The sequence below is a fragment of the Hemicordylus capensis genome, chromosome 2 (assembly GCF_027244095.1).
Source record: "Hemicordylus capensis ecotype Gifberg chromosome 2, rHemCap1.1.pri, whole genome shotgun sequence".
In the NCBI taxonomy this organism is placed as follows: Eukaryota; Metazoa; Chordata; class Lepidosauria; order Squamata; family Cordylidae; genus Hemicordylus; species Hemicordylus capensis.
In genome coordinates, this window is record NC_069658.1 from 258,707,931 (window position 1) to 258,994,063 (window position 286,133).

The following is a 286,133-nucleotide window of genomic DNA, read 5'->3' on the forward strand; positions in this document are numbered from 1 at the left end:
CCATGGCTACACATCCCACTTAAATAGATGCAATAATTTGTGGGATTCTGTTCCAAGAAGTCAGGGACAGTTTCCTAATCTTACAGTGTTTGAACCTCATGTGGTTCACCCAGAAAAGCAGCCTGGAGGATACTCCTTGTAACAGAAGACAGGAAGAATGGTAATAAAATCGACTGCAGTTGGATATTAAATTATATAACAAACTGTTGGAATAGCAAGAACAGCATATTATTTCCATTTAGACGGCAAAGGGCTAACCCATTACGGAAGGGGGAAGGAGGTTGTTGCTTGCTTGGTCAAGCAACATACAGAGGGAGGGAGGATCTCCCTGGCTGTTGTAAAAAAAGGCAGGACAAGCAGCAAGAAAGACAAAACTGATCCCCTCTCTGGTGTCTGCTTAGTATCCCTGCTGAGACCCTGGAGGGAAAAAGTGTCCTGGGACGGCATCCTGGAGCATCCCTGCAGCACTACGCAGTTTACAAGCCATCAGAACTTCAGATGCTCCCTTGGCATGGCACAGAACAGTACCACCTCCACCACATGGGGGCATGGACTCCTCCTTCTTAAAGTATGCAAGGGGCTACACAGGCTTAGAGCCACCTTAAGTGGCGCAGCAGGGAAATGCTTGACTAACAAGTAAGAGGTTGCCGGTTGAAATCCTCACTGGTATGTTTCCCAGACTATGGGAAACACCTATATTGGGCAGCAGTGATTTAGGGAGATGCTGAAAGGCATCATCTCACACTGTGCGGGAGATGGCAACGGTAAACCCCTCCTGTATTCTACCGAAGAGAACCACAGGGCTCTGTGGGTGCCAGGAGTTGAAATCGACTCGACGGCACACTTTACCTTTAGCTTACACAGGCTTAATGTTACTAGTGCAGGGATGACTCCAAAGGGTAGCAAGCACTTCCCCACAAATATTTCTCGCTCCCCCTTTTGCTCCCCCCCCCCCACCGGTCTGGAACTTTAGAGCAAAGTGTCAGACAATATAGCCATGGTATATTATGGTCCTATAGCTTGGATTAATGATTTGTAAAGTCCTCAGTTTTTTAAAGACGCCTCCTTCACTCACTCCTCAACCCCAGAGCAAGTTGCAAAGGTCAGTACAGCCAGGTAGGTAGAAAACTCATTAATTACATTAATTACCTTATCTCTATCAATATTTAATGTACAGCAAACTCTTTGCTCCCCTAACCACATTCTTGGCTACCGCTTTGCTCCCCCAAACCAGTTGTTCTAAAGCCACCCCTGTACTAGTGGCAGAGAGTTCCAAGGTCCTAGCTAAAATGATTATTTTATCACCATCTTGAGGCTCTGGCTGCTGTCTGAACCTGTCCACATTGGGGCAGATCTTGTGGTGCACGAAGAACAGTAAGCAAATTTTCTTTTTTATACTGTGATTTTTTTATTGTTGTAAAACACCCTGGAATCATGTGATGAAGTGAGGTATAAAAATGCAAATAAACGAATAGAGGGCATTTTGGGTGGCTCCCCTTCCCCCTGTTACGGAACTCCTTCCCACTACCAATTCACCAAAATCTAAGCCTGAGCAACTCCCAGAAATACCAGTCTGGGTTGTCCTTTATGACACAGGAAAGGCTGGGGTCATTTCAGTCTGTTTGATTAAATTTTATTTTGTTCCACTGTTTGTTTTTTAATCTTGTTCCTTTGGGGATGCATCAGGTGTGTCTCTATGTGTTTGTAGCAGGGATGCACACCTTTGGCCCTCCAGGTGTTGTTGGACTTCAGCTCCCATCATCCCCAGCCACAGTGGCCAATAGTCATGGATGATGAGAGTTGTAGTCCAACAATAGCTGAGGGTTGTACAGTTGTGGTCTATAGCATGCTATTAGTAAACACACACACACACACCCCTACCTACAGGCCCTAGTTACTCAATAGGCACATTGTCTAGTTTGGCCCTCAGCCTAGCCTAGCCTCACAGGGTTGTTGTGAGGAGAAAAGTAAGAGGGTGGTGTCTGCTGCTTCAAAGTCTTCAGAGGATGAATGGGGTTTTTAAAAACGCGTATTGAGATACATAACACAGCAGGAACAACTCTTTCATGAGACAAGGCGAGGCAGTTGCCTCAGGTGGCAGATTATTGGGACGCCAGCAGGACGGCAAGATGCCCCCCTGCCATAGGAGCAGCTCTTTGGGACAGATCTAACCCAAGCAAACTTTGCAAGGAGCATGTCTCCTCACACATATTGCAAAGATTGCAAGCAGCATGAGGAGTGATGCTAACCACCTTCCCTCCTTCCTGCCCCCTCATGCACTTCCAAAGCTTGCTTGGTTTTGAAAGGGAGTTGGCCCCCACCATGCTTGGTTTTGAAAGGGAGTTGGCCCCCACCAGGGCCATGGGGCAAGTGCCATTATACCTTGGGTCAGCCCTGTAACACACACACACACACACACACACACACACACACACACACGCACGCCCCAGTGCAAAAATCCAGTCACAACTGGCAGGGATGACTCCATGGGGTAGCTGGTGCTCCCCCCAAAATATTTCCTGCTCCCCCTTTTGCTCCCCCAAAACCACACTGAAGCTTTATGTAAAGTACCAGACCATACAGTCATCATATATTATGGTCCTATAGCTTGCATTACATATTTTAAAAGGCCTCCATTGTTTAAAGAAGCTTCATCCACTCACTCCTCTACCCCAGAACAAGCAGCAGAAGCCAGTACAACCAGGAGACACCTCCAGCCTCCCAGGAGCCAGGTCAACCCTTTAGCTTGCTGAGACCATGTGTGCAGGGAGGTGCAGGGCAGTGGTGGCAGGTGGTCCCTGCGAATGGCGGGGCAGTGGGCAGGGCAGGTAATGATGGGGAAAGCCATTGGTAACAAGAGGCCGAGCTAAGAGTAAGCAGGTCTGTTAGCAATATCAGGTGAAGCCAACTAATTCTTGGTTTCTCCCGACGTTTGCCCACCCGCAGAGCTTTCTGGTAGCAACATGAACACACACTAAACAATACAAAATATGTTAAATGTTGTTCTTTTGTATATTCAAGTATTTACTGAAGTATTTTTCAGGTTTACACATAAGTCATATGCAAGACATTTTAGATTGTGTGCCCTTTGGGGGCAAGGAACCATTTTATTGATTATTCATTTTTTTCTATATAACCTACTTTGAGAACTGTTTTTTTGGAAAAGCAATATATAAAGATTTGTAGAAGCAGTAATTTGCACAGCTTATGAATTTATCTAGCTTAAAAACCCAACTTCATTACTGATATAAGAGCCAGACCAGCAATACTAAAATCAATTAAAAATATCTTTCAACACAAATGAGCATTCAGTTCTAAACAGTAAAGTGTGCCATCAAGTCGATTTTGACTCCTGGCACCCACAGAGCCCTGTGGGGTTTTTTGGTAGAATACAGGAGGGCTTTACCATTGCCATCTCCCATGCAGTATGAGATGGTGCCTTTCAGCATCTTCCTATATCGCTGCTGCCCGATATAGTACCAGTGGGGATTCTCTAACCAATAACGACTTACATAGCCAAAAAGCCTCCCAACAAACCACAGAAGCTATTCCCACAGTCACTAGAAACCTGGCTAAGGGAGCCTAGCCTGCTTTCTTCCAAGTGTGGGAACCACCAGGCTCATGGGTGAGCCTGGTGGTTCCCAGGCGGCTAGCCTGCCTAATCCACCCTCCCCTTAAATGAGGTTAACGGAGCGAATGCTCTGTTAACCTCATTTTATTGCTCGTGCGCCGCCATCGCGTGCGGTGACACACGAGTAGACCCCTGGCTGGGAGGTGGCAAGCAGCCTCCTGGGCTCAGAGGTCCCCCCGCCAGAATCCTGGGACTTCCTGGGGCCAGGTGGCTCTCGATCCCTGCAGCCCTCACCGGCTTCGTGATGGAGCCGGTAGTTGTGTAGATGGCCAATCTGGCCACCCAGTGCTCCGGGCATGATCATCTGTGGGGAGAGTGGGTTAAACCCGCTCTCCCCACAGACCTCATCGAGGCACTTCACAGTAATCATGTGAAGCGCCTCACAGTCTACCCAAAAAATAAAAACCCTAGTTTGTGAGAGTGGTTGAATTTACACGTAACACCAAACTGGAGGTAACTGTGACTGAGGTTTCCGTTTGTAACTGCAAATCGTGCTGCAGATGTTTGCCAAACCATGGCCCACCAAACTCTGCTTGCAAGAGAAGGAAGCCCTTCCCCACTGTTCAGCCTCTGAGGCTGATCCCAGCCAGACATATGGCCAGTCTGTGGGGAAAGCATCACCTCTTTAGTGGGGTGGCCGTGATTGGCCATGATCTTGAAGAGGGCATGGCGAGTGTGCTCGTGCATTTTTGGAGTGCCCCACCTGCCCTTGGCATGGAAAGGGTGTTGAAACCCATTTAAATGTTATGGCATGGCATGGCAGCGCTTCTTCTGCCAGTGATGGTACCGTTGCCCCCCAAGCAGTCCCACACCCAATAGTCTGGCACAAACACAAATTCTCGAAGGGGGTTTGGTGTCCGGGGATGGGTGGGTTGGTATTCTGCTTTAATTAAGGGAGGGGGGATATGTAGATGAGGGAGAGCCAAAGATGCTGGGGGGGGGGGCAGGGTCTGTCCCACCATAACGTGGGAAAATATTGCAAGGGGTAAACCCGGCAAAGCAATCCATGCAGACCCAACTGAAATCTACTGTCGGAAAGCTTGCTGCTGAGCGGGCTCACCCTCTCATGAAAGGGCCAGTCTACTGGGGAAGGCTGTGCCCATGTAAGGGCTTTGCCCAACCCATGGACTGTGAGCTCACGTGTAGACGATTGGTGGTGAGGGGAGGAAAAGGTTTTTGCTGCCGCTGTTTTATTTCTTTCGGTCCCTCTCTCCCCTACACACTCACCACACTTCTGATTCTCTCTCTTGCTCCCTCTCTCTCTCTCTCTCTCACACACACACACAAACACAAACACACACACACTTGCTCACTTTCACTCTCCCTTGGCCAATTGCAAGGAACCAATTCCTGTTCTCCAGCAGCAAGCTATCAGTGCTGTCTCAGTGTGGGTTTTGCAGTTTTAGATTTCAGTGCATTCTGGCTCTCTGGGCCGGGCCACCACAGCAGAAGGCAGCAGATTCTCAAAGGAAGTGAGTCAGACCGCATGGGGAGAGATCATGGATGACCAGTCCTCACACTAGTTTTACTCTTGGATTTTTTTTCAGATTTGTTTTTATTTTTATTTTTCCAGGGAGGGGAGTCTGAGTAAAAATTTTCTGAGGAAGCTCCCTTGCTGCAAGAAACACTGGCCTGACAGCAGCAGAAGAAAGATCTCCCAGCAGCAACCCCAGAAAAGAGGGGAGCCATGGTCCCTACATTCTTCAAATATTTTCAGTGAGTGCCTGGACTCCTCTTCTCTCCCAAATGTCAAACACAATCACAAACAGAGAGCTTGCTCTCCTGCATCCCTCTCCTCCAAATGTGCTAGCAAAATAGCCTTCCCTTCTTCTCCAGCAGCCTGGCCAAATTCACTGCAGCTGACCTCCCTGTACATATCCCTGCTCCCAAGGGTTTCTGCCCACCCAACAAGGTTGTCAGAGGGGCCTTTGCTCTGTGTGCTGACACGGAGAGAGGCTAAACTGTAGTACACTTAGAATAGGGCCTTCTCTGTTGTTGCCCCCAGGCTCTGGAATGCTTTCCCAGAGAATGTCTGCCCTTTGACATCTATGGCTGCTTTTAAAATCAACCAAAGACCTTTTTATTTGTTCAGGCTTTTACCTCTTAGGGGCTGCCAGCTCTCTCAGCTTTTCTGTTTCTGCTTGTAATTTTTTAATGGTTTTTTGTTTTTGGTGTTTTACGGTTTTTATGGGTTAACTGATTTTAAGGTTTTAAATGTGATCTTTTAATGGAATGTCATTGTATTTTAACTTTTGTAAACCAGCTTGGGATGTCTTATGAAAGGCGGTATAAAAACTGAATGAACAAACAAACAAATATTCCTTGCTGTATTTTCTCTGGGCGCCAGACTCCAGGGCTCAGAAAGGAAGTTACACAGGAGCTCCAGGATTGGCTCAGGGACAATTATTATTCATTCTGGGCGTATCTAAGAATGCAAATTGGTGTTATCTTGGTCGTTGGTAAACCAGCGCCCTGCTTAAGGAAGGCATTTTGTGAGTGAGGAATGAAAAAGAGATGGAAACAGAGGAAGCGCCCCCTGCAGGAAAGTTGTGGAAGTGTCCAGTCAGAAAAACAGAGAAAGCAAAGAAAGTGGGCAGGGAGAATGAACAGAATGGAATGTATATTTTGAGGGCTGCTTGGAGGTGTTTTGGGGTGGGAGGGTGCTGCCCCACTTGCCCAAAGAGAGCAGTCGCCTCCACTGGGGCGGGGGTTATCTCCCCTGAAGATTTCAGCTGTCCTGGTAGTGACCTCTTTCCTCACTCCTGTCTTCTCTACCACATGGCCTTGGACAAGAAGAGAAAACTAGCCTGGGAAGCAGACTGGAATGTTTAGCCTAATCCAAAAAGACTGTAGGGCAGTTCACACAATCAGAATTAGGGTAGGAGAATTCTTCTACCCTAATTTGGGAGCTGGGTACGCTCCTGTTTTGCAGTTGTGTGTTAGAGCACATTTAGGCATAACACAGGACTGAGGGTCCAATGGACTCTCAGTTCTGCTCCCGCACCTATGCTTACTTGTCCAAATTTGAATATTAGTACATTCCTCTGAGGAGGAAGTGGCTGCCAGGCTTCCTCCTTTGTTTGATGGATAGCCACGGCAGCCAATCAGGATGGAGAGAGGGAGGAGCTTCCTTCCTTCAACTCTGGTCCCAGGGAAGGCAGCCTCCATTACTTAATATGGACGTAATGGAGGCAGCCATAAACTGGAGGCCAGGGCAGCGAACAATGTAGCCAGGCCATGCAGAGGACCATTGCGCAGGTGCGGCGGTCTCCAAAACGGCCACTGCGCTCAGGAGAAAGGCCCGAACCGGGCTGAAGAACAGCTGAACGGGCCAGTTATGGATGGAAGGGAGGCCAGCAGGGGGAGAAGGAACCTCTGAGGCTCCCCCCTCCAGCTGCCTTGGAGAACACTCCCCCCGAGGGGGTAAGTTTTTTAAAAAATTAAAATTAAAACAGAAAACAAAAAAACAAAAACCCCTCACGACCCCCCTGAACGGGCCGGGGGCGGGTTTGATCCAGGGTTGGACCGAACCGGAGATGGTTCGGTTTGACCCCGAACCGTCAGACCGAAGCGGTTTGACATCAAACATGTTCAACATCAAACCTGTTTGCACACCCCTACTTCACAGATCCCTACAGAAGGTGCCTCCAACCTTGGTTTACTCTGACACAGGACTGCAAAATGGGAATGCACCCAGCTCTCAGATTAGGGTAGAAGGTTTCTCCTATCCTCATTCTGATCACGTGGACTGCCTTAGTATTTTCTTAGAGTAATCTGGCCTATTTTCTGAATAAGTTTGAAAATGCCAAGCAAGCTTCAGTAATAAGGTAAATAGACTAAAAACAGTAATTACCTTACCTCTGGAAGTTTTTAATGTCTAGCAAAATCCTCACTCCCCTAATAATGTTCTTTGCTACCCCTTTGTTCCCTCAAACTAGTTGTTCTGAAGTCGCCTCTGACTACTGGTGATGTAATCATTGGGTTTGAAAGAAAAGAGGTTTCTTCTCCTCATGTGCTGCTGTGTTGAGGACACGGGCACCCCTCCTCTTTACTCCCTTTGCCCCTATTTTTTTCCTTCATCTGTGCCAGGTTTTCCTTCTAGTGCTTGACTCTGGAAGACATGAATTAGTAATAAACACACAAAAAAGCGTCTTGTGGCATTTATTATGATTTATTATGGCATAAGCTTTGGTAGACTAGAGCCCACTTCATCAGATCCATGAAAGTTTATGCCACAATAAATCTGTTAGTCCTTAAAGTGCTATGGGACGTGTGTGTGTGTGTCTGTCTGTCTGCTGTAACAGACAAACGCATTTACCTCTCTGATCATAATAAAAGTATATGGAGAGAAAGGTAGGGAGGGGGAGGAGATCAGAACAGCACAATGAGAATGGGACTGCTCTTTTCATTAGAACAATCCGGACTCCATCTCTCCAGCCAAGCTGGCTCCTAGAAATACTGACTGGCTCACAAAATTTGCAAAAAGCTGTTTCCCCCCTCCAGATCTATAAAACTAAATAATCAATGTCCACTCCATGTGCACCTCTCAGATTGGCCATAGGCTCATTCATAATCAAAGGAAAGCCTTTGAAGCTGCGTGCATGGGACATTCTTTGTTCCTATTTTGGCCCAATTTAGCTTTCACTCTTACTAATTCAGTAATTTCCAGTCGAGAGAGCAATTGTGGAAGCAGGATCTAAGTCATTCCTTAAGTCAGGAAATCCTGAGTTTGATAATGGCATGATTCATCCCCTGTCCTTGGAAGTTCATTCCATGCAAAATAAATTGATGGACTTTGTTTGCCACTTCTTTCTGGGAACAGGTTGCATTCCAGTATATGGCAGGAGAAAGAAATATCCTTCTACCTGACTGGGAGAAAAATTAAAATCTCCTCTTTTGTGGGGAAAATGGGGGAAATACCCATTTTGCCTTAGCAGGAAGAATTTTTACTCTCACTAAAAGAAATAAGAAAATGCCCCCTGCAACAAGACCTTCATTGTTGTTTTACATGGCTGAAGCATCTGCTAGGCATGATCATTGTAGAGTTCTAAGAATTTAAGAAGAGCCATTATGGGTCATCAGACTGAAGATGAATTTAATCCTTTAAAGGGAGGGCCCATGGCTCAGTGGTAGAGCATGTCCATGCAGATGGTCCCAGGTTCAATTCCTGGCATCTCGAGCTATAGCTGTGAAAGATCCCTATCTGGGACTCGGGAATAGTTGCTGCTAGTCAATGTAGGCAATAGCTTCTTACAAATTCAAGCCAAGGTGTGATCCAGAATCCTGCTTTCCACAGTGGCCAATCAGAGGCAGGGGTTCCCAACTTTGGATCTCCAGATGTTCGTGAACGGTCACTCCTATCACTCCCAGCCACAGGACCATTCCAACGTACTCCACCTGCATGAGAACTTTGGATGATCAGTTGATCAGATGAAGACAGGGCTTTGCCCCCAATCCTGATTGGAGTGTACCAGTCCACATATTCGCTGGATTTAATCCGACCTCCCTGCAGGCTATCAGGGACCAGGACAGACAGGACTTTGATTCTTCTCAAATGAAGGCTACAAATTCTGGCTTAGCCTGAATTAAGTCGGGGTTAAAAAATCCTCTATTTCCAGCAGCTTTTGAAAAAAACTCCAGGGCTTCTGTTTTCTCCAATGGCTATGCAAAGGAGTTGCTGATAGCTATGCGGATGGATTATGCATGAGAATTTTGGATGACCAGTTGATCAGATGAGACTAAGTTTTGGTTAAGCACCTTAATCATGAAGATGGTGTGGTTAAATAAAATATCCAGTGTAGATATGTGCCTGGGCTGTGATAACGCCATGAAGGCTTTCTGAGTGAATGACTCTAAAGGCCTAACTACTAGACATGACTGTGGCAGACTCCTTTGTTCCATCTTGGGTCTACTTCAATTATATACAAAGTGGGAGAAGTGGATGAGGAGGTCCAGATTTAAAGCAAAAGGGTGGACTGTGATGGGATGCTATGAAGGGCAAGGTGAAAGGGAGGGGCTGCTGACACCCAAAACAGGAAAAAAAGAGAGAAGACAAACTCTAAGGTGTTCATCAAAGGCAGATGATATAGAATGCATTACAAGTTTGTATCTTCCTGTATTTATTGATTGATTGATTTGATTTGATTTACAAGGCAGCTTCCTATGTTTTGTGTTTTGGCATGGTTATTATCATTATTAAGAATATGTATATACCGCTATTCAAGAAAAGAAAAAGTCCACAAAGAGCTTTACAAAGTAAATGGAATGAGAAAAAGAATAAAATGCTTCCTGGCCTCTCCCAAAGGACTTCACAATCTAAAAGAAACAAACGAAGGGGAGACAACAGCAGCAGCAACTGGTTGTTGCTGAACCAGCAACTGGTTGTGGACTGAAAAAGGAGGACACTTGTCTTGATAAAGTATAAAGAGCCACTACTTAAAAAGGGGCCTTTTTCAGGGACACAAAGAAATACTGAGGCAATTATGGCATAAACTCCCACTAGCTGCTTGGGTCATGGTCAATCTCCAAAAATCCCTTTTGCAGGTTGCCTTCGGTCGAGACAAAGAGCCGAGAAGAGGAGATCTTTGCCCGACCTTCAGAGTCCAACTTTCCCTGAGGGTACAAAACACAGTAGCCGCTCTCTCTCTCTCTCTCTCTCTCTGCAGGAACAAGTCAGCGCCGCCACCAACTCAGGAGAGGGGGGCCTCTCCTGGGAGAGAGAGCGAAAGAAAAAGAAAGGCGGGGCGGGGGGGACCCTTCGCCTGCCAACAGCTGAGCAAAAAGGCGTGAGTTAATTTCAGAAGGTTGGTGGGGAGAGAGGAGGGGAGGGGAGAAGAGGCGAGCGGGGGCGGGAGGAGAAGAGCGATGAATCCAGCCAGGAAAGAAAGGAGCAAGGAAGGAGGCGAGGTGGGAGGAGGCATGGCATTGCATGGCCTTCACCAGCCAGCCACTGGCAACCGAGTCCCCGCCCCACTAGCGACGGGCGAAAGGGAGTTATGCAAATTCTGGATGAGATCAGCTAGAAGCAACTGGCCGTGCAACTTCAGAGCAGGTCTCTCCTTCTCGTCAGTTGTAAGCCAGAGGGGAGCGGGACTCGTTTCTGGTTCATTATCGTTGCACAGTTGATTCCCACGTCGTCTCTGCACCCACACTTACACACACCGGCTTTTCTCCAACTGGATTTTACCCAGCGAGCTGCATCGAAGATCAGAGTGGATTGCTGTCTCTGGGCTTTGTGGAGGTTTTCTCTTTTTGTCTCTTTCTCCCTCCTGTAATCTGGTGGATTTAACGCTGTTGAGTTTGGAGAGGAGAATCCAGAAAAGGTAACCGCGTAGTTTTTGTAACCTTGAACCAGGGTGAAAAGTTTCAAGTGTGTTGATAGAACTCGGGCGAGGCGGGAGCCTCCAGAAAAGAAAACAAACGGAGCGTCTAAGTTCCTGATCGCACCTTGGCTTAAGGCCAGAGTCACCTGCTGCCTGTCCTTGAATCTATAGGCGGATTTTTGGACTCACTGGGTGCCCTCTGGAATGGAATCCGTTGACTTAAGTCAGGGTCTTGCCTGGGTCAAGGATCGTCTGCGTTTAGCCCCAGAAAAACCACATCTTCTGAGATGTGAAGTCCTAATTTTATTTATGTATTTATTTAACACATGTACACACCTCCCACTACCAAAGTCTCTAGGCTTTGAAGAAGCCTAGATGAAGAAGACAGTGCCTCTGAGCATGGGCAGAGTTCCTTTCTCTCACCCTGAAGGGTTGTGGCAAACATTACAAAGGGTTGCTACTTTCCTGTGGTAATTGGTATGCAGACTAGATGACTGTAGATTGTCTCAGGTACATTTGTATATCTACTCACTGCAGATCGCACGTATATGTAATGTTTTATGCCTTTGGCGTGGTTCTCCGGTCTGGTTTTGCTCCTTACTATAGTGTCTTCTTCTTCCTCTTCTTCTTCTTCTTTTCGTATTATGCCACTTTGGTGTCTTTGGGGAAAGAGTTATTCCGTTTGTTGCAGATAAAAATGTAAGCAAGATTATTTTGTAGATGTGTGCCAGTTCCTTTATGGAAGTGCTCACAATGTAGAAATGTTGTCAAGTCTGAAGCACCCCAAGATAACTAAAGCAGGCCCATTTCTGAGATTAGGGAGAGAAAATTCCAGGTAGACGTCAGCCCCAGAGCCAATTGTCGTCGCACTAGGATAAATCCTGATCTTAGTTTCCCGCAGCGTGGCTCTTGTAAAACTGAGATCAGGTTCCACCCTGGGTTGCTTTTACTTAAACTGAGCCTCTGGCTGCGTTTTACAGACTGGAGAATGAAACCCCAGCATGTGCGAAGTTCCCCTTCATATCCCATTTTTCAGTGGTGACGCCAGCTGTTTCAAAAGGCAGGTGGATCGTGCTGAGCTTTTGTGTTTCCTCCATATGTGCAGAGAAGGCGATATAATGTTCCTTCTTATTTGCTGCAGAAAAAACACACTGTACTCTAGAGGCTGGACATCCAATAAACGCTTCGTTAATAACCGCAACAAAAAAATCACTGGCATTTTAAGCCAGCAACTACCAGTGAACATGCACTTAAGTTTAAAAATTAATACTTTTAATATAATACATGCGGACAGTAATACTAGACCACTGAATAGGATTGTCGTAGGATTTATTATGGAAATAATGTATGTAAGGTACTTTGACCACTTAGGAAAAGCACTACCTACGTGTTATGTGTTGTTATCATCATCATTAGAATTTGCTGGCATCTCCAAGACAGGGCTGAGAGAGATTCCTGCCTGCAACTTTGGAGAAGCTGCTGCCAGTCTGTGTAGAAATACTGAGCTAGAGGGACCAATGGTCTGACTCAGTATATGGCAGCTTCCTATGTTCCTATTTATCATATACCTGTATAATGATGTATATACAAGGTCACAGTGCAGATTGGTTATCCCTTAATGCTTTTTAACTGCACAGTCATGCTTTAAGAGTAGCAAGAGTAAGTTCTAGTCTTCTTTCAGGATTGCAAGCACGGAACCAAAATACAGTAGTTCTTCTGGTTTAATTTGTTCAGGATAAAATGATGTGAAGTGTATGTGGGATGCTTTAAGAGGAACCCTACTGACAAAAGGTCCATCAAGTCCACTATCCTGCTTCTCACAGTGGACCAGGTCACTCTGGGTACCCCATGAGTGGGGCATGAGGCAGTAGTTCCTTCTATGGCCCCTGTCCTCAGGAACTTATACTCAGAGGTATACTGCCCCTGAGGATGGAAGTTCCATGCAGGCATCATGACTAAGAGCCATTGATAGACTTCTCCTCCATGATTTGTCTAATCCTCTTTCCTTTTAGTGGGGCGTCTGCTCTGCAGTGCGGGTTTATCCCTACAACTACCCCGTGAATCATCCCTACTAGTAAGATACCCATCATTCCGACATTTGTGTCCCTACTAACTGGGCCAAGAGGGACCTTTTAAAATGGGGACTCTTATTTTGGGCAAGGGGAGAACAACTGGTCCTGTCCAACCCCAGCCCAGAGTTTCCGGTGGCTGTTGCTGGTATCTACCTTGTGTTTCTTTTCAGATTGTAAACGCTTTGGGGACAGGGAACCAACCATCTTATTTCTTTTTCTGTGTAAGCCACTTGAAAATTGGTATATTAATAAAATGATGATGTTGATGGGCTGTGTATGTATGTGTATGTAAAGTAAAGGTTAAGTGTGCTGTTGAGTCGATTTTGACTCCTGGTGCCCACAGAGCGCTGTGTTTTTCTTTTGGCAGAATACAGGAGGGGTTTACCATGGCCTTCTCCCGCACAGTATGAGATGATGCCTTTCAGGATCTTCCTATATCTCTGCTGCCCGACATAGTACCAGCGGAATTCGAACCAGCAACCTTCTGCTTGTTAGTCAAGCATTTCCCCACTGCACCACTTAAGGTGACGTGTGTATGTAGAGAAGACATATAGAGGCTATTCCCACAAACAGCTGAAATCGGGCTAGGGGAGCCTAGCCCGATTTCGGATGATTGTGGGAGCCACCAGGCTCGCAGCCGAGCCCGGTTGCCTCCCGGCGGTTAACCCGCCTAAGTACCCCCCCCTTAAACCGGGTTTGAGGAGCAAGCGCTCTGCAAACCTGGTTTTTCTGATCGTGAGTAGCCATGGCGTGGTTCTGCGCCGTGGCTACTCACAAATAGACCCCCAGAGAGGAGGCGAAAAGCCGGCTCCGAGGGACTCTCCAGTATGCCCTATGCACTTGTGCAGGGCATACTGGAGCTTCCAGGGGCTGTGCGGCCCCCGAACTCCCCAGCCGCCGGCAATCCCGTCATGGAGCCCCGTCACAGAATCCCGTCACGGACTCCCGTCATGGAGCCAGCAATCGTGTGGGCAGCCGATCCGATCCAGATCGTCTGTGGGGAGAGCGGGCTTAGCTCGCTCTCCCCACTCAGCTTCCCAAACTGGGTCTCACTGATCGTGAGACCCGGCTCATATTGTAATGGCCTGTAGCCAGGGAAAGTGCACCTCTGTTTTCACATTGCATCTGCTGCCCAGTTAGTGGGGTCCAGGCCATCCAGTGTCAGGGTTGGAGGGCAGATGTTGCCCTCAGTATGATACTATCTCCAGTTAAACTCTTCACGTTATTTGAGCAAATGGGAGAAAGGGGTACATAGTCAAGGACACCAATGGGATGGGGACCAAACATGATTCCTCTGCCTCTGATGAGTCCAGTTACCCCAACCAGTTGCAGGGGATTAACAGTAGGAAAGAGGGCTTGCCCTCACCTCTTGCTTGCGGGCTTCTTAGAGGCATCTACTGGGCCACTGTGGAAAACAGGATGCTGGACTAAATGGTCCTTGAGCCTGACCCAACAGGGCTGTTCTTATGTTCTTAAGCATTGAGAATCTAACCTCCTTCCGCATGAATAACCCTTCCTTATCCTGGGTTTTGTTTCTTGAACACACCAGAGTGTACGAGTGGAAGTGTGATGGCACCTTTTATATATTGGCTTTTACAGATGAGGATTTGATTTGTTCAAGGTCACACACTGGCCTGGTTCAGATGTAACAGATGGAAACGAGTACTACCGCCATTGTACTCACTTCTAGGTCCCTTTCATGTGCAAGAGGAGGAGGAGAGAGAAAAGTTACTTTCAATGTGAAGTAAATCACATTATCACAGTTCCTCGTCACATATTAATTCAAGGAACTGTGGTTTTCTTCAAACCACCGTTAGGGAACAAACTTGTATCTGAAACCATGGTTTAATCCTGGTTTGCTTCCCCTGTTTGAAATAAACCACAGTTCCCTTGAGTTTATGCATAACGTGGAACTGTGGTTTATTTCAAAGCAAAAGTAACAACTCCCCTCTTGTGTGCAAAAGAGGAAGAGGAGCACAAGAGCCCATGGCTAGCAGTAGCACATTCATGCAACAGGAAACCATGGTTTACTCTTATGTCTGAACTGCCCCTATATGATGGCAAATCCCCTATATGATGGCAAATCGGTGTACCTTTGTTACGGATTTGCAACTAATGCTAAACCCATTTATTACGATGTTATGTATATATGTAAAATGTTTTATAGGCAGACCTTAAAAATATAATGAGCCTATTCTCATGACCAGCCACCTAATGGCTCAACAGGGAAATGACTTGATTAAGCAGAAGGTTGCCGGTTCGAATCCCCACTGGTATGTTTCTCAGACTATGGGAAACACCTATATCCGGCAGCAGCTATACAGGAAGATGCTGAAAGGCATCATCTCATACTGCGCGGGAGATAGCAATGGTAAACCCCTCCTATATTATACCAGAGACAACCACAGGGCTCTGTAGTCACCAGGAGTCGACACCGACTCGACCGCACACTTTACCTTGTATTCTCACGACCATATAGGTGTGAGCTGGAGGAAAGATACTCTGCTACCTCGTGCCTCCCAAACAACTAGAGCCTCCTTTGAATCTGCAGCTCGTGTACTCATACAAAAGGGACAGTGGCAATCTCCATTGTTAATATTAGGAGTTGTGGCCTCCAGCTATCACACAATGAGGCGATTCTCACGATCGGCAAAAAGCAGGCTAAGGGAGCCTAGCCTGCTTTTTGCCGATTGTGTGCGGCAACGGGAGCCGCGCGGCAAACCTCGGTAATTTTCCCTCCCCTTAGCTGAGGTAAACTCAGCGAGCGCTCCATTAACCTTGGAGTTTTGCTTGTGTGTTGCTGTGACGTGCAATGACACACAAGTAGACCCCCGACCGGGAGGCTGCAAGCATCCTCCCGGGCTCGGGGGTCTCTGCAGGACCTTCCAGGGGCTACATGGCCCCCGCTCTCTGCAGCCCCCGGCGGCTCCGTGATGGAGCCAGCGGTCGTGTGGCCGGCCGATCTAGACACCCAGGGTTTCATGGGTGATTGTCTGCGGGGAGAGCGGGCTAAGCTCTCACTGATCGCGAGACTCGCCTCATCGTATTGTGTGAGCAGTGGAGAGGCAGCCCTCAGTTCTGCAGCAGCTCTGCTCTGCCTGACCCTGCCAGCCACAGGACTCTATGGTAAACATGGCTGCCATCTGGCGGGGAACAGTTTAAAATGGTGTAGCAGCACATATAACCAAAACAAACAGTAGGATGGTCTCAGCTTTTGTTCTACCTCACTTTTAACCTGGGTAGTGGATCTGGGGTAACCAGGTTTGGAGCTGCTGGGTTGGGAGGACTCCCAGTGCCCCAGACTACCACAGGGTTAATCCTCTCCTACCCAGGAATCCCTGGTTGTGAGAATAGGCTCAATGTGTGAAACAGCTCTTAAGTCCCTGACAAAAATAAGATTACAATCAAGATGCTATTATTATAAGCAAAAAGACAGGTCCTTGCCCCTAAGGATCATACAATCTCAGTGTTGCCGGTGGGTGAGATAACAAGACAAAAGGAGGGGGGGAAGCAGAAAAGGAAAGGCAGATAGGGTAGGCTAAGAAGCTTTCCAAATTTCCTGACCAGCACACGTTTCCCCCCACTATGTCATTATAAAATACAGCAGCTCATATAAGCTGACATACATTAATGAGGAAACATATTATTGATCATCCATTTAGGAGCTGCTAAAATAATCACTCCTTACAGGATGTACTAGCTGAATCAGCTCCTCTTAAATGGAAGTCTGCAGGGAGCTGAAGCTGTCTTGGGCCGTGTAAATGAACAAGACAAAAATGACATTAACAGTTCTGACAACCTAAAGGCCTACTGTCCACTGAGATTCTTTAATCAACCCACATAAAAGCACACACCACCCCAGTGTGGTTATTCTGTAGATGTTGTGTATGTGTGTTTTTTTAAAAAAATTGTAAGCAGCTTTGGTGCCTTTTAACAGAAAAGCACAGTATAAACAACAACAACAACAACAACTGACAATAAGATTCAGCCATCCCAGGTCCTTGGGAAGGACTCGATGTCTGGATAAAACAAACCAGTCAATAACACCTGTCTGACTGTGTAAACAAGAAATAACAATAACAATAACAATAATAATAATAATAAATAATATTTTAAAAAGAAAAGAAAAAAGAATCCAGGGCTGTGTGTATTCTACTGTAGAATTTGTTGCTGAATTCACCGTCCTGAGAATCTCAGATTTTACCTTTTTTTTTTTGGTAAAGCAAGTTTCTAGCCATTTTGCTGGCAAAGACACACTTGATTTAGGGCTCAGTGTGGGGGCAGAGTAGTGGATTGAGTGGGGCATGGGAGAGAACACTAGTATATTATTACAAATATTTATATATTGCTTTTCAACAAAGAACTTCTCAAAGTGATTTACATTTTTTTTTAAAAAGAAATGAGATGGTTTCTTGTTTCAAAAGGGCTCACAATCTAATAAGAAACAGAAGGTAGACACCAGCCGTACTCACTGGAGGGATGATCTCCAGGGGATGAAGAGGAACATTGCAAAGACTACTCTCTTTGCCCCTCTCTATGACCAGCGCAGGAAGGAAGGAAGGAAGGAAGGAAGGAAGGAAGGAAGGAAGGAAGGAAGGAAGGAAGGAAGGAAGAGAGATGCAATCTAAGCAGAAATCTCTGTATATAAAATATCTAGGCAGGCTTAAAAGAGAAAGCTGAAAATTCAGGCATCTTGCCCTGAAGGGCTAGACTTCATTCCACCTGACAATGGTTATAGTGGCAACTAGCATATTAAATGGTTTTGTTTAATATATTGGATGCATCTGTGAAGGATAGGAAAACATGCAGCCTCCATATTCAAAGACGGTCTACCTCTGGTTCCCAGATGCTGGGGATTATTAAAAAAGGATATCCTCATTGTGGCCTGCCTGTGACCTTCCCATCTGGCTGGGCACTGTCAGTAGATAAACTATTGAGATGGATGGGCTGTTGGTTTGACCCACTGTGATGGTTCTCATGTTTGGGGGAGAAATGAGTCTCAGGGGGAGAGAGGGATTTGGGCTGAGGTCAGCAACTAGTCCTGTTGGTTATAATAGTGTGCGGCCTAGGACACAACCATCGTTACTTTACGTAGTCACAGAAAACCTTAGTTCATAAAACAAGGTGATCTTCTTTACTTTAGGACATAACATAAGAAGAGTCCAGCTGGATCAGACCAAGGCCTGTTCACTCAGCATCCTGTTTCCTTCAGTGGCCAGCCAGATATCTCTGGGAAGCCCACAAGTTGGAGATGAAGGCAGTACCCTTCTGCCACTGTTGATCTCCTGCAGTTGGTATTTGGATGCATACTTGGAGGTGGCTGCTGAGATTAGGAGCCATATATAGACCTGTTCTCCATGAATTTGTCTTAAGTCCCGTTTAAAGTCTTCCAAGCTGGTGGCCATCACTACATCCTGTGGCAGATAATTCCATCGATTTATTGAAAAAGTTCTTCCTTTTGTTGGTCCTAAATCTCATGCCAATCAGTTTCACGAGATGACCCCTAGTAAGATATTCCCCTCAGGGGATGGAGCCACTCTGGGAAGAGACTCTAGGTTCCAAGTTCCCTCCCTGGCAGCATCTCCAAGATAGGGCTGAGAGAAATCCCTGCCTGCAACCTTGGAGAAGCCGCTGCCAGTCTGTGAAGACAATATTGAACTTGATAGACCAATGGTCGGACTCAGTATATGGCAGCTTCCTATGTTCCTATGTTTCTAGTATTGTGTATTGAACTAGATCCTTAGTTCTAGTCTTGTAGTTCTAGTATTGACCCCTAGTTCTAGAAAACGGTCTCTTTCTCCACACCATACATAATTTTGTAAGCCTCAGTCATGTTCCTCCTTAATCACCTTTTTCCTAAACCAAAAAGCGCCCCCAGACAGTTGCTATTCCTCACGAGGAAGGTGCTCCAGTCCATTGATTGCTTTGATTGCCCTTGCCTGCATCTTTTCCTTCGGCCTCTTGAAGCAGCTGTCCATGTGATTTTTCTGCCTGACATGAAACTTTTCCACAGCAGCATCAGCTACTAAAAAAAGAACAGGTAATGCTGGCCTTGTCCTCTCCATACCAGGCAGGAGGTTCCTGTGGCAGAGGAAAGCAGAAACGTGGAGACTCGAGAGCTTCTGTTGTCTGACTCGATATAAGGTGGCTGGATGTTCATATTGATGGACGTGTTCAATTTATCAAAGCCCTGTTAACACATTATGTTCAAATTAGCACTATCTGTGTACAGTGTATGCAGATGGAGAGGAGAGCTGGTGTTGTGGTAGCAAGCATGCCTTGTCTCCTTAGCTAATCAGGATTTGCCCTGGTTGCATATGAATGGGAGACTAGAAGTGTGAGCATTGTAAGATATTCCCCTTAGGGGATGGAGCCGCTCTGTGAAGAGCATCTACTGTAGGTTCCAAGTTCTCTCCCTGGCTTCTCCAAGATAGGGCTGACAGAGATTCCTGCCTGCAACCTTGGAGAAGCTGCTGCCAGTCTGTCAGTACTGAGCTAGATAGACCAATGGTCTGACTCCATATATGGCAGCTTCCTATGTTCCTATGTATATAGTTACAGTTATTGACATGTTGTGTTGAACACATGTGCAGCAGTACACTTCCTATCTGTAGCATGCATTTGAGAGGTTCTGTACCCAGGTTCACTTTTAAAATCAATTCATGTACAGTTATTCACATAAAAACATGTGCATGTATACAGAAGCCAAATGGACATACAGCATAATGTCTGAATAGAGTTATAGTCACAATGGGAATACACCATGGATTGCCATCTTCCCTCTGCCCCATGCAGGGACCCAGTGGCCTGAACAGTTACATAACAGACAGAAATTCAACAAGTGCAGTTTCCTGCATCACTGCATTTCCAGTGAATTTTTAGGAAAAAATTACAGTTGTTGAATGTTAGCCTGGTACCAGCAAACATTACCCATTTGTCTGTTCATATAAGTGGCCATTCTCAGTTTTATTCTGAAGGTAAAATATTGGAACGATTGAAAAAAAAGCCTTCTGCATAACAAAAGTACTGCAGAAAATGTTGATGGTGATTATTTATTATTTACTTTGGCTTTTTAGCCTGTCGTATCTCAGCTGTCTCCAGCTACAGTCAAGGATACAGATTAAAACATAACAAATGTTAAAAGTCAATTGGGCGGTTTTTGGTGCGTGCCCTTGCCGCTCTTGCTCCTTAGACCCAGTACTTTGGGTCTTTGAAAAAAAGTGTCCTTGAACATTTATGAAAGAGGCGAAGGCTTTGTGCATTTAAAGGGGGAAATTCAGAGTGTAACATGCATTTATCTGAATTTGGTACACATGTGGTGTTTTAAGAGAGCACTCTTTATCTGTCTGAGGAAAGACAGCAGGATAAAAGGAAAGAAACCCTCTTTTCAGTGTGTTGGGCTCCCAAGGTCAAAACCAACATATGTTAACACTCCTCTGCCATCAGCTTCTTTGATTCTTTTTCATACTTCTCACTACTGCATTTCCTCTCATTCTCTTTCAGATTTCCCCCACCATTCTTATTTTTGCTTTTCTTTCCCCTTTCTTCCCCAGGCATTTAATTGAAACCACAACCTAATAGGGCTCAACCCTGGAGTTTATTTCTCAGCTAATCCCCAGCACTGAAACATGTGAATAAATCATAAACAAACAGAGTGCCTCTGAGTATAGTGGTTAGAGTGCTGGACTAGGACCGGGGAGACCCGAGTTCAAATCCCCATTCAGCCATGATACTAGCTGGGTGACTCTGGGCCAGTCACTTCTTTCTCAGCCTAACCTACTTCACAGGGTTGTTGTGAGGAGAAACTCAAGTATGTAGTACACCGCTCTGGGCTCCTTGGAGGAAGAGCAGGATATAAATGTAAATAAATAAATAAAATATATGAAGAATATATATTTACCTCATCCCTGACTAGCGGGAGTACATCCCGCACTCAGGCCAGATCTACCCTTGAAACAAAATGAGATGGCAGGAACCTGAACTGATGAAATATACTCTTATCACGTTATTATACAGATGGAGGAAACCATTTCTCAATGTTTCTTTGGTTAAAAGGGAAAAAACCCCTCTCCCTGTAAAAAGAGGAGTAATGTGTTCTAGTCCAGTATTTCCTTATGCTAATTTGTGTGGGGGGGACTTTTTCTTAAGGTAGAATAAACATTCAAAAGAGTTATCCATCATAGTTTGAAGTGGAGCAGTTCATTCTACCACTTGAGGGCCCTATCACCTAATTCTGCTGCCTGCATAGTTTGATCATGCCCGCCTTGTGATCAAACTACATGTTAAATGGGTGAAGTGATTGTGGATTTTATTATTATTATTATTATTATTATTATTTGCTGCTTAAATAGCATCTATGGGGGGAATGAGGATTGGGACCATGGGACCCTTTCTCCTTTTGTTAGGGCCCCAATGAAAATAATGCTTCTCCCAGTTTCTAGTCGCCCTGGGAGAGAAGCTGCTGTTGGTGTAGATGGCAGCTTCCCACTTTGAGTTGGGCATACTTTTTGCTGGGACTACAGTGTGAAGGGAAAGGGTTAAAACACCACTTTCCATTTGCTGCAATCTGAATCCTGATTGCCACCCCCTGGGTGCTGTTGAAACAGATTAAGATAATGTATTTTGATAAAAATGCCAGGTCAAACCACACACTTAACACAACTGAGCTACAGAGCCAGGGGTCAAGCTACCAGGTCAGAGAGTGCACACTTTATTATTACTCTATGATTGTTTTAAGATTGTTTATTGAGCTGCTTTGAGCCCCCTGAGAAGAAAGGTGGGATATAGATGTTTAAAATAAAAAGTCTTACAGCTCAAGCCCGTCCATGTTTACTGGGCAGTCCCGTAGAATTCAGTGCCTTAGGATTCAGCAAGCATGCATAAGAGATCCCCAGCACCTTTCTTCTTAATAACTAGCAGTTATACATCTCCTCTCGCTTTCCTCTGAAACTATTCTTATGAGATAGAGGGCTGTCCGCTCAGTGGCATCGTTTAAAGGTAAAGGTAAAGTCTGCCGTCAAGTCGATTTCGACTCCTGGCGCCCACAGAGCCCTGTGGTTTTCTTTTGGTAGAATACAGGAGGGGATTACCATTAAACTCCTCCCATGCAGTATGAGATGATGCCTTTCAGCACCTTCCTATATCGTTTTCTCCCCTGCATTAACTGGCCCTATCCACCCCCAGCACAGTACTTCCAGTGACTGTTGCTGGTGTCTATCTTATGTTTCGTTTTAGAATGTGAGCCCTTTGGGGACAGGGATCCATCTTATTTATTTATTATTACTCTGTGTAATACCCTGAGCCATTTTTGGAAGGGCGGTATAGAAATTGAAATAATAATAATAATAATAATAATGACAACATCTGCAAAGGACAGTCTTTTTTTTAACTAATAAAGTCTCATCAAAGCAAACCTTTATCATGGACATAAGTGTAAGTGGTACTAGCCAAATCTGGAAATATTATTGGCTGCTTGGCAGAAAGAACGTACTCAGAGCTGTTACCTTTTTAAAAGTCTATTCTAAGAGGGCTTCTCTCTCGCTTAGTCACTGTCCTTGTTGCATAACTGACTTAGTTCTCTCCTGTGTATGGTCAATACCAGGATTCAGAGTCCTGTCAACCTTGGTGCTAATGACTGCTATCTGGTCTTCAGGATCCCCCATACATAAAGGGACCCGTGTTCCTTCTAAGGTGTGCGCACGTGTGCTTGCTCACAAGTTTTTAAATTTAATTCTCATTTAAGTTTTGATCCCGCTCAGGTTGAATCAGGAAGGCCCCACACTGAATGCACATGTGCATGCACACTGCCTTGATACTGCCGCCTGGAACAAAACTCATTCCACACCAAAAATGAGAGAGAAAACTGCAAGGGACTATGAACTCTTAATTCTGGAGGTCCACACATAGAAGGAGGACATTGTGCTAGTGCAAAGCTGTTGTGCTACCTATGTGTGCAAAGTCTTGAACTCTTGTGCAGTTGCACAAATCCATTTTTATTTATTATTTATTACATTTATACCCCGCTCTTCCTCTAGGGAGCCCAGTACATGGTTATAGTTATCCTCACAACAACCCTGTGAGGTACGTTAGGCTGAGAGATATATGACTGGCCAAGAGTCACCCAGTGAGTTTCATGGCTGAATGGGGATTCGAACTCAGGTCTCCCTGCTCCTAGTCCAACACTCTAACCACTACACCACACTGACACACTTGTACATTAGTACAAGTTCATGTTCTTCTTGCACTAGTGCAACTTTGCTTGAAATGCAAGCCCTTTGTTAGGATGTCAGTCCCTGGAAACAGAAATTCTGGTACAATTGATGTGTTTATAGCACAGTCCTTGTAACACATCAGTTGCACCAGTGTTGAATCCTGTGCCCTGCGAAGGTGTGCAGAGTGGCCAAAGGCTACCTATTATCACAATGGATACCGTTGACTGTGAGGCTGGTTAAAGCTACCAAGTATTCCACCTGTCCCTTTCCATATGAACATAGGAAACAGCTATTTACTGAGTTAGACCATTGGACCATCAGGCTCAGAATTGTCTACACTGGCTGGCAGTGACTCCCAGAGTTTCAGACAAGGATCTTTTCCAGTCCTACTTGGAGATGACAGAGATTGCACAAATCCCAGAACCTGGGACCTTCTGCATCCACATCATGTGCTCTACTCCTGAGACATGGAGGCGAGTCTCACGATCAGTGAGACTCAATCAGTGAGACTCGCCATGTGGACGATCAGTGAGACTCGCTGTAACGGGGTTTGCGGGGAGAGCGGGCTTAGTCTGCTCTCCCTGCAGATGATCGGAAGGGAAGCCCTGGGCAGCCGGATCGGCCGCCCACATGACTGCCGACTCCGTGACGGAGCCGGCAGGGGCTGTGGGGATCGGGGGCCGCGCTGCCCCTGGAAGTTCCAGGATGTCCCATGTGAGCGTGCGGGGCATCCTGGAGAGACCCCCAGGGTTGGTAGGCTTGTTTCAGCCTCCCAGCAGGGGTCTCCTCGTGTGTTGCCGCAGTGTGGAGCTGCAGCATGGCAATCCACGATCAAAAAGACGGGGTTCGCGGAGTGCTCGCTCCACTAAACTCGGCTAAGGGGAGAGGGAATCCTCGACTAAGGGGAGGGGAGGGCTAAGGGGCTAACCTCGGCTAAGGGGAGGGGGAATCCTCGGCTAAGGGGAGGGGAGGGTTTGCTGCCAGGAGCTGTATGGCTCCCGTGGCAGCAGATGATCAGCAAAAAGCGGGCTAGGCTCCCTTAGCCCGCTTTTTGCTGATTGTGAGAATCTCCTCATGGCCTCTTCCCAAGGATGCTGCTTCATCTTAATCCTTTCTTCTATGGGAGCCCTATGGAACGATACTCACGAAGGACTACTCCTTGAAAATATAAAAATCAAAATGGATTTTTCAGGGAAGATCTGTGGGATCATCAGTTATCATGCCTTGTACCTTTTCATCTTTCCTTAAGAAGTTCATAGATTTCTTCTTCTCTGTGTAATCCTCCAGTAACTGCTCTCTTAAAATGTTTGTTATATTTTAAATTTCCTTTCCTCCAAGGGGCTTGGGATGCTTTACATGGGATTTCTCCCACATATTATCTTAATGATTACTCTGTGAAGGTAAGTTATTATTTACCTTCCCTGATAGCTGAGCAAAGAGGCACCTTTTAAAAGTGGTGTTTGTCTTTATTTAGCAGGGGGGAGAACAACTGGCCCTATCCATCCCCAGCACAGCATCCCTGCAGTGGCTTTTGCTGGTGTCTTTCTTATGCTTCTTCTTAAGATTGTGAGCCCTTTAGGGACAGGGAGCCTATTTAACTACTTTGGGAACCTTTTATTGAATAGTGGTATGTAAATATTCTTCATATTTTTATTTGGAGGAGAATCGGTCCTATGGTAGCAAGCATGAGTTGTCACCTTCACTAAGCAGGGTCCACCCCAGTTGCATTTGAATAGGACACTGCGTTGAGGACTGTAAGAAATTCCCCTTAGGGAATGGGGCCGCTCTGGGAAGAGCACCTGCATGCTTGCAGGCAGAAGGTTCCAAGTTCTCTCCCTGGCATCTCCAAGATAGGGCTGAGAGAGACTCCTGCCTGCAACTCACACACCTGAGATATATGCAGAACTGTGCAAAGCTATGTTGCTTCTTGATGTCACACAAGTGCTAGTAGAAGATCTTCTCCGGGACATAGAATATATAGCACAGTATCGCATTGTGCAACTTGCTGGCATCTTCCACTAGTTAAGGATTTGTCTGGAGCAGACATCGGCATGTAATAAGGACTGCACAGTATCTTTGGGCTAGTGCAACAACATTGAGCTTGCACAACACTAGCCTGGAATGGAAGTTTTCACTTAGCCAAACTAGCCATTTATTTTATTTTATTTTATTTTATTTTATTTTATTTTATTTTATTTTATTTTATTTATTTATTTATTTATTTATATGTCAATGGCTTTGGGAACTTTTGTTGAAAAGCGGTATATAAATATTCATCGTATTTGTATTCATTAATTGATTAAGTGCCATTAAGTTGGTGTCGACTCTTAGCGACCACATAGATAGATTCTCTCCAGGATGATCTGTCTTCAGCTTGGCCTTTAAGGTCTCTCAGTGGTGCATTCATTGCTGTCGTGATCGAGTCCATCCACTTTGCTGCTGATCATCCTCTTCTTCTTGTTCCTGCAACTTTTCCCAGCATTATGGACTTCTCAAGGGAGCTGGATCTTCGCATAATGTGTCCAAAGTATGATAGTTTGAGTATGGTCTTTTGTGCCTCGAGTGAAGATTCTGGGTTGATTTGTTCTAGAATCCATTTGTTTGTTTTCCTGGCTGTCCATGGTATCCTCAAAAGTCTTCTTTAGCACCAAAGTTCAAAAGCGTCAATACTTTTTCTATCTTGCTTCTTAAAAGTCCAGCTTTCGCATCCATAGAGTGTCACGGGGGAAACCATTGTCTGAACAATTCTAATCTTTGTAGGTATAGACACGTCATGGAATCTAAATATCCTTTCCAAGGCCTTCATAGCTAGTGCGAACTCCATGGCTGGCACATCATACTTGTACAATCTCAACATTTATGTCAGCCCTTCTATGACAATGTAACCTAAAAGTTGCATCAACAACTTGAATTCTGTGACTAGTGTCATGCAAATTACACATATTTGCACATAGAGGTTTCCTTTGCTTAATTCCACTTTTGGAATTAAAAAATGGAATTAAAAAATGGCAAAGAGCTACATGGCAATGAAGCCTCAACCCTGACCCCTGAAAAATCATCCTTGAGCTGCCCTCTGACTTCTGAGACGTTAGCAGATAGTACCCAATACTTCTAAAAGCCTATCTTCTTCTTCTTATTATTATTATCTATATATATATATTTCTCCTGGGTGTGCCCAGGAAAAATGCATCCCGGCAGCCCAGCTGATTGGCTGGGCTGCGGGGGCGCCTGATTGGTCCTGGTGCACCCAGGAGAATTGCCTGGCTGGGCGGTGGCGGAGGCAAGGTGGCGGGCCAGGCTGCGGCGGCACTCTTGGCCCGGCCGGCCGCAGCAGCGGCGGCACTCTCGGCTCTGCCGCCCGGCCGCAGCAGCACTCTCGGGGTGTGTGGAGGGAGGAGGAGGCGGCGGCATGGCTGGCTCTGCCCCCAGTCCCCGAGACGGCGGGAAATGGCTGTGTCCAGCTAGAGGCGCAGATGCTCTGCGCCTGGGCCCACTAGTTATTATTATTATTATTATTACATTTATATCCTGCTCTTCCTCCAAGGAGCCCAGAGCGGTGTACCACATACTTGAGTTTATCTTTCACAACAACCCTGTGAAGTAGGTTAGGCTGAGAGAGAAGTGACTGGCCCAGAGTCACCCAGCAAGTATCATGGCTGAATGGGGATTTGAACTTGGGTCTCCCCGGTCCTAGTCCAGCACTCTAACCACTACACCACGCTGGCTCTAAAACCTAAGGACGAGAAATTTTTTTAAAAGTTGAGATGCTGCATTATTCAGTTTTGCCACTTGTATGATGCAATCGAGAAACTAAAGAAAAATACACAGCCCTGGAATAATATGATTTACCTTATGAGACTGTTGTAAAATTGAATGTGCGTGCGCTAAAGGTACCTTTTGCAATCAAAGGCTTATCTAAATGCTTAACTATAAAATGAAATGAAACAATAGAAACCATTGAAAGCAAATTGAAAAGGAACCAATAAAAAAATGTTGGATGGCTAGTTACAGCCTACATCAAGGCAATCTTGCTCTGTGAGCAGGCTGATGTAGATAACCCCTCAGGCCTCTTTCCAGCTCTATGACTCATACAGCCATATTGGCTGGAGCTGTTCATGATAGGGGGGTGTTTGGTTTTGTGGCATGTGGATCTTGTGCTGAAGCAAGAGAGCTGCTAATCAGCCAAATAGGTGCACTAGAGAATTCATGTAAAGGTAAAGTGTGCCGTCAAGTCGATTTTGACTCCTGGCGCCCACAGAGACCTGTGGTTTTCTTTAGAGATGATGCCTTTCAGCATTTTCCTCTATTGCTGCTGCCCGATATAGTACCAGCGGGGATTTGAACTGGCAACCTTCTGCTTCTTAGTCAAGCATTTCTCCACTGTGCCACTTAAAGTGACTAGAGGATTCATGTACAAACATTAAAATCCAATAAGGTCATTCACACAACTGAAATCCCTGGTGGCTAGTAGGGATGTGCACGAAATAGATTTTGCGTTTTGTTTCGACGAAACGCAAAATGATGGAAATGTTTTGTCAAAACAGCAGTTAAGCGGTGTTTTCAATGAAACAACACGAAATGTTTTGAGTGTTCCGGCCACAAGGAACAATGGGGAAACTCGAAACACCCCATTGTTCCCCACAAGGTAGTTCCTAGAGACACCAAAGTGGGTTGGGTGGTAGGGCATGATGGGTGCTACCTACCGACCATGCATCCAACCCACAAAAGAAATTAGCAAGCGGGTGATTTTTAACAGATTTTAAACATTTTCCCCAAGCCCCCATAGGAGCAAGTTTTTGCACACAAGTTTTGCATCCAAATTTGCAATGTATTTCAACCCTGCCTTGAGAGACCAGTAAAAGGGAATCTCCCAGCATAGGCAGGAGTATACCTACCTCCGCCCACATGATCCTCTTGCTCCCGTTGCTGTGCCACTGCACACATGATTGCTGCTGTGGCGAGAGGCGTGGTGTTCTGGAAGCTGAGGAAACACTGCCTGGCCTCCAGAAATCCCACAATGCAACATGTGAAGAGTGTGGTGCATCCCCCTCAAGCCAGGCACTCTAGGCACCCAGCTCTGTGTCTGCTCATGCTGCAGTAGGCCCAAGCATTCACATGACCAGGAAGCCCGAGTAGAAAGGTGCGCTTGCACCTATTACCTTCTACCTGGGTAATAGTCCAGGGGAAATTCCTGGGCTACCTGGTGAGGTAGCAGCGATCCTGGCACTTCACACAAGCAGCCCCACACAGGTAGGGCTGCCCAAACCTGGTTAGGGCTGCTCATGTGAACAGCCTTATTATTCAATGGACAGTTGCCTAAATATAACTGTGAGTGCTAAGATAATGCCTTTTTATATATCAGCAATGTCTGCTGGTTGTATATGTTAGTATATTATGTTTTAAAAACTGCAGTTTTACCATGTGAACGCAGATTTGTCAGTTTTACCTAATACTGCAGAACACAAATACATACGTTGATAAAAAGGCTGCTGTCCCTAAAACCCTGATGTTCTGTGGGACAACACTGGGGTTCAATAACTTTAAAGGCAAAGAAGAATCCCAACTGCACCTTGTGCTTACCTGTCATCAAGAGATGGGCTTATGAAGTGAAATGTCAAAGACAAAGCAGTGTGTGTGTTTGTGCGCAATGTGTATCTGGACCATGGTGTGACAGAGCATAACACTTCCTTCTTGTGCCATTGTTCCTATGAATTGTTCCTGTTTGCCCTTAAATCAACTATTTGCTGCAAAAATCTGTATTTAGTTAGTTAATACATTTGTACACCGCCCTATACAAAAAAAGTCCCTGGGCGATTCACAGGCTACTTCAGGGGCAAATAAGTTGCTCCAGGAGCATTTTCGGGTGGCAAAACAGCATAAGAGAAATGTGTCTACCTCCCTCTCCCCAGTGCCATGTTCCCAGTTCCCAGTTGGCTCCCTCGTGGCTGCTTTTAATGGGAGTAGGGGTGCGGTTTGGGCCTGTCTCTTAATGACCAGCTCACCATAATGTGCAGTTTGTATCGTCTCTTATGTTTTTATGATATCATTGAGGCTGTGTACTGCATTTAAGTCTGTAGTTTTTAATTATTTTCCTAACTAGACATTCCAAGCAAAGTTGGCCTCTGATGTGCAAAATGAGGTTGGCAAGGGAGAAATGGCAGGGAGGTGTGTGCGTCACCCTTTCCTTGCCTGCTGCCTTCCCCTGCACACCCTAGCTGCCTTTTCCCCAACCCAACTCCAGTACTGGAGAAAAGCACGTGGTGGTAGGGTTCATAGAGGAAAAACACAGGGCATGATGATGAAAGTGTTAAGCCATCCTCCCCTGCAAAATGCCCCCTTGCTTTTGGTTTGCGTACTAGAGAATAACAGAACCCTACATTTTTCATCAGACATCTCCTTCCGGCCCAGCTTCCATCTTAGGTGTTCTGTGCTACACGAAATATGTCCCTGAAGGCTGTGTGATCCTCAAGGACATATTTTCAGGTGTCACAAAGGGTTTCAGAAGGAGAGATTGGTGAAAATCCATACCCCCCCTCCCCCGCATGAGCATCCATGCTGCTTTAGTTGGGAATGCAGCCACTGCACGCTTGCTTCCTTTGCTGCATGTTCACTGGATGTTGGCGAAAATTAGGTATTTTAGCTATAATCTTACAGACTCACTAGGTGGCTGTAGGCAAGTTACTCTGTCTTGGTGGCAACACCACACTGAGACCTAGAGGTTATAAATGTAAGAGCCATTTTGGAAGGGCGGTATGAAAATTGAATAAATCAATCAATCAAGATTCAGTGAGGACCAAACTTGACATGAGCCAGATTTGTTCATTCACTTGTCTGCCCTATTAATGTATAAAGCAGGATATAGAGGTCTAATCTGAATACCCAAAGAATGCACAGGGGAGGGGAGTTGAACCCACCTCCATCTTTCCCCCCTGCGATCCATTACCACAGCTATTTTTCTCCCCACCTGGCTCACTTCTAATATTGAAGCTGAGAGTGGGGAGGGTCAGATGATGAAGAGTGTGGAGATAAACCAGGGGAGAAGGGGAGAGTTTTTAGTTCCCCGTCTCCTGAATGCTCCTTTTGATGTTCAAGTTAGTCTCATGTTTCTTTATTCATGAATGGGACAGGCATGTGAACAAACATGGTTGCCACCACATGTCTAGATTGTTCTAGGATAGTGTATGTGAAGTAAACTGAGCAGCCTGAAGCTATAGGGGCATACCGTTAATAAGAAAAAGGGAGATGAATGTCTCCTGGCCCACAGCCTCTGAGGGCCCCCCAAGGCTACTCCTTGCTCTCTCTCCAGTCCCATAGCCAGGAGTGTGAGCTGCAGTCTCCCTGTGCAGGTTCTCTGTGACTCCCCATTTCCCTTTTGTCAGTCGGAGTGGAGGAGAGCAGCAACAGCCGCCACAGCCATTGATCTTCCTCATCTTGAGCTCCTCCCCCCTCAGCAACTGAGTGCAGTGGAAGGACGGAGCTGGGACTGGGAGCTAGCAAGCTGTTCAAGTGGAAAAGAAATTCAAACAAGCAACTCTTATCTGTGTGTTTTTGTGTGTGATTTGTCCCGTCCCCCCATTTCCCACATTTATGGAGTGTGTGTGTGAGCTGGGGAGGGGGGAGAGAGAGGGAGAGAGACATAGATTTTCTATCCCCAGTTGAAAGCCTTCCTTGCTCCTTTATGTGTGCCCCCCCAGCCATTGTTTGTGCCTGAATGATTTTAAATGATTGGGTTTTTCTTCCCTCCAAGTCCTGATAATTCATGTGAAGTGATCTTTTCCCCCTCAGAACTTGCAGTGAGTCGTTTTCCTCTCTGTGGAAAGGAACGATGGGGTGGTGGCAGGGGTTTATTGATTGGTTCTTTGATGGTGCCATAGTTGTTGAAAATAGATTCAATTGTTTTCCCTCAGTATAGGGAGGTCGTCCTCTTAACACTGGGTTGTCAGTCACTGCATGCTCCAAGACAGGGCCAATCAAATTTGAGCAGGCTGGTTCCCATAGTCCAAGTAACTGTCAATCAAGCCCCAGTTCTGGGCCTGTCTTGCTCTAGACTGGCAGCACTTGGAAAGAGTTCTCTCCTTCAATTTGTTCTGTTTGTGCTTCTCGTAGGCTAGTTCTGTTTTTCTTGCCCCTTCTCTTTTCTCTGTGTGCCAGAGTGGGAGGGAGTCGGCTGTACCTGGATATCCCTTCATTTGCCTTTTCCAAATGGAATCCCCCCCCCGTCCAAATGGAATCCCCCCCCCCGTTGTTGTTTTTTAGATTCCGCCATGCTACAGCCCTGACAAAAATGGTTAAGCTCGGAACTGAAGCCTCCTTTGGAACCCACAGAAGGGGAGGAGAGCTGGTCTTGTGGTAGCAAGCATGAATTGCCCCCTTGTATTTCACAAAGCTGATACTGTTGTATTATTTGTTTCTGCTGTTGTTTATACCTTGTAACTAGTCTCCTGTCCTCTGTTAATCTGCTGCATTATATTACACATGTCCTTAATGTTCTTTTGCGGCAGAGACATGGGGCCAGGAGAAGGAGAGGAAGGCGGCGAGGGGCCCATTTTAAAATCTTGTCTCTGGGCCCACTCCAGCCTTGGTACACTCCTGCAAGCAGCATATGCTAAGTAATTATGATATTATTAACCCTAGTGAGCTCTGGGCAGTTATTCACACCCAACTAAAAAAAGTGCACATCTTGTTTGAGAACAGTTAGGGGTTTTGAATGAATTAAGTTGCAGGGACAAGATGAGGAGATGAAAGTCAAGGAAAAGCAGGTGGGCAAATCCACTGGGAGAATGTTTTGTTTCCTGCAGGATTTATTTCTCTGAGCCTTTTTGACAAGTGACTCCGAACTCCGGCCACTAATCCTATTCTTTCCTTATCTGAATCCAGACAGAGTCACAGTATGAGCTGCCGGGCAGTCCAAAAATGGAGCTTCTAAACAGGATGCTGAGGCCACCTTGGCCACGGAGCAGCAAAGGCCACCCTATAATTAGAGGCAGCATTGCTCGGCGGTGACACTGCGTGAGGGAACTTGCATAGGAGTCACGTAACCCTGGCTCCCCATTCTGAATGGGTGTTCTTTTCTAAAATTGATCACCCAGTCTGATTACAAAATGAGGCTTCAGAAATTGAAAAGGTGACACCAGGGCTCAGGTACAAATAACTGTCAAGTTTCAAGAACTCAACGCTTATTCTTTAATATGTGGCTTCAGAAAGTTGTTAAAAGACTTCCAGGTTTATTTAGAAAATTGCCTGCATATGGTTGACCTTTCCCCCCATATAACTTGATTTTCATCGTAAGTGTCATTTCCCAATATGCCTGTACATATCCCTGTATTTGTAGCTTCCCCCCATCTGGCTATTATCATAAGTGTAGTACCAGAACTAGGCATGTGTGCGAACCGAGGTTCATGTACTGGTCCTAATTCGGACTGGTTCGTTGTTCTGTGAGCCATTTTGTTTCAGTGTGGTTGGCCCAACCACAAACCAGTTTGGCAGTTCAAGAGCGGTGCCGGGGGCAGGGGGCAGGCAGTGAGCAGCACTTTAAAAAGTAAGTAAACAGGTCCTTACCTGCATGCCCGCGGCTCCAGGCAGCTTCCTGCTGTGGCAGCATTCCCCGCAGCAGCCTGCATGCAGCAAGGGCACGGCGCAGGCTGCTGGATGTGGTGACCAGATTTGTTCGCAGTACTTCAAGTGTGGCTACACCATAGATTTGTATAAGGGCATCATAATATTAGCCGTTTTATTTTCAATCCCCTTCCTAATGATCCCTAGCATTGAATTGGCCTTTTTCACAGTTGCCACACATTGAGTCGACATTTTCAATGAGCTGTACACCACAACCCAGCCAGCGTGGTGTAGTGGTTAGAGTGCTGGACTAGGACCGGGGAGACCCAAGTTCAAATCCCCATTCAGCCATGAAACTAGCTGGGTGACTCTGGGCCAGTCACTTCTCTCTCAGCCTAACCTACTTCACAGGGTTGTTGTGAAAGAGAAACTCAAGTATGTAGTACACCGCTCTGGGCTCCTTGCAGGAAGAGCGGGATATAAATGTAATAATAATAACAACAACAACAACAACAACCCCAAGATCCCTCTCCTAGTCAGTCACCGACGGCTCAGATCCCATCAGCGTATACTCTAAGTTGGAGGTTTTCGTCCCAATGTACATCACTTTACACTTGCCAACATTGAAGCGCATTTGCCACTTTGTCGCCCACTCCCCCAGTTTGGAGAGATCTTTTTGGAGCTCCTCACAATCCGTTTTGGATTTCACTACCCGAAAGAGTTTGGTATCATCTACAAATTTGGCCACCTCGCTGCTTACTTGATCTATGCCTACTTCTTGATCTATGATTTAGCAGAGTCCAGCAATGGGGCTGGGGTGAGTTACTTGTCTGTGGGATAACTGCGTCCTCCTCCCCTCTGACACCATCTAGGCCAGGGGGCAGGGCCCAGGCAAGTCAGGGGGCAGGACCTGTAGTGATTAAGGAGGAGGAAGAGCCAATAGCAGAACTCTTCCTTTCAGTGAATAATGCCTAACAAGCATGCTGGTCTGAGCATGCACTTGACTTCATGGATGGAGGAGCTGCACAAAGGAGAGAGAGTGTAAACCAGTCACCCCAGCTGCCACTGCTATGCCACCCATTTGTTCATCTCCTTTGGATTTTGGTCTTTGGGAGGCTCTTTCAGATAGTGGAGGGGTAGTTACAGATGAACCCCACACAGGCATTCTGCAGTCTTGCATGCAACCTTGTCTGAAATGATTGAACTTAGTGACCAAGGTCTTTTCATGTGTCTCGGCTCCCTACTTCAAACATGTGCACCAAGTGAAAATACTGCTGCTGTTTTATTTTTGTTTGTTTTTTAAAACTCAAACCCTGTTGGAAAACAGCCCATTTTTCTGGCATTTGTAAAACAAATAAATTCTGGCAGCTGGCCCAGAGGTTAAAAAAAAAAAAATCCTTGTCAGTTGGTAACCAAAGTTAGGAGAGAAAGTGGTTCTGATTATTGAGATCTTGCTGTAGTCATGTCTCTCTCTTTGCCAATAAATCAGTAGACAGGGAAGTTTGTAGTTTAGTTGCTAAACTCAAGCTTCTAATATATTTTAAATGAGCAACAAATTAATTGCATTTATTTACGGATAGGTGGATGGATTTTCATTACTGCGTTGGAGGCGGATACTGATGAGATATTTCGTTGCTGTGAGAAAGTGCCTTACTTTTAGGTGTGTGTAGAATTCTGTGCTCAAATGAGCATTTGGCACAATAAAAATGCATTTGCATGTTGTAAATGTTGAAGAAGAGAGAACCAGAAAGGGTTTGATTTTGCCATGAATATAATTTTTTTAATGTATTGTTAATGTTTTAAAAATTGAGTGTGAAGGGTTGGGATGGGGCCAAAGGGAACTCGGGTTAGGGACTTCTGTCTACTTACAAAGTGAAAGCAAGAGGTTTTGTATAAAGTATAACAGTATAATATAACATACAACAAGATGTAACATCAGTACATATAAAGACTAAATAACTATTTATGCCACACACAAATGTATTGGATAAACCAATACATTGGTTTTGTGGTAAACTGTCCAGAGACCTGTGTTTTGGTATACAAATGTGTTAAAAATGTGTTTGGTATACAAATGTGTTAAATATATAAACAAACAAACAAACAAATAAAATTAAATAAAACTTTAAAATGGAGAAAACCTAGATCTGGCAACTGGATTCAATTGTACATTAAAGAGGTAGACAATTTCCTGTGCTTAGCTCAGAATCTTGCATTTTTTTCTTCTCTCAAGCATCATTTTACTACTCCCATTTCTTTAAAAAAAATTAAAAGAAAAGTATTTTTTAAAGAAAATATGGTCTGTGTCACTATTGTACCTCTGCAGCCATGCATTAATTTCCTTAGGCAAATGCTAAAGCTGGAAACATATTGCAAGATGCCATCTCCCTTTTGGAGGGCACACAATGAACCCTTTCTCATGATCAAGGAGAAAAGGCTCCATGCTCCCAGGGAGGAAGCTTTAAACCGTTTGCTTCTCCCGCAGATGATCCTTGCTTTGTGGCTGGGCAAGCGGATCACTCGCTCAGATGTTCGCCTGCTGCAACTGGTAGCCGAGAGGTTTGGAGGCCAGAAGGCCCCCAGAACTCCCACAATGCACTGTGTGAGTGCACAGTGCATTATAGGGAGCCTCTCGACACAGACCAGGAGGCTACTCATGTGTAGGTGCTGCGCAAAGCTGTGTGGTGCTGACACACGATCCGTTAGCTAGGGGGTGAGAACGCTATTATTATTATTATTATTATTATTATTATTATTATTATTATTTTACACAGTCAGACAGGTGTTATTGACTGGTTTGTTTTATCCAGACATTGAGTCCTTCCCAAGGACCTGGGATGCCAGAATTTTATCGTCAATACTGTTGGTTATTATAGATATCGTCACAGAATATAGGCTGTTCCCAGTAAAGCTGCTTTTTGTAATTGGCTGGTGGTGATTTCTGTGGCCTCTATGGTGTTGAGGTGCTCTTCAAGGTCTTTTGGAACTGCACCCAGGGCGCCAATTACCACTGGGATTATTTTGGTCTTCTTCTGCCACAGCCTTTCAATTTCAATTTGTAGAGCTTTGTATTTGGTGATTTTTTCTATTTCTTTTTCTTCTATTCTGCTATCCCCTGGAATTGTTATGTCGATTATTTTCACTTGTTTTTCTTTCTTCTCGACTACAGTTATGTCTGGTGTATTGTGTATTATTATTATTATTATTATTATTATTTTATTTCTATACCACCCTTCCAAAAATGGCTCAGGGCAGTTTACACAGAGAAAGAATAAATAAATAATAAACAAGATGGCTCCCTGTCCCCAAAGGGCTTATAATCTAAAAAGAAACACAAGATAGACACCAGCAACAGTCACTGGAGATACTGTGCTGGGAGTGGATAGGGCCAGTTACTCTCCCCCTGCTAAATAAAAGAGAATCACCACGTTAAAAGGTGCCTCTTTGCCAAGTTAGCAGGGGTTACTTGCACCCTTAACCCTGGCTAACAGCCAGGGCTCCCTACAGGGTTTGCTGCTGTGCTGCCACCATGAGCCTCATGGTTCCTGGTGGCCGGGCTGGGCTTCCTTAGCCTGGTTTTGCCTGCATGTGAGAATAGCATTGCATCAAATGTATTGGGTGTGTAGAAGTACATGGTTACAGCTAGCAATGATATTGCACAGATTCAGCATGATTTTTTTTTTAAAAAAATGCAGACCATCAGGATTTCAGAGGTGGAAATGTGCAAAGATGAGTCCAGAGACACCACAGACCAAACTGAGGTTCTAGTCACGTGTGCATGTACGTGACTTGAGGAGAACAACATCAGTGGGCCATTGTGGATCAAACATCAGAGATTAACCTTTCATATAATCTCATCATATTTTTCAGGCTGCCTTTCCCTGGTTAGCGGTCCAGATATATGAGGGTAAACACACATTTGAACTTGCATGGGGGGAACAGCTTGAGGGATCTGGAGCAGAAAAACTGGGCAGCAGCAAAAGAGTTATGCGTGCACATGCACACACATGTGCATGCACACGCAAACGCACACCCTTGCTTAAATCGTCTGCCTCCTGGGCTGCTCCCTCCCGTGATCTAACCTGTAGTTTGTCCTTAGCTCTCTTAGCCTATAAAGACCTGAAAGAGATGCAGCTGGGGAGGTGCTGTAAGATCATATTTCTAACTGGGGTGGAAGAATTAAAGGGGTGGGGGAAGGTTGCAGCATAGGTTTCTGATTTTTTAACTGGCTGTGTCGCATAACTCAAACCTGCATAACCTGTGAACCATCAAGCTTAACACTGTCCGTCCATTCATTTCCTGCTAATGTTTTGTGGCCTACCTGGTGTTAGATAGCCCCGTGATTTTGCAGTCTCAGGCTTATGGAGTCCCAGTGGCCTGCATTTGGCTTGGAGGGTCACAAGTTATGCAAGGCTGACATGCAAATATTACACAAGTGAGTCTGTCCCCTTTATCTCCATGCAAGAAAAAAGCTTCACCTGTTAGTAACAGCCTGTTAACTGCACAGGAACAGGGCCACAGCCAGAAGCTGAACACACATGAAGCTGCCCTATAGTCAGACCTGTTGTCTTGGTATCTGTCCATCCCTGTTTTGTTTGGGCTAGATGGGTACCAAAAATCCCTAGTTTTGTTTAGGAAGTTCTATCCCACCTTGCTGCAAATTCCTGAGGTGTAAAATTCCTGAGTAAAAGCCCCAAAGGGCAGAACAAACGCCACCAGACGCCTAAACAATAGCCATGAAGGTGCCAGGCTTGTTTGCTTCTGCCATGCTGACAGGCAGCAGCTCTCCAAGGACTCAGACAGGGATCCTTGGTGCTTTCTGAGATCCTTTAAGTAGGATCTATCGCCGAACGCTGTCACTGAACTATGGCTCTTCTCCACTTGGCAATCTCAGAAGGGCATGTGCTGGTGGAGGAAAGGTTACTCACTTCACGTGAACAGGGAAGTAGCAGGTTATGGCCAATGTTCCCTCAAACAGAGATTCCCAGATATAGTTGACTACAACTCCCTTTAAATCTCTCTCTCGGGCATATTGGGCGTGTTGGACTAGGACCAGGAAGACCTGAGTTCAAATCCCCATTCAACCATGAAACTCACTGGGCAGCATATTAAATCTCTCAATCAATCAATCCCAGCCAAACACCATTGCAGCTGGAAATGCTGGGAGTTGTAGTGAACAACATCTGGGAATCCCTGTTAGAGGGAACACGGGTTATGCCTCTGTTTCAGTTTGTGACTGCTGATCCCTTGATTTCTCAGTTCCTATTTGGCGTGTGTCATAGGCCACTTAGAATAGGGTTTCTTCACCTTTTGCCCCTAGATGTTGATGGACTGCAACTCCTATCACCCCCAGCCATGTCCATTGTGGCTGGGGATGATGGGAGTTGTAGTCCATCGACATTTGGGGGCCCAAGGTTAAGAAACCCTGACTTAGAAAACAGCAAGTTTCTACGGTGGAGTTTAAAACCATCCGGCACATCTGTTTCAAGCGCCTTGCCTTGGATATAATGGGTTAGCTCTCCCAAGTTTTACAGCGCGTGCCACAAGCCAAGTTCTTTTGAGCACTTACCAAAACAAATGAAGAGAAGATGAAAGAGCTGGATGAAAGGATGGTCTAATTACATGAATGATATATATGAGGATCTCCATTCCAACTGACTGGTGCTTGCACGAAGTCGGGTCATGAGATAACATAGCACAGTTTCCCATTTTCCAGCACAGCCCCCACGGCACTCACCCCCACCTTCCGACATCCGTAAGAAAAATTGGGATGTTTAGCTTGTTCCAGTGCATGAAGAAGAAAAAGGCAGGAGGAATAAAAACAGGAAAAAAGTGTCTTGGGCACGGGCGGGGTTGGTGTTGGCATACTGGAGATAGGGTTGCCAACTTTCTTACAGGCCCTGTTCCTTTGCCTTTAATACCAGTTTGCCCTACAGAAATTAAATAGCTAAAACCCCCATCTTCTATCCATGCCAGGAAAAGCCTCACTCAGTTCATTTCTGCATATCAGGCTGCTGCTATCGCCATCACAGGAGCAAGTAAAAAGCTGGCAAGCCTAACTGGCAGAGTTTCCAGGTTTCGCAAGCCAGAGAATTCATATTACCTTTAACACCCATTGGAGCTGTGGCAACTCCCACTCCATTTCTTTCTTGGTCCTGTTTTTCACTCCCTCCCTTGCTTTTGCTGCCAGGCAAGATAGAGGCTCTGTTTGCTTTAGCAGGCGAGGAAAGATACGTGACAGGACCTAACAAGAAATGAGGTAGAAGCTGTGGCAGTGGCAACATTACTTGCATTGGCAGTATTAGCATTAAAAATAAAAAGAATTTTCTGAGTTCTAATGTGGTAATTTTCTTCACTAGAAGAGCAAAAAAGGAATTTTTCTCTGGATTGCCAGACTCAAATTTTATCAGCCACATGATAAAATGATTCACAATGAAATGAAAAACTGGTTATCTATCTATCTATCTATCTATCTATCTATCTATCTATCTATTTATTACATTTATATCTTGCTCTTCCTCCAAGGGGCTCAGAGTACATGCTTATTTTTATCCTCACAACAACCCTGTGAGGTAGGGTTGTGACTGGCCCAGAGTCACTCAGTGAGTTTCATGGTTGAAAAGTCTTCCCGGTCCTAGTCCAACACTCTAACCACTGTGCTATGCGGGCTCTCTATGGTAGCTCTGCTCTCAAATTATTCTCCACACGTTCGCTAAATGCAGAATGGGGAGCAGGATGATGCCTGTTGGCCCTGTCTGCGATGCTGATGCACTTGATGGAGAGCTGGAGGAGAGCTGGTCTTGTGGTAGCAAGGATGACTTGTCCCATTTGCTAAGCAGGGTCTTCGCTGGTTGCATATGAATGGGAGATGACATGCATGAGCACTGTAAGAGATTCCCCTTAGGGGATGGAGCTGCTCTGGGAAGAGCATCTAGGTTCCACGTTCCCTCCCTGGCATCTCCAGATAGGGCTGAGAGAGACTACTGCCTGCAACCTTGGAGAAGCTGCTGCCAGTCTGTGTAGACCAGGGATTCTCAATGTTGGGTCCCCAGATGTTGTTGGACTTCAACTCCCATAATCCCCAGCCCCAGTGGCCTTTGGTTGGGGTTTATGGGAGTTGAAGTCCAAGAACATATGGGAGCCCAATGTTGAGAATCCCTGGTGGAGACAATACTGAGGTAGATGGACCAATGGTCTGACTCGGTATATTCATTTATTTATTTATTTATTTATTTTTACATTTCTATACCGCCTTTCGTTAAAAGAAAACCCCAAGGCGGTTTACAAAAATTAAAACATACAATAAAAGCAGTAAAAACATCAAGCAATAAAAACATCAAGCTAAAAACATATAAAACAAGCATAAAAACAAGACAACAGATAAAAACACAGAAAAGCCGCAGTAAAAATGATTATGCAAAAGCCTGGGTAGAAAGCCAAGGCTTTAAAAGCTTTCTAAAAGCCATGATGGAGTCTGAGGAATGCATGGCCACTGGGAGAGCATTCCAGAGTCTAGGGGCAGCAACAGAGAAGGCCCTGTCCCGAGTGCACGACAGCCGGGCATCCCTCATTGTCGGCACCCGGAGCAGGGCCCCCTCAGATGTCCTTGTCAAGCGGGCAGCAACCCTTGGGAGCAGGCGGTCCCTCAAATACCCCAGGCCCAAACCGTTAAGGGCTTTAAAGGTCAAAACCAGCACCTTGAATTGGACCCGGAAACGAACCGGCAGCCAGTGCAGCTCTTTCAAAATGGGGGTGATATGTTCCCAACGGGCAGCTCCAGATAACACCCTCGCTGCCGCGTTTTGCACTAGCTGCAGTTTCCGGATACTCTTCAAGGGCAGCCCCACGTAGAGCGCGTTACAGTAATCCAGCCGCGACGTGACTAAGGCGTGGGTAACCGTGGCGTCCAAAGGGACGCAACTGACGCACCAGCCGAAGCCGTGCAAAGGCACCCCTGGCCACCGCCTCCACCTGAGCTTCCAAAAGCAGAGCCGGGTCCAGTAGTACCCCCAAGCTGCATACTCACTCCTTCAAGGGGAGTGCAACCCCATCCAGAACCGGTAAAATCTCCTCATCCCGATTAGCTCTCCTACTGACCAACAGTACCTCCGTCTTATCCGGATTCAATTTCAGTTTGTTAGCCCACATCCAACCCATCACGGCCTCCAGCCCCCGATTCAGGACATCCACCGCCTCCCTAGGATCAGATGACAAGGAGAGATAGAGCTGAGTGTCATCCGCATATTGCTGACAACTCCATCCAAGTCTCCGGATGACCTCTCCCAGCGGCTTCATGTAGATGTTAAACAGCATGGGGGACAAGACCAATCCCTGTGGGGCCCCACAGGCCAACGGCCACGGGGCCGAGCAGTAGTCCCCCAGCACCACCTTCTGGACCCTCCCCCCAAGAAAGGACCATACCACCGCAACGCAGTGCCTCCGATTCTCATACTCGAGAGGCGGCCCAGGAGGATACCATGGTTGATGGTATCGAACGCCGCCGAGAGGTCCAGCAGAACCAACAGGGACGCACTCCCCCTGTCAAGTTCCCGGCGTAGGTCATCCACTAGAGCGACCAAGGCAGTCTCAGTCCCATACCCGGGGCGGAAGCCAGATTGAAAAGGGTCCAGATAATCCGTATCATCCAAGACCCTCTGCAGCTGGGACGCCACCACACGCTCCATCACCTTGCCCAGAAAGGGAAGGTTAGATACAGGTCTATAGTTGTCCAGGTTGGAGGCATCAAGGGAGGGCTTTTTTAATAGAGGTCTTACCACCGCCTCCTTGAGGCACGATGGCATCCTGCCTCCCTTCATGAAACATTAACGATCACCTCCAGCCATCTGCCTGTCCCCTCCCTGGCAGCTTTTATTAGCCATGAAGGGCAAGGGTCAAGAGTGCACCAAGTTGCCCGCACACTGCCCAGGATCTTGTCCACATCCATATGTCCACATATGGCAGCTCCCTATGTTCCTATGATGGCCATACCCCCTGCTTCAGCTGCACATTTGGCATTCTTATGAAAAGGGCAGCACCTGTGTGCACTACGGAACTGGGAACACTGGATGATTAGGGTTCTCACTTCAATGAGGAACAGAGTACTTCCCCTTGTGCGAAACCATGTAAAACTAAAAATCACACTTAAAATTGAAGTTTCTATTCATGAAAAACACACTTGGGGATTTATTTCCAATGGATGTGAACTTTGGACAAACATAATATGTACCTGTCAGTTTGTATGCACTTTATCATGATATGTTAACTAGAAAATTATTTGGTCTCTGGTAACCAAGATTTTTGCACAAGGATCGGCCTCACATAATTTATCTTTGCTTATGCAAAGAAAACTTTATGCAAACCTTAACTGAAAGTTAAACCTGTTGCTAGAGGTTGGCTGCTCTGTGTGTGTAGAAGAAGCTGAAGAGAAAAAGTGTTTAAGGAAGCAACAAGTCATGTTAAGCAGCAGACTGTGACAGTGAGCGATTGAGTTGAAATAAACATTTACATTCTTACAGCAAGTTCAGCATGCACTTGGCGAAAATGCTTTGATGAATGCAAAGAGTCTGGTTGGTGAGGTGGGAAAATGCTGCCTGTCAGACTTTTGTCTTGGATCAACACTTTCTGAAGTAGACAGTCTGTCCAGACTGGGAAACAGATAAAACATATTGCTCCTTTTAGGGAAAGCAGCAGAACTGATTGGATGCATGCTGATGCAGCTGACTGCTGTGTTTTGTGAGGTGAAAACATGCCCTCTTGTGTCCCCCCCCCCCCAGCTTGGTTGTTGATGGTGAACCTTAAGTGCTTGCTTAATGGGTGATTCGGCTGCTCTGTATCTAAACCCTTCTTGGGGGTTTAGACCCAATCCTTCTTGGAATGCAAGTCACTCCTCCTGCCATGGTGGGGTCTGGAACTAGATTTGCTCACCCCTGCCAGAGTGTGCATGAAAAGTCATAACTCGGGAAGGACAGCAGGAAAAGGTAGCAGGCAGCAGTGAATACAAAAAGTAAATCAGCGTAGACCAGGCCTGCTCAACTTAGGCCCCCCAGCTGTTTTTGGACTACAACTCTATAATCCCCAGCCGTAGTGGCCAATAGCCAGGGATTATGGGAATTGTAGGCCAGCATCTGCAGGAGGGCCGAAGTTGAGCAGCCCTGGCGTAGACGCTTACCAGCACCAGATCTCCCCACCACAACTAATGGCATGCACATGCACACACTCACGCGCACTTGCACATGGGCATCATTTTTAGAAAATAAACATTAAAAAAAGAGGAAAGAAATGGCCTTGCCCCTTGTTTTTCCAGTAACTGGCCAGAAAGCAGTCTCTTCTCCCCCACCCCCACCCCACACGGGCAAGCTGGCTTGTTTCTCGCCTTTCCACTTGCCCAAGTTATTGGATGGGTTGGATCTTGAATGACATCACTAGTCAGTACAAGATTGTTTGTTTGGATATGTTCAGCACTGGCACTGGGATCCTATACTGCCTTTTAAGAATAAACTCGTCCCAAGGCAGTGCATAACAATAAGACAATAAAAAGAATATTTTACAAATAGGGAGGTCTCCTATTTCAGTGTCACCTTGAACTATTGCACTTACTTCCTAACCACTGTGACCCTTGGGTCCTCCAGCCTGTTCCGGTCAGGAATTGTCCTCAGTCAAACACAGAGTGTGAAATCTGTTTATTGCCATGCTTAGGAACTCTGGGAACTGGAGTCCTATGAATGGCTAAGGCTCTGTAACAAAGAATTTTCTGTACCTTCATGAGACTCCAGTTCCCACAGTTCTTGGGGAGGCATGTGTGTGAAGCCACTCAGCATTGATTGATTGATTGATTGATTAAGTGCTGTCACGTTGGTGTTGACTCTTAGCAACCACATAGATTGATTCTCTCCAGGATGATCTGTCTTCAACTTGGCCTTTAAGGTCTCTCAGTTCATTGCTGTTGTAATCGAGTCCATCCACCTTGCTGCTGGTCGTCCTCTTCTCTTTTCTTCAACTTTTCCCAGCATTATGGACTTCTCAAGGGAGCTGGGTCTTCACATAATGTGTCTGAAGTATGATAGTTTGAGCCTGGTCATTTGTGCCTCGAGTGAAAATTCTGGATTGATTTGTTCCATGATCCATTTGTTTGTTTTCCTGGCTGTCCAAGGTATCCTCAAAAGTCTTCTCCAGCACCAAAGTTCAGAAGCATCAATGCTTTTTTATCTTGCTTCTTCGAAGTCCAGCTTTTGCATCCATAGGGTCATGGGAAAAACCATGGTCTGAATGATTCTAATCTTTGTAGTTGTAGACACATCATGGCATCTAAATATCCTTTCCAAGGCCTTCATTGCAACCCTACCAAGTGCTAGTCTGTGGCATATTACTTGGCTGCTGGATCCTTTACAGTTGATAGTCGATCGTAAAAGGCAGAAGCTATCCACCACTTCAGTGTCTTCATTGTCAGTTCTGAGGCTGGTTGCTGTACCCGTTGTCATTAGTTTAGTCTTTTTACATTTAGTTGTAGTCCCATTTTTTCACTGTGCTCCTTGACTTTCATTACTAGAGCTTGCAGATCATCTGCATTGTCAGCTATCAGAGTATTCTCAGTCATCAGTGTAGTGCAGGTTATTGATGTTTCTTCCTCCAACTTTAAAACCATGCTCATCTTCTTCCAATCCAGCTTCTATGTTCAGCATATAAATTGAATAAAGAAGGAGAAAGTATACAGCCTTGTCTTATTCCTTTGCCGATCCTGAACCAGTCTGTTTCACCATGTTCCATCTGGACTGTGGCTTCCCGTTGTGTGTATAGGTTTCTCATGAGAACAATGAGGTGTTCTGGGATGCCCATTTTCCTAAGGATATTCCACAACTTGATGTGGCCAATGTAATCAAAGGCTTTTCTGTAGTCAATAAAGCTCGTATTGACTTATTTCTTGCATTCTTTGGCTTTCTCAATTATCCAGCATGCATCAGCAATGATGTCTCTTGTTCTTTGGCCTTTTCTGAAACCAGCGTGAATATCCGGCATTTCTCTTTCCATGTAGGGCTCTAATCTGCTTTGGATGATCCTGAGCATTATTTTGCTAGCATGTGAAATTAAGGATATTGTGCAGTGGTTTGTGCAATCTGTTAAGTCTCCTTTCTTTGGTATGGGTATGTAGACTGACCTCTTCCAATCTGTTGGCCACTGTGTGGTTCTCCAGATTTTCTGGCATAGTTTGGTTAGAGCCTTGGCTGATTCTTCTTCCATTGCCTGCCATTTTTCTGTAGCTATGCCATCAATTCCTGTAGCCTTCCCACTTGGTAATGATCGAAGTGCTGATCTAACTTCATCTTCCCATACTAGAAATTCTTGCAAGTAGGGAATATTTTCTAGAGTATCTTGGATGTTGACGACGTCCCTGCTTTACAGATTTTCAGTAAACTCCTTCCATCTCTGTTTGATCTTCTCTGAATCAGTTACTGTCTGTCCTCTCTTAACATTCCTATTTGAGGTTGGAACCTCCCTCTGAGTTCAGAGATCTTTTGGAAAACTTGTCTTGTTTTTCCATGTCTATTTCCATCCTCAAGGTCTTTGTAGTACTGCTTCTTGTCTTGTCTAACAGCTTTTTGAAATTCCCTATTAAGTTCCTTCCTGAGGTCTTCATCTTTCTAGACTTGGCTTCTCTCCTCTTCTGGGCAATTTCCACCATCTGTTCTGACATCTGTTTTGCTGTCTTCTGTTTCTTAGTCTTTGGCAGTCTCTTTTTACATTCGTCCTTAACAACTTATTTGATTTCATCCCACAGTTCCTTTGGTTCCCTATCAATGAGGTTCAGAACTTCAAAACGGTTCCTGATGTTCTCCTTGAAAATGGTGGGTACATTTTCAAGATCATATTGTGGAAGCTGAATAGCTTTGTTTTTCCGCTTTAGCTTGACTTGGAACTTTTACATGAGCAGTTCGTGATCTGTTCCGCAATTGGCCCTTGGCCATATCTTTGCTGTTATAACTGAGCTCTACACCTAGGTGGCCAGATTTGGCTTTAAAAAAGCCAAATTCTAGCTTACAGCCCATTTGACCAACAAGTATACCCCTTAGGTTCTGGCAACTCTGCTCTACACCTCCTTGTACCAATAATGTAATCAATCTGATTTCTGTGTACTCCATCTGGTGATGTCCATGTGTATAGGCACCGCTTTGGTTGTTTGAAGAATGTGTTAGCAAAGAAGAGATCATTGGATTGGCAGAAACTAATAAGTCGTTCTCCTGCTTTGTTTCTGATTCTTAGGCCATATAGGCTGACTGTGTTTTCCTCCTTACCTTTTCCAACTTTGGCATTCCAGTCTCCAACCACCAGCATCACATCTTGCTTGCATGTTCTGTCAATTTCAGTCAGGACTTGAGCATAAAACTCATCAACTTCCTCTTCTTCTGAATCAATTCTTGGGGCATAAACTTGAAGAACTGTCATGTTAAAGGGTTGCCCACAAAATCTAATTGATATTAGTTGGTCACTGACCGCATTGTACCCAAGTACTGCCATTGCTAGATCCTCCTGACTGTGAAAGCAACACCGTTCTTTCTTTGGTTTTCATGTCCTGAGTAGTAAAAGGTGTGATTTCCTGACTGAAAGTGTCCCATTCCAGTCCATTTTAATTCACTGATGCCCAAGATGTCAACCTGTAGTTGATTCATTTCATCTTTCACTGTGTCAAGCTTTCCCATATTCATCCTTCTTGCATTCCATGTTCCCCATTTTAATTCTGTCTTTGCAGCTTTGGATTTTCTTTTCCTGCACGACATCATCAGCCACTAGATGTCCAGAAAGGCTTTAGTTTAACCACATCATAAACACCATCAGTACTCTGAGAGATCCTTAGCTCTTCCTCAGTAGCATGTTGAGTACCATCCGATCTGAAGGGCCCATCATCTGGCACTACATCAGCAATTATTCAGTTTTGTCTATCCATGTGGTTTTCTTGGTAAAATACAAGAGTGGTTTACCATTGCCTTCTCCTGCGCAGTATGAAATAGTGCCTCTGTCGTTGTCACTGAAGTGATTGTCCACCATATTGCTGCCACCCAATATAGGTGCCTGCTTGCTTTAGCTGGGCAATTGGGATGAGCTTCGCACTTTGGTTGACCCTACTGGGAGTATACCTCCCGGCGTACTTCGTTCATCCCTCCCAGGAACACCCCTCCCCCGCCATGATGAGGCAGCATAGTAGGACTTGGGCAGGGGCACTCAGCATTACACCAGTTCAAATCTGTTTAAATTTGTTGGCGTAGATGTGCCCAGAGGACTTTTATGAAGTCTGAGGCCCCTCCCTCCCAGCATCCCTTTGTATCGTTAGCTTTTTAAAGAATGAAAGATACTGCCTAATAATCAAAAGCCCGTATAGGACAACTGAAAGACCTTGGCCTTCGCTGCTGCATATGCATCCTTAGAACATTTCTCTTCAGCAGGGGCCTGTGATGACATTCGGCTCTCTAGGCCATTTAATCTAATGGTTAATTTACTGCTGGCAGACAGTCAGGACTTTGGGGCATCCCTTGAGCTTTGCAGCTCTTCCATAGCAGGCCAGTTAAGCTGGGCTGGCACTGGGATCCCAGCTGCTTGCATTCTTGCCGCATAGCTGGGATTCCTTGCCTTCCTTGCCCCTTCAATGCATGTTGTCTTTTCTCCAGGAGCCCAGAGGCCTAGGACATCTCTGGGCTGCAGGGGGTTAAAAACCAGCTGGGCAAAATGAGGACACCCTCAGCTGTGCTGACAGAAACTGAGGAAAGGGACCACAGAAACACCCCACTTCATTATATGCCAGCCGTTCTTCGTACTATGTGGTCTGTGTGGTCGCTAAGAGTCGACATTGACTTGGCGGCACTTAATCAATCAATCAATCAATCAATCGTACTAGAGTGGGTACCCTTTAATCCTGGCCAGGCTTAATATGAGCCAGGCTTTAGCCCCAAAACATGTTTTTAATGTTAGCGTTCAGCTGAGGGGCATCATTTCAGATTTTGGTAGAGGTAGCAAAGAGTTTCTGTGGCAAAGGAGCACACAGTTGTGGGGGAGGGGTGGTTTTATGGCAAAGTTCTTGGATATATTCAGAGGATTTCTTTCCCCCAGGCCATCTAATCTTGTATTTTTAGGACATCTGCTGTGGTCACTTTTCTGAGTCACTATAATCAGTAGGGAAGAGATGCTACTGAGCAATAGGCACTTGTGGCCTGAATAACAAAGGAAAGTGTTCTCCCTTCTCTAATTGGCCCTAGGGTAATAAATGAAGCAGTAATAAACGAGAGTTTCTCTGAGCATGTAAAAAGTATGCTTCTATCATTAACTGATTAACTTGCACGTCTGAAACTGGGATGAAGCACTAAAAGTCAGAAAGTGGGGTTTCTGAGCAGGCTTAATCGCCCTGGAATGTCACGTTTCTCTCCTTTATATTTCTAGAAATTCTGCCCCACTTCCTGTAATAGACTAACATGTTCTCACAGTCCTTCAGTCCTTGCCTGACCCACAAAGCCATAGAAGTTCCCATCAAGTTCTTTATGTCTGAATATTTACAACCCTGAAGAGTCATTCTCTCCAGCTCTCGCATAATATCTCTCTGCTGGGGTTTTGGTCTGCTTTAGATATAGGATTTATCCTGCTAGGTACAAAGGGGGTGTCTGATCAATGCCTTGATTCATCTCCTTTCCTTTTTGCATCGGCACCCCCCACTATGGCCTGTCAGCTGCTGTTTACTAGCCTTAGATCAAGGCAGCTGTTGGAAGGGACATTCCAGCAAAGGATTATGGGAGCAGCTGGCCTACAGCCCTTTCACACCCACCCACACTTTCCCCCCAGTGCCCAGTCCACTGGTCAGGGAACAGTGGAGTGTGTGGGGAGTGTAGAAATTGCTTCCTAGGAAACAGAAGATTTAACTTCTTATGCCCGTTTCCTAGAGATACTGTGGGGTGGTCACTTAGGGCACTCTTTTCTCACAACAGTAGAGCATTGTCAATGAAAAAGGGAGTTTGCTGTGTGGATGTCTCATGAGGAAATATTCTTTGAGCTGCCCAGTATCTCTTAGAGGGAAACACTGCAAATCAGCTGTTCAGCCTAATTATTAGGCAACCCAAATAACTCATTAACTGCAAATGTTTCAGTCTTTGCTTTGGGGCCTGTTGTCCACGGGTTGTAGGATAATATCAGAGAATCTCACAAAAGAAAGGCGCCAGGACTCAGATCTGTCTGGATGCCACAGCACTGAGTGATGAACACGGATGTATAAGCATCTTCTGAAGAAGAAAATGTTCTGAATTGACAGGAAATGTCTGTTTTGAAGCTACTACTTCAAAATGTTCTCGGGGTAATATAATCATGGGGAGGATGCACCAATTATTGCATGCCTTGAAACTGCTTGCTTAGTGTCTTAGGCAAAGGACTAGCTGAATTCCTTGAGATCCCTTAAATTGCTTGTGACATATATCAATAGGCTCGGGATGCCCACTGACTGACAAATCAAATGTCATCGATTGACTGCCTGTTATTGACCACGGTAAAATATTATCAAGTAATCCATGACTCCAAGAATGTCCTTACTTAGGAGCCTTTTTAATCACATCTGACAGCAAATGCAGGGGAGAGGGTGCCTTTCCCCCTGCAAGCCCTTACTCTGCACTATTTGCATAATCACGTTTAAAAGCTAAGGGCCAAATGCAATGCATGTTTTAAAAATCTCATGAACTGCTCTGTTTATTGAAAAGCAGCTGGGGTGGCGAGTAGAGAAGCAGAGGAAAGGGTAACCCTTTCCCCACCCACCATTTTTCCACTCCAAATTAGCCTGCAAATAACTTTTCCTGCTGTGGGGTTCCAGATGCATGTTCATCCTCCGGAATGGAAGAATGACGAGTAGGGAAAAGATTAAATATTCTGTCCCCCACCCCACCCCTTTGCTTTTTTCTCTACATCACCCCCTTCTATAGCTGCTTTTTCCACAAACCAAGCAGCTGGTGGGATTAAGATATATGCATTTGTATGTGATGTCCTTTGGCCCTTTCTCTTATTTTGGGAGTTATGTGTGTGTTACTTTACTTTATTTATTTACTGCAATTGTTTGGACAGTCATAAAAGCTTCATGATAAAAAAGAACTTTTCAATATCTTGAATATCTCTCACATACATTTATATTTGCATAACAGTGGCCAACATCCAGACGAAGCTTCCACAGATACACCAGGTTTTCCACTGTGTGGACAGGAGGAGCAGTTTTCTGGATATCCCTTTCCCTCTGCAGCCACTTGTGCCTCCTGAAACTATGTCTTCTAGAGTTGGGGGACCCTCAGGGAGACAGTTTGAGGAGGCACAGGCAGCCGCAGAGGGAAGGGGAGATCACCAAGAATTGTTCCTTCCCTCTTCTGCAATGGGAAAACCTGACACATTTGTGAAAGGTGAGTCTGGATGTCAGCCACTATTTGTTATAAATAATCACTGATGACAATTGTTTCATTGCAGTAGTTGGACTGTGATTCTGCCGGTTATACTGCTTAAATCCTGTGGAATTCTAGCTCAAATGGGTTTACCAAGAGTGGCTATTACCCATGATAGATAAATGGAGCTTCCATATTTGAGTGCAGGACTGGATGAATTGCTCGTCTGGTCCAGCATAGGCTGTGGCTATGTTCTTAGATAAATTCAGTGGGATTCGAACAGCCTAGCTATGTGCAGAATTTACTGTCTTGTATTAGTCTGTGCCTTTCTCATTGATTCTGTTTTAATAAATGGTGTCATTCTTCAATGCCCTCATTCTTCATATTTCCCCAATATTTGATTGGTTAACTGACTGAATGTTTTTGACCAGATGGTCAGCTCTATAAATCAGGGCTTGACAAATCCCAAGCACCAGGGATCCATGGCACCTAGAAATTTAACTATCCATGGCACCTAGTCTAGGCTATTCAGAGGTAGAGTTCTTTAGTAAAATCTTTATTTGCCCCAACCCTGTTTCTGTTCTAACTTTGTCACTTGTAAATGGGATAAAGAGAAGCCCATTTACCCTCCCTCTCCACAATATCTGTCATCAAGTCCACTAATTTTGTCAAGAGTCCATTGTCTGGTTTCTGGAATTTGTGAGCTGTCTCCTAGAACCAAAGAAAATTTGTCAGTGCCTGCTGTAAATCAGAGTTGGGATTTCCCACATCCAGAGCATATGTTCAGCCACAGATTTGGCTTGTTGCCCTTTCCCGGTGATGATTATGTGTCGCTCCATTGCCAGTGTGTCAGCTCCATTCCTTTCTGGCCTGAGTAGGAAAGTGAGCACAATACCAGGATGCTGGTGACTCCTGTCCGTGGAATGTTTGTTATTCAGTAGCATAGGGGCCAAGAGAAAGTGCCTGACCCTGGGAAGAGATGGGGCTGCCCATTCATGTTGAATCACCCAGCTGTAGATTTTGGCCATCTGTGACTAACATAGACTAATGTAAATGGCTCTGTTCTATTCTTTGAAAGGCATGAAGGCTCCACTATTGGTGTAACCCGTAGCCCAAAGAGCATAATGGGACCCACAGTGCTTTGCTTGCTGCTCTTGGCTTCCGTTGGTGCATCCGAGTTGGAAGAGCACTTTGATCCAGGTGAGTTGGATACAGGTGAGAAAAACCATAGGGCTGTTCTCATGGCCTTTAACTGGGTAGGGCAAGTGCCCTACCCAGCTTCGGGAACTGTGAGAGTTAAAAGCTAGGTGAGAGGAGGGGAAAGGGATTGTGTGGGAGGCAAGTGCAGGCGCCAGTGTCATTTCCTGCATAATATGCTGGGCAAAAATGCTGGGTAGGATGCCACTGTTGGAGCTTGTACCGACCTCCTACCCAGTCAGTTTCCCTTCCTCTGACCTAGCTTTTAAATCGTGCACAATTGAAAATTGGAAACATGCACAACTCCCTAAGCTGGGAAGGCTTATGAGAGTTAACGGTTATGAGAACAGCCCTCACAACTATCAGTTGGGCAGGGAAATGTGGTAATGTTTAGTGTCTGGGTGAAGTCCTCAAATGCTGAAGTGACACAGAGAGAGGAGACTCAAGTTTACAGTATCCTCTTGTGCAGCAGCAGTGGCAGAGCCAGCAGAATGGCGGCCTCTGTTATGTCTCATCATGATGGCCCCACTGTGCATACGCCGTGCACACAAGAGACGCTCTGTGCATGTGATGTCATGTGCAAATGGGGCGTGTCCAGGGCTCTGAAGAGCTCTCCATGTGAGCTCTTCACTCCAGAGCTGATTTCCAGCCAGCGTTTGCACTCTGGCAATCGGGCCACTCCTACATGTGTGTTATGTCACACTCACAGGGTGTCTCATGTGGCCCTTTTCATTGGCAGCCTGGGTTCTTTGAACCCTACTGCTGAACGGTGGCTCTGCCCCTGTGCAGGGGTTTCAGGAATGTGTGAGGCAAGTAGGAAAGAGAAGGGACAGAATGGATAGGCAGGGCTAAAGTGGTTAAGTGGGTTGCCCCTTTTGCAAATAACATAGAACAGAAACAGGGCTGCCTCGGACAAATAAAGATTTGATTAAAGAACTCTACCTCTTAATATCCAAGTCTAGGCACCGCCCTTACATTTCTAGGCACCCTGGCTCCCTGGCACCTGGGATTTGTCAAGCTGTTTTGTCAATTGGTCCATGCAGACTTCTAGCATGGGAAGCCATGCTACTCGGCAGGCTTGGCCACTAGTACTTCTGTTTTCACTAATTAAGCATGGAAAAAATGGTGAATGATGACAGTATAAGGAGAATGGCATGAGGCAACAACAACAAAAAAGACAGACTGAACTGCTGAGGCAAATAGAATTAGGCCCTTGAACAGAATGTGTGTAGGAGATGTCAGACTTCTGGAGTTTTACAGAATCTTTCAGTAGAAACTAAAGATTTTTATCCTATAAGTCGGGTGAGGCATCCCTGGCACTCCAGCTGTTGAACTACAACTCTCACCATCCCCAGTTACTTGAAACCAACAAATGCAGTATCTAAAGCTCCTCGGCCGAGGCTTAAAACGATATTTCTCATCCAAATGCTGTCGTATTAGGCACTGGTCCACAGTGGACCTGCCCACCCTAAAACCTGCCTGCCCTTTGACTAAGATCTCCTCAGGGTCCAACCAACCCCACAACTTCCAACATAGGTGTCTTGCACAGAGCTTGCTAACTATGCTGAGCAAACTGATTGGCTCATAATTGGCAGGCTCTGATTTTATTCCCTTTTTATATACGGGGATTATAACTGCAAGGTCCCAGTCTCTGGGAATTTGTATAGATTGCTCAGTGCTGGTGAAAAGCGCAGCCAACACTGGGGCCAAATATTCATTCAGTTTTTAATCAAGCCTGGCATCCTCAGGTGCAATTTATTGTGGCTGGGGATTATGGGAATTGTAGTTCAACCACAGCTGGAATGCCAAGGTTGCCTACCTCTGCTGTAGACGAAAGAACCAAAGTCTGTCATCCTATGCATGCATGGTGCCCAGGGCTTCCTTTGGAGGCACATGATGCAACCTCCTTGCTCAACTTAAGCAGTTCTGGATCTGGCCAGTGCCTGAATGGGAGACTGCCTGGGAATGTATGCTGTTTCGAGCTCTCTGGATGAAGAGTGGGATATAAATCCCTTGGAAGTGAGCCCTTTTGAACCCAGAGAGATTTGTTTCTAAGTAAATATACATAAGATGGGGTTGCCCAGCTCCAGATAGAACACAAAAGAATAGCTATAGTGGTAATTTCACATTTGTCCAGCTCTGGTTGTTTGCACACGTTCCACAGTTTCAGGCAGGTTTTACAGCATTCCAGACAATAAAAGGTTGCCGGACTTGAAAGCTTGCAGAATATTTCATACCTAGCCTGGCTCCAGTCAAGGACATCCTTCCCCCGCCCATCTCTCCCCCCCCCCGCCCCCATTAAGAGGTCTTCTCTCTTGTGTGAAAATAGAGTGCCCTCTGGTGGATGTCAGTAGCCCACCAGTGCTAAATATTCTGCTTCTTATGAGTAGGAAAATAGCTTCTTCTTAGAAGCATGGGATTTCTATTTGGTTTTGAAATTTTTCAAGATGACTAGAATGTCAACCTTTTTAATATTCTGTATCACACAATGTGGCTTTTAAAGAATAATTAGTTCATCCGCTAGATTGCCAGGAGCAAGGCATTTAAAACACCTCCCCAACCAGGATTCCAGCAAGAGAGTACAATAGTCTTTCAAGACCTTGGATTTTGAAAAGCATTGACGTGCTTATTTAGAAGCCCTTCCCACTATTCTGAGCTCTGCAGAGGAAGAATAAGATAAAAATCTAATATAATATTCTCATCCTGCCAGCCCGCTTTAAAGTGACAATATTAAAACAAATATATTTTCTCAAAACCTTTTCAGGATATTAGTCCAGAACTTAATTCAACCTAATTTCAAACTTGTGCTCCCTTTTTTTTAAAGCCTCTTCATTTTCTGTCACCTAAAAACTGAAGAGGCAAAAGGAAATTTGGTAACCACTGGTTATAATAAAATAACACCAAAGTTTTAAAAATATTGATTCTTTTAATTAAAAAATATCAGTGTCTACCAATAACTTCATTTTGAAATGCTTTTAAAAGGTGCCATATATATATATATATATATATATATATATATATATATATATATATATATATATATATATATAGTGTGTGTGTGTGTGTGTGTGTGTGTGTATCATGTGTATAAAATGATTTCTTGTTTTAGTTAATAATTCTGTTTGATGATTGTGTCTTATTATGCTTGCTTTCTTGTAACTGTATTGTTTAGTTTTGGTGGAAACCGCTTTGAGTACTATGCAGAAAGTCAGTGTGTACAAATGGTGAAATAAATAAAATACAAGGATTGTGTAAACAGTGCAGAAACAGTGGACAATGTGCTCTGGAAGAATCACACGAAGATGGATGTTCCATTTGCTGGTTTTGCGAAGTCTGGAGCTTGTGTTGCAAACTAGGCTTGCACAACTGCAAGCATGCTCACAGCTGTGCAGCAATTGTACAACTGTGGCATGCCTCGTGTGTTTAATGGGACGTTTTGTGCAATTCTTGAAATCCTCGACCCCCCTGCCACCGCCACATTCTCTTGTGCGAGGGCAACTTGGCTCATTCCACATGTGGTTTGTTCCTCTGAATGTCAGCCAGTGTCCCTTGCATGATAAATACCTGTGCCTTTTGATAAAGGTTGATAAAACTACAAACCGTAGGGGGAGAGTAGAGGAACGGAAAAATAGTTTTCTTTTCTCGTGATACTAGAATTGGGAATGAATCTGATTGGCAGCAGGTTCAGAATCGACAGAAGGAAGTACATTGTACAGCACATATTTATAGAATTCACGGCCATAAGACATGGCGATGGCTACTGGCTGAACTATCAACTTGGTGTGAGCCGTTAAGGCTATTCGTAGGTTCTTAACACGAGAGGAGAACATATAGAGGACAAGATGCATCTAAGAAATAGACAGGAGAATGGTGAGTTCTAGAGTTATGAATACTGTTGAACAGAGGTTCTCAACTGTGGTACTCCAGATGTTGCCAAACTACAAATCCCATCATCCCCAGCCACAGTAAATTGGAGCTGGGGATGATGGGAGTTGTAGTTTGGCAACATCTGGAGTACAGGTCAAGTACCCCTTATCTGGACTGCTTGGGACCAGTTGTGTTCCAGATTTCGGACTTTTCTGGATTTGGGAATCTTCTATACAGTTATACGGGCATATAATTCTCGTAGACGGGGGTCTGGAATGCGAGCCGGAACTCTCACGAGAGCGTGCAAGAGTTCCAGCGGGCGAGAAATAATGGTGGCAGCAAGGAGGTGGCAGCAGGGAGGTGGATGGATGAAGAGGCGAGCAGAGGAGGCGGGAGGCGCCGGTGGGGGTGGGCGGTCGGTGCCGGGACAGCCTGGCCTGGCCCTGAGGAAGGTGGCAGCGGGATAGCCCTGGCCCTGAGGAAGGTGGCTCGACTGCATTTTTAAAGTGAGCTGAGGCTTGTTTTTGTTTTGTTCTGTTCTGTTATGGCATGGTGTCTGGATTTTGGAGCATTCCAGATTTCGGATGTTCGGATAAGGGGTACTCGACCTGCACCACAGATTGGGAAGAAAAAGTACAGGAGGCATTGCCTGTTTGATCTAAGATCATAAATGAACAACTAACTAACTAGGAGGCTTTGGGGAGGGATGCTTGAAAGAGTGAAGCCATCCTGGCCTGTTCCTCTAACCAGCCTTCTAATCTTTCCCTTTTCCCGGCCCTTCCCAATCAAAGGAACATAGGACAATAGAAAAGTGCCTTATTCTAAGTGAAACTACTGCTCCCTCTAGCTCAGAATTTTCTGCACCGACTGGCTGCAGCTCTCCGGGGTTTCAGGCCGGGGTCTTTCCCAGCCCTACCCGGAGATGCCAGGCACTGAGCCTGGGACTTTCTGCACGCCGAGCAAAGCTCAGGCCCCATCTCCCCAACGACGTGTGAGAAGTGGGATTTGAACCTATTCCTCCACGTGGGGACCAGAACACCCAGAGCAGTGCAGGGCTGAGCCTTGAGTCTGGGGCCTTAGAGTGCTCGACTGATCTTGACAATCACCAGGACCCCTTCCCTTTCCCCACAGTCTTTTGTTGCCTTCGGCCAATGAATATTCCGCTCTCTTCTCCCATCATGCAATATCACATGCTGAGGGAATAGAAGTAGCATATTGAATGCGCGAGGGTTGACTAGGATGCCTTTGCCTGTCTTTTATAATGTTGTCTGTCCCACAGCGCCCCCCCCCCCCAGCTGGGATCAGAAAGATCTCAATCTTGGGTCCCCTTGGAATACAGGGGAGGCCACCCAGCTGATGAGTGGCTGAGATGCCCTTGCAATCCTCCAGTAGGCAGTGCCTCCCTCTCCTCTCTCAGCCATGTATGTAGCGGAGGCCTGTGCCCCTGGAATTCTGGCACCCCAGGCGGTTGCCTAGTTTGCATCTAGAGCACGGCTGGCCCCGCAGCTGCCCCCAGCCCCGGCCTCGGCCTCCGTGGCTCTTGAGGATATCGTAGCGTAAGGTGACATCAGTGGCCATGGCAAACTGTGTAGAAGAGGGGATGCTCCTGGACTGACAGGTCAGGGTTAGAGATGGCCCTCCTGGCAGTGGTCCAGAAATGAGTCATGATTGACATTAGTCATTCAAATGCAACAGGATGAGAAGGTGGGCTGGACTGTACCACTTCCCACTCAGGGTAGGAGGATTGTATTTTTTGCAGTGCTCCCCTACATTTAAAAGAAAACAGACAAGGGGCTTGATCTTTCTATGCGATGTGCTAGTTTCCTACGTGTTTAATGACACTGGTCCCCTCCACCTATGGCAGGGCTGGCCCCAGGGGTCGGCATGTTTGAGCAGCTGCTGAGGGCCCAGGGGCCTACAGAAGGGCCCACTGCTGATTCCTAAAACCACCTCTGTGCCCAGAGCCTTCATGTTCTGGTGGTGGAGTGGCTCTCTTGGGGTCTGCCCAGGTGGGTGGGGGGTCCCTTGACACTTGGAGCTGGACCAGACTAAGTGTCGCTAAATCAGGCCTCTAGTAACAGAATAACACTGTGGCTGCAATCCTAAAACGACCTCCTAGAGAATACATTCTACTGAACTCAGCAGGGCTTGCTTCTGAGGAAACCTCAATACAACTGTGTTTGTCTCACTGTTATTGAGCAGTATTGTATGACAAGGAGGACAAAGGGCTGGTTTGGCTGCAGAGGATGCTCTTCAGTGTCTAACCCGCTTCTCCTTCCACTTACAGCCAAGTGCCGCTATGCACTGGGCATGCAAGACCGCACCATCCCCGATGAGGCCCTTTCAGCCTCCAGCTCATGGTCTGATTCGACCGCTGCGAAACACAGCAGGTAACGGTGCCCTTTGAATTTAACTGAGTGCACATGTCTGATTTTATCCACTATGTGTCCATCTCTTGTTTTATCCAGTGGAAACAGGTCTTAAGATGGATTTTTCAAGCACACATAATTTGCACAGTTTGTACATTTTAAATGAATCTGATTATTTTTGCATCCTTTATTCTGCTTTCCTTAGACATGGAGACAGCCAAAGAGCTATGAAATGTTGTCCAGCATACACACGCACACACACCTCTGATATTTCCCTAGGCATTACCCACTCACTTTCGAGAGTGTCATTGCAGCCTTAAGACCTAGAAACCAATTTTTTTTTAAAGAAAGAAAGAAAGAATGACATTTGAGTCTGCTCCCAGTGTTAATTATTGTAGTTGCATCGTGTAATTGCAGATTTGCAGAATGTACAGAGTAGAATTGAAACCCTACTTGCTGGTCTTTGTAAAAATAATCATTGAACCACTGTAAGTGACTTGTAACATGCAAGGCATCGACAGTTTTCATATATGAGGTGTAAAGGCACTCTTGCTTCAGTTGGATTCATAATGTGAATGCAGTGTCAGAATGCTTATTTGTATGACAAGTGCCGCAAGATGTGGTGACAGCCACCAGCCTGGGTGGCTTTCAAAGGGGTTTAGACAAATTCGTGGAGGACAGGTCTATCAATGGCTACTAGTCTGGTCTCTATGGGCCACCTCCAGCCTCAGAGGCAGGATGCCTCTTAATACCAGTTGCAGGGGAGCAGCAGCAAAAGAAAAGGCATGCCCTCGCCTCCTGCATGGGCAGTGACAAAAGAAAATGCCCAGAATAGCTACTACACATTGCACAGACTAAAGATGTGGTGACAACCAACATGGCTTTAAGAGGGGTTTGGATAACTTCACGGAGGAGAGGTCTATCAATGGCTACTAGTTGGAGGGCTATAGGCCACCTCCAGCCTCAAAGGCAGGATGCCTCTGAGTACCAGTTGCAGGGGAGCAACAGCAAAAGAAAAGGCATGCCCTCAACTCCTGCCTGTAGGCTTCCAGTGGCATTGGGTGGGCCACTGTGTGAAACAGGATGCCGGACTAGATGAGCCTCCTTGGGCCTGATCCAGCAGGGCTGTTCTTATGTTCTTTCCTATTAATAATGAACGTCAATAGTGGGAGAGAAGTTCAACATTATTTAAGTTTCAAATTGGAAATGGCCCATAACAGGAGAGTGGAACATACTTATGAATAACTGTAAAATGACGCGTGGTCCCTATTCCTCCTTTTCGCTCAACAGGCTTGCATTAAATGATGGAGATGGAGCCTGGTGCCCAGCCGGACCTGTCTATCCTAATGATGCTGAGTACCTAGAGATCGACCTGAGGCGGCTGCACTTCTTAACCTTGGTGGGGACGCAGGGTCGGCATGCAAGTGGCCATGGCAAGGAGTTTGCCCGCACCTACCGGCTGCATTACAGCCGCGATGGGCACCGTTGGATGCCCTGGCATGATCGGTGGGGCAATGAGGTGAGCAAGGGATAGAGCCAGATTAGCCCAGGAGAAGGCAGCCAGCTGGACTTGTGGAGGGCAGAGCAAGCAGAAGGTGGGGCCTCAACAACATCCACAGCAGTGCTGGTCATAGATCCAGTCTTATCTGTGATGTCACTGGTTGAAGGAGAATGGACCCCAGATGCTGGATGCTACAAAACATGAAACCATAGATGGTAATACCAGGAGAGACCTGCATGCTGATGCAATTTGGGGGGAGTTCAGAGACTCTATCAGCTGTGGTGGCACAGCAGGGAAACAGCTTGCCTAGGGAGCAAGAGCCTGTTAGTTGGAATCCCTGCCGGTGTGCTTCCCAGACTGTGCCTAGTAAATATGTATTTGTAGTCACCTATGTTGGGCAGCAGCAATATAGGAAGGTGCTGGAGGCGGATGCTCACTTCAGTGACAATGGCAAAGGCATCATCTCATAGTGCGCGGGAGGAAGGCAATGGTAAACCACTCCTGTATTCTACCAAGAAAGCCACATGGCTCTGTGGTTGCCAGGAGTTGACACAAAGTCGACGGCACAATCTTTTCATAGACCCTAGAAATGTGCATTTATAAAAATTTAAATTCTGCAATGAGAAAACCTGTAGTGATCACAAATGATATGGATTCACATACATGGAGTTCGATTGTCAGTCTTTGCTGTGCAGATTTACAGCATGGTTTGAGATATTTCACTCTGTTGTTTATTTAAAAAAGCTGTTAATAGCTATTGAAGAAGGAAGCTTTTGACTGTTGGAGTGATAAGTTTTACAGTACAGTGGGATGAGGGAAGGCGATGGTATGTAAAGGAAAGGGCGAAGAACACTGTGCCATGAGAGCCAGTGTGGTGTAGTGGTTAGAGTGCTGGACTAGGACCAGGGAGACCTGAGTTCAAATCCCCATTCAGCCATGATACCAGCTGGGTGACTCTGGGCCAGTCACTTCTCTCTCAGCCTAACCTACTTCACAGGGTTGTTGTGAGGAGAAACTTAAGTATGTAGTAGACCGCTCTGGACTCCTTGGAGGGAGAGCAAGATATAAAATGTAGTAGATAATAATGTTAAGATAGCCTCTTTTTCCCCATTCCCTTTCTAGATCTTTTTAAAGCAATTAACCAATCTCAGTTCCTGCATCACCTTAGTTTATCCTTTTAAATTTATATCTTGCTCTTCCTCCAAGAAGCCCAGAGCAGTATACATGGTTGTGTTCATCCTCACCACAACCTTGCGAGGTAGGTTAAACTGAGAGATAAGTGACCAGCCCAGAGTCACCCAGTGAGTTAATCCTTATCACTGAACGGGATTTGAACTCATGTCTCCCCAGTCCTAGTGCAGCAGTAACAACTACATCCTGCTGGCTCTCTGGAGGGCTAGAAGTTTGTTTTGTAACATTAAAGCAAACATTCTCAGGACTGTGTTAGAGAAGTAGGAAGGATGAAAGGACCTCATCTGCACCCAGTTCCCCCCTAACATTAAGCTATAATGTCCGGTGGGGGAACAAGCATGGCAGGGAAGGCAATCTGGAAACAGGGTTACCTCTTCAGTGAGGACTAAGCCCATGTCTAATAAATGAGGAGAAGCTCTCATAGCAAGTCAGGTGGATCAGCTGGGTTATGAATACATATATGACGACAAATATTTATATATCGCTCTTCAACAGAAGTTCCCAAAACAGTTTACATAGATATAAGCAATCAAACAAATAAGTAAAATGGTTTCCTGTCCCCAAAGGGCTCACAATCTAAAAAAGAAACATAAGATAGACACCAGCCACAGCCACTGGGGGGATGCTGTGCTGGGGGTGGGTAGGGCCAGTTGCTCTCCCCCTGCTAAATAGAAGAGACTCACCACTTTGAAAAGGCACCTCTTTGCTCAGTGATGCACCACTCTCCAGGCGTAGTCCTGACAAAGCACAAGTTTTTGCTTTAACTGCTTCAATACAGTATGTCTTTAGTCGCTTAAAAAACTAGAATGGCCCTGCCCTGTCTGGGTTTTTGAGAAATGGCAAGAAAGGTAACCCCCCCGTAACCCCCCTCTCTGCCCCTCAGGTGATTTCAGGTAACGAAAATACAGAGCATGTGGTCTTGAAGGATCTGGGACCGCCAATCATTGCCCGTTATGTCCGCTTCTACCCACGTGCTGATCGCGTTATGAGTGTCTGCCTGCGAGTGGAGCTGTATGGCTGTGTCTGGAGAGGTGAGAGCCAACAGTGGCATCCTTCATAGGAAACGGCCTTGCACTGAAGCAAGCCATGGGTTCGTATCGCTCAGGAGACCCTGAGCAACAGAAAGCAGCAGCCCTTCAGGGTTTCAGAAAGGGGTTTCCCCCCATTGCACTCGAAGATGCTGGGAATTGAACCGGAGACCTGGGGCCGGATCTCACGATCCGTGAGACCCGGTTTTGGGAAGTGAGCAGGAAGAGAGCCCAGGGTGGCCAGATCGGCCGCCCACACAATGGCCGGTTCTGAGACAGAGCTGGCGGGGGCTGGGGAGCTTGGGGGCCGCGTGGCTGCTTTTAAGCCTCCCGGCCGGGGGTCTACTCACAAGTAACCACGGCGCAGAGCCGCACCGCAGCTACTCACGAGCAGATAGCCCAGGTTTGCGGAGCGCTCGCTAAGGGGTGGGCTACAGGAGCGGGTTAGCCGCTCCAGAACCACCGGGCTCGGCTGCGAGCCCGGTGGTTCTTACGATCACAAAAATCGGGCTAGGATTTTCCTAGCCCGATTTTTGTGATCGTAAGAATAGCCCCCTGGTCTGCACTCTGCCACTGAGCTGCAGTCCCCTGCCCCCCTTTTGTGCTACTCAGCAGTTCAGCCTTTCCTCTTTCACTCACACATTCCCATAGCTTATGCTTTTCCTCACAATCCCCCTTCTCAGCACCTCTTGCTGTATTCCATGCCATCATCTTATGAGTCAGAGCAATGTCTGTAATATCTTCAGTTATTGATTAAGAAGTTCCCCCAGTCTCTTCACAGTAAATAAGGAGCTTAAGAGTTTTTGGTCTCAAGCATCTTGTTACGTAATGAGGGGTTGTGAAGAAAGTCCTACCTGTATATTTCAAGCTACTTTGCTCTATCCCCCTCCCCCAATCTATTTCAGCATTTAAAACAATTCTTTGTAAAAATGTAACCATTGCCTGTATTTTGTCGAAAAGAAAACGCCACCGTTGTCAGTAAATTCATTTTACTATAACACGTTTTATTCATTCTGCTACTGCTAATCTGCTTTTATTGTGTTTTTAAACTATTGTTATGTTTTTAAATGTTTTTAATTGGTTGTTTTTTGTCAAGCCCCTTTGCTATTTGTAAATGAAAAGTTGGTTATAATTTTTTTTAAATTAAAAAATAAGCAAATCATTGGCACAGACCAGACGTTGCAAACACACTTCCAAATATGATTTCTGATTTGCTCTCTACTTTCCACTGGTGGTCAGTTCAGACATCTTACTAACCATGGCTGCACATCCATAACCATGGTTCAGTATGGTGTTTGAACTGAGCTCTTGGCTTGCTAAGGCCAGAGGTCAGCCATAGCAGAGTTTAGGTGAATTTGTGGCTGAGGTAAGATTTGAACCAAGCAAGAACTTCCCAACAGGTACTTCTAGCATTGGTACTACACCCCTTATATACCTGCCATTTTATTTCCCAGCACTCTTCACACCCCTGTCATGCTTGTTCCATGTATTCCAAACCCCTTTGCTATATGCTGAGCTTCCTGCTCCTGAAGCCTTTTGCTCAGTCGTGTTTCCAGCTTGAGATCCTCCTCTGAATGTGTGATGCACTCTGTTTCTTCCCACAGATGGCCTTCAGTCATATACAGCCCCTCCAGGCCAGATCATGCCTCTAATCCCAGAACCAGCCTACTTGAACGATTCCACATATGATGGGCACAGAGTCAGCAAGTGAGTGAGTGACCATACCCCCCTGTCATTGCATCCTGGTCTTGGGTAGCCCTAAAGCATAGCTATTCTGACCTGAAATGTCAAAGAGCAGATTCAGTTGACCCAAGTTATTCATTGCACTTATCATATGCTAGTCTGATTATTTGAAATGTTCGTTTCCTGGTAACACACAGGTTTACATTAGATAATATTTTCATCTCCTGAGCTATCTACAGGAAGAAAACCCCTATATGATCAGATTATTACCTTGTAAATGGAGTTACAAGCAGATTGTGTGAATCCACCCAAAGGGAAAGTTGATACCAAGGCAGCACAGTGTCATACTGTGTATTGAGTCGATGTGGAATGAGGATTCCTGAGTTCAAATCCCCAAAGTCAACTCAGGCTAGTCAATGAGGTGATTTTCACGATTGCCAAAAAGCGGGCTAAGGGAGCCTTGCCCGCTTTTTGGCGATCGTGTGCTGCATCGGGGGCTGTGCGTCTCCCAGCAGCAAACCGCCCAAAGTACCCCTCCCCTTAGCCTAGTTCAAGTGCTCCGTTAACCTCGGCGTTTTGATCATGTATTGCGCCGCGGCAACACACAGGATGCTGGCGTGGGGCATGCTGAAACTTCCGGGGGCCACGTGGCCCCCGATCCGTGCAGCCTCCGCCAGCTCCATGACGGAGCCGGCAGTCATGTGGGCAGCCAATCCAGCTGCCCAGGGCAGTCTGGTGACCGTCTGCAGGGAGAGCAGGCTAAGCCCGCTCTCCCTGCAAACCCCCTTAGGGCAAGTCTCATTGATCGTGTGACTCGCCTCATTATCTCTCACACCCAGTTACTTTTCGATAAAGCAAGTAATCACGGCATGCCTCACAGAGCAGCCATGAGGATGGTGTGAGGTAAAGATTTGTTCTTTAAAATACGATAGAGATGTGCAATAACAGCTTTAAGTGAAGAAGGACCTCAAGTTGGGATGTTGCCAAAAGGCAGATAACTTCATGCAGAAAGAAGAGGGGATGGAGGGAACGAAATATTTATGTGCACAGATTATCTTCATAGTAGTCATTTACCTTGAAGAACCTTATCCTCTGCCATCTCATTGCTGTCCCCCAATTCTGACATTCCTGAGGTGACTTTTAAACACTGAAGTAGTGGTGTAGGAGTGCATCCCACAGTACTGGTGTAAGGCTTAAAGACATGTAGAGTGTCGGGTGATGATCACATGTGTAAGCATGAAGGGAAATGATCACATGTGAATTCCACATGGAATTGGCATCTCCATTCCTCCCAGAGTATGCATTCTATGAGGAAAATCCAGACCATCAGCTCTGCCCACATGGACGTTTACACATTACGCCACAGGATGAATGCACAGAAAAGCACCTTCCAGAACACTAGTGTGATGTTTAAAGGACGTGCTTCCCGTGGGGATTGGAATGCATTGGAACGCGCTTCCCATGGGAATAAGAGTCTCCCCGTCTCTAGCTGCTTTTAAAAAGTGTTTGAAGACTCATCTTTTTACCCAGGCTTTTTAAATTTTAGACTGTTTTAAATTGTTTTTAGAATTTTGATTGATTTTATTGTTTTGTTTATTGCTTTGTTGTGAACCGCTCTGAGATGTGGGAGCCGTAGATTTCCCTCCTCTTGTTGATCCTCCTATTTTTCTGTTTCTACTTTAATGACAGGTTGCACTTTGGGGGTCTAGGTCAGCTGACTGATGGCGTGGTGGGCCTGGATGATTTCACCCAGACCAAGGAGCTGCGTGTCTGGCCAGGATATGACTATGTGGGTTGGGAGAACAGCTCTTTCCCTGGTGGCTTCGTTGAGATGGAGTTCGAGTTCGACCAACTCAGAGCCTTCACATATATGAAGGTAATGGGGCCAGAGCTGAGCATCCTCCTGGAAAGATCTAAATGAAATGGCAGGAGTGATGGACTGGAAGACACCAACCCGAATGTGACAGATGCTCACAGTTCAAGAGGTCTGGGGAAGTAAGGAGAAGAATGCCGCAGAAATCAATTCCCGTGGTTTGGGACAAAATGAAATGAATTAATATATTGTTATTGTTATTTATTCGATTTTTATACTGCCCTTCCAAAATGGCAAAAATATGCTTCCACATATATGCTTCTTAGGGAAGATGATGATCTCTAGGACTGACAGAAGTCCAGGAAATATATGTTACAATCAATATAGCTAAGGAAATATATGTTACAATCAATGTCTGAAATTTGGAGAATATCAACTTCTACATGTGGGTGCTGACAATTCCAGAAGAATTTTGTGACGTAGATATGTATGTTCTCACTTTCCCAAGTGAGAATGCTTACAATTGTATTTGTAAGGGAATCTGAGTTTTCAGACACCTACCAAATTAATCAGTAGCCACATTTGAATGTCGATGGCCATGGCATTTCAGACATTCGGTGTAAAATATATCAGTTTATCCTTTTTTTAAAAAAGAAAAGAAAAGGTATCAATATTCTTTGTGGGAAATACTGAATTCTGTCACTTGTCCACATTTTGCAAATTAAGCAGGGATATCTTATTAGCTAAGTAGCTGAGCAAAGACTTTGCTTGCAGTAGTTCCCAAGTTCAATCCCCTGCATTTCAACCAGCAGGGCTGGGGAAAAGTCTCTTCCAGAGACCCTGAAGAGCTGCTTCCATTCAGAGCAGACAATACTGAACATGATGGACTGAAGGTCTAACTCAGGGTGAGCTCTTATGTCTCAAGAGCAGTGATGAGGTGTGGCATAAATAAAGGCAACTATTTCTGATTTTTATTGATTTATTGTCAGCAATGTCAGGCTCCTGCCCTAAGGAGCTTAAATTCAAATGTTGACACCGGGAGAGAGAATAGAAGAGGGAAAGGGAGAGACGAGGGTAGTAGGAGATGGTTAGGCCCAAAGGTGGTTACATGGGTATAAGCTTAGTTTTAGTTCTGGGTAAGGATTAAGAGTTTAAGCTGAGTTCTTTATGGAAGAAGTGGGTTTTGAGGAGGTATCTGAAGGAAGGCAAAGGAAGAGGTTGCACCATGCTGAGGTTCTGAGAGGGACTTCCAGGCATCGATGGCAGTAAGGGAGAAAGAGCAGAGCTACTTGAGGGAACAAGTGTTGGAGGGAGGAAGGTCACGGACAGGGAGATTAGAGCAGAAAGATCGTGTGGGGCAACCTGGTGAAGCACTTTAAAGGTAAGGAAAAGAAGCTTATGTTGGATGCAGAAGGGAATAGCATCACTCAAATATATGGTCCACAGTGTTTCAGCCTGCAACACACTGAAGGCATCTGAAAAGCGGTGTCCTTCCCATATCCTTCATTTCTCAGGGAAAAGGCTGTCATTCAACGACTGAGCACATACTTTGCAACTGTAAGGTGCCAAGTTCAATCCAAATATCTCTATTTAAGGCAGTTTCGTTTTTGTGACTGGAAAACCTCACTACCTAAGGCTGTGGAGAGCCACTGTCCCCTTTTGCCCCCTGAAAATCTGGTTCTGAGAATCCCCTAACCCCCAGGGACATATTTTGGGGGACAGGAGGCCACAGAGGAAAAGGAGAATTGGCAAAAATCTCCCCTCCCTGCTTTCCACCGATAAAACTTCTTTCGTTTGAGGAACTACTGGTTGAGTATTCCACTTTCAGGTGGAATACTCTTATATCTTGTGTAGATTAGCTGCCTGCATACTATTCAGAGTGTGCACTTGAGAGAGAACTCCTGTCTTTTCTCATTAGCAGGCCTGGAGCCATGATTGCTGCAAGGTCTAGGAGGGCTATGTGGAGGCCTTCCACCACATAATCTCTTGGGAATTTGCCTCTTGCATTTAGCATCGATTGTCCTGGGCCTTTTAATACCTTGCTGGATTCTCTGATTGGATTAGGGCATGCAAAGCTACAATCAAATTCAGATACTGACTCTTTTTGCTCTTGCTTGCAAGAGTGAAGTTGAATTCATTCAGAAATTGCAGAGAGGCAGGAAGTGCTTGTTCCTTCCCTAGCTCCCCTTGCATGTTTTGAGCTGCTTCATCTGGGTTCCTGTGAGCCCCTGTGTAAACTCTAGTGCCTTCTTGCATAGTGCCACCTAGTGGCCCTTAGTGCTTATACAGCGAACACCACAGAAAATGAGACCACAGAGGGTGCCTAGAGGGTGAGTGGGCAGAGACTGAGCGATAGTGGTGGGTGGGTGTGGACCTGGACCCCAAAAGTGAGAAGCAGATGGAGATCAGCATGGTAGGGCTTCTTTGGTGGTTGCTTCCCATTCACATGTTCTTCCTGATTCCACCCTTTCGCCTTTCCCCCTCCAGGTTCACTGCAACAACATGCATACGCACGGGGTGAGCGTCTTCCGGCAGGTGGACTGCCTCTTCAAGCGCAGCCTGGCCACAGCCTGGGAGCCCCAGCCAGTCTCCAAGCAACTTGCTGTCGACGTGAGGGATCCCAGCGCCCGCTCCCTCACTGTGCCCCTGGAAGGGCGGCTTGGCCTCTTTGTCCAGTGCCATTTCCACTTTGCTGGCGAGTGGATGCTCTTCAGCGAAATTGCCTTCCGCTCTGGTGAGTTGGGTTGATGGGCTGGGGCTGGTAGAAGGAGGGGAATCCGAGACCCCTGATTCCTGGGGTCCCTGCTTATTGTCAGCTCCTCCCTTTAATTGAGGGGCAGTGTTTAATCTGTACCAGAAGCTGTAAGAAATTAACCTCACCAATCACGGGACTGAGGTGTGCGGCTCCTGTTTTGCAAAAGTGAAAAAAGGTCATAATTCTCCATTTGAGCATGGTGTCAGGGTCTTCACTGATCCTTAAGGTGATAGCTTGTGAATCAATAGCGCACACCTTCTCTGAGTAGAAATGTTTTCCTTTCTTCTCGCGTGAGGAGAGCTGGTCTTGTGGTAGCAAGCATGAATTGTCCCCCTGCTAAGCAGAGTCTGCCCTGGTTTGCATTTGAATGGGAGGCTTCATTTGTGAGCACTGCAAAATATTCCCCTAAGGGATGGGGCTGCTCTGGGAAGAGCATCTGCATGCTTGCATGTGAAAGATTCCAATCTCCCTTCCTGGCGTTTTCCAAGATAGGCCTGAGAGAGACTCCTGCCTGCAACTTTGTAGAAGCTGCTGCCAGGCAGTGCGGACAATACTGAGCTAGATGGACCAATGGCCTGACTCAGTATAAGACCACTTCCTATGTTCCGATGTGAACTACATGTCTGGCAGCCACTTGAGAGCCCGTGTGATAACGTGGTTAGATCAGGACTGGAGAGACCTGTGTTAAAATCTCTCTCTCTCTCTCTCTCTCTCTCTCTCTCTCTCTCTCTCTCTCTCTCTCTCTCTCTCCCCACGTAAGTTGCCTTACTGGGCTGTTGTGAGGATAAAAGCAGGAGGAATAATCTCTGCATGCATGCCACCCAGAGCCCAGAACAGTGGGAGGAAAATATAATTTTAAAAAGCTGCTGACTTCCTAGCTGCTGATTCTCCCTTGAAAAGTGACGACAGAGTCCAGAGTCATTTGTAGAGAACCAGCAGAAGGGAGGATCCTTAACCCTTCTGCCTGCCTGCAGCTTTTTCCTTATAATACCTCCCCACTTTGTTCTCCTTCACTGCTTTTCCCCATTTGACTCTACAAACATCCTGGGGGGAAAGAAGCAGGTGGAGAAAGGTTTAAGTGAACTGCCCCTTACCAAATGCCCACTGTCCCCATGGAATGCCCCCATTTCTCCCTTCCGAATGCCCACTGCCTGCCACCACTTTGCAGTAAAGCAAGCTGTGCTTCCCAGGCATGTGATGGCTGCCAAACCTAATTGACCAGTCATATTCTCCAGTGTCTTCCAATTTCTGTTTTTGCTTCTTGCCTCTTGCTCTACCATAGTTCTTTGCTATATTCTTTCTTGGATTTATTTATTTATTTTAAAAATGTCTATTTCACCTTGCTTAGAAAAACCCTCAAGGTGGCATAGAGCATCATTTAAAAAATAGTAGACCACAGTAGCAAAAATACAATAGTATAAAAACCAACGGCAGGGTGCAAGAGACACAGCGTAAAACAACCGAAAGATCACATAAAATAATTACAGCAGATGAACAACGGCCCGCCTAAACAGCCAGATCTTTATGAGACAGCAACATATAAGGAGAGAGAGTGTGTGTTGGATCTGCAATAGTAGAGCATTCCAAAGGGCTGGGGCTACAACAGAGAAGGCCCTGACCCATGTGACCACCAGCTGGACCTCTGTCAGAGGCCGTATATGCAGGCAGGCATCTCTAAAAGCTAAGATTAATCAGGCAGATTCATGTGCTTATTCTCATGTACTTGTTCCTTTTTCTTCTTCTTCCAGACATTGTGGAGGACCCCTTTCTCTCCACTTCAACCCGCCGACTCCCAGTAGTGGCCCCTCCATATCCCTCAGGCCGTGACACTCCTCTGTCCCCAGCCCTGGGTTCTGAACTGAATGAGAGAGCTGGTGTCAACTCAAACCTTACACTCCAAGGTAAGAAGTTTCCAACCTCAGAGTGTGTTTGGCTTGATTTTTATTTTCCCCAGGGTGTCACCTGTTTCAGAATACTGGCGCTTGAGGGCCTAAATTAGACTTCTTTTTCTGTGTTTCCATTTAAGACCCTGAGAATCAAGGGGAACCGAAAACAGGCCAGCCCATTGCAATAGATGATAACAGCAACACCTCCATTCTGATTGGATGTCTCGTGGCCATCATCCTGCTCCTATTGGTTGTGATATTCCTCATCCTTTGGCGGCAATATTGGCAGAAGATCTTGGGGAAGGTAAGTTGGGCTGGGTTGTGGGGGAGATGCTATAGCTATTGCCATGGTTTAGTGATGAGATTTAAAGTGTTTGGCCATTAATATTGGAGGCTTATTTCACGTTTACAGCTGAAAATGTTTCCTTTTAGAGGCTGACGTGTTGTGCAGTGAACTGCCTGCACCACTGCAGGTGCCTCCGCAGATTGCCAGCTGTCTTGTGTAAGAGCACTCCTGTGCAAATACTTGTTGCGATTGCACTTCCATGATGCTACTTATTTGGTAAATAATGTAAGTAGCGTTGCAGAAGTGCAGTTGTGTCAGTTTAAGTATTTGCGCAAGATCTTGTGCAAGACTATTGGCTTTTGAAAAAAAGGTACCTGAGCAGTGCCGGCAGTTCAGAACCACCCGAGTTTCACTGTGCAGCATGTTGGCCAGTGTGTGTAAGAGCAAGAGTCATAATTGCCCACCCCCTGGTATTCTCGGGTCCCTGATCTGATCTTCTTTGAAAGCTCATTAAGATATGCAGCATGCAGTCTCCTAAGAGGGTGGACCATTCTGATGCTTCTCTGCATCCGGTGTGATCTTCAGTCCCATCTGATGCAGACCAGCATTGTTCCCTTCCAGCAAAGGCAGATGGGAAGCAGGCACGGCCAAAGCAGGTAATCATGCAGAGGTGTGTTGGGCATCTCCTCTGTTGGTGGGTACTTTCAGTTCATCGAAGCCACTAATTAGTTAATTAATTAATTGTGCTCCTTGCATGACACGCATTTTGGAAATAACTGGAATCACTCATGCACATGAGGCCGCTCTTCTCTGCTCTGGGAAAGATAGCAAGTCTAGCCTGGGCTTGTGAAACACCAACAAAAGACAGTGGAGGGAAGAAGGGAAGAAAATGGTTATAGTGCTGGCTGGAGGGCAAGTACCCTGTAGGTTATTTACAGGTGTCTTTGAAAGGAAAGGGGAAGGTGTGGTTCAGCTTCCACCTCCATGCATTGTGTGTGTGTGTCTGTGTGTGTGAGTATGATGTTCCAGGGCACAATCCCAGACTCTGTGCATCACTAGCCAGACTTCTTGGATCTAACTATCCCCCTAGATCAGTCGTTCTGCTGCCAGATGTCTCTGAACTACAACTCCCAGCATCCCCAGAATATATAAATTGTGGCTGAGGATGCTGGGAATTGCAGTTCAGCAACATCTGGTGGATCCCACATTAAGAACCACTGCCCTAGATAGTTGGAAAGCAGGTTTAAGGTGCATGATGTTCCCCTGCATCTGCATGTTGCAGGAGACAGTTGGTCGTGGAGAACATGTTGTCTTCAGGGCAGCTTATCCTCTGTGGCTGATCTTCTCATCAAGGAACCCCTGAGGAACTGCAGGGTTTCTAGGAACACAATTTGAACACTGCCAGGTTAAACCAAGGAGTAGGGGTGTGCTCGAACTGTGGTTTGAGTAGCGTGATTCGGGCAACACCATGCTGACCACGTAAATGGTGCTTGCGTATGTGTGGACAACATGTGCATGCTGGCACCATGTGGGGGTACTTAGGCCGAATGCCACCCCAGCAGAAAACTGCATGGGGCAGAGGAGAGCAGGTAAGGGCCTACTCTTCTCTTTCTTAAAGCTCATGCTTCCCACTCCCAATCAGGGCTCGAACCGGTGCTCGAATCATGTTTGAGCACACCCCTACAAAGAAGAGCCAAAAGTTCTGAGTTGCTGGCTAAGCTGAGATAAGGAGGAGGCAAGCCTGCTACATCAAAGTGGGGAAATAATTGGAAGTTGAGCCTTTCCTGGGTTTCTCCGAAGATGAGGAGGTTTTGGTGGGTTAGGTGATTGAGGGGTTGGGAAACAGGATGTCTGCCAGTTGACCTTTGCCATTATCTGTATTGTCACTGATACTCTCTTCCTTGCCCCATAGGCTCAACGCCGCATATCAGACGATGACCTCACCGTCCACCTCTCTGCACCTAGTGACACCATCGTCATCAACAACACCATGGGTTCTCACCGGCACTCCAACCGCTATGAGCGCATCCACTCGGGGGAGACGGAGTACCAGGAGCCCAACAGGGCCCGCATGAAACTGCCAGACTTGCCCCACAGTGCCGAAAACTCCGGTGAGGGGCTGACTCTTGGACAGCAGGAGGGAGCAAAGCTGAAATGGGGGGCAGGAAATGGAAACTGTTGAGGGGGCGGAAAGATTACGGCTAGACTACTGGAGAGGTTTGGGTAGGAATATAATAAGATAGGAATCAACAGCATCTGTGTTCTTAAGAAGTCGCACACATGTTGGAGCACGAGAACATCCGGACCCTGCATGGAGGTCTTGTAAGTAATACCAGCTAGCAGTAAGAGCCTCATAGGCCTGGAGCACATGCACTTGGATGATGTGAGGACATCAGCTATGCAGGCGGAAGGGCATGTTTCTTGAAAGACTCCGCAAAGGGTGGACCAGGGCTGCTCAACTTCGGCCCTCCTGCAGATGTTGGCCTACAATTCCCATAATCCCTGGCTATTGGCCACTGTGGCTGGGGGTTATGGGAGTTGTAGTTCAAAAAACAGCTGGTGGGGGGGGGCTAAGTTGAGCAGGCCTGGGGTAGACCAACAGCGGTCCTCTACCACTCCAGAATGCACATGAAATAACAACGCAGTGACATTAATCCTAACCTACACATGGAAACTCATTGCTTCATTACCTCACCATGCGAAAATTTTACCATTTGTAAAATTATTAACAAGGGGATATTTTTTTATAAATTTGGTAGGGCTACTGGGAGCTGGAGAAGATTGAACGAAGGGCTCTAAGGGCTCTGGGTGTGGGGGAAGTGGCAAAAAAAGAGAGTAGCGGCAAAAAAAAAAGTAGCTCTGCACCAAGCAAAGGCAATTTCAGCCCTTGCATATATCTGTGTTAATTTGACTAATTTATTTTGCTTCTGTTAGTTATGAGGAGGGTATGTGTGTGCGTGTGCATGTGTAGAGGTCTGAATCTCATAGCTTGGCTTTTCTCTGGCTTCTTACACCAGAGGTTTCCAGATTATTCTTGTGATCCTAGGGGATAGGTCTTCGTCGTTTTTTAAAGTGAAAACTGAGATCCCATGAAATTGATTGCCAAGAAATTTAAGACCAACAAATAGAAGTACTTTTTCACACAACACACAATCAACTTGTGGAATTCTCTGCCACAAGATGAGACAGCCAACAACCTGGATGGCTTTAAGAGGGGTTTGGATAACTTCATGGAGAAGAGGTCTATCAATGGCTACTATTCGGAGGGCTATAAGTTACCTCCAGCCTCAAAGGCAGGATGCATCTGAGTACCAGTTGCGGGGGAGTAACAACAGGAGAGAGGGCATATCCTCAACTCCTGCTGTAGGCTTCCAGTGGCATCTGGTGGGCCAGTTTGTGAAACAGAATGTTGGACTAGATGGGCTTGGGCCTAATCCAGCAGGGCTGTTCTTATATTCTTATTTTTGCTGATGCTAAATTCTGTGCTCAGCAGCAGATTTAATGCTCATGTGATGTGTGTGGATAACACAGCCTAGTGGAGCGGGTGTGGGGCAGATTTGGTTTCACTTGAAGAGACGAATTGCTTAGGAAGAACCTTGCACTTTTGTGGAAGCAGGAAATCTCATCAGGGGCTCTGAACATCTTGGAAATGTGGCCCCAAAGGCTGAAATTTCTTTTTTAATCATCTGCCTTTTTACCACTGAATTAATTAAATAATTTAAATTTAATCACTTTAGACCCTAGTTGGGATCATAACTGACCCCAGAGGCATATAAAAATCTACACAATGCACCCCTTCCTCACTTCACGTATTCTCCTACAACAAAGAGGCTGATTGTTCTGTGATGTTTCAACCCCTGATGCTCTCTATCCCACTGTGCTTTGTGTGAGAGGTCTCACTAAAGGGCATTGGGGGGTCATTTAAGCCCCAATTAAAGTAAATGAGAGGAAAATGAAACATTGTAAATGGCCTTAACATGGAAATGGACATTTTATTGTATTTATTTATTTATTTTTATTGTTAAATTTATATACCTCCTTTCATTAAAACAATCTCAAGGTGGTTTATAGCAGAATTCAAAACAAGATTATAAAAATGACACAATTAAAATATAACCTAAGAATATAGAAACAAATCTGATTAAAAATTTAAAACACAAGCATAAAAACAGTACAGAATATAAAGAGCAGCAGCAGAGACAATCATATAAAAGCCTGGGTAAAAAGCCAGGATTTAACATGCTTTCTAAAAGCTGTGATGGAGACTGAGGAGTGAATAGCCACCGGGACAACATTCCAGAGTCTGGGGGCAGCAACAGAGAAGGCCCTGTCCCGTGTGCACGACAACTGAGCCTCCCTCATTGTCAGCACCCAGAGCAGAGCCCCCTCAGATGACCTTGTCAAGCGGGCAGCAACCTGTGGGAGCAGGCGGTTCCTCAGGTATCCCGGGACCAAACCATTAAGTTATTTAATGGTCAAAACCAGCACCTTGAATTGGACCCGGAAACAAACTTGTAGCCAGTGCAGCCCTTTCAAAATGGATGTGATGTGCTCCCACTGGGCAGCTCCAGATGAAACACTAGCTGCCGCGTTTTGCACTAGCTGCAGTTTCCGGATATTCTTCAAGGGCAGCCCCATGTAGAGCACGTTACAGTAATCCAGCCGTGACATGACTAAGGCATGGGTAACCGTGGCCAGATCTGCCTTCTCGAGAAAGGGACGCAGACACAAGCATAACAGGGCTTGTATGGAGTGCCGGGATTGGTCCTGATCCTAGCTCTGCCCCACCGGGTAGCCTGGATTTTTAACCTGGGCTAAAAGTGAAGCAAGAGGGTGTGCATGCTCCCTTTTTACCCCACTACCTGGTTGTATGCCAGCATGGGCTGCCTACAGCACCGTTTGGACTGCCAGCAGCCCACCCTACCACAGAGGCTGGGGGGGAGGAGCGTCCTGGCCTCTAGAATGCCTTCAGTGCACCAGACGAGCAGCACGGTGCGTTGTTGGCTTTCTGGAGTCTGGGCGTGCTTCACCCGGCCTCTTTCTCACCGCACCACTCGCTGTAGCGGCAATCGAGTGGCTGCACAGTGCAGTGAGAGGGAAATAAATGACTAGTCATGTGCGGGAAGGTGAGAATGCTCCTGCCTCTCCCCCCCGCACCCGCCCTCCCCGGCCCCAGGATAAATGGTCGTGAGAATGACATTGATACACACTTTATATTGTTGCAGCAAGGAAATCCTAACCATTTAGTATGGGTTTTTATTCATAGTTGAATGCTTCCCCATGGGGGGAAAGGTGGCATATCCAACAGAAAGCTAGACTAGAACTCTTTCCCTTGACATTTAACTTCCTACTAGCCAACCCGCACAGAGCATCTGTGTGCTCTTTGGGGCTGGCTGTTCCCCCTTCCTCCTGCCCCAATCTCTTGCCCCCCTCCTACCCCACTCTCTCTTGCCCCCCTCCCTCTCCCTCCTGTCCCACTCTCTCTTGCCCTCCCCCCCTCTCCTGCCCAACTCTCTCTTCCCCTCCCTCCCCCTCCCGCCCCACTATTTCACCCTCCTTCCCCCTTCCTGCCCCACTCTCTCTTCCCCTCCCTCTCCCTCCCTCCTGCCCCTCTCTCTTGCCCCTCCCCCTCCATCCTGCCCTCCTCCCTCCTGCCCCCTCCCTCTCCCTCCTGCCACACTCTCTTGCCCTCCCCCCTCCCTCCCCCCACCCACACTGAGCATTTTACCGCGGTGGGCGGCCATTTTCAGCAAGATCTCACTGCCGCCACAGGCCCTCCTTACCGGGCGGCTGAAAAGGGCCCCGCTCCTGCTGTTCCTCCTCCCGGGCAGCGAACAGGGAAGTCCCGTCGCCCATTCCCCTCCCGTCCCAGCCTCCAATGGGCGCCAGGGCTGCGCCCCGCCACCCGTTTCCCACTCACCCCCTTTCTCGCTGCCACCTCTGGCGGCCGGGCTTTGCCTCTGCCTGCTCCCCCTTACCCGGGACAGCCTGGCCACCGCTGGTCGTCATCCTTCTGGGTGCGCCTCAGCCTATCAGGCGCCTCCACCACCCAGCCAATCAGCTGGGTGCCGGGATTCACATTCTAAGGCTCACCCAGGAGAATTAAATCTATAGATGTACATGGAGATTGTTTATATGTCGGAACATTCAGTCATGTGATCTCCCCCAGCTGCAGTCTGAACAGGGACAGCCAAGGAACAGTTTTTACAATCTCACTTTCTCTTTATGTAAGCCAGGCCTTAATTCCTGAGTTTTTCTCTAGGAGGTTTGTGGTTTGTAAACAGGGAGGAAGGCAAGCAAGCCGGGGTGAAGCTCTTGGATCCTTTTGGAGAAGAGAGGATTTAGAGGAGAGTTAGAGCAGGATTTCTGGAAGCATCGGGGCTCCTAGGTCCCTTCCTTCTGTCCAAGGTGCTAATGATGGCATGCTGCCATCATTATACTGTATGTCATTTGGTGTCTGCGTCTCTTGCTGCTGTGTTTGGGATGAGAGGCCTAAAAGGGACAGGAATCCCTAAAGTGCTGCCTCTTCTTTGTGTCATGCCTTACCTTTCGTATGCGTCTTTCCATCTGTCTGTCTGTTCCTCATCTGTCCATTTGTCGTCTCCACCCACCCACCCACCCTCCCCTTCTCCCGACAGCTCTGCTGCTCAGCAACCCGGCTTACCATCTCTTCCTGGCCACTTATGCCCAGCCAATGGGAAGGCCTGTTTTCCCGCCACCCAACTGGGTTAAACCAATCAACACCAATGGTAAGGAGAGCGCAGGCTTGTGTGGCGTGACTGGGATCTTGGGTGGCCACACTCCATGCTAGGAACATTCTGCCTCCTGCAATTTCTCTCCTTCCACCAGGGGGTGCTGTCTGTCTCCATCTCTCTTTCCCCACCACGTCTGTCTCCAGTTCATCTCCCTCTTGTCTATCCTATGCACGGCTAACCTCTCTTGCTCAGAAAACGTTTAACCTTCAGCTTTGCAGGTCCTGCGATGCAGCAGCTTCTGGGGTGGATGGGTGGTTGAGGGCAGGACTGTATACAGGGATCCTTTTGTCCAAAGCTGAGATGCAGCTGGCTCTGAGCTTACAACAGCTGCTGGGTTCCTACCAAAGCAGCCCTCTCTGGGGTGGAGCAAGTACCTCATGGTGTTAACCGCTGTGATGAACTCACTGTTTTTCTCTTTCCTTCCACAGCCTGTGGAGCTGACTACATGGAACCAGAATCCAGCGGCAGCCAGCCTGGCTTCCAGAACAATGTGCCACATTATGCTGAAGCAGACATCATCAACCTGCAGGGGGTGACCGGCGGGAACACGTATGCTGTCCCGGCTGTCGCGGTGGACGCCCTCACTGGCAAGGACATGGCACTGGGCGAGTTTCCTCGGGAGCGTCTCGTCTTCAAGGAGAAGCTGGGGGAGGGGCAGTTTGGAGAGGTTATTTATTTATTTATTTATTTATTTGCATTTTATATCCCACTCTTCCTCCAAGGAGCCCATCCGGACACGGTGGTGTCGTAGTAGTAGTAGTAGTTGTTGTTGTCGTAGTAGAAGTTGCTTATGTAGACTGTTTGGACATCTAGTAAAGTGGAAAGATTCTATCCTTTCAAAAAGAGTAGAGGATAACATCCAAGGCTCAAATCATTGATCTCTGCAGTTGAAGGTTTAAGGAACGAAGGTGGACTATCTCTTAAGACCCTGGAAAGCCTCAGGGTAGCGAGCACAGGGGCAGGTGGACCCATGGTCTGATTCCAGTAAAGGCAGCTCCTTAGGGGCAGAGGAGGTGCCATGTAGGGGAGATCCGTGGTGGGATCACCTGGCAGGTTTTATCTGCTTAAAAGTGGCTGTTGAGAGGGGGGGGTTTGGACTGAGGCTGCAGCACTGGGGGTGGGTTGGAGTTAACCCTTCTCCCCCTGTTGCTTTCCTGATGTAAATGGCACTCCCTGCTACCTGTATTGTACCCATCTATGTTTTCCTCCATAGCTGCTTTGAGGGATGCCAGTTAAGTTGGGGAAACCTGGGGGATAGGGTCATAGCTCCATGGTAGGGAATCTGCTTTGCGTGCAGAAGGTCCCAGCTTCAGTCCCTGGCAGCATCTCCAGGTAGGACTGGGAGAGACTCCTGCCTGAAATCTTGGAGAACCCTTGCCAGTTCGACAAATGCTGAGCTAGGTAGGTCAAGGCTCTGACTCAGAATAAGGTAGCTCCCTTTGTTCCTATGTAAAGGTTAGCTGCAAAACTGAAATTCCCATCCAAACACCCCCACCCGCCACGCACTTCAAAACAAAGAAAAAGACGTTGGGAGAACCAGTCGTGGTCCTCCTATGTCATGCCTAGTCTGGCCTTTATATACGTTCTTAATATTCAAAGATGAAACCAACTCATCTTGCAGTTCCCTCTTACTATGTGGCTACCTGTCCTTTCTTAGCATTGACTCCCTCCCCTTCCCCCTCCACTGGCTTCTTCCTTTTAATATATTGGCCAGCTACCTTTGAGATGTCATTCATAGGCTCTTTTGCTTTCCTCATTCGTTCTCACCTGCTAAGGTCTGAAGAATCCGGAAAAGGCTTGTCTCTCTTTCCCCTAATCCTGCAGTCTCTGTTCCCATTACTTGAATTGGAGAAGATATTTGCTCTCATTTGTGTCCTTGCAGGGGAAAGTGGTCAGAACAAAGATGCAAGGTTATTTTAGCCATTACTGTGTTGTTGTTGTTTTTAATGTCGTAAAGGATACTTAGGGTCAAATTAGACTCAGTGTCTGCTGTGTGCATAGCAATTGTATGCCTCTTATTTTGTTTCTCAATAGCATCCACATAGAGCCCCAAATCAGGATTATGGAGTGTGTGGGTGATGTGTGGGGGGCTTTCTTTGAGTATTATTTTAAAATGCAATCTTCAACTCTGGCTGTGTGCACGCGCGCATGTGCATGTGTTCCATGGACCATTTTGACCTTTTGCATAGGGTTGCCAACTTATGATACTAAAAATATCTTTACAGTGGATATAGCCAGGGGTGGGTCACTAGGTAGAGCCAGTACAGAGTCTGGCAATTCAGAGGTGGGTCCTGGCAGGTTTTGAGGGCATTAGGAAGTAGAACCTGGCAGCTCGGAGTATGCGGTCAATTGGCATAAACAAACAAAAGTTAAACTTTCATCACAAATCACCTGGTTTTTCAACAACATGCCTGATATTAAACCAGAAGCTAAAATACTAAATGGATGGCTAAAATACAGGCAGTCTTCTTTTTGCTTCATGCAAGGAAATATCACAGAGCCAGCCCTGTTGCTTCTGATGGAAGGACCAAGGGACAGGGGAAAGACCCCTTCCTCCTTGAGTGGCCTCCCTGGTTATTTATTCACTGGGTTTCTCTCTCCTCTCAAGGTTCATCTGTGTGAGGTGGAGAACCCGCAGGATCTCCCAAGCTTGGAATTCCCATTCAATGTGCGCAAGGGGCGCCCCCTCTTGGTGGCTGTGAAGATTCTGCGCTCTGATGCCACCAAGAATGCTAGGTAAGCGCACCGTTCTCTCTGTCTAGATACTTTAAAAGAATGCAGGGTCAAAGACCAGTCCATTATCCACTCACGCAGTGAAGTGTAAAGCTTAAGGTCACCAGATGCCACCATCTGGTCCATTCCGTGACACATAAGTAGCATTAATAATAACCTTATTAGAGCATCTGTGTCTGCCTTATCCTGAATTAATTAGACTATTGTCTCCTGTAGCCCACTGGCCCTCCTGGTTGCAGGCAGGGGTGTTTCCCAACTCTTCTGCCTAATAACCTTTAACTAGAAGTGCTGGGGATGGAAAGACCTAAAATACTGTGATGTGCTGGGTTTTTGTGCATTTTATTTGATGATATTTGCCATCTTGAGTGTTTCAATGCAAAATAGAAAGGCAGGATGTAAATGCTCATAATAACAAAGCTAATTATGTAAATAAATTATGCATGCAGAGCATGAGCTCTACCACTAAACTATGGGCCCTTCCCTGAATGAGGCTCATGTATACAACGTCTGCTAGTGGGATTTCTGCTAAGCTGCTCCATCAGCTGAGTATTCCCAGCTATTCTTTATTTCTTACATCTTTACTTTCCTGCTTTCTGTTTTGTTTTAAGCCCTATCCGGCCCTATCTTTGTTCAGGATCAAATTAATGGGAATGTGGCTATGGTTCCAGGCCCTGATTTTAGGGAGGGACCTAACAGTTGGAATCACCCACTAACATGGCCACATGTCTCTTTTCTCAGCAGGTAGAGCACCATCATCATCATCATGTTTATCTACGGTCATAGACCAAAATTTACATACATATACACATAATATAGTAGTAATATATACATAATATAATCAGGAACATTGTGGACCCCTGCTAACTGGACAAAGAGGCACCTTTTACCATAGTGATTCTCTTTATTTAGCAGGGGGAGAGTAACTGGCCCTATCCACACCCAGCACAGTACCTCTAGTGACTGTTGCTGGTGTCTGCCTTATGTTTCTTCTTTGGATTGTGAGCCCTTTGGGGACAGGGAGCCATCTTGTTTGTTTGTTTGTTTGTTTGTTGTTTCTCTATGTAAGCCGCTTTGGAAACATTTGTTGAAAAGCGATATATAAATGTTTAGTTGTTGTTGTTGTTGTTGGTTGCTAAGCAACTGCAGGAAGTGCTCTGCAGCCACGTCTTGAGGAGCAAGTTTCCTAATTTATACTGATTCCAGCTTCAGCTTCAGTTGTTGCCTAATTTCAAGGGTTTTTAAGTCCTGTTTATTTGGCTGGCTAGCTAGCCTGGGGCCTGTTTGCTTTGACACTGAGAGGATTATGGTATGGGATTTCTTTAGTAAGTGACTACATAGTGGGGATACAACTCTATTCCATTGTGTGGATTGATCAACTGGAAATGGAGGAAGGGGTGAAAAGTGGTCAACATCGGATAGCATCCAGAGTAGTTAGTCATGACTAACCACACAGTCACGATTAACTTAAATCTCATTAATTTCAATGGGATTTAGTTATGACTAACTTAGTCTGGATGCTTCACATTGTATTTTAAAATGTTGTAAACTGTTTTTGGGGGCCTGATGGTCAAAAAGCAGTTGTGACTAGGTTTCCTTCCCGGGGTCCTCATCTTGTCTGTGTTCTCTCTTGCCCGTGAAGGAATGACTTCTTGAAGGAGGTGAAGATCATGTCTCGCCTGAAGGACCCCAACATTGTGAGGCTGCTGGGTGTGTGCGTGCAGGATGACCCCCTGTGCATGATCACAGAGTACATGGAGAACGGGGACCTCAACCAGTTTCTTAGTGGACACGAGCTGGAAGACAAGCTGGGTGGTAGCCCCAGTGGAAAACCAACCATCAGGTACTAACCCTGCACATGTGAAATCCCATAGATCTGGAAGTAATCTGTTGTCATAATAAGAAATGGGTTACTGCACCTGCACAGGGACCTCTTGGATGGATTAACTAGCTCCTCTTTGGCGCCCCTCCCTGCCGTGCACGTGCTCCGTGCCTTGCTTTTCTTGGCAGTCGGGCGCCATTTTGTCTCAGTTTCTTTTCAGTTTGTGACTAGGGCTGGAATAAATTTGAGAGGAAATATCTTCAAGCATATTCTCCACATTAATCCCCACCCCTTCCCATCCCAGATTAATGAAGGTGAGGGCATGTCTTCTCTCCTGCTATTGCTCCCCTGCAACTGGTATTTGGAAGCATCTTGCCTCTTAGGCTGGAAATATCAGCCTAAGCATCAAGGCTGATGCTTTGGCATCAAAAAGGACCTTGAACAATTTATAGTATCATGAGTTTCTCATAGACAAAAGGCTTTGTTGTAAGATGCAGTTTGACCTTACTGATTTCTGATCCATTTTGATCTTACTGATTTCTGTGTTAGTTTGAATTGATTGTTGTAAGCTTCCTTGAATCCATTTTGGAGAAAGACAGGGTATAAATGGTTAAAATAAAAAACAAAATTAAATGATCTGTGACATTGCACTGTGTCACTAGACTCTTGAGACAACTTCAGACCATTTTGGTTTTGACCTAACTGTATGTGGAACATATTCTAGCTTGGTTAGTTGAGTTCCCTAAATTCAAGCACTCTACCCATTACTGGGATCTCTTGTCTCATGGGATCTTAGTGGACTGTTTCTGACATGCCTTGTTCTTCCTCCCCACTGCTCCAGCTACTCAACCTTGGTCCATGTGGGGGCCCAAATTGCCTCAGGAATGGCCTTCCTTGCCTCCCTCAACTTTGTGCACCGGGACCTGGCGACACGGAACTGCCTGGTGGGCGAAGGGTTCACCATCAAGATTGCTGACTTTGGCATGAGTCGGAACCTGTATGCCGGGGACTACTATCGCATCCAGGGCCGGGCAGTGTTGCCTATCCGCTGGATGGCCTGGGAGTGCATCCTCATGGTGAGAAAACATAAATCTATGGACGTAGTTGCAAAGGTTGTATGATGGGGAGAAGGGTGGAATTATTCTGCAGTTTTTGCTGTTTTGCTCAATTCTGGTTTTGCGAGTCATGGGAAGGCAATATGGCTCCAGTCACTGAAAGACCTGGCCACCGCTGGGGTGCGTGAGATTTCAGCACATACTGCCCATTCATTCAGATTTTCACTGCCATTTTTAGTCCTTGATTTTGTAAACCATGAAAGCTGAGATTCTAAGAAAACGGAACTTTGCATCTGCCACCACATTCTGTGTTCTTTCTGCACTCATTTGGAATACATCCATTCCTAGGAGAGGAGAGCTGGTCTTGTGGTAGCAAGCATGACTTGTCCCCATAGCTAAGCAGGGTCTGCCCTGGTTGCATCTGAATGGGAGACTTGATGTGTGAGCACTGCAAGATATTCCCCTCAGGGGATGAAGCCGCTCTGGGAAGAGCAGAAGGTTCCAAGTTCCTTCCCTGGCTTCTCCAAGATAGGAAGATTCCTGCCTGCAACCTTGGAGAAGCCGCTGCCAGTCTGTGAAGACAATACTGAGCTCGATGGACCAGTGGTCTAACTCAGTATATGGCAGTTTCCTATGTTCCTAGTTCAAGGCATTCGTGAGCCAGTGAGATGTAGTGGTTAGTGCATCCGGCTAGGATTGAGGAGACAAGCCGCACTCAACCGTGAAGCCTACTGGGTGATCTTGGACCAGTCGATATCTCTCAGCCTAACCTACCTCACAGGGTTGTTGTGAGGGTGAAATCAGGGGTAGCACCATGTCTGCCACCCTGAACCCCTCAGAGGAAGGGCAGGATAATAAGCAAGGCATTGTGCAGCGGGAGAGGGAAGCACGGACTCTTCAGAACACTTTGCCTTGGGGAGATCAGCTTGGCAGTACCTGGAATCTTTCCCAAGCTCTGGACTCTGGAGACAAAGAGTGAGGGATGGTGTGGGGAGGTTATAAGGCGTGTGTGTGTGTGTGTGTGTGTGTGTGTGTGTGTGTGGTCGGTCTCTGCTGCCCCTTGTGTGTTCACACTCCTGCTCTGTTTCCCCTCAGGGCAAGTTCACCACAGCCAGCGACGTCTGGGCCTTTGGCGTCACACTGTGGGAGGTGCTTATGTTGTGCCAGGAGCAGCCCTACAGCCAGCTCACAGACGAAGCCGTCATTGAGAATGCGGGCGAGTTCTTCCGGCACCAGGGCAAGCAGGTAACTACGAGGGCCCCTGGCCAGAGGCCTTGAGTGAGCAGAGACAGGGGAGAGGCGTTCTGACGAATGGCTCTCCAGTGAATGTTTCTCTCGGCTTCTTCCATCGGCCACTGCTTGTCTAGGGGTATGTACCATTGAGGTGGTGAAGGGTGTTTGCAAACTTTCTCTGCACAGACGGCAGACGAAGGAGCACAGAGAAAGATTGCAGGACACGTCTGTGCAACTTGTGGCTCACCAAAGAGAAGGCTGCCCACCCGGAGCTCAGCTGATCTCTTGCTTTTGCCCTTTGCCTTCAGCTGCAGAAATGGGAGGGGGGTGGGGGTGTCCAAACATCTGGCAGGCTGTATGCATACCTTGTGCATTTGGTTTGCGGGGGTTGGAGACTTACATGTACAGGCTTGATTTGAGGCTAGGATGAAGCTGGAACTGGGTACTACAGAGAGGAGGAAATGCAGGAATATCAGATTTGCCTTGGCCTTGCTGCATTCATTTAGCTAGCTCCAAACTAGCAAACAGGATGCCCCTAAGAAGCTCACAATGGCAGCGATGCAATCGCCGTCCCCTGTTGGATATCTCTAGCATGTGATCATTGGAGCTATACTGTCCTTGAACATGGAGGATTCATCCTTAGCTATCATGGCAGATCTATCCTCTTTGACTTTGTCTCATCCTTTTAAAAAGCCATTCAAGCTAGTGGTCATCATCCCCTTATCCTGTAGTAATGTGTCTCATTCCTAGATTATTAACTAATAGTGCAAAGAAAGGCTTCCTTTCTTTGTCTTGTCTGCTTAGTAAAGGGGCCGACGATGACCTTCTGGCTTTAAACAGGAATATAGAATACATATGTCTGTAGAAACTCCAGCATTCCCGTAACTGGAAGAGAGTGGCACTGTACAGGTGTAAAGTGCCATCCCTTCACTTTTGCAGCACATGGCATTCAGGAGAGGGGGACAAACGTTGCTGTCGTGGACCAGGGCTTTGATCTAGCAGTGCTTCATCATTGAAGAGAAAGAAGATGTTGGGAGTTTATTGCAAGTCACACATTCTGCCCTTTATCTTAGGTCCCAGTGAGTTAAGGCAACTTACTATTACTTTCGGGTGAGGGAAACCCACTCTGCACATGCCCCGTGGAACTCTTTTCTTTATTTTTAATTGATATGTTCCATGGCGGAGCCCTGACTTTGAAATCTGTTTCAGGAGCATAGGCTTTATATGTCCTGTTAAAATCAAGCCCTGGTTAAGGGAGTCCTGGCTGTGCTTTGGACCTGCTTGTCTCCAGCTCAGGGCCTTCTAACTGGCTCCTTTCCTTCCACCCCCAGGTCTATCTTTCCCGTCCTCCTGCCTGCCCCTTGGCTGTCTATGAGGTGATGCTGAGGTGCTGGGCACGAGAGGCCAAAGACCGCCCCTCTTTCCAGCACCTGCACTGCTTCCTGGTGGAGGATGCCCTCAATATGGTGTGAACCAGGCTGCTGCTGGCCAGTGGAGGCTACGCTGAGGAGTTGGGCAGCATCACAGAGACTGCTGGGGACCTGGATGTAGCTGAGGAGGGTGTATCATGCTCTGGAATCGTCTCCACTGGGCTGCCTGTCAGGATCTATCCATTCCTGACGCTGCCTTTGTCCACCCATCACTCTCATTCTATCCCCAAATCCATCATATTCTCTCCCCGCTATTCCATACCTGCCAACATGTCCCTATTTTCTCATTCAAGTGAACAGGAAAATAGGGACATGTTGGCAGGTATGCTATTCATCTTCAACCTGTTCTTGAGCCTTCCACCCAATAACCCAGAACTGTCATACAGCGATATCTCTCCAAAACATTCTCCCCCCTTCTCTGTTTCCTAGCTTATCTATTCTCCAAAATACCTGATCGGATCTGTTGAATCTATTTTAACCTCAACAAACCAATGTCCTCTATACTCACATTTGACTGTCAGTCCATTCATTTATGTATATACACATACACTTTTTCATAAACATACCTCTACATTCTTCTGATCTATATATGCTTTATATATTCTGATACTTTTTAAATATATCCATTGCATAATTTCCCTTCCTTCCTCCAATCTCTAGGTTCTCAAAGTGTGAGCTGAGCCTCCCTAAGATGTTACTAAAGGGTATCTAGGAGCCCCTTCCAGAACCCATTATTCCAACGCCAAGTCAAGTAGAATTGAGTGTTCTGATTGGTCCAACAGATGGAATGCTCATCCAATCGTGTCTCTCTAGTCTATTCAATACTGGCAGTCACATGCATGCTCCGATGAGAGCTGATGTAGTACAATGGCTAAGAACGTGAGCCTCTGTTGAGATTCCACTTCAGCCATGAACTCACTTTAGACAAGCCACTGATTTCTCAGCCTCAACCCTTTATCTGCAATATGGAGATGATGATGATGGCCTACCTTACAGGTGGTTGTGAGGATTATTGAGATGATGTATGCTTTGAACATTCGGAAGATGCTAAGAATACATATGCAGGCTGTGACTAAGAACTGTGCAGGCAGTTCTTAGAGATTATTCTATCTGAGACTCCAAAGCCAGAGATTCTCAAACTGTGGGGCCGTTCCCCTCCTTGTGGAGCGTGAAAGGGGGAATACTAAGCTCCAGGGAAGAATAGGAACCTGAAGCAGGTGGAGTACTTCCTCCCTTCACCAGCCAAGGCATGAGTAGGTTGAACGCCTTCCAGCAGAGAACCCTTGTTGATGCACATTGTGTTTGTGGAGATGTAACTCCTCTCCTGCGTGTTCCATTATCCCAACATGATATAGGAAGAGCTGCTACTTTGTTTTAATGTCATTTTCCGTGTGTGTGTGTGTGTGTGTGTGTGTGGTGGTGGTGGTGGTGGTGGTCAGAGATATCTTCTTCCAACCCTCTGTTGATTGGCACTGTTGGATTAATATCTAATCCACAGGTCTTTCCATACAGCATTCAAGCTGCATACACACTCTGCTGTGATTGGCAGAATAGGTTTAGAAGGGGGGAGCAAGCTCAGTTTGGGAAACTTTGCTTTAAAACCTATTGTGGTACTTTCTCCTGCTGAGCTTACCCCACTGGGGTAAATGTGATGGCATGAGCTGAATAGTTTGTTAGGTCTCCGTGATATTTGGGGGTGGGGAATATTCACACTATTCTTTTCCCTTGCTCTGTGGAGGCTCACCAGTTCAACCTTTGAGAACTCTAACTGTTCCATTCACCCTGTTTATTCTCTTTCCCCAGAGAGTGTTCTTCTTTCTGCCATTTCTCCTGAGAAAGTGCAGGAGCTTGAACACACTTTGGGCCTTGGATAGTCTTCATATTGGAGACTGCATTTCTGCTTTTAAGATTTCACGACGACTGGATTAACACTGGCTAAACAAGTAGAACACTCTCATCTGAGCACACTGGGATTAACTGAGCACTGGATGTTTGGAGGCTGGAAAAAGTTATTTCAAAGGTACTTCACAAACCCATCGGAGGCTGGAAGAACCCAGTCCTAGCTGCTCTTTAAGGGAAAGGTGGTGGGGAGAGACTTCTAGCTCTTCTCTGTCTTGACAAACGAGAGGGGCAGGAGACTTGACTGGTAAGATCTCACATGGCACAGAACGGATTGGAAGCCCAATGTGATCATGGTACAACCTTAAAAATAATCAACAGGACGAGTTTCCCATCCACTGTATACTTGCACCTTAAGGGATGAGCTGCCATGGGGATCTGCCCGATTACTTGTAAATTCATTTTCCTTCTCCTGGAGACTTGAGGTGACAAGATTGTAGATACTGTACTGTACAAAGTGGCAGGGGAGGGGGTGTATGTTTCCAAAGCCAGCAAAAGCACTGGGGAATGAATCTCTGGAGGTGTTTTTTCCCTGTGAGATCATCTGGAAGGCACCCCAAGAATGTATCCTGAAAATCAGCACCACACTCCACAGCTACAAACGTTGCAGCACTGAAATCTGCACATACAAGCCTGTACACTGATCTACGCTGGATCAGTCTGCACAGGCCTCTCTTAACAGATAACTAATGCAATAAACTTTGCTAATGCCAATGCCGTTTGGTGGGGAGCAGGGGGAAAGGTAAATTAATTCCAAGTGTTTGGTTTCCTAAGCAAAATATATATATATTGCATTTCTATAGACCTAAAGCAGTCCCATTTTGTCACCCATCTTTTAAAATGTAAGGTTTGTTTAAATGGATAGCTGTAGAAAGCAGGGAAGTGGGGCAGGGGGAGAAGGGTAAAGGGGGGGGGGAGAAGGGCTGATGGGAAACCCAACATGCCATTCGAACTGTTCTGAAATAATCAAGAGTGCTTTATAGACAGTGCTTTAGCTGTTTGCAGGCACACATTGGAAAACAATCAAGACTGAAATATAAATCTACATTGAGCAAAATATTTCAAAAGGTAATGACATACATCCCAGTTCTATGCATGTTTACTCAGAAGAAAGTCCCACTATGTTCAGTGGAGTTTTCTTCCAAGCAAGTGTGCACAGGGTTGTAGCTTCCGTCATGACTAACTTTGACTTAATTGGGACAGACTGATTTTTGGAATCTTTTCAAGGATGTGAAATAAGTCATTTTAATTAACTAGATGTATATTTCTATTTGAAGATGTTTCAGCGCTATGTTTCTGTCCATCATTGCTTCTCTGTGTCACCATTGCCTCTCCTCCGCACTGCCTTTTCGATGTTTCTGTGGGATACTTGTAGCTCTTTGTTTGTTTGTATTGTGCATCAGGATATGTACATATTTGAAGAGCAGAGAAAAATAGACAGATTTTTTACACTAATATATAGATGTTTGGGGTTTTTTAGTCCTTTCCATTTATGTGGTGAATAAAGCGCTTTGCATTTTGTACAGTACTCTTGTAAGTGTCAGTCTGTGAACTGGAGGGGTGGGGGTGGGGAGAGGAAATGGGGTGGAATAGTGACAAATGAGGCAAGGACAGCCCTGTCGTGAAGTTGTTGTTATTATTACATTTATATCCCGCTGTTCCTCCAAGGAGCCCAGAGCGGTGTACTACATACTTGAGTTTCTCTTTCACAACAACCCTGTGAAGTAGGTTAGGCTGAGAGAGAAGTGACTGGCCCAGAGTCACCCAGCTAGTTTCATGGCTGAATGGGGATTTGAACTCGGGTCTCCCCGGTCCTAGTCCACTACACCACGCTGGCTCTGAAAAGTGGAACTTAACTGGTAGCAGAGTTGGGACAGTGTTCAGCCTCACCCACTCATACAGCACCATCTTGGAAACATCATTACCTCCACTGCCGCAGGACTGACCAGTGCAGAGATAGCAAAATTGTTGAGGGGAGAAGAGGAGGAGGAGAATGAGTTGACGTGCAAAATCAGGCAGAGACAAACCAGCTTTCACACCAGTACCTCACTCACTACCTGCTACAATTTTACTTACATTCAGATAGGAAGAGACAGATACTTGTAATAACACACACAGGAGTTAAATGGAATTAGCCACTTAAAAAAACAACAACAACCAAACAGGAATTTTCCATCCTCATCGCCTTCTGCCCTCAAAAATTATGCAAGTAGCCTAGAACCAACATGCGGAGGTTTATGTTGTACTAGGCTAAGTTGCTGAATACCCGAGGCAACATTCAGAAATGTTTATTTTAAAAAGAACTACTATGCGGGGGGGGCGGGGTCGGTCATGAATTTAAGGAAAGAGGGAATTAAAAATCCATTCTAGCCATACACTTGTTAGCCACCAGAAATCTAAAATGTTTACTAAGGCAGTGGTAGCCAAACTTAAAAAAAAAACACACCACAAAAAACAAGTGTTCTACAAGCCAACTCCAAGGTTTGAGAAAGTGCTATTTCAGTGTTGAAGATGTGACATTAACAGGACTTACTAGCAAAGTATGTGTCACTGCAGTGTTTCATGATCAGATTTACCTAGCTAAACTGATAATTACCATTTCAAAAACACATAGAAGGAAGAAGCAGAGTGTACCCCATGAGATGCAGTCCTAAGGCTGCCATCTGTACTGACACTGCGCATACAGGGAGAGAGGAAACAGTTACGGGTAACAGCAGGCCTGTGATTACAAGAAGAAAAAACAAACCAATTGCCTTTAGTAAGGAGAAATACCAGGATTAATGAAGGGAACAGTATTCCTCCACTATGACCAAGAAAAAGAGAAGACTGGAATTTTGTCTCTCTTGGTATAGCCATCTTTGCTTGATTTTTGAAAACTCTGCCAAGAGCCAAGTAGCTCTTCCGGATGACATCTCTCTACCAGAGGAGTGAACTGAGAATCTTCCCCAGGCAACTGACAAACACCCCAAAGTTAACAGTTTTACTTTCTTGTATAAACTTGATTTTGACCGGGTTCACTTCCTGTGAGTCCACAAAGCCCTTTTCTCAGGTATACCCAGTTACAGAGGGAAGCACCAACAAGCCCTGCCCACTACACTGATGTGCTCGATTGCCCTGCCTCCAGAATTGGTGTTCCCAATCACAGAGTGAATCTCTCACCAGGTGCAGCATTTGGCTCTGCAAATGAACACAGGACCTGTGCAGTGGTGTTGCTGCGCATTCAGAAGTCCAAGCGCTCTGTGTCAGCCCCCATAGCCAGTTCCCTAACTTAGACAGATGCAATAATTTTGGGGGTCCTGTGACAAGAAGCCAAGGATAGTTTCCAAAGTCTACAGAGCTTGACTCTCATGTGATTATTCACACAGAAGAGCCGCCTGGAGGATACTCGTAACAGAAGACAGGAAGAATGGCAATAAAACCAATTGTAGTCCAATAAAGTAACAAACTGTTGGAATCGCAGGAGCAGCACACGATTTCCATTTCGAAAGCAAAGGGCTAACCATTACGGAGTGAGTAAGGCGGAGGTTTCTACGGCACCTGGACTGTTTTTGAGTCTGTGTTGCCAGGAAATCTAGGGCCAACAAAAGGACGTACTTTTTCACACAGTGTATAATTAATCTATGGAATTATCTGTAGTGATGGCCACCAACTTGGATGGCTTTAAAAAGGGCTTAAGACAAATTCGTGGAGGACAGGTCTATCAGTGGCTACTAGTCTGGTAGCTATAGGCCACCTCCAACCTCAGAGGCAGGATGCCTCTGAATACCAGTTGCAGGGGAGCAAGAGAGAGGGCAGTTTCTCGCCTGTGGGCTTCTCAGAAGCATCTGGTGGCCCAATGTGTGAAACAGGATGCTGGGTTAGATGGGTCTGATCCAGCAGGATTGTTCTTATGTGTTTGGTACTCCCCTTACAGGTACATACAGATATGAATATGAATATGACAGATCTTTATATATCGCATTTCAACAGAAGTTCCCAAAGTGGTTTACATAACAAACCAAAAAATAAATAAAATGGCTCCCTGTGCCCAAAGGGCTCACAATCTAAAAAAGAACAGAAGACAGACACCAGCCATAGTCGATGGAGGGATGCTGTGCTGGGGATGGTGACTTCCAGATCATAAGAGCTGCTTTGGTGGATGAATGAAATCAGGGAACATCTAATCCAGCATAAGGGACACTTGTTATTTCAGCCCATTCCAGTTTCGCAATATCCTACAAAACCAGACACTACAGACTCATTATCAAGGGCTTCCTTAGCTTAGACATCTTCAGATTTCAGCACATCATTTTATATTCGGCCCCACTCCTACTACAAGAGTGGTTCCCAACCTTGAGTCCCCAGATGTTGTTGGATTACAGCTCCCATCATCAGCCCAACAACATCCGAGGACCAAAAGGTTGGGGATGGGAATCCCTGCACTACAACATGGAGGAGAGATTGAGGCTATTCCCATAGGAACATAGGAAGCTGCCATAGACTGAGTCAGACCACTGGTCCATCTAGCTAAGTATTGTCTACTCTGCAGACTGGCAGCGGCTTCTCCAATGGTGCAGGCAGGAATTTCTCTCAGCCCTATCTTGGAGATGCTGCCAAAGAGGGAACTTGGAACCTAGATGTTCTTCCCAGAGCAGCTCCATCCCTTAAGCGGAATCTCTTACAGTGCTCACACATGTAGTCTCCCATTCACATGCAACCAGGGAGGGCCCTGCTTAGCTAAGGGGACAAGTCATGCTTGCTACCACAAGACCAGCTCTCCTCCCACGCCTGATCCCAGCAGCTACACATCTGCAAACCCACCTAAGTAGCCTCCCTTTAAAACGAGGTTCAGGGAGAGTGCGCTCCCTTAACCTCATTTACTTGCTCATGTCATCTTGCAGCTGCAGCTGGCACACTTGGGTGGGGGGGAGGGGATCCCAATATTGCAGCTTCGGGGGGCAGGATTATTGGAGCTCCAGGGCACGTCCTGGCACCCCTATCCTCAGAGCTGCAGGGAGCAGCCGCCAGTGGTTTGGGCGGGTGAGGCAGCTGCCCAGGGAAGCAAGGACAATCATCGCGGGGGGGGGGGGGGTAAGTGTAACCCGCTCTCCCTGCTGACCGCCCCAGAGTTCTTCTCACTGTTCATGATAAGAGCTCCATTGTGTCGTTTTTGACAGTGCTGGAGAGAATAAACAAACTGGTTCTCCCCACTTTGGGCAGTGGGATATGTCTAGGGTGGCCTTTCAAGTAAATCCACAAAACCTCTTGGTCCAGAAACATTTTCACTAGCCAATTTGTCTTTAAATTCCTTCTTAAAACCCACCTTTTCCATGAAGCCTTTGGCACAATGCCTCCTCATTCCTTACTCTCAAGTCCCTGCAATTGAAATCTTTGGCATATTCTCCTCCTCCTGATCTCTGCCTACATTTCCGACCCCTTCATCTGCTTCAATATCTTGCTACAAGCCCCTCTGGACCTATTATTTATTTTATTTTATTTTAACATTTTATATCCCGCTCTTCCTCCAAGGAGCCCAGAGCAGTGTACTACATACTTAGGTTTCTCTTTCACAACAACCCTGTGAAGTGTTTTCGGCTGAGAGAGAAGTGACTGACCCAGAGTCACCCAGCTAGTTTCATGGCTGAATGGGGATCTGAATTCGGGTCTACCCAGTCCTAGTCCAGCACTCTCGCCACTACACCACGCTGGCACTCTATCCTCTCATCCTTTCTACAGCACCATGAACACAACACAAGAAAAAATAATACTGATAATAATTGATCATTTGGGCAAGTTATCATTTTCAGAAACAACTTTGTTATTGGTCATTGTGCTGACAAGCAACTGGCAGATATGTCACCCATTTAGAGGAACCTTAGTTGATTAGTCTAGGAATAAAAACAAAGATAATAGTCTAGGAATAAAAACAAATTTTATTCCTAAATAATATTCCTTATCTAGGAATAAAAACAAAGAAGAAAAAGGCACAGTCTTCCATTTTAGATGATGCACAGGCAGCACCATCTTAGAAGATACATTCCCTCCCAAACGAGAGGAAGAGAAAATGCATTTTCTAGGATGGCCCCAATCACCAGCATTATTTGTTAAATATCTGTCTGTGTGTGCGTGCAGGGGTGTAACTATAATTGGCAAGGGGAGAACATTGTCTGGGGGCCCACTGCCTTGGGTCCCCCCCCCCAGAGGCAAGTCACATGACTGATTCCCCCAGCTGCACACCCGCCCAGGCTTCCTTCAGTTGTATTCATCCTCCGAAATTGATGTGAGTGTTAAGACCTGGAGCTACCAGAACTGCATGTCTTTCTCTAGTACCATTCAATGATTTGCATTGTCCAGAATTTACAAAACCTTTTAAAAAATAATTTAGGATAATGTTCTATTGTGGCACATAGGTTTATACTATGCCCCTCTGTGTGTGTGTGTGTGTATACGTACGTGTGTGTACGTACAAAAAAGTCCCTGGGCAGTTCACAATCTAAAAACCATTAAAACATTAACACAATTAAAACAATTTAAAAATACAAATACAAACTCTAAAACCTAGAGCTTTAAAACTATAAACTAAAAGCCTGGCTAAACATGTATGTTTTCAGGTCCTTCTTAAAAACATTCAGAGAAGGAGAAACTCTAATTTCATTAGGAAGTGCATTCCAGAGTCAGTTGCCCTACTCCGTTAGTCTAACAGATGAATTAACTACACTCTTCAGCCCTAATAATGGAGGCCGGGAGACGTAATAATGATTGTGCTACTCAGTCTGTGCCTCAGATGAGATCTGAAGTCAGCTCTCTCAATGTGTCATCCCTTTCATTCAGGACTGGAGAAAGATCCTTCTCTCAGCACTCCAATGCAATCACTTCTGCAGGAAATTGATAGGACAGCAATATTTCTTTTGTCCTGTCAACTACCTGGAGAACTTTTTGTTGTTGAGAAGAGTTCTACACCATATTCTTACCAATAATAATCATCATAATAATTAAAACCATCTCTATAACCATAATAATAGTTGTTCCAGGGTCCCGTTGTTGAACCAAAGCCATGTCCATGACCTCCACGGTGGGATGTTTGATGTCTATTCTGAGACTCCTTTACTTTGGAAGCATCACTTCCTTTTTGGTGGGTTGACTGTTTCTTTGCAGACCCTTTGCTTTTTTTCTTCTTTTTTCCCTTTTCTCCTTGTTTTGAGGCACAAGCCTTCTTGGGCTTAGGTGGCTCTTTCTTTTTACCAAGGGAACCTTTACCTGGTACTGTGGTGCCAACTTTTGTGTTGCAGCCCAGGCTTGCGGGAGGTGCTTCTCCTGCTGCCTCAGGGACGTTGCTGCCTCCAGGTGGAAGCGTATCTTCCTCTGGTGGCGGTGGGGTACTGCAGGCTGACTCTGGAGAAAAAGTCTCCTCCGTACCGATAGTTCTGAGTTTTTCCTTCCAGGTCTCAAACTCTAGTGACTCTTCCAGCTCTCCAATGGCTGGGTCCACAGGTACAATATCTTCATATAGATCTCCCTTACTGTCCTGAGGTTCTCCATAAGTTTTCCTTGCATTGCCAATGGCTTCATCCCCCTGGCTGTCAGTCTGATTTTCATTATGTTTCTCATGGCCTTCCTTGGCCCCATGGCCATGCTCATCTGATCCACTTTCTGTTTTGTCACTCCCTAGAAGATCCTGGATTCTGAGGGGAGGAGAGAAGACCAATTAATTAATTAAATTTAATAATACCACCAAACCCAGATGGCTCTAGGTGGTTCACATGGATAAAAACAAAATAAACAATCCACTAAAACAATTAAAAATTTAAACCACTTAATAATCATTGAAGGCCATGCTAAAAAATGTGCCTTTAAGGCTTTTTAAAAGGCTGCTAAACATCTTAAGCCTCAGATATCTATCTATACAGAGCGCATTCCACAGCCCAGGAGTAACTAGAGAGAAAAGTTTGGTCCCAAGTGCTGCCAGGCAAGCTGGCAGCAGCCAGAGACAGACCTCTTTTGACCTTAATGTGCAGAAGGTGCTCTCTCGGGTAACCTGGCCCAGTGTTCCCTCTAACAGGGATTCCCAGATGTTGTTGACTAAAGGTAAAGTTGTGCGGTTGAGTCAGTGTCGACTCCTGGCGACCACAGAGCCCTGTGGTTTTCTTTGGTAGAATACAGGAGAGGTTTACCATTGCCATCTCCCACACAGTGTGAGATGATGCCTTTCAGCACCTTCCTATATCACTGCTGCCTGAACATACCAGTGGGGATTCGAACCAGCAACCTTTTGCTCACTAGGCAAGTCATTTCCCCACTGCGCCATTAGGTGGCTACAGCTCCCATAATCCCCAGCCAAAGGCCATTGCAGCTGGGGATGCTGGGAGTTGTAGCGAACAATATCTGGGAATCTCTGTTGGAGGCAACTCTTACCTAGTCCTAAGCCATTTAGGGCTTTAAAGAGAATTACCAACACTTTGTATTTTGCCTGGAAACATATACTTGCGTATGCTTTGCATATTTTTAAAAAAAGGTCCAAGGTTCAGATCGCAGTAACTGTAGCTGAAAGGATACTGGGCAGTTAAAAAACCTAGGAAACAAGCCCTGAAACCTTCCCACAGGCTGTTCATTGCTATGACCCAAAGGATGATAGGGCAGCTATACAGACCATGTAGGAGACAGATAAGTGGATAATATAGGCAATGAAGTATATTCATGTGGCTCATGACCTAGGTGGTTACCTGATGTTTAATGGGAGGTAACTGATAACTGGAGACCTCTTGAGTGTTAGCAGCAGGGGAGGAAGATACCATGTGTGTGTATAGAGAAACAACAATTTTGGAACAGTCAGCCACAGAGAAGAGCTGAGACACCAAGGGAACCTCTCTCTGGCATCTGATGTGGGGCAGAAGGAAGGAGCATGCTGCTTGTGCTTGCCCCCATTTATGCAGTGCTCTGCCCAAATCTGGAGAGTGCTGCCTTCTCTGGGAAGTGGAGAGAAGGCAACTGCTGTATGAACGATAAGCCAGCGAAATATACCAATGGCTGGATTCAAAGATTATGGCCGAAGGATTGCGTTCTTCCCTTTTCTGGTTCTTCCTAAATCAGGAGCTCCTCCTACCTATCCAGCCTCAGAGTGGGGTGCGGGGGATTTCCAGGGACAACCAAGAACATGTCTATGTTTACAGAATTTCATTGCGTTTAACAAGACGCAGAGGCTTTTCTCACAATCATCATGAGAAAGGGCTCAAAGGGGCGAGGGGAGGGAGCCTTAAAAAGCAAACACCCCCCCCCCCCCGGGAGATCTGTCCCTCTTTGCTGGATGCGCAGATTGCACACCCAGAGGATTCTCCCACTGCTGGTTGCAGGGAGGTTTGGGGGCCAGGAGGCCCTCAGAAACCCCATAATGCACTGCGTGGTGCATTATGGGGATTCCCCCCCACCCCGGTGCTGGTGGGGAGCCCTGCAGTCTTTCAGCCCTGGCTGCTTGCAGACAAATGGGGGTGGGGGATGAGGTCAAGGGAGCGCTTGCTTCCTTTACCGCATCTCGAAGGCGGGCTCCCTAAGCGGTTTTGCCGCCGCGCCACACCACCAGGTGCTAAGCGGCTCCTAGCAGTTCTCATGTGCAGGCGAAACTGGGCTGGGCTTCCTTCGCCCGTTGTTGTCTGAGCGTGAGAAGAGCCTCGCACTGAGACCACACAGGCACACACCACGGTCGCCAGTGGTCCCTGCAATGACATAGAAGCCGCCCGGTTATACCTCCTCTTTGTGGGGGTGGGGGTAGCACCAGGAGAAGAGAGCAACAGGATCGGTTTTCTTTCAATTGGTGCTCCTTTCAGCCCCGGCTGCATGAAAAATACACAGGATCTCTTCTCATGTTCACGGAGAAGAGCTCCCTGCAGCTCTTCCGGGAGAGAGGGCTTGCCCGACCCTCCCGGCAGATGACTGCTTACCCTTCCCGGGGTGGGCAGATCGCCAGCCCAGACGAGCAGCGGCTCGCCTGCGGTCCCATGGCTCGCCCAGCAGCTCCGGGGGGGGGGGGGTCAGGCGCAGGGAATTGCCATCACGCGGCACCCCGTTCCCAGAGCCGCAATGGTGAACCAGGCAAGTGCACTGCTGGGAGCGCCCACCCCAAGTGTGCCCACCGCAGCCAGGCACACGAGCAGCAAAATGTGGTTAAGGGAGTGCTCACTCGCTTAAGGCGAGGAGAGCTGGTCTGGTGGTAGCAAGCATGACTTGTCCCCATAGCTAAGCAGGGTCTGCCCTGGTTGCATCTGAATGGGAGACTCGGTGTGTGAGCACTGCAAGATATTCCCCTCAGGGGATGGAGCCGCTCTGGGAAGAGCAGAAGGTTTCAAGTTCCCTCCCTGGCAGCTTCTCCAAGATCGGGCTGAGAGAGACTCCTGCCTGCAAACTTGGAGAAGTCGCTGCCAGTCTGTGAAGACCATACTGAGCTAGATAGACCAGTGGTCTGACTCAGTATATGGCAGTTTCCTATGTTCTTAACCTCATTTAACGAGGAGCCTACTTTGGCGGGTTTGCCATGCAGCCACCGGGATCAGGCATGACCCCAGGGGTTCACATGAGCATGCAAAACCAGGCTGGGCTCCCTTAGCCCGTTTTTGCACGCTCGTGTGAATAGCCTTATTTATACGGTATGTTCAACACACATAAAATCTGTGCACAGTATACACGTGAATATATCTGTGCACATGTACAGTTATTCATGTTCTATGCATGTACAGTAGTATACTTCCTATCTGAACTATGCATTTGAGGGACCTGTACCCATGTACAGTTATTCACGCAAAAGCACATACATGTATGCACGTACAACATGATGTCTGAAAAGGGCTAGTGCTTTCAGTGTAAGTTCCACCATGAACCTGGGGCATAGAGGGGCAGTTTGTCAAGGGCCCCTTCCAAATTGGAGCTGGCCCTACACACACACACACACACAACATCCTAACAAAAAGATATAGAAGGAGGAGATGGGGCAGCTGGCACTGTGGAGCGGCAGGCTGCTGCATCTGTTCAATTTGTCAGAGCTTGGCTTCCCAGCCAACACTCCGAGTCCTCACATGTGTGGAGTTGCCTTTTCTAATCAGAGCTGCTGTCTGTGTGCCATAAGGAGGGTAAGGCAGATACTCACCGTCCCATCAGTTCCTTGACTCCCTGAATGGAAGAGAACAGATAAGGTTAATCTCTGGAACCTCTTGACACAGTAACTTACCCCGGTGCTCTTTTCAAAGCATTCAAGAGTCCAACTCTAATTTTATCCCACTGGGAAAGATCAGGACATTGCACAGGGGAGGATGGGCTGTCATCTGGAGCTCCTTTAAATGGTGAGTTAAAGGTATGGGCGGTTAACCGTTTTCTCTTTTGTTGCGGCCTTGATTCAATTAGCTCCTTCTCTCAGAGCAGCTCTCAGCCATGGAAGAAAAAACCTTATAGCATCATCTGTATGTTTCCCTCCACACAGCTCCAGGGGGGTAGGATTTGTATTTGGGAATTAGTGGGCCATCAGGAGGTGTGGAGGCCCTGGACTTTGGCCCCAAAGTCTGGGGTAAGAGCATCTCTGTGCACCCATGAGGGATGGAGGCTCCCTGGCTCCATGGCACTTACCGGCACATAGACACTCCTACCAAGGGCGGAGGAGGCGTCAAGCATCCTAAGCACTGTGTCAGAGCACTTGCAGCTGAGAGTAGAATGCAGCTGCTCTGATGCAGGACTTAGGATGCACACAGAACCTCCCATCAGTGGAGGCGTCCAAGCGCTGGTGAGTCCTTTGGAGCCAGTGAAGCCACATCCCTCTTGGGTGCACAGCTGGTTCCATGAAATGTACGCCACTGCCTGGTTAATGGGCAATACCTTTTTTTAATTGGGCAAAATGGTTTTATTTTTAAACTTTTCTGTCCTGCTTTCCCTCCACTTTTTATGTTATTTATTTGTTTGATTGATGGATTGATTTCTATACCGCCCTTCCAAAAATGGCTCAGGGCGGTTTACACAGAGAAATAACAAATAAATAAGCTGGCTCCCTGTCCCCAAAGGGCTCACAATCTAAAAAGCAACATAAGACAGACACTAGCAACAGTCACTGGAGATACTGTGCTGGGGGTGGAGAGGGCCAGTTACTCTCCCCCTGCTGAATAAAGAGAATCACCTGCTAACTTGGCCTCTTTGCCAAGTCAGCAGGGGTTAGGCAACCCCTTTTCTGCCAGCTGCTATCTCCAACAAGTTGCCACTCAGGGGGCAACATGCAGCTTCAGAGGAGGGGGGAGATTTTCTAGGGGGAAACAGTGCAGGGGGAAATGCTAACTCTGCACCCTCCCCACATGCCAGTCTTAGTATGGATGGCCCCCCCTACCCTTTAAGAGGAGAGCTGGTCTTGTGATAGCAAGCATGACTTGTCCCCTTAGCTAAGCAGGGTCTGCCCTGGCTGCATATGAAAGGGAGACTTGATGTGTGAGCACTGCAAGATATTCCCCTCAGGGTATGAAGCCACTCTGGGAAGAGCATCTAGGTTCCAAGTTCCTTCCCTGGCTTCTCCAAGACAGGGCTGAGAGAGATTCCTGCCTGCAACCTTGGAGAAGCCGCTGCCAGTCTGCGTACACAATACTGAGCTAGATGGACCAATGGTCTGACTCAGTATATGGCAGCTTCCTATGTTCCTATGTACCCTTGGCTGCTTTTTGCTCAAGAGGCATTTCTGCTCTTCAGCACATCTCCTAATGCATTTCCGGACATGTGTGGGTTGGCCCCAAGAAGCTCACCTTCAGGAAAGCAAATTCATTGGTTTCGTCAAGTGCAGCTCGGATCCCAGAGATGGTCTCAGTATGAGAGGACGTATGTGCTTTCAAATACTCCAGCTTCCCTTCCATTTCCACCTGGTTGTCCATCTTCATCTGCCTCACCATTTCCAACATGCTTTGCTCTCTCTCGTTGAGGATCTCACGCAGATTCTCAAACTCTACGAAGATGCAGCCACACAGATGTTCACTTAAGCTCTGCAGAGGAGTAGAGAAAGCAGATGGTGCTGAAATGGTGACATGGGTGGCTGCTCTGCTCTACAGGAGTAATAATTGTATGGACTGGCTATCATAGGTTGCCAGTTGTATGTCCACATTGACATACAAACTGGCAGCAACATATTCTTATGGGGAATGATTGTTTATATTCACCAGTGCTGCAGAGTCCTTCTGGCATATAAGCAATATGTTTGCCCAAGAGGCATTTTTAAAAAAAATTTCAAATATTTACAGTATATCCCTCCCCTCCAGCATGCTCAGGGCAGCTTACAGTAAAAGCATAAAAACATAAAACCCAAGATAAAAAAACAAAAGAGTAAAACTCAATAAAAAGACATCTTAAAACACAATAAAAGACAGAACAGATAAAAGTAGAACAGCAGCCAGGATTAAAAGAAGGTGATAATCACAAACAATCTTTAAAAGCTCCTTTTAAAAGGAGCATTTTAAGTTCTTTTTAAAACCAAGAAGAGAGAGAGAGAGAGACTGACGAAGCCCTTCTGGGAAGGAATCCAAAGATGGTGGACGGGTGGGAGCACTACTGAGAAAGCCCTATCCCTGGTCCCCACCAACCAGATTTGTATCAATGCTGTGGCCGAGAGAAGGGCTCAACTGGATGGTCTGAGGGCCCTGGCAGAGTCATATGGGAGAATGCAGTCCCAAAGGTATCCTGGTCCCAAGAAAGGTCAAAGCCAGCACTTTGAATCTGGCCCAGAAGCAAACAGGCAACCAATGATGCTGCCGCAGGATAGGTCTATTACTTGTGTAGTGACTAGCACCTACAAGCATCCCTGCAGCAGCATTCTGGACCAACTGAAGATTCCGAACAGTCTTCAAAGGCGACCCCACATAGGGTGCATTGCAGCAGTCCAATCTGGAGACCAGTTCATGAGTGACAGTGACCAGTTCTGCTTTCTTCAAGTAGGGTTGCAGCTGGTGTACCAGCCAAAGCTGGTAGGAGGCACTCCTGGACACCACCGCTGCCTGGGTCTCCATGGACAGCAACGAGACCAGGAGAACCCCCAAGCTATGGACTTGATGTTTTCAGGGAGAGTACAACCTCTTCCAGGACCAGATTTACTTCGCTGCTCGATTTTACTGACCCCAAACCCTTCTGTCTCATCAGGACATCAGCTGCCTCTCTGACACCAGCGGATTTAAATAAGAGGTAGAGTCCAAACCGCAGACCAAACCCACAGATATACTGAATATATACGTGGATATACCCACAGTATATCCACACCTGTCTATGGAGGCTCCATGTAGTTTCCCTCTTTCGTTTACCTCCAATTCCTCTATCGCCTCCTGCTGACGAGACTGGTTTTTTGTGGCCCATTTCACGCCGTCCTCCAGGGGCTCCAGGGAGGCTTTCAGCTGATCCTGTGCAGCCAACCATCAATCAATCAATCAGGGCACACAAAAAGAGTAAAAGAAATTAGCACAGGAAAAGGAAAACTGGCTCCTCAACCCAACTTGCTCCAATACACCAGAACCCCACCTGTCCTTCTGAACGGCTTCAGCCCTCCAGCTGTTATTGGACTACAACTCCCATCACCCCTGATGACTGGCTGCTATGGCTGAGGATGATGGGAGCTGTGGTCCAATAGCTGGAGGGCTGAAGCTGTGCAGCCCTGTTCTAGGGAGCGCTCCAATTAAGGCTGCAATCCTGACCACTTAGGAACATAGGAATCTGCCATATACTGAGTCAGACCATTGGTCTATCTAGCTCAGTATTGTCTACACAGACTGGCAGCGGCTTCTCCAAGGTTGCAGGCAGGAATCTCTCTGCTCTTCCCAGAGCGGCTCCATCCCCTGAGGGGAATAGCTCATGGTGCTCACACTTCTAGTCTCCCATTCATATGCAACAAGGCCGGACCCTGCGGAGGGGACAAGTCATGCTTGCTTCCACAAGACCAGCTTCCCTCTTACTTACTATGAAGTAAACAGCACAGTGAGCCTTACTTCTAAGTACACATGCTTAAAGCTGTACTGCATGCCTTTATCACTGCTGGGTGGCCTATGCATGCTTCATCACTTGATAACTACAGCATCAGGAGATGACTCACATGTGCGAATGAACTGCAAAACACCACAGGGAGAAGTTTCATAGGATTATCCCCTCAGATTGCCACAATGAAAAGTGTCATATTTGGGTGATGACTCTTTTCAGTGTGACAGCCTGAGCAATGTTCCCTCTAAGGCGTGCATGTGTGCATGCACTCACATGGTTTTTGATGTCCACTCAGTTAATTTAGGTCCTGCTCAGGTTGAATCAGGAAGGCCCCACTCTGAATGCACATGCGCGCACACTGCCTTGATACTGCCGCTCAGAACAAATCTCATTCCGCAAACAGATGAAAAAAAATTAGAGAGAACACTGAACCTGTGGCTACTTGAAACCCTCTCTCTGTGTGTTTGCTCCATGATGGTTCCTTCAGACATGCAAATAATTGTTTGCACATTCTGGGTCATGTCATATGTAACTGCAAAGGTCTGTGATTGGATCTCTCAAGAGGCAAGTTACATCATCAGCGCAGCACAGCACATGCAATCAGGATGTGCACACACCACAAGTGTGCACCCCGCCCCCTGCCTCCTAATTGTATGGCTGGGGTGGGGGGTTGATCCAAACCACTTCTCTACTTGCAGCCCAGAGGAGCAGTTCAAATGAACCCTTCCCTCACGTGGTTAATGAAGGTGCTCCTGCACTTTAGGAGTAAGGAAAGATGAGCATGCTCATGGTGCACACACTGATGTCAACAGAAAACTGCACCTGGATAGCAGTCAGTGCTCAAATTACAGGGATGGGGATAGTTAGAGGGGCTTCTGCTCTCTCATACCTGCCAACAAATCCCTGTTTTCCCATGCACCTTAATGAGAAAGTAGGGATATGCTGGCAGGTATGCGCTCTTATTTATTTGCTTGAGTTTACAGTGTTTAAAAGATAGCCAGAATTAGGCCCAAACTGAGGAGAGACGGGGGTGTGACTTGAAGGTTTCCTCAAGCCCCACCCCCAATCTTTGCTGTTATAATTTGAGCACTGCAGCATGTCCCAGATTTGGAATTTGTTCTACTCTACACAGACCTCTAGGGCACAAATCCTATTTTTCCGGCACTGGTTCCCACCTCACCCAAACAGCAGTGGCCAGTCTGAAACCGGAAACAGCAAACGGTCTGCATGGGGACTGGGGCCAATTAGCATCTACGGTGAGATCCAGCACCCAGTCCCAGGAATGCACTGGCCCTTGTCCTACAATCTCATGAGTCCCAGCACTCAGCCTTCAGTGCATTCCATAAGCTTCCAGTTGGATTCCCAGAGGACTCTTGAGTGTCTCCTACCTGATAACGTTTCACAGCGTTCTTGATCGGCAAAAAGCTATGGCCCTGATGCTGAGGCAGGTCCCGGCAGATCACACAGACAGGGGCCTCATCCTGGCTGCAGAAGAGCTTGAGCGGCTCCTCATGCTCCTCACAAAAATACCAGCTCCCAGCCCTGCCAGACTGGGACCCCTCCTCCAGCCTGAGCAGCCGGGCCTTCTCTGCCAGGCTGGCCAGGAGTCTGTTGCGAGTGGCGCCTTGAAGGTCAAAGGGATCTCGGCATTGCGGGCATGTCCCTTGATGCTGCCCCTTGGGGACAACACAACTCTCCAAGCAGGACAGGCAGAAATTGTGTCCACAGGCCAGGATGTGGGGGTCCTGGAAGAAGGAGAGGCAGATGGGGCAAAGCAGGTCTTCAGCAATACTGGACACTTCCAGGACAGAGGCCATTTCAGATGCTCCAGAGCTCCACAGCGACTTAGAGGGTATCTGCTTCCTGTAGATATAAAGATAGGAAAATAAGATGTATAGAAAATAAGTTTTTTTTTTAAAAAAGCATTCTAATTTCATTTAAAAGCACTGCATTTTAAAATAACTGGAATTAGGTGGAGCGATTCAGCCACAAACATTTATTTAGTACTCTGCCCCCAACTCACATATCTGGGCAATTTACAACAAATGTGACATAAAATCAACAGAGTTTACAACAAATCCACAGCACTACAAAGCTAGTTCAATGTTTGGATGCATAAAAGTGTCTTAAGGGTCTTTTTGAGAGCTCTTAGAGATGGGGAGGCTCTTATTATGACAGGGGGAAAGCCTCGGGACAGGAACAGACAAGACATCACTCCCTGGAGCAATCCATCCTCAGAGGCCTCTGTTGGCTGACTGAGTGTTAAAGGAGATGAACTAGTCCCCTAACTTAGTCCGACTCCAGAGACCCCAGGAAAAGCTGGGATATGGCGAAAAGGGCTGGAGGGGAGTTTGCAACAGGTGTGTTGCTAGGTACAGAAGCGATCTGGGGCTCACAGGTCCTCTCCCTCCCCCCATCATTAGTCTTTGTTTTGTCGTGGCACTGTTTGTTTCAATTTATTCTTCTTCCTCCATCCTGCCCTCTAGTTGAGTGTGTTTTCTTTTGCCTTGCCACTGTGTCATCTTTTTTTTTTTTAACTTCCCCACCACCACCAGCACCTCTGGTTCCTCATTTAGCCCAGTGTGTGTGTTGCTTCTGGGCACAGGTTGCTGGGCTACCAGAGCCAGGGATGCCACCACCCCAAGAGGGCTCACAGCTCCAGGAACACCACCTTCTCTTCCAGGAGTGCCATAATGGAAAGCGGAAGGGCAGATGGAGCACCTTCTCCCCACTGCCTCTTCTGCTCTTGTCTGATGCATGCCTCCAGACCCTGACCCCTTCATACTCCAAACAAGAACACTTGGAGGGGGCAGTGAGGAGGAGAGCCAGATATCCAGGGCACCCAGCAAAACAAAGTTTACGCAAGGCTCCATGTGGAAAAGAGCCGTGTTAAAATCAGCAGGCCATGCAGCTTTTCCCAAGAGGCTTACAGATGTGACTCATGTGTTCTGAATGAACCACGTAGGCAGGAAACTTCTCACTGTGGTCTAAGCAAGGGGTGTTGGCTGGACTCAAGTTGAAAAGTGGCTGCCAATCTGTTTCTGTATCCAATTCAAGATGCTGGTTTTGACCTTTAAAGCCCTTAACAGTTTGGGCCTTGGATATCTGAAGGACCAACAGCTCCCCAGGGTTTCTGCCCATCCAACAAGGTCATTGCAGGCGGGGGCTTTGTTTGCTCCCTGTCTCAACACTGAGGGAGGCAAGTGAGACGGGGCCTTCTCTGTTGTGTGTGTCCCCCCCCCCCCCGAATGCTCTCCCAGGGGGTGTCTGTTCTTGGGTGTTTGTAGCTGCTTTTTAAAAACCTAAAAACTCTTTTTCCATTCAGGCTTTTACCCCTCAGGAGTTGCTAGTCCCTCCTTTCCAGCCACTCCAATTTTGTTTTTCATGGCTGTTGTTTTGCGGGGTCTGTGTGTGTGTGTTATGTTTTTATGGTCTCAACTGATTTTAATGTGATTTTATGGACTTTTATTGTATTAACTTTTGTAAATTGACTCGGGGAAAGTTTTATGAGAGGCAGTTTATAATTTGCACAATAAACAAAGAGATGCCCGGACAGCGTGTCAGGATGTCCTTCAGTGACAGGGATGGGGGGGTGGGGGTGTACTCTCGTCCTGATTGCATGTTGCACAACTGGCATTGGTTTGGAGCTACTGGATCTGGATCTGATGGACCTTCCGTCTCCAGGTTCACTTTGAAAGTGAACGCATTTACAGTCATTCACACAAACGCATGCACAAGTGTACAGAGACACATGCATGCCAGTACAACATCATGCCTGAACACTAGGGCTTTTGGATTTTAGCTTATGTGGCAGATGTTAGAGCAAGCATCCCTTCCTCTCTCTCAGCTGCTCTTGCTTCCCTGGGCAGCAAAACGTTTTGCGTCTTCGCTTTGCGCAGCTATTCCGTACACACATGCAAGTTGCTAAGCGTACCCATGGACCTGCGGGTTGTCTGCAGCCCACCCGTGGCAAGTGCCCTGGCCCAGCCTCCCCCCTGGCCATGGAGCTGTGCGTCCCCTTGCCCAGAATGGAGGTTGCCAGCTTACCTTCCAGGAGACGGGAAAGGAGCGAGGGTCTGGTGGGGACAGCAGGAGGGTGCGCAGTTGGCGGAGGATGAAAGTTGTCGTAGCCAGCAGTGGAGGAGGAGCAGGACGAGCAGCAGGGCTGTTTTCCTTCCCTCGTGTGTGTGTGTATGTCTTCCTAGCTTGCCAAGTCCACAGGCCCTGCCTTCCTCTCAGCAGGGCCCGCACAAGTCGCCCCACTTTAGCACCTTGTCCGTCCCTCCGTCTGCGTCTTCCGCTTCTCTGCTGCCCGGGTGGCACTTAAGTTTCGATTTCTCTTTGCTGAGCTGTAGTTCCTCCCATGCATGTTGAGTCGGAACAGTGGAAAAGCTGGCATGGATTGCAATGGGCTGGAACAACCCCTTAACAATCCAACTGGATGCCCCAAACCTTGAGCTGTGTTAGAGACACTTCGGAAACAACCTTTTAGAACTGAAAGCTTTATGATGTTATACTTTGATCAACCCCTTCATTCACACGCAGGCAAGAACGGCCCGAAACGGCCCAGAGTGGCACCGAACACCCATTTCATATAATTGCTTTCTCAAAAACTGCAGGAGGTTTTGTTTAGTTTAGGGATGGAATCCATGCTTTTGGGGAAATCACCATTAATCAGTTCCCAGCCAAAACCGGAAATGAAATAGCCAAAAAAGAAACATTTAAAAAGTATTTATTTAATTAATTTTATTTAACAAATTTGTATGCCACCCACTGCCGAAGTCTCTAGGTGGTTTACAGCATAAAACAAACCAAGAATATAACTGTTAAAACATAAAACCAGATTAAAATGTCCATAAAAACACTAACTAACTAAAAAGCTTGGCTGAAGAGGTGTGTCTTCAGTTGTTTCTTAAAAGTCAACCGGAATGGAGCAGCTCTAATCTCAGCAAAGTGGATTCCACAGTTAGGGGCAACCACAGAGAAGATGCGTCTGAGACGCTACCAGACGAGCTGGTGGCATGAAATCAAACGACACAAACAAAACAAAATAGCAGGATAGGAACATAGGAAGCTGCTTTATACTGAGTCAGACCATTGGTCCATCTATCTCAGCACTGTTTGCACAGAGTGGCCACAGCTCTCCAAGATTTTCGGCAGGAGTCTCGGAGACACCTGAGATTGAACGTTTCTGAACAAAATCTGCCCAGTATTCAGGGACGTATCTAGGGAAAATAGCACCTAGGGCAAGCACTGAAATTGCGCGCGCGCACACACACACACACACCGTCCAAACACCAGTGTTTCCCATAGTCTGGGAAACATACTAGCGGGGATTCAAACCTGCAACCTCTGGCTTGCTAGGCAAATCATTTCCCCGCTGCGCCATTAGGTGGCTACTACAGGGCTTAAAAAGGAACATCCATTATGTTCCATGGAGGCATCAATTATAAAAAATGAAGGCACCCATTGTATTCTGCTGTAAGAAACACATTTTGGAAAAGTCACATCTAACAACCCTGAGGACAAACTTTACTCTCTATTTATTGCATAAGCAGCTTCCTCACTGGCTAAGCAATATACAATTATACAGAAGCAGCAAACATGACCACAAGCACTAATCAATATTTTCATTTAGCTACAAACAGAGTTTGGGGAGGGGGGCAGAGAAGAAATGCAACATACATACAATCCCTGCAGAAACTTGTCATATCCCCAAATTCTCATGCAATCTTTTGCCAAATTAAAAATTGCCAAATTAAAAACTCTCCTCACAGATATGTCCGTACGCAAATAACAGAACAGAAACCCACCCAGCCACCTATCCCAGCATGGCGCATCACTTGCCTCCATCTCCAGCCCCAGGACTAGGAGGGTCCGTCCCTGTCGGGACACGGAACTCCAATACCTCCGCCATGGAAGAGCAGCAAAAGGGGCTGGGTTTGCTGCGGGCGGTCTGGGCACCAGTGGGCGGGCGGGCGCTCTCCCATTGGCTGTGGTCCGGAGAGCGTGTGCACGGCGCCCCGCCCACCCGGGCTACTAGGAGCTCCCCCACCCCAGCAAGCACTGCTGTTTATTTCAGGCAGCGTTTGCTGCCTGAAAGCATCTTGGACAACAAAAGAAAAAATAATACTGATAATTGATCATTTGGGCAAGTTATCATTCTCAGAGACAATCTTGTGTTATTGGTCATTGTGCTGAGAAGCAACTGGCAGAGATGTCACCCATTTAGAGGAATCTTAGTTGATTAGTCACATGAGCTTTCATCAATTAACTAGTTTATTACATCTGCATAAGTGTATCCAGGAATAAAAACAAAGAAGCAAAAGGCACACAGTCTTCCATTTTAGATGATGCACAGGCAGCAGCATCTTAGAAGACACGTTCCCACTCAAAAGAGAGGAAGAGAAAATGCATTTTCTAGGATGGCCCAAATCACCAGCATTATTTGTTAAATACGTGTGTGTGTGTGTGTGTGTGTGTGTGTGTGTGTGTGTGTATAAAAAAGTCCCTGGGCAGTTCACAATCTAAAAACCATTAAAACATTAACACAATTAAAACAATCTAAAAATACCAATACAAATTCTAAAACCCGAAGCTTTAAAACTATAAACTAAAAGTCTGGCTAAACAGGAATGTTTTCAGGTCCTTCTTAAAAAAGGAAGAAGGAAAAGCTCTAATTTCATTAGGAAGCGCGTTCCAGAGTCGGTTGCCCTACTCCATTAGTCTAATAGATGAATTAACTACACTCTTCAACCCTCATAACGGAGGCCGGGAGATATAATAATGACTGTGCTATGCAGTCCGTGCCTCAGATGAGATCTGAAGTCAGCTCTCTCAATGTGTCATCCCTTTCATTCAGGACTGGAGAAAGATCCTTCTCTCAGCACTCCAATGCAATCACTTCTGCAGGAAATCGGTTGGACAGCACTATTTCTTTTGTCCTGTCAGCTGCCTGGAGCCTTTTCGCACATGGCTTCAACTCCTAGTGTGGTTGCGGGATATCTGATGAGTCCATCCCCAGTGAATTTTTTGTGTGTGCACATACAGACAAATGTTTGTGTTGAGAAGTGACCCACATCATATTCTTACCAGCAATCATCTAAACAATCATAATGATAACCATAACCATAATAATGTTTGTTTCAGGGGCCTTTTGCTGAACCAAAACCACGGCCACAGCCACGAGCCTGTCCATGGCCACGGGCCTGTCCATGGCCACTGGACTGGCCACGGCCCTGGCCCTGGCCACGGCCCTGACCCTGGCCCTGACCCTGGGCCTGGCCACGGCCTTGACTCTGAGCCTGGCCACGGCCCTGACCCTGGCCATGGCCCTGACCCTGACCACGGCCCTGACCCTGGCCCTGCCCATGGCCCTGGGCCTGACCCTGACCACGGCCACGGCCCTGACTCTGGCCCTGGGACTGGCCACGGCCCTGACCCTGACCACGGCCCTGATCACGGCCACGGCCCTGACCACGGCCACGGCCCTGGGCTCCACGGTGGAACATTTGATGTCTATTCTGAGACTGCTTCATTACTGAAGAAGCTTCACCTCCTTTGTGGTGGGTTGACGATTTATTTGCAGAGCCTTGATTTTGTCTCCAGCCTCCTTGTCCTGAGTCAAAAGCTTTCTTGGCCCAAGCCTGTTGATGAACTACAAAGAAAGCACAAGCCTGTTTAGGCCTGGAGTACCAGGAACCTTCACCTGGTACTGTGGTGCCAACTTCTGTGTTGCAGCCCAATTTTGCTGGAGCTGCTTCTCCTGCTGCCTCAGGGACGTTGCTGCCTCCAGTTGGAAGCATAGCTTCATCTGGTGGTGGTGAGGAACTGCAGGCTGACTCTGGAGCAAAAGTCTCCCCCGTACCAATAGTTCTCCAATTTTCCTTCCAGGTCTCAAACTCTAGTGACTCCTCCAGTTCTCCAATGGCTGGGTCCACAGATATAGAGACATTGCTGCCTTCAGGTACAAATGTATCTTCCTCTGGTGGTGATGGGGAGCTGTAGGCTGACTCTGGAGCAAAAGTCTCACCCGTACCGATAGTTCTCAGAATTTCCTTCCAGGTCTCAAACTCTAGTGACTCCTCTAGCTCTCCAATGGCTGGGTCCACAGGTACAATATCTTCATATATACCTTCCCTACTGTCCTGAGGTTCTCCATAAGTTCCCCAATCATTGCTGATGGCGTCATCCCCCTGGCAGTCAGTCTGATTTTCATTATCTTTCTCGTTGCCTTCCTTGGCCCCATGGCCATGCTCCCCTGATTCACTTTCTGTTTCGTCACTCCTTAGAAGATCCTGGATTCTGAAGGGAGGAGAGGAGACTATACCATACCAATTAATTAATTAAATTTAATAATACCATCTAACCCAGATGGCTCTAGGTGGTTCACATAAGTAAAAATAAAATAAATAACCCATTAAAACAATTAAAAATTAAAACCATTTAAAAACCATTGACCAGGCTAATAAAAGTGCCTTTAAAGCACTTTTAAAGGCTGCTGAAGATCTTAATCCTCAGATATCTATCTATACAGAGTGCATTCCACAGCCCAGGAGTAACTATAGAGAAAGCCAGACAAGCTCTCTTGGCCTTGGCCTTAATGTGCAGAAGGCGCTCTCCTGGATAACCTGGTCCTAAGCCATTCAGGGCTTTAAAGTAATTACCAACACTTTGTATTTTGCCTGGAAACATATACTTGCATATGCTTTGCATATTTAACAAGTTGTTCTAGTAAGAACTAATTAGCCTACTTTCCTTTCACTGTCTCTACACTGGACTAAATTTGGTGCAAATCTAGGTCCATAAGTTAGATCTCTTGCGCCTCAAATGTTCATGTGTCCGCCATCTTGGGTCGGGGTGGATGTCATCATTACAGACTGCACCATTGAGGTGTCCCTGTGTGCCATTCACTACAGCTGTTCCAAATTTGATTCAATTTGGTTAGACAGTCCTCAAGTTAGTGCACTTGTGCCTCAAATGTTTATGCATCTGCCATCTTGGATCAGGGTGGGTGACATTATCACAAACTACACCATTGGGACATCCCTATGTGTTCACTCAGCTGTAGCAAATTTGGTTCTAATTGGTTAGACTGTCCACAGGTTAGTGCCCTTGCACCTCCAAAGTTTACGTATCCACCATCCTGAATTGAGGTGGATGACATTGTCACAATCTTCACCGTTGAGGTGCCCCTATGTGTCCCTACAGCTGCAGCAAATTTGGTTCAAATCAATTAAGCGGTTCACAAGTTAGCCCACTTGTGCCTCAAAAGTTTATGTGTCCACCATCTTGAATTGGCGTGGATGACATTATCACAAGCTATGCCACTGAGGTGTCCATTTGTGTCACTCAATGCAACTGTACTCAATCTGGTTTAAATAGGTTAGGCAGTCCACAAATTAGCCCACTTGTGCCTCAGATGTTCATGTGGCCACCATCTTGAATGGCATCATCACACACCACGCCATTTGGGTATCCCTATATCTGTAGTAAATTTGGTTCAAATGGGGTAGGCAGTTCACAAGTTAGCCCACTTGCACCTCAAAGGTTTACGTGTCCACCATCTTGGATTGGGGTGGATGACGTCATCACAAACTACGCCATTGAGGTGTCCCTATGTGTCCCTACAACTGTACCCAATTTGGTTCATATTGTTCCAGGCGTTGAGAAGTTGATAGGGAGGGACACACGGACACACGCAGAGAATGCCGGGTGATTTCATAAGCCTGCTGGAAAGTAGGCTAAAATAAAGGTCCAAGGTTCAGATCCCAGTAACTGTAGCTGAAAGGATATTGGGCAGTAAAAAACAGAAACAAGCCCTAAAACCTTCCCAGAGGCTATCCACTGGTATGACTGCAAGGATGATAGGGCAACTATATAGACCATATATAGTTATAAGATAAGTAAGTGGAGAATATAGGCAATGAGAAGTATATTCATGTGGCTAATGGCCTAGAAGGTTAACTGATGTCTATTAATTTAATGAGTGATAACTGGAGACCTCTCTTGAGTGCTAGCAGTAGGAGTTGGGGGGAAGATACCCCGTGTGTGTGTGTGTGTGTGTGTGTGTGTGTGTGTGTGTGTGTGTGTGTGTAAACAACGATTTTGGAACAGTCAAGACAAAGAAAGAAAGAGCCAAGACACCAAGGGGACCTCTCTCTGGCATATGAAGTGGGGCAGTGGGAAGGGGCATGCTGCTTGCCCTCATTTATGCAGTGCTCTGCCCTCCAAAGGAAACCAAAATCTGGATATCACTGCCTTGGCACTTCTCTGGAAAGTGGAGAGCAGGCAACTACTGTATGAACGATAAGCCAGCGAAATATACCAATGGCTGGATTCAAAGACTATGACAGAGGGATGGTGTTCTTCCCTTTTCTGGTTCTTTTAAAATCAGGAGCTCCTCCTCAGACCAGGGCAGCAGCAGGGTGTATGTGTGTTGGGATCCAGGGGCAACCAGGAACATATCTATGTCTATGTTTTCAGAATTTCATTGCATTTATTAACACACACTTAGACCACGCATGCACACCTCTGTTGTCAGAGGCCAGCATCATTGGGCCAGGGCCCGCAGAAGGGCCTACTGCCAATCCCCGAGAGAAGCACTTTTGTGCCCTTCTCTTCAGCCAAGAGTTTCATCACCTTCTCATCCATGCCTCCTCTCTCCCATCCCATCTGCAGCATAAGCTTTCCCCAAAGTTCCCTGCAATGACACAGAGGCCTCTTGGTTAAACCTCCTATTTCTGGGGGGTGGGGTGGGAGAGCATCAAGAGAAGACAGCAACAAAATATAATTTTTGGAGAAGGGAAGAGGGAACATCTTGGGCAGGGCATGGATTGGGCCTTTTTGCCTCTGCCCCACCTTCTCCAGGTGTGGATCATCTATGGGGCTGCCTCTGCTGCCTTAAAGCTCAGGCTAAGCCAGGGGCAAGAGCACAAGGGCTCTCCTCCTTATGGCTCTCAGCCTTGGGACGAGCTGCCTGGGGTCGGAATGGAAGATCCTTCTGACGTCTCTTCTATCAAGAAGTCAGCATAAGTCTGTTGAGTCCTGGATCTGGTTTTGTTAAGTCGTGGAGCTGTGGTTGGTTGGACTGGGGGATGTCTGGGAGAGCAGGAAAATGGGATTGGTGTGGGGGCAGCAATATTGCTGGTAGTGGGCAGAGGAAGATATGGTGGTGGGAGTTGGGCTGGCCGTTACAGGGGGAAACGGTCCAGGCAACTGAGGCCTGTTCCTTTTCCCAGCCCTTCTCCCAGCCCTGAGACCCCAGGGAGCTCTGAGAACACTCCCTCAAGTTTTAGGGTGCTGCTACTGAATGCCAGGTCGGTTAATGCTAAAACATCTCTCATCCACGATCTGATTGTGGATAAGCATGCTGACCTGGTATGTGTGACAGAGACCTGGTTGGATGAGCAGGGTGCGGTTGGTCCCTCTCAGCTCTGTCTTCAGGTTTCCTGATCGTGCAGCAGCCCCGCCTGGAGGGCAGGGGCGTAGCTAGGGGAGAGGGGCCCCGTGTTCATCCCTCTCTCGGGCGGCCCCCCAGAGTGAGGGGGATAATGAAGAAAATAGGGAGGGATGGAGCTGGAGGGCCCTCAGGAGCTGGGGGCCCGTGTTCTTTGAACCCTTTCGTTCAATTATAGCTACGCCCCTGCTGGAGGGTCAGGGAAGGGGGTGTTGCAGTAATCTATCAAGAGACCCTCCCCATTTCCAGGTGCCCGGTCAGGCAATCTCAGAATTTCGAGTGTTTGTCCTTGAGGGTGGGCCTCCAAGATAGGCTGGGGATTCTGCTGGTGTACTGACCACCCCGCTGCACTTCAGTCTCCCTACCTGAGCTGGCGGGGGTGGTCTCGGAGGTGGCCTTGGGTTCCCTCAAGCTTATTGTTTTGGGGGATTTCAATGTCCACACTGAGGCCCCCCTAGTAGGTGCAGCTCAGGATTTCATGGCCTCCATGAAAACCATGGGCCTGTCTCAATTGGTATCGGGCCCTACCCACATGGCAGGACACACTCTGTATCTGGTTTTTGCTGAGTGGGGAATAAATGATCTGGAGCTGGGGGGAGTTTGAGATAACTCCCTTGTTATGGACAGATCATCATCTGGTGGGGTTTAGTTTGACTGCTCCGTCTGCCCTCTGCAGGGGTGGTGGACCGATTAGAATGGTCCACCTATGGAGGCTTATGGATCTGCTTGGATTCCAGATTCCAGAGACTGAATCTGGACAAGATGGAGCTAATGTTGGTCAGTATGAGAACCAATCGGGATGAGGTGATTCTGCCTGTTCTAGATACACTCCCCTTGAAGGAGCAAGTACACAGCTTGGGGGTATTACTGGACCCAGCTCTGTCTTTGGAAGCTCAGGTGGAGGCGGTGGCCAGGGGTGCCTTTGCACGGCTTCAGCTAGTGCGCCAGCTGTGTCCTTTTCTTGAGAAGGCAGATCTGACCACAGTTACCCATGCCTTAGTCGTGTCACGGCTGGATTACTGTATCGCGCTCTACGTGGGGCTGCCCTTGAAGAATATCCAGAAACTGCAGCTTGTACAAAATGTGGCAGCTAGGGTTCTATCTGGAGCTGCCTGGTGTGATCATATCACACCTATTTTGAAAGAGCTGCACTGGTTACCAGTGTGTTTCTGGGTCCAATTCAAGATGCTGGCTGTGACCTTTAAAGCCCTTAACTGTTTGGGCCCGGGATACTTGAGCGACCGCCTGCTCCCAAGGGTTGCGGCCCACTTGATGAGATCATCTGAGGGGGCTCTGCTCCAGGTGCTGACAATGAGGGAGGCTCGGTTGTCATGCACGCAGGACAGGGTCTTCTCTGTTGCTGCCCCCAGACTCTGGAATGCTCTCCCAGTGGTCATTCGCTCCTCTGATCCCATCACAGTTCTTAGAAAGCTTGTTAAATCTTGGCTTTTTATCCAAACCTTTACATGATGGTTTTATTGCTGCTTCTGTGTGTTTTTATCTGTTTACAGTTTTTATGTTTGTATTTTATATATTTTAAATCAGATTTGTTGTCATACTTTTAGCTTAATACTTCTAACTGTCATTATTATTATTATTTTTAACTTTTGTTAACTGCCTTGGGATTGTTTTTAATGAAAGGCGGTATATAAATTCAACAATAAATAAAATAAAATAAAATTTTTGTTTAAATTTTCAGTCCTCGCTGCATGAAAAATATAGAGTACTGGTAGCCCTATTCACACATTATGTTCAACACACATATAATCTGTGTAAAGTGTACATATGAATAGATCTGTGCACATGTACAGTTATTTGCGTTCAATGCATGTACAGTAGTATACTTCCTATCTGTACCATGCATTTGAGAGACCTGTACCTATGTTCATTTGAGCCTACTTTCCAGTAAGATTATGAGATCACCCAGCACTCCATCTGTGTGCCCATTTGTGCGTATGTGTGTCTCCCCCACCCGCCCAGCAACTTCACAATGCCTGGACCAATATAAACCAAATTGAGTACAGTTGTAGAGATGCATAGGGACATCTCAATGGCTTAGATTATGATGATATCATCCACCCCAATTCAAGATGGCGGACATGTGAATGTTTGAGGTGCAAGAGGGTAACTTGTGGACTGCCTAGCTCTAACCAATTTGGTACAGCTGTAGGGAATGACACATAAGGACACCTCAACAGTGGGATTTGTGATGATCTCATCCATCCCAATTCAAGATGGAGGACACATGAACATTTGAAGAGCAATTGGACTAACTTGTGAACTGCCAAACAGATTTGAACCACATTTGCTACAGGTGTAGGGACACACAGGGATGGCTCAAGGGCATAGTTTGTAATGATGTCATCCACTGTGATTCAAGATGGCGGGCACATGAACATTTGAGGTGCAAGTCGAAACTGATTTGGACAAAATTTGGTACAGTTCTAGGGACACATAGGGACGCCTCAAACACATAGTTTTGTGATGATGTCATTCACCCCAATTCAAGATGGCGGATGCATGAATATTTGAGGCACAAGTGGCCTACTTGTGAACTGCCTAACCGATTTGGACCAAATTTAGTCTGGTTGTAGGGATAGTGAAAGGAAAGTAGGCAGATTAGTTCTTACTAGAACAACTTGTGAAAATAATATGTACAGTCACACACAAAAAAACTGTACATGTGCACAGGCATCTGTACACATGTCCAGCTAGGGCTAGTGCTTTCAGTGTAAGTCCCACCATGAACCTTAGAGTGGGCCACTAGGTAGGAGGAGGCCTACAGAGGGCAGTTTGTCAAGGGCCCCTTCCAAATTGGAGCTGGCCCTACACACACACACACACACACACACACACACGTGACATCCTAACAAAAAGATATAGGAGGAGGAGATGGGGCAGCTGGCACTGTGGAGCGGCAGGCTGCTGCGTCTGTTCAACCTGTCAGAGCTTGGCTTCCCAGCCAACACTCCGAGTCCTCACATGTGTGGAGTTGCCTTTTCTAATCAGAGCTGCTGTCTGTGTACCATAAGGAGGGTAAGGCAGATACTCACCGTCCTATCAGTTCCTTGACTCCCTGAATGGAAGAGAACAGATAAGGTTAATCTCTGGAACCTCTTGACACAGTAACTTACCCCGGTGCTCTTTTCAAAGCATTCAAGAGTCCAACTCTAATTTTATCCCACTGGGAAAGATCAGGGCATTGCACAGGGGAGAATGGGCTGTCATCTGGAGCTCCTTTAAATGGTGAGTTAACGGCATGGGTGGTTAACCATTTTCTCTTTTGTTGCGGCCTTGATTCAATTAGCTCCTTCTCTCAGAGCAGCTCTCAGCCATGGAAGAAAAAACCTTATAGCATCATCTGTATGTTTCCCTCCACACAGCTCCAGGGGGGTAGGATTTGTATTTGGGAATTAGTGGTGGGGTGGGGTGGGGGGGCGGCAGCGGCACAGCTCTTCCGCAGCACCACAGACCTGATCCAAATTACCCTCTCCAAACACAAAGCTGTTTTTAGATAAATAAAAACACAATGAGAGATGCATTCACACACTCCCATGAAATGGACTTTGTAGTCCATTACATGTAGGCCAGCGTGGTGTAGTGGTTAGAGTGCTGGACTAGGACCAGGGAGACCCGAGTTCAAATCCCCATTCAGCCATGACACTTGCTGGGTGACTCTGGGCCAGTCTCTTCTCTCTCAGCCTAACCTACTTCACAGGGTTGTTGTGAGGAGAAACCTAAGTATGTAGTACACTGCTCTAGGCTCCTTGGAGAAAAAGTGGGATATAAATGTAAAAATAAAATAAAATAAAATAAAATAAAATAAAATAAAATAGTCGGACTCTTAGAAGGAGAACTCCCTCTTCTGTGAGAGAGAAAGAGAGCAGGAGGAGAAAAAGCTTCTTCTAAGATGGCCACTACCAAACAACATTTTTGTAAGTACTGCTATTATTATCATTTTCCTAAAATCTACTAGCTTATAATCTGCATGCACCCATGAGGGATGGAGGCTCACTGGCTTCGTGGCACTCACCAGCACATAGACACTCCTACCAAGGGTGGGGGAGACTTCAAGCATCCTAAGCACTGTGTCAGAGCACTTGCAACTGGGAGTAGATTGCAGCTGCTCTGATGCAGTACTTAGGATGCACACAGAACCTCCCATCCCATCAATGGAGGCGTCCAAGAGCAGGTGAGTCCTTTGGAGCCAGTGAAGCCACATCCCTCTTGGGTGCACAGCTGGTTCTGTGAAATGTAAGCCACTGCCTGGTTAATGTGGAACATTTTTTTTTTTAATTGGTCAAAATGGTTTTGTTATTTTTAAACTTTCTATCCTGCTTTCCCTCTACTTTTCAGGCAACCTCTTTTCTGCAAGCCGCCATCTGTAGCAAATTGCCACTCTGGGGGCAACAAGCAGCTTCAGAGGAGGAGGGGGATTTTCAGTGGGAAAACAGTGTAGGGGGTAAATACTAACTCTGTCCCAATCCCAGATGCCACAGAGCCCTTTCTAGGATCAACCAGAATTGATCAGTGAGAAAGGTTCAGTGGAAGGAGGTAGGAAGAAGGCGGCTCAAACTTACTTTCCCCACAGACAATCCTTCGTTGATCCCAGGACGGGCAGATTGCCCACCCAGATGATCACTGGCAGCCACCAGCAGCACAGAAGCTCAGAGGCTGGGATGCCTCATCCCAGCCCCCAGAAATCCCAGAATGCACTGTGCGAGTGTGTGGTGCATTACAGGTATCCCAGTAGCGACAGGTGGGCGCCCGACACTGCAGACAAGCAGCAAAATGGGGTCAAGCGAGCAAGTGCTTCTTTAACCTCATTTAAGAGGGTGGCTGCGAAGGCGAGTTTGCCGCTGACGTGCCGGTGGCAGCTGTGCAGCTGCTGGTGATTCTTATGATCAGCCAGGACTGGGCTTGGCTTACTTAGCTCGGTTTTGGTTGATAGTAAGAACAACCTCTTAGTCGCTTCCCCTCCTCAGGCATTTCTGCTCTTCAGCACACCTCCTAATGCATTGCCGGACATGTGTGGGTTGGCCCCAAGTGGCTCACCTTCAGGAAAGCAAATTCATTGGTTTCGTCGAGTGCAGCTCGAATCCCAGAGATGGTCTCAGTATGAGAGGACATATGTGCTTTCAAATACTCCAGCTTCCCTTCCATTTCCACCTGGTTGTCCATCTTCATCTGCCTCACCATTTCCAACATGCTTTGCTCTCTCTCGTTGAGGACCTCACGCAGATTCTCAAACTCTACGAAGATGCAGCCACACAGATGTTCACTTAAGCTCTGCAGAGGAGTAGAGAAAGCAGATGGTGCTGAAATGGTGACATGGGTGGCTGCTCTGCTCTACAGGAGTAATAATTGTATGGACTGGCTATCATAGGTTGCCAGTTGTATGTCCACAGTGACATTCAAACTGGCAGCAATATATTCTTGTGGAGAATTATTGTTTATATTCACCAGTGCTGCAGAGTCCTTCTGGCATATAAGCAATATGTTTGCCCAGAGCACATGGCATTCAGAGGCATTTATTTAATTAATTCAAATATCCCACCACTCCAGCACACTGCTGCTCAGGACAGCTTACAGTAAAAGCATAAAATCCAAGATAAAAAATTAAAACGTAAAAAAATTAAAGACAGTGAATCATCTTAAAACATAATAAAAGACAGAACAGATAAAAGTAGAATAGCAGCCAGGTTTAAAACAAGATGATCATCACAGACCATCTTCAAAAGCTTCTTTTAAAAGGAGCATTTTACGTTCTTTTTAAAACTAAGCAAAGAGAGAAACTGCTGAAGCACTGAGTCCAGGAGAATTCCTAAACCACAGACTTGATCTTTTCAGGGAGAGTGCAACCCCATCCAAGACCAGATATACTTCGCTATTCGGATAACCAGTTTTACTGATCTCAAACCCCTCTGCCTTATCTGGAGTAAGTTTCAGATTGCTCGCCCCCATGCAACTCAGAACAACCTCCAGATTCTGGTTCAGGACATCAGCTGCCTTCCTGGCATCAGCAGATTTAAATGAGAGGTAGAGCTGGGTGTCTTCAGCATATTGGATGAGGTTGCAGTATACTGATGACTAGTGATGTGAATGAAACTGCAGAGGCGTGGTTCGACGCCAGTGGGGTTCTCCCTTTAATGGGGGGTTGCACTTACCCCTTCCGCCACTTTCCCACCACCACTGCTCCATTTTTTAGAAAGGTTTTCGGGGCGGCAGTATTCCTCCCTGCTGCCCCTGCCCCCATTGTTGCCCAGAAATACAGGAAGTATGGGCCACGCCCGCTGCCCATACTTCCTGTATTTCTGGGCAGGGGCGGCAGGGAGGAATGCTGCCATCCCGAAAACTTTAAAAAACGGAGCACCAGTGGGGGGAAAGCGGCGGGAGGGGTAAGTGCAACCCCCCGCCCTTAAAGGGAGACCCCCTGCCAGCATCGAACTTCAAACCGGAACCAGCACAAACTGGTTCGCAGGCCTCTTGCATGGCCTTCAGACCGGTTCGTGCAAATCCCTACTGATGACACTGCAGTCCAAACCCACAGATATACTGGATATATACATGGATATACCCACAGTAGATCCACACCTGTCTACGGAGGCTCCATGTAGTTTCCCTCTTTTGTTTACCTTCAATTCCTCTATTGCCTCTTGCTGACGAGATTGACTTTTTGTGGCCCATTTCACACCATCCTCCAGGGGCTCCAGGGAGGCTTTCAGCTGATCCTGTGCAGCCAACCATCAATCAATCAATCAGGGCACACAAAAAGAATAAAAGAAATTAGCACAGGAAAAGGAAAACTGGCTCCTCAACCCAACTTGCTCCAATACACCAGAACCCCATCTGTCCTTCTGAACGGCTTCAGCCCTCCAGCTGTTACTGGACTACAACTCCCATCACCCCTGACGATTGGCTGCTATGGCTGAGGATGATGGGAGCTGTGGTCCAAGAGCTGGAGAGCTGAAGCTGTGTAGCCCTGTAGGGAGGACTCCAATGAAGGCTGAAATCCTGATCACACCTACTATGAAGTAAACAGCACAGTGAGCCTTACTTCTGAGTACACGTGCTTAAAGCTGTACTGCATGCCTTTATCACTGCTGGGTGGCCTATGCATGCTTCATCACTTGATAACTACAGCATCAGGAGATGACTCACATGCGCGAATGAACTGCAAAACACCACAGGGAGAAGTCTCATATCCCATCAGACTGCCACAATGAAAAGACATGCAAATAATCATTTGCACACTCTAGGTCAAATCATATGTGATTGCATCTCTCAAGGGGTCAATTACTCAGCCCAGAGTATCACAAGCAATCAGGATGTGTGCACACCACGAGTGCGCACATCCCCCTGCACACCTCCTAATTGTTTGGGTTTTTTAAAAAAATCCAAACCACTCTTCTACTTACAGCCCAGAGAAGCAGTTCAGATGACACCCCCTGCCCCCCGCCGTGATTAATGAAGGTGCTACCTCATGCTGGGAGCTTGGAAGGATGTGGGATCTGGGAGCAGGCAGAGGGATGTTCATGCTTATGGTGCACATGCATCCTGATCACATGTGGTGGGCTGAACAGACAGAATATCACTTGAACCAGTTGGAAGGCTACTCTGGGAAGAGCAGACACAGCTGAGAAGGTGAGCAAGCCTTTCTAAGCATCTAGCCTTTTCTCCCTCAAACAAACTAACAAGAAGAGGAGAGTTTTGCGGGGGCTGTTTCTCTTTAAGGGGTAGGTCTTAGTCTCTCTATCTTTGTGAGTGTTACTTGTTAGGGTTCCTTGCTAGGGTTCCTTGTTAGGGTTAAGATATCAGAGGGCTAGGAGTTCTTAGGGTTCCCTAAAGGCACTGTTTGCTGATTGGTGGGCGTGGAGTCAGCTAGGGCTGGGCGGGGCCCCACATTTCCTTTCCTTTGTCTCTCATCCTGTGTGACAGTTGGAAGGCTACTCTACATATGAGGCGAAGGCCCGAGAACATAGCGAACAGGACGTAGGAGTTTTGCAGGAGTTTAGCGGGAAGTGTGCGGGGGAGCCTGGAACGAGCCCCTGAAATCGCGATTGCAATCGCGATCACAAGGAGCCTGGTGGAGAAGAGAACGTAAGTACATATCCCTCCCTCGTATCCCTCATATTCTTGGGAAAGGCTGTTTGGACAGTTAAATAGTTGACCATTACAGCTGAGACCTATCCTAATAAACTATCTAATAAATGGACAATAAGCTCCTTAAATACTGTAAAGAGCTAACTAAAACAGTATGAAGATAGAAGGTCAGCAGGGGAAGGGGCACTTCCCAGTGTATTGCACAGAGTGCCACATGTACGACTATTTGCCCCATGGGCAGAAGTCGTGGGTGTGTGCTCGGTGCACGTTGCTCCTGGCTCTCAGGGAACAAATCCGTTCCCTCGAGACCAAGGTGGCGGATCTGGAGAAGCTCAGAGAGACAGAGAGGCATGTGGACGAGACCTTCAGGGATGTGATAGAGGCATCCCACTCCAGGGCCGGTAGCTCCTCTGCTGTCAGGGAGAGTGAAGGTCTTGGGCAAGGAGGACATCAGTCTGAGGAAGAGGGAGATGCTCCTTTAGAAGGGACCCCTTCCGTGGATGATGAGCCCATCTCCTCTCGCACAGGGGATACTCCTCTGGGGGTTGGGGGCCTCCTTGTAGTTGGTGATTCGATCATTAGGGGGATAGAGAGATGGGTTTGTGACCCGCGTGTTGACCGCACGGTGACTTGCCTGCCTGGTGCGAAGGTTGCGGACATTACGCAGCGTCTAGACAGGCTCCTAGGCAGTGCTGGGGAGGAGACAGCTGTCGTGGTGCACGTCGGCACCAACGATGTGGGGAAATGCAGTCGGGAGGTCCTGGAAGCCAAATTTAGGCTGATAGGTAGCATTTTGAAGTCCAGGACCCCCAAGGTAGCATTCTCAGAAATGCTACCTGTTCCACGCGCAAGTACAGTGAGACAGGCAGAGCTGAGGGGTTTCAATGCGTGGATGAGACGGTGGTGCCGGGAGGAGGGGTTTAGATTTGTTAGGCACTGGGACACATTTTGGGGCAAGCAAGGCCTGTACAAAAGGGATGGGCTGCACTTGAACCAAGATGGAACCAGACTGCTGGCGCTTAAAATCAAAAAGGTTGCAGAGCAGCTTTTAAAATGACACTTGGGGAACAGCCGATGGGAGCTGGGCAGTATCCCGTTTGGCAAAAGCCATCCTTTAAAGTGTGAGGCTGCAAAGAATGCAAATAAAACAGAAGGGGATGGAGCAAAACCGCATAAAGAGCAGATGGGAGCCTGTGCCAGCAGGTCAAAGAGTCAAAAGAGTAGCATACATCAGGGGAGAGATTCAGTGTATAGGGGCTTGTAAGCCAATGCCAGAAGCCTCCGAACCAAGATGGGTGAGCTGGAGTGCTTGGTTGCTAACGCAGAAATAGACATAGTGGGCATAACAGAAACATGGTGGAACAGTGAGAACCGGTGGGACACTGTTATCCCTGGGTATAAACTCTACAGAAAGGACAGGGAGGGGCGCCTTGGAGGAGGGGTAGCACTGTATGTTAAAGAAGGGATAGAATCTAATAAGCTAGAAAACCTAAGTGGACTGGAGTCCTCCACAGAAACCCTGTGGGTGACTATACAAGGTCGGAAAGGAAACGTGCTACTGGGGACGTGCTATCGCCCTCCGGATCAAAATGATGACAGTGACTGGGAGTTGCAGGAGGAAATCAGGGAGGCGTCAAGGAGAGGCAGGGCTGTAATAATGGGTGATTTCAACTACCCACACATAGACTGGGTAAATTCACATTCAAGTCAGGACAAAGAGGTCAAATTCCTAGATACGCTAAATGACTGTGCCCTAGAACAGATGGTCATGGAACCAACCAGAGAGAAGGCGACCTTAGATCTAATTCTGAGTGACACCCAGGACCTGGTGCGTGATGTCAGTGTCATCAACCCTTTAGGGAACAGTGACCACAGTGCCATCAAATTCAGCATACATGCGGGGAGAGAATCACCAAGGATGTCTAACACGGACATTTTGAATTTCAGAAGAGGAAACTTCTCCAAAATGAGGAGTATGGTGAAAAAAAAGCTGAGGGGGAAAATCAGGAGAGTCACTTCGCTCCAGAGTGCATGGAGTTTACTCAAAACCACAATACTAGAAGCCCAGTTAGATTGTATACCCAAAAGGAGGAAAGGTACCACTAAGTCCAGGAGGATGCCAGCATGGCTAACGGGTACCGTCAAGGAAGCCATAAAAGGGAAGAAGACTTCCTTCCGAAATTGGAAGGCCTGTCCAAACGAAGAGAACAAAAAAGAACACAAACTCTTGCAAAAGAAATGCAAGGTGACAATAAGGGAGGCAAAAAGAGAGTTTGAGGAACATTTAGCCAAAAGTATCAAGGGGAATAACAAAAACTTCTTTAAGTACATCAGAAGCAGGAAACCTGCCAGGGAGGCGGTTGGGCCATTAGACAATGAGGGAGTGAAAGGGATTATTAAGGAGGATACGGAGGTTGCAGAGAAACTGAATGAGTTCTTTGCATCTGTCTTCACGGCAGAGGATACTGAGCATATACCTGTTCCTGAACCAGGCTTTTTAGGGATGGAGGCTAGAGAGCTGAGTCAGATAAAGTGACAAGGGATGATGTTCTAAACTGTCTGGGAAAACTGAAAGCTAACAAATCACCAGGGCCGGATGGCATCCATCCAAGAGTCCTCAAAGAACTCAAATGTGAAATTGCCGACCTTCTTGCTAAAATATTTAACTTATCCCTGAAATCGGGCTCTGTACCAGAGGACTGGAGAGTGGCAAATGTAACACCGATTTTCAAAAAGGGATCCAGGGGAGATCCGGGAAATTACAGGCCAGTTAGCCTAACATCCGTTCCAGGCAAATTGATGGAAAGCATCCTCAAGGATAAAATTGTAAAGCACCTAGAAGAACAGGCCCTGCTGGGAGTGAGCCAGCATGGCTTCCGCAAAGGTAAATCTTGCCTCACCAACCTTTTGGACTTCTTTGAGAGTGTCAACAAGTATGTGGATAAAGGTGATCCAGTTGACATAGTCTATCTACCTGGACTTCCAAAAAGCTTTTGACAAAGTTCCTCATCAAAGGCTCCTGAGGAAACTTAGCTGTCATGGGATAAAGGGACAAGTACATGTGTGGATTGCTAACTGGTTGAAAGACAGGAAACAGAGGGTAGGTATAAATGGAGAGTTTTCACAATGGAGGGAAGTAAGAAGTGGGGTCCCCCAGGGATCTGTACTGGGACCGGTGCTTTTTAATGTATTCATAAATGATCTAGAAGCAGGGGTAAGCAGCGACGTGGCCAAATTTGCAGATGATACCAAACTCTTCCGGGTAGTGAAATCTCAAACGGATTGTGAGCAGCTCCAAAAGGATCTCTCCAACCTGGGGGAGTGGGCGACAAAATGGCAAATGCAGTTCAATGTTAGCAAGTGTAAAGTGATGCACATTGGGATGAAAACCCCCAACTTCAAGTATATGCTGATGGGATCCGAGCTGTCGGTGACTGACCAGGAGAGGGATCTTGGGGTCGTGGTTGACAGCTCGTTGAAAGTGTCGACTCAATGTGCGGCAGCTGTGAAAAAGGCAAATTCCATGCTAGGGATCATTAGGAAGGGGATTGAAAATAAAACGGCTAACATTATAATGCCCTTATACAAAACTATGGTGCGACCACACTTGGAGTACTGCATACAGTTCTGGTCACCACATCTTAAAAAGGACATTGTTGAACTGGAGAAGGTACAGAAAAGGGCAACCAAGATGATCAGGGGACTAGAGCACCTTTCCTATGAGGCAGGACTACAACACCTGGGGCTTTTTAGTTTAGAAAAAAGACGACTGCGGGGAGACATGATAGAGGTCTATAAAATCATGCATGGTGTGGAGAAAGTGGAGAGAGAGAGATTCTTTTCCCTCTCACACAACACTAGAACCAGGGGTCACTCCATGAAATTGATTGCCAGAAGGTCTAGGACGAACAAACGGAAGTACTTTTTCACACAACGTGTGATCCACTTGTGGAACTCTCTGCCACAGGATGTGGTGACAGCCAACAACCTGGATGGCTTTAAGAGGGGTTTGGATGACTTCATGGAGCAGAGGTCTATCAATGGCTACTAGTCGGAGGGCTGTAGGCCAACTTCTGCCTCAAGGGCAGGGTGCCTCTGAGTACCAGTTGCAGGGGAGTAATGGCAGGTGAGAGGGCATGCCCTCAACTCCTGACTGTAGGCTCCCAATGGCATCTGGTGGGCCACTGTGCAAAACAGGATGCTGGACTAGATGGGCCTTGGGCCTGATCCAGCAGGGCTGTTCTTATGTTCTTAACCTGCCCAATATTTTTTTAAGCTTAAAAGCAGCTATGGAGGGAGGGGAGTGGAGGCAGTGGTGCTGTGGGAGGGATTTTAAAAACCGTTTGTTCTTTTCATGACCAAAGTTTCCCCCATTGAAGCTGCTACTAGTCATGGTAGTGGTGGGGGAGACAAGATATCCATATTGGCATGGGTGCACCTAGGCAATTTTGCTGCCCAGATCGCCTCCGCTGCAACCCCCCCCCCCCCCAGTGTGAGGCCTCCCAAAACCTACTTTTGGGGGGCCTCCTTCCGCACCAAACCTCCCTGGTTTTTTTAAAAAAAAATACCTCCATGTTGTTTTTTAAATTGCAACCACCACACGGCCATGGGGTGGCTGCCAGCCACCATCGCTGCTGGGGGGTGGGGAGCAGGACTGCTGGCCTGGGCTCACCGCCCCCCCCCCAGCAGCCACCCCTCGGCTGCGCGGCAGCTGTAATTAAAAACAAACAAACATGGAGGTAATTTTTTTTAAAAAACCACAGAGGTTCAGCACAGCGGGTGTGGGATGGCTGCCGGAGGGCCCCGCCCCCGGCCATTTGGAGGACATGGACTGGGTCTCCAAGGTCCAGGGGTTAGAGCGTCTCTGCATATTGGAGCTGCCTGTCCAAATATTAACCTGTCCCAGTAAGGTAAATATTTGCAGTTTCCATTGCAATTTAGTCTGAGAAAACCTCATGGGACAAAAGGACTTCGCCCAACAACTCCTCCCCCAGCACCACAGCCCTGAGCTACTTCCCTATCCACCTCTACCCACTGTGTGTGAACCTTCCTTCAGTACTGACTGCTGTAATCCAGAACTGGCACCCAAACATCCCTCACATTTCCAGGGCTTGGTTTTGCTTCACACATTTTCAGGGCCTGGTTTGGTTTTGTTTCACCACAATGGAGCTTTTATCACTCCTGGTGCAGTGGGGAAGCAGCAGGCCTAGAGTGCAAGAGGCTGCTAGTTCAAATCCCCGCCAGTGTGCTTGCCAGACTGTGCCTAGTAAATACATTTGTAGTCACCTATATTGGGCAGCAGTGATATAGGGAGGGGCTGAAAGGCATCATCTCCTACTGCACGGGAGATGGCAATGGTAAACCCCTCCTGTATTCTACCACGAAAATCACATGGAATGTGATCGCCAGGAGTCCACACCAACTCCACGGCACAATCTTAAAATGTCTACAGAGGGATTTGGTAAAGCCGCTTCAGGATTTTTTCGGCTCAGATGGGATGCAGCAACATCAACTTGGGACCTTTGGTCCAGAATTTGTTTGGTTAATCATATGGAAAATTCAGCCCCCACGGTGGATATGGATTGGAATCCTTCCCAGTGACTGCTTAGTAATAAAAACACATGGATACTAACTAGTAGGTCTGGGGGCGGAGGTGGGTGGGGATTTCTGTCTAAGGCCCTGGAGACTAAACTGTGTTCTTTTGGTTGTCTTCTTCTTCTTCTTCTTCTTCTTCTTCATCATCATCAATATTTATATACATCTTTTCAACAAAGACATTCACAAAGTGGGTTATATAGAGAAATAAAGAAAAATAAGATGGTCTCCTGTCCCGAAAGCCCTCAAAAAGAAATACAAGGCAGGCACCAGCAACAACCACTGGAGCGATGCTGTGCTGGGGTTGGTTAGGGCCAGTTGCTTTCCTCCTGGCAAATATAAAAGAATCACCACTTTGAAATTTGCCTCATTGCTCAGTTAGCAGGAAACTTATAGTTAGTAGTATAATGATATTTCATATGGCCAAACCCAAGATCTGTTGGAGATGAACTTCCAGTGCATCGACCTTTTGCACCAACTGTCCTAATGACCACTAGGGGCACTGGGTGTAGAGACAGTGAGTCAGTGTCTCCCTATCTGTCCCTACTCTATGACCCCTGGACTGACTCTGCAGCACTTCCTGTGCTGAGTCACACAATCCTTCCTTTCCTCCTAGAGAGCAGATGGAAACATCTCTCTCTCTCTCCTTACCTATCCACTATGTAGTCCTTTAGATTAGATATAGGTCTTTCCTATCTAAGTGTATTTAACCAATAAATGTTTAGTGTTTAGTCATACAAGGATCTCCATGTGTTTTCTCTAAATAGCTGCAATATCCAACCATCCTCTGCTAGTCATGTGCACCGGACCGCGGAGCTGCGGTTCGGTGCTGGGGTGGGGGGTTCCATTAAGGGCGGGGTGGGGGCTTTACTTACCCCTCCCGCCCTTTCCCGCGTTGGCGCCATAAATATTGTAAGAAATCCGGGCGGCAGGATCCCTCGCCGCCCGCTTCTATTACCGATTATGGCTCTGCTCCTCGGAATTTTAAACATCGGGGGGCGGCAGGGTGCTTCCCTGCCGCCCCCTCGAAGTCCCCTGCTGCCGCTGAAGCCCCTTCAAATCTCGCCCGGACCGGAGATTCCGGCGGAGAAACCGCGCTCGGGCGGGCGGCAGCGAGACGTCCGCCCGCCCGCCCGCTCCCTGCCTTGCCGAGTGCAAAGTGCAGGGAGCCTTCTGCGCACCCGTGAAGAAGGAACTAGGAAGCCTTCTTCGCGCGTGCGCAGAAGGCTCCCTGCACTTTGCACTCGGCAAGGCAGGGAGCGGGCGGGCGGACGTACGTCTCGCTGCCGCCCGCCCGAGCGCGGTTTCTCCGCCGGAATCTCCGGTCCGGGCGAGATTTAAAGGGGCTTCAGCGGCAGCAGGGGGCTTCGAGGGGGCGGCAGGGAAGCACCCTGCCGCCCCCCGATGTTTAAAATTCCGAGGAGCAGAGCCATAATCGGTAATAGAAGCGGGCGGCGAGGGATCCTGCCGCCCGGATTTCTTACAATATTTACGGCGCCAACGCGGGAAAGGGCGGGAGGGGTAAGTAAAGCCCCCCCCGCCCTTAATGGAACCCCCCACCCTAACCCTCCCGAACCAAAACCACCTCTTCTCCAGACCAGTTCGGAGGCCAGTAGAATGGCCTCCGAACTGATCCGTGCACACCCCTATCCTCTGCTACCTACTCTGTAACTGGAGTGTGTGCTCATTCCTTAGTGCTCTGCTGTTTTACCTATTGTGGGTAAAAATCAACAACCTCTAACAAGATCTTCCTGAAAACAACTTGGTTGTTTTCCATTAGGTTTTGTATCCAGTATTTGGCATGGAGCTTCCGATGTCAAACTGAAAACTGCATCTGAGAAGCAGTCAGTGCTCAAACTACAGAGAAGGGGTAGTCAGAGAAGCTTCTGCTCTCTCATACCCATCAACATGTTCCAATTTTCCCATTCACCTGAATGGGAAAATAGGGATATGTTGGCAGGTATGCTCTCTTACCTAATGTTTTTAGGAGGTTAGTGTTCAGAAGGTGGCCAGGATTAGGCCCAAACTGAGGAGAGACGGGGGTGTGACTTGAAGGTTTCCTCAAGTTTCCTCAAGGTTCCCCAATCTTTGCTGTTATAATTTGAGCACTGCAGCATGTCCCAGATTTGGAATTTGTTCTACTCTACACAGACCTCTAGGGCACAAATCCTATTTTCCCGGCACTGGTTCCCACCTCACCCAAACAGCAGTGGCCAGTCTGAAACCGGAAACAGCAAACGGTCTGCATGGGGACTGGGGCCAATTAGCATCTACGGTGAGATCCAGCACCCAGTCCCAGGAATGCACTGGCCCTCATCCTACAATCTCATGAGTCCCAGCACTCAGCCTTCAGTGCATTCCATAAGCTTCCAGTCCGATTCCCAGAGGACTCTTGAGTGTCTCCTACCTGATAACGTTTCACAGCGTTCTTGATCGGCAAAAAGCTATGGCCCTGATGCTGAGGCAGGTCCCGGCAGATCACACAGACAGGGGCCTCATCCTGGCTGCAGAAGAGCTTGAGCGGCTCCTCATGCTCCTCACAAAAATACCAGCTCCCAGCCCTGCCAGACTGGGACCCCTCCTCCAGCCTGAGCAGCCGGGCCTTCTCTGCCAGGCTGGTCAGGAGTCTGTTGCGAGTGGCGCCTTGAAGGTCAAAGGGATCTCGGCATTGCGGGCATGTCCCTTGATGCTGCCCCTTGGGGACAACACAGCTCTCCAAGCAAGACAGGCAGAAATTGTGTCCACAGGCCAGCATGTGGGGGTCCTGGAAGATGGAGAGGCAGATGGGGCAAAGCAGATCTTCAGCAATACTGGACACTTCCAGGACAGAGGCCATTTCAGATGCTCCAGAGCTCCACAGCGACTTAGAGGGTATCTGCTTCTTGAGGTAAGAACATGTAGATATAAAAGTAGGAAAATAATACATATAGAAAATAAGATATTTTTAAAAAGCATTCTATTTTCATTTAAACGCAGTGCATTCTTAAAGAACTCTAATTAGGTGGAGCAATTCAGCCACAAACAGTTATTTATTATTATTTTAGTATACCGTCCCTAACTCACATATTTGGGCAGTTTATAACAAATATAACATAAATATAACATAAAATCAACACAGTTTACAACAAATCCACAGCATTACAAATCTAGTTCAAACTTTGGATGCATAAATTTATTTATTTATTTTATTTATTTATCATATTTTTACACCGCCCAAAACTTATGTCTCTGGGCGGTTTACAACAAGATTAAAAAGTAAAACATTAATTAAGAACAAAAGCAAAACAAAACAAAAATTTAAAAGCAAGAAATGTAAAACACAATTTAAAAAATTTAAAACAATATTCTAAAAACAACATTCAAAACAATCAAAACAATATCAGTTAAAAGCCTGGGTGAAGAAATGTGTCTTTAAGGACTTTTTAAAGGATGTCAGATATGGGGAGGCTCTTATTACACTAGGGAGTGCATTCCAAAGCCTCGGGGCAGCAACGGAGAAGGCCCATCCCTGAGTAGCCACCCCATTCGCCGGTGGCAAATGCAGACAGACCTTTCCTGATGGGCGGTGGGGTTCATTACGAAATGTGTCTTAAGAGTCTTTTTGAAAGCTATTAGAAATGGGGAGGCTCTTACTTTAACAGGGAAAAAGCCTAGGGACAGAAACAGACAAGGCACCACACTTTTGGTGCAATTCTTCCCCAAATGCCTCATGCATGTTAAAGGAGATGAAATTATAGTAATAGTATCGGTTATAATGAATAATAACAACTTTATTTGTTAGCTACTCTCTGTTCTCCGGGCAGCTCACAACAGAGGATTGAAACATGCAATAAAAATGCAAAACAGATTAAATCATAACAGACAAAAAAGTAGAAAAGAAATACAAAATAAAATACAAAGTAGCTAAAAAACTCATTTTAAAATTAGTTAAAAATCAGATCAAATTTGAAAACCAGAATTTAAAAGGTCTGGGTAAACAAAAAGGTCTTCACCTGGCATCTAAAAGAACAAAGTGATGAAGCCAGGTGAATCTCACTGGGGAGGCCATTCCATAAATGGGGTGCAACCACCGAAAAGGCCCTCTCCCTGGTAGCCACCCACCTCACCTTGTTTGGCAGGGGCAACTGGAGGAGGGCCACTGAAGAGGCCCACAACTTAACAGGCCCACAACTTAACAGGCCCACTGAACTGTCCCACAACTTAGTCCAGACACCAGGAAAAGCTGGGATAGTTTGTAGCAGGTTTGTTGCTAAGTGCAGAAGAGATCTGGGGCTCCACCCAATGCATTAGTATTTGTTTTGTGTGGGCAAAACCCCCGTGTGTTTTAATTTATTCTGCCTCCTCCATAGCGCCCTCTAGTTCAGTTTTTTCTTTTGCCACCGTACAATTTTCCTAGGGTTTGTTTTTTTTTAACTTCCCCACCTCCACCAGCACCTCTGGTTCCTCATTTAGCCCAGTAGTGTGTGTTGCTGCTGGGCACAGACTGCTGTGCTACCAGAGCCAGGGATGCCACCCCAAGAGGGCTCACAGCTCAGGAACCCTACCTTCTCTTCCATGAGTGCCATAATGGAAAGGGGAGGGGCAGATGGAGCACCTTCTCCCCATTGCCTCTTCTGCTCTAGTCCAATGCATACCTCCAGACCCTGACCCCTTCATACTCCCAACAGGAATACTTGGAGGGGGCAGTGAGGCGTGCCAGATATCCAGGGCACCCAGTTTACGCAAGGCTTACACAAGTTTACGCGAGATTTACACAAGGCAAGGTTTACACAAAGCAAGGTCTATGCAAGGTCTACGCAAGGTTTACGCAAGTCAAAGTTTTGGCAAGGTTCCATGTGGAAAAGACCCGTGTTAAAATCAGCAGGCTGTGCAGCTTTTTTCAAGAGATTTACAGATCCAGACGGTTTCATAACTGTCACAAGTTACTCATGTGAGCAGCATGAACCATGTAAGGAGGAAATTGTTCACTGTGGACTAAGCAAGGGGTGTTGGCTGGACTCAAGTTGAAAAGTGGCTGCCAATCTGTTTCTGTATCCAATTCAAGATTCTGTTTTTGACCTTTAAAGCCCTTAACAGTTTGGGCCTTGGATATCTGAAGGACCAACGGCTCCCCAGGGTTTCTGCCAGAGGCGTATCTAGGGAAAATAGCGCCTAGGGCAAACTAGTCTTTCTAGTCTTTCAGAAAGACAGTTAAAATGAGAGAAAGAGAGCAAGAAACTCCCAGTGGGCCTTAATATTAAGGGTTCACACTGATTCAAAGACAAACTCACCATTAATAGCCATATTAGCAAGACATCACATTTAACTCACTTATCACAAGAAGCAAAGTAAGAGCAAATGAATACAATCCTAGCTCTTAAGCGTCAGCTCAGTATTCACAAGCCCTGATTCTCTGTACATAGTGCCAATCTGAATATGTATACAGTGTCTTATATTATATTATTATTATTATTATTTTTACCCGTAGCCCCTTTGGGGGGCTTCCTAAAGGCTGGGGGGTTTGCAAAGATTCCCCCTCACCCCGCTGGCCTCTAGGGCCTCGCAGGGACCATTTGAGCATGTGCAGTGGCCATTTTTTAAAATAATCTTTTTTTTTTAAAAGGCCACTGAAAACAAAATGGCCACCGTGCATGCTCAAATGTTCTCTGCAAAGCCTGGCATGACCTAGAGCCTCACAGAGGCCATTTGAGCATGCACGGTGGCCATTTTGTTTTTGGCAGCCATTTTTTTAAAAAATTAATTTTACAAAATGGCGCCCCCCTTCAAGTGGCGCCCGGGGCACGTGCCCTGCCTGCCCTACCCCTAGATACGCCCCTGGTTTCTGCCCATCCAACAAGGTCATTGGAGGCAGGGGCTTTGTTTGCTCCATGTCCCAACACTAAGGGAGGCACCGCAAGTGAGATGGGGCCTTCTCTATTGTTCCGCCTGCTCTGGAATGCTCTCCCAGAGGGTGTCTGTTCTTGGGTGTTTGTAGCTGCTTTTTAAAAACCTGAAAACTCTTTTTTTGTTCAGGCTTTTACCCCTTAGGAGTTGCTAGTCTCTCCTTTCCAGCCACTCCAATTTTGTTTTTCATGGCTGTTGTTTTTTTGGGGGTTATGTTTTTATGGTTTCAATTGATTTTAATGTGATTTTATGGACTTTTATTATATTAACTTTTGTAAACCGACTCAGGATAGGTTTTATGAAAGGTGGTTTATAATTTGAACAATAAACAAAGAGATGCCTGGACAGCATGTCAAAATGCCCTCCAGTGAAGGGGGGGGTGCACTCTCCTCCTGATTGCATGTTGCACAACTGGCATTGGTTTGGAGCTGCTGGATCTGGATCTGATGGACCTTCCGTATCCAGGTTAACTTTGAAAGTGAACTCATGTACAGTCATTCACACAAACACATGCACATGTGTACAGAGACACATGCATGCAAGTACAACATCATGCCTGAACACTAGGGCTTTTGGATTTTAGCTTATGTGGCAGATGTTAGAGCAAGCATCACTTCTTCTCTCAGCTGCTCTTGCTTCCCTGGGCTGCAAAACGTTTTGCGTCTTTGCTTTGCGCAGCTATTCCGTACACAAATGCAAGTTGCTAGGAGCACCCATGGACCCAGAGCTGGATTAACGTAGTAGCAAATGTAGCATTTACTATGGCCCTGCTTTTCTGAGGGCCCCACACGCCCAGCTTGAACTGCCCCTTCTTCTTTCTGCTCTCTACTTGGTTGGTGTCGCTTTCCTCGCTGCCTGCCTCTGCCAAAAGTCTGTTGCTGTTGCAACAGAGATGCAAACGTTTCCCTTTTTGAAGGAACTAAGAAAGAAAGGAACGGGGGGGGGGAAGGGGGGGCGGCAGCGGATCAAACGGCCAAGAGCAGGGCGTTTGTCTGCCTGACAGTGTGGAGCGTAGTGGGGGAACTGGGTGTTTAGCTATATGCACCGGGACTGCTTTTTCAGTCTGCCCTGTAATTTGAGTGCGGCTGAGTGGTGCGAGGTGGGAAGTTCTGCTCGGCAGCAGCAAACACGGAGCAGGTTGCCGCCGCTTGTACGCACTTTTTGTGCACGTGCCGCCCAGCCTCCCTCTGCAGTGAAATCCTGGCTTGCATCTCATCCCCTTCTCTTTTTAGCATCTTGATGGCTTTGTCAGCCAAACACCTCCGGGAAGGAAATTCCGTGCCCTCTTTCGGAGCCTGACTTTTGCTGCCTTGGGGTCATATTCTCTCGCAGCAAGCAAACACGCCTAGCTCCTAAGGAGGTGCTGCGTGACTCCCCTCCTCCCTCTCCTGGCCCCTTTGGAGTTTCCCAGCTCCGTCTGGTATGGACAGTAGCAGCAGCTCGTAGGAGCTCTAGCAGCGCTGCTCACCACGCTCAAGCTGCATATAAACGATGGGGGGCTCAGACTGGCGGGAGATGCTAGCAATAAGTATCCTTTCAGGCTGTTCCTTCCCTGGTCCAAATTCTCTATGAAATGTCTCTATAAGGACAAAAATGGGTGTGGCGGAACAAGGAGATTCATGGAGATTTGCAGAAAACCAAGAGGCGAAGGGAGAGGTTCTAACTCTCATAGGATCTTGTGAGGGGGAAACAACCATCTTGACACCAATAGGCTGGAGGGGATTCCAGGCTGGAGTCGGTAAGGTTATTGTCTCCAAAACATCAATTTGGGAAAGGTTGGAGCGAAATAAATAGGCATTACTTCAAGTCAGTTGTTTTAGGGAGGGTTGGTTCTCCTGAAAAAGCCAAGGAGTGGGCTTTAAAAAAGAAAGCCGACTATGATAGCAAATGAAAAAATTGAATTATTTTATTTGGCAAGTCGTAAATAATTTACGTTTTAATATTTATGTGCATTTTTTAAATTTAGGGCCCCTTTATAACATATGCTACAGGCCCCGCACTAGCTTAATCCAGCCCTGGATGGACCTGTGGGCTGTCTGCAGCCCACCCGTGGCAAGTGCCCTGGCCCAGCCTCCCCGCTGGCCATGGAGCTGTGCGTCCCCTTGCCCAGAATGGAGGTTGCCAGCTTACCTTCCAGGAGACGGGGAAGGAGTGAGGGTCTAGTGGGGACAGCAGGAGGAGGAGGAGGGTGCGCAGTTGGCGGAGGATGAAAGTTGTCCTAGCCAGCAGTGCAGGAGCAGAAGAGACAGCAGGGCTGTTTTCCTTCCCCTTCCTTCCCTCGTGTGCAAGGGAGTAGCTATAATTGAGCGAAAGGGTTCAAAGAACCCAGCCCCCAGCTCCACCCCTCCCTACTTTTTTCATTATCTCCCTCACTGGGGGGGGCGCGCCAGAGAGAGGTATGAACACGGCCCCCTCTCTGCTAGCTACGCCCCTGTCTCCATGGGAACACTCAATCCAAAGGCCTGCCTCAGGAGGCAGTTTATACACTTTTGGACTTTCACTGCCCAGCCATACGGTAGGTAGATTTCAACCAGGTATCATGGGAGGGATTCCGATCCTGTGTCTTTCTCAGTTTTAAGCTAGGGATGTGCACGGAACTGTTTCGAAGGTGGTGGGGAACAGTTTAAGAGCAGGGGGAGGGTGCATTTACGCCTCCCACCGCTTTTCCCCCACTGGCGTCGGGTTTTTTTAACAGCCCATCGAGGTGGCATCATACCTCCCTGCCGCCCTGTTGCCCTCGTCTTCTGGATATGACCAGAAGTTGCTGATGCACCTGCATGCATCAGCACAGGCACGCACACGTCACTCACGCACACCCGTGCCGGTGCGCACAGGCACGTCAGCAACTTCTGGTCATATCCAGCAGGGAGGTACGCTCAGCAGTCCTCCGCTCCAGATTCATTTCTCCCCAATCTTTCCTAACAGTGGAAAGATGAGTGGTGTGATTCCTAACAGGTCTGTCTGTCTGTCTTCCCCCTGCAACCTCTCACTGTTTCCTTAATTGACCCAGTCTATCTGCTTCTCTTGCTTTTTCTGCTCCCTGTGTCTTGGTTGTAGCCTCAGCTCTCCCTCTTTATTTCCCTTGTCTCTTCTCTGACACAGATTGCTCATCAGCCTTGGTTGATTTCCCCCACCTTTTGGCTAACTTCCCCCATCTGTTATAGGAATTAGTGTTGATTAATAATTAACTCTGATTAGGAAGTACTCTCAATCTGCTTCATCTACATAGCCTAGACCTATCTCCTAACTAGGAACCTGCTAGATTTCCTTGGCCTCTGCCTCTGCTTTTCACCTAATCCTTATCATTGTCCTTTCTTTTCTGACATTGTTTTGCACCTAGTCCTTGTCACCGTTTCTTTGCTTCAGTTGTTATGGTCTCTTGTTTTCTGGGTTGAGGTGTGGGTTCATCTCACCCCACTTTCCCCCATATCCCTTCTCTGACACTGATTATTTTTGAGCCTTGGTTACATCTCTTAATCTTATTTCCTTGCTTCTTTCTTCCTCTATTCTCAATAGGACTTCGTCTTGGGATACATTTTGTTAGCCAAATGCTTAGTTAACTGTTTAGTTATTCATTACCTAGCTGATTACATACATATTAGAGAATCCACACTAGTACAATAAAGGTTAGGTTTTAGTTCCTAGACACAGTTAACATCTAGTGTGTTCTATGTAATGTGAGAATACTCATATATACTCACATGCTTCTTCATTATAATCAATAAAATATATATTTATTTGGACCATTAAGTCTATGGCTGTCATTTCTCTTGGGGACTGCTTAACCAAGTACTGTGATCTGAATTTAGGGGTACCTGGCAGTTACCCCAACTTTACAACAATACTGAGCTAGATGTACCAATGGTCTGACTCAGTATATGGCAGCTTCCTATGTTCCCATGTTCCTAAATGACAGCAGTGGAAAATACTTCAAAATGGCAATAGAGATGGGATATATATGTATGGAAACAGGAAGTTTACAGATTTGAAAATAGATAGAAATAACTCTGATCAGCCACAGATTTGGCTGATGCACTCAAATATTCAGCCCATTTCTTACTCCCATATCTTTAACCTTGATGCTCCTTTTGTGTTTATTGATTCAGATACTGCTCCCACACCCCGTTCTCAAGAGCTCCTTTCTGAAGCCGCTTCCTGGCATACTGCCAAAATTAACTTTTTTCACTGTCCTCTCAAGCTGCGGTTATCTGTCAGCATCCTTTTGGTGACATCTCCCACTTAACTATCACAGTTAAATGTTCAGTGACATTCCATGACATCAGAACAACTTGCTGAACCTCTGGGAGAGGTGTGTGTGTATGTGTGTGTGTGTGTGTGTAGATCTCTCTCTCTCTCTCTCTGACAGGGAGTTGTAGCTTATGGCATCTTCAAAACTGAGATATCCTAAGTTACAAGCAGAGCTAGACTTTGATCCTGGAAGGTGGAAAGAGTGACTACTACATGGAAAGAGAGCAACTCTGAGAATGGCCTGAGAATAGCCACAATGGGGGGATCCAGTAGGGGCTCTTATAGTGTGATTAATTCATCCTTCTTCTGTGCAGAATATTGCAAGTTTCTTTTAGGACCAGCGACACTCTTTGGACCGCTCCGAGGTGTGGTCCTCTGCGGGGGTGGAGGGGGTGTCCGCTGGGGGCCTAGGTGTTGAAATGTCCCACATGGTGGCGGCCGAGCGTGGCAAGACAGACACATGGCAGGATGCCCACTAGCCTGCCTGGTCTCTCTTCTGTGTGGGCAGTGGGTGGCTTGATCAGGCCGCGGGAGTCCTCAGATGCGCCTGCGCAAGGAGTTCCTGGAGCACGTGAGCTCTGACGCAGGAAGTTCTTATGTTCACTGACCCATCCAGGAAAGCATAGAGCAACCCATTTTGTCACACATGCTGAGGCAGGACTTCCAACCCATTTTTGTAATGCCATGGGACCTTTTAAGCTTGGTGTTGCTTAGGGCATCAGCATGTCAAAATCTAGCCCTGTGAGATTCATAAACACTGGAATACCCGGTGATGTGGAGGTTTTTCTCCTATAGGTTTAAATTGGGCTGCGGTGGGGGCTGGTTGTCAACTGACCAGTAAAAATTATCCCTGGTTGTATTTTTGCTTTTACAAACAGTTTGATGTATAGAAATAAGCAGGTGAAGTTTTTCATGGTGTGGAAATAAATATGGCCACTAGCTAGTATGTGCACTTCAGGCTGCTGTTAAAGGCTCAGGTATAGGGGCCAATTGGAACACTGCCAACCATAAGAACTGTTAGAGACCACATAGATTCTCTCCAAGATTATCTGTCTTCAACTTGGCCTTTAAGGTCTCTCAGTGGTGCATTCACTGCTGTCGTAATCAAGTCCATCCACTTTGCCGTTGGTCATCCTCTTCTTCTCTTTCCTTCAACTTTTCCCAGCATTACAGACTTCTCAAGGGCGGCTTGGTCTTAGCATAATGTATCTGAAGTATGATAGTTTGAGCCTGGTCATTTGTGCCTTGAATGAAAATTCTGGATTGATTTGTTCTAAGACCCATTTGTTTGTTTTACTGGCTGTCTATGGTATCCTCAAAAGTCTTCTATCTTACTTCCTCAAAGTCCAGCTTTTGCATCCATAGAGTGTCATGGGGGAAACCATGCTCTGAACGATTCTAATCTTTGTAGGTGTAGACACGTCACAGCATCTAAATATCATTTCGAAGGCCTTCATTGCAACCCTACCAAGTGCTAGCCTGTGGTGTATTTCTTGACTGCTGGATCCTTTACTGTTGATGGTGGATCTGAAAAGGCAGAAGCTACCCACCACTTCAATGTCTTCATTGTCATTTCTAAGGCTGGTTGCTGTACCCATTGTCATTAGTTTAGTCTTCAGGTGTGGAGCCAGCCGAGTGGCGGCCTGGGTCCAGCCTCGCTCGGCAGCCCCCACCACATACGCCTGTGTGCGTGACATCACGTGCACGGGGGCGTGGCTCAGGCTCCGGAGGAACCCAGAGCAAACGCCCCCCTTCCACTTTCAGGCCGCCAAGAGCCCGGGTGAACTCTCCTGCTGTTATTTCAGGCAGTGCCGACTGCCCGATAGAACGTTTCCCCCTTTATCTCCCTCTCTGGAGGGTTAGGGTTAGGGTTAGGGAGAAAAAGGAGGAAATGTTCTATTGCGCAGCTGACGCTGCCTGAAATGACAAGCTGAGAGCTCACTCAAGCTCTCAGCAGCCTGGACCACGCCCCTTTGTATGTGATGTCACGCGCATAGGGGGTGTGGCCTGGGCTGCCGAGAGCCTGAGAGAACTCTCAGCTTGTCATTTCCGGCAGCATCAGCTGCCTGATAGGACGTTTTCCCCTTTCTCTCCATCCAGAGAGGAGAGAAAGGGGAAAACATTCTATCGAGCAGGAGTGTTCGCCTGGGCTCTCAGTGGGAGGGGGTAGTTCGCTCTGGGCTCCTCTGGAGCCTGAGCCATAGGGCTTTGGTGGCCTTTTTTCATTGGTGGCCCAGGTTCTCTGAACCAGTTCGCACTATGGTGGCTACGCCCCTGTTCTTGACATTTAGTCCTAGTCCCATTTTTTCACTGTGCTCCTTGACTTTCATTATTAGAGCTTGCAGATCATCTGCTTTTCATCTATCAGAGTGGTGTCATCAGCGTAGCGCAGGTTATTGATGTTTCTTCCTCGAACTTTAAAACCACGCTCAACTTCTTCCAATCCAGCTTCTCTCAGTATATGTTCCGCATATAAATTGAATAAAGAAGGAGGAAGTATAGAGCCTTGTGTTACTCTTTTGCTGATCTGGAACCAGTCTGCTTAGGAACATAGGAAACTGCCATAGACTGAGTCAGACCATTGGTCTATCTAGCTCAGTATTGTCTTCACAGACTGGCAGCGGCTTCTCCAAGGTTGCAGGCAGGAATCTCTCTCAGCCCTATCTTGGAGAAGCCAGGGAGGGAACTTGAAACCTTCTGCTCTTCCCAGAGCGGCTTCATCCCCTGAGGGGAATATCTTGCAGTGCTCACACATCAAGTCTCCCATTCAGATGCAACCAGGGCAGACCCTGCTTAGCTATGAGGACAAGTCATGCTTGCTACCACAAGACCAGCTCTCTTCCCGTTGTGTGTATAGGTTTCTCATGAGAACAGTGAGGTGTTCTGGGACACCCATTTTCCTAAGGACTTTCCACAACTTGACATGGTCGACACAATCAAAGGCTTTTCTGTAGTCAGTAAAGCACATATTGACTTCTTTCTGGTATTCTTTGGCTTTCTCAATTATCCAGCGTACATCAGCAACTATGTCTTTTGTTCCTCGGCCTTCTCTGAAATGAGCTTGAACATGCCACATTTCCCTTTCCATGTAGGGCTCTAATCTGCGTTGGATGATCCTGAGCATTATTTTGCTAGCATGTGAAATTAAGGATATTGTGCAATGGTTTGCACAATCTGTTAAGTCTCCTTTCTTTGGTATGGGTATGTAGACTGACCTCTTCCAATCTGTTGGCCGCTGTGTGGTTCTCCAGATTTGCTGGCATAGTTTGGTTAGGGCCGTGACTGATTCTTCTTCTGTTGCCTGCCATATTTCTGTAGCTATTCCATCAATTCCTGTAGCCTTTTGACTTGGTTGGAACCTCCCTCTGAGTTCAGAGATCTTTTGGAAAACTTTCCTTGTTTTTCTCCGTCTATTTCCATCCTCAAAGTCTTTACAGATGTCATTGTAGTACTGCTACTTGTCTCTTCTAACAACTTTCTGAAATTCCCTATTAAGTTCGTTCCTGAGGAATGCTCATAGGTGTCACTTATCAGGAATTGATAAAGTTTCAACATTTCTCATAATGATTATGATTTCTGCTTCCTGTTCTGAAGAAGTTTTGGTGCATTATTTCCACATGGTTATTTGTCTGTGCCTCCAACACATCCTGCTGTTTCCTGAACCCAGTGTGATTTTTAACGAGTTGTTCCATTCCATTCTGGTCTGTTCCAGCTTAGGATTGATAGAAGTATAATACTGGGCAGATTTTGTTCAGAAACCTTGTTCTCAGGTGTTTCCGAGACGCCTGCCTGAAACCTTGGAAAGCTACTGTAAGTCTGTGCAAACAATGCTGAGATAGATGGACCAATGGTCTGACATGGTATAAAGCAGCTTCCTATGTTTCTATCCAAAAGCGGTTTTAGCTTTGAATGCAGCAAAATACAGTTTCTGATGGGGTTTTTGTTTTCAGTTTTTCAGAGGGTGTTTTTTTTTTTTAGTGTTTCTTTTTAGAGTTTTTTAGGGCAATGGGTATATGGGGGGGGGTGTATATTGGGATATATTTAGCTATTTCTTGTTAGATCCTGTAGAGGTTGTTGTAGATTCTTTCAATCTCATTGTTCTGTACAGGACAATGACAATAAAGATTCATCGTATCGTATCGTATTGTATGTTCCTATATTGCTGTTTTGTTTTGTTTTTGTCCAGTTTGATTTTTAAGGGTGCATTTTGGCCTGCTCCGTTCCATTTTGGGTTTGGCTGGGAACTGATTAATGGTGATTTCCCCAAAAGCATGGATTCCATCCCTAAACTAAACAAAACCTCCTGTAGTTTTTGAGAAAGAAATTACCGTATTTTCCGGCGTATAAGACGACTTTTCACACCATAAATTTCTGCTCGTAAATGGGGGGGTGGTCTTATACGCCGAGTGTAGTTTAGGGATCGCTAATTATACTATGGTTCCAAGCTCCTGTTGTGCCCCTTACCTCCTCCTGCACACACACAGCTTTCCGGTGCTTTGTAACAGCGGGCGGAGGGAAAGCAGAGGGAGGGAAAGCCCCTTACTTCCTCCTGCACACACACAGCTTTCTGGTGCTTTGTAACAGCGGGCGGAGGGAAAGCGGAGGGAGGGAAAGCCCCTTACCTCCTCCTGCACACACACAGCTTTCTGGTGCTTTGTAACAGCGGGCGGAGGGAAAGCAGAGGGAGGGAAAGCCCCTTACTTCCTCCTGCACACACACAGCTTTCTGGTGCTTTGTAACAGCGGGCGGAGGGAAAGCAGAGGGAGGGAAAGCCCCTTACTTCCTCCTGCACACACACAGCTTTCCGGTGCTTTGTAACAGCGGGCGGAGGGAAAGCGGAGCCCGCCCCTGCATCCACTAACCGCCCATTGTAGTCCCGAGCTCCTGTTGTGTCCCTTACCTCCTCCTGCACACACACAGCTTTCCGGTGCTTTGTAACAGCGGGCGGAGGGAAAGCAGAGGGAGGGAAAGCCCCTTACTTCCTCCTGCACACACACAGCTTTCCGGTGCAGTGTAACAGTGGGCGGAGGGAAAGCGGAGGGAGGGAAAGCCCCTTACCTCCTCCTGCACACACACAGCTTTCCGGTGCAGTGTAACAGTGGGCGGAGGGAAAGCGGAGCCCGCCCCTGCATCCACTACCGCCCATTGTAGTCCCGAGCTCCTGTTGTGCCCCTTACCTCCTCCTCCTGCACACACAGCATACAGTACAGTATAGAAAATGTCCAACAGTCAAAATCCTATCATGCCATCATCAAACCCCATCATGGCACCAGCAAGAAGAAAGAAATATGAAGCTAGTTTCAAACTTAAAGTTGTAAACTTTGCCATGGAACATAATAATTGCGCTGCTGCAAGACAATATGGAGTAACAGAAAAGATGGTTCGGGACTGGAAAGCAAATGAAAAAGCATTAAAGACTATGCCAAGGGGTAAGTGTGCATTAAGAAGAGGCACCCCACATTGGCCAGAACTCGAAAAACATGTAGCAGACATGGTGAATGAGCATCGCCAAAACGGTTATGTAGTAACACGAAATAAAATACGCTTGTTTGCACTTCAGTGGGCCAAATCTAACCCAGATCACAGCAACAATTTTAAGGCCACTGTATCCTGGTGTAGTAGATTCATGACAAGGCATAATATGGTACTAAGGCAAAAGACAAAAATTGCCCCAAAATTACCTGCAGATCTGGATAGCAAAGTAAATAGTTTCCATCGCTACGTAATACAACAGCGCACTAAACATGGCTATGCGTTAAGTAATATTGGAAACATGGATGAAACTTCAATGAATTTTGATATGATTGGAAATAAAACTGTCCATCAAAAAGGTGAAAAAACAATTCTGATTAAAACAACAGGACATGAGAAGTCGAGTTTTACAGTGGTACTAGCATGCACAGCTGATGGCAACAAACTGAAACCGATGATTATTTTTAAAAGGAAAACAATGCCAAAACTCAAGTTCCCTGCTGGTTGTTTTGTACATGTGAATGAAAAAGGCTGGATGGATGAAGAGGGTGTGAAACTATGGCTTGATAATGTATGGAGCAGACGACCAGGCGGTCTTATTCAAAAACGTAGTCTACTGGTGTGGGATATGTTCAGGGCTCATTTAACTCCCACCACCAAACAAAGGCTTGCAAGACTAAACACGGATGCAGCAGTTATTCCTGCAGGATTGACATCATTAGTACAGCCATTGGATGTGTGCCTAAACAAGCCGTTTAAAGATCGCATTCGAGAACAGTGGAATGAATGGATGGTTAGCGGCGAAAAGTCGTACACAAAAGGAGGAAATATGCGTGCTCCACAGTTGGATGTTTTGTGCCAATTTGTCATAACAGCCTGGAATGATATTGACGCAGAGACAGTAGTCAAGTCTTTCAAGAAGTGTGGAATATCAAATTCATTAGATGGTATGGAGGACGACTACTTGTGGCAAGATGAAGAGGAAGCCGAAGCTGAGAGCACACCATCTGATACGGAATTCGATCCATATGACGACTGCCTTGCAAATGTATCACAAGATGTCATTGATGAACTTATGATATCAGATGACGAACAGGAGGATTTTGAAGGCTTTTAAAAGGGAAACTGTCACGCTAGCAAAAAATACCATAGCTTGCAGTTATGATGCATGCTACTCGCCAGTGACTTGCCCAGCACTTGCTCTCTCTCTATTGTTTGTTAACTTCCTCCTATCATTGTCAGTTCCAGTTTAGTTTATAGCTTAGAAAACAAACAGTATGGCAGCTCCCATGCGTTTATTGTGTTATCCTTTCATTCAGCTTCTGAGTTTAATCCACCTGCACTTACGGTATGTTTACGGTACATGTTTGATGACATTCAGCCTTATGTTTATAAGTGACAGTTTTGCTGCTTTGAATTAAAATTACCATGTTGAAATCAAATCTGATGTTCTTATAAGTTTTATTTGGTGTGCGGAAGAGGGGGTAGTCTTATACGGCGAGTATATAACAAAATCTATATTTTAACTGGAAAAGTCAGGGGGTCGTCTTATACGCCCAGTCGTCTTATACGCCGGAAAATACGGTATATGAAATGGCTGTTCCGTGCCACTCTGGGCCGTTTCGGGCCATTCCTGCCTGTGTGTGAATGAAGGGGTTGGTCAAAGTATAATATCATAAAGCTTTCAATTCTAAAAGGTTGTTCTTGTTGGAAATTCTCTGCGGTAAGAGAATCCCTTTTCAGTATAGCATAGTGCACAGAGGCACAACACAGTGGAATTTACTTAGGCATGCGTGTATGTTGAGAGTAAAGTAACTTGGAGCCAATTCATAGTTTCAAATCAATATATAAGGCATTTATTAAGGAACTCCATTCTAGATAGGAAAGTGAGGAGGAGTTAGGATCTCTAATCTATCTATCTAGCTGGATGCAGACGGATTCTGCATCTTCTCTGCACACATGGTGCAGAGAGAGGAGCTTGCCATGTTGCAAGGTAGAAGGACAGGTAGGGAAGAGAAAGAGGAAGGAAGTTAATCCCTAAGGGTACCAATCCACATTTCAAAGGGATAGTGTCAGAGCAGTGGAGAAGGGATGGCCAGTGTCTTGACCCTCTAGCCCTCTGACTCACTAGTCTGTCCCCCACTGTCTGAGACAAGAGACAGCGCAAAGTCCTTTAACTTCCAACAGTTCCGAAGTGTCTCTAACACAGCTCAAGGTTTGGGGCATCCAGTTGGATTGTTAAGGGGCTGTTCCAGCCCATTGCAATCCATGCCAGCTTTTCCACTGTTCCGACTCAACATGCATGGGAGGAACTACAGCTCAGCAAGGAGAAATCGAAACTTAAGTGCCACCCGGGCAGCAGAGAAGCGGAAGAGGTAGACTGAGGCAGAGGCGTAACTACTATTAGGCAAGGGGAGGCGGTTGCCTGGGGGCCCCATTGCCTTGGGGGGCCCCCCAGAGACACCTCACATGACTCCCCATTGCCCCCTGCCCAGCCCCAAGTCCCCTCAGCCACTTGCCCTGTTCGCCCTCTCTCCGTCTTGTCCTCCTGGCCAGCAATCTAAGCAGCAGACAAGCTGCCTGCAAAGAGCTCCTTTTCTCCCTGCCAGTCAGCTGATCAGCGGGTGGGCGGGGCTTCCAGGGAGGCCTCTGTGTAGGCCTCAGTGAAGCCTGAACTGGAGTAGGCTTGCAGGGAGGCCCCAAGCGAGCAAGGAAGGAGGCAGGCAGGCAGCGCAGGCAGGCAGAGTGGCCCCCACAGCTCTCTGCAGCAGACCCTCTGCCCAGCCCAGCATTTGCCAGGTAGAATGTGAACTCCTTTTTGTGGTCACCCCCCCTTCCCCGCCCATATATAGGGACCTGCTTGCCATAGGGCTTTGATATGGAGGGGGGAGAGACTGAGAAGTCTCTGAATATTTAATTTAAAACAGCTTGGAAAATTTGCTGGCTTAAAAAACAAGTCCTATAAGTGGCTTGTTTCATGGCAGAAAATTATAAAAACTTCTGGAACAAACAATATTATATTTATTTATTTATTCATTCATTTATATATGCACTTATGCTCAAGCTGTTTAGCAACCCAGAAGGTCTGAGTGAGAACTGTGAAGCGTGTGCTGTGCTTTTATTTTATTTTATTTTTCTTGTGTGTGAACTGCTCCCCAATAACTTGCAGGGACTTCAGGGTCAATCTGGCCAACATGTGAATGCAGCACCTCCATTCCAGAGGAGATGTGTGTTAAAGGGCTTTAAAAGCCTCCTGTGAAAAACCTCCTGCAATCAAACTTGACTGAATTTGTTCAGAATTCTGAGAAAACAAACATAGGCTCACCCTGCATGGTTGAAAGTCTCCTTTGCTAATCTGCAGCGAGGGGGCCATTTTAATCATTCATCTTTCTAGTGTGTTCTAGGCATTAAAAGTAGCACAAATATACTGTGAAGTGTGCATGTGTGTATTCAGTGAAATGTATTTCCAGGCAGCATACTTATTTTGAAATATCAGACTTAAATCCTTGGGGGCCTGGGGTGTGCGGAGGCCCTGGACTTTGAGTGCGGGGGGAGCCCATTTTAAAATATTGTCTCTGGACCCACTCCAACCTTCCTACGCCCCTGGGCAGAGGGTGCTAAGTGGGGCAACTTGTGCGAGGGGGGGCTGTTGGGAGGAAGGCAGGGACTGTGGTTTTGGCAAACTAGGAAGACACACATGAGCAGGAGCGTAGCTAGGGGAGAGGGGGCTGTGTTCATCCCTCTCTCTGGCGGCCCCCCAGATGAGGGAGAAAATGAAGAAAAGTGGGAGGGGTGGAGCTGGAGGTCCTGCAGGAGCTGCCCCCCCCCCGTGTTGTTTGAACCCTTTTGCTCAATTATAGCTACGCTCCTGGGCCCACCAGATGCAACTGGAAGCCTACAGGCAGGAGTTGGTGGCATGCCCTCTCACCTGCTGTTACTGCCCTGCAACTGGTACTCAGAGGCATCCTGCTTTTGAGGCTGGAGGTGGCCTATAGCCCTCCAACTAGTAGCTGTTGATAGACTTCCCCTCCATGAAGTTATCCAACCCCCACCTTAAAGCCATCCAGGTTGCAGGGGCGTACCAAGGTTGGAGTGGGCCCAGAGACGAGATTTTAAAATGGGCCAATATATTTCTACACTGCTTTTCAACAGTGGCAACAGCCGAAACTGACTGTGACTTGGTGTGTGGGGGCCAAGGTAAATCTTTAGGGTGCTGATTATTAAAGTAACACTTAATATTAATTAATTAAATCAAATTAAAATGAATGTAATTACAATTTAACTTCTGTTGGCAGGCTCAGATTAATTTAAAATTAAATTTCATTCTAATAAAATACATAAATACACTTGTTAAAAAGAAAAACAGCAGAGGCTCCTCCATGAATTCACAACCTTCTTGATAATTCACAAACAAACTTGAAAACAGTGCATTTGTAAGGAAAAATAATACAAGCCCCCGTGGTTTCACAGTTTATTATTCATACAAATAACCCCACTTAACATGGAGCACTTGTGAGGAAAATAATAAGAGAAGTTTGTCTCTGAAATTTTGATTAAAATTACACCTTCATCCTTCACCACACACTGTTCTGATCCTTCAACACAAACTCCACCTGTGGAAGATGAGAGAGAAAGGGGATGCGGGAGGCTTGACCAGAGAGAGAAAGAAGGATAGAAAAAGGAAAAGGGGATGCTGCAGGCTTGAGGGGAAAGAGAGGGAGAGAAAGAAAGAAAGTGAGAGAAAGTTTAAAAAGCGATGGAAAGAGGATGGGTAGGTTTGGCTTGAGAGATGAGAGAGAAAGAGAGGAATAGAAAAAGAAAAGGAATGGGGCAGGCTTGAGTGGGGAGAGAAAGAAAGAGAGAAGAAAAAGTTTAACAGATGGGGAAAGGATAGGTAGGTTTGGCTTGAGAGAGCGAGAGAAAGAGACGAGTAGAAAAAGGAAAAGGGGATAGGGCAGGCTGGGGGGGGGAGACTTTAAAAAGAAAGCAAGATGGAAAGAGCCACCCCGCCACTCCGAACCTCCCACTACTTGCCACTTGCCTCCCCCTGCCGTGAACCTTTGTGTTTTTGTTTTTGTAAATTTTTGTAAATTTAAGCTGCTGCATGGCCGAGGGGATGGCTGCTTGGGGGGTGAGCCAGTAGTCCTTTTACCCCATGCATGTTGCCAGCATGGGGCGTGTTCTTGGCATGGAGCATGTTCTCAGGAACTCGGCACGAGACCGTTGTGAGGGGCGGGGAACTCGGCAAGAGCAAACTCCATTGTGTGGGGGCGAGGGCATTTCACAACCTGCTTTTGAAAAATGCAAAAACTCACAAGAGCTTTGCCAATTGCCAGACAGTTATGGGGCTGGAATGGCGAAAGGCTGCTGTGAAATTAGTCAAGCAGTCCCCACGTGTGTCTTACGAGGAATCACCCAAGGTTGGAGAAAGACAGAAAGACCAACACTTAAAAAAAAATAAAAAAATTAGAAGTGCAACAGACATCAGGCTGCTCTTGGAGCAAAAGTTCCTCGGAGGAGCTGAAAGACGGCACAAAATAGCTATGCCAAGGGGGCCCCTTCCCAGCCCAAATGTCAGTCACACTCTCCCACCAACTAGCTTCAAGGCTTTCTGCCCTTCATCTTTCTCTAATCAGAGAGAGAGTGAGAGTCAGAGGGCATTTCAGACACTCTCTGCAGCTCTAGATATTTGTGGTAAAGCAGCAGCAAGCAAGAAGAGGAGCCTCTTTGCGGCAGTAACCATTCATAGCCGAGGTCAATATTATTATTATTATATTTATCTCCCGCTCTTCCTCCAAGGAGCCCAGAGAGGTGTACTACATACTTGAGTTTCTCTTTCACAACAACCCTGTGAAGTAGGTTAGGCTGAGAGAGAAGTGACTGGCCCAGAGTCACCCAGCTAGTCTCATGGCAGAATGGGGATTTGAACTCGGGTCTCCCCAGTCCTAGTCCAGCACTCTAACCACTACACCACGCTGGCTCCCAATAGATCCATCCAGATTGTGCAGCACAGCCCGATATCTTTGATCTGGTCCACCCACCCCCTTCTTTCCAGCCCTCCACTTGCCAAAGCTCTGAGGCAAGCAGCAGCTGCAGCCCCCAAACAGTGGGGCTGCTGCTGTGCTCTGGAGATGGGCGGGACTTGGGGGGGCACCTCTTCCCCCACCTGGGAAGACCAAGCATGCCTACCTTCCTCTGGCCAGTGAATACAGCAGGTGGCACGGAATCACCTCCGTGGAAATAGGCGCTGATGGCTGCCAAGTTAATTCATTCACTTTATCTGCTCCCTCAAGGCCTGGCCCCTGCGCCTCTGCTCCAGAGTGGCAGCTGCTGCTGCTGCAGCAGCAGCAAGGAAGCACCCAGAGTCAGGCTCCAAGTGGCAACTGCCTGCCGCTGCAGCTGAAGTAAGCAGTGCCCAAGAAGCAGGCACCTTTGCCTGCTTGGGCGCTCCTCCACAGGCATTCCGACTGGGTGATCCGGTCTGGGAGGGAGGGAGGGGCCACCCGCCCCCACCCTCCTTTACAGGCGAAGAAGAACCTTGAACCTGCTGCAGCAAACCAGCAGGGCTCTCCTTAGAGAGCCCTGGCGGGTGTGGCGATGGATCATGTGACTTGCCTCTGAGGGGCGCTTTGAGGCAGCGGGCCGGGAGACAACTGTCTCCCCTTGCCTAACGGACGATATGCCCCTGTTGTTGGCTGTCACCACATCTTGTGGCAGAGAATTCCACAAGCTGATTATGTGTTGTGTGGGAAAGTACTTCTGTCTGCTGCTCCTAATTTTCCCGTTTGCTGGTCCTAAGTACTTCCAATATTTACCTAGCCAGGTGTGATGTACTGAAGCCAGGTGTTCAGCAAAGCAAAAACGGGGTGTGCTGCCAGGATCAGAAAGAGCTTGTGGGGCTTGGAAGTCCCTTTTTAGAATAGGGTCCAAGTCATGTGCTCAGGGCCCAGATGAGTCACTGAACACTTCAAGATGTTTCTTGTGTCAGGGAATAGGAAGAATGGGGTTAAAAGTTGCCAGGCAGGAAACAGGCTTATCCTGATGACCAAAAATACAAAAATACTGGTGTTGGGCAGTTACCTCCTAAGGAGGGATGCTTGGCTACTGGTGATTGGCAATCCGGTAGGAAAACAATGAGGGCCAGGGATGGGCAAAACGAGCTTCCAGAAGGTACCAGAAAACCCATACCGGAGACAGAGTGGCAAAAGAGCTAGTATCCCTGGGACTATAGAATGGATCCAAGAGGAGATTGGGCCATTTGGATACTCGAATGCAGGAATGTCAGGAATGTTGCAGACTTGCTCCAGAGGGATCTGAGCAATGGAGACGGCATCCAAGGGAAATCTCAGGCTTTAGGGAATGAATCGTGTGGCCAGTCTGATTTTAATGGACCAAATTGTCTGTATTGGACTCTCCTCTAAATGGATTTGCCACACTTCTCCCTCTTTAGGGCTTCCTAGGTTATTCCAAACTCCAGGTTTAAAACACTGCTTATTCCTGGAGCATTTCCTCATAGACACGTGTCAACCATGCCAAACACTCTAGTAGGGGTGTAAACCAAACGGCGTGTGTGTGTATGTGTGCGCTGTCAGATCTGGGATCCAGATCCTGTAACATTGTCTACACAGACTGGCAGTGGCTTCTCCAAGGTTACAGGCAGGAGTTTCTCTCATCCCAATCTTGAAGATGTCAGCGAGGGAACTTGGAACCTCAGATGCACTTCCCATAGCGGCCCCATCCCATAAGAGGAATATCTTCCAGTGCTCGCATGTAGTTTCCTATTCAAATGCAAACCAGGGTAGACCCTGTGTCGCAATGGGGACAACTTATGCTTGTTACCACAAGACCAGTTCTCCTCCCCATCCCACTCATTCTCAGACTTTCCCATCCCACTCATTCTTTTATTGGATGCCTCCCTGTGATCCTCCATGCACCATTTATATCACCCATTCTCTGTCCACCATGCACTAATGCTCCCTCTCCTCCTTCTACCTGGCAGCAGCAGTGTTAACAGGCCAAGAAAAGTGCCGAGTCAGCTTGCTGGGATGCTGGCAGCTTGCAGAGGAAAGAAATGCCGCATCACTAATGTTCTGTGGATGTGAGCCCGACTGCCGTCTGCAGGTTCCAAAGTACTTCTCCCCCCTCCCCACTCCACCACCACCCCATGCATTTGGAATGCAAAGGGGAAGGAAGACTGGGGAGGGGAGAGGAGGGGAGGGGGGCTTCCCAATAGAGGATATCTAGCCTAATTCAGGAGGAGAGTTCCTAACCTAAAGGCAACCATCCTAATCAAGGAGAAAATAGCCCAAGAGAAGACTGGGGCACAGCAGCTCAAACTAGGGGAAAGCACTGCAGCTAAAAGGGTAAGAGAACATCTTGTACTTTCTGCAGCCAGGATGTTTGCTTTCAAGGGAACCTGAGCATTTAAGTCACTGGGGGGAAATGCCTTGATAAAATCCCAGGAAGACTCAATAATTATGGATACACTTGCAAAATAAATTTGAACCCAGCATAGAAGATGTGGGTGGGGAGAGAACTTTGTATGGAAGCAGATGTAATGTTAAACGTTTTGCGGAAAAGCCCTTGATTTCTATTACATTTATTATATAAAACCACATTTTTAAAATAAGGAGTTGGGAGTGGGATTGTGATTTGCTAATTGTTGACTGATTGCTTTTGTTGCTATATACTATTAAAAAGTTTAAAGGCCCCCCCCCCCGCCAAGAAGTCATAATTACAAGCAGTAAAGACAACAAGATTGTTTTGAGTGGTGTGATTTTGGGGTTATATGATACATGATCTGGTGTACTATAGCATTTCAAGTCCCAGGTTCGAATCTCCTTAAACCTATGAACCCACACTAAGTAGACTAAGGTATGCTGACTTTCAGCCCTGCATCTATAATAGGGAAATAATGATACTGTCCTGCCATACAGATGTGTTGAGATGATGTGTCCAGGCTTTGAATGCTAGTGCAAAAGAGAACATCTCGTACTTCCATGCAGGGGTGTAGCAAGGTTGGAGTGGGCCCAGAGACAAGATTTTTAGATGCCCCCCCTCACTGAAGCTCAGCTCATGAAGTAAATAAATCTTAAATGAGGCTGAACAGTGGTAACAAAAAGCATAGTAAAATTTGTCTCTCTCTCTCTCTCTCTCCTATGTGCCACAGTAGAAAGTCATCCTAAATTATTTTGAAAAAGGTTTTGTAAATTGTGGACGATGCAAGACATGTAACGGTACTAGAGAAAGACATGCAGTTCTGGTAGCTCCAGGTCTCAACACTCGCATCAGTTTTGGAGGATGAATACAACTGAAGGAAGCCCAAGCGGGTGTGCGGCTGGGGGAGTCAATCATGTGACTTGCTGGGGGGGGAGGCAGTGGGCCCCCAGACAACTGTCTCCCCTTGCCCTATTATAGTTATGCCCCTGCTTCCATGCTAGTGCAAAAAGGGCTGAGCCGGGCTGCAACCCCAAGAGAAAAAACTGAGACTAAATTGTTGATGAGGTCTGAGGATGTTCATTCAAGCTTATTTCCTGGTATCTGTTTATGAAGATTCTGTGTCAAGCTCTTGGAATGCCTTTTGAGATTTGCTGGACACAGTCAGAGGCAGTGAACTGAGCCAGCAATTTTCTAATCTGTGACTTGCTTGCCCAGACAGGCCCTCCTCCAGAACACACAGAGTGTGTGTTTGTATAGAAAACTCCAGGATTTGTGGTATGAGACACAAGATTGGGACTTTAATCCTATTAGCAAAACTGACTCTGACTGTCCCAGGGACGGTTGTCTCAGTGTCTGGATGGTGCTTGTCCCTCAAGGCTCTTCTCCCTGTCGCGGTCTTGCCACACATTGTTAGCTCCTCCTCTTGCCTGCACATAAACCCCTCCCTCCTCCAATTATTAACTTTTCTCAGTTCCCACAGTACTGTTAAATACCCTTTACTATAGAACTAAAGAATGCTGGGACTTTTAATTCTTGAGAAACCCATGCTGCTGCTGATAGGACTTGCAGGCCACAGAACATTTGTGAGGAAATATTATATAGAGTGGTGCTGCTGCTAGGATTTACTGGCTCCCAAACATGTGAATAAAGGTGTCAGGCCTTTTCAGAGCACATCGAAGAACAGGCTGGATCCCAGGGTAGCAGGGGAGGAGCCACCATTGGGCCAATGGGTTCAAAGAACCTGGGCCGCATTCAATCAGGGGCCTTGCTTTGCGGCCCCGACACCCCACATCTGACGTCAGACACGGGGCTGCTGATTTAGCTCCCGTGGCCAGGAGTGGCTCTTCCCTCTCCCCTTCCAGTCTGTGTAGACAATACTAAGCTAGATGGTCCAGTGGTCTGACTCTGTATATGGCAGCTTCCTATGTTCCCATGAAGGAAGTAAGCTGCACTTACTGGGCCTACCTATCCATGCTTTTGCATCACATAGCTCTGCAACCTGCCACTGAAGAAGAACCTTCAGCTGCTCCCCAGAACATAGGAAGCTGCCATATACTGAGTCAGACCATTGGTCTGTCTAGGTCAGTATTGTCTTCACAGACTGGCAGCAGCTTCTCCAAGGTTTTAATTGTTGTCTTTTGATCTGTAAACCACTCAGATTTTATATAGGGTGGTATATAAATGCATCAAACCAATAGTACAATAAATAAATAAGACCCTCAAGACACACCTGTTTTCTCAGGCTTTTAACTGAAATTAATTTTAAACTGTTTAATTTGTTTTTATCCTATGAGACTCTTTTAATTTTATTTTCTGAAAATTTAAACTGTTTTTACTCTGTTTTATAGTGTGTTTTACATTTTGTACACCACCTAGATATGTACATATCAGGCGGTATAAAAATATGATAAACAAACAAACATTTGCCACTTGTGTAATTAATGTATAATTAATCATATGTAATTTTTGTTTCTTTCTTTCTTTGTTTATCATATTTGTATACTTTCCTTGTTTCAAAAGAGACAAGAGATTGTGGAGGAGGGAGTTTATACGGTGCCTGGAGAAATGATACTTGGTACAGATGTATAATGGGAGGACCTCTGATTTCACTAGAAGCTGTTGATGTTCTTTCAATGCAGTTTTATCTCTGATCATCTCTCAGATTAATTTAGGAACTTACTTTTCACATTTCAAGTGAGTTCCAGGGTTGTTATCTAAGACTATTTGAAAAATGTAAAGAGGGTAAACAATTTAACTCTGGATTCTTCCTCATTTTAAATGATTATTATTCATATTTTATTTTAAAACAGTCTTGAACTAGGACAGCCTAGTTCAAGAACCATTGATGTTCAAGTGAGACAATCTAAATCAGGAAGAAGAAGCTTGACTGAAGACAAGAACAACACAATTTGGGGATTTTTCTTTCAGGGAAAAACGGCATTTTAGCTTGACAAGGAGAACATTTCACCACACCAACAGGCGAAGAGCAAGTCATACCTAAGAGAAGTGGGGGTCTCTCTCTCTCTCTCTCTCTCTTTCTCTCTCTCTCTCTCTCTCTCTCAGAATATGGCATCTGTGAAAGAAGTGTCTAGCTTTACGGAAGACCTGCTGTGTCCCATCTGCCTCTCTATCTTTCGGGACCCCCACATGTTGGAGTGCGGCCACAGCTTCTGTGCCCCATGTTTAGAGCCTTGCATTCCCAAGGGCCAACGGCGTGGGCTCTGTCCTGAGTGCCGGCGGCCTTTTGCTTTGCGCCGTATGGCCGTCAACCGAGCCCTCTGCAGCCTGGCGGAGAAGGCTCGGCTCCTGAAGCTGGACGAAGGCCCCCACTTGGGCGGGACAGGAGGATGGTACTTCTGTGAGGAGCACGAGGAGCCACTCAAACTCTTCTGCAGCCAGGATGCGGGACCTGTCTGTGTCATCTGCCGAGACTTGCCACAACATCGTGGACATGACTTCTTGCCCATCAAAAATGCAGTTCAGTCCTATCAGGTGGGAGAATTCTGGGCAGGTGATTTATGTTTATTCCATACTTCATGCAATCAAGGTTTCACAGTGGCCTGCAATTAAAACAATAATGGTCACCATGACAATAAATCACAGATGCACCCCCTCAGCCCACAACAAATAAAAAGCAATATAAATCACAAAATATTGACACAGAAGGTAGAGGTAGCTGATCAATAGAGCTTAGTTGGAAGTTCATAAAGGCAGTTGGATATTTAAAAAAACAAAACAAACATTTATTTATTGCAATATTGATAGGCCACTTTTCAATTGTAAAGTGGCTCATAGCATTAAAATATGTCAAAACTCTTATGGAAAGACAACAAGGGGCAGGAGGTGCAGATCCCCCTGGAAGAAAGTTCCAGAGAATCAGCTTCTGTGAGAAGAGAATGGGGCCTGGTATACATTGTTATACTTCAATACAGGGATTCTCAGACTTTGGTCTCTAGAAGTTATCAGACTATGTCTCCCATCATGTCCAGTCACACTGGCCAAAGGCAAATGATATGGAATTGTAGTCCAGCAACATCTGGGGACCCAAGCTACAACACCAGCTATTCTCTCATAAGCTTCCAGGGGTCAGTATCTATACACTGCACTTCTTATTCCACTCATTCTGATATCCTTCAAAAGATTCCAAAAGTTTCTCAAACTTGGGTCCCCAGATGATGTTGGACCACAGATCTCATCATCCCTAGCCACAACAGCCGAAAGCCACAACTCCCATGATGGGGGTTGTGGCCCAACAGCATCTGGAGAACCCAGGTTGAGAAACCCTGCCTTAACCTTAAATGACTTCAGGTTTCCTCTTCCACCTAGGATCAACTAAAGGCCTCTCTAGAGCCTCTGGAGGAGGGTATCAGGCGGCTGAAACTGAGCCAGTGCCGCCAGCAGGAGAACATAATCGAATTAAAGGTGCGGGCTGCAACACTGGGTTTCGTGACACATGGTAGCACTTTGCAAGTTCGACTTAAGTACCAGACTTTGGAATGTAACCCCTTTACAAATCAGCCCCCAAATCTCCTTCTCTGTGGATTGTTTGGGGAGGGTGATTTGCACTAGGACCATAGTGCTGGGAAAGGCAGGGTGGGCTAACCTAACTGCCTTCCCCAATGCAGTCTTCTCCCAATGAAAATTGCCTTCCAAACTGCTAAATGTTATCTTAGAACAAATGTACATGCTGCATGTAACGTTCCCTAAATAGGGGAAATAGTGGGTGGTGGTGGTGGTGGGGTGCTTGAAAATAGTGCTGTGGGAAAGGGTTAAACCCCAACCCCTCCCCCACTATTACTGTGGTCTTGATCAAAATCAGTTTCTCCCCTTCCCCAATCCATGGTGGTACTGTTTGCTAAAATGTGAAGGGATTGGGAGACCCAGTTACAAACTTCTGCAATCTTGTCTAGTTGGGTCTCAGAAGAGGATGGTTTATGATGGATAGAGCAGAGTATCTTAGAGGAGAAATGGATTCTTATTTAGAGAATTTATGATGCTGGAAACAGAACCCTTGGGTTCTGTTCTCTGCTTTGAAACATATACACTTCCTGTTGGAGCAGAAACCTTTGTGTGTAACATCTCTCCCTGACAGACCTGCTCTGAGTCCTTGTCTGATCATGTCTCTGGAGAGTTTATGAAGATGCATCAGTTGCTGAGTGAGAGAGAGCTGAGTTTAAAGGAGGCCCTGGAGAACCAGCGAGAGAAGAACCTGGCCCAGATGGAAACCAAGCTCAAGGAATTGAACTGGAAGGTGGCCTCTCGGTCAGAGACCATTTGCCAAGTGCGGACGGGCCTTGAATGCAAGGACCAAATCAGTTTCCTCAAGGTGAGAGCCTTCCTCAGCTGTGGTGTCCTCCAGAAGGGAGAGGAGTAGAGACTGATGGAGACTGTGTTCACATGTGACACTAAAGAGCGCTCTTAAAAAACTATGTGGTTTAAATGACATTTTTCATTGTAATGTGACTAGAATCAATAATATAACAAAAAGCTATATTATAGCATAAGTTATAACTTTGTTATATTATTGATTCTAGTTATATTATATTATATTATATTATATTATATTATATTATATTATATTATATTATATTATATTGATTCTAGTTACATATAAAGGCAGAAAATAGAGGGGGTGGGTAGAATAAAGAAAACAAATGTTGCAGTGTAGAAGTAAGCCATAATTCCAAAATACTTCAGTAGAATATTTGTGGATATGTTGATGAGCATTTTTAGCTAAGGACATTCCTGTAATGAAGCAATGGAGATATGATCTGGGAGGATTTGTCCAGGTTATAGGAAGCTCAGCTGCCTTATACTGAGTGAGACCCTTAATCCATCTAACTCAGTATTGTCTACACAAACTGGCAGCAGCTTCTCCAAGGTTGTGGGCAAGAGTCTCTCTTGGCCTTATCTTGGAGATGCCAGGGAGGGAACTTGGAAATTTCTGCTCTTCCCAGAGCAGCCCCAAATATCTTACAGTGCTCATGCATATAGTCTCCCATTCATATGCAACAGGGGCAGACCCTGCTTAGCAAAGGGGACAAGTCATGCTTGCTAGAAGACCAGCACTATAGTATCCAGAAGTGGATACTGAACTGCACGTCAAGGGTCTGATTTAACTTGTCCCTTGGCTTGCATTTGGTGCACACTTATGTAGTCTAGGGCCAAACTACACATGAAATAAAATCTGCCTTTAGAAGAAAAGTTGAATGCAGAAGTGGACCAGAGGTGGTTCTTTTAGCTTTAAACGTTAGCTGCAAGGGCCCCTGATCAGGGCTGGGAGTGTGGTGTACAGTGTAGGGATGTGCACAGAACCGGTTCGAAGGCCCTTTATGGCGCCAGTTCGATCGGCAGGCAGTTCTGCTGGTTCGATGGCAAGGGGATGCATCTTTAAGGGTGGGGGAGGATGCACTTACCCCTCCTGCCGCATTTCCCTGGCCGGCACTCTGTTTTGTTAAAGCCCTTCGGGTCGGCAGCGTACCTCCCTGCCACCCCATTGCTGTGTCTCCCGAAAGTGACTGGAAGTAACAGATGCACATGCGCATGCCAGGCATGGGCGTGCACACGTGGACAGGCGCGTATATGTCACTTCGGCGCACACGTCACTTCCCAACAGCTGTCGAACCACCCCCGCCTGGTTCCGTACACATCCGTAGTGTATAGTCTATGTATGTGAGTGTGTTAACACTTTCCTGCTGTGCTGGTTTCATACCAAAACTTCCTCAAAGTAGCATTTAAGAAACTAAACGCATGAGGTAGAGTGGAGAAGATAAAAGGAATCAACTTCTTAAGCAATGTAGGCTTTTCATTATCATTTTAATTGATTTAAGCTTTCTGACCACTGCCATCTATCTGCAGGGTCATCTGTGTCTAGATTACATAGCTCCCTTTTGCACAATGTATTAGCATCTACAGCTCACACTGCTTACTTCCTCCATGCGATATTATGCATCTCCACTTGCTGGCCATTTGTGAGAAATCTGTGATGAAAATCATATTTTTTGTGAATACTTTAAAAGTAAAGGTAAAGTGTGCCGTCAAGTCAGTTCTGACTCCTGGCGCCCATAGAGCCGTGTGGGGCTTTTTGGTAGGATACAGGAGGGGTCTACCATTGCCTCCTCCCATGCTGTATGAGATGATACCTTTCAGCATCTTCCTATATCGCTGCTACCCGATATAGTACCAGCGGAGATTTGAACCAGCAACCTTCTGCTTGTTAGTCAAGCATTTCTCCACTGTGCCACTTAATATGTGCACACTTTAAAAGTACCATAGTTTAATTTTCACCATGGCTTTCCCACAAGTGGCCAACAGGTGGAGCTGCATAGATGCCAATATGTAATGCTGAAGCCTGTTGATAAATGTTAATACATTGTACAAAGGGAGCTATGTAATCTGGAGAGAGAGTAGGCGCACTCAAACAGCTTTCATTTTCAAATCGATTATTTCCCTGTCTGAAAATGCTCCAGGAGAGGAAAATCTAATCAGGCCCTGGGTGGTATTGCAGAGGTGGCAACCCTAGTTTGAACTTCCTTGGAGCCAAGGATGGAAAGAGTGTGGTTGCCATGGCCACACACGGGCCCTGTAGGGGTGGCCTTTTGCAGGAGGGGATAGCTCAGAGGAGTTGTTGTGATTGTTCCCTATTTGTATGGTGGGGGGATTTTTTGGAATATTAGTAATGTACTGGGCCAAGGTTTTCCTGTCAGCAGCCACCTAATGGCACAGCGGGGAAGTAACTTGCTGGTTAGAATCCCCACTGATATGTTTCCCAGACTATGGGAAACACTTATATCGGACAGCAGCGATATAGGAAGGTGCTGAAAGGCATCATCTCATACTGCGCGGGAGGAGGCAATGGTAAACCCCTCCTGTGTTCTACCAAAGAAAACCACAAGGCTCTGTGGTTGCCAGGAATCGACACCAACTCAACGGTACAACTTTACCTTTAGTAAAGTTGTACCGTAAGGCTACCTTATGGTAGCCATCTTTTTGCCTTAACAGAGGTTATTTGCCTTTAATAGATGCATGACAAGAAAACAACAGCTCACAAAGCTTTCCTTATCACTTCCTCACCCTGTAGGGAAACCCTGAATCTGTTTTGTTTATCATGCAGCAGTTAAGAGCACAAGAGTCTCTATCAAGGGGAAAAAAGGAAGCCGCTCTAGAAAAAAAAGCCATTTTGTATTCTTATCTCACCCCCTCCCTTTATCTTTTTTTCTTGGCCAGGAGGCAAAAGAGCTGCTGGAGAGGTGAGTAGTGCCAGCCCTTTTCTCCAATGTTATCTTGGACAGATAAAGCATTCAGATATAGCCCTTAGGAAGCTGAATCACAACACCTCCTTGCCTCCTCATTGTGCATTAGGGCTACCAGTTGCCCAGGAAAACGTAGGCTGACTTCAGATGAAATAGGAAACCAGAGGTCCCTTTTCCTCTGGTTTCCATACCTGCATGTCCATATGCTGTAAACTGGAGTTAGGGGCGAAGAGGGACTCAAGGTTTCCCTCCCTGAACTCCACTGCGAACCTTTGGTCAGAGTGGAGTTTTGCTGCCTTTAATTCTGGTTTTTCAGCACCAGCAGTACATCCGAACACTGGCACTGCAATTTCAGCCCCATGGAACTGGAATTGAGGGAGGAAGCTCCTCCCTCACTCCAGCCCAATTGGCTGTGCAGGCTGTCCTTCTGTCAAGAAGGAAGCCTGCACAGCCAGCATCCCCACCTCTCAGCAGTCTCTCTGACTGCAGAGAGACGGCTCTCCTGATCATCCGAATTCAGATGGGAGAGCGGGACGTGTTACATGAATTCAGCCATAGTTTGGTCTGCTCTTGTGCCTGTAACCAGGAGCTTGATCTGCAGAAATTAACCAGTGAAGCTTTTCACAACATAGAAATAAACATAACCACTGGCTAGCTTCTGTTAAAGACAATAAAAAGCCATTCAAAGGCTCTGCTACAGTTGAAAAGATGGCAACCCAGGATAAAAGGAAAGGAACAATGCACTGTCTATCTTGTGACCTTTTGCTATATAAAGATATTGGAATAGAGACTGTGCCAATCTGGAACATAGGAAGCTGCCATATATGGAGTCAGACCATTGGTCTATCTAGCTCAATATTGTCTTCACAGACTGGCAGCAGCCTCTTCAAGGTTGCAGGCAGGAATCTCTCTCAGCCCTATCTTGGAGATGCCAAGGAGGGAACTTGGAACCTTCTGCTCTTCCAAGAGCAGCTCCATCCCCTAAGGGGAATATCTTACAGGGCTCACACTTTTAGTCTCCCATTCAAATGCAACCAGGGCAAACCCTGCTTAGCTAATGGGACACGTCATGCTTGCTACCACAAGACCCTTTCTCCTCTCCCCTGTGTCTTTAGCTCAGAAAGGGGCTCTGCTCCTAATACTGTGGTGCCATTGGCTTAAACAGCATACTCATAATATTGCTTGAAACAGTGCATTACACCAGGCATGGGCAGACTTCAGGCTTGCAGAATCTAGAATCCCCAGGTCAGGAATAGAGTAGAATAGTGGCTGGGTGGTGGAGCTTGGGTGAAACCGGGGAGCGGGGTGAAGCCAGACCAGGGTGAAGCTTTCTATCAGCTTCGGCTGATACGCCAGCTGTGTCCGTTTCTTGAGATGAACAACCTCAAAACAGTGGTACATCTGCTGGTAACCTCCAGACTGGATTACTGCAATGCATTCTATGTGGGACTGCTGTTGTATGTGGTCTGGAAATTACAGTTGGTCCAGAATGTGGCAGCCAGGTTGGTCTCTGGGTCATCTTGGAGAGGCCATATAACTCCTGTATTGAACGAGCTACACTGGCTGCCAATATGTTTCTGGACAAAATACAGGTGTTGGTTATAACCTATAAAGCCCTAAACAGTTTGGGCCCAGGGTATTTAAGAGAACACCTTCTACGCCATGAACCCCACCACCCACTGAGATCATCTGGAGAGGTCCGTCTGCAGTTGCCACCAGCTCATCTGGTGGCCACTCAGGGATGGGCCTTCTCCGCTGCCGCCCTGAGGCTTTGGAATGTGCTCCCTAGTGAAAAAAGAGCCTCCCCATCTCTGACAGCTTTTAAAAAGTCTTTAAAGACACATCTGTTCATCCAGGCGTTTAATTAATATTGTTTTAATGGTTTTAATGCTGTTTTAAAATATTGTTTTAAAAATTTAAAATTGTTGTAATGTTTTAAACTTTTGATTTTTGTTTTAACTGATGTTCTACTTTTTGTTTTTATTTTGTTGTAAACCGCCCAGATACTTAAGTTTTGGGCGGTATAAAATAATAAATAAATAAATCATACACTACGACAGCTCCATAGACATGTACATCTCAGTAACTATTGGAATGGCCAAGCTGGACAACTTGAAGAGGTGAACTAAGTAAGCTGGAAGTGTCTCTTCGTTGTAAAAAACAAATAAATAAGTAAAATTGCCGGTGGGGGAATGGAGGAAGGTGTCTGAAATGCATGGGGACCACTGCTGGGGGAAATAGAATTTTCCTACCTGCCATTTCCCCACCAAGCTCCAGCTGCAAGCTGCTGTTTGCCCTGGAGTGGCTATTTACAGCAAATAGCTGTTTGCAGGGGGGATAGATTTGGTGGGGGCTTTTAGGAAGAAAAGTGGGACAGCAGAAAATGTTCTCCCTCTGTACATCACAATCCTGATATGCATCTCTCCCTCACCCCTGTGGCTGCTTTTTCTTTTTAAAACAACAAATAGGCAAGTTTATTCTTTCTACTCCCCGTATTAAGCCCACTTCTTAATAACATGTGTAACGTAATGCAAGGGTTCTGAAACTTGGGTCCCCAGATGCTGTTGGACCAGCTCGCATAATCCCCAGAAACAATGGACTTTGACTGGCAATTATGGGAGTTGTATGTATGTATGTATGTATGTATGTTTTCAATTTATACACCGCCCTTCCAAAAATGACTCAGGGTGGTTTACACAGAGAAATAACAAATAAATAAGATGGATCCCTGTCCCCAAAGGGCTCACATTCTAAAACGAAACACAAGACAGACACCAGCAACAGTCACTGGAGGTACTGTGCTGGGGGTGGATAGGGCCAGTTACTCTCCCCCTGCTAAATAAAGAGAATCACCACGGTAAAAGGTGCCTCTTTGCCAAGTTAGCAGGGTTGAGGGAACACTGGACCCGAGTTTCAGAACTCCTGACATAACATGTAATTTGGCTGAAACACAAAACTTCACGGCTGGCCAGCAGAGCTTCAGAAAGACCAGACCAAAGATAGCCCATGAATACTAATATTTGATAGGTGGAGGAATGCTGAGGCTAAGAGCCAAGCAATTAACACTGGGACAGCCATAGCAGAGTTTCCTCCCTGTGCAATTATTTGCTATGGTAAAGTCTTGAGAGTCAAAAATCTTTGTCAATCTAGTAAAAAGCACTAGGGATCCACCAGGAGATCACGATTTATTTATTTATTTATTTGCCCACCCCTCCATCACGCTATAAATAGAAGGCCGCAAATACTACTAAGCCAGGTTGTAGAATATAGCTCAAATGGCTGACACTTTGGGAATTCTCCCCACTCAGGGTCCACAAGGACCAAGGCATCCAGGATTATGAAGAAGAAGACATTGAAGTAGAGATGGTAGAAGAAGGGTTTGGAGCCAGCAGTGACGACACAGATGAGTGTGAGAATGAGGCAGATGAGGGGTTGATGAGAGGGGAGGAAGATGAAGAGGAGGAGGAAGAGGAGGAGGAGGAAGAAGAAGAAGAGGAGGAGGAGGAGGGAGAGGAAGCAGAGCAAGAGAAGGCATCCCAAGCAGAGGAAGAGGATGAAGATGGAGTGGTGCCTGTGGACTTGAACCTGGGAGAGTTCAAGGGACCCCTGCAGTTCTATGCATGGAAGGAGCTCTTGGGTGCTGTACATCCAGGTGAGGAGATTCTTGGAGTGTCCTGAGGGTGGGGCTTCCTGAGCAAAGGTGCCAGTGTTTGAAAATCCAAAATGAGCAGAGCAGGATTGTGGTAGCAGGCCCCAGCCTCAACCAACATGTGTATAGGTGGTTGCATGAACAGACCCTATACTACTACTACAGAGCCCCTGGTGGCACAGTGGTAAAACTGCTGCCCTGTAACCAGAAGGTTACAAGTTCGATCCTGACCAAGGGGCTCAAGGTTGACTCAGCCTTCCATCCTTCTGAGGTCAGTAAAATGAGTACCCAGAATGTTGGGGGCAATATGCTAAATCATTGTAAACCGCTTAGAGAGCTTCGGCTATAGAGCGGTATATAAATGTAAGTGCTATTGCTATTGCTACTTATATACTGCTTTTCAACAAAGTTTCCAAAGCAGTTGACATAGACAAATAAAGAATAAATTAAAAAGATGGGTCTCTGTCCCCAAAGGGCTCACAATCTAAAAACGAGATAGAAGTTCAACATCAACAACAGCCACTGGAGGGATGCTGTGCTGGGGATGGATAGGGCCAATTGCTCTCCCCCTGCCAAATATTCTATCTATCTATCTATCTATCTACCTATCTATCTATTTATCTAATTTGTACACTGCCCCAAACTTTCATCTCTGGGCGGTTAACAATAGCATAAAACAAGTTAAAAACATTTACAAAAACTTAAAACAATTTTAACAATTTAAAAATAAACCAGAGATTAAAATCTAAAAAATTTAGGAAGCTGAGAAAGCTTGGGTGGAAAGATGGGTTTTCAGGTGTTTTTTGAAAATTGCCAGAGATGACTCTTCTTGGCTCAGTTAGTAGGGATCCTGCAAGAATCATGTTCCCAGATCACACGGACAAGCCTGTGTACACATTTTTCGTATGGCCAACTGAACACAGGTCTGTTGGGTGTGCTGTGCTGCCTGCTGCTGCTGAAGTCCCACTCGCTTCCTCCCCCATGTGGGCTCACTGTGGACTGCTGGTGGGACTGGGAAGCTAGAGATCACCCCTGCCTTGGGTCGAAAATGAAGCCAGGCCCTGGTGCTGTGGGGAGGGGGCTGTAGAAAGTCCCAGGTTCAGACCTGGCAATGGCATCTCCAGGTAGGGCTGGGAAAGGCTCTTCTCCAAAACCCTAGAGACCTGTTGCCAGTTAGTGTAGACAGTTTCTGAGCTGGATGGATTAATGGTCTAACTCAGTGCATATGTCCTTGTGTGATGACCTAATGGCCTTTTGGACAGGCTTGGTCCTGCAAGCTGATGCAAACACAGACCTTCCATAATTTAGAGGAAGTAACAGAGAATGTTGACGAAGGTAAGCAGGGCAGAAGATTATGCTTCCACTGCAGATCATGCCATCGGACACCCAGTTGGAAAAAATGGGGAGATTTGGGGGACTGAAAACTAACGGATAGGCTGACAGTATATGGGGAAGAGAGTAGTATTGTCAGAATGTGGATGAATTTGAGATGTTATGTGTGATACTCAGTCAGAGTCTAATTCTTTTTGAAGAATTATTGATCTTGTTATTGATACTATTAGTTATATACAGTATATCACTTTTCAAGGAAAAAGGTTTTTTAATGCGGTTTGCATAACTAAAGGTATGGTTTAAAAAACAACCTGTCTCAAAAGTGCTTGCCTATCTACACACACACACTCTCTCTCTCACACGCACACGCGCGCGCACACACACACACACACACACACCAGCAACAGCCTCTGGAAGAAACTCTATGCTGGGTTGAACAGGGATAGTTGCTCTTTTCCTGCTAAATATAAGAGAGCCACCACTTTAAAGTACCCAGAATGTTGGGGGCAATATGCTAAATCATTGTAAACCGCTTAGAGAGCTTCGGCTATAGAGCGGTATATAAATGTAAATGCTATTGCTATTGCTATTTAAAGGGTGCCTCTTTGTCTAGTTAGCAGGGCTTAGTTGTACTGCTGACCTTCAAATCTTCATGTGGCAATGAGTTCCAAAGATTGACTATGGATAGGGCGTACCATTCTTTCACTCTTACATTTCTCTCCTTTCCCCCGCTCCCACAGTCCCTGCATGTATCACCTTGGACTGCAACTCTGCTCACCCAAGCCTGGTCCTTGTAGAGGAAGCCACCGGAGTGAAGTTCAGCCCAGGCCGACGTTTCTGGCGACGGAAGCCGGAGCGCTTCATCTCTAGCCCCTGCGTGGTGGGGCGGAAGGGCTTCACCACAGGGCGGTTCTACTGGGAGGTGCGAGTCGGGGACAGCACCGGGTGGGTCATAGGGGCAGCTAAAAAATCAGTGAAGCGCAAAAAACGCCTGAACTTCTGGCCCAGGGAAGGGGTGTGGGCCATTGAGCTCAGAGGAGGTGAGTACCAAGCCCTGAGCGAGCCCCGGACTCACCTATCGGTCTGCGGGAGGATGGACAAGGTCGGGGTCTACTTGGACTTTGAGGGGGGGCAGATCTCGTTCTACAACAGCAGCAGCATGAGCCACCTCTACACCTTCCAGGTCTCCTTCCACGAGGAACTGCTTCCCTTCCTCAGCACCCAAGGTAGCCACCCCCTCTCCGTCTGGGACCTGGAGCTCTGAGTCCCTGGCGGAAGACCACAGTACATCCAATGAGTGGCGTTTTTTGCCCTTGCATATTTCCCCCCCTTTTAAAATAGTCACTGCAGCCACAGGATCAGGGGCCATGGTGCCGTGAGAGGGGTGTCAACCCCTTACCCCTCGCACTGCCCTCCTCGTGACCTCTGCACCCAGCCCAAAGCTGCACTGGTGAAGACGGTAGCTTTCCTCCTAAAGCAAATAGGAGTTGGGGAAGTAGCGGCTGGTCCCAATGAGTTAGGGGGCACCAAACGAAGCCCAGCTGCCTCTGGTTCCCAGCAGTCCTGGTTGGCCCCCCCCCCCCCTCTCTCAACCTCCCAGAGTGTTAATGAGAGCCGTACTGCCTGCAGCCTGACCATTTAGAACGGTGTAGGCTGGTCAGTCATGAAGCAGCCTGTGCAGCTTTACCTGATGAATGGCCAGCCTGCAGGCAGTCCAGCTCTTGTCCATGCTGGGGTGGGGTGAGGCAGGAGAGAGACACACAATTGGGACTGTTGGGAACCTCATTTGGCATAGCCCTGGCTCGTTAGAACAAGCCACTTCTAAACTGAGGAGAGAATTTTCATTGGAACCACAGCATAATGGCAAAGGGTTAAATCCCCTCCATGGCACCATGGTCCCAATCCTGATCATGCCTCCTGCCATTTTTTCTTTGTAAAGAAGCATGCAAGCATAAACTCTGTATTTAATGTAGCCTTTAGTTTGACCCTCAGGTTTTATAGTACTGTAAAAAGAGACAACTCTTGTTTATCAAGAGCTGGAAACCATGTGGCTGTGGAATTTTTTTTTAAAGGGTGACCTAGATTTTAGTCTTTTGCATTGTTTACAAACTATGGTCTTTCAGAATTTGAAGTTGGTATGATAAAGCCATCATTGCCCATGTTAACTTTTTCCTGTCACGCTAGTCTTTGGTTATTGGGGGTTCTGTAGGTTGGATTGCCAGCTTTCAAACTGGTTATTGCTCCTGTGCTTTTAGCAGCAGCTTGATTACAGACAGGTGATATTTATCTCCATCCTGTTGAAAAGCTTCACCTGCTGATTTCGGCACATCAAACTGCTGTTAAAAGCACAAGAACAGCCAGGACAGGTTATCTTTTTCCTGGTTCTGCTTCTGCTGACTTTGGAAGCACTATAATCTCTTTTTGAAAATGTGATCATATGTTCACTGTGGGCAACAGTGTTTCTGGCATACCTTCCTTGAATCCTCGGAAAAGCAATCTGTACACTTACATTTTCTGGGGGTGGGTGGGGATTGTTTTCATGTTAATTGTTTGGCATTCCAGTCCTCCTGTACACACAATCCACATTGCTTTTCAGAATAGGAATAGAGATGGCCCTTGTTATCTGTAGTCTCGCGTATCCACAGTTGGGTCTAAGAGACCCAGTTTCTTTATTTGTGGTTTTAAAAAATAGACAAAACTTGCCTATCTATGGTTCTTCGGTGGCCAGAAATGACTCCTCACCCCGCTTAATTGTGCTCCTTTCCGGCTGCCATTTTGCAGCATGAAGCCATTTTGTGGTTCATTTTTCTACCTCCCCTCAAGATCTTTGGCAAAAATCACACAAATTTGGAGGATTTGCTGGGCCTTATTGGAGAGCAAGGTACTGTGCTTTATTCCTGCTCTTTTGGCCCCTTTTTAGCTTAGGAACCTAACCCCTGGATTCCCATAGGGCTAAGGTTTTGTTATTTGCAATTTTTGTATTCGTGCCTATAGGTGAGAATGGAACCCGCACCCATTAGGGATCTACCCGGAACTGGTTTGAAGAACCAGCGGTTTCGCTGGTTCAAAGGTGGCTGGGATCTCCCTTTAAGAGCAGGCAGTATTTTCCCCTCCCACTGCTTTCCCCCTGCTGGCGTTGGGTTTTTTAACAGCCCATTGGGTCGGCAGTGTCCCTCCCTGCTTCCCCATTGCCCTCATCTTCTGGATATGACCGGAAATTGCTGACACATGCACGCTGGAAGGCGGACGGAACGCTGTGTGGTGTGTCAGCCATTTCCCCCACTTGATGTATAAGTACTTTTAGAACTTAGAACAATTATAATTAGTTAGCACCCGAAAACCTGAAAACACAAGACCCTGCTGTAAACCTGTGAATTGCTGTTTGTGATCAGATGCCATTTCAGTTGCCTGTTCAGTTAAAAACTTGAAGCTATGTTAATGTTGCTTGCTGGGACAAATGTTCCAGCCCTAAAAAGTAAACAACCATCCATCCAACACAAATGAAACCTGTTTACTTTAATATACATACTGAAGAAATGGAAAACAAAAATTCATTAAACAAAACCAAGTTTCCAGGAGATCCTGGCTAATTAGAAAGCCAAGCAGGAAATGTGTAAGTAAGAGAGTTCGACAAGCCGCGCAGACAGTGCAAAATGGGTTGTAGAGTCGCACTCAAGATGTTCCTGCAATGAAGGAGGAAGATGACTTGGCACCCATCACAGGTTTTGACTATGCTGCAAGGGAATGATGACTTGCTGGATGTGTTCGTTGGCCCTCTGCTGCTCCCCAGAGATGGCCAGCTGACTGCGCATCTTGGTCAGCCAGTCCCACAGCAGCCCCAGGACGCAGAGGAATACGATGCCAGGGACCAGCAAGAGGATCCGATGGAGCAACAATGGACCTGGTATTGAAAAAGCAGCATAAACGGGGGGGATGTTTTCACATGCAAATCACATTGTCAAAATCTATACCAGCTATGACGTTAATGTAGGAAAAAATAACAAGGAATGGTGCAGTAAAAACAATAGTGAATATCACTCTATCAATCAATCAATCAATCATAACCCTAACTGCCATGCGATTGTTTTTAATGAAAGGCAGTATATAAATTTAACAATAAACAATAAAATAAAAAATAATTCGGGGGGAAAAGCAGTGGTAAAAACGAAGAAAACAACAACATCTAGTGAGAACTGAGAATTATACAATAGACATCTGATGAAAAGCTTGCCAGAAAAGAAGGGTCTTCAAGTGGCAGCAGAGCACAGGCAAAGTAGGGCTCTGTATCTTAGGAGGGACAGGGTTGTTGTGGATGTGTGGGCCACAATAAGGCACATGCAGGTGTGGGACCATGACTGCAATTCCCCAGTCAGCATGAACCACTGGGCTAGTTCAAATGTCACTGTGGCAAGTATGTATGTGAAATGTATGTATGTATGTGAAATGGTCTGTAAACCTGTTTCTCCATCATTGGCTCCTTAATAGGCCCACTGATTCCAATTTTTAACCTTCCCTTCCCTGCTTCCCAACAAATTTGGATGTATTGAAGCCAGCTAGTCAAACACGGAAGTTTCTGCTCCCTGGAAAAAGACTGAGCATTCCTAATGCATCATTTTCACAGACCTCTCTCAGTGAGCTCTGTACCTCATCACCTCTGATGTAGATTCAGGGCTGCTCAACTTTGGCCCTCCTGTAGATGTTGGCCTACAATTCCCATAATCCCTGGCTATTGGCCACTGTGGCTGGGGCTTATGGGAGTTGTAGTTCAAAAACAGTTGGGGGGCATAAGTTGAGCAGGCCTGATCTAGATGAAGGGCCATAGCTCAGTGGCAGAGCACGTGCTTTGCATGTAGAAGGTAAATTGTATTTCCAAATAGTACTGGAAGAGACCTCTGTCTAAAACCCTGGAGAGCTGCTGTCAGCGAGTATAGCAACAGTGACTTGAGTGGACCAGTAATCTGACAGCAGAAGACAGATTCATAGACTTATTCACATGTTATGTACAATGTATGTACAAACTGTGTACATACTTACAGATCTGTGTGTACAAACTGTATGTACATACAAGCCCTGTTCACATGTTGTGTTCAATGCATTTCAGTCTGTGTACAGTGTATGCATGTACAGATCTGTACATGCGTCCTTCCAAACAGCAATATCCACATATTGCAGCAATAAATCAGGCAATGTTGAAAGCTGCTGCTCAAGTTTGAAATGCAGTCTTACCGATGCTACACTCCTGTAGACTTCTGCACTCCTTCCTATTGACCGTACGCAATTTTCGCAGGGCCACCTGCTGGTCAGTGCTTGCATTCTAAGAAGAACCAAGAGTTGCTACAAAAGTAATGTTATAAAGAGAACGGGGTTCTTCTTAGAATGAAAGCAGGGGCTGGTAGGTGGCCTTGTGAAATTTTTGCAAGGTCTCTGATCAGTGTGTGGCCAGAGGAAAAGATCCCGATTACAAGGAGCATAGAAGCCTGTGGGAGCATGTGTCCTGTCAGTAAGACTGCACTTTGAACTGCACGATTTAGTGCTGTCTGGAAGGACTCATCATGTTTAATACACATACAGTAGAATACTTCCTACTCTACATGTGATGAGTTAGGAGTCTCCCTCTATGCCCAGCAGAGCAGAGCACTCACCTGACCAGGCGGCGAGCAGATCAACAGCTGGGGTTTGCCCAGCCGCGCACGGAGCTGATGACAACCGTGCTGGGAGGCAGGGGAGGGGGAAGGAAGTCGGGAGGACAGCCACCCTTGACCCAGAATGGCCTGACAAGCTGTTGCTTGGCTGGAGCCAGGAGCTAGCAGGCCACTCCCCTCTTGGGAAACCTTGCGGGGTAATGCAGGGAGAAGGAATGGAGTCCTGTAAGGTGGCCCCTTTAAGGGCTAACAGGCAGAATACAGAAGGGTGGGAATGGAAGGTAGGGGATGGGTTAAGAGGGGTGGCGGCTGAACCTGTGAACATTGGGCTTGAAGCCAGTGATGAGGAGGCCAGTGGAGATGGAGGGTGGTTGCATGCAGGGACTCCAGGAGAAGAGCAAGGCATCCCCTCTCCCTGGCAGATGGAGGAGGAGCAGGGTGCTTAGAACTCTCTCCCCATTCTTCTGAGGCCTTTATGCCCAGGGGTTGTGAGGCTTGTGCAGAGGAAACGCCACATACCCAAGTTCACTTTTACAGACCTTCATACCAAAAAGTGTACATATGTGCAGATACCTGCACACATGTACAACATATTGTCTCAATAGGGCTCAAATGTCCATGTTATCTAAGCTGCCTGTTTCTGGAACGAAGACCCTCTATCGTTGTAATTCTATGCACCCAACTTGGGAGTAAGCTCCACTGAACTCAACAGGACCTACTTCTTAGTAAACATGAATCCAATTGGGCTGTGAGATTGGAATCTTAAACACTCCCCCTGAAATGAAATGTTCTGAATCTGAAGGTTGTACTAACCATACATACTTGGGAGTGAGTCCCATTGAACTTGGCAGGAGTTACTTACTCCTGGGTAAACTTCTGGGTGCTGTGAATCCACATTCTGTACCTGAAGGCTCACCCCCATCCCAAGCTGTTCCTCCATATTGAGCTGTTCCAGCCCATATTTTATTTATTTATTTATTTATTTATTTATTTATTTATTTATTTATCAAATAAATCCTATCATATTGAGTGGGCTGTTTATTGTCATTTATGTAATTGACGTCCCACCTTTCCTCCAAAACATGTTCCACACAACCCGTGGAGTACATGTTCTATCCTTATTTTCCCCACAACAACCCTATGAGGTAGAATAATCTGAAAGATTGATGCAAGGACATCTAGTGAGGCTCATGGGTGAGCAAGGTTTTGAACTCGGGTCTTCCCAGTCCTAGTCCAGTGCTTTATCTGCCACACACGTTGGCCTTCTAGTTGCCATCTTAATACTAGTACCTTTTTTCCAGTGATAATGCCAATTCTTCTCCCACTGCCCTGAGGGACTCTTACCCACAGCTGTCATCAAGACCCGAACTGTACAGGTTCTATTTACACCCGAGAGGACATGGTACTCCCCTTCCAGGTCCTTGCTCATTTGTATGATGATAAGGCCCATGTTGTAAAGGAAGAGCCGTTTCTTCAGGCCTCTGTTGAAATAGTAGGAGCGCCCTCTGCTGGCAACCAGGATCCAGTCACAGAGAGATGAGGAAGTGTTCACTCTGCAGAGGATGGTGTAACTTTTGGCGAGAGTCATGGGGATGAAGGCTCTGGAGTCTTGGGGGATATACCGGTAGAGAGTGGGGCACATGCTCGGTGCTAGTGGAAAGAAATTAGGGGTATACTTAGTTATTGATTTGGATGCATGGACTGTTCCATCTCAAAGGCTTTGGGACAGCTATCAGTTAAAAAGAAAATATAAAATGCCATTTATATATCCCCATTACAACGTCCACTAAGATTCTCCAGTGGGGTGGCGCTGATCGCCAAAAGACCAAAGAAAGCCATGAGGCCATACAGCTCTTCTGAAAATGCTCAGGCTCAAACTTTGGCGAATCTCCAAAAGAGGGTATCCCATTGCTCTGGAAAAGCCACCAACGGCACCTCCCTTCCTGTCCTTGGACTGGGCATGACCCGGGCACATCACAGGCCCCTCGACGCCTTCATCTTACCTACTACCTCCTCACTCATAGACATAGCTCCAACCTCTGTGACCCCTTGTCCCCAAAGAACCGCTAACATTAGGACCAAGGTAGAGTTGGACACCCATAAGCTCTTCCTTTCCTGCCGTGGGGAACTGTAGGCCCTCATCGCACCACCACCGTACTGACCGTTCCCTAACGCTGTTTTTTTCAAAACACTTTGAATGAAGGCAAGTGTTCCATGTTGATGTCACAATGGAACCTCTGCAGTGGCAGGTGCCCATGGTGGGGGCTGATATAACTGCCATTACCATCACTCCAGGGCGTGTTGGATAGGATGCCAGTCGTGTCAAAGATGACTCCAGTTTGGACTGGAGAGAGACAGCATCTAATACCAACAGAATTCAGCCTTGGAGTAGCTTTAATGGCAGAACCCGTGAAGTCACATACATGACAGAGAGCTTTAAGTCTAGGCCGAGTGGATTTTTCTTGCAGCCGAACAACAAAAAGTTAGCTCTCTAATAGAATCAGAGGTCATGGTTCCCAGGCAGGCCTGAGCTCCATGTCTGTCTTATTCCAAAGTAACTACTGCTGCCCCCAGATTGTGCAATGCTTGTGAAACCCTATTCCCTGCCCCCTCAGCCCTGCTTCTCCATTTGCACCACTGAGGGACTTCCCCCCTCAGCCTTTGGCCGAACTCCATAGCAAAAGAAGCAAGATGGTGCCAGGGGCCTTCCGTCCTTCCTTCCCCAAAACAAGAGAGGCCTGTATTTTTGTTTTCACTTGGACAGCTAATAGCAGCTTGGGGGGCTGTGTGGATCAGGGCCATAGGGAAGGCAGAAAGGATACCCCTCCACACACACACACAAATCACCATGGTCTTGATCCAAATCAGACCCACACATCCCCCATGGCTGTTTTTGGCCAAAATACGATGACTACTGCTGCTGCTGCTACTACCATTAACAAGGATGTTGGGAGATACATTCATTACTACTACTACTACTACTACTACTACTACTACTACTACTACTACTATGCTGATCTTCAGCCAAAGTACACAAAGCGGTTTACAAAGAAACAATAAATAATACGTAAATAAAATGGTCCCCTCTCCCCAAAGGGCTCAGAATCTAAAAGAAACATAAGGCAGATACCAGCAACAGCCACTGGAGGGATGCTGTGCTGGGGCTGGATAGGGCCAGTTGCTCCTCCCCTGCTAAATTTAAGAGAATCACCATTATTAAGAGAATCATTATTACACGGGCTAGAACCCATTTTAGGGACTATGCCGTGGCGGCGGGGGTGGCGAAGAAACGTTTTTTCTCCGCCTCCATTGTGTCTGCTCAGTGCAGGCAAACAGAGCTGTTTCGTGTGGTGAAAACCTTGCTCCACACATCCCCCCGGACAATGGGGGAGGAGTCATCTACGGCTCTTTGTGATCGGTTTGCCTGTCGCTTTGCAGATAAAGTCGCTTGCATCCGTGCTGACCTGGACTCCAGAGTTTTGGCAGTTCCGGCAGACGTGCCTTTGGTACCATCTGGTCCCGTTGTTTTGGATTCTTTTCAGTTGGTGCGGCCTGAGGATGTGGACAAGATCCTGGGCAGTGTGCGGGCGACTTCGTGCGCTCTTGACCCTTGCCCTTCATGGCTAATAAAAGCTGCCAGGGAGGGGACAGGCAGATGGCTGGAGGTGATAGTTAATGCTTCGTTAAGGGAGGGCAGGATGCCATCGTGCCTTAAGGAGGCGGTGGTAAGACCTCTATTAAAAAAGCCCTCCCTTGATCCCTCCAACCTGGACAATTATAGACCTGTGTCTAACCTTCCCTTCTTGGGCAAGGTGATGGAGCGTGTGGTGGCGTCCCAGCTGCAGAGGGTCTTGGATGATACGGATTATCTGGACCCTTCTCAATCTGGCTTCCGCCCCGGGTATGGGACTGAGACTGCCTTGGTCGCTCTAGTGGATGACCTACGCCGGGAACTAGACAGGGGGAGTGCGTCCCTGTTGGTTCTGCTGGACCTCTCGGCGGCCTTCGATACCATCGACCATGGTATCCTTCTGGGCCGCCTCTCGAGTATGGGGATCGGAGGCACTGCGTTGCAGTGGTTCCGGTCCTTTCTTGGGGGGAGGGTCCAGAAGGTGGTGCTGGGGGACTACTGCTCGGCCCCGTGGCCATTGGCCTGTGGGGTCCTGCAGGGATCGGTCTTGTCCCCCATGCTGTTTAACATCTACATGAAGCCGCTGGGAGAGGTCATCCGGGGATTTGGACTGAGTTGTCAGCAATATGCGGATGACACTCAGCTCTATCTCTCCTTGTCATCTGATCCTAGGGAGGTGGTGGATGTCCTGAATCGGGGGCTGGAGGCCGTGATGGGTTGGATGTGGGCTAATAAACTGAAATTGAATCCGGATAAGACGGAGGTACTGTTGGTCAGTAGGAGAGCCAATCGGGATGAGGAGATTTTACCGGTTCTGGATGGGGTTGCACTCCCCTTGAAGGAGCAAGTACGCAGCTTGGGGGTACTACTGGACCCGGCTCTGCTTTTGGAAGCTCAGGTGGAGGCGGTGGCCAGGGGTGCCTTTGCACGGCTTCGGCTGGTGCGCCAGCTGCGTCCCTTTCTCGAGAAGGCAGATCTGGCCACGGTTACCCACGCCTTAGTCACGTCGCGGTTGGATTACTGTAACGCGCTCTACGTGGGGCTGCCCTTGAAGAATATCCGGAAACTGCAGCTAGTGCAAAACGCGGCAGCGAGGGTGTTATCTGGAGCTGCCCGTTGGGAACATATCACCCCCATTTTGAAAGAGCTGCACTGGCTGCCGGTTCGTTTCCGGGTCCAATTCAAGGTGCTGGTTTTGACCTTTAAAGCCCTTAACGGTTTGGGCCCAGGGTATTTGAGGGACCGCCTGCTCCCAAGAGTTGCTGCCCGCTTGACAAGGACATCTGAGGGGGCCCTGCTCCGGGTGCCGACAATGAGGGAGGCTCGGCTTTCGTGCACTCGGGACAGGGCTTTCTCGGTTGCTGCCCCTAGACTCTGGAATGCTCTCCCGGTGGCCATTCGTTCCTCAGACTCCATCATGGCTTTTAGAAAGCTTTTAAAGACTTGGCTTTTTACCCAGGCTTTTACATGATCGTTTTTACTGCGGCTTCTCTGTTTTTATCTGTTATCTGTTGTCATGTTTTTATGCTTGTTTATATGTTTTAACTTGATGTTTTATTGCTTGATGTTTTTACTGCTTTTATTGTATGTTTTAATTTTTGTAAACCGCCTTGGGGTTTTCTTTTAACGAAAGGCGGTATAGAAATGTAAAAATAAATAAATAAATAAATAAATAAATAAATAAATAAATAAATAAATATAAATAAATATAAGAGAATCGCCATCACCACCATTCAAAGGTGTCTCTTTGCTCACTTAGCCGGGGTCAGCATCTACAGCGTCCTGTTTTGTTTGGCCTGTAGTCGTCATCCATGTCAAAATCAGGACTCATTTTTAGCCACAAACTGCCTAGCCTGGGATCACTTCAGTTGTTTTTCTAACTTCCCCCTCATCGCTGATGCCAGAAGCAAAGGAGAGCAACGCTCCTGTATTTTATGTCTTTGCATAGAAGGAGGAGGCTTCTTCCAGGCAGGGGCGACCCTTCCATGAGGCAAGAGAGGCAGCAGAGGATTGGGGTGGCCAGTAGGGCAGCCACGTGCTTCCTGCTGCTGCTATTAGAGCAGCTGTTTGGCACCCACCTGGCCCTTGCATGCCTTGCCTGGAGAGCACACTCCTTACAAAGCTTGCAAGAAGCACGAGGAGAGAAAAGGAAGCTGCTGGCAAACTGCCCTTCTCCTCCCCTCCCGCCCCCATGCGACTTCCAAAGCTTGCAAAGATTGGTTCTGAAAGGGAGCTAGCCCCAACCAGGGTCATGGGCCAAGGCATCATTTGGTGCCTCATCTCTGGCGCTGTCATGTCGTGGGCCTGCCCCGCTTACAGCTTTTCACCCAAGCATAAAAAAGCTGCCCATGTGAGAAGAAAAATGGCATAAGAACAGAAGAACAGTCCTGCTGGATCAGGCCCAAGGCCTAACCAGTCCAGCATTCTACAGGTGAAACTCGGAAAATTAGAATATCGTGCAAAAGTCCATTAATTTCAGTAATGCAAATTAGAAGGTGAAACTGATATATGAGACAGACGCATTACATGCAAAGCGAGATAAGTCAAGCCTTAATTTGTTATAATTGTGATGATCATGGCGTACAGCTCATGAAAACGCCAAATCCACAATCCCAGAAAAGTAGAATATTACATGGAACCAAGAAGACAAGGATTGAAGAATAGAACAATATCGGACCTCTGAAAAGTATACAGTGTACTATGCTTGATTGGCCAGCAAACTCGCCTGACCTGACCCCATAGAGAATCTATGGGGCATTGCCAAGAGAAGGATGAGAGACATGAGACCAAACAATGCAGAAGAGCTGAAGGCCGCTAATGAAGCATCCTGGTCTTCCATAACACCTCATCAGTGCCACAGGCTGATAGCATCCATGCCACGCCGCATTGAGGCAGTAATTGCTGCAAAAGGGGCCCAAACCAAGTACTGAATACATATGCATGCTTATACTTTTCAGAGGTCCGATATTGTTCTATTCTTCAATCCTTGTGTTCTTGGTTCCATGTAATATTCTAATTTTCTGGGATTGTGGATTTGGGGTTTTCATGAGCTGTACGCCATGATCATCACAATTATAACAAATTAAGGCTTGACTTATCTCGCTTTGCTTGTAATGCGTCTGTCTCATATATCAGTTTCACCTTTTAATTTGCATTACTGAAATTAATGGACTTTTGCACGATATTTTAATTTTCCGAGTTTCACCTGTATTTCACACAGTGGCCCACCAGATGCCTCTGGGAAGCCCACAGGCAAGAGCTAAGGGCATGCCCTCTCTACCCCTGTTGCTTCCTGGTATTTAGAGGAACTTTGCTTCTTAGACTGGAGGTGGCCTATAGCCCTCAGACTAGTAGCCATTGATGGACTTGTCCTCCATGAATTTATCTAAGCCCTTCTTGAAGCCATCCAGGTTGTTGACTGTCACCACATCTTGTGGCAGAGAATTCCAGCTCAAAAAATGGTATTTAGCCTTGGTTTAGGATCCAACCCCCCCATTTAAAATGTTGTTTCCTATGGGAAAACAGGTTCCGAGTTGAGACATTTCTACTCAAGACATAGTTTTCAGCAGTCCATTGTGTTGGAAGTCTGAGGACTTCCAGTATCAAACATAAAGGAACTGTGCCATCCTTTGATTTGCAGTGATGACACCATTGGTGTGATCCACCTTAGTTCAGTCTGTGTGACACTTGTGGGTCCAAACATACAAGTGTGGACCAAACTAAGCTGGGTCACATCAGTGGCATCACTACTATTCTCTTTTTGGAACCCAACACAATAGAGGACAGGGCTCCTGCATCTTTAAAAGCTCTACAGAAAACCTGAAGCAGCTTTTAAAATTTCTTCGACACTGTGAAATGACAAAATACAATTGCCAACAATCCTACTTTTGCTTAGGACTAGAAAAAGGATAGTCACTCTGTCCAGCTGACATCACTTCCTGCCACAGTCAGTGGGTCTTGTTGTAGGCAGTACCACCATCTTCTTAGACTTACAGCTGACCTCCTTTGGCATCTAATCACCTCAGTCAGGAGAAGGAATGGAGCTGTGGTGAAACTCCTGATATTCTTGACTCTTCTGCCCCTCTCATACAGTCATTTATTATTTCCTGCCTCTGACTCTCCCTTCAGTATTGCATTTGTTCTATTTTTATGTTGTTTTAATTGAAAGTTTATTGTTTTTATCTTGTTAACTGCCCTGGGCTTTCAGGATGAAGAGCAGTATATAAACATAAACAAACAAACCACATTCACTCTGAGTCATGGGGGTAACTGTAATTGAGTGAATGGGTTCAAAGAATCTGGTAGGCATGTGCCCGAAACATTTCGGAGGCCATTATGAAGGCCTCCGAAACGTTTTGGCACTGGGGGCTGTTTTGACGTTTCGGCGCTGGCGGGGGTAGCGCTTTAAGGGTGGGGGAGCGTGTACTCACCCCTCCCGCTGCATTTTCCCCGCCAGCGCGCTGGTTTTTTTAAGCCCCTCGAAGCGGCAGTGTTCCTCCCTGCCGCCCCGTTTGCCCCGTCGACCGGAAGTGGCCGGAAGTGGTGAGTGCGCATGCGCCTGTTGTGTGCGTGCGTGCCCTTCTGCTGTGTGTGCACGCGCACGATGGCCGCACGCGCACTCGCCACTTCCGGCCGACGGGGCAAACGGGGCGGCAGGGAGGAATGCTGCCGCCCCGAGGGGCTTAAAAAAACCAGCGCGCCGGTGGGAGAAATGTGGCGGGAGGGGTGAGTACACCCTCCCTCGTCCTTAAGGCGCTACCCCCGCAGACGCTGAAGATTTCTGTGCACATCCCTAGAATCTGGGGGTCCCAGCTCCGGAGGGCCCCCAGATCCACCCCTCCCTGCTCTCACCACTGGGGAGAGGGGCCAACACAGGCCCCCTGGCCCTTTCCCATAGCTACACACCTGCTTTGAGTTTATTTTGAACAGTGGCTCACAATGATCTGGTTTGTATGCCTGGCCTGAGAACATGTGGAGCAAAAATAAGGAAGTGAAAAATGTTTGACCACTAACAACCTCCTCATACGTGACATATTCTGAACTTGAAAGCCCTGGCTTTCTGTAATCACAGATGTGTGGCTTTTAAGTGGGAGCAGGCAAGACACTAGGACAATCCACATGATCCTAATTAGGGATCACATAACACTAGAACCAGGGGTCATCCCATAAAACTGATTGCCAGGAAATTTAGGACCAGCAAACAGAGGTACTTTTTCACACAATGCATAATCAACATGTGGAATTCTCTGCCACGAGATGTGGTCACAGTCAACAACCTGGATGGCTTTAAGAGGGGTTTGGATAACTTCATGGAGGAGAGGTCTATCAACGGCTACTAGTCGGAGGGCTATAGGCCACCTCCAGCCTCAAAGGCAGGATGCCTCTGAGTACCAGTTGCAGGGGAGTAACAGCAGGAGGGAGGGCATGCCCTCAACTCCTGCCTGTGGGCTTCCCAGAGGCATCTGGTGGGCCACTGTGCGAAACAGGCTGCTGGCCTAGATGGGCCTTGCGCCTCATCCAGCAGGGCTGTTCTTATGTTCTTATATAGGGTAGAAGAAGCCTTTTTGCTGATTGTCTGTTAATTAAAACAAAGTTTAGAGGTGTTGGGGTTTGTGATTATTTAGCAGAGTGCCAAGGAAGCTACCAGTCCAGTTACAGAGCATGGAGTTTAGTTGTTGAAGCTATTTCAGTAACACGCATGGAGATCACTGCAGAGTCTAAACTAAATAGGTTTATTAGTGAAATACATTTGGGATAGGAAAGACCTATCCTATTTATCAGCTGCATAATGAATAGGGAGGGAGGGAGAGAGATGTTTCCATCTTCTCTCTAGGAGGAAAGGAAGAGGACATTGATTCACTACAGGAAGTTTATGAGGAGTCAAGCTAGGGGTCATAGAGTAGAGGCAAGCAGGTAAGGAGATCCTCACAACCACCTCTGCTCCCAGTGCCCCTAGTGGCCATTAGGATAGTTGTTGCAAAAGGTCGATGCCCTGGAACTCCATCTCTAACAAGGGGCGTCATCCGTGCTTTTGTGCTAAACGGCAGTTGGGTCAGAGGACTCCCTTCAACCCAGCTGCTGAATGGAGTGGGTGAAAAGGTCCTCTTGTCCAGCAGCTGCTTAGCACACAAGCACAGAGACGAATACGACAAATATGTATATACCGCTTTTCAACAAAAGTTCCCAAAGCGGTTTACATAGATATAGATAAAAATAAATAACATAGATATAAATCAATCAATCAAATGAATACAATAAGGGAATGAATAAAACTGCATAGATATAAATAATAAATTAAATTAAATGGCTATATAAAATGGCACGTCCAACCTTGGTTTTAACTGACAGATGATAAGCAAACGGGAGCGTGCACAGCTCCCAAATTAGGCTTCTCCTACCTTGGAAGTAATTAGCCTAGGCAGCAAGAGGTCGCTGGTTCTAATCCCCACTAAACACCTATATCAGGCAGCAGCGATATAGGAAGATGCTGGAAAGGCATCAACTCATACTGTGTGGGAGATGGCAATAATAAACCCCTCCTGTATTCTACCAAAGACAACCACAGGGCTCTGTGGGCGCCAGGAGTCGACACTGACTTGATGGCACACTTTACTTTTACCCTGATTTTGATCATGTGAACTGCCCTATGCTCTGTGAACTCCAGGACGTTCGTCATTACTACTTCTGTTTCTATGAAAGGAGAGACAATTCCCTCTTATGAAGCCTCTGCAAAGTTCCGCTAGACCCAAGTGACCCTGCTGGGAGCTCTGGCTCCAGCTATCTTACCCTCAGCAGAGCACGTGAGTGTCAGAGTTTTGTGGGCGATGCCATGCAGTAGACAGAGGGCCTCTGAAGGCAAAAGAGAGAGCTGTCTTTGCTGCAATGGCAGGGCCGTGGCTGTTCTGTCTGCTGGTGGGTAAGTAAAGGGCTATAGACAGGAGCTGTTTCTATAAAGAGGGTGTTTTATATACATTCAGTAGGGATGTGCACGGAACCAGTTCGGAGGCCCTTTATGGGCCTCCGAACCGGTTCGAAAGGTGGCTGGTTCTGCTGGTTCGATGGCCGGGGTGTTTGTGCTGCTTTAAGAGCGGGGGAGGGTGAATTTACTCCTCCCTCCACTCTTCCCCTGCCAGTGCTCCTTTTTTCTTAAGTTAATCAGGGTGGCAGTGTACCTCCCTGCCGCCCCGTTACCCCTGTTTACCGGATACAACCGGAAGTATCCAATGCACCTGCTGGGGAGCGAGATACTATGCTTTATTCTTCTTATTTTTGTTTTCCGCCACCACTTTTTGGTGGGGGTCTTTAAAAAAACCCAAAACCTTAAGGAACCTAATCCCTGGATTCCCATAGCGATAAGGTTTCTTTATTCACAGTTTCCATATTCATGCTAATTGCTGAGAATGGAATATCTACAAATAAGGAGGGCCTCCTGCCTTGCGTTATCCTTACCTCAAGTCTATTTAGAGATTTTAGTCTTTATGCTATTGGATTACCCAGGAGCACCTGTCTATGTAATCTCTCAACCAATCCAGAGCAAGCAGCTCTGCTCCTTCTTTAGTTTAGATTCTCATCCTTCTAGACAGAAAGGGGAAGGGAGTTTTCTATGAACAGCTTTCATAGTTAGTGAAAGCACAGTTTACCCACCTAAGGAAATAACAGTTAGCGCATCCACAACCTTCTATATGCACCTACTGGGCCTGTAATCTCAATTTTTAACTACAAACCCCCGCCAGCCGAGCCTCTGGGAATGTAAGTCATCCACATGCTTGGAAATTAAATAAAGCTTTAAAACCCAGCTGGAAATCAATCCTTTCTTTGAGTGAGCACTTACTTCATAATATCCCAGGATAGCCAAGAAACACACTGCCGGTATGTTATTGCTTTAAAATACTATGTGTTTGGCAGAGCAAGTTGATGTTTATTTTGATCAAAGATCAAATACAGAGATTAAAGCAAACAATAAATACATAAAAATAATACAACCAACTGGATCATGATTGTACCAATTGTTGTCATATTTTCACTGCTGCTGCCTTTAGCTACTGTGCGTGTTTTGGTTTGATTTGTATCAGAAAGCAATAGCTTGGTATAGAGCCCCTCCAATCTGTCTGGGTACCTCTGCACTATGTGTTTGCATAGTGCCTCATATGTTTGATCTTGATGCAATCCTTGTAGCAATCCTGTAAGGTACATAAGTTGTTTGTTGTTTTGTTGCGGTTGATTTTTTCATTTATATCCTGCTCTTCCTCCCAGGAGCCCAGAGTAGTGATTATTATTGGGTATTATTGTCTCCCTATCACAGCTGAAAGGGTGGGGCTCACCTGAGGCCTCCTACTGAATTCATGGCAGAGGCAAGATCTGAACCAGGGAAATCCAGACTTGCAGCTCAGACCCGTAGCCACTGCACTATATCAGCTCTTATATTATGATAGTCTATTGACAAGACATGTTCTAACATCTAAAAGAGTCAGGAAGAAATCAGGCGCATAGCTAGGGGAGGCTGGGCTCATGTTCACCCCTCTCCCTGGTGGCCCCTTGAGTGCACCCGTCACTCCCCCTGCATGTGACATCACATGCAGGGGGTGTGGCCAGTACCCACAAGGACCCACTGGAGCAAATTCCCCAGCCAATTTTGTTGGCCATGTGTTTTCTTCGTTTCCCCCCTCACTTGGAGTGATGGAGAGAACGAAGAGCACATGTAGCTGGTGTTTCGTTGCCGGTGTAGCCAGCACCTGGAAGGGCCCACATGGCCCTCTGGAGCTCATTTCCCAGCAGAAAACATGAGGTTGTGGGAGGGGCAAGCCAGGTGGCTCCCAGGAGCTAGGTGGCTTGTGTTCTTTCAACACGTCTGCCCAATTATAGCTCCACCACGAGGAGACTGGACATAAGAGTGCATGGGAATGGAAATCATCACTCTTTAAAATAACAAGTCACAGAATTTTATAGTTGGAAGAAACCTTGGCAGTCTTCCAGTCCACCCTCCCGTAGTAGGAAACTGCTGTGGCCTCCCTGACAGGCGTCTGTCCAGCCTCTGCTTGAAAACATTAAACGGAAGAGCGCTTACAACTGTACGAGGCCGACTGAGCCACTGCTGAACAGCCTTTACAGTTAAGAAACCCTTCCTTCTGTCTTTACTGAATCTGCTTTGTCCTGCACGTTCCATTTCGGAAAGAGAAATAGCAATATATTTCTACACACACACACACACACACACACACACACACACACACACACACACACACGTATTCATAAAGAAAAGCATTCTTCTTTGAATGTGAAAAGAGTATTTCCTTGAGGTAACTGCAGAAGCCCAGCAATGGTGAGTGGATAGGTGGGCAAACTATTTGTCTAGTGGGGAGCACCTGACCCTCCCTGCCATCCATAAAGCCTTCAATCCTAACCCTTGTCTTCATTCCTGCTCAAGCGGAACAAAGGGTTTGCACATGTTTATTATCCTGCTGGCCATGCCACATCTCTTCAGTGATCTCTTCAGTTACCCATCCCATTCTTCCCCTCTATTGTCTTTCCCAATGGCAATATTTAGACTGTGTGCTCCTCAAATGCAGACACCTGTGCACGTTTTGCTCACACTTCATGTATGTCGATAGGGCTACCTATAGTGCTTGCCTTGGACTTCTTTTAAGTCCACAGATACAGCGTGCCTTTCATTCTTTACCACTTTTGGTCCTTCTCCTTCTGGTTCAGTCCCATTGGTCTACCATATTTGCCAGCAACTAGTTTGGATGGCTTTAAAAGGGGCTTAGACAAATCCATGGAGCACAGGTCTATCAATGGCTACTAGTCTGGTGGCTGTGGGCCAGCTCCAGCCTCAGAGGCACAGTGCCTCTCAATACAGGTTTCAGAGGTGTAACAGCAAGAGAGGTAGCATGCCCTCAACCCTTGCCTGTGGGCTCCCCAGAGGCATCTGTCCAGAGACGCAAGTATTTGGCGGTATACAAATATGTCTAATAAAACAACAACAACAACAACAACCAGGTAGTAGTGGAATAGAAGAAAAAGAAATAGAAAAAATCACAAAATACAAAGATCTACAAATTGAAATTGAAAGGCTGTGGCAGAAGAAGACCAAAATAATCCCAGTAGTAATTGGCGCCCTGGGTGCAATTCCAAAACACCTTGAAGAGCACCTCAACACCATAGGGGCCACAGAAATCACCATCAGCCTATTACAAAAAGCAACTTTACTGGGAACAGCCTATATTTTGTGACGAGATCTATAATAATAACAACAATACTGATAATAAAATTCAGCCATCCCAGGTCCTTGGGAAGGACTCAATGTCTGGATAAAACAAACCATTCAATAACACCTGTCTGACTGTGTAAACAGAAATAATAATAATAAATAATAATTTGGTAGGCCACCGTGTGAAGCGGGATGCTGGACTAGATAGGCCTTGGGTCTGATCCAGCAGGGCTGTTTTTATTAACGATGCTCCCTGTTGACCTGACTCAAGGAGCCAGTGGTATAGTGGCTAGAGTGCTGGACTAGTACTGGGGAGACCCGAGTTCAAATCCCCATTCAGCCATGATACTTGCTGGATGACTCTGGGCCAGTCACTTCCCCCTCAGCCTAACCTACCTCACAGGGTTGTTGTGAGGAGAAACTCAAGTATGTAGTACACCACTCTGGGCTCCTTGGAGGAAGAGTGGGATATAAATGTAATAATAATAATAATAATAATAATAATAATAATTCTTACCCCTGTTCTTTCTTCCAGGCTCCAGTACAGCCCTCTTGTTGACTGTGCCCAAATCCCCAATTTATATCTCAGCTGGGAATACAGCTTTGCTCTCTGCCTCACTGAATTTTTCTACTTTGCTGCCAGACTACTTCCAACTAAGGTGGCATTTTGTCACTGGTAGCTGTCTGGTGCTGTTGCTCAAGGCTGATAGCTGCCTGGCAGAGACAGCTCCTAGAAACTGGAGGGACTCCTGTGAGATCAGCATTGAGAAGACAGAGAGGTACAGTTTTCGAGCAAAGCTGTCTTCTGAGGATGCTTCACTGGTACTCCAGGATGTGAGAGTGGAAGATTCGGGGATCTACAGCATCACAATGCTGGCTTTGGGTGTGAGGTTGTTGGCCAACATCAACCTAACTGTGACTAACGGTAAGAGAATTAGGGTATGTCTGTGATAATGGTGCCCAGTGGTTTCAGTTCATTACAATGTGGTTTGGTTTGACATTAATTTAAAAATTAATACTTAACATTTGTATAGCACTTCTGAGTGTTCAAAGTATTTCATGTAAATTATTTTATTACTGTACAAGGGTTCTCAGACTTGGGTCCTCAGATGAGTACAATTCCTATCCAGTGTTCCCTCTAACAGGGATTCCCAGATGTTGTTGACTACAACTCTCATAATCCCCAAGCAAAAGCCATTGTAGTTGGGGATTCTGGGAATTGTAGTCAACAACATCTGGGAATCCTGGTTAGAAGGAACACTGCTCCCATCATCCCCAGCGACAGTGGCCAAAGTCCAGGAACATCTGGGGACCCAAGTTTGAGGACCGCTGTAATACATAGTATTATTCTTACATGCCTTTCCTCCAAGGAGTTCAAAACAACATACATGGTCTCTCCATCTCCATTCATTTTATCCTCACAACAATCCTGAGGTTGAAAGAGACTCATTGGCCCAGGATCAGCTACATGGTGAGCAGGGATTTGGACCTGGGTCTCCTTGGTTCTAGTCCTTTAATCACTACGCTGACTCTCAGTCCCTTCTGCTTGGTTTGTGGAGGAGAATTGCCAGGGCCAGCCCAAGCCCTCCTAGCATCTGAGGCAGCATGTCAAGCCTCCGAGAGCAAATCCTTCACCTTTACCAATTTGCCATCTGAGATGGCCTTCATCTCATGAGCAGGCTAGCTGTGGGCACTGTGAGAGCTCAGTGGTAAGCGTTAATCCTACCACTTAATCTTTAATCTTTTTACTACTACTTCTACTACTACTACTACTACTACTACTACTACTACTAGACTGCTTCTCAAAGAAGTTTACATAGAGAAACTGCTCCTTGTCCCAAAGGGCTCACAATCTAAAAAGAAATATAAGGTAAAACCAGCAACACCCACTAGAGGGATGCTGTGCTGGGCTTGGATAGGAGTTGCTCTCTCCCATATAAGAGAAACACCACTGTTTCTCTTATATGTAGTGCCTCTTTGCCCAGTTAACAGGGGATATTTTAAGTTCTAAGGCCCTCTGGGACAGGGAACAATTTTAGTTTAGTGTATTTCCACTCTGATAACTTTTTGTTGTTGAAAAGCAGTATATCTTCATCATCACCTCCAAGCAGGGCTGGAAAGAGTAGTTTGTAGTTAGCATAGACAATAATGAGGTAGATGGACTTGACTCTGTAGAAGGCAGCTGCCTAGGTCTGTTTTAACAGAATCGAGCAATGCGTCACACAGTTCCTTATGGACATTTCCTAGGTGATAAATAAAAGAGGTAATAATCTCAGCAGAGATACAGGAGCAATGGGTACATTCTAAAGGTAAAGTGTGCCGTCAAGTCCATTTCGACTCCTGGCACCCACACAGCCCTGTGGTTGTCTTTGGTAGAATACAGGAGGGGTTTACCATTGCCTCCTCCTGTGCAGTATGAGATGATGCCTTTCAGCATTTTCCTATATCGCTGCTGCCCGATATAGTACCAGTGGGGATTCAAACTGGCAATATTCTGCTTGTTAGTCAAGCATTTCCCCATTGTGCCACTTAAGGTGGCATGGTACATTCTAGGGAAGGGAAATAGGAGGAGAAGGAAGGGGAAACTTCCTTCATTCGCCAGGCTTTTGCCCTGTAGTTTACCTATTTGGTTTTTTTCTTTTTTGTTAGTTACTTTAGTTTTTAATTTAGAATGTAATTTTAACGTTGTCTTGCTTTGCATGTTTTTGTATACCGCCCAGAGTCTTCGGAGTGGGCGGTATATTCAATGTTTCTAATAGAATGAAAATAAACAAAAATAAACTGGGATGGGGAAATGAAGACATGGCTTGCAGGAAGAGGGGACAGTATACCGTTTGAAACTGTTAGAGGTTGTTGATTCTTACCCACAATAGGTAAAACAGCAGAGCACTAAGGAATGAGCACACACTCCAGTTACAGAGTAGGTAGCAGAGGATGGTTTGGATATTGCAGCTGTTTAGAGAAAACACATGGAGATCCTGTCCCATCTAAAGGACTACATAGTGGATAGGTAAGGAGAGAGAGAGAGATGTTTCCATCTGCTCTCTAGGAGGAAAGGAAGGATTGTGTGACTCAGCACAGGAAGTGCTGCAGAGTCAGTCCAGGGGTCATAGAGTAGAGACAGATAGGGAGACCCTGACTCACTGTCTCTACACCCAGTGCCCCTAGTGGTCATTTGGACTGTTGGTGCAAAAGGTCAATTCACTGGAAGTTCATCTCCAACAGAAACCCACTCATTCATTGTGGTTTTTAAGCTTGTCTGTGTGCTTCATCAATGAGACAACCGGTAAGACCAACTTCCCTTGACAATAGTGTGCAATGTGCTATGGGTGTTTTAGGACACACACACACACTTTTTTTGGTCAGACTGGTATGATAGGAAGGCCCCAGAAGACCTGACTGGTGTGCCATTTGAACAGAGTGCCTGCCTGTCTCATGCAGAGTGCCTAATTTCTAGAGATGTTGCTACTGGGGCTCCAGTCTGCCCAGAAACTGCAGCTTCTGTTCTAGAAACTGTTCCCTCTTCTCTCTTACAGTGGAGAGAACTGTGGAGATTCTTTGTGGCTACTCGTTGGTGAGAGGAATGCACTCTGCACATTCTCAAAGGCCCTTTGATCTATTCTGACATGTGACATGTGTTCCAGAGCTACGTCCTGCCACTTTAAAGAGAGGACAGGGCTGAGAGGAAGCATTGCCCTAGTATTGTCTACATTATAATTTGCAAATTCCCTGCAGCAGAGATGTGGCAGTCCAGGGTTCCTCAACTAGCAGTAAGGAAGGAGATCCCTGAAAGCAGAATATTAAAAAAAAGAGCGAACGAGCTATAAAACAGGACTGGCATGGATTAAATAAAAAGACAATGTAATAAAGCACTACCATATACAGTGAAATAGAAATGAATAGTAGTTCATTTTGAAATATTTGGTTGAAAAGTCAAAAATGAAATACTGCCAGGCATTTTCATATCTAAACTTAGGTCAAAGAATGAATATATGTCCAAATGTATTTCAGTTAATAACTCCATAAGATGATACAAGGCTAGGCGGTTATTTTTGTGAACTGCCTAGAGCCTTTGGAGTCAGGCAGTATAACAAACAAACAAACAAACAAACAAACAAACAAACAAACAAACAAACAAAAGAAAATACTAACCACAATGATTCTTAAATCCCAGCACTGAGCATCCCTCCAATGGCTGTTGCACATGTCTATCTTAGGTTTCTTTTTAAGATTGTGAGCCCTTTGGGGACAGGGAGCCCTTTTATTTATTTATAGATAAATAGACCGCTTTGGGAACTTTTGTTGAAAAGCAGTATATAAATATTTGTTTTATTTGTACTATCACAATAATGTAATTTAAATAATGCAAACTTCTGTGAAAGTTAACGAGATCTTGACCAAGTTATTCCAAGACATTCTGCTGCTTAGTATGTGTAATATTGTATATTGCATACATTAATACTATATATGTAAATAGGTTTTTGTGGAATACAGTACTGTATAATCAATGTCACCACCTTCTCAGTTAAAAACAGCTCAAAAATAGGAAAAAGTCCTCTACTTCCTCCTTTCCTTAACTTACTTGTAACCAATGATGTTTTTAACTTTTAATATGTCCTGAGTTTTTAACTTTGCAGGATTCATCTGAGGAATGAGAAGATTTCTAGCATTTCCCCTTCTTCACTTGTCATAGTGCGTCAAAACTGGAGAAGTAATACCTACTCAAAATCTAGAGGTGTTTTTTTAAAAAACAACAACAAGAGATACATAACAGGACTGGTGTGGATTAAACAAAAAGACAGTGGCCTGGTTCAGACATAACATGGAACTGTGGGTCCAATGGAACTATGGTTCCATGCCTCCCTCCCTCATCCAGACATTGGGGAGAGGGGCCTCTCAGCAGTTAGCAAGACTGCAGAGCGGTGGGGAAGTGCAGGCTTCCTTCTTTCTTGAGAGAAGGCCCTCACAGCCAATAGCAGTTGGAGCAAGGAAGGAGCTTCCTCCTTCAACTCCGGCTTGGAGAAGGCTAACAACAGTGCCAGCATTAGTATGTAATGCTGGCACAGGCAAATCAGAAGTTGGAACAAGACAACGTAGAGATAACTGAAGGTGACAAATGGGGTTTGTGGAGGGAAACTACGGGTCCATTTCCCCCTTTAAATGTAGTTCCTCTTGTTTGGATGATCGGTTAGTGAAACTGGAGGTGAAGGGACCTCCGGTTTTTTATTATGTCTGAACCCAGCCAGTATAATACAGTACTACTATCACAGTAATGTAATTTAAATAATGCATACTTCTGTGAAAGTTAGACCATGACTAAGTTATTCCAATATGTCCTGGTGCTAAGGAAGTGTAATATTGTATACTGCGAAAGTTTCTACTGTACACGTAGGGTTTTTTTTTTTTTGGTGGAAAACAGTATAGCCAATGAGTCACCACCTTCTCAGTTAATAAACAGCTCAAAAATAGGAAAGAGTCCTCTAGTTCCTCTTCTCCTTAAATAACTTGTAGCTGATGAGTTTTTAACTTTTAAAATGTCCCATATGTCATTGAACTTTTGCTTGCGTAATAGCTTCTGAGCAGCATCCATCTGAGGAATGAGAAGATGTACAGTATTTTCCCGTCTTCATTTGCCATAGTGTTTCAAAACTGGAGAAGTAAAACCTCCTCAAAATCTAGAGATTCCTGCCTGCCAACTTTTCCAGTTTTGAAGCACTGTGGCAAGTGAAGAATGGAAAAGTGCCAGAAATCTTCCCATTCCTCAGACTACCGGTTTGCTTGCCTTTGCTGGATTCCTTCTGATGTTCTCCAACATCAAGAGTTTCCAGTTTTCCTCCTCCCTTCTCAGCAGTATTCAGTGACTGAAAGCACTTGCCTGTGGGTCTTCCCATACGGCAGTCAAGTGCAGGATATTCAAAGCTTTTGCGGAATTTCCAAGTGGAATCTTTGTACACACGATGCTCAGGTTTCCAGGCTACTTCCTAGTGCTTCCTAGTTGACTCGGTCCACACGCTGAGCAGGGACTTGGTGCAGTTTTCACAGTGCACCCTGCCAGCCAACTCTTGCATTCCGAGAAGAAGCCACCCTTTTCAATGATCACTTCTGCAGTGACTGGGGGGCAGGGTGGGGGCAGACTCTTCTGAACTGGCCAGCAGGCAGTGCTGCAAAAATCAGGTGAGGTCCCTGCTCTGCATGTGTGCAGACAGAGTAGTGTGGAAGTCTGCAGCAGTGTGCGTATGGAGAATTCGTTCATGCTTGAAGCTTGTGTGAAAACTCTGAATATCCTGCACTTTATTGCCCCATGGAAAGATCCTGTGTCTGGCTGCATAGGGGCCAATGAGAAGCTGAAGCAGTGCCATGCTGCCTGGCCTGCTGCCCTCTGTAAACCTCTGAGCAAGCCGTTATATAGGGTTTCATCGGTTGCTTTGAGGATGTACTTAATTATTCCATATTAGAAAGTTCATATTACCTTGTTTTCATAACTGCTGGTGCATTTTATCGACATTTATGGCCTTCCATGGAACTCTAGATGGCACACATAGGATTTTAAAATTATGTCCCTTCCAGATCCAAACACACTGAGAAGTTCAGCAAGCTTTCTGCTTCATGTGCCCTCAGACCATGCCAGGGGATCATGCCATGGCCTTGGCACCCCTGGCTGGGCTGTGCGTGGGGCACATAGCCCTTGCCTCATCCTTGTAGATTCACGGCTGCTTCCCAGAGTAATGATGTTCTGGCCTTTGTTTTTGAGAAAGGAGATACAGTGGCTGAGACTGAGCTCGAAAGTCCCCTATGGAACTTTCACCTCAGTGATAAGCTAAGCTGGCAAACCACTCATTACAGTTTGCCATAAACATAATTCTGACCTCCTGTTGTAAGTGGGCAAGAATGACAGTTCAGTCCCCAAATAGCAAAGCAAAACCAGTTTGGTGAGAAAGGAGCAAAGCAAGAGGTCTTGAGACAGTTCTTTAGTACTGAAGAACTACAAGGACTTATTTAAAGGAAAGGTTACAAACGAATGTGAAAAAGCTTGCAGCTTAATTCCAGCTGTAGCTCATGGCTGAAGAGAGAGACCAAAACAAACAGCCATCTCTGGAGAGACAAAATGGAGACTAACACTGGAAGAACAAAGAGGGGAGGAGTCCAGCACTTTTATCCATGACCCTAACCCCCACCCCGCCCCCCACCAGTGGTCACTATGAGACATTGCAGCTGAGAGCTGATGCTGCTAGGATCCTAGCTCCAACAGTAAGGAGTAGTGAAACAATACCAGTGAAACACCTGGACACTCTATAAAGCTACATAAACAAGCTGCTGCTTTACTATTAGTTCTAGTCCTGGTTGGTGTGTTTATTTCCATGTATATGTTTTGTATGCATTTCCCACAGAGAAGATTGATTAAACTGAGACTGCTTTGGAACTCACACACAAAGTTCCCAAGCAGTCTATAGCAATAGCAATAGCACTTACATTTATATACCGCTTTATAGCCAGAGCTCTCTAAGCGGTTTACAATGATTTAGCATATTGCCTCCAACATTCTGGGTACTCATTTTACCGACCTCGGAAGGATGGAAGGCTGAGTCAACCTTGAGCCACTGGTCAGGATCGAACTTGTAACCTTCTGGTTACAGGGCGGTAGTTTTTTTACCACTGCGCCACCAGGGGCTCTTGGTGCCTGAATTTATTTGTATCCCAATTCTCTGCATAAATATGCACTCAGTCACATTCAGTTATGTAGAGTCCACAGAATGAAGGGCTATGATAGGCAAGGACCAGGAAGCAGAGTAAAAACAATACACTTAAACATTTAATCAAGCAAATCTTGCCATTCTATTCCACAGCAAGACAATCCAGCCTCCTTCTTTCTTGTCTCACTTTGTCATTTGTATGCTCCACCCCACAGTACAACACTGGCTGTATACCGTGCTGAAGTGCCATAGGGAACTAACGCCAGCACATTTTGATGTTCTACCCACTGCGGTTTTAGAGGGAAAATTCAATAAAATACCCTATGCCGAACTTTATTGCCCATCTGGTGTGGGAGTCATTGAAACAATGGCACAGCTTGTGTTATACCGTAATTTCAATAGAGACATCTTTAAAAGGACATTGTTGAACTGGAAAAGGTGCAGAAGAGGGCAACCAAGATGATCAGGGGCCTAGAGCACCTTTCTTATGAGGCAAGACTACAACACCTGGGGCTTTTAGGTTTAGAAAAAAGATGACTGCGGGGGAGACATGATAGAGGTCTATAAAATCATGCATGGTTTAGAGAAAGTAGAGAGAGAGAAATTCTTTTCCCTCTCACACAACACTAGAACCAGGGGTCACTCCATGAAATTGATTGCCAGGAGGTCTAGGACCAACAAACGGAAGTACTTTTTCACACAATGCATGATCCACTTGTGGAACTCTCTGCCACAGGACGTGGTGACAGCCAACAACCTGGATGGCTTTAAGAAGGGTTTGGATAACTTCATGGAGGAGAGGTCCATCAATGGCTTCTAGTCGGAGGGCTGTGGGCCACCTCCAGTCTCAAAGGCAGGATGGCTCTGAGAACCAGTTGCAGGGGAGTAATGGCAGGAGAGAGGGCACGCCCTCAACTCCTGCTTGTGGCTTCCAGCAGCATCTGGTGGGCCACTATGCGATACAGGATGCTGGACTAGATGGGCCTTGGGCCTGATCCAGCAGGGCTGTTCTTATGTTCTTATATCCATACTCATTATATATTTATCTATTTTATTTTATTTTATTTATTACATTTCTATACCACCCTATCCGAAGGCTCTCTTGCCCTTTTTAATTTATTTTCCAGGCTGTTCGGATTACTTCTATGTCCATTGTCTTTTTGTCTGACAAGAAAGATGAGATTTCTTTAAATGTAGCTAAGTTTTGTCTGTTAGTAGAATTTGATTAGATTTTATCAATGTTTACTCATGAATTTAATTTAGAGGATAGTATATCCTCTTGATTAGTTGGATCTATCTATCTATCTATCTATCTATCTATCTATCTATCTATCTATCTATCTATCTAATGTATATACCGCCCAAACTTTAATCTCTTCGTTATTGGTTAGTAGATCAATGAGTATATTATTATTTTAGTTTTCACCTGTGTGACTGTGATGTGTTTCTTCTGATCAGTGACCGTAATACAGATGAGGAGGAGGAGGAGGAGGAGGATGACGACGGCAACGATGACTGGGCTGTAGCAAGAGCCAGCCTGGATCATTGAATGGATTTCTTCCGAATACCAAAGTTCCATGACAAAAGAGAGCCAGGATGTGAAAACAATACATAAACAAGTCTCTTCTTTCCTTCCTTCCCCCCAGAAAGCAGTGTTTCAAACCACCAGACTGAGAATTCATCTAGCAGGCCAGTGCTGCCCCTTCCCTCAAGTGAGTTCTCTTTGCCTGCCTCTTTAGAGACCCATAAATCCCCCACCAACCCACCTCCTGTTTAATTTGATTGTCAGTAAACGGCAGTAGGAACCAATGGATTTTTAAAGAAGTATGTGCTGCCCTTCCACTAAAAAAATCTTTATGGTGGATATATTGGATAATGTAGCCATGGAGGATTGCCATGGAGTCTCCGAGAATCAGCGCTAGTCTCCAAAGGACAATTCTAAGCAATCCTGGATATTTTAATGGCTTCATTTTGTGAAAAATGCTGTGGGGGAAACATCTCCGGGAATAACTTCAGTCAGCAACCCTAATATCAGACCAATCATTACTTTAGGCAGTGTGTGGCTCAAGCTTCAGAACTGGCTCAAGCTATTACATACTGGCCAACATGTCCCTATTTTCCCATTCACCTGAATGGAAAAATAGGGACATGTTGGCAGGTATGCTATTATACTGCCCTTGGTGAAGATGAATGTTGCTGCATCTTGTTTGGGGCAACTGTGTTTGCTCCTCAAGCATTTTCCTTGGAACTCTTTTTCCCTGTTCCTGCAATAAACAAGGGGAAGGATTTCAATTTGGAAAATTAGGGTGTGTGGGAATGGACAAATCTGCTCTTCATCTCAGATGCTTGGGACAGCAGGGCTTGTGTGGGGTAGAAGCAGGACCCAAACACTGGGCCCAGTTCAAACTTATAAGGTAGACTATTGAGGCATTCCCCTTTCAAAATCAGCTGGGATTAAAACTTTGGTTCCACGAGGCAATTATAGCACTGCTTCCCCCATTACAGAAGCCAGAAGCCCTGCAGGAGAGGAAGAAGAACATCTGCTTCCCAGGCAGGTCCAGGGTGAGAGCCTGTGTGTGTGCCTGTCTGTCTGTCTGCTGCTGCCCCCTGCTGCTTGCCGTCTGCCCTGTGGGAATGACTGCTGATTGGTGGGGACTCATTATTTGGTTTTGTCCAGAATTGTCAAGAGCTGAGATGCCACCACATGCTCCAATACCTTGTTCAGAAGTGGCAAGCTGGAAACTGGCCAGGCCAAGGCCAAAAGTTGTTCAGGGTGGCTTAGAGCTAGAATGTCCCTACATTTCCTTTGGCCGCTACCCCCAGAGTTTGTGAGCTAAAAGTTTAGAGGTGATGGTGCCCGTCTCTTTTCTACAGTGAATTCAGAGGTTCACATCGCTTCAGTGAAGGCAGTGAATGACCACAGAGTAGACTACATGGTGTCCAATATCATCCGGCTGAGCTTAGCGGGCCTGGTCCTCTGTCTCCTTGGGCTGATGATAGCCAAGGTAAGTGATGCAGCCTAAGCCATTCATATTGTTTCAAGCTCCCCTGCCCCCGCTGCTTCCAGTACAGGAACTTTAAGGAGCCAGTGTGGTGCAGTGGTTAGAGTGTTAGAAACCTGAGTTCAAATCCCTATTTAGCCATAAAACTCACTGAGGGACTCTGGGCCACTCAGTTATCTTTAAACCTAACCTACTTCCACAGGATTGTTGCAAGGATAAACATAACCATGTTGTACATCACTCTGGGCTCCTTGGAGGAAGAGTGGAATAGAAATGTAATATATGAAATAAATTAAGGCAGCTCTTGCAGACTTCATTTTCTTTACAAAAGAGAACACCAGAGACATATGGGGTCTGAAAAAGCTTGTTGTTTAAAAACATCTTACCAAGTTACACAAGATGTCAACTTCTCCTGCCATCTATCCCCTGCTACCTGAATTAAAATCCTGTTCTGTCAGGGCTGGTCCCTGACACATCCATACAGAAGGCAGCTTCTGGAGGGAGCAAAGTCCTATCCTGATGAGCCACTGCCAAGTAGAAGCTCAGCTCAGCTCCCTTTATCTTCTGACAAGGGCAATGAGAAGGCAAGATCCTGTTGGATACTTAGTGCCATCCTGGTTATCTTCTGTGACCTCTATCATCTGTACCCATAGTGGGTACAGAAGATAACCAGGATGGCACTAAGCAGCATCCAACAGGATCTTGCTCTCTCATTTGTGCCATACCCCTCCTATAGATGAATAGGTGGGAAAATGAGGAAGAGCTATAGCTGTGCATGCAACAAGACCCAGGTGCAATCCTGGCGTCACTGGCAGAGCCTGACCGCCGGCGGCCTGTGTGCGGCCGTGGTGGTGGCCCCACTGACCCCGCCCCCTGCACCTGTCTGTCTTCCCTGCAGGGAAGAGCCGCTCCTGGCTGCGCTGCGAACCCTTAGTTTAGCTCCCGAAGGGGCCGCACGGCCCCCGCTTGGGAGCTAAACGTCAGACGCAGTGTGGGTGGGTGTTGGGGCTGCAAGTTGTGACCCCTGATTGGGCGCGGCCCAGGTTTTTTGAACCCCTTGGCCCAATGGTGGCTCCGCTCCTGCCTGGTGTCTCCAGGTAGGGCTGGGAAAGATCCATCTGAAACCCTGTAGAGCTGCTGCCTTGTTGCAAACAATACTAAGCTAGATGGACCTATGGTCCTATGACTCTGGGCAAAGCAGATTCTTCTGTGTCAATGGAACGTGGGAGCCAAGGTGGAGCTCATTTATATGCCTTGAGCATGCCATCTTGCTTGCTCACCTTCAGACTATACAGACCACTGATATTCCAGCTTGAAGAAGCAAGTTGATACCTTTAGGACTAATACATGTGAATACACTTTTCTGTTAGTGATTGGCAAACCCCACCGTGTCAAGCTCTCTAGTGCCTGACCAGAGCAGGAAAGCCCAACCTATTATTTCCCCCCGTTGTTTGTCTGAATACTTCATGATCTCATGTGAAGCTTGAGCTTGCTGGTGAGCAGTTATCTCAGTGTGCCCTTGCTTGGCCTGAACAGAAAAACTCCAGTGGATGAGAAGGCAAGGGGCTGCCAAATTATAAAGAGAGGAGAAAAGGGATCAGTTCCAAGCTTGTCTGAATACTTCATGACCTCAGTGATGTCTTTGGGAACATGACTGTCAGTCTGGTCCGATCCCCTCCCCAACCCCTCCGTAAAACCCCAATGGCCCCCTTCTCCTGCCCACCTGCCTCCTCCCCAAACCCCTCATGCCAACCTGTATCATGGTGGCAGCAGAAGAATGGGAAGAGATTTTTCTCCTGGCTCCCCTCCCCAAAGCCTACAACAGCATCACAGCTGGCCTGAGGCAAGGAGCACTGGGGACCGTAGTCCGTCCAGCCATGAGTCAGCAGCCATGAGTCACAATTCTCAGCACTCATCAGGACAATGACGACTCCATCTCAGGCATCAGGGAGGGGAGGGGGGTCCCTTTGTATATGTCTTCTCAACCCATCTAATATCCAGCTAAATCAGGAATTGCTCCCCCCCCCACCCCACAGCATATTTTCTTCATTCACTGCAGGAAGAGAAAAGCCATGAATAAAAGAGACAGCAAACACTACCAAGCTGCATTGGAATCCGCCTTCCCACGTGCCTGCAAAGCAATATCTCCCTCCCGCTAGAGATAGCAGATGCACATGACATAGATGGGTTGTAACCCCAACTACTGATCCCTTTTCTCCTCTCTTTATAATTTGGCAGCCCCTTGCCTTCTCATCCACTGGAGTTTTTCTGTTCAGGCCCAGCAAGGGCACACTGAGATAACTGCTCACCAGCAAGCTCAAGCTTCACATGGAGGGCATATACGGGTGCCAGGTGCGCCACCCTTCCTGGATTGGCACAGATGCAAAGCAGGCGCCTGAGCTGGCCTCCCCATTGGGAGGAAGGCCCCAAGCAGCCAGGCAAGCACTTTGCCTGCAGTGCTGGAGCTCAGCCCTGGTTTGGTATTTTCTCCACTCCTGGGGTCCCAGGGCAAAGAATGAGTTCCAGGGAGGTCCTGCTGGGTGGGTGGGTGGGGGAGCACTGGGTCCCCAGAGTTCCCGGGTTCCTATGTGGGGCAAGTACAGGAAGGCCAGCAAGCTCTGGCTCCTCAGGGTCCATTGGATCCTTTCCTGTTCTACTGTGGTCCCAATAAAAATTGCTCTCCTTTCCGAAACTCCTAGAGAAGGTCCCAGACTCAAAGGCACCAGTCAGAGCTTCCCTCCCAAGGCTAATAGCAAGTGGGGTGTATGCATGTGTGTGATTTTTATCAAGTTAGCACAAGGGGAGGGGAGGGCTAACCACCACACCTCCATTTGTGCCAGGAGCCCATCCTGATCCCCTACCCTTCAGCTGTTATTTTATTTTATTTTATTTTATCTTATCAGAAGCTCTCTAACTCTATGTCTAACATCACAGGTGATTTGACCATCATAGTTATGATATCCAAGGGCATAGCAATCGTTGGGCAAGGGAGGCTAATTGTCCCAAGGATCCCCCTTGCCCTCAGCCAGGGCTCTCACTTGCCCACCCCTGCACCCAGCTGGCAAGCAAAGCTGGCTGGGGAGGGATGGACTCTCCTCTACCCCTGGATCCAGGGGTGTAACTATAATAGGGCAGGGGGAGACAGTTGTCTGGGGGCCCACTGCCTTGGGAGGTCCCCCAGAGGCAAGTCACATGACTGACTCCCCCAGCCACGCACCCGCCTGGGCTTCCTTCCATTGTATTCATCCTCTGTAATTGATGTGAGTGTTAAGTCCTGGAGCTACCAGAACTTTCTCTAGTACCATTAAATGACTTGCATCGTCCACAATTTACAAAAGCTTTTTAAAAAATAATTTAGGATGATGTGGCACATAGGTGTGATATGTGTGTATCTCTCTCTCTCTCTCTCTTAGGATGATGTGGCACATAGGTGTGATATGTATGTGTGTGTGTGTATATTTATATATATATATATATATATATATATATATATATATATATATATACCTATGTGCCACATCATATATATATCACACCTATGTGCCACATCATCCTGAGAGAGAGAGAGAGAGAGAGAGAGAGAGATCTTAGGATGATGTGGCACATAGGTGTGATATGTGTGTGTGTATATGTATATATATATATATATACCTATGTGCCACATCATATATATATCACACCTATGTGCCACATCATCCAGAGAGAGAGAGAGAGAGAGAGAGAGAGAGAGAGAGAGAGAGAGAGAGAGATCTTAGGATGATGTGGCACATAGGTGTGATATGTGTGTGTGTGTGTGTGTGTGTGTGTGTGTGTGTGTGTGTGTATATATATATATACCTATGTGCCACATCATATATATATCACACCTATGTACCACATCATCCTGAGAGAGAGAGAGAGAGAGAGAGAGAGAGAGAGAGAGAGAGAGAGAGAGAGAGAGAGAGAGATCTTAGGATGATGTGGCACATAGGTGTGATATGTGTGTGTGTATATGTATATATATATATACCTATGTGCCACATCATATATATATCACACCTATGTGCCACATCATCCTGAGAGAGAGAGAGAGAGAGAGAGAGAGAGAGAGAGAGAGAGAGAGAGAGAGAGAGAGAGATCTTAGGATGATGTGGCACATAGGTGTGATATGTGTGTGTGTATATGTATATATATATATATACCTATGTGCCACATCATATAGATATCACACCTATGTGCCACATCATCCTAAGAGAGAGAGAGAGAGAGAGAGAGAGAGAGAGAGAGAGAGAGAGAGAGAGAGAGAGAGAGAGAGAGAGATCTTAGGATGATGTGGCACATAGGTGTGATATGTGTGTGTGTGTGTGTGTGTGTGTGTATATAAACTTCAGTTATGGGGGGCTATTTTAAAATCTTGTCTCTGGGCCCACTCCAACCTCGGTATGCCCCTGCCCTGGTCATTGGCCCCTCCCCTGCATCTGATGTCAGACACAAGGGGGCAGGGCCAGTGCAAAGAACAGGGCTGTCAGCAGCAGCATAGTTTCATTTTCTCATTTCCCCTGTCTTCCTTTTCTCATTTCCCCTGACCTCATTTCCTCCATTCCCTCTTTTCCCTGGATAGGAGCTCCCTTTCAGCAATTTCACAGGGGAAATGAAACTATGCCAGGGCTGTGACCACCCTGTTCTCTGCACTGGCCCCACCTCCTTGAGTCTGACATCAGACACAGGGGGCATGGCCTGGGGGAGGGTATGCTTCGCGTGCGTAAAAGAACACCCAGTGGGCGGGGGAGCTGCCACTCAGACGTTGTCAAAGCTCCCTATGGGCCTGATGGTATCATTGTTTTCTGAGTGTGTTCATCTTTCAATCCCACCTTGAAAAACAATCCCACTTTTCCTGTTGTACATAGCTAATATGTATGTATACATATTATATGTGTCCACCATCTTCACTGTCTGAAGAAGTAGGCTGTCATTCACAGAAGTTTCTGCTTCAATAAAGTTATCCAACTTTTAAGGTGTCACAGGAGCTCTTCTGTGTTCTCATACTTGAGAGGCTGCACACAATGTTTAATCCAGTAGTTTCACACCATTGCCTCTTCTGCTATTCATACCAGGTTGGGCATATGATTGCTTTCTCTTGCCAACGTCTTCTTACATGTTTGAAAATTATCACCACATCCTCTAAGAATTGTCCTTTTCTTGATTACAGATGAAAGTTCCTTTCATCATTCTCCCCAGTAAATGCCCCAATTGTTTTTGATCTCCTAGGCCCAGTAAGAAATGGACGACCTCTGCAATTCAACATGCATGGAATTTGAGGGGTTAAGAATTCATCCCTCCCTGTCCTGCCCAGTTCTGTGACCTGATGAGCAAGTGACTTCCAGTTGACATCCTCCTCTCACGTCCCATATACCTTTCAGGGTAGAACCAGACCTAACAAGAGGCACAGAACTACTGCCGCACTGTCCCTTCCTGGTATATTTAGTATAACGGAATGCATGAGATGATATCCCCATGCTGCACATTTCCCCAGCCTTCACATCATTGGATGGAGTGGGCAGGAAGTGCACAGCATAACTACATCACACCCATATTTTGTGTCGTAGTTCATGATATTTCAAAGGAGGAGAGATATTAGCTGGCATCCAGACTAACCCTGCATTTGGGCAAACAGGTTTCAGTAGCTAGGATGTTTCCGTAGCTAGCTCTGCTAAGTTGGGAGGAGCATACATTCTAGACAGCTTTGCACCCACACAACCTGTGGAGCCCTTCCTGCTTGGAACCCTCTTCTGTTCTGATGTGTTGCACAGAATCATGCTGAGAAGAGCAAGTGGCTGCACACTAGCCTAGGGTTGAGGTCAGTGTTCCCTCTGATTTTTATCATCAGTGAGTGGAAACAGTTTTGTTCTGGGTGGCAGTTTCAAGGCAGTGTGCGCACATAATTATCTCTCACACAGAGAAATATATGTTAACACTGCACCGCGCATAGTGTGGCATGCAAATTTTTTACACCCCCTGTCCCCCCTCTTCTTCTGCAGCTTATTAATCAACACTGAAACTCATTATTCATTACTAAGTACCATGAATATGCACCATAAATATGGAAGGAAAAAGAAATGTATTTTACAATTCTACTCTATTTTATTACAAATAAAAACAAGGCAATACTTCAACAAATAGTTACTGGAAGTGATAATACTTCATTATTCAAATTAGTATGGTAGAAATAGTATTATCACACTGCTGCAGATGGTAGAATAGTATTATCACACTATTTTGTTGCATTTGATTGCCATTAGTCACCATGGGACTATTTTAAGCAAGATAGAAAATAAATCTTGGCCTCTGAAGAGTCCAAATATGCACTTTTGCCCTTAATAAATATTTCGATATAGAAAGAGAACGTTGGTAAATGACATTTTTCTTAATACAATATCCATGATTTATACACGAGCTCTAGCTAGGTCTTAAGTTGCAGCTTGCATCATGCTGAAGTCTGCACGCTCCCAGGAGCCAACTAACGAAGCTGAACTTAAAACTGGTTCTGATAGTACAGATAGTACAGTATCAGTATATTTTGAAGTTTCTTTCTTGAATTCCCCCTCAAGGCAGAACATGTATTGTCCCATTTTCCATTTGGAAGATATTCCCCCAACTAACCTAACAAATGCAAAATGGGACAATGGATGCCATCACTCACCAACCAACAAGCTCCCATTTTCTCAACAGCTAAAAGCATGCAGCAGCATTCTGCACCAATAAGCAATTAATGATTTTTAAAGCAAAAAAGTATGTTAGAGCTGAAAAGTAATCGTTATAAAATTAAAAAACGAACACTTTGGGACAGCAAACAAATCAAAGGAACTTCCCTGCCGGCCTGCTCCCTGCTGAGCACTCTGACCCCCTGTGCCTCTCTAACTGAGAATCAGTCATTTCATCCATTCATTTATAAATAGCATACAAAATGCTAATGCATTGCATTCTTCTGCTGCGCCAGAAGGCATTTCTTTCTTTTTCAGCCAAGGAGAAGCACTGAAAATAGATGGACCAGGGCAGGGCTGAGGTTTTGGGTGTCAGGGAGAGGAAAGCTGCAGGCATGAAAAGGAGTTGCACTGGAAACAGACAAGCTGGCTGAGGGGGAAAGAGAAGGGAGAGCCCGGGCAGCACTGGTGCCAAAGGGAGAGGGAGACGATTCCCTCCTTCTTAATAAGAGCTCAGCAGGCGGGGAGAGGTGGAGGTGGGCAGTTTTTAGGAAGCTGTGAGGAGCACGTGGGGCGCCTGCCTTAGAGGGAAGGCTAGTTGAGGTTGCTCAGAAGCAGATGTCTGCATCATATTCTACAATTCTTCTTGCACCCAATGAGGTCATTCACACAATCAAAAACTGTGTTCTACCCAGGGGCATATCTAGGGTGGGGCAGGCAGGGCACGTGCCCCGGGCGCCACTTAAAGGGGGGTGCCATTTCTTTAAAAAAAAATTTTTTTAAGGCTGCCGAAAACAAAATGGCCACCGCGCATGCTCAAATGGCCTCTTTGAGGCCCTAGGCCATACCAGGCCTCACAGAGGCCATTTGAGCATGCGTGGTGGCCATTTTGTTTTCAGCTGCCATTTTTTTAAAAAAAAATAATTAAAAAATGGCCACCGCACATGCTTAAATGGTGCCTGTGAGGCCCTAGAGGCCAGCAGGGGGGAGGGGGAACCTTTTCAGACCCCCCCAGCCTTTAGAAACCCCTCAAAGGGGCTACAGGTAATTTTTTAAAAAAAATTATAATATAATATAAGTCACTGTACACATATTCAGATATGTGACTTGTATGTGACCTTCAGACTTGTATTTTCCCGCTGATATTATGGTAAAGTTATCTGAAAGATGGGTGTCAGATGTTTGGACAGGGGGCGCAATTTCAATGCTTGCCCTAGGCGCTATTTTCCTTAGATACGCCTCTGGTTCTACCTGGATTTGGGAGCTGTGTGTGCTGCTCGCAGTTTTCAGTTGAGTGGAAGCAAGGTTGGAGGAAAACCTGGGTAGAAGTCAGAGATTGTGTGGAAGCAAGATAGGAGGAAAAGCTACCCAGGTTTTGAAAACTGGGAGCACACACAAGAGTGAGGGCAGAGAAATCTACCTGAGCAATCCCAGCACCAGGTAAAAACCATGTGGTTTTTACTTGTACAGGCTGTTTGGAGAGCTTCTTTGGACAATAAAGACGAAGATACATTTTCAAGCAAACTATCATAATCTAGTTCTGCCCTCTGCTATTCTGGTTCCTGCCACAACTAAAAGCTTTGCTCACCCATCTGCACCTTGCATCCTGGCCTACTTTACTTCTTGCCAGCCCTCTGTACTGTTACAGGAACTCCTTGCCTATTTTGGTAATTGCAATTGTTCTTTTGTATCCCTTATTGTTCCTGAACCACAGGACACGTTCACCAAGGTGGCACCGGAAGGGACCATTTCCAGCTTGATTTTGCAGCAAAAGTGCTTTCCCTCCTCAGCAGCCCTGTCAAACCCCACGCCAACCATTGGCCATGACTCTCTAGACCCATGATAACTCCCCTGTTTTTGTGGTCTGCATGTCCAGCGCCATATTTGATAGGCTTGTTTGACAAAGTAGGCAGTCAGCTAGTTCTTGAAAATTAGCAACTCTTTCTCTGAGCAGGGGGTTGGACCAGAAGACCTACAGGGTCCCTTCCAACTCTAGAATCCTATGTTCTGTCATTCTAGAGACACCAGCTAGTAAGACCTTCTGTGAGCTTCTGAAAGCAGAATCCTAGATTTGACTCAGGGGCCCTCCTGGGTAAAATCTATGGTGTCCTTGGCAGTATCACTGGAAAGTAGCATTTAATGCACTAAATTGGTCAAAAGTCCTTCCCTTTTCTCTCTTCCTTCCCCCCCTCTTTTTCCTATTGTGACAAAGCCCTTTTGCAATGAGTTGAGACTACATAGAACTTCCTCATACTTATATAACAACTGTTGTCTCCTTCACTATTCTACACCCACTTAACTTAAAGGGACAGGATTTCAATTTAGTGAATGGGGTGGGGTGGGATGGGCTAGCAGCTAGAACTGCATACTGGGAGTAAGTGCCATTGAGCACAGTGAGACTTCTCTAATACATACCCTTAGGAGGATAAGGCTTCATCGCAGCATTTTTAAAGGATGGGCTCCTATGCCTTTATACTGTAGTTGCATGATAGTCAGAAATGCAGTGAAAATGCTTGAGTTTAGCTGTTCTTCATGCAGTTGTTAATCGCACAGAACCCTCTTGGTAAAAAAAAAAAGATGGCCACTCTAGCCCTAGTCAGATGTTCTCTTAAAGACACAGTACTCACATTTGCACATAAGGTCAGACCAAGGGTCCAATGGACCCACGGTTCTGCCCCCCTTGCACTTACCTGTCCACGTTCGGACAAAATGGACAGGAACCGAACTGCAGTCAGGGAGACTACAGAGAGGAGGGGGAAATGGCTGTGCGGGCTTCCTTCTGGCATGAAGGACAGCCCCAATGGCCAACCATAGCCAGAGAGAGGGAGGAGCTTCCTCCTTCAACTCAGGTTACAGTGAGTGCAGCTTGCAGTTCAGCATTTGGTTGTAATGCTGGTGGCTGCAAATTTCAGGTAGGAGCAGCAAAACTCATGACAACCCTAGGTTTCAAATTGGCGTTTGGGAAGGGAAACCTCAGGTTGCATTTCTGAAGGGATCAGGGTTTCACGACTTCAGCTGTACAAGAACATCAACCTCAGGCTCCCTCACCTCTGGCTTCCCGTTAGGTGTGAATGTGGCCACAGTGTCTAAACAGCATCCAGAAGTTCCCGCCCTGTCCCTGTCAGTCAGCCGCAGCAGCATGCCGCTCATGTTTAGAGTAGTGTTTTCCTGAAGAGGCTAATGCCATATGCGTGATGGCAGACACTTCCATGATTGGGAGGCTGGGGCACCATGTAAGTATTTCCACATTGCTGTAATATTTGGAGCTAGTGATGGTTGCAGTTCTCAGCATAGTCTGGCCCACAGGGTTGCACCAGCGTGATGCCTTGGGTCTGAGCAAAATGCCCATGCAGTGCCATAAGTCACTGGGAACATTGCTGAAGAAACCATGCCATGATTCTAGCAAATATTCCAGAGTAATGAGCTATATTACTCGTAACATTTGCAGATTGGTCATTCCTGCTCTTATATTGGCCTAAAGACAGAAGCAGATGGGCTGAAATACAGACCACATGTACACTAGCGCAGTGAGAAAGCAGCCTAACAGAACTGCCCAACTAATTGCTCCGGTGCAGCAGGGAATTGACAATTTTTGATGCTCTCCCCTTCTCCATGAAGCCCTCAATGCCTCTCAAAAATATGTTCCAGAGAACTGTGCAGCCCTCAGGGACATATTTCCAGGTGGCTCAGAGGGCTTCCTGGAGAAGGGGGGGGCATTAAAATTGCTGCTTCCCCAACGCACCAATGAATGCAGCTAGTTGGGAACTTCTGTTAGGCAGCTTTCTCACTGCACCAGTGCATCTTGCTCTGTATGTCAGCCATTTTTATTTGTTAATTATTATTTCTTACTATTATTGGTTGATTTTGCACTGTGAACTCGGGAATCATTGTGGCTTCTTAAAAAACCAGCCCCTCCAGGGGTTTCTCTTCCCAATGCTCTCAAAGGTGTGCAATGCCATGATACTTTGTTAGTACAGAGGCTGTTCACCCCCATTCTGATCACCTGTTTGCTGCCATAGTGACCCATCTGAGTAGGACATTTGGCTCATAAAATGGTCTAATCTGTTAGTCCATATTCCCACATTTTTCTTTGCATGATCTACAGTATTTCATGCAACCATATTCATGTCAAGCACACATGTCTGATCAAAGGAACATCCTCAAATATCAGTGGCTAACAACTAGAGTCAGTTTCTCAGTATTACTATTCAGGAGTTACTCCAAAGAACTACTACATTTCAATAGGACTTCCTCTAGTAATTTAGTCAGGATATCAGCCAGTGTTTGTTTGCAAAAAAAGGACAGAGCTCCTGTACGTTTGTGAAGAAGGAGGAGGAATTCTAATTGGTGCAGTTTCTCAGTCTTTATTGCACAGTAAGAAAATAGACTTGAAATGTATTTAAAAAAAAAAAAAAAAATCCAAGCAAATCCACATCTTAATGCAGGAAGTAATTTTTGACCCATTTACAGACGACAATATTGCTATTACTGGAATTGAAATGAGGTACTAAGATCAAGCCACGACACTGGCATTAAAAAATGGGACATGGGAGTCTTATATTTAATAGTGATTCTCTTAATAGCAGTGATTCTCTTATATTTAGCGGGGGGGGGGGAGACAACTGGCCCTATCCACCCCCCAGCACAGTACTTCCAGTGACTGTTGCTGGTGTCGATCTTATGTTTCTTTTAGAATGTGAGCCCTTTGGGGACAGGGAGCCATCTTATTTGTTTGTTATTTCTCTGTGTAAAATGCCCTGAGCCATTTTTTGGAAGGAATGTATAGAAATTGAATAAATATTATTAATAATAGTAAATAATAATAATAATTATTATTATTATTAATAGTAATTATTATTATTACTCTGAGGCAGTTATTTGTGAAAGCTGGCGTTTTACTGGGCAGAAGCCATCTTGTGAACAGGACTTCTAACTGTGTAAAGATAGCAATAACAACAACAATCCGTTTACATTTTCATCACTGTGCAAATTTGTTGCAGGTAAGGCTACATGACAAAGAACTCTGACAATTTGGAGCATTTTCCATTCTTTCCACAATCCTGCAAGATTTTCTTTTTTTGTTCTCCTCAATGTGCACAGCCATCTCCCCTGCCCCAAAATGTTGCACTGAATGCCCTATGACGATGACTACTACTTATATACCGCTTTTCAACAGAAGGTTCCAAAGCGGTTTACACAGAAAAATAAATAATTAATTAGAAAGATAGCTCCCCGTCCCCAAAGGGCTCACGATCTAAAAAGAAACATAGGGTAGACACTAGCAAAAGGCCCTACCTCCCTGTTGTGCAGTGAAAAGAGAACACTCAGCTATATAATGTAACTTGGTTGGTCCTGTGCTTTTAGAGTATTAGGAGAATATGATGAAACCAGGCATACTAAGTATCATCTGAATCCAAATGCTGATGACATAAGAACCCTGGAAAGCCTGAGGTTCTCCCCACTCTGAGTCGGCATTTTCTGTCCAAAGTGAATAGATCTTTAGGCTTAGACGTCCACCAAATAAACAATGGCTTTCTTTGAGACTGAGAGACAATTAGATATGTTGCACTCAGCTCTGGATAACAAAGTACAAAATGCATGTACTGTGGGTGCCTTGGCACAGATGGTCTACAAATGCAGTAAACAAATAATGCTACGAAAAAAGAGAAATTCCACACGGCACCCACAGGTCAGATTCCTGCCCTCAGGGGCATAGCTATAATTGAGCGAAAGGGTTCAAAGAACATGGGCCCCCAGCTCCTGAGGGCCCTCCAACTCCCTCCCTCCCTATTTCCGTCATTATCTCCATCACTCTGGGCGGGGGAGGGCGCCAGAGAGAAGGATGAACACGGGCCCCTAGCTACGCCCCTGCTTGCTCTCTCCTTCTCTGTAAACACCACTATACACTCCTTCCATGTGGGAAGAAAGACAGTGCTCCCCACTCAGCGACAAATTGCTTCATGGGATACTCTTCTCCAGTTTATTTGTTGAGTCCATCCAGTTTAGTTTCTGGCTGCTCTGATGCCTAGGGAGGCTGATGTTCATTTTCTAACTCAGGGGTGCGATGAGGTCTGTTTCGCTTTCTTCTGTTTCGCCAATACAATATGCAACCACCACAACAAACAGCGACCAGAAATAGCACAAGTACAACTATGCCCCAGTGGGAATGGTTTTGTTCAGGTTTTGATCCTAAAATTGAAAGCAAAGTATGTTAGCTTATATGTAACTGGCAAACCTAGCTATCCTTAATAATCTTCATGTGCAACATTTCTGAAAATTTGTCATGAAGGCTTGAGCCAGGCCTGAATCCCATGTAACCCTCTAAACCAGGGACAGGTAGTCTTGGCTTTCCAGCTGTTGTGGAACTACAGAATCCCCTGCCACAATGCATTGTGGCTGGGGATGATGGGAGTTGTAGTTCAACAACAGCTGGAGATGCAAGGTTGCGTGCCCCTTCTCTAAATCAAATCTAGTCCACCAACAATCATATGCTCAGTAAGATCTGGAATGCTTTCCAGCCCAGACCTTGAAGCTGAATCCCATACTGTACAGCTCCACACTCAACACCTTCTCCACTCTCACCCTTCCCCCCAGCTGGCTGTGGTTTGAAACTGGGAGTCCAGTGATTCTCAGGCAGTAAGCTCTCTGATTACTGCAGCAGTTTTTCCAGGCAGGGAGCTGCCATACCTCTAGAAGCATCCACTGGCCCCTTTTCCTCCTCTGTCTTGGGCCAATGGGGTTTTGGAGGGAGAAAGGGGTCGCTGACTTTTTTTTTTTAACATGCAAATCCGACAGGAGGAAAAAGCTAGCGCAAGACAAGCAAAGATAATTTTTTAAATTAAAAAATCCAGTGGTGGAGAGGGAGGAAGGAGGTGAAGAGGAGGCGAGCAGTCTGAAGACACGGGTGGGTGTTCTGCTTGAAACTTTCTGCTTTCTGCCTGCTCATGTTGGTATGTTTGAGCGATAGAAAGCTGAAACAGGGGCTAGGGAGGTAGGTGGGGGATGTTTACAATCATTTCTCTACCTTGCCTTCCACCACCACCACCACTGGGATTAGTTTTTCAAATGCTTCAAATTAGTTTATTTTTACAACGACGACTTGTCCCAGCAGCTGCTTGCAAGACCAGCAAACACTAATTCTCTCTCTCCTCCTCCTGTCCTGGCTTGTTTTGTTCCCATCCAATTATTCCGTGTGTTTGCTGCTCTCTTTATTTGCAATCTCTCTGTAGAATATATATTCCCCCCCCCCCCAGTTCCTTCATTTCTCTCAGCTCCCATCAAGTCATCTTCAAGGAGGAAGAAAAAGCCTGAGATGCTTCCTCTGGCTCTCCTTTCTCTGAAACACCAAGAACCTCCCCACCAACAGTGGAGACTAGGGGTGTGCAATTCGGGTTTTCGGGTGATTCGGCTCGGACCCGAACCGAATCACCCCTGTTCTGTTTTGTGCCCGAATCTGGGTCACCCGAATCACCCTTGATTCGGTTCGGATTCGGATTTAATCTGAATCCAAATCTGAATCGATTTGGGGGGTAAAAAGGGTCCCAGGGGCAAAATTTTGGGGTGGGGTGGTAGTGCCCAATGGGTAGGGTCTACCACCCCAATTTCAGGGGGATTGGGAAAAATCCTGATTTTTGGTGAATTTTTAAAGTTTTAGTGACTTTGGGGCAGTTCGGGGGCATAGCATGGGATCTGGGCAAAAGGAGTGGGGTGGGATGGTAGTGCCTAATGGGTGCAGGCTACTACCCCAATTTCAGGGGGATTGGGCAAAGGGCTGATTTTTGGTAAATTTCTGAAATTTTCATGTCTTTGGGGCAGATTGGGGCAGAAAGTGGGGCCTGGGGCAGAATAGTGGGGTGGGGTGGTAGTGCCTAATGGGTGGAGGCTACCACCCCAATTTCAGGGGGTTTGGACAAAGGTGATTTTTTGAGAATTTTTGAAGTTTGGGTGTCTTTGGGGCAGATTGGGGGCAGAAAGTGGATCTGCCCCAAAATATTGGGGTGGGGTGGTAGTGCCTAATGGGTGGAGGCTACCACCCCAATTTCAGGGGGATTGGGCAGAGGGCTGATTTTTTGAGAATTTTTGAAGTTTGGGTGTCTTTGGGGCAGATTGGGGGCAGAAAGTGGATCTGCCCCAAAGGAGTGGGGTGGGCTGGTAGATAGTGTCTAATGGGTGGAGGCTACCACCCATCCCCAATTTAAGAGTGATTGGGCAGGGGGTGAATTTTGGTGAATTTATTTTTATGAGGTTTGTCTTCATAAGGTGAAGTGTGCTAAATTGATTACTTCCTCATATTATTCATAGTAAAGGAAAGTGTGAAAAAGTGAAAGTGGGGTCATGAGAGTTGTTTAATTGAAAAAAATCTCATTTGCTATGATAGAATGAGAATTCACACCTCAGAAGTTTTGAAATTGGGGTGGTAGCCTGCACCCATTAGGCACTACCACCCCACCCCACTCCTTTTGCCCAGATCCCATGCTATGCCCCTGAACTGCCCCAAAGTCACTAAAACTTTAAAAAATCGCCAAAAATCAATCATGAACTGAATCACCCGAATTTTTCAGGTCCGAAATTCGGGTGATTCGGCTCGTGCCCGAAAAATATCGGGGGACATCGGGGGTGATTCGGTCCAGCCCCGAATCACCCAAAATTGTTCGTTTCGGGCACAGATCGTTCTGTGCCCGAAATTTTTTGCACATCTCTAGTGGAGACTCAGGAAGCAGAAATATTTCCGAGCGGTTTTGAAAAAGGGAGATGTGGGAAGAGGCTGGTGGGAGCTCCTAGTTCTTGGAGGGGTCGGAGCGGGTTAGGAGAGAGGGGCTGCAAGAACCAAAAATCGGGAGGCTGAAGAAGGGAGACTATTCCCCTGCGCCGCCTTAAGCAGCCTCCGCGGGGGGGGGGGGGTGGAAGGGGAGGAAGAGGAGACTGTCGCCCTTCCCTCCAAATGTAACGCATGCTGCTCCCCCCTCCATGAGAACTGAGCATTTAAAGAGGCAGGAGGAAGCCGATGTCAGAGTAAATATAAAAATCAGAGTAAATGTAAGTATTTTATATTTCAGAGTAAATATAAAAATCTGTCCAGGCTGCCACACGTTGCGGTGTGTTAAGTACGCATATGGCCTCCCTAACACGGAAAAATACAGCTAGTTTCCTGAGACGCATTAAGAGCGTTGTGGGGAATGTGGATAGCATCCTTCTTACAACTACGTTGCAGCGTCCAGTGTAACTCTTGTAACTCTAATAGCACCTCGTGTTACACCCTTGTAACTCTAATAGCACCCTCAGGAAATAAGAGCTGAAACGCATACCAGGCGTTTCATACCAGGCACAGGCGTTTCATACCAGGCACAGCTCTTCTGAGCTCCTTAGATAAAGAGTGGGGACATAAATAGAACAAATGCAATGCTCTTACCAGGTACAGTGAGGGAGAAATGTTGCATGCACAATTCATCAACAAGTTGGTACTCTCCCGTGAGCAATTCCCGGGCATCCTTGATAATAAGTCTGTCGTCTGATATTGCAAAGTGCCCTTTATATTCATCTGCAAAGTAGTGCAGGTGTTCATTGGTGATGTTCATGATGTGTTGCCAACCAGAGGAGTGGTTCTTCTTCCATAGAGCAAGGAGACTGGAGCTGTTTGCTATACTATCCCTTATCGTCTTAGAGGAATTTTCTGGTATGGAGAATGTATCAGAAGAGCAGCGCTTGGGAACTAGGAAGGGGGGGGGAGAGTTGTTAATGGAATCTTAGAGAACTGTCAATAGGGTGAAGTAGACCTAAATATTATGGGGAGGAGGCCTGATTTCATTACATATTATCAGAAATGAGTTTCTGCATATGCATATTTTACGTCTAAATTTATATTCTCTTCCTATGAATCCTATGCATGTTTACTCAAAGCCCTTCCTACTGGCTGACATTCAGAATAATGAAATGCTTGCACAACAAAGCTGGGCACTCACAAGAAAATTGTGTTACCGCACATCTTGAAGTTGCACTCTTTTGCATGCATGTTCCCTGCTGCAACATAAACAGAAAAGAGGAATTGGTTTGGCGGCACAGGGTGCAGATCAGGCTGTGCTCCTTGTTGTGCAAGTTTGACAGTGCATGGATGCCCTTTGGAGGAAAGAAAGTACTGGAGGCTTATGGCATTTTTGTAGTATTTAGTTTTCCCCCCAAATATATACTACGGCATGGAATGGGGCAAACAGCATATGCATGTTGGAAAGGAGGGGTTTGCCTAATCCCGGTTAGAGCCAGCATAAGCAGTAAAAGTTAAGCCCATAAAAGAGTACCTTGAGACAGTTGTTTAAAACGCAAGTAAGTTTTATTGGGAAAGAGACATTCTTGGACAGAAAGCTTGTATCCCTGAGCTTTCTGTTTCCATTGTATAGAGGAGGGGGGGGAGAGGGAGGGAGGGAGGGAAGCAGCATGGGCTAATGGAGACTGTAGCAGAGAGCAGAGCAAGAGCAAGAAAGGTGGAGCATATCTGAGCATATATGCCCTGAGCATATTTGTCTACCAATCAGAAAAGGCCAGGAGAGAGAGAGAGAGAGAGAGAGAGAGAGAACAAGGAGGAAATAAAGCCGACACGACACTACTCCTCATGCCCCTAGTGGTCACAAGTATAAAAAGCGCTAAGAGTAGTAGATGCTGCTGGAGTTTCATTTCTAACAGTGCACCCTTCACAAGGACATTAATTTCAACTGGACTACTTTGAGTAATTTTCCTCATTGTGTCAGCCAGTATATTCAATCTCTCCCCTATCTATATTGTTAAACTCATCTTAACAACTCTGAGATGTGATTACTTTTTTTAAAAAAGTAATCCAAGAAAACACTGTTTGCAGATGTTCCATTTATCTGATCCTGCCTCCCCAAGTCCTCTCTGGAGACAGTCACAGCCCCACCTCTTTGCCAAAATCCGACATGTGCAAACTTACCCTCCCCCACAGTGACACTTATCCAGGCCACACAGGTTTCAAAACGGGTTTCCAGGAACTTGTATATCCCGCTGGCACCTCTGCTCACATTCTGTAGCGTCAAGACATTTCCTTCCAGAAAAACATCCTCCTTGAAATCAGAAAGGAGTGGTTTGCACTCTGTGATATTATCCTGAGTTTTGCTCCTGTAGAAAAGCTGGCAGGCAGTCACCCACTCTGAAGAGGAGCTTCTCCAAATCGAGGGATCTCCAACAGATTGAGACACATTCAGGGGCACCTTTATTGTCCCCCCTTCTTGTATAACCTTTGATGAGATATCCAAACAATGCTTCTGACCTGTCAGGATGGAGAACAAGGGGATTAGTTTCATGAAGTTAGTGTCGCTGGTATGTAAAGGGACTCAGACCAGGGGTTCTCGACCTGGGATCTTTTGGCCATTGTGGCTGGGATGGGAATGATGGGAGTTGTTACCCGACAGCATCTGGGGACACAAGGTTGAGAACCCCACCTTTGACAATAAATGGATGTGGATAGCAGACCTATGTGTGGTCGCATAAGACGTTCAGCTGGCATTGATAATTACTGGGTTTATTTGTGGAAAAGGTTCAGCTTTCTATGAAACAAGAGAACTAGGAAGGAGTGGAGATTAGTGGCATACTTCAGAATAGGAAGCTAGTAGATAGGATAGGAAATACTTTGCAGTCTATGGACAAGTGAAAGTGAAAGTCCATTATGTATAGGAAATTGCAAACAACCCACAGATGTGCATTTGCCATTCTCAGTGCACCCAAACACAGTGAAATACGTACTTGTTCAGTTATGACACATGACTATTTATAGTTTCCTGCTATTTCCTAAACAAAAGTGACTTGGTTCTAGTTCAGCCCAAGTTCTGTTCTAGTTGGTCTCAGATAGGGATATGCACCCTTATTCACATCAACAGATGCATCCAAACAATTTAGTGGGGTTCAGATAAGGATTGTGATGTGTATACACACATCCAGATGCACATCAGCTGTGCACATGAAAACCCACTTCACTGCAAAGATATCTCTTTATGGATGGGGCGCTCACACACACCGTCCATATGAAGTTAACCCAAGTACAGGGACATATGCTCTTTCTGGGGAAGTAGTGGAGTCTAGTGGGAAGGAATTATGTGGGTCAGGACAGGAGGCGAGGTGCTTGGGTTCCATGGAAAGAGAACGAACTTTCATGGCTTTGTTTGGGGCTCTGGACTCCTGGGCACATTAGAAAGGAAGGGGGAAGTCTTGTAGCTTCCTAATAGGAAGCAGGTTTTGGGAATCCAGATTCCTGAGTTAGGAGAGGAATATCATCCAGTTTGGGTGATACTTTGTCCACTGGCCCAACCATACACAATATGGAAGTGCACACTATGGGCACACACATTCCTCCTCCTCTGTTTGTGCCAGGGAGCTGCTCATTAATCATGTAGGGGGTGGTTCATCTGAGCCACCACTTTACATTAGCTACATGTAGTAAGGACTCAGGTGCACTCTGAGCGCACATGATCTTCCCCACTCCTGGTGTGCTGGAGCACCTTTCATTAATCCCATGGTAGGCGGTTCGTCTGAACCGCTAACTAGTATTTGTAGCACTTGTAGAGGAGCAGTTCAGACCAGCTGCCTACTATGTGATGAGTGAACAGCTCCCCAGCACACCGACAGAGGGAAAGATTCTTATTGCATGTGGTTGAGCTGATGGATGAAGCATCACTCAAACCAGTCCTATGGTTGTGCCTACCCCGCTATTTTTCAGACCCTTCAATTTCATACTCACTTTCTAGCTTAGTTTGGTAGGTGTTCAAAGGAGCAAGAAGGAGAAGCCACATCCATAAATCTGTCCTGCTGAGCAGCTTGGCATGACACTTCGGGGGTACAAAATCCATCACAGCATCTGGAACAATTTATCCCACTACATTAATTCTTCAGTTACAATGCTGAGCATGAGCAGGGCTTGTTATGACTGGCAACTTAAATGTCATTGTCCTTAAACCTTATGTTAAACAAATCTGTTGCACATTTTTCATTATTTAGAGACTGAATTTTGCTGTAAATCCTAAACTTCAAAACTCTACAAATATATACATATATTTAAAACTAGATTATTAAAATCATTGATAGTGTTTGCTTTGAAACAAAGTTTCTAAACCACGGATTATATTATATAAAATAAGATAATATTCTGTGGGGATCACAGTCCAGCTTGTTATGTACTTTTAAAGACCATTTATTTCAATGGAGGAGTTAAGCACATGCTTAACCCTTTCCCGTCGATATAAAAGGAAGAATTATTTAACTTAGGCTAGACTGGTGCAGTGGGGAAGTGACTTGAATAGCAAGCCAGAGGTTGCCGGTTCAAATTCTTGCTGGTATGTTTCCCAGACTATGGAAAACACCTATATTGGGCAGCGGCGATACAGGAAGATGCTGAAAGGTATCTCATACTCCGTGGGAGATGGCAATGGTAAGCCCCTCCTGTATTCTACCAAAGACAACCACAGGACTCTGTGGTCGCCAGGAGTCGACATCAACTCAACGGCACACTCTACCTTTAGACTGAAAGATAGGAATTTTAAAAACCAAATTCTCAGTGGGAGAAAAAGTCATCTTAAAACTGATCATAGTGTTGTAATATCCACTTTCTAGGAACTGCCTTTTAAATTTAAGAAATTAGACTGAAGAATTAGCAAGTAACTGAAAGGGGGGAAACCCCAGTTTGAATTGAAAACCAGACCTGGCCAGGTCCTTTCTAACAAGTGTGGATGTTTCCATTTCAGTTAGGAATATCAAACAGGATGCATAAAAACCAAACAGGATGCATAAAAACTTCTCCAACAGATGGAGAAGTAGAATAGATGGAAATAGAAACCCAGCTAAAGAATCTACCAACAACCCATTTTGTCCTCTTTGTCAAAAGATTTCACAGAGAACGGTACTACTTCAAGTTCTTTTTGGGAAGTTTTAGTAATGTAATTTGCTGATGGAATAATTTAATTTCCCTGTTGTTTGAATGTGCTGTCTAGATTGAGCCATTAATCCTTTTCCTTCCCCATGTTACTCCTCACCTTTTCTGCTGGGTCCTCTGATCAATTCTTCTCACTGATGTTAGATCTTCCTAACCGGTTCTCAGACTGAGAGGAGCATGAAATGATCTGTGCTTTGTACTCACATAAAAATAGCCATGACTGCATCACAGGAAAGCAATAACCATGTTGCACAATGCAGGAGCTGCAAATCTGTCAGAGATCCGTCATGATGCACAGCTTGCATGACAAAAGCTTCTCACTTTTGTTTCCATTAAACAGTGGTGGCACCATACATCTTCACAGATATAAGAAACCACATCAATCACACAACCAACCAAGCAACATTTCAAACTATAATTTCTAGTCCAATCTTCTTTATATATATTTTGCTAAGGATACCCGTGGCTAATCTCATGCGTGGCAGCTCTCACGAGAGTTCATGAGCAGAAGCACCTGATTGGGCAGTGGGGATTCCATATGCAGATAGGGAGGAGGAGCCTGTGATGGTGAAGGTCAGTTGGAATGTAACTGATAGTGGGCAGGGGTCTGCGAAGATTGGGGTTGTTAGGGAGGAAAGAGCCTCTTCCGGAGAAGGAGGCTGCCACTGTGCAAATTAGATGAGGAAACAAGATGAGCAAGACCTGTTAAGTCAGGAAGGGAGGGAGGAAGAGCGAATGGAGGGGAGAGGAAGAGAGAAAGAAGGAAAGGTGAGGGATGGGCCCAGGCCTGTCAGTGGCCTGAGAGGAATGAGAGGCCATGGTGGTGACAGTGAAGAGGTGCTCGGTCAGCCGCCACCACCACTATTTCAGGGAGCAGCAGGAGTGGGGCGAGAGTGGGGAGGTTTCTAGGGTTAGGGGGCTGCGCCACGGCTTGGCCAATTGGCACCAGCAATGCCGCAGCTGTGACCAAGAGGGGTGAGGGGAATGGAAGCAACAGGATGGAGGAGGAGGAGCAGGAGCACAGCTCAGGTGAGGGTGGAGAGATCTCTGAAGAGAGGGGGGTGAGGTGGGGGGGGTGAGGGGAGCAATCAAGTACTAGCGCGCAGATGCTCTGCACAAGCTAGTAATTTTTAATACAGCAAGTGCTTTGTTGTACTATTCATGGCTCTGAGATTTTTCTTAAACAATCATTAAAATTTATTTCACCTTTTAACCTTTTAAGTCCTCTTCCCATTGTCCATGTATACTCTTTTTTTTTGCATGCTCCTTTTTTTAAAAAAACATTTATATCCCGATCTTCCTCCAAGGAGCCCAGAGCAGTGTACTACATACTTGAGTTTCTCCTCACAACAACCCTGTGAAGTAGGTTAGGCTGAGAGAGAAGTGACTGGCCCAGAGTCACCCAGCTAGTTTTATGGCTGAATGGGGATTTGAACTCGGGTCTCCCCGGTCCTAGTCCAGCACCCTAACCACTACACCACGCTGGCACTCTACATATGAGTCCCCGATCTGGCTGTTGTTGCCTTCTGAAGTGGGTCAGGAGGCAATGAGGAATAGGGCTTTTTCTGTGGTGGCATTGACATTATGAACTCCCTCTCAATGGAAGCTCGTTCGGCTTCTAACTCACTCTCTTTCCAATCTGTGAAAACTCTCCCAAAGTGTTTTTGCTATACTGTGAGAGTGCTGCTGGCAGTCAGGCTGAAACAAGACCGTTGGTCTTTGCTTAAAGAAGAGGATCTTGGTGGTGGTGGTGGGAAGTTGAGTCTGCAGCAGCAGAGGAAGACTCTGCAGAACACCTAAGATGTAAACAGAGTCTGCAGGAGGCTATCTCATAACATCTGGCATTGGAATATAAACAATGGACTTCAAAATGCAGTTCTTGCTATACACTTAGTCTGGCCCTGAGGTGCTCCCCCCGCCAATTGTGTCCCCCCCCACCTCCCTGACCACCGCAATTGCAGTGCCTGTGGTAGGCTTAAACCAGCCCTGCTCCAATCTGGGTGAGTGGGTGACAAAATGCAGTTCAGTGTTAGCAAGTGTAAAGAGATGCACATGGCAAAAAATCCCAACTTCACATATGCTCTGATGGGGTATGAGCTGTCAGTGACTGACCAGGAGAGGGATCTTGGGGTCATGGTGGACAACTCATTGAAAGTGTCGACTCAATGTGCGGCAGCTGTGAAAAAGGCCAATTCCAGGCTAGAGATAATTAGGAAGGGGGTTGAAAATAAAACTGCTTATATTATAATGTCCTTATACAAATCGATGGTGTGGCCACATCTGGAGTATTGCGTACTGTTCTGGTCACTGTATATTAAGAAGCACATTGTAAAATTGGAAAAGGTGCAGAAGAGGGTAACCAAAATGATTGGGGCCTGGAGCACCTTCTTTATGGGGAAAGGCTACTATACATCATCTGGGGCTTTTTAGTTTGGAAAAGAGGTGACTATGGGAAGACCTGATAGAGGTGTATAAAATTATGCATGGAGTAGAGAGAGTGGACACAGAAATTTTTCTCCCTCTCTCACAACACTAGAACCAGGGGTCTCCCATGAAACTGAAGGCCAGGAAATTTATGACCAACAAACAGATGTTCTCCCACAAAATGCATAATCTATGGAATTCTCTGCCACGGGATGTGGTGATGGTTGGCTTTAAAAGGGGTTTAGACAAATTCATGGAGGAGAGGTCTAACAATGGCCACTAATCTGAGGGCTATAGGCTACCTCCAGCCTCAGAAGCAAGATGCCTCTGAATACCAGTTGCAGGGGAGCAACAGCAAGAGACAGAGCATGCCCTCACTTTTTGCCTGTGGGCCAGAGGCACCTGGTGGGGCATATCAGAGGCATCTGGTGGGCCACTGTGTGCAACAGGATGCTGGACTAGATAGGCCTTGGGCCTGCTCCAGCAGGGTTGTTCTTATATACTCCCGGGCTGACTTCTTAAAATACCTCAAGCAAATTGCTGCCTTGACATCTACGGCTGTTCAATCCCCTGCTTTGTATGGAAGGAGTATCCAAATTACAACAACAACAAACACCCTTCCTTTTGCTCAGAGGAAGCTATACCATAAATCCTCCCTAGAGGTGAACTAAAAAAACAACCACCCCAAAACACAGAAACAAAAATCCCCATTAAAGACACCACTTCCTTCCAGCAGCCAGAAATATCCACAAAGTCTTTTTATTTTAAACCCTCTCTTTTACTCTCTCCTTTTCTACATGCTTTCTCAGTATCTGGGGTGCTGTGGTGGCTTTGGTGGTCTCTTCAGGGGTCTCTGCTGGCCACACCCTTTGACTACTTAGGTAGCACTTAGAACCCACACCCAATACTACATGGAAATGCTGTGGAACTACTGAAACCACTCCCAGTCCCAGCCTCTCTGCAGCAGGTGCAGCTGAGCTCCCCGAGGCCTGATGGAAAACCACAACTGGGAGGGGTCTGCTCTCCCTCAAGCCTCTCTGTGGTGGTTTACACAGAGAAGTGGCACTAATCTCTTCCAGGGAACTGCTGGAACCCAGACAAGTATGTCTCATATACTCCAGTCATGGTGCCAGCACTCTGGCTCAAAGAAAACAGAGCAGGGAACGTTTGTTTTCAGCACTATCACAGCATGGGCGACTGCAGGACTTTTCCTAGGGGTGTGTGTGCAAAGCCAGCAATCTAATTCTTGCCTCCCTGGGAGTATGCCCCATTGAATTCAGTGGAAACTGGCTCAAGCTGGGGGACAGGACTGCCCTCCGCTCTGGATGCCCATGCATCATAGGCAGTTTGTGACCACACAGGCTACTTGATATGCATTCATTGTAGGTCTCCTCTGGAACCTGCTGTTTATACCCTGGCTGGCTAGAAATACTTCTCTTTGATGGTACTTGGGGATGGGGGCTGTGGGGTGTGTGTGTGTGTGTGTGTGTGTGTGTATGAACCCACTGGCTTGGGGCTCCTGGGGGGAATTGTGGCCACACCTGCCTTGCACCCAAACCCACTTTGGTGCCCAGGTACCCCCCGGGCAGTTGGTGCATCCGCAAATCCCCATTATTACCTATGGGGAAAATGCAAAAAATGGAAAAATATTCAAAAAATAATATAAAATTGCAGGAGTGTATGATTGCTTCGGGGTTCACTCCTAGGTGCTCTGCATAGGGAATAATGGGCCAGTTCAAGTCTCCATTATACCTTATGGGGAAACTGCAATCCTCCCCACAAAAAAATCATTAAAAATCGGAGGAGTGTCCGATTGCTTCGGGGTTTGTGTGGTAAGCAGCTACTCCACGCTCCACTCCATGCATAATTTTATACACAGCGTTCATGTCTCCCCTTAGTGGCCTATTTTCCAAGGTAAAGAGCCCCAGATGTTGTAGCCTAGCCTCATAAGGAAGGTGCTATTAAGCAAATAAACATTAAATTCATTCTAAAATCAGTGAATGATTAAAAAAAAATACATGTTCCTTCCTTTACATCACCAGTAGATCATCTTTATAGATTGTCAAAACAGATGCTATGATAGACCCATGCATCAGTGGTCCTTACATATAGCAGCTGCAGGAGAGAAGACGCAATTGGTGCCCATGACCTCCTGGGGGCTAATAAGTGGTGTCAAGAGAGGAGCTGATGTTCTCCGCAGTGTGGAAGGAAGGGGTAAAATATCCTTTTCCTTCAGACTGTGGCCCTGATCATGTTCCCCATCCCTTGTGGTTACTATTGTGAGGGGCGGGGGAGGATCGATTCATGATGCTTCTAACATCACATCTACTTTGACCTTAAGTAACTTGTTGATATTCTAAATGGCTTACAACAGAACTAAAGATGAATCTTTATATATTTAATCTACAAAACAATAAAACTACTAACTGTTATTTTGTATATGAGAAAGGAGATGATAAAACCCTCTATTTAGACATTGATTGATTGATTAAGTGCTGTCAAATCGGTGTTGACTCTTAGCGACCACATAGATGGATTATCTCCAGGAGAATCTGTCTTCAACTTGGCCTTTAAGGTCTCTCAGTGGTGCATTCATTGCTGTTGTAATCGAGTCCATCCATCTTGCTGCTTGGTTATCCTCTTCTTCTCTTTCCTTCAACTTTTCCCAGCATTGTGGACTTCTCAAGAGAGCTGGGTCTTCGCATGTGTCCAGATTATGATAATTTGAGCCTGGTCATTTGTGCCTCGAGTGAAAATTCTGGATTGATTTGTTCTATGATCCATTTGTTTATTTTCCTGGCTGTCCATGGTATCCTCAAAAGTCTTCTCCAGCACCAAAGTTCAAAAGAGTCAATACTTTTTCTAAGTCCAGCTTTAGCATCCATAGAGTGTCACGGGAAAAACCATTGTCCAAGTGATTCTAATCTTTGTAGGTATAGACATATCACGGCATCTAAATATCCTTTCCAAGGCCTTCATTGCAACCCTACTAAGTGCTAGTCTGTGGCGTATTTCTTGACTGCTGGATCCTTTACTGTTGATGGTTGATCCTTTAAACATAGGGCTCCTATTTCACATTTTGAGCCGCCCTGTAAAATCAGAGGGTCAGAACAAATGTGAGCCATGATGCTTATTTTCCATTTGTGGTGGTGGTGCATTTTGTAGGAGTTTGCCTTAAAAGCAGAGTGGAAATTTATTTATTTCCTCCTTTATATCCAGTTCTTCCTCCAAGGAGCCCAGAGTGGTGTAAAAGGTTATGTTTATTTTCACAACAACCCTGTGAGTAGGTTAGGCTGAGAGATAAGTGATTGGTCCAAGGTCACCCAGTGAGTTTCATGGCTGGATGGAGTTTTGAACTTGCATCTCCCCAGTCCTAGTCCAACTCTCTAACCACTACACCACACCGGGTTCTGTTTTATATGCAAAGGATCTGGATGAACAGCACCAAGAATTGTGGAGGAATTATCGGACAACCACTTTGCCATTTTCACATTCATTTCTGTGCTGACAAGAATGAACCCATGTGCTGAGGTGCTGAGTATACAAAAACCACAACTATTTCTGAAAACTTTTTTTTTTACATAAAAAACTCTTGCACTCAGAATGATTCTCAGAAATAGATTCTGTGAAACACATGAACAACAAGAAACCAAAGGAAAACCATCTTTAGATTGGGTGGTGTGTTGGTCACGCTATGACACAGATATCAGGGGGAAAGACACCCTGATATTGAGGAGACATGGGCTGATTACCCAATATTGGGGGAACAGCAATCACTTTTAACAGGCCCACTAAGAATATTATCAAATGGATTTTGTTGTTGATTTCCTTCTTCAAACCATTGCAGTCCTGTCAGTGGCAGCACGTGTTGCAGGTTTCAGCTGGGTTTATAGAAATATAGGAAGCTGCCTTATACTGAGTCAGACCATTATTCCATCTAGCTCAGTATTGTCTACACAGACTGGCAGCAGCTTCTCTAAGTTTGCAGGCAAGAGTCTCTCTCAGCCCTATCTTGACTGTATCTCACAGTGCTCACATGTAGTCTCCCCTTCAAATGCAAAACAGGGTGGACGCTGCTTAGCAGGGGGGGCAATTCATGCTTGCTACCATAAGACCAGATCTCTTCCCTCATATTCAGGGGTGGCTCTAAAACAAATAGTTTGGGGGAGCAAAAGCGTGGCAAAACACATTATTAGGGGAGTGAGGATATTGCTATGCATTAAATACTTATAGGGGTAAAGGAATTAATGTTGTTGCTTTATTTACCTTATTAGTGAAGCTTGCTTGGTATTTTGAAACTTCTTCAGAAAATGGTCCCGATTCCTCTTAGAGAATAATAAGCCTCTTCACATGATGATCCCAAACTGGAAAAGCAGATAACCAAGGGCTGCATGCTTGTGTGAACTAGGGCAAAGTCCCCAAGCCCTGGTAGTCTGAATCTGGGAAACCCTGCTTCTAACCCCTGATCTTAACTCAAGTTAGTGAATGGTCCACTCTGCCTAGCACACTCTATGATCACTTGCTCAAAATGGCTTGCGCCGCCTCCTTCCACCTCATGGCCAGTCAGAGGGTGGCTGTGATGTAATGAGGTTTTCATACTGCTGGCAGCGCGGTGCATTGTGTGATGTCTCCTGGAAGACCTTCTCTTCCCCCAGCTCTCTGCAGCTGCCATTGTCTGGTGGTGAGTTAGCAGAGCCAAGTGGAGGCTCTGTGGGGGATCAGGGTAAGGGCTCTTCCCTACCCCAAGCCATCCCCAGATGATCTTGTGCATGGCCCCCACTGTCTTTTGTGATTATGCCAAATCTTCCATTCTGCTTTCCAGGCTAGTTTTCTCTTCCTGTCCAAGACCATATGGCAGGAAAGACTTGGGCAGGGAGAGGGATCAGTACCAGACCAGCTGAAGTCTGCAGGTGAGGTGACCCTGCAACCCCCTGCACACATGGTCTCACCCAGTCTAAGTTCCTGCCAGGAAGCAAGCTAAGGGTTTGGCATGGCTCCTGGGAGGCTAGAGGACTCCCCTGCATACCTGGCCGTACTGGCTTGTTCTGGGGTAGAGGAATGAGTGAATGAAGCTTCTTTAAACAATTGAGGTCTTCTGAAATAATTAATTCATGCTATAGGACCATAGCCACCTAATGGCGCAGCGGTGAAGCAACTTGCCTAGGGAGCCAGAGTTTGCTGGTTTGAATCCCCACTGATATTTTTCCCAGGCTATGGGAAACACCTATATTGGGCAGCAGCGATATAGGAAGATCTGAAAGGCATCATCTCATACTGCGTGGGAGGAGGCAATGGTAAACCCCTCCTGTATTCTGATTGATTGATTGATTAAGTGCTGTCACATCAGTGTTGACTCTTAGCGACCACATAGATAGATTCTCTCCAGGATAATCTGTCTTCAACTAGGCCTTTAAGGTCTCTCAGTGGTGCATTCATTGCTGTCGTGATCGAGTCCATCCACCTTGCTGCTGGTCATCCACTTCTTCTCTTTCCTTCAGCTTTCCCCAGAACTATAGACTTCTCAAGGGAGCTGGGTTTTCTGCACAATGCATCCAAAGTATGATAGTTTGAGCCTGATTATTTGTGCCTCGAGTGAAAATTCTGGATTGATTTGTTCTATGATCCATTTGTTTGTTTTCCTGGCTGTCCATGGTATTCTCAAAAGTCTTCTCCAGCACCAAAGTTCAAAAGCGTCAATGCTTTTTCTACCTTGCTTCTTCAAAGTCCAGCTTTAGCATCCATAGAGTGTCACAGGAAAAACCATTGTCTGAATGATTTTAATCTTTGTAGGTGTAGACATGTCACGGCATCTAAATATCCTTTCTAAGGCCTTCATTGCAACCCTACCAAGTGTTAGTCTGCGACATATTTCTTGACTGCTGGATCCTTTACTGTTGATGGCCAATCCTAAAAGGCAGAAGCTATCCACCGCTTCAATGTCTTCATTGTCAGTTCTAAAGCTGGTTGCTGTACCCGTTGTCATTAGTTTAGTCTTCTTTACGTTTAGTCGAAGTCTGTGCTCCTTGACCTTTCACTGTGCTCCTTGACCTTCATTACTAGAGCTTGCAGATCATCCACATTCTCAGCTATCAGAGTGGTGTCATCAGCTTAGTGCAGGTTATTGATGTTTCTTTCTCAAACTTTAAAGCCACATTCATCTTCTTCCAATCCAGCTTCTCTCAGTATATGTTCAGCATATAAATTGAATTAAAAAGGACAAAGTATACAGCCTTGTCTTACTCCTTTGCTGATCTGGAACCAGTCTGTTTCACCATGTTCCGTCTGGACTGTGGCTTCCTGCCCTATGTATAGGTTTCTCATGAGAACAATGAGGTGTTCTGGGACGCCCATTTTCCTAAGCATATTCCACAACTTGATATGGTCGATGCAATCAAAGGCTTTACTGTAGTCAATAAAGCACCTATTGACTTCTTGTTGGTATTCCTTGGCTTTCTCAATTATCCAGTGTGCATCAGCAATGATGACTCTTGTTCCTCAGCCATTTCTGAAACCAACATGAACATCCGGCATTTCCCTTTCCACGTAGGGCTCTAATCTGCGTTGGATGATCCTGAGCATTATTTTGCTAGCATGTGAAATTAAGGATATTGTCGACGGTTTGCACAATCTGTTAACTCTCCATTCTTTGGTATGAGTATGTAGACTGACCTCTTCCAATCTGTTGGCCACTGTGTCATTTTCCAAATTTGCTGGCATAGTTTGGTTAGAGCCTTGACTGATTCTTCTTCTGTTGCCTGCCATATTTCTGTAGCTATTCCATCAATTCCTGTAGCCTTCCGACTTGGTAATGACCTGAGTGCTGATCTAACTTCATCTTCCTGTACTAGAGGTTCCTGCAAGTAGGGAATATCTTCTAGGGTATCTTGGATGTTGATGTCCCTGCTGTACAGATTTTCAGTATTATACTTCTAGCTCTGTTTGATCTTCTCTGAATCAGTTACTGTCTGTCCTTTGGCATCCCTTAACATACCTATTTGAGGTTGGAACCTCCCTCTGAGTTCAGAGATCTTTTGGAAAACTTGATTTTCCATGTCTATTTCCATCCTCAAGGTCTTTACAGATGTCATTGTAGTATTGCTCCTTGTCTCTTCTAACAGCTTTCTGAAATTCCCTATTAAGTTCCTTCCTGAGGTCTTTATATTTCTTGACTTTGGCTTCTCTCATCTTCTGGGCAAGTTCCACTGTCTGTTCTGACATCCATGTTGCTTTCTTCTCTTTCTTGGTCTTTTGGCCTGTATTCTACCAAAGAAAAACCACAGGGCTCTGTGGTTGCCAGGAGACAACATCGATTTGACGGCACACTTTACTATCTTTTAAGTGAATATACAGCAACAAACCCCTTGTCTGCAAGCAGCAGAAGAAAGAGGACCAAAAACACTGCAAATGTACTGTAATGTACTGTACAGTAGTGTCATTGAGTCTGATATAAGGTTGTGCTGTTGAGTCGGTGTGTGGCTTTCTTGGTAGAAATACAGGAGTGGTTTACCATTGCCTTCTCCTGTGCAGCACGAGATGATGCCTTTCAGCACCTTCTCATATTGCTGCTGCCTGATATAGGAGTTCCCCATATTCTGAGAAACACAACAGTGGGGATTTGAACCAACAGCCTCTTGCTCTCTAGGGAGGTTGTTTCCCCATTGCACCATTAGGTGACTGTTGAATCTGATATAGTTTGACATAAAACAGTAATTCTAGGGAGTGTAACAAGACACACATCTTTTTCAATAACTGCATGGCAGAAGGGGTGTAGTGGAGAGGGAATGCACAGGGACGGAGCACTGGTACTTCTTGGCTTCTTTGGCTTTCAGGGTAGGCATGGCCATGGGGGCTGTCATAGTGTGTGCCTGCACTTCTGAATTTGCAACTACACCACTGCATGGCCATGGTGAGAATGAAGGAAAACCAAGTCTGCCGCTGTAATGGGGAACAAAAGAAAAAGTACTGTGAGCAGTGAGCAAAGGGAGAGGATGTGGTCAGCAAATTGGTGGGCAAGTGTGCTCCAGATTTTGCACCCGGGCTGCCTGCAACCTGACACTGCCAATGAACCTGCCCAGGGTGACTCAGAGAGCTTCATGGCTAAGCAGGCATTCACAGCCAGGTCTCCCCATTCTGGGCGGACCCTGGCCTATACCACAATTTGGATTGTCTGAACAAATTGCTGTAATGTATTATTGAAACCTGTCTGTCCTTTATGCTATTAAAATAGCAGCCATGGAAGAAAAGAGGAATGCTGGTCTTGGGGTAGCAAGCATGAATAGTCCCCTTTGCTAAGCAGGGTCCACCCTGGTTTGCATTTGAATGGGAGACTACATGTGTGAGCACTGTTAGAAATTCCCCTTAGGGGATGGGGCCACTCTGGAAAGAGCACCTGCCTGCTTGCATGCAAAAGATTCCAAGTTCCCTCCCTGGCATCTCCAGATAGGGCTGAGAGAGACTCCTGCCTGCAGCCTTGGAGAAGCTGCTGCTAGCGTGTGTAGACAAAACTGAGCTAGATGGACTGGTGGTCTTACCAATGGCAGCTTCCTATGTTCCTAAGCTGGCTTTGTTGCCAATGACCTTCTAGGGTTAATAGCAACTTTGGGGAAGGTGGAGATTTGTCAGTACCACAGCATAGAGAGAAAGGGTTAAAGGCACTCTTCATTCACCTTGTTGCCCCAATCCTGCTTGGGCCCTTTTTAATGTAAAGAAAAATATGAAAAGGGGCAGGATTATCCATTCTTCTAGTGTCCCATGTGTTCTGATCCAAGTAACTTGCTGATATGGTAAATGGCATGACAAAGCAGCTAAGGACTCAACATTTGCTTTGCAAAACAACAGATCTATCTACTAACCATTCTTTTGTATAATTCTTATTAGAAAGGATATAAAATGCTCTCATTATTTGGAGGTATCACTATTTCACTTTTTGAGCCATCCCTTAAGATCAGAGGTTCAGTTCATGTTAATATTTAGGCTTAAATTCCAGCAATGGTGATAATTTTGTTCTCTCTCTTTTTGCTGGCTTTTTTTTTTTTTTGGTGGGAGGGAGGGTAGGAGGAGTTTGGATTAAATGGAGGGTGGAAATAATTACCTTAAAACTGGGGTATTAAAAAATGGTGGCGGGGTATGGTGGGAGTTGTAGTTCAACAACATCTGGAGAGCCAAGGCTTTCTACCCCTTCCTTAGAACTTCACTATAGGCGTAGGTTCTGATCCGTCTGGAAATGCTTCAGAAAGATCTGAAGGGACACCACCAAGAAGGGTGGTGGAGTGTACAGATAACTGCCTTGTCATTTTCACATTCAATTCTGTGCTGCTAAGCAAAAGGCACCATATGTGAACTGACAGTGACGGGACCTTCGCCTCTGAATCTTCATAAACCACAACTATAAAATTTGTCTTTCTGAAAACTTCAAAAAGACACCTCTTGAACTTATAATGACTCTCAGTAATATGTTCAGAAAACACATGATATACACAACAGGAAACCAAAAGATAATAATCTAGATGTGGTGGTTTGCTGCTCATGCTATGATATGCTGATGTCAGGGGAACAACCACTCTGCTGTTGTGGAGACATGGGGGCAATAACCCATATACTGGGGGACCAGCAATCAATTCTACATACCTGCTAAGAGATGTTGACACCTCTTATTTTCAAAACCAGCCTCAACAGAGAATGCAGTCTAAATGGCAGGTTACACATTGGGCTTTAAAAAGGAATTTATTTAATATAACATGAAATTTAAATGTCTATGTCTTTCTGAGCCAATGACTGGGTCATTGGTTCAGAATTTGTGGGCCAGTCACTTATCTGTCAGCCTAACTACCTCATAGGGCTATTGTGAGGATAGACATAATAACCGTGTACACTGCTCTGGGCTTCTGGGAGGGGAGGAAGTGCAGGATATAAATGTATAAACCAAGTCATGCACAGCAGTGATCACAACTCCTCACAATATCTCAAGTTAAATTCAATAGAAACTCGAGAACTGAGATGGCCTGAAGAGTTATTTCAGGGAGAACAGAAGTTCCTCAGCCTCCCACTGAATCGATAAACTTACACACTCCAAGCACATGTGCTCCTCCACCCTTGAAAAGAGCCTCAGGTCGCCCTTACAAGAGTCAGAGGCCATAGCTCAGAGCATCTGTTTTGCATGCAGAAGATCTCAGGTTTAATCCCTGGCATCTCCACGAAAGGCCGGGAAGGACTCCATGAAACCCAGGAGAGCTCCTGCCAGTCAGTCACCCAATTCGGACGTACAAGGAAACCCAAAAGTCCCTTCACTTTGGGTTTCCCAAGCTGCAAGTCCAAACAGAGTAAACTGGAGCTAAGGGCGAAAAGGAACCTGCGGTTTCCCTTCCCAAACTCCACTCTGAACCTTCGGTTAGAATGGAGTTCCGCCACCCTTCACTCCAGTTCTGCAGCATTACTTCTGAATGCTGGTACCACAGTTTGGGCCCCATGGAACTGATGTTGAGGAAGGAAGCTCCTCCCTCACTCTGGCCTTATTGGCTGTGCAGGCTGTCCTTGTCAAGAAGGAAGCCCGCACAGCCAGCTGCCCCGCCTCTCTGTAGTCTCGCTGACTGCAGAGACACAGCTCTCCTGAATGTCCAAAAGCAGACCAGAGAGTGGGAGAAGGCACGGAACTGCAGGTCCATTGCATCTGTGTAATGTCTGAAAGCAGCCAGGGTATACAATACTGAGCTGGTTGGACCAAGGGACTGACTTGGTATTCGATGCTTCATGTTTACATGGCAGCAGCTGTTAACACAGCAAGGCACATGGAAGACAGGACAATTAAGTTATGCCAGCTATGGTATAGTACCTGAATATCGAGGAGACAGCCAGGTAGCTCTGACCCCTGGACTGGTGTCTTGTTATGAGCACCCCCAAAATATTAATACATATATAGGCCTGTGTCTGATTTCATTTTATTAAGAGTTCAATTAGATCTGCCTGGGTACTGCCTGGTAAATGATTTGTAGAGGCAGGGGTAATCTAGCATTGGTTATCAGCGTCTGTGGAAACTCACTGAGACACAATGGGTCAGGCTTAATTACCAGTCTCACACTGCTGAAATTAACCTGTGTCCAGTAACAGGATGCTTCTGCCTTAAGTCAAATGTGTTGATTAACTTGCCTCACTCATGCTTACCCTTTTGATGTTACTTTGAATATTCTGTTGTTGCAAATACACACTAGATAGAGGTATACAAGAAATAATGTCTTGCACAAATAGAACTAACTCCCTCTCACTAATTGCTAACTTTTAACACCTTCTGGGACCAGGCTAACACATCTGGGATGCAGATTTGCTTTTGGACTTTGTCCCCTCCTCAAGATAACAGCTAACAGGAGATGAGAGTGAGATCTCTCTGGACTGATCAAATATCCTGAGCTAATTTTGGTAATTAAAAGACAATATTCCAAGGATAGCAGGAATAAATGCCTTTTGTGATCCAGAAGACTAAAAAGGGACATCAAAGGATGGAACCACTATAAGAAAGAGTCTCTGGACATGGCAGTTTGGCAGTTCTGTGCCTACGGGCATTCTGCTCACACGTTAGCTATCTTGTGCCTACAGCAAGATTTGCTCAGGAACTCTGCCCATGAACAGGAACTGTCTGTGACTTCTACTGCAGAGTGAGAAGCCAAGACTTTTCCCCAGCCATGGCACCTTCACTCTCTGCCTCGCTCTGAGCAAACTGCCTGCTTGACCACCAGAAGCCAGACCATCGCTCTGTTGCTGCTCCCAGCTACAGTCTCTCCACTTCAGCTGAAAGATCCACCATCTCAAGCCTGGTAAATATGCGGCTCATACAAACCTGGAATTCCCTCATCCCTTCCCCTTCTCCTACACCCTTCACCTCTCCCCCCTACTAATTTCTGAACCCCCAAAACCATACCAGCCCTGAGCCTTCCTCCCTCCCTCCCCCTTTTTCCGCCTGTATCTAAACTGTACTAGGCTCTAGGAAGATTTAATTGCATGCACATATGTCAGTTAGGCACACTGTGGAATATATTGGTACTGGTTAGGATGTTCTGTTTAAATACTGTTAGCAATATTGATAGAGTGCTCTGCTTTTTGCTTGCTAGATTATGTTATTATACTCAATAAAGCCCATTGAATCTTTGAGTGGTTGGATCTCTTTTCTTCCTTGTTTCCAGATCAAACGTGGTGACCAATATAAAAGAACTCGGCCCAGACCTATTTTATATACTAGCTAATGATTAGTATATAGATCAGGCCTGGTCTGTACAGCAAGGCACATGGAAGACAGGACAATTAAGTTATGCCAGCTATGGTATAGTACCTGAATATCAAGGAGACAGCCAGGTAGCTCTGGCCCCTGGAGTGATGTCTGGAGAATGGAGAGACCTCCTAGAATCCAGAAGCTTGCCACCCCTTGCCTGGCTCATAGCCAAATCCACGTCCTCCCAGGTTGCCATTACCAAATGCTGGGAGAAAGCAAAGATCAAGCCTGCATTTTTTAAAAAAGTGTGAAAATTACAATTGCAAGATTTTTATTGGGCACTAATGATGTGCAAGAGGCTGTACAGAAGACAAAAATTGCTCATCTCATGCCTATCTACATTCATGAAAATCCAATAGCAGAATTTGAGGAAGGACACAAGGCTCTGCTATTTTTCAGCACAGAATTAGGAACATAGGAACATAGGAAGCTGCCATATACTGAGTCAGACCATTGGTCTATCTAGCTCAGTATTGTCTTCACAGACTGGCAGTGGCTTCTCAAAGGTTGCAGGCAGGAATCTCTCTCAGCCCTATCTTGGAGAAGCCAGGGAGGGAACTTGGAACCCTTTGCTCTTCTCAGAGCGGCTCCATCCCCCGAGGGAAATATCTTGCAGGGCTCACACATCAAGTCTCCCTTTCATATGCAACCAGGGCAGACCCTGCTTAGCTAAGGGGACAAGTCATGCTTGCTACCACAAGACCAGCTGTCCTCTCCATTCCAGACCAATTGTATGAAGTCTAACAGATGTGCAGGCAGAGAGAAAACCTGAGCTTGCTTTCTGTTCCTGGGCAGACTTTCTTCTTCTCAAGTTGCCTCATATACTGGCATTGCTTAAGGTCCCTGCTGCAAGACGTCTGTCACCCTCATGGTTTGAGGTTACAGATCACATGCTGATTAGCCAACAAGCATGAGATTTTTATGCTGTAATGTCAAAGAGATGAGTGAATCATTCTCACGGGTCATGAGTCTGTTTTGATTTCTGTAACGAAGGCTCTGTGGAAAATACAGTGATGCTAAACTGTTGCAATGTAGTGTTTTCCCCATTGTCCTTTCTTTTAAAGGTTTGTGGCTTAAAAAATAAATAAAATAAATGTAGCTCAGGTACAGCACCATCCTGCCCCATGTGGACTGCAGAGTGCTACTGGTGCTCCCTGTGGAAGGAGTGGCCCCTGAGGCAGTTGGTGACATCCTCTATAATAAAATGCTAACGTGTGATCCCATGTCTCGGTGGCCGTGTCTTTCTCGGCCGTTCTGGGCATGCGCGGAGTGCATGCCCAGAACGTCTGAGAAAGATACGGCCGCAGAGACATGGCGGCCATGTTGCCTCTCCGTGGAAAGGCCAGAGGCGGCTACGCGGAGGGCAGAGGCGACGGCAGCAGGTACAGCCCGGCCGCAGGGGTAGGAGAGCTGGCGGCGCTGAAAAGAACAGGGGCGGCGGCGGGTCCGGACGGCCCGCAGGAAGGCCAGAGGCGCCGACGGCGGGTCAGGTCCGGCCCGGCCTCAGGGAGGCAGAGGCGGGGGCAGCGGGTCCAGCCCGGACGTGGGGATGGGAGAGGCGGCGGCAGCGGGTCTGGCCCGCCCACCAAAAAGAACAGGGGCGGCGGCAGCGGGTCCGGACCGGCTGCAAAGAGAGCAGAGGCGGCGGCGACGGGTCCCGACCGGCCGCAGAGAAGGGAAAGACAGCGGAGGCGGGCGGCACTCTTGGAACTCTCCCCTACTAGCACCCGTTATTTCAACGGGCTTAAAAACACTAGTGGTTGATAATGTCCCACCACTTCTTGGCGTGTTGTTATTACATGTCTTGCTGTTACTTGTCCTGCTCTCTTCCCCCATTCCAGGGCTGCTCAACTTCAACCCTCCTGCCAATGTTGGCCTACAATTCCCATAATTCCCAGCTATTCTGTTGTGGCTTGGAATTATGGGAGTGGGTAGTTTAAAAAGAGCTGGACGGCTGAAGTTAAGCAGCCCTGCCCCATTCCTTCAAACAGTTGGAGATTGGTAGGGTGATTGCATTGCTTATTTACATTTGCATTGCTTATCTACTTACTAGGATTGTTATTGTACTTTTCCTATTCCAAAATGGAAATGCTCAGGGTGACTTATGTAAATAATGAAATACATTAATAAAAGAAAGCAACCCCTCCCCCAATCAAAAACAACCACACTCAAGCCCATATTAAGTAAGTGAAACAATCACATAAGTAAAACGATAACTCACAGAAATGATGTCATTTCCCAACAGAAAAATTGTTTGCCCTATTTGCTTCCAAGGCCAGAGGCAGAAAACTTGGAAATTTCTGGAAAATTTGAAATAGCACTCATGAAATATTTTCTCTGTTAGAATGATGCATAATTGTTGTACAAGGCATCATTTTAAAATAATCATATCACTTCCTGCCCATTGGTCTTTCAGAATGTGATATGTGATATGTGATATGACAGTGTTTTATGTAAGACAATGAAAATATGATATAATTACAGTTCTAATTACATGTAATGTACAGTTCTATGTAACTCTCCGATCCCAGATGCATTTCAGCTGGGAGGAGAGCTGGGCTTGTGGTAGCAAGCATGAATGGTTCCCTTTGCTAAGCAGGGCCTGCCCTGGTTTGCATTTGAATGTGAGACGTGTGAGAGCACTGTAAGATGTTCCCCTCAGGGGATGGAGCTGATCTGGGAAGAACATCTGCATGCCTGCAGAAAGTTCCAAGTTCAGAAATTTCCAAGATGCAGAAAGTTCCCAGTTCCCTCCCTGCCATCTCCAAGATAGGGCTGAGAGAGAGACTCCTGCCTGTAACCTTGGAGAAGCCACTGCCAGTCTGTGTAGAGTAGACAATACTGAGCTAGATGGGCCTATGGTCTGACTTGATATAAGGCAGCTTCCTATGTTCCTAGCTACAGGACACAGACATCTTTACTTAAGGGACCCACAGAGGCCCTTCCTTGCTTGTGAGATGTGGCCTGCTTTCCTCTGGCCTGCCTTCCTCTTTGATCTGGAGAGTGGAGGATATATTATCCTCCTCCTGATATGGCCCCCCTGCCCAGTTAATCTCAGAGATATTCTCTCTCACTACAAGGAAATGGGACACCATGTTTCACCCTCCTAGAGGGAAACAAGGAGCCTATTACCTTGTATGCTTCTGTGGAGAGTTACAAGGAGGCAGATGCTGCAAGAGGTGGTTGTGGATCGCTGGGAAAGATAGGGTGGAAGGAAAGAAAGAGAAATGGAAAGATGGTAGGGTCCCCTGCTAACTAGGCAAAGAGGCACCTTTCAAAGTGGTGGTTCTCTTATATTTAGTAGGGGGAAAGCAACTGGCCCTCTCCAACTCCAGCATAGTATCACTCCAAAGCCACTCCCCACCCCTTTTGCTATGTTACCAGGGATATGGGATAAGCGGGGGGTGGGGGTGGGGCAGGCGGAGTTGCGGGCCTGGTTTGAGAGATGGGCTTGCAGGCTGCCATTTTAGCCCCCCAGCACATGACACCAGTAAACCAATCTTGTGTAAGGAGCGGCTGCATAAGCAGTTGGCTCATTTGCTCTGTATTTCAGTGCTCTATGGCCTGGTACCCTCCCGCCCACCCCTGTGAGGGATATTCCGGTCGCCACTGGGGCCAAGTAGGAATTTTTTGGGTGTCAACTGATTGGCTAATGTAGGGGCCTTTCTTCGCCTACTTCTCACTGATTTCGTTAAGGCAGTCCCTGAGGTTAATTGGTCACTTTGCGGATGAGTGCGGGTCAGGGTCGGTTAATTTACATTGGTGTTGGGCTGGAGGGCCGTTATGGTGAGTGGGAATACGGAGGAAGGCTTGGTGATTTCGCAAATCTCAGGCTGGATCCGCTCCTCCTCGGATGCATGCCAAAGTGAATGCTGTTCAGTGCCTCGCGACCTGGTTGAGGTGGGCTGGCATGCATGCCCTCGATGGGGGTAACCTCGTGGTAGAGAAGAGGTTTGGACTGGGTACCGAGTCAAATCAAAGCCTGGTCCTTCACTCTCCTGTGGGCATACCTCCTATGAGATTGACCCACACAGGGGATACCCACACTTTAGTTAAGATTCCTCATTGCATGTTTTGCAAATATTCAATTAAGTGGCCTTAGTTTTTCCCAACTACGCATGTCCTGTCATTATTTGGGCCTGGGTTTGCAATGGCTGTTGCTGGTGTCTGCCTTGTATTTCTTTTTAAACTATGAGTCCTTTGGAGGACAAGGAACCATTTTATTATTGTTCTTTTTCTACGTAAACCACTCTGATAAGTTTTTCATTGAAAAGCGGTATAGAAATGGTGGTAGTAGTCGTCACCGTAAATTGACCAGCTTAGCATCTGCTTCCTCCTGGTCCCATCCCATCTTGATACCAAGCTTCCTAGAACAACCAGGCACATAGACATACACGAGAGTTCAGACAACATATTAACTTCAGAAGTCATGCATGTTATTTCCAAATACAAATAATGCAATAATCTGCCAACATAAATGCTAATAATCTTTTTAAGGTGCATGTGTGTGAGAGAGATCGTTAAGAAAGTGCAGTCAAGTGTTTGTGGTAGCACAAACTGAGCAAAAGCAACAGAGGAACAAAAACAAGGAAGAACAAACTTGAAAGAGCTAGTCTCTCATAGAAATGACTGTAGCTTAACAAAACATTGTTACACTGGAGGTAGGGACCTGAGAGTACGTATTAACTAGGGTTAGATGTGCATCATGCAACCAGCACAATAGTTTTTTTAAAACATTCATGTTCTATTGATACTCAAAACTCCATGATTAATGAAGGTAACGTTGTGTTTGGGGGAGGGAGCTATTGTTCTGCTGATATTTTGCACCTCTGTATTCCTGCCCACTTTGATTAGTGGCAGCGTAACATTCCTAGTGATACATTATTATTGGCTGGCATCCTAATGAAGCATGTGTGCAGCAAAGGAAGCATGTACGCTGCACAGGCTGGATAACTGATGGGGACATATTTTTGAGTAGCACAGAGCACTTCAGAGGGAAGGGGAGATCAGCAAAATTCTCTCCCTCTCTACGCAAATGCCTTTAGTCTGGAACGCTGCATGCTACCTTCCTTTATTGTATGCATGCTTGTTAGGATGTTGGCCATTTTGTTTTGTGTCCCACTAGTCTTCCAAGGATCTCAGAAGGATTTTCTTACTTTCTCCTCCCCAACCTACGAAACAGGTTAATGTAGGAAGTTGCCCATGGTCACCTTCATAGGCTAAGTGCAGACTGGGACCCAAGCCTCCCTGATCCAAACCCAACACTCTGTTCACTATGCCACATTGGCCTTTAGATCCACAACTAAAACCTTGGAATCTAACTAACAGATTCACGACTCAATTATTAGGAGAGTGCCAGAGTGGTGTCAGCAGCTAGTGTAGGACTAACATGAGATAGCTGCCTTATACTGAGTTGGGTCATTGGTCCATGTGGTTCAGGATTGTCTACACTGACCGGCAGAAGCTCTCCCGGGTTGCAGGCTAGAGTCTTTCCTAGCCCTGCCTAGAGATGCCAGGGATGGGACCTGGGTCCTTCCAAGCAGATGCTCTACGAGGGCTGCTCAACTTCGGCCCTTCTACAGATGTTGGCCTACAACTCCCATAATTCCTGGCTGTTGGACACTGTGGCTGGGAATTATGGGAATTGTAGTCCAAAAACTGCTGGGGGGCCTAAGTTGAGCAGGCCTGCGTCTACACTGAGCTGTGGCCCCCAATCCCTACTCAGCCATGGAACTAAGCACTTACTCTCAGCGTAACCTACCTCACAGTGTTACTGTGGTGATACCGCACTGTGATATCACCACAGAAACTCACACCATGAACACGCTCCTAACTTCCTTAGAGAAAGGGCACATTCAGGTACTCAATAAATGCCAAGGTTATTCATACCTGTAAGGGTAAAGGATCATGTATGCAAACAGAGCCTTACACCATCACAGATGGTGTACCACTAGCTTAAGCTTTTACTGTTGAATGCCAGGTGGAATTATAACCACCCTTGCCATCCTGGAACTGTATGAATTTACAAGGAAGAGAAAATGCTGCTGCTGTTTTGTTGCAATAATCGAAGCTGTACCCCCACATTTCTACTATGATTTCAGAGACTATTTCCCACGATCCCAACCAATTGCCACAAAACATTTCCAAAGAAATTCCCTCATTAAAGTGATTCTAATAACCATCTTTTAGTTGAAAAAAATGTACAACTGAGACATATCTCTCACACACCTGTTTATTCAGAAGTTGATCCCACTGAGCTCAACGGGGCTTACTCCCAAGCAAGCATGCATAGGATTGTAGCTTTAGTTATTCATTAGAGGTTATCCTGAACAGGTTATTCCATTTGTGTCCACAAGAGGGACACCTTGCTGCCTTTGGTATGCACAGAAGAGCTTTTTTCAGATGTAGCACTATCCTCATCCTCCTATTACAGAGGGGGACAGGACCAACCTTGTATGCAGTCTGAAGCTGTAAGTGGGAGACAAAATGTCTGTATGCATAAAAGAGTGAGTGAGTATATGGAGATGTGGGTGGGTGGGTGGATGTGTCAGGAACAAGCAAAAACAAAGGTGAGTGTGAAATCTGTGCAGGAACTGATGTCCTGAATCATGCCATGACAAGAGTGGGAGGAGAGCTGATCTTGCTGTAAAGTGTGCCATCAAGTCAATTTCAACTCCTGGCGCCCACAGAGCCCTGTGGTTTTCTTAGGTAGCATACAGGAGGGGATTACGATTGCCTCCTCCCACGCAGTGAGAGATGATGCCTCTCAGCATCTTCCTATATCGCTGCTGTCCGATATAGTACCAGCAGGGATTCGGAGCAGCAACCTTCTGCTTGTTAGTCAAGCATTTCCTCGCTGCGCTGTAGCAAACATGAATTGTCCCTTTTGCTAGGCAGGGTTCATCTTGGTTTATATTTAGAGGGGTTACTATATGTTGAACATTGTCTGTTATAAGATATTCCCCTTAGGGGATGGGGCTGTAGCTCAGCGGCCTCAGGTTCCATCCCTGGGAGATACTCCAGGCTGCTCGAAGCACAGCCTTAAGGACTCTGCAGAGTTGACAACAGAAACTAGAATAGACACATGATCCAATATGCTTTACATGGGTTAGGAGCTCACACTGACCCAATGCAGGAACTGTAGCCTGGATGTAGACCAAAAAAATGCTGTTTTGTTACTTCTACTGAACAGAAAAGGACAAGAGTTCTGTCCATTAACCCTAGTTCAAATTTGGGACATAGAAGCAAAGATGGGGCAGTTACTCAGCACAGTGTCATCAGAGATCCACATTTTAGTGTAGAGGACACCACTGCTGTACTAAGCACATAACTGACAAATGGCTAAGAAATTTCAGGGGTCCAAAGTGTGCATCTAGGCAGAACAGTATCATCATGATGAGAGAGTGATGAAAGTCAAATCCCAATGCCTTCCATGGAGCAGCTGCCCAGAGACTACAGCTGCCCCAGAACCGATGCCTTTATTGGCAGAACCCACAAAGAACTCTGGCCAGTAAGCCACCTCCCAGTACTCATTAAGAGATTCCTGTATTATACTACTAAGGAGGCCATTCTGAGTGGTCAGGATCTTCAACAACTCAGAGAGAATTTGGCTTAGGTTTATGACAATGAAGTTGAACTCAGGGATTCCCCACATACTGGAGCACAGCTCCCATCATCCTCAGCCACAAAGGCCTTTGTGGTTGGGGATTATGGGTGCAACAATAGACCCATTCACATGTGATGCTGAACATAGAAGTACGCTTCCTATTTCTACCATTCCTTTGAGGGATCTGTATCAGGTTTACTTTTAAAGTGTACCCAGGTACAGTTATTCACACAGTGTGTATGTATACACAGATAGCTGTACAGTCATATAGCATAATGTCAGAATCAGGCCAATATGTTGTAATAGAAGCAGCAATAGCAAGGTCATGTTTAGAAGAGGAACAGGAAGTGAACGGGCAGAGTGACTAGTTCAGAAGATTTAGAGAAAGAGCATGCAGTAGCTGCAGAAGCAGCCTCTCTAATAAAACGCTTGGTGTCCGTCCATGGACGGACACCAAGCGTGTGTCCGTGCCTCCCTGCCCTGTTCTGCGCCTGCGCGAAGCGCAGGCGCAGAACAGGGCAAGGGAGACACGCTCGCCGGTACCTGGCAGCCATCTTGGGCGGCCAGAAGCGGCCGCCCCGAAGAAGCCGGAAAACCGGCGCTGGGATAAACTGGGCGAGGCAGCGGCAGAGCCGCTGCCTCGGCCAAAAGAGACGGAGGCCGGGGGCGGAGCGGAGCGGAGGCCACTTAAATATTTTTTAAAAGGCACCCACAGCCGACGCCGCCGACCCTCCCTCCCAGCTGACCCCCCCTCCCTCCCTCATTAAGGGCCAAATCGGCCCAGCCACTTGCCCCCGCAGCTTCCGCCGCCGACCAACCGCCCGCCCACCCAGCTGCCAATACCTCCTTGCCCCCGGAACACGTCCTCCGCTTGATCCGCTGCTCAATTAACAGAAGGAGAGAGGTGCTCGCATGCAGAGCTCCACTCTCTATAAAGTCTCTTCCCGAACTGGCGGTTTGGGCGGCAAGGACGCAAAGCGCCAGTTCAGGAAGAGACTTTATAGAGAGTGGAGCTCTGCATGCGAGCACCTCTCTCCTTCTGTTAATTGAGCAGCGGATCAAGCGGAGGACGTGTTCCGGGGGCAAGGAGGTATTGGCAGCTGGGTGGGCGGGCGGTTGGTCGGCGGCGGAAGCTGCGGGGGCAAGTGGCTGGGCCGATTTGGCCCTTAATGAGGGAGGGAGGGGGAATGGCAGCGGGGGGACAGGAGAGCCGTTACTAGGGCCCGTTGTTCAACGGGCCAAAATTAACTAGTTCTATAAATAAAACTTTACTTAATATTCTGAGTCTGAAATATGGTGCCAGAGGACAGTGCTGCATGAAACAATGGGAGTTGTACTCCCACAACATCTGGGGCCCATACTGAACCCCTGTAGCCTTCTGTCTTTGCTCCAAGGAACATTATAGTCACATGCTGAGCTCCTTGGAGGAAATGCAAGTAACAAACAGAATGCTTAATGCTGACTTTAAGCTTTAATTTTATTTATTAAACCATAAAAGGAAAACCTAGAGAGCATTCAGTGAATGGACACACATTTTGTTTGCACCAAATGACAGCCCCACACTACATCGCTAATGAGGCCTTTGTGGCCAGAGTCTTCCAATAGCCTCACAGAGAAGAAAAATTGGCTCAAGTCAGCAACAGGAAAATCAATCAGAAAGCAATGACAGCTTTATGAAGAGTCCTTGGACATGCTGTCACCCAACGTGTTGCTGCCACCATTCTCAGAAAGATGACTGAAGGATCTAATTCCATCATTTGTGGGGGTTTTCTGTAACTTTCAGAAGATTCCCTTACATTAAAAGCTCAACTCAAGCAACCTTAACAGGGGAATTACAGAATCAATGAATCTCAGAGCAACAGTTCCATGACAGACCACCGTTTTGTTAAGGCCACTAGGACCAGTCTCCTCTGAAGTGGGGTGTGCAGTTCAGTTCCACCTGGTGGTTCATCAGGGTAGTAAAGGGCAAGTTCAGTTCAGTGGGCTGGGCTTGATGTTTTCTAACATTTCCTTCCAAGCCTGAAAGTTCAATGAGTCCTTGAATTCTTCGAGGACCAGTTCCACTGGTATCACGTTATCACTTTCGGTCTCCTTTTCTTCATCTTCATCAGCCACATAATCCTCATCCTCTTCATCTTCCACATCATCCTCCACACCTTCCTTTGCTTCCTCTCTATGTTCAGTTGCCTTTTCAGACTTCTCATCAGACTCCTCCTCCTCCTCCACACAGATGCCGTTCTCCTGTGCTTCCTCCTGGGATACTTCTCGACTCTGTGGGTACTTCTTGAGTCTGCAGGGGGAAAAGGAATGTACTAAGAACAACCCCTCGGTATCATACTTGCTCTGGCACCTCCCACAGTTAAAAGGCTATTGTCCAACTGTGGGGCAGGACCAATCCCACTCGGGCCTTAGAACTAGTTTCAGAACCTAAAGCCAGGCCTCTGAGTTGGGTTGTGAAGTTTACAGGTCCACTAGAGAGGAGTGCTCCTCCCCAGCCCTGTTTGGCAAAGAACTTTTAACAGGGGCCATCATTTCAATGGAGCAAAGACTGAAGGGCCAGCAGCACCAGATTCACCCTCTATGCTCCTGTAAGCAAAGATGCAGGCTCTTTATGTTGGAGATGCAGCTCCTGCAGGCACCAGCTCTTAGCACCAGCAATCCTATTGGCCACTAGGGGCAGTGGGGAATGGAGATTGTGAGTAATGGATTCCCTTCTGACCACACTCTCTCTAACCCAATCCCCCTTTTCCTCACGTTTCATTCTTCCACCTGAAAGACCACCATCTCTTCTCTCTTCCGCTCTTGATGCAGGTAGGCATGTAGTCCCTCTGATGTACTTCCTAAATAAACTACTTTACTCCATGTCTCCAAATGATATTAATTAGCAGTGCTCTTATTTGTGCACTTCTGCTGCAGGTGGTGTAAACAAGCTAACCCCTCTGAACTCTTAACACATTAACCCCAGTTACCCAGGTTCTTCTGACTTCCATAACATAGCAAGCTGCCTTATACTGAGTCAGACCATTGGCCCATCTAGCTCATGGGAAACCCACTTTTTTAGAGTTTATAATGACGCACAGCCTAGCCAGGTTTTTGTACCACCTTTGATGTGTTACTCTGTTGGCCCCCGATTACTCCTGCAGAAATAATGAATCTAATAGGCCATTTAAAAATTGGAAAAGCCCCTGGTCCGGACCTTATTCTTCCCGAACTATTAAAAGCTAATATAGAATGGTGGGCCTCAGTTTTAGCCAATTTATTTACATCTATTAACAGCACAGGAATTATATGAGCAATGGAAAACAGCAATAGTTGTTCCCATATTTAAAAATGGTTCCCATTTGGATCTATCTAACTATAGGCCCATAAGCTTGCTGTCCGTGGTTGGTAAGCTATACGCTCTTTATCTATTGGACAAGCTTGAGGCATGGATCTCAGAGAACCAGAGTCTTGGGATTGAGCAAGCAGGTTTTAGAGCAGGCCGCTCTACTCTAGATCATTGTATGATCTTGTATCATCTAGCAAAGAAATACTCTAGTGGCCCTAAAGGCAAACTTTTTGTTGCTTTTATAAATTTAAAACCTGCTTTTGATTTCATTTCCAGACACTTATGGTCCAAACTTGAAAAAACTACAATAGACAAGAGACTGTTATTCCTGTTGCTGCAGCTCTATTCCACATCTTCATTACGGGTTAGGTATGCCACTAATGGGGCTCTAACTGACTTAATTCCTTCTATTCGTAGGGTCAGACAGGGCTGTGTCTTGGCCCCTACATTGTTTAATCTTTTTATTAACAATTTGGCCCAATGTCTGGAAAAGGTGGATTCACATGCACCGAAGCTGTCTGATAAACAAGTGCCGGTGTTATATGCGGATGACGCAGCTGTATTATCTCAGACTAGACTGGGTTTGCAAAGATTGCTGTATGCTTTTGCCTGCTATTGCAACGATAACAAGTTAGTTATTAATTATAAAAAAATCAAAGGTCCTGGTTTTTTCTAAATCCAGGAAAGTATACAAATGGGTAGTAAACCAGAATCATATTGAGCAGGTTTACAAATATATTTAGGCATTTCCCCCCAATATAATCTTAACTGGAATACCCATAGGCTGTCCTCCATCCATATAGCCCGCAAAACTCTTAGTGCCTTCTTACGCTTCTACTATTCTAAAGGAGGCCAGTATATACCTATGGCTCTCCAGGTATTTCGGGCTAAGATTGTGGCTCAATTACTTTTTGGAGCCTCTTTATGGATACAGGGGGTAACGTTTGAATTGGAGTACAGTATATATTCCTAAGAGCGATCTTTGAAGTGCCTAGGTGTGTGCCATATTCTGTTCTTTGCCTGGAATCTGGGTCTTTTTCTATAGTCTGTAAAGCTTGGGAATCTACTTCTGCTAGATGGATTAAACTCTGTTTAGAGATTCGGGAATTTTCTTTTTCCCTGTTACCTATGGTTGGACTCTTATCCAAACCCCTGGCTATCTTATGTAAACAAAATAATGCAATTGGGACTGTCTCCTTCTGAACTACTTACCTTAGAGAATGATAAGGTGAAGGAAATACTGTTTCTACGGTTGCATGACATTGAACGTCAGGAACTTACGTCTTCACCTACCAGGACCTGCTCTTCCCTACATTTTCGGATCCCCCCATGGGAGATAGAGGTGCAAATTATCTAACAACTCTTCACTTCTCCAAGTTTTGGGTTGTGTTTGCTTGGGCTTGCTTAAATGTGCTGCCCTCCTCTTTTGGAAAGGAGGTTCGCTAAGGACTCCTCAGTTAGGGTTTTCTGCCCCTGTGGCTCTGGCCTCCTAGAAACAGTTACCCATGTTTTGTTACACTGCTCTTTGTATCAAGGTGTTAGAGAAGAACTTATTTCCCCCCTGTTAGTTAGATTTCTTGGGAGGTGTGAGCTTTTTTATATACAATATTGTCTTGTGGACACAAGCTGTGAGATCACAAAAGTGGTGGCTAAATTTTTTTATATTGCTATGAGATTAAGGTCTCAATTTTAGGAGCTGTTTTACTGTTTTTAAAGTAATTTATCCTGGATGCTTGTATACTGTTTTATTGTGTGTAACTATCAACTGCTATTTGTGTATATTAGTTATATTTGTTGTTCTGGATTTTATTTTTTTGGCTGGCCAAATGCTGTAATAAAAAAAACTGACTGATTGGCCCATCTAGCACAGGATTGTCTACACTGACTGGCAGCAGCTTCTCCAAGCTTACAGGCAAGAGCCTTCCATCTTGGAGATGCCAGGGAAGGAACTTGGAACCTTCTGCATGCAAGTGCCCTTCCAAGAGCAGCTCTATCCCCTAAGGGGAATATCTTACAGTACTTGCATGCAGCCTCCCAGTCAAATCCAAACCAGGGAAGACCCTGCTTAGCAAAGGGGACAATTCATGCTCACTTCCACAAGCATCTCAGCAATGTGGTGCAGCAACCAGACTGTTAGCTTCAGGTGATACATGCGTCAGGAGCACACACTCTCTGGGAACCTCTGGTTCCTGGCTTACCGAATTGGCGGTGGTCATGTGAACCTGCCCAGTGTTGGAACAAGGATTGTGGAGATTGGTTCAAATCCCAGCTTACCTTATGGATAACCACACATGCTGTCTCAAGCTCCTTGGTGGAAGGGTGGGATAAAAATGTCATAAGTACAATGCTGTGAAAAACACATACCATGTCTACTCAGAAGCAAGTCCCACTGAGCTCAATGGGTCTTACTCCCTAGTAAGCATTCATTGGATTGCAGGCTTAGACAGTCTTTCAGTTGGGGAGGAGGACCAAGGGGTTTCAGTCAAGTGTTTCCCAGAAGAGAAAGGTGTTGAGAAGATGACTAATTAGAGGGTGAAATATGCACACACAAAAACACACTTACTCATCCATCAGCTCTCTGAATCCCTACAAGAAAGGAAAACAGATTGAAGTGTATTTATAATTTCCCTTGCCAGTTTGAAAGGATTGAATATATAGCTTCAAATGCGAGAGCAAAGCAATATTAGTTCTTAGGTACCTACAGAGTAAACAACATATGAACTCAATTATGACACTCCAACTCACTGCAATTTTCATAAGACAGTTTGCAGAAAAATAATACTATACTAACAACTAAGTTAAAGAATTAAGTAGTCAGTGGCTAGAACAAGCAAACTTATAATGGAATGCATAATAGGTTAAGTTTCTATTAAAAGAAATCATTGCTCGTTGCCAAAGACCATGACCAAAAATTGCGTGTATGTAGTAGGACAGAGCCAGAGCTGAACATAGACCAGAGACCCGAGTTCAAATGTCTGGTCACCCCAAAGTTCTCTGGGTGGTCCTAGGCTAGCTACTCCATCTCAAACTTAGCTACCTCACTGGGTGGTTGTGAGGATAAAAAGGGGAGCATATGTCCAGCACACCCAGCTCCTTGGGGGAAGAGCAAGATCAATCAATAACATGCTCCGCTGAAAAATGCGGAAATATACCAGAATACTGTAGTCTAGGCAAGCCTGAACAACCACTTAAGTAAATATAATAGGTTTTACAGTATCTCTGGAATACCTGCCATTTTTAATTTCAAGTCAATTCCTTATAATTAGATGGAGTCATCTAGGTAAGACCTTGTCCTTAGATCTATTCCAGCCAACCTCAACCTTTCAAGTATAACAGGCCTTTGAACCAAGCCTGATATACAGGGCCTCTTAATTACAGTGACCTCTGTAAACTGTTTCCAGAGGTATGCCAGAACTAGGTCTTTTAAGGCTAGATATAACCCATACAAGTTCTCTCTGGAAGTGTCAGCCATCTTAAATTAGAGCTCATCACCAGTAATGAGCTTTTCAACCATCTTTCTCCTAGACAGTTCAAGAACCCTCCAGAACCCTTATTGCCAAATACCAATGGGATTTCATGCTCTGCAGACCTGGCTCTGAAAATTCTTTATTCAGTCTTGCAAGTAAATCTCCAGGTAAGTCTCTGATGAAAACTTCTCTTACCTTGAGGAAGGCAATGCGGTCTGAGGTTTCTAGTGCAGCTTTAACCTTGGCAGTTAATTTAGTAAATGACAATGTGGCTTTTTCAAGAAAGCTTAGAGCATCCTCCATCCTCTCCAGGTTCTCGTCCTTCATCTCCTCCACAGTCTTCTTAATGTCTTGTTCCTTCTGGTCCAAGATCTGGTGGAGAACCTCAAATTCATTGGAAATGTGACTCAAAGTGTCTTCAGTGCACTTCTGCAAGTGGTGGAAAACACAAGCCAGCAAGCCATTATTAATGGGAAAGAAAGTAATACTGGTGGGCTTACCATGAAGTCTCTCTCCCCAGTGTATGGAGGGTATCCTTGAATGCAGGTTGTATTCCCTCTTGCTCCCATTGGGCAGGACTAAATTAAAGCAGACTGATGCCCATCATACCCCTGGGTGGCTGAGGCACCTCCCAGTTCTAGGACTGTCTGACAACCATAAGAACAGCCCTGCTGGATCAGGCCCAAGGCAGAGCAGTCCAGCATCCTGTTTCACACAGTGGCCCACCAAGATGCCTCTGAGACAGCCACAGTCAAGAGGTGAGGGCATGCCATCTCCTACAGCTAATTCTGTAGAAGTTTACACAGAGTTGTTTCTCTGTGTAAACTGCCCTGAGCCATTTTTGGAAGGGCGGTATAGAAATCAAATGAATGCATGCATGAATGAACTGGCATTTAGCCTCCAAAGCTGGAGGCGGCCTATAGCCTCTAGAAAGGACCCATTATAGACTTGTCCTCCATGAATTTGCCCAAGCCCCCTTTAAAGCCATCCAGGCTAGTGGCCATCACAACATCCCATGGCAGAGAATTCCATAGATTAATTATGCACTTGGTGAAAAAGTACTTCCTTTGCTCCAGACCCTGATCATTTTGGTTACCCTGCTCTGCACCTTTTCCAGTTCTACAATTAGGGCCGGTGCTAGGGGTTCTGGCACCGCCCCCACCCCCACCCCCACCAACAGCCTATAAATCAGCACACCCACCCATCAGTATTTATTAATTATTATTTCTTGTTTACATAGTCAGACAGGTGTTATTGACTGGTTTGTTTTATCCAGACATCGAGTCCCTCCCAAGGACCTGGGATGGCTGAATTTTATTGTCAATTGTTATATATATATCATCGCAGAATATAGGCTGTTCCTAGTAAAGCTGCTTTTTGTAATTGGCTGATGGTGATTTCTGTGGCTCCTGTAGTGTTGGTGTTCTTCAAGGTCTTTTGGAACTGCACCCAGGGCGCCAATTACCACTGGGATTATTTGGGTCTTTTTCTGCCACAGCCTTTCAATTTGCAGATCTTTGTATTTGGTGATTTTTTCTATTTCTTTTTCTTCTATTCTGCTATCCCCTGGTATTGCTGTGTCGTGCGTATTAATATTAATAATATTTATATTAATTATTATTAGACTATTATATAACATATAATTATTAATATATAATATTAATATATTCCTCCAAGGAGCCCAGAGTGGTGTACTACATACTTAAGTTTCTCCTCACAACAACCCTGTGAAGTAGCTTAGGCTGAGAGAGAAGTGACTGGCCCAGAGTCACCCAGCAAGTATAGCAAAGGCCAAGCTGAAGACAGATTATCCTGGAGAGAATCTTTCTATGCAGTCCCTAAGAGTAGACACCGACTCGACAGCACTTAATCAAAAAATACCCCTCTTGCCCCCAAATCCTTTATGAACTCAGGTTGTTCACACGATGCTACTATTTTTGCTTCAAATTGAATGCTGTAATAAGAACACCGCAGTGAAGGGGTGAATGCATAGGCTGAATAAAAACAAGTATTGAGCAGTAAATATTTAGCATTGTATGAACAGGCTGTCATAGTCCATGCGATCAAAGCAAGCAAAATCAGTTATTTATTTAAAGGGCCTTTGTACAAGAGAAGCAGAGAATGGCCTTTTAGAAATTTTTGGCCCTTGAAGTGACACATTCCCTATGATCTACCAGGTGGTTGATCTGTGAACGTACTTTCATAGTATAAATCCACTTTTTTCTTCCCTCCATTGTGAAAACTGTCCATTTGTTCCTACTCTGTTTCCTGTCCTTCAACCAGTTACCAATCCACACATGAACCTGTCCCCTTATCCCATGACTGCTGAGTTTACTCAAGAGCCTTTGGTGGGGAACTTTGTCAAAAGCTTTTTGGAAGTCCAGGTATACTATGTCAACCGTATCACCTTTATCCACATGCCTGTTGGCGCTCTCAAAGAACTCCAAAAGATTTGGGAGGCAAGACTTGCCCTTGCAGAAGCCATGCTGGTTCTCCATCAGCAAGGCCTTTTCTTCTATATGCTTAACAATTTTGTCCTTAAGTATGCTTTCCATCAGTTTACCTGGCACCAAAGTTAAGCTGTTACAGCCGGTAATTTCCCAGATTTCCTTTTTGAAAACTAGAGTTACATTGGCTGCTTTCCAGTCCTCTGGTACAGAGCCTAATTGTAGGGACAAGTTACATATTTTTGCTAGGAGATCAGCAATTCTCTGTGGCTGCCCAAGGGCTTTGGACTATGCTCCTTGCTGAAATAAGAGCATCTCCTTCTCTGTTTTCACAAAGACCCTCAAGACTCCCCAGTTCTCCAAGCTTTTAATTATAATTTTAATAATCTGTTTTAACTTTTATACTATTTTTATTGTGTCTCATATTTTAATCTGTGTTGACTTTAAATATTTTAAATTTTGTACACTGTCTAGAGTTGTACATATCAGGTGGTATAAAAATATAAATAGATTTCACATTTGAGTTGCTTCAGAATGCTTGGGTGGATGCATTTGGCACTGGTGATCTGTTAATTTTTAGTTTTTCAGGACACTTTAGGACATCTTCAGTTCCTCAGATTGGCCCAGTTTTTCAGCCTCCAAGCCTGAGAAGCTCAGTTCCGGAGTGGGTAGAAAAGGAAGGCTCAATGAGAGAGAAAAACCACTAGAACAGTCAACAGGCACAACAGAACAACTATGGACAATCTACAATATGCAATGATATTTGATAGGACAGGTAGACTAGATTATATCAGAGCATCAGTATTGCAGTGAAAAGAAAAAAGATGCCCCCCCTCAAAGGAAGCCAATTAGTCCAATTGTATAAATCAAAATAGCACACGTATAAACCAAGGGTGTATTGAACAGCCTCCATTCACTGGGGAGAACAATGTTCATGGCAAGTCTACCAACATTACTTTCTCCCCCAGTGTAGGAGGGTATACTTGCATGCGGAACATACCAGAACACTTGTGCCCCACCAAGCTAAATGCAGGCCTCCAGTCATGGTGTATTGTAGCCTTCCAGAAGTTTGACAAGCCCCTACATTTCAGACCCTACACAGTTATTCCTCAGGACCACCCATTTCTCAGGATATCATGAAGCATAAATATGGTGTTTTCAGCCCCCCTCCCCCAATTTGGTATCAATTATATAGGGGCCTTTGTGCCTTCCTGCAAACCTTTCCTCTCAGTAGTGTCCTTTCCCCCTTCCATTTTGTTTTTTACCTCCAGCACGGCAATCTCCTTCCGCTGATAAGATTCATCATCAGTGGCGTCCTTCAAAAGTTCCTCCAGAATACCCAGGTATGGTTCCAGAAGTGCCTGTACAGTAGAGAAATCCAGAACCCTTGAGGATAAATGAATAATTGCCTCCCACAGAAGATCCTGACAACTGGGTGAAGTCAGAACAGAGGACCTACAATTCTGTATTACAACGCATTTAAGCTGTTCTGTAACTAGAAAACATGTTTACCTAGGGACTGCGATAGTTTTAGATCGACCTGTTTTTCCATTGTCAACTTGGAAGGGCACGAGTTAGGCAACTTAAAAGCTTCCCTTTGGCAGACTTTTTTTTTTAAAAAAAAATTTATATCCTGTTCTTCCTCCAAGGAGCCCAGAGCGGTATACTACATACTTAGGTGTCTCCTCACAACAACCCTCTGAAGTAGATTAGGCTGAGAGAGAAGTGACTGGCCCTGAGTCACCCAGCTAGTTTCATGGCTGAATGGGGATTTGAACTTGGGTCTCCCCGGTCCTAGTCCAGCACTCTAACCACTACCCAACACTGGCCCCTTTGATTTGGGGGAGCAGAAGGAAAGAAGAGGCATGTGAAGAATGGGAAGCAAGTGTGTGCTGCAGAGTAGGCAGGAAAGGTAGATAAGGGGAGTGGCTGGGGGAAGGAGAGCAAACATACATGCTGTCAGGGGCTTGGGTGCCGTTATGAGTAAAAAGGAGCATTATCCCAGGCTCCTCTTTTCTCTTCTGGTTCTGTAGGAGAATCTGCCAACATCTTCTGTGCCTTTAATAGTTCTACAAAGAAGCACTTTGCTGGAAACCAGTGGCAGAATCACCATTGGACAAGGGGGGACAAACGTCCCTGAGCCACTAAGGTCAGGGAGTTGCCCCAGCCCCCCTTGCTCCTCCCCCACAGCACCCCCTTGAACTTCCTCTCACACCTACCGGGTGAACAAAGTGCTTGCTGCTTGGGAGCATGACACACAGCCCCATTCCTGCTCCCAGCCCACACTTTTGTTTCTCTCCCTCACTCAGAGCGAGAGAAGGAAAGCACTCAGCCGGGTTACAAAGCACGAGATGGGAAGGAGTGGAGGGCGGGGCACATGGCTGCCCTTCCGGATGCTGGCCATGCTCCTTGTGTTGACACACCCAATATCAACACAAGGGGCATGGCTGGTACATAGTAACCGCTTGTGTCAGCCTAACCCTTGGCAAGCCCCTTATGCCCCTTCTGGCAACCCCAGACAGGGCCCAAATACACCACTTTCTGACAATGCACTCTAAGGCACTGTATTAAATGGGAATGTTTTAAATTTTTAATTGCTGTAATCTTTGAATGTTTTAAATTTTAATTGTTTAACAGTGGGTTTTATTCTTTTTCTATCATGTTTATTTTTGTGAACCACAAAAATAAGGCGTCAGGCTTTATTTTGGAGTAAAACAAACTTTGGAGTCCGTGTTCTCCAATTTCCTTCATCTGTGTGCACAATGAATTCCCCCCACCCACCCACCCCACAACAGTATCAAGGCAGTGCACGTGCACATGCATTTAGAGTAAGCCTTCCTGATTCAACCAGAGTGGGATCTAAAATTAAGTGAGTGGACATCAAAAAAACTTGTGAGCACACACACCTGTGCATGCCTTAGGCTTACAGGTGAAACTCGAAAAATTAGAAAATCGTGCAAAAGTTCATTAATTTCAGTAATGCAAATTAAAAGGTGAAACTGATATATGAGATAGACGCATTACATGCAAAGCGAGATAAGTCAAGCCTTAATTTGTTATAATTGTGATGATCATGGCGTACAGCTCATGAGAACCCCAAATCCACAATCTCAGAAAATTAGAATATTACATGAAACCAATAAAACAAGGATTGAAGAATAGAATAATATCGGACCTCTGAAAAGTATAAGCATGCATATGTATTCAGTACTTGGTCTGGGCCCCTTTTGCAGCAATTACTGCCTCAATGCGGCGTGGCATGGATGCTATCAGCCTGTGGCACTGCTGAGGTGTTATGGAAGACCAGGATGCTTCAATAGCGGCCTTCAGCTCTTCTGCATTGTTTGGTCTCATGTCTCTCATCCTTCTCTTGGCAATGCCCCATAGATTCTCTATGGGGTTCAGGTCAGGCGAGTTTGCTGGCCAGTCAAGCACAGTAATCCCATGGGCATTGAACCAGGTTTTGGTACTTTTGGCAGTGTGGGCAGGTGCCAAGTCAGGTGCCAAGTCCTGCTGGAAAATGATGTCAGCATCCCCATACAGCTCGTCTGCGGAAGGAAGCATGAAGTGCTCCAAAATCTCCTGATAGACGGCTGCATTGACCCTAGACTTAATGAAGCACAGTGGACCAACACCAGCAGATGACATGGCTTCCCAAATCAACACAGACTGTGGAAACTTCACACTGGACTTCAAGCATCTTGCATTGTGTGCCTCTCCATTCTTCCTCCAGACTCTGGGTCCTTGGTTTCCAAACAAGATGCAAAAGTTGCTCTCATCAGAAAAGAGGACTTTGGACCACTGAGCAACAGACCAGTTCTTTTTTTCTTGAGCCCAGGTAAGACGCTTCTGACGTTGTTTGTTGTTCAGGAGCAGCTTGACAAGAGGAATACGACATTTGAAGCCCATGTCCAGGATCCATCTGTGTGTGGTGGCTCTTGATGCACTAACTCCAGCCTCAGTCCACTCCTTGTGAAAGTCCCCAACACTTTTGAATGGCCTTTTCCTGACAATCCTCTCCAGGCTGTGGTCATCCCTGCTGCTTGTGCACCTTTTTCTTCCACACTTTCCCCTTCCACATAACTTTCTATTAATGTGCTTTGATACAGCACTTTGGGAACATCCAACTTCTTTTGCAATTACCTTTTGAGGCTTTCCCTCCTTATGGAGGATGTCAATGATGGTTTTCTGCACAACTCAAGTCAGCAGTCTTTCCCATGATTGTGATTCCTAATGAACCAGACTGAGAGACCATTTAAAGGCTCAGGAACCCTTTGCAGGTGTTATGGATTGATTAGCTGATTGGAGTGGGACACCTGGAGCCTAGACTGTTGAACCTTTTCACAATATTCTAATTTTCTGGGATTGTGGATTTGGGGTTCTCATGAGCTGTACGCCATGATCATCACAATTATAACAAATTAAGGCTTGACTTATCTCGCTTTGCATGTAATGCGTCTATCTCATATATCAGTTTCACCTTTTAATTTGCATTACTGAAATTAATGAACTTTTGCACGATATTCTAATTTTTTGAGTTTCACCTGTAGAAGGAACACGGGTCAGGTGGTTTATAAAATAAATAAATAAAAATAGAAGGCTCTGAGTTATGTTGTCATTCTGCACAAATAGGAAGCCAGCCTCTCCTCCCCGCCAGACCCCATTTGGTATTAGGGTAGAATTCAACTTGCAAAGAAATACAGCTTTTTAAAAAGAAATAGTATCCTGCAGAAACTCAGAAAGTAGGAGGCTTGCTGATTCACATGAACCTCACAGGTTAAAATCAGGTTAGAACAGAACCACCCAGCTGGATCCAGCCCACGGCCTATATCTAGTCCAACATCCTGTGGCCCACAAGATGCCTCTGAGAAGATCATTAGTTCATCCAGCACAGCTACACTGACTGGCAGCAGCTCTCCTGGGTTTCAGATGGCCATCTCCCAGCCCTAACTGGAGATGCCAGGGTTTGAACCCTAGACCTTCAACATGCAAAGCAGATGTTCTTCTACTGAACAGCAGCCCTTCCCCCTCAAGGCCACTGCACCATAACATTTTAAAGTAAGAACAAGTGTGGAAAGTGGAAGCTATTCTAAAACATGCAGTCTTTCTTTTCTGCACAATATATGCAAGTCACAAACATATTTCTCGGCAAGTAGTTTGGGTTACACACTGTCTGGCGCAAAACTGGGTTTTTGTTTTAGTAGTACAGAGTACGGACATATGTTCAAATGGAAGCCAAAAAGCCCTGGAGAAGCCACTACCGGTCTGTGTAGACAACACTGAGCTAGATGGACCAGTGGTCCGATTCGGTATAGGGCAGTGTCTTATATTCTTAAGGTTCAAAGAGTCTTCAAGCAAACTCCCAAGTTGCCCAGAAGGCCAGCCCATTGAATTATGTGCATTTACTCCCAAGTAAGAATGCATGGGACTCCTACCAGCACTTAGCTAAGACTAAGAGTAAGCCCCATTGAACCTTACCCAACAGGACTTGCTCCCTCCCAAGAGGTACACAGACAGACCCTGGACACAGCCTGCAAGTCTAGCTTTGCCCATCCAACTCCACAGCTTCCAAGGGATGAGGGGCGGGGGGGGGGTGGACCAGGCATCTTTTACACCCACCCCGCCCGTTTCCCCGAAAGAAGAAATCAAGGCTATATAACCTGCGCGTCTTCCACAGCATTTCTGGTAGGCAGGAACTCATGCCCTTGATGCTGCGGCAGGTCCCGGCAGATCACGCAGATGGGCACCATGTCCTGGCTGCAGAAGAGTCGGAGCGGCTCCTCATGCTCCGCGCAGAGGCCCACCGTGACCAGAGGAGCCCCCGCCGGCTGCAGCCCTTCTCCCCTGGCGTCGAACTGGAACCGGCGTACCTTCTTGGCGAGGCTCGCCAGCGCTCGGTTGCACGTGAGGCCCGCCAGCTCGAAGGGGCGGCGGCACTCTGGGCACGTCGCCTGGCTTTCCCCTTTGGGGAGGCAGCTGCGCAGGCAAGACAGGCAGAAGTTGTGGCCGCAGCTGAGAATCTGGGGCTCCTGGAAGATGGCCAAGCAGATGGGGCATGTCAGGTCGTCGGCCAGGCTGGAGTCGCTGGACGCCATCCTGCGAAGCGCGGGGCAGTCTGGCTGGGAGCGCTCCTCCTCCTTCTCCTCAGCAAGACAGTCCTTTAAGCAGCAGACGGGGAAAGGGCTCGACTTCAGGCCTCGTCCTTCGACCCAGCCCAAGCTGCGGACGCCTGCTCTGCTTTCTCTGGCAAGCGGAAGTGGCGAGGGGGTAATAGGCGGGCGAGCCCCTCCCTTGGCAGTCATTCTGGTGGGCCAATTGCACCTGTGTGCGGGGAAGATTACGTTTAATTGTTCCCGATGGCAGCTGCCTTTAAGCATCAAGTGCATTCAGCTCATGATCTCTATAAAGTATCCTAAAAGCAAGAACATTCCGGCAAGAAGAAGTCTGGTTGCACTGTATTTACGTGGATCCAAGACTAGGTCCCGCCCAAGTTTTTTGATACTAGAAATCGAGAGGTCGTCTTAAATCCAGAGTCCTGGATTTATGCAGGTATAACCTGTAATTAACTTCGGCTTTTAAGGGAGTCGTCTTAAATTCAGTCATCTTCGATTTGAGTCAACACGGCACCATAAAAGTGTAACCAATGTATTGTGGCCCACACTTTTGCCCAGTTGGTGAAGTAGGTGAAGGGTTAAGGTGGCCAAGCGTCCTGGGTTTTTTTTTTTTAACTCAGTAGGACTTAACTTTTGTCCGAGTTTTGCACTGCATGGCTGCAGCTCCATACACATGCATGCTTCCTTGGGAGTCCCATTGAACTCAGTTGGACTTACTTCTGAGTAGACATGCTCAGTATCAGATTGCATTGTGCAGTTTTATGCATGAGTACTTTGGAGGGTCATGGCTTATTCCCACATAAGCATAGAGGATCTTACTTCCAAGCAAATGTACTGTTTGGGCTTGCATAGAAATATATAGTCTCAAATATATAGTTTGGGCTTGCACAGAAGCTCCTTATTAGCATGACTTAAAGTAAGGTAATGTGTGCCATCAAGTCGATTTAGACTTCTGGTGCCCACAGAGCCCTGTGGTTTTCTTTGGCAGAATACAGGAGGGGTTTACCATTGCCTCCTCCCGCGCAGTGTGAGATGATGCCTTTCAGCAACTTCCTATATCACTGCTGCCTGGTATAGTACCAGCAGGGATTCAAACCAGCAACCTTCTGCTTGTTAGTCAAGCTTTTCCCTGCTGCGCCGTAGCAAGCATAAATTGTCCCTTTTGCTAGGCAGGGTTCATCTTGGTTTACATTTAGATGGGTTACTATATGTTCAGCATTGTCTATTATAAGATATTTCCCTTAGGGGATGGGGCTGTAGCTCAGCGGCCTCAGGTTCCATCCCTGGGAGATACTCCAGGCTGCTCCAAGCACAGCCTTAAGGACTCTGCAGAGTTGACAACAGAAACTAGAATAGACCCATGATCCAATATGCTCTAAATGGGTGTCTGTCCATCACGGTTCATAAGAGGCAGGACCCCACCCCTCTGTATGAGGTTGACTGATTATATGGAGTGAGCATTGTGCAGTGGCTAAAGTGTAAATTGTGCAGTGGCTACCGAAAACAGGTTTAGATCATTGCTTAGTCCATCAAGTCTGGACCTTTTGAGACTAGGCACAGAGGGGTTCTCAGGCTTGGATCCCCAGAGGCTGTCATACTGCAACTCATAACATCTCAGTCAGCCTTTGGACACTGGGGCTGAGGGATCCCTGGTCTAGGGCTGTGATTGCCAGATGTTGCTGAACTTGTGGCTGGGGATGCTGGGAGTTGTAGTTCAGCAACATCTGGCAGACCCCATGTTAAGAACCACTAGTCTAGGGCAAGGCTGCATAACTTCACTCCTCGTTCAGATGTTAAAACTACAATTCCCATTATCCCTGTTGACTGCTGTGGATAGGGATGATGGGGGTTGTACTCTGAGGATAGCTGGAGGATCAAATTTATGCAGTCCTGGTCTAGGGCTTCCTTAGTGCAACAGGTGATGATGCGCAAATGTGAATAATCGAGTCTCATCTTTCACATATCATCTCAGACACAACACCTTCACCCTGCCACTCATCAACTTCCAAAAGGGATGTTCATCATTTAAGATGTGGTCAGCTCAAAGGTCCCAGCCACCCAGACCATTTCTTGCCCCTTGTTGAGAGGTAGCAATTCAGGATTGTCTTGGCAGCTGAAATACATGCTACAAATGTGAACATGGAAATTAAAAAACCCACAAAGTAACACCAAGCCAGCCCAAAGCAGCTAATCTGTTGTAGGAATGCTGGCTGGTATTATCCTCAATTTTGTCCACTGAAACATCAATGAGGAAGTGAAAGACACTGAAAAGGAAGTCAGGGGCTTAGATTAACCCAAGTTCAAATTTGGGCTATAGAAAACAAGATGAGGCAGTTACTCAGCACAGTGCCAGCAGAGATCCACATTTTTAGTGTAGAGGACACTACTACTTTACTAAGCACATCACTGACAAATGGCTAAAAAAATATCAGGGAGTCAAAGGTGTACACCTGAAGCCTCGGGCATCTAGACAGAACAATCTCGTTGTGATGAGAGCATGCTGAAGGTCAAATCCCAATGCCTTCCATGGAGCAACTGCTCAGAGACTACAGCTGCCCCGGAACCGATGCCTTTATTTATTTATTTGTTTGTTTGTTTATTCATTCATTATTTATTTATTTATTTATTATTTAAAATTTTATACCACCCTTCCAAAAGGCTCAGGGCAGTTTACATTAAAACACCATTAAAATCAATTAAAAATCAAAACAGAAATTATAAAACAGCATATAACAATGATTAATTAAAACAACATAAAACAATTAAATAGCCAGAACAATTTAAAAACAAGTTTTAAAAAGCTGAGAAAGCTTGGTTGAAGAGATGTGTTTTCAGAATTTATTAAAAATGGCAAGAGATGGGGAGGCTCATATCCCAGCAGGGAGTGCATTCCACAATCTTGGGGCAGCAACCAAATGAGTTGGTGGCAACTGGAGACGGACCTCCCCAAGTGACCTCAATGGGCAGTGGGGCTCATAGCAAAAAAGGTGCTCTCTTAAATACCCAGGGCGTAAGCTATTCAGGGCTTTTAAAGTTATAACTAGCTCTTTGTATTTTGCCCTGAAACCTATTGGCAGCCAGTGTAGATCCATCAACAGAGGAGTAATGTGGTCTGGAAGTTACCAACAAATGTACCACTGTTTTGAGGTCATTGATCTTGAGAAACGGGCATAGCTGGCGTATCAGCCAAAGCTGATAGAAAGCACCCCTGGCCACCACCTCAACCTGAGAAACCAGGGAGAGGTGTGAATCCAGAAGTACTCCTAGACTACAAACCTGTTCCTTTTGGGGAATTGTGACCCCATCTAGAACAGGTAGATCAAAATCGTCTCTAGAGTTCTGACCCCGCACAATAAGTACCTCTGTCTTATCTGGATTCAGTTTCAGTTTATTCTCCCTCATCCAGCCCATTACTGCTTCCAGGCAGGCATTTAGGGAGGATATGCCAACTCCAGAAAAAGTTGACATGGAGAAGTAGATTTGGGTGTCATCAGCGTACTGGTAACGTCCAGCTCCAGATCCCCTGATGATCTCTCCCAGCGGTTTCATGTAGATGTTAAAAAGCATTGGAGAGAGTATGGAGCCTTGAGGGACACCATACTTAAGCTCAGATTTTGAAGAGCAACAGTCTCCAATCGACACCATCTGGAATCTATCCAAGAGGTAGGAGCGGAACCACTGTAAAACAGTGCCTCCCACCCCCAACCCCCTCAGACATTCCAGAAGGATACTATGGTCGATAGTATCGAAAGCTGCCGAGAGATCCAAGAGGACCAACAGAGTCACACTTCCTCTGTCCATTGCCAATTGGAGATCATCCATCAGGCCAACCAAGGCAGTCTCCACCCCACAGCCCGCCCGAAAACCAGTTTGAAATGGGTCTAGATAATCAGTTTCCTCCAAGACCGCCTGGAGCTGAGAGGCCACCATCCTCTCAATTACCTTGCCCAGCCATGGGAGGTTGGAAACTGGCCTATAATTGCTCAACTCTGAAGGATCTAACGCAGGCTTCTTTAGAAGAGGTCTAATGATTGCCTCCTTAAGACAAGGAGGCATCCTGCCCTCCCTCAGAGAAGCATTTATGATTTCCACCAGGCCACCTAAAATAGCCTCCCTGCTAGACTGAACAAGCCCTGTTGGGCAACGATCAAGAGACCAAGTGGTAGGCCTCATCGCCCCAAGGAGCTTGTCCGCATCCTCAGGAGTCACAGACTGAAACCAATCCAGTCGAATCACATAAGAAGAGTAATTGGACACCTCCAGTTCAGACATCAAATTAATTGTGGAGTCTCCATCTAAGTCGGCCCGAATCCGATTTTATCTCCAAAAAAATTCTTTAAACACATCACAGTGGGTAACTGATGATTCCAGAATCTGATTCAAAGTGGGGTGGGGGCAGATACTAGTCCCCTTACAACCCTGAATAACTCCGCTGGACGTGAACTCACAGAGGCAATACAGACAGAAAAGAACCGCTTTAAAGCATAGATCTTTAAATGTGCTCCATATTGTAATATGTCAGATTCAAGTTGACTCCTTCTCCACTTGTGCTCCAGTTGTCCACTTTGCCGCTTCAGCCCCCGCAGACCTTCTGTATACCAAGGGGCCAATTTTGAAGTGGGTCGGAGGGGACGCTTAGGAGCAACTGTGTCCTTTATTGGCAGAACCCACACAGAACTCTGGCCAGTAAGCCACCTCCTAGTACTCATTAAGAGATTCCTGTATTATACTACTAAGGAGGCCATTCTGAGTGGTCAGGATCTTCAACAGCTCAGAGAGAATTTGGCTTAGGTCTATGACAATGAAGTTGAACTCAGGGATGCCCTACATGTTGGAGCACAATTCCCATCATCCTCAGCCACAAAGGCCTTTGCAGTTGGAGATTAAGGGTGTGACAATAGACTCATTCACATGTGATGCTGAACACAGATACAGAAATACACTTCCTATTTCTACCATGCATTTGAAGGATCTGTATCAGGTTTACTTTTAAAGTGTACCCAGGTACAGTTATTCACACAAGTGTGTATGTAATCACAAATAGCTGTACAGTCATATAGCATAATGTCAGAATCAGGCTAATATGTTGTAATAGAAGCAACAACAGTGAGGTCATAAGAACATAAGAACAGCCCTGCTGGATCAGGCCCAAGGCCCATCTTGTCCAGCATCCTGTTTCGCACAGTGGCCCACCAGATGCCGCTGGAAGCCACTGACAGGAGTTGGGGGCGTGCCCTCTCTCCTGCCATTACTCCCCTGCAACTGGTACTCAGAGGCACCCTGCCCTTGAGGCTGGAGGTGGCCCACAGCCCTCCGACTAGTAGCCATTGATAGACCTCTTCTCCATGAAGTCATCCAAACCCCTCTTAAAGCCATCCAGGTTGTTGGCTGCCACCACATCCTGTGGCAGAGAGTTCCACAAGTGGATCACGCGTTGTGTGAAAAAGTACTTCCGTTTGTTGGTCCTAGACCTCCTGGCAATCAATTTCATGGAGTGACCCCTGGTTCTAGTGTTGTGTGAGAGGGAAAAGAATCTCTCTCTCCCCACTTTCTCCATGCCATGCATGATTTTATAGACCTCTATCATGTCTCCCTGCAGTCATCTTTTTTCTAAACTAAAAAGCCCCAGGTGTTGTAGTCTTGCCTCATAAGAAAGGTGCTCTAGGCCCCTGATCATCTTGATTGCCTTCTTCTGTACCTTCTCCAGTTCAACAATGTCCTTTTTAATATGTGGTGACCAGAATTCTACGCAGTACTCCAAGTGTGGTTGCACCATAGTTTTGTATAAGGGCATTATAATGTTAGCCATTTTCTTTTCAATCCCCTTTCCCTAGCATGGAATTTGCCTTTTTCACAGCTACCGCACATTGAATCAACACTTTCAATGAGCTGTCAACCACAACCCCAAAATCCCTCTCCTGGTCCGTCACCGACAGCTCAGATCCCATCAGCATATACTTGAAGTTGGGGTTTTTCGTCCCAATGTGCATCACTTTACACTTGCTAACATTGAACCGCATTTGCAATTTTGTCGCCCACTCCCCCAGTTTGGAGAGATCCTTTTGGAGCTGCTCACAATCTGTTTCGGATTTCACTACCCGGAAGAGTTTGGTATCATCTGCAAATCTGGCCACATTGCTGCTTACCCCTGTTTCTAGATCATTTATGAATAAATTAAAAAGCACCGGTCCCAGTACAGATCCCTGGGGGACCCCACTTCTTACTTCCCTCCATTGTGAAAACTCTCCATTTATCCCTACCCTCTGTTTCCTGTCTTTCAACCAGTTAGCAATCCACACATGGACTTGTCCCTTTATCCCATGACAGCTAAGTTTCCTCAGGAGTCTTTGATGAGGAACTTTGTCAAAAGCTTTTTGGAAGTCCAGGTAGACTATGTCAACTGGATCACCTCGATCCACACACTCGTTGACACTCTCAAAGAAGTCCAAAAGGTTGGTGAGGCAAGATTTACCTTTGCGGAAGCCATGCTGGCTCACTCCCAGCAGGGCCTGTTCTTCTAGGTGCTTTACAATTTTATCCTTGAGGATGCTTTCCATCAATTTGCCTGGAACAGACGTTAGGCTAACCGGCCTGTAATTTCCCGGATCGCCCCTGGATCCCTTTTTGAAAATCGGTATTACATTTGCTACTCTCCAGTCCTCTGGTACAGAGCCCGATTTCAGGGATGTTAAATATTTTAGCAAGGAGGTCAGCAATTTCACATTTGAGTTCTTTGAGGACTCTTGGATGGATGCCATCCGGCCCTGGTGATTTGTTAGCTTTCAGTTTTTCCAGACAGTTTAGTACATCATCCCTTGTCACTTCTATCTGACTCAGCTCTCTAACCTCCATCCCTAAAAAGCCTGGTTCAGGAACAGGTATATGCTCAGTATCCTCTGCCATGAAGACAGACGCAAAGAACTCATTCAGTTTCTCTGCAACCTCCATATCCTCCTTAATAATCCCTTTTACTCCCTCATTGTCTAATGGCCCAACCGCCTCCCTGGCAGGTTTCCTGCTTCTGATGTACTTAAAGAAGTTTTTGTTATTCCCCTTGATACTTTTGGCTAAATGTTCCTCAAACTCTCTTTTTGCCTCCCTTATTGTCACCTTGCATTTCTTTTGCCAGGGTTTGTGTTCCTTTCTGTTCTCTTCGTTTGGACAGGCCTTCCAATTTCGGAAGGAAGTCTTCTTCCCTTTTATGGCTTCCTTGACAGTACCCGTTAGCCATGCTGGCATCCTCCTGGACTTAGTGGTACCTTTCCTCCTTTTGGGTATACAGTCTAACTGGGCTTCTAGTATTGTGGTTTTGAGTAAACTCCATGTACTCTGGAGCGAAGTGACTCTCCTGATTTTCCCCCTCAGCTTTCTTTTCACCATAATCACCCATAATTACAGCCCTGCCTCTCCTTGATGCCTCCCTGATTTCCTCCTGCATCTCCCAGTCACTGTCGGCATTTTGATCCGGAGGGCGATAGCACGTCCCCAGTAGCACGATTCCTTTCCGGCCTTTAGTCACCCACAGGGTTTCTGTGGAGGACTCCAGTCCACTTAGGTTTTCTAGCTTGTTAGATTCTATCCCTTCTCTAACATACAGTGCTACCCCTCCTCCAAGGCGCCCCTCCCTGTCCTTTCTATAGAGTTTATACCTGGGACAACAGTGTCCCACCGGTTCTCACTGTTCCACCATGTTTGTTATGCCCACTATGTCTATTTCTGCGTTAGCAACCAAGCACTCCAGCTCACCCATCTTGGCTCGGAGGCTTCTGGCATTGGCATACAAGCACCTATACACTGAATTTCTCTCCTGATGTATGCTATTCTTTTGACTCATTGACCTGCTGGCACAGGCTCCCGTCTGCTCTTTATGTGGTTCTGCTCCGTCCCCTTCTGTTTTATTTGAATTCTTTGCAGCCTCACACTTTAAAAGATGGCTTTTGCCAAACGGGATACTGCCCAGCTCCCATCGCCTGTTCCCCAGGTGTCATTTTAAAAGCTGCTCTGCAACCTTTTTGATTTTAAGCGCCAGCAGTCTGGTTCCATCTTGGTTCAAGTGCAGCCCGTCCCTTTTGTACAGGCCTTGCTTGCCCCAAAATGTGTCCCAGTGCCTAACAAATCTAAACCCCTCCTCCCGGCACCAACGTTTAGAGGAAGAACAGGAAGTGAACGGGCAGAGTGAGTAGTTCAGAAGATTTAGAGAAAGAGCATGCAGTAGCTGCAGAAGCATTTTATAAATAAAACTTTACTTAATATTCCAGGTCTGAAATACAGTGCAAGAGGATAGCGCTGCATGAAACAATGGGAGTTGTACTCCCACAACATCTGGGGCCCAAGTTAGAGAACCCCTGTAGCCTTCTGTCCTTGCTCCAAGGAACATTATAGTCACATGCTGAGCTCCTTGGAGGAAATGCAAGTCACAAATAGAATGCTTAATGCTGACTTTAAGCTTTAATTTTATTTATGAAACCATAATGAAGGAAAATCTAGAGAGCATTCAGTGAATGGACACACATTTTGTTTGCACCTAACGAGAGCCCTTTGCTAATGAGGCCTTTGTAGCCAGAGTCTTCCAATAGCCCCACAGAGAAAGAAAATTGGCTCAAGTCAGCAACAGGAAATCAATCAATCAGAAAGCAATGACAGCTTCAGGAAGAGCCCTTGGACATGCTGTCACCCAACGGGCCAATTCCTCCTCACACTTGCACACTGAGCCAAATCCCAATTGCTGCCCAGGGATCAAGGGCAGGCAAGTAAACAGGTGTGTCACTGCTTTGCCTTGCTCCCATTGCTACTTGCTATATCTAGGCCAGAGGGATGGGCAGGTGAGCCAACAGAGCCGCCAACAGCAGAGGCAGGTGGCTTGAATGATGGGGTGGCTTTGATTTTTTCTAACATTTCCTTCAAAGCCTGAAAGTTCCATGAGTCCTTGAATTCTTCGAGGATTGGTTCCACTGGTATCACATTATCATTTTCGGACTCCTCTTCTTCATCTTCATCAGGCACATAATCTTCATCTTCATCAGACACATAATCTTCATAATCATCATAATCCTCATCCTCTTCATCTTCCACATCATCCTCCACACCTTCCTTTGCTTCCTCTCTATGTTCAGTTGCCTTTTCAGACTTTTCATCAGACTCCTCCTCCTTCACACAGATGCCGTTCTCCTCAGCTTCCTCCTGGGATACTTCTCGACTCTGTGGGTACTTCTTGAGTCTGCAGGGGAAAAGAGGAATGTACTAAGAACAACCCCTCGGTATCACACCGGCTCTGGCACCTCCCACAGTTAAAAGGCTATTGTCCAACTGTGGGGCAGGACCAATCCCACTCGGGCCTTAGAACTAGTTTCAGAACCCAAAGCCAGGCCTCTGAGTTGGGTTAACTGTGAAGTTTCCAGGTTCGCTAGAGAGGAGTGCTCCTCCCCAGCCCTGTTTGGCAATGAACTTTCAACAGGGGCCATCATTTCAATGGAGCAAAGACTGAAGGGCCAGCAGCACCAGATTCACCCTCTGCCTTACACTCCTGTAAGCAAAGATGCAGGCTCTTTATGTTGGAGATGCAGCTCTTGAATGCACCGGCTCATAGCACCAGCAACCCTATTGGCCACTAGGGGCAGTGGGGAATGGAGATCGTGAGTAATGGATTCCCTTCTGACCACAATCTCTCTAACCCAATTCCCCTTTATCTCAGGTTTCATTCTTCCACCTGAAAGACAATCATCTCCTCCCTATTCCACTCTTGATGCAGCTAGGCATGTAGTCCCTCTGATGTACTTCCTAAAAAAACTACTTTACTCCATGTCCCCAAACGATATTAATTAGCAGTGCTCTTATTTGTGCACTTCTGCTGCAGGTGGGGTAAACAAGCTAACCCCTCTGCCAAGGCTTCTGTTGCTGATCACAGAGAGCAAGCTGAAGACTCCTTTACTAACACCTCATTGCGTAAGGAAACGGCAGAGTAGCCTGTATGTTTGGGGCTGGGCCAGGGAAACCTTAAGGGGCTGGATTTGGCCTCCCGCGGACTAGCTTTGCCCTACAATCTGCTCTTCCCCACACCACTGTTGCTAGACATCCTGATAAAAGGAGACAGGATGTCTGCTTCCATGGGGGCAACTAAAAAAGGCAGAGACTCCATTTAGACCCACTCCTGACCCTTCAGACCAGGGCTCGGAGCAGGACTGCACAATCTCGGCTCGCCAACTGTCCGATTACAACTTCATCATCCCTATTGGCCACTGTGGCTGGGGATGGTAGGAAGGAACGCAGGAGCACAGGGCTCATTCATGAACCGCTCAACCAGGGCTGCACAACGTTGGCCCGTTGCCATTGTACTATGGCTCTCATCACCCCTAGCCACAGTGGATGATGTGATTCATGGATGATGGGAGTTGTAGGCCAACAGCTAGAGGGCCGAAGTTGTGCAGCCCTGGTTGAGCAGATCATGAGTGAGCCCTGTCTGTGCCCATCATTCCTTCCTCTCTCGCATACTGAATTATCAAGTTCCTGGTTTGATCGCAACTTGATATGCCATTGTGCGCAAACCAGCAAACTATACCGTGAGTGAGCCTACCAAAGCAAGGCTGCAAACCAGCACCAAGCAATGGCTTAAATCCTGGTTCAGAAGGTTGGCTCAGATCATGGTTTGCTGGTTGACATATTATGCAGCCATGGTTTAATCAAACTAGGAATTTATTAATGCAGCCAGGTGTGGAAGGGGAACAGGAAGTGCAGGTGCACAGTGTCTATTCCTGGGTCTATCCATTCATGGTTTGGAAGACAGAAAAGGTTACATCTGAATGCACAGAGTCCATGTGGACAGCAGAGCTGCACTTCAACACTGGAAATATGCATTTCAAGCCTCACCTCTGCCACAGAAATGCACCCTCAGTGTTGTCGAACACAAGTTTAGTTCATTGCTAATAAATACTAAAGAAGTAGAATTTGTAGTCTAGCACAGTTTGCAGCAGAGGTGGAAAGACTTCATAGTCAGTGGAGTTTTTCACTAGAAGCCCAGAGTCCACCAACCAGGGCCTAGTGCAAGACAGATAGTGCAATCAGGCACAGCCAGATGTAAGATCATGATAAAGGCAGAGCTAGTTATGACAAATATTTATAGACTGCTTTTCAACAAAAGTTCCCAAAGCCATTTACATAGATATAAAAATAAATCCATCTACTACACACTGGGATAATCTGCATTTCACTCCCACACACTTACACCTGAAAACCAGGCAGCAGAGTTGCACAGAGAATGAATGGATCAAAGGCAATCCATTACTACAAGAGAGAAAGTAATTAGCACAAGGCTAGCTATGCAGAGATATTTTTACTTGCAATTTTACGTGCTGTTGAGAGTCAGAAACTCTTGCCAATTTAATGCAAAGTTGTCCAGCAATCTCCCACTAGATCCCAATCTGTCCTCTACCCATCTTGGCTTACCAGAAAGGAAAGCTGACACAATCCAGATGGGGAGAAATGCATGCAAAAGGGGGTTTGAATTATTTACCCTATTAGAACAGCTAGATTCCCATTGATCCAGGAGAGAGGAGATAATGTTCTCCCCACCCACTCAATAAATAGCAGATTGACCGACAAGAATATAGCTTTTTTTTAAAAAAAGTCACCACCAAAACCCAGATAGGGCTACACAATAGCATTCACTTTGTGGGTGCATTTCCCCCACTACTTAATTAGAGAAAACATGGGTGGTGGTGGTGAACAGGAAGTGGCAAGTTTAGTAAAGTATGCATGTAAGCCAGTGTGGCATAGTGATTAGAATGGCCAGGTTCACATGACTGCTGCTAAATTGGTAAGCTGGGAGCCACAGGTTCCTGGCAAGCAAGCATTCCTAACAGGCATATCATCTGAAGATGCCCGACTCCAGCTCCCATGGCATGTTACGTTACCCAGGTTCTTCTGACTTCTGTAACATAGCAAGCTCCCTTATACCGAGTCAGACCATTGGCCCAGCTAGCACAGGATTGTCTACACTGACTGGCAGCAGCATCTCCAAGGTTACAGGCAGAAGTCTCTCTCAGCCCCGTCTTGGAGATGCCAGGGAAGGAACTTGGAACCTTCTGCATGCAAGTGCCCTTCCAAGAGCAGTTCTATCCCCTAAGGGGAATATCTTACAGTACTTGCATGCAGCCTCCCAGTCAAATCCAAACCAGGGAAGACCCTGCTTAGCAAAGGGGACAATTCATGCTCACTACCACAAGAATCTCAGCAATGTGGCGCAGCAACCAGACTGTTGGCTTCAGATGATACATATGTCAGGAGCACACACTCTCTGGGAACCTCTGGTTCCTGGCTTACCTAATTGGCGGTGGTCATGTGAACCTGCCCAGTGTTGGAACAAGGATTGTGGAGATTGGTTCAAATCCCAGCTTACCTTATGGATAACCACACATGCTGTCTCAAGCTCCTTGGTGGAAGGGTGAGATAAAAATGTCATAAATACAATGCTGTGAAAAACACATACCATGTCTACTCAGAAGCAAGTCCCACTGAGCTCAATGGGTCTTACTCCCTAGTAAGCATTCATTGGATTGCAGGCTTAGACAGTCTTTCAGTTGGGGAGGAGGACCAAGGGGTTTCAGTCAAGTGTTTCCCAGAAGAGAAAAGTGTTGAGAAGATGACTAATTAGAGGGTGAAATATGCACACACAAAAACACACTTACTCATCCATCAGCTCTCTGAATCCCTACAAGAAAGGAAAACAGATTGAAGTGTATTTATAATTTCCCTTGGCAGTTTGAAAGGATTGAATATATAGCTTCAAATGCGAGAGCAAAGCAATATTAGTTCTTAAGTACCTACAGAGTACTCAGTTATGACAACTCCAATTCATTGCAATTTTCATAAGGAAGCTTGCGGAATAAGAATACTATACTAACAGCAAAGTTAAAAAATTAAGCAGTCAGTGGCTAGAACAAGCAAATGTATAATGGAATGCATAACACACACAAAAAAATTGAGCCACTAACGTTTTACAGACTAAGTTTCTATTAAAAGAAATCATTGCTCATTGCCAAAGACCATGACCAAAAATTGCATGTATATAGTAGGACAGATAGATCTTAAAGTCTGCTCTATGTTGTAATCTGTTGGACTCGAGTAGAGTCTTTCTCCACTTGCCACTTCAGCCCCTGTAGATCTTCCGTATACCAAGGGGCCAATTTTGAAGCAGATCGGAGGGGACGCTTAGGAGCGATAGTGTCTACTGCCCCGGTGAGCAAGTTGTTCCAATTCTCAACCAGGGCATCAACAGGATCACTGGCAAAATCAACATTGAATCCTTCCAAGGCTTCTTGGATTCCTGCTGGATCCAATAACCTCTTCGGGTGGACCATTCTAATAGGCCCCTCGCCCCTGCGGAGGTGGGAAGTGGTTATAATCCCAACCTTAACCAGATGGTGGTCTGTCCATGACAATGGGGAAATCACAGGAGTCCCCACCCACGGAACACCACCCTGATCAGAGTAAAAGACCAAATCAAGCGTGTGACCTGCAGTGTGCGTCGGTTCAGATAGGGGATATCTATCTATCGGTTCAGATAGGGGATATCTATCTATCTATAGGGGATATCAACTATGGGATAGGCCCATAGTTGTCATGGCTGCTATGAACTCCTGAGCTGCCCTGGACAAATTGGTCCCGAAACAAACATTGAAGTCCCCCAGCGCCAAAAGGCTGTGAGACTCCAATGCAAGTCCCGTGACCAAGTCTGTGAGCTCAGTAAGGGACTCAGTTGGGCAACGGAGTGATTGGTACACCAACAGAAGTCCCAATCTATCCCTACCAGAATATTGTAGTCTAGGCAAGCCTGAACAGTCACCTAAATAAAAAATATGTTTTACAGTATCTCTGGAATGCCTGCAGTTTTTAGTTTCAAGTCAATTCCTTATAATTATATGGAGTCATCTAGGTAAGGCCTTGTCCTTAGATCTATTCCAGCCAACCTCAACCTTTCAAGTGTAACAGGCCATCTTAAATTAGAGCTCATCACTAGTAAAGAGCTTTTCAACCATCTTTCTCCTAGACAATTGCAACCCCCAGAACCCTCCAAAGCCCTTACTGCCAAGACCAATGGGATTCCACACTCTGAAAATTATTTATTCTGTCTTGCAAGTAAATTTCCAGGTAAGTCTCTGATGAAAACTTCTCTTACCTTGAGGAAGGCAATGCGGTCTGAGGTTTCTAGTGCAGCTTTAACCTTGGCAATTAACTGAGTAAATGACAATGTGGCTTTTTCAAGAAAGCTTAGAGCATCCTCCATCCTCTCCAGGTTCTCGCCCTTCATCTCCTCCACAGTCTTCTTAATGTCTTGTTCCTTCCGGGCCAAGATCTGGTGGAGAACCTCAAATTCATTGGAAACGTGATTCAAAGTGTCTTCAGTACACTTCTGCAAGTGGTGGAAAACACAAGCCAGCAAGCCATTATTAATGGGAAAGAAAGTAATACTGGTGGGCTTACCATGAAGTCTCTCTCCCCAGAGTATGGAGGGTATCCTTGAATGCAGGTTGTATTCCCCTCTTGCTCCCATTGGACAGGACCAAATTAAAGCAGACTGATGCCCATCATACCCCTGGGTGGCTGAGGCACCTCCAGGTTCCAGGACTGTCTGACAACCATAAGAACAGCGCTGCTGGATCAGGCCCAAGGCAGAGCAGTCCAGCATCCTGTTTCACACAGTGGCCCACCAAGTTGCCGCCGAGAAGCCGACAGGCAAGAGGTGAGGGCATGCCCTCTCCTACTGTTACTCCCCTGCAACTGGCATTACCCTCCAAAGCAGGAGACTAGACCAGTACCCATTATAGACTTGTCCTCCATGAATTTGCCCAAGCCCCCTTTAAAACCATCCAAGCTAATGGCCATCACCACATCCCATGGCAGAGAATTCCATAGATTAATTATGCACTTTGTGAAAAAGTACTTCCTTTGCTCCAGGCCCCGATCATTTTGGTTACCCTGTTCTGCACCTTTTCCAGTTCTACAGTTAGGGTCGGTGCTAGGGGTTCTCGCACCCACCCCCCAAATAGCCTATAAATCAGCACACACACCCATCAGTGTTATTTATTTATTATTATTACATTTTATATCCCGCTCTTCCTCCAAGGACCCCAGAGCGGTGTACTACATACTTAAGTTTCTCCTCACAACAACCCTGTGAAGTAGGTTAGACTGAGAGAGAAGTGACTGGCCCAGATTCACCCAGAAAGCGTGGCAAAGGCCAAGTTGAAGACAGATAACCCTGGAGATAATCTATCTATGTGGTCGCTAGGAGTCGACACCAACTTAACGGCACTTAATCAAAAAATACCCCTCTTCCCCCCAAAATCCCTTATGAACTCAGTTTGTTCACACGATGCTACTAATTTTGCTTCAAATTGAATGCTGTAATAAGAACACCGCAGTGAAGGGGTGAATGCATAGGTTGAATAAAAACAACTACTGAGCAGTAAATATTTAGCATTGTATGAACAGGCTGTCATAGTTCAAGGGTTAATGAGATCAAAGCAAACAAAATTAGTCATTTATTTAAAGGGCCTTTGTACAAGAGAAACAGAGAATGGCCTTTTAGCAATTTTTGGCCCTTAAAGTGACACATTCCCTATGATCTACCATCTGGCTGATCTGTGAACGTACTTTCGTAGTATAAATCCATTTTTTTCTTCCCTCCATTGTGAAAAACTGTCCATTTGTTCCTACTCTGTTTCCTGTCCTTCAACCAGTTACCGGCCCACACATGAACCTGTCCCCTTATCCCATGACTGCTGAGTTTACTCAAGAGCCTTTGGTGGGGAACTTTGTCAAAAGCTTTTTGGAAGTCCAGGTATACTATGTCAACCGTATCACCTTTATCCACATGCCTGTTGGCGCTCTCAAAGAACTCCAAAAGATTAGGGAGGCAAGACTTGCCCTTGCAGAAGCCATGCTGGTTCTCTATCAGCAAGGCCTGTTCTTCTATATGCTTAACAATTTTGTCCTTAAGTATGCTTTCCATCAATTTACCTGGCACCAAAATTAAGCTGAACAGGTGGTAATTTCTCAGATTTCCCTGGATTCCTTTTTGAAAACTGGAGTCATATTGGCTACTTTCCAGTCCTCTGGTACAGAGCCTGATTGTAGGGACAAGCTACATACTTTTGCTGGGAGATCAGCAATTCTCTTTGGCTGCCCAAGGGCTTTGGACTATGCTCCCTGCTGAAATAATAGCACCCTCTTCTCTGTTTTCACAAAGACATAAGAACATAAGAACAGCCCTGCTGGATCAGGCTTATCTAGTCCAGCATCCTGTTTCGCACAGTGGCCCACCAGATGCCGCTGGAAGCCACAGGCAGGAGCTGAGGGCATGCCCTTTTTCCTGCTGTTACTCCCCTGCAACTGGTACTCAGAGGCATCCTGCCTTTGAGGCTGGAGGTGGCCCACAGCCCTCTGACTAGTAGCCGTTGATAGACCTCTCCTCCATGAAGTTATCCAAACCCTTCTTAAAGCCGTCCAGGTTGTTGGCTGTCACCACATCTTGTGGCAGAGAATTCCACAAGTTGATTATGCATTGTGTGATAAAATACTTTCATTTGTTGGTCCTAGATTTCCTGGCAATCAATTTCACGGGATGACCCCTGGTTCTAGTGCTATGTGTGAGGGAGAATAATGTCTCTCTATCTTTTTTCTTCATACCATGCATGATTTTATAGACCTCTATCATGTCTCCCCCGCAGTCATCTTTTTTCTAAACTAAATAGCCCCAGGTGTAGTAGTCTTGCCTCATAAGAAAGGTGCTGTAGGCCCCTGATCATCTTGGTTGCCCTCTTCTGCTCCTTTTCCAGTTCTACAATGTCCTTTTTAAGATGTGGTGATCAGAATTGTACGCAGTACTCCAGGTGTGGCCGCACCATAGTTTTGTATAAGGGCATTATAATATTAGCCGTTTTATTTTCAATCCCCTTTCTAATGATCTCTAGCATGGAATTGGCCTTTTTCACAGCTGCTGCACATTGAGTCGACACTTTCACTGAGCTGTCCACAATGACCCCAAGATCCCTCTCCTGGTCAGTCACCGACAGCTCAGATCCCATCAGCGTATAATTGAAGTTGGGTTTTTTCGTCCCAATGTGCATCACTTTACACTCGCCAACACTGAAGCGCATTTGCCATTTTGCCACCCACTCCCCCAGTTTGGAGAGATCCTTTTGGAACTCCTCACAATCAGTTTTGGATTTCACTACCCAAAATCCAAAGATCCTCAAGACTCTCCTGTTCTCCAAGCTTTTAATTAGAATTTTAATAATCTGTTTTAACTTTTATACTATTTTTTGTGTCTCATGTATTTTAATCTGTGTTGACTTTTAAATATTTTAAATTTTCTACATTGCCTAGAGATGTACATATCAGGTGGTATAAACATGATAAATAGATTTCACATTTGCTTCAGAATGCTTGGGTGGATGCCATTTTGCCCTGGTGATCTGTTAGTTTTTAGTTTTTCAGGACACCCTAAATTCCTCAAATTGGCCCAGTTTTTCAGCCTCCAAGCCTGAGAAGCTCAGTTCCAGAGTGGGTAGAAAAGGCTCAATGAGAGAAAAAAACCCACTAGAACAGTCAACAGGCACAACAGAACTAACAAGTATGAACAATCCACAATATGCAATGATATTCAAAAGGACAGGTGGACTAGATGATCTCGGAGCATCAGTTATGCAGTGAAAAGAAAAAAGATGTACCCCTCCCCCTGCCATCCACACACAAAGGAAGCCAATTAGTTAAATTTAAATGCAGGCCTCCAGTCATGGTGTATTGTAGCCTTCCAGAAGTTTGACAAGCCCCTACTTTTCAGACCCTACACAATTATTCCTCAGGACCACCCATTTCTCAGGATATTATGAAGCATAAATATGGTGTTTTCAGCCCCCCTCCCCCAATTTGGTATCAATTATATAGGGGCCTTTGTGCCTTCCTGCAAACCTTTCCTCTCAGTAGTGTCCTTTCCCCCTTCCATTTTGTTTTTTACCTCCAGCACGGCAATCTCCTTCCGCTGATAAGATTCATCATCAGTGGTGTCCCTCAAAAGCTCCTCCAGAATACCCAGGTATGGTTCCAGAAGTGCCTGTACAGTAGAGAAATCCAGAACCCTTGAGGATAAATGAATCATTGCCTCCCACAGAAGATCCTGACAACTGGGTGAAGTCAGAACAGAGGACCGACAATTCTGTATTACAACACATTGAAGATGTTCTGCAACTAGAAAACATGTTTACCTAGGGACTGCGATAGTTTTAGATCGACCTTTTTTTCCATTATCAACTTGGAAGGGCACGAGTTAGGCAACTTTAAAGCTTCCCTTTGGCAGAGATTTGGGGGAGCAGAAGGAAAAAAGAGGAATGTGAAGAAAGGGAAGCAAGTGTGTGCTGTAGAGTAGGCAGGAAAGGTAGATAAGGGGAGTGGCTGGGGGAAGGAGAGCAAACATACATGCTGTCAGGGGCTTGGGTGCCGTTATGAGTAAAAAGGAGCATTATCCCAGGCTCCTCTTTTCTCTTCTGGTTCTGTAGGAGAATCTGCCAACATCTCTCTGTGCCTTTAATAGTTCTACAAAGAAGCACTTTGCTGGAAACCAGTGGCAGAATCACCATTGGACAAGGGGGGACAAACGTCCCTGAGCCACTAAGGTCAAGGAGTTGCCCCGGCACCCCTTGCTCCTCCCCCACAGCACCCCCTTATCTTCCCCTCACACCCAGGGGGTGAACAAAGTGCTTGCTGCTTGGGAGCATGACACACAGCCAGGGTTGGATTGGGGGGCATTGAGAGGGTGGTAGAATGAATGTGGGGATGGGGCCGGGTTTTAAGCAGAATGGCTACTGAAGGGTGGGGGTATTCACTTCTGCCGAGTGCGGCATGGCACAGGGGCGTCCCACGGGTAGGGTGCACCGGGAATATGTCCTGTTGCCCTGTATGCCAGCCAGAGCCTGTACACAGCCCCATGTTCCGAGCCCACACTTTTGTTTCTCTCCCTCACTCAAAGCAGGAGAGAGAAGGGAGGCACACAGCTGGGGTACAAAGAGCCAGTATGTTATAGTGGTTAGAATGCTGGACTAGGACCGGAGAGACCCGAGTTCAAATCCCCATTCAGCCATGAAACTAGCTGGGTGACTCTGGGCCAGTCACTTCTCTCTCAGCCTAACCTATTTCACAGGGTTGTTGTGAGGAGTAACTTAAGTATGTAGTACACTGCTCTGGGCTCCTTGGAGGAAGAGCGGGATATAAAATGTAAAAATAAATAATATACGAGTTCTGGGATGAATGCATGTGTAAAGCCAGACTCAGTAAAGGGTTTAAGCCAGAACTGAATGACAATGTACTGTTCTATAAAAGAAATCAGTTTGTAACCCAGCAAGAGAACGAACCTGCTTTCCAAGCAGAGAGCAAGCAACAGAACTTGTGTAATTCAACATTAAAAAGGACCTGATAGTCCATTTACCCTCCAGGTTATCCAGGAGGATATCCTGTACCCTCACATCTACATCAAGGTGTTACCAAACCTGAAGACCCCAGGAAAGAGAGCTCTTTATTATTAAGTGTGTATATGGTGGCAGCAAAACAAGACCCTGTTGGGAAGATTAGGATGTAAACATGCACAAAATCTCCCCCCTCTCCTCACATAAGGTTGTTGTATAGTCTATTGAAATCATGTAGATAGATAAGGAGCATTGAATAGTGCATTTAACCAAGAAGTCTGACAGAGCAGAGCAGGGCTGGAGTAATAACAGTAACAGAGCAGGAAGGAAATGTAGATATTTTCAAAAAACCCAACCCAAGTTCTTTGGGTTTCTTGGTTGCTCTAAAACGGGACAGAATATTGGGCGGGTGGGATGGAATGTTGGGAGCTTTCCATTATCTAACCACAACTGTGCATCCAATGTGGTGCTTTCCTACCTTATACTCTTCATAAGCCTCCTCCAAAGGAATCACCTCATGGTTCCTGTGCTCTTTGGCTTTGTCACACACCACACAGATGGTGGCTTCGTCATCCTTGCAGAAGAGTTTCAAGGGCTCCTGGTGCCTCTCACACATTCCACTCTTTTCTTCCACTCTTTTTCCCTCCTGAAGTTTCTTGACGAGTTCCACAACATTTGCCAGTTGTCGGATTGGTTTGACATTCTTTGCCTGAATCGTTTCTCTGCACTGAGGACAAGAAGTGTCTGTGTCTGACTGGCCATAGCACTGGGTAATACAAGCTTGGCAGAAAATGTGCCCACAGTCTATGATCACTGGATCTTTGAAATACTCCAGGCAAATGGGACAAGTAGTTTCACCACAGAGCTCTTTGAGGAGACCCCCAGCTGCCATGGCCATTTCCCCCACCAAAATATTAAAAGCTTCAAGTTGGGCTCCAATTTCAGATAGCAATAAGGTGGTTACTTGAAAATCCTCCAAGAGGGATCCTCACTAAGCTGGAATAATAAGCATGACAAAATTAGTGAGCAGAAATAGTCACAAGGTCTGCTAATACAATTGAATTTATTACATCTAATGCATGTAATCGTGCCTGCAATTATTGTCTGTCTGGAAAATCATATTTTATAACCCGGCAAGGCTGGCTTAAGTTATTTTGCCACTCAAGGCAAGGTTAAATGTAGCCTCCCTCTCCACATCCTGTTGCAAGCTGAACAGCATACATGTAGCATAGGGAGATTGCCTAGGATACTGTTTTCTTACATCCATCTTAACACATTATCAAAGTAAAAATGGTTTAAGTAGCCTAAGCCACCTAATGGCGCAGCAGGGAAGTGACCTGCCTAGGGAGCAAGAAGTTGCCGTTTCAAATCCCCACTGGTATGTTTCCCAGGCTATGGGAAACACCTATATCAGGCAGCAGTGATATAGAAAGATGCTGAAAGGCATCATCTCATACTGTGTGGGAGATGGCAATAATAAACCCCTCCTGTATTTTACCAAAGAAAACCTCATGGCTCTGTGGTTGCCGACTTGATGGCACAACTTTACTTTACATCAAATGCATCCTCCACATGCTGATGCACGAGCATCCATCCACTCCACAGCAACCCTTGCAAATCAGACGAAATCTGCCACAAGCATTACCAGATGATGCTTTGAGCAAAATGATCCAGATGTCTCAAGACAATGAGTAAAGCCCCATGCAGCAAGGCAAGGTTCCAAACTAAGTGTGGGTCAACAGCCAATGTGATCTGGGAGCTGACATTCCCTTCCAATTCCACCCCAAAATATATTACCTCGAAATGTGAGGCCATCTCAGCCCCTGAATCCATTGCACAGGAAACATCATTGGCTTTAATTTAATGACCCTATTGTACTAAAAAACAGGGTAGCTGAGGTGGTAATCAGGCTCAGACTGGTCCACAGGGCACAATCCAGGTGCACCCCACCCGCAGGACACCGTATCCCGCCACATTCGGCAGCAGTGAATACTCCCACCCTTAAGCACCCATTCTGCTAAGAACCGGGCACCCTCCCTACGTACATTCTACCGCCCTCTCAGTGCCCCCAGTCTGGCCCTAGTGGTAATTGTGAATTCCCTCCCTCTCACACCCACAATCCCTGCCCATGCAGGTAAAGGGAGCTTTATGCTGCTGAAATTCAAGGAGCATTTCATACATTGGTACACCAAAAGAATATCAGCTTGGGACAGGGGAAGCTCAGAAGAATTCTGCATATTGCTGCACCGAAGGAGGCAATGGTAAACCCCTCCTGTATCCAACCAAAAGAAAACCACAGGGCTCTGTGGGCACCAAGAGTCAAAATCGATTTGACGGCACACTTTATTATCATTATTAATTCAATTTCTATACCGCCCTTCCAAAAATGGCTCAGGGCGGTTAACACAGAGAAATAATAAATAAATAAGAAGAAATAATCCATCTTCCCATGTGAATAGTAGCAGTTTCTTGCCTGATTAACTTCAGAAAGCAAGCTACTAAAAAGGAACTATTAGAATGAATAGAATTTGTGTAAGGGACCAATTTCAAATCTACTTGCCAAATGGCAACCTGGCCCTATGCGCAGTTATTCGGGTAAGTTGTATAGGGCTGAGTCAGACACATATAGGATTGAGTTGAGAGTGTGTTTTTAAAGGGGAAACAAATATCCCGAAGTCTGACTTAAAGCGATCATTTTCAGACCAATCTTCTTATATATATTTATTTAAGAAGCAAGTCCAAACAGAATTCAGCGGGAATTCACATGGAAACAATTGACCGCGCTCGCCTCTCGCTTGCTTGCAGCGAGACTTGTAAACGTACCTTTAAAAGTTCATTCAGTAGCCCCGATTAAATACTGCACACTAGTATAAAAGTTCAATAGTTCCCTCCTCCGTTTCAGTTTGAAGCAGACCAAGATTTGGGGTTACAGCTGCTATCGACCGAGCACGGAAGACACAGCGCGCGCTTGAATCAAGCTGAAAATTCAAAAGTGCCGGGTCTGTGATTGGTTAGGAAAGCTCAGTCCGCGCTCCGCAAGATTCCAGGAGTTCCTGCAATCCAATCAGAAAAAGAGACAGAAAATTTGGCAATCAACTCTCCTTCCTCCGCCGCCGTAAGAGCATAATGGCCCCTAGAAGGCCAAGAAAGGCCCGTGACTGCCACCTACTGGTCGTCAGCCAGCCTTCACTAACTGCAGTCGCTTCACTAACTGCAATCATGACAGTGCTCTGATAGTGATCACTGAATCCCAAAGCTTCGTGTGCTGGAAGACAGACTCAGCAGTCATCAGTCTTAAAAAAGGCTAATTCCATGCAAGGAATCATTAGAAAGGGGAGTGAAAATAAAAATGCTAATATTGTAATGCCCTTGTACAAATCTATGGTGCAGCCACATCTGGAGAAATGCTTACGGTTTGGGTCACCGTATCTTAAGACGGATATTGTAAAACTGGAAAAGGTACAGAATTGGGCAACCAAAATGATCAGGGGCCTGGAGCACCTTCCTTGTGAGACTAAGCTACAGCATTTGAGGTTCTTTACCTTGGAAAAGAGGCAACTAAGAGGAGACATGATCGAGGTGTATAAAATGATGCCTGGAATAGAGAGGGTGGACAGAGAGAAATTTTTCTCCCTCTCTCACAACACTAGAACCAGGGGTCATCCCATGAAACTTAAGGTTGGAAAATTTAGGACTGACAAGAGGAAGTACTTTTTCACACAGCGCATAATTAATCTATGGAATTCCTTGCCATGGGATGTGCTGATGGCCACCAGCTTGGATGGTTTTAAAAGGGGCTTAGACAGAGACAGATTCATGGTAGACAGGTCAATCAGTGGCTACTAGTCTGGTGGCTGTGGGCCATCTCCAGCCTCAGAGGCATGATGCCTCTCAATACCAGTTGCAGGGGAGCAAGAGCAGGAGAGAGGGCATGCACATACCTCTTGCCTGTGGGTTCCCCAGAAGCATCTGGTGGGCCACTGTGTGAAACAGGATGCTGGACTAGATGGGCCTTGGGCCTGACCCAGCAGGGCTGTTCTTATGTTCTTAGTTTGGCAGATTTCAGCTTTTTTTGTTTTTTTCCTAAACCTTGTGTTCTGTGGTCTGCTAACTTGTAAAGGAAAAGGTGTGCTGTTGAGTCGGTGTTGACTCCTGGCGACCACAGAGACATGTGATTTTCTTTGGTAGAATACATGAGGGGTTTACCACCATTGCCTCCACCTGCGCAGTATGAGATGATGCCTTTCAGCATCTTCCTGTATCTTGCTGCCCGGTATAGGTATTTCTTATAGTCTGGGAAACATACCAGCAGGGATCTGAACTGGCAACCTCTTGCTTGCTAGGCAAGTCATTTCCCCGCTGTGTCATTAGGTGGCTTGTAGTCACCCAGTTATGTGGAAAGTTACATATCCATTCTGCCCCAAGAAAACCGGATTCTGCTTCTTCTGCTGATGATTCTACATCTTGAATATTGTTGGCTTCCTCAGAACAATGAAAAGTTCTTAATGGACTATAAAGTGTGGTTTGAAATGCCTTTCTCTTCACTTTTTGCATTCTGCTTTTTCACCTTCTGCTTGTGAGTACGAAACCTTGCTGTCCAGAAAGCTTTGATCAGTTTTCCCGTGATGATATTTCTAAATGGTCTTTTCATAGGAAAAACAGTAGAGGTATTTGACCATGCTGGCCTTCAAACACCTGGTAGCAAATGGTGAAATGCCCCATTCCCATCAGGATTTCCCCCTCTTTTTAAAAGAAAATTAACATGAGAAACTCTGCTCCTTCTTTTAGGTAGATAATAGCCTTCTTGGAATGGGAAACAGAATGAGAGGAAATAGGATTGTCCAGGTGTGAAGTTGCAGTCCTCACACTTTAGAGTTACAGGAAGTCAGCAATCAAGGGAAGTGGAGCATTCAAGAGTGATAGATTGATTAAGTGCTGTCAGGTCAGTGTTGACTCTTAGTGACCACATAGATAGATTCTCCAGGATGATCTGTCTTCAACTTGACTTTTTAGGTCTCTCAGTCATACATTCATGTCGTAATCGAGTCCATCCACCTTGCTGATGTTCTTCTCTTGTTCTCTTGCCTTTAACATTTTCCCCAGCATTATATACTTCTCAAGGGAGCTGGGTCTTTCCATAATGTGCCCAAAGTATGATAATTTGAGCCTGGTCATTTGTGCCTAGAGGGCAAATTCTGGATTGATTTGTTTTATGATCCATTTGTTTGTTTTCCTGGCTGTCCATAGTATCCTCAAAAGTCTTCTCCAGCACCAAAGTTCAAAAGTATCAGTGCTTCTTCTGTCTTGCTTCTTCAAAGTCCAGCTTTCACATCCATAGAGTGTAATGGAAAAATAAATTGTCTGAACGATTCTAATCTTTGTAGGTCTAGACACGTCATGGCATCTAAATATCCTTTCCAAGGCCTTCATTGAAGCTCTACCAAGGTCTAGTCTGTGGCTAATTTCTTGACTGCTGGATCCTTTACTGTTGACGGTTGATCCTAAAAGTTAGAAGCTATCCACCACTTCAGTGTCTTCATTGTCAGTTCTGAGGCTGGTTGCTATACCTGTTGCCATTAATTTAGTCTTCTTTACATTTAGTTGTAGTCCCATTTTTTCACTGTGCTCCTTGACTTTCACTACTAGAACTTGCAGATCATCCTCATTCTTAGCTATCAGAGTGGTGTCATCAGCATAGCGCAGGTTACTGATGTTTCTTCCTACAACTTTAAAAACTATGCTCATCTTCTTCCAATCCAGTTCCCCTCTGTTCATCATATAAGTTGAATAAGTAAGGACAAAGTATACAGCCTTGTCTTACTCCTTTGCTGATCTGGAACCAGGGCCGGACTGGGGGCACTGAGAGGGTGGTGGGATATATGTGGGGAGGGGGCAGGTTTTAAGCAGAATGGGTAATTAAGGGTGGGAGTTGGGGCGCAGAGGTGGGGCGGGGCACACCAGGTGGGGTGGGGTGCAGCAGGTGGGGTGGGGCAGGTGGGGCACACCGGGAATATGCCCTGTTGCCCTGAGGGCAGTCTGAGCCTACTTCTCACGACCAATCGGAAGGAGAGGAGGTGGGGCTCTCCGGACAGGGAGAGGGGGAAAGGGGAGCCAGGCAGCTGGAACGGGGAGAGCCCAGCGAGCGCAGGAGGGTGCACCAGGCAAGGGTGCACCAGGAAAATGCTTTGCTGCTCGGTGAGCCAGTCCAAGCCTGTCTGGAACCAGTCTGTTTCACCATGTTCCGTCTGGACTGTGGCTTCCTGTCCTGTGTATAGGTTTTGGGACACCCATTTTCCTAAGGCTATTCCACAACTTGACATGGTCAACTCAACTCAATCAAAGGCTTTTCTGTAGTCAATAAAGCACATATTGACTTCTTTCTGGTATTCTTTGGCTTTCTCAATTATCCAGCATGCATCAGCAATGATGTCTCTCGTTCCTCAGCCTTTTCTGAAACCAGCTTGAACATCCGGCATTTCCCTTTCCACGTAGGGATCTAATCTGTGTTGGATGATCCCAAGCATTATATTGCTTGCACGTGAAATTAAGGATATTTTGCTATGGTTTGCACAATCTGTTAAGTCTCCTTTCTTTGGTATGGTTATGTATATTGACCTCTTCCAATCTGTTGGCAACTGTGTTGTTCCCCAAATTTGCTGGCATATTTTGCTTAGAGCCTTGATTGATTCTTCTTCTGTTGCCAGCCATATTTCTATAGCTATTCCTCCTGTATCAATTCCCGACATTGTAACGACCGAATTGCTGATCTAACTTCATCTTCCCGAACTAGAGGTTCTTGCAAGAGTGCTCAACACCACCTTAGCTAAGCTAAAGGACTGCCTGCCAAGTGAGAGAGGCTCCATGTGAGCAAACACATATCTACAAAGTATCCTCAAGGGCAGTTTGAAATGAGAATTGGTCCTCCAAAATGTATACAAATATGGCTTAAATCCTCCACAAGGAGTTCCTGATTCTGACTCTAGTTAAGTGTGGAATAAAAAAGGAAAATAAAAGAAAAGAGAGTGAAGGACATTTCAGACTTGACAACATTCCCACAGAGAAGCAACTTCCATGTACAACATTGCCTGTAACACACTATGGGCTGCCATGATTGGTTGCTGTTTCCCCATCTGCATATAGGAAAATGTACAATTCTTATGTACATGTCCAATTATCAAGCATGGCAATCTATTTTATTCTGAACACTCAAAGGCTTCCTAGGTATGTTGTTATATATGAAAGGCAGCAAAGTTTAATGAAATATCATTTTACAAAGATAACATTGCAGACGAGATCCTCACCATGCTCTTTATCAGTTATATATTTTCTCCCTGTCTCCTTTCTTTCCTGAGGGGAGCCTGAGGAAATGCTTTGTGAAACTCAGAAGTTGGCTCACTGCTGTGACTTTTCATTGGTCCAAATGCAGAGACTGATATCTGAAGAGGCCTTGAGGCTCACTTCTTGCCAAGATAAATGAAAGGGTCACAGGGGTGCCCTTTAGTTAAGGGAAATAGGGGGGAAAGACGTTCCACTACTATATGCTTCAAATGGTATTGCTTATCAATATGATCTGTTGCGCTAATAACTTTAAACTTGGCATGCACAAGGTCTACAGACCACGTATGTATGCCATGTTTCAAGTTATGGGCCTAATGTCAAATGTGCCTAATTTCAAAGTTATCTGTTAAAAATTGCCACAGGTAAGGGAAGTTAAAAAGTGCTGAAAATTGACACGATGACCCCTTTTGAACCATTTTTGGACAGGCATATCATATATTTATTTCACATTTCAATGAAAATGACTTATGTCATCTGTTCAGGTGTGTCTAGGAAGGCAATCCCTTATTGGTTTTTGTTTTTAAATTTTCTTTATTATTATTTTCATTATTATTTAAGATGAACAATACATTGGTGGTACATCAAAATAAAAGAAAAAATGAAATTAAAAAATTAAACATTACAATATGTACAGTTGGTATAATCATATTTAGCAGGTACATCAATCACAATTACATATTTTTGATATTTCAATCCATCATCTTCCTGATCATTTCAAGCAAAATCTTACTCGAGTTATAATAAACCCTGTTTACCTCAATATTATCTATAACAGGTTTCCATACTCGTTTGAAATCATATCTGTTTAACTTTTGTGGAATATTATTACATCAAGCTGAAACAAATCCCTCAAGCATATATTCCCATATTGTTTTGTACCAATTACTGATATTCAAATTTTCTTTTCTTTTTTTTTCTTTTTAAATTTTCATTGGCTTTTACAATTGCTTTACATTCAAATTACATTCATTTATTTAATTCTACACATAAGTAAATATTGACTTCCCACTTACCTATCTGTGCAGTTCATGATAACTATACATATAAACCATTGCTATAATTCAAAACATACATATTCCACACTACTACCCGGTTTTACCCAACACAACCTGCTGTTATTACTATATTTCAAACCCTACTGAAAAGTCCATATCAGAAAAATAGTTCTTTAAGTAAAGCAAAAATGGTTCCCAATCTTCTTTAAAACATTCCAAATTGTTGTCTCTTATAAGTGCTGTAAGCTTTGCCATCTCAGCATATTCCAAAATTTTTATCAACCAGTCTTCTTTTGAGGGCATTTTAGTGTCTTTCCATTTCTGCACATATACTATCGTAGCCACTGTGGTTGCATACATTAAAAATGTTAAATTTCTTCTGGAGAACTCTCTTTCAGTTATTCCCAGCAGGAAGGATTCTGGCCTCTTAAGGAATGTCATTTAAAATTTTTTCTTCAACTCATTGTATATCATATCTCAGAAAGCCTTTGCCTTCCCGCATGACCGCCACATATGGAAAAAAGTTCCTTCACATTGTCCACATTTCCAACATTTGTTTGAAACATTTTTATACATTAATGCTAATTTTTTCGGTGTCAGATACCACCTATACATCATCTTATAATACTTTTCTTTTAAAGTATAACATGCAGTAAACCTTAAATCATTTTTCCATAATTTTTCCCAAGCAGCCATATCTATATTATGACCCCATTATCATAGTTGTTTTAACCACTTCATCTCTTGTTTAACCACTTCATCTCCTCCAAAAGCAACAACTTATACATCTTAGAGACTAATCTTTCATCATTTTCACACATCTCCTTCTCAAATCGCAACATTTGATCCACAAACTCAACCTTAAGATTCTTTTTATAAATTTCACTTAGCTGATGATACTGAAACCAATTACTAACCAAATTTTGTACTTCATTTAAATTTTTCAATTTACAGCCCTCTTGAAAACATAACAAATCCCTATAAGTACCCCATTCAGATTGCATATTTGTCTCTTTATGTGCCAAAGCCTCCATCGGGGATACCCATAGTGGAGTTTTACATTCCAACCATTTTTTATATTTTGCCCATAAACCCATCAGACTCCTTCTTACATAGTGATTAAGAAAGTCTTTATGCAGTTTGCATTTATCATACAACAAATATGAGTGCCAGCCAATCCTTCTATCGAATCCTTCCAAATCAAGTGTTCTGGGATTTCTTAACATTATCCATTCTTTTAACCACGTCAAACAGACAACATCAAAATACAGCCTTAAATCCGGCAAGGTAAGACCACCTCTTTCTTTAGAATCTGTTAAATTTTTAAATTTAATTCTTGGTCTTTTCCCTTGCCAAACAAATTTAGTTATATCCTTTTGCCATTGCTTGAAACAGGATAGCGTATTAATTATAGGAATAGTCTGAAAAAGAAACAACATTTTAGGTAAGACATTCATCTTCACAACTGAAATTCTTCCCATTAAAGATAAGTTCATTCTAGTCCATCTTTGCAAATCAATACTTAACGTATTCCATATTTTAATATAATTATTTGAAAACAACACAGAGTTTTTATTTGTCAACCAGACGTCCAAATATTTGATTTTCTTCTCCACTTTCAATTCACTTATCTTTTTAAGTCTATCATTTGATTTCTGGTCCATATTTTTTGTCAACGCCTTCGTTTTACTCTTATTAATATAAAACCCGGCCAATTGGCCAAATTGTTCTATTTATTCCAAGAGCCTTCCAAACTTTCCTAATGGATTTCCTAGAAAAAACACATCATCTGCAAAGGCTCTTGAGTTCATTCTCCTGTTTCCCTACTTTTGGGCCTTGTATTTGGTCATCTTCTCTAATGTTTCTACAAAGTACTTCCAGAACTAATATAAAAAGTAATGGGGAAAGTGAACAACCTTGTCTAGTTCCTTTTTGTATTTTACAATTATTTGATACTTCCCCATTTATAATAATTTTGGCATATTGCTCCGAATATATTGTCTTAATGGCCCTAATAAATTTACTACCAACTCTCATTGCCTCCAATAACTTCCACATAAACTGCCAGGAGACATTGTCAAATGCTTTCTCTGCATCCAAAAAGATCATAGCTATCTGTTTGTCGCTATGTTTTTTGTAGTACTCCAATACATTCAAGACTGTTCTCACATTGTCTCTTAGTTGCCTTTTTGGCAAAAAACCTGCTTGATCTTCAAAAAATTTTCTTTCTCTCCCCCACCCCCCACATTCAAGGATTCCGGACATGCCAATAAATGTCCCCTAACTTAATCAGGTCAGTCCTGTCCACTGCATGTTCTGACATCAGGCCCTGATGTCAAACTCTCTTCTTCCTGATCTCTTCATATAGAACTTTCCCAAGAAAGTTCAGAGAAATGAAATGCCTAATCATTTATTTCAAATAAAAACCCAAGCTGAGGCAGTTGCTAGAAGATCACCACCATGGATTGATTTTCTTTTTGGAGAGGTTGCTGTCTATTTATCCTATCAAAAACTTCTGCCACATATAAGGGTAGACAGATGGTAACACTCTGCATAGCAATGACCCACAATTTCACAAAATATTCTCCTTTCATACAAAGGGGAAGTTCAGAAAGCTGCATTCTACCTCCCCTCCACAAAAAAACATTACTCAATATTTACAGCAGTGGGGGACACTCAAACAGGGATACACATACAGACACAGCTTGTAAAGAATATATCAGATAGGGTTGCTGGAGCCTAGAAATTGGCCAGTCTCCAGGTGACTGCAAGCAATCATGTAGATTTCAATGGCTTAATGCTGGTGGGGGGGGAAATGTAGTGGGGGGGGGATCCCTAGAAATAGTTTCAGTCAAAGGTAGCAGACTTAATCACAAATAATAAAAAAGGAAGGGAGAAGCAAAATTGAAATGGAGGGATTAGCTGTACTTAATATGGGGTAAAGGGTGAAAAGGTAGGGGGAAGCCCTGTGTTGTCATAGGTGCATTACAGGTACAGAATGCATGAAAGTAGGAAAGTCACATTATAATTGTGCCAATCTTCCTGTTAGTTTACCTTAAACATAACTCAATTAGCGGAGCCTATTCTGTAATCAGTTATCAGGGATTGTTGAGATAGTTTGTTGCCAGTGAGATGTTGGCATCAGATTTGTTTGTTTCCTTTTTTTTGTTCACTAGTAAAGATAGAGGAAGACATAAATTGTCTCCCAGAAAGGGATCTTGCAATCAATCCTTAAGCTCAGTCCCTGAACCCGGCTGAAAACAATGGGCTAAAGGATTTGATGTCCAATCATCATCAGTCTGAATGAACTCACCAATGAGCTGAGGAAACAGCATCTATGATGTGGATTAATTTGCATGTTAGCTAACACCATTTAACCTAATTGGATTTTATTGCATTCAAATAATACTGCATGAAATCTGATGTTCAGAACAAGCACGCTGTGATATTGGTAATGGATGCTCTGCTGGGGTGGATTGATTTAAATCAAGGGAGTCTAAATAATTGTTTTTGTTTAAATTTTATTTTCTAACAAGTTGTTCTAGTAAGACCTAACCTGCCTACTTGCCTTTCACTATCCCTACAGCTGGACTAAATTTGGTCCAAATTGGTTAGGCAGTTCCCAAGTTAGCCCACTTGTGCCTCAAACATTCATGTGTCTGCTGTCTTGAATTGGGGTGGATGACATCATCACTAACTATATGTTTGAGGTGTCCCTAGCTGTCCCTACAACTGTACCAAATTTATAAATATATAAATTTTAAATATATTAATACCAATGTCACTGAGTTTCATTAAAAATGACATTAATGTTTGATCTCTTTTGTTGTATAATAAATTGTATTAATATGTATAATCATTCTTGTTAGAATTTATCTTCGTTTAGATTGGGGGGCGGGCTATAGCACCACATAAAGTTTTTAAAGCAGGTTACATAGTAAAATGGTGATTCTCTGCCCCAAAGGGGTTCACATTCTAAAAGGAAACATGAGAGACACCAGCAACAGAGGGACGGTATGATGGATTGAGAGAGAGCTGCCATCCTACTGATAAATAGGGCAGATCCGCTACTTGAAAGGGGCCTCTTTGCCCAGTTAGCAGAGGCTATAGAAGGAAGCTGGACTGATCAGGGCTATCAATTGTTTTATTTCATCGATTATAGGTTGTCCCAATGATAAATCATGTCAAACTTGAATCAACTATTTACTAAAAAGAAACCAGCAGTAATCAGGTGCAGACAAAACAAAGGAGGTGCTCGCATGGGTGAGCCAGTATCCCTGTGATGAGACCGCAACAACATTCTGGGCTCCTTGGAGGGAAAGAGGGATACAGATGTAATGCTCGACACTGATTTTGTTTTAACATGCTTTATTTATCAAATGACCACAGAGCATTCAGCTAACACTGATGCAGTTTGTCTGCAAACAATGAACTAAGATTCGTAGGCAGTGCAGGCTTCGGTTTTTGCAGGTCCCTGGCAAGATACTGCTAGGCGTCCTCCTCCATCCCTAGCTGTTGCGCATTTGCTTTCTTTTCCCCACTGCTGTTCAGGGGGAGAGAGTAGGAAAGCAAAGGGCGTGGCGGGGGGGGGGAGAAGAGAGTGCCTGCTGCTGCTATCATCACTGCTTGCCTTCCCGCTCTCCGCCTCCAGGTCAGAGAACGAGGTCAGCTGAGCTAGTGGAGGAGCAGCAGCAGAACCAAGGCTAGGAGACTGGCTCTGTGCTGGGAAGTGGGCTTTGGTATATCCTCGATTACCCCAGTACCTGGCACTGGCCCCATCTGCAAGGGAGATATTTCAGAGCCTAGACAAAGGTGCAGGAAACTCTGAGGCTCCCGCAGGTCCCTTTGCCCCTGCAGGGAATTGTGGGGGGCAGAAAGCCTCCCCAGGTTTCTGACTTGGGTAGGGCCCTTAAGATAAGGCTCATCCCATGCCCTAAGCACTAATAGGAAAATCACAGGGGTGTCTGGGAAATGCAGTCCATCCCTGGGCCTTCTCCATTAGGTAGTCAAAGGATGGACTACATTTCAAGAAGTGCCTTATCCTAAGGTTTACCTAAAAGGTCCCACCCAAGTCCACCACCAACCCCATCCCAAGGTGAAAGGGACTTGCAAGGAGCTTCAGAATTTGCTGCAGCTTCACACAGGCCTAATTGCCACCATTCATTTCCAACTAGGACTGAAGTTTTCATCCAGTTTCATGGTTTCTCCACAACATTCAAAAGCAAGAACTCCCTGCATTAAAATAAGAACTGCAGCAACTTTAGCAGCAGGAATGCAGATGGGGAAAAATAATAATCAAGGCACTGTTAGTGCAATAGTGCAATTTCAAGCCATCATGTGGAGCTGAGTAGAGCAACTGAGCAGAGCATCAGAAAGAAAGCAGTTTCTTCTGAAATAGGGCATGGCTCCCTTTAGTGATTCACTGAAGAAATGCCATGAGAAATCAGTTCATGTGCTTGGGCTTGATACCTTCCAACATTTTCTTCCAAGCTGCAAAGTCTAGTAAATCCTTGAATGTCTTAAGGGCTGGGTCCACTGATATCACCTCCTCCTCTTCCTCCTCCTCATCACCTTCCTCCTCCTCCTCCTCCTCCTCCTCCTCCACATCTTCCCATATCTCACTACTTTCATTTTCTTCTTCTTCGTCATTGTCCTCATCTTCTACCTCACCAGGCAGAATGTCCTCAATTCTGGAAAGAGAAAACATCATTCATGCACTAGCCATTTTACAGTTGCTCTGCCACTGCTAAAAGCATATTACAGAATTATGAGATGGCCAATTGGTGTTGGGCCTTAAGATTAGTTTTAGAAGCTGGAGTCAGAACCTAGAACTATGCTTACAGTGGCTGACACTCAAACTAAATTACTCATGAGTAGCTCCA

The 286,133-nt window shown here is 46.0% G+C and overlaps 9 protein-coding genes across 24 annotated transcripts in view; 3 read left to right on the plus strand and 6 right to left on the minus strand.

Annotated features, from left to right (window-relative positions):
* Positions 1–6,821: 6,821 nt before the first annotated feature.
* DDR1 (discoidin domain receptor tyrosine kinase 1) lies at positions 6,822–88,200 on the plus strand. 5 transcript variants are annotated; one of them, XM_053297612.1, is made up of 18 exons: positions 6,822–7,054; positions 51,251–51,372; positions 57,524–57,626; positions 58,896–59,124; positions 61,181–61,328; positions 62,930–63,032; positions 64,698–64,884; positions 67,309–67,555; positions 69,325–69,477; positions 69,603–69,766; positions 71,661–71,859; positions 76,387–76,497; positions 76,932–77,170; positions 79,112–79,239; positions 80,876–81,076; positions 81,897–82,131; positions 83,206–83,355; positions 84,675–88,200. In XM_053297612.1, the coding sequence occupies exons 2-18, from the start codon at positions 51,297–51,299 to the stop codon at positions 84,813–84,815; spliced, it is 2,814 nt and encodes a 937-aa protein (XP_053153587.1). In that variant the 5' UTR covers positions 6,822–7,054; positions 51,251–51,296; the 3' UTR covers positions 84,816–88,200. The 5 variants fall into 5 exon arrangements, with proteins under 5 accessions (XP_053153587.1, XP_053153589.1, XP_053153586.1 ...); XM_053297614.1 differs by lacking the exon at positions 6,822–7,054 and adding an exon at positions 10,353–10,416; XM_053297611.1 differs by lacking the exon at positions 6,822–7,054 and adding an exon at positions 10,573–10,953.
* Positions 88,201–90,598: 2,398 nt separating this feature from the next.
* LOC128342869 (nuclear factor 7, brain-like) lies at positions 90,599–106,231 on the minus strand. Of its 2 annotated transcripts, XM_053290916.1 has the most exons (6): positions 105,660–106,231; positions 103,001–103,475; positions 100,946–101,041; positions 99,407–99,640; positions 97,783–97,805; positions 90,599–94,333 (listed from the first exon to the last, which is right to left on the minus strand). In XM_053290916.1, exons 2-6 carry the CDS (start codon positions 103,427–103,429, stop codon positions 93,619–93,621), a joined length of 1,497 nt encoding a protein of 498 aa, XP_053146891.1. In that variant the 5' UTR covers positions 103,430–103,475; positions 105,660–106,231; the 3' UTR covers positions 90,599–93,618. The 2 variants fall into 2 exon arrangements, with proteins under 2 accessions (XP_053146891.1, XP_053146892.1); XM_053290917.1 differs by lacking the exon at positions 97,783–97,805 and having other exon boundaries at positions 94,166–94,333.
* Positions 106,232–106,328: 97 nt separating this feature from the next.
* On the minus strand, positions 106,329–135,000 carry LOC128342866 (tripartite motif-containing protein 55-like). 2 transcript variants are annotated; one of them, XM_053290909.1, is made up of 6 exons: positions 134,782–135,000; positions 129,176–129,646; positions 119,706–119,801; positions 118,126–118,359; positions 116,124–116,146; positions 106,329–109,916 (listed from the first exon to the last, which is right to left on the minus strand). In XM_053290909.1, exons 2-6 carry the CDS (start codon positions 129,602–129,604, stop codon positions 108,758–108,760), a joined length of 1,941 nt encoding a protein of 646 aa, XP_053146884.1. In that variant the 5' UTR covers positions 129,605–129,646; positions 134,782–135,000; the 3' UTR covers positions 106,329–108,757. The 2 variants fall into 2 exon arrangements, with proteins under 2 accessions (XP_053146884.1, XP_053146885.1); XM_053290910.1 differs by having other exon boundaries at positions 129,176–129,649.
* On the plus strand, positions 134,080–166,208 carry LOC128342867 (zinc-binding protein A33-like). 5 transcript variants are annotated; one of them, XM_053290912.1, is made up of 7 exons: positions 134,080–134,389; positions 153,739–154,302; positions 155,137–155,232; positions 155,903–156,136; positions 159,037–159,059; positions 162,371–162,714; positions 164,784–166,208. In XM_053290912.1, the coding sequence occupies exons 2-7, from the start codon at positions 153,877–153,879 to the stop codon at positions 165,305–165,307; spliced, it is 1,647 nt and encodes a 548-aa protein (XP_053146887.1). In that variant the 5' UTR covers positions 134,080–134,389; positions 153,739–153,876; the 3' UTR covers positions 165,308–166,208. The 5 variants fall into 5 exon arrangements, with proteins under 5 accessions (XP_053146887.1, XP_053146890.1, XP_053146886.1 ...); XM_053290915.1 differs by having other exon boundaries at positions 153,874–154,302; XM_053290911.1 differs by lacking the exon at positions 134,080–134,389 and adding an exon at positions 145,021–145,170.
* A 1,330-nt stretch (positions 166,209–167,538) lies between these two features.
* On the minus strand, positions 167,539–214,954 carry LOC128342870 (uncharacterized). The gene is made up of 6 exons (XM_053290918.1): positions 214,924–214,954; positions 213,636–213,752; positions 211,836–212,171; positions 210,306–210,605; positions 170,976–171,335; positions 167,539–167,944 (listed from the first exon to the last, which is right to left on the minus strand). Exons 2-6 carry the CDS (start codon positions 213,742–213,744, stop codon positions 167,760–167,762), a joined length of 1,290 nt encoding a protein of 429 aa, XP_053146893.1. The 5' UTR covers positions 213,745–213,752; positions 214,924–214,954; the 3' UTR covers positions 167,539–167,759.
* On the plus strand, positions 179,908–200,570 carry LOC128342871 (uncharacterized). 5 transcript variants are annotated; one of them, XM_053290920.1, is made up of 6 exons: positions 179,908–180,232; positions 184,059–184,448; positions 192,861–192,926; positions 193,720–193,776; positions 194,089–194,219; positions 199,464–200,570. In XM_053290920.1, exons 1-6 carry the CDS (start codon positions 180,199–180,201, stop codon positions 199,470–199,472), a joined length of 687 nt encoding a protein of 228 aa, XP_053146895.1. In that variant the 5' UTR covers positions 179,908–180,198; the 3' UTR covers positions 199,473–200,570. The 5 variants fall into 5 exon arrangements, 3 of the variants coding, with proteins under 3 accessions (XP_053146895.1, XP_053146894.1, XP_053146896.1); XM_053290919.1 differs by having other exon boundaries at positions 179,908–180,228; XM_053290921.1 differs by lacking the exon at positions 179,908–180,232 and adding an exon at positions 182,552–182,635.
* Positions 214,955–238,567: 23,613 nt separating the features above from the next.
* LOC128341921 (nuclear factor 7, brain-like) lies at positions 238,568–252,678 on the minus strand. Its single transcript, XM_053288576.1, has 5 exons — positions 252,012–252,678; positions 247,617–247,712; positions 244,100–244,333; positions 243,001–243,023; positions 238,568–239,399 (listed from the first exon to the last, which is right to left on the minus strand). The coding sequence occupies exons 1-5, from the start codon at positions 252,651–252,653 to the stop codon at positions 239,081–239,083; spliced, it is 1,314 nt and encodes a 437-aa protein (XP_053144551.1). The 5' UTR covers positions 252,654–252,678; the 3' UTR covers positions 238,568–239,080.
* Positions 252,679–260,900: 8,222 nt separating this feature from the next.
* LOC128341887 (E3 ubiquitin-protein ligase TRIM39-like) lies at positions 260,901–275,050 on the minus strand. 2 transcript variants are annotated; one of them, XM_053288529.1, is made up of 6 exons: positions 274,742–275,050; positions 272,397–272,645; positions 270,478–270,573; positions 266,635–266,868; positions 265,145–265,167; positions 260,901–261,681 (listed from the first exon to the last, which is right to left on the minus strand). In XM_053288529.1, exons 2-6 carry the CDS (start codon positions 272,532–272,534, stop codon positions 261,228–261,230), a joined length of 945 nt encoding a protein of 314 aa, XP_053144504.1. In that variant the 5' UTR covers positions 272,535–272,645; positions 274,742–275,050; the 3' UTR covers positions 260,901–261,227. The 2 variants fall into 2 exon arrangements, with proteins under 2 accessions (XP_053144504.1, XP_053144503.1); XM_053288528.1 differs by having other exon boundaries at positions 272,397–272,914.
* Positions 275,051–284,379: 9,329 nt separating this feature from the next.
* Positions 284,380–286,133, minus strand: part of LOC128341902 (nuclear factor 7, brain-like) — a 16,642-nt gene continuing 14,888 nt past the window's right edge. The window contains exon 5 of the mRNA XM_053288550.1: positions 284,380–285,941. Coding sequence (XP_053144525.1) covers positions 285,695–285,941 — 247 coding nt within the window. The 3' untranslated portion in view covers positions 284,380–285,694. The remainder of the gene's footprint in view (positions 285,942–286,133) is intronic.

Bases quoted from the DNA above. Each gene is read 5' to 3' on its own strand.
- LOC128342867 (XM_053290912.1), top strand. From the start codon at position 153,877: ATGGCATCTGTGAAAGAAGTGTCTAGCTTTACGGAAGACCTGCTGTGT. The intron at 155,233-155,902 runs GTGCGGGCTGCA...TCTCCCTGACAG, and splicing joins AGAACATAATCGAATTAAAG to ACCTGCTCTGAGTCCTTGTC. The intron at 159,060-162,370 runs GTGAGTAGTGCC...CTCCCCACTCAG, and splicing joins GCAAAAGAGCTGCTGGAGAG to GGTCCACAAGGACCAAGGCA.
- LOC128342871 (XM_053290919.1), top strand. From the start codon at position 180,141: ATGCCATGCAGTAGACAGAGGGCCTCTGAAGGCAAAAGAGAGAGCTGT. The intron at 192,927-193,719 runs GTGAGTTCTCTT...CCCCCATTACAG, and splicing joins AGTGCTGCCCCTTCCCTCAA to AAGCCAGAAGCCCTGCAGGA. The intron at 193,777-194,088 runs GTGAGAGCCTGT...TCTTTTCTACAG, and splicing joins GCTTCCCAGGCAGGTCCAGG to TGAATTCAGAGGTTCACATC.
- LOC128342870 (XM_053290918.1), bottom strand. From the start codon at position 213,744: ATGGATTTTGTACCCCCGAAGTGTCATGCCAAGCTGCTCAGCAGGACA. The intron at 171,336-210,305 runs GTAAGAGCATTG...TCTTTCCACTAG, and splicing joins TTTCTCCCTCACTGTACCTG to CACCGAGCATGTGCCCCACT. The intron at 167,945-170,975 runs GTACTAGTATTA...TTTCAATACCAG, and splicing joins GCATTATCACTGGAAAAAAG to GTCCATTGTTGCTCCATCGG.
- LOC128341921 (XM_053288576.1), bottom strand. From the start codon at position 252,653: ATGACTGCCAAGGGAGGGGCTCGCCCGCCTATTACCCCCTCGCCACTT. The intron at 243,024-244,099 runs GTAAGAGAAGTT...CCTTTCTTGTAG, and splicing joins ACCGCATTGCCTTCCTCAAG to GGATTCAGAGAGCTGATGGA. The intron at 239,400-243,000 runs GTAAGTGTGTTT...TTCCCCCTGCAG, and splicing joins TTCAGAGAGCTGATGGATGA to ACTCAAGAAGTACCCACAGA.
- LOC128341887 (XM_053288528.1), bottom strand. From the start codon at position 272,816: ATGGCCATGGCAGCTGGGGGTCTCCTCAAAGAGCTCTGTGGTGAAACT. The intron at 270,574-272,396 runs GTAGGAAAGCAC...TCTACTGTACAG, and splicing joins AGGCTTATGAAGAGTATAAG to GCACTTCTGGAACCATACCT. The intron at 261,682-265,144 runs GTAAGTGTGTTT...TTTCCCCTGCAG, and splicing joins TTCAGAGAGCTGATGGATGA to ACTCAAGAAGTACCCACAGA.
- LOC128342869 (XM_053290916.1), bottom strand. From the start codon at position 103,429: ATGGCCTCTGTCCTGGAAGTGTCCAGTATTGCTGAAGACCTGCTTTGC. The intron at 97,806-99,406 runs GTGAGCTTCTTG...TCTTCCATTCAG, and splicing joins ATGAATTTGCTTTCCTGAAG to GGAGTCAAGGAACTGATGGG. The intron at 94,334-97,782 runs GTGAGTATCTGC...TCCTCCCCTCAG, and splicing joins GTCAAGGAACTGATGGGACG to AATCCAGGATCTTCTAGGGA.
- DDR1 (XM_053297612.1), top strand. From the start codon at position 51,297: ATGGGACCCACAGTGCTTTGCTTGCTGCTCTTGGCTTCCGTTGGTGCA. The intron at 69,767-71,660 runs GTAAGTTGGGCT...CTTGCCCCATAG, and splicing joins GGCAGAAGATCTTGGGGAAG to GCTCAACGCCGCATATCAGA. The intron at 71,860-76,386 runs GTGAGGGGCTGA...TTCTCCCGACAG, and splicing joins CCACAGTGCCGAAAACTCCG to CTCTGCTGCTCAGCAACCCG.
- LOC128342866 (XM_053290909.1), bottom strand. From the start codon at position 129,604: ATGGCCTCTGTCCTGGAAGTGTCCAGTATTGCTGAAGATCTGCTTTGC. The intron at 118,360-119,705 runs GTAAACAAAAGA...ACTCCTCTGCAG, and splicing joins AGGCAATAGAGGAATTGAAG to AGCTTAAGTGAACATCTGTG. The intron at 109,917-116,123 runs GTGAGTATCTGC...TCCTCCCTTCAG, and splicing joins GTCAAGGAACTGATAGGACG to AATCCAGGATCTTCTAAGGA.